Consider the following 288,358-nt stretch of genomic DNA (forward strand, 5'->3'; position numbering starts at 1 on the left):
ATTTACTGTCTGTTTTCCTCCTCAGCATCATAGAACATCGAAATCTGTGCTCCAGCAGCTTATTTTATCAAAATAAGATCTTTACGAATTTGCCCTTATATCTTTTTTGAGGGCTATATAATTATGCTTTAATATATTAGAACACATTGTTTAGTAGCAAGAAAGAAAGCCACTAAATTTGGTGGTCTTTTCTTTTATCGGGGTAGCATTGGTTTACGACCTTATATAAATTTCAGATGTACATCATATTTTGATTTCTGTGTAGATTACATCATGTTCATCACCCAAAGACTAATTACATCCATCACCATTCATGTGTGAATCACCCCTTTTGCCTTCTTCTCTCCCTGCTTCCATTCTAGTCACCACCAAACCATTCTCTCTCTCTATGTGTTTGTTTGTTGTTTTTATCTTCTATTTATGAGTGAGATCATATGGTATTTGACTTTCTCCCTTGGACTTACTTTACTTAGCATAATACACTTAAGGTCCATCCATATTGTCACAAATGTCAGATTTCATCTTTTTTATGGCTGAGTAGTATTCCATTGTTTATATATACCACATCTTGCTTATCCATTGATCCCTTGATGGGCACCTAGATTGCTTCCAAGTCTTGGCTTTTCTGAATAATGTCACAGTGAACATAAGTGTGCATATATCTTTACACATTTGTGTTTTCATGCTTTGTGGATAAATACCCAGCAGTAGAATAGCTGGATCATATTGTAGTTCTATTCTTAATTTTTTGAGGAATTTCCATACTATTTTCCATAGTGGCTGCATCAGTTTGCACTCCCACAAGCAGTATATGAGATTTCCCTTTTCTCCACACCCTCCCAAACATGGTCTGTTCAGATCTTTTGCCCATTTTTTTAATTGAGTTGTTAGTTTTTTTGTTGTTGAGCTGTATGAGTTCTTTATATATTTTGGATATTAACCCCTTATCAGACATATGGTTTGGAAATATCTTCTCCCAATTGTTAGGTTGTCTTTTTGCTTTGTTGATGCATTCCTTTGCTGTGCAGAAGACTTTTAGCTTGATGTCGTCTCATTTCTTTATTTTGTCTATTGTTTCCCTTGCCTGGTCAGACACAGTGCTTGAAAATATGCTACTAAGACTGAAGTCAAAGAGCATGCTGCCTATGTTTTCTTCTAGAACTTTCATGGTTTCAGGTATTATGTTCAAGTCTTTAATCCATTTGAATTTAATTTTTATGTATGGTGTAAGATAAGGGTCTACTTTCATTCTTTTGTATGTGGCTGTCCAGTGTTCCCAACTCCATTTATTGAAGAGACTTTCTTATCTCCATTGTATGTTCTAGGCTCCCCCATCGAAAATTCTCTGTTTATATATGTATGGGTTTATTTCTGGGCTCTCACTTCTGTTCTATTGATTTTTGTGTCTGTTTTTCTGCCAGTATTAGGCTATTTTGATTACTATAGCTTTGTAGTATATTTTGAAATCAGGGAATGTGATATCTCCAGCTTTGTTCTTTTTTCTCAGGATTCCTTTGGCTATTTGGGGTATTTTGCTGTTCCATATAAATTTTAAGGTTCTTTGTTCTATTTCTGTGAAAAATGTCATTAGAACTTTGATAGGGATTGCATTGAATCTGTAGATTGCTTTAGGAAGTATAGACATTTTAACTATGCTAATTCTTCCAATCCAAGAGCATGAAATATCTTTCCATTTCTTTGTGTCTTCTTCAATTTCTTTCAAGAATGTTTTATAGTTTTTGGTGTACAGATTTTTCACCTCTTTGGTTAAGTTTATTCCAAGGTATTTCATTCTTTTAGTTGCAATTGTAAATGGGATTGTGTTCTTAATTTCTCTTTCTGCTGCTTCATTGTTAGTGTATAGAAACACAACTGATTTTTGCGTGTTGATTTGTATCCTGCAACTTTACTATATTCATTTATTATTTCTAAAAGTTTTTTGGTGGATTCATTAGAGTTTTCTATGTATAAAATCATATCATCTGAAAAATAGTGACAGTTTCACCTCTTTCTCTCCAATTTAGATCCCTTTTATTTCTTTTTCTTGCCTGATTGCCTTGGCTAGGACTTCCAATATTATATTAAATAAGAGAGGTAAAAGTGGGCATCCTTGTCTTGTTCCTGTTCTTAGAGAGGTAGCTTTCAGTTTTTCTCCATTGAGTATGATATTAGCTGTGGATTTGTCACATATGGCCTTTATTATGTTGAGATACTTTCATTCTATACCCATTTTATTCAGTTTTTATCATAAATGGATGCTGTAGCTTGTCAAATGATTTCTCTGCATCCACTGAGATGATCACGTGAATTTTATTCTTCATTTTGTTACTGTGGTATATCATGTTGATTGATTTGTGGACATTGAACCATTCCTGCATCCCTAGAATAAATCCCACGTGATCATGGTGTCTGATCTTTTTAATGTATTGTTGTATTCAATTTGCTAGTATTTTTTTTTTTTTTTTTTTTGCATCGATGTCCATCAGAGATATTGGCCTGTGATTTCCTTTTTTTGTGTTAGCCTTGTTTGATTTTTGGTATCAGGGTAATGTTGGCCTCATAGAATGAGTTTGGAAATTTCCCCTTTTGTTCACTTTTTTGGAAGAGTTTAAGAATAGGTATTAAGTCTTTAAATGTTTGGTAGAATTCACCATGGAAGCTGTCTGGTCCTGTACTTTTATTTTGGGGGTGGTTTTTGATTACTATTTTGATCTCCTTACTGGTGATTAGTTTATTGAAATTCTCTATTTCTTCTTGATTCAGTTTTGGAAAGTTGTGTGATTCTAAGAATTTATCCATTTCTTTCTAGATTATCCACCTTGTTGACATATAACTTTTGGTAGTATTCTCTTATAATCTTTTGTATTTCAAGGTGTCCATTCTAATTTCTCCTCTTTCATTTCTGATTTTATTTGTTTTAATAATTTTATTTGAGCCTTCTCTCTTTTTTTCTTGGTGAGTCTAGCTAAAGGTTTGTTAATTTTTCTTATCTTTTTAAAGAACCAACTCTTGGCTTCATTGATTTTTTCTGTTTTTTTATTTTTTGTTTTTTTTTTTAGTCTCTATTTCATTTATTTCTGCTCTGATTTCATTAGTTCTTTTCTTCTACTGATTTTGGGCTTTGTTTGCTCTACTTTTTCTAGCTTCTTTAGGTAGACTGTTAGATTGTTTATTTGAGATTTTTCTTGTTTGTTGAGGTAGGCCTGTATTGCTATAAACTTCCCATTTAGAACCACTTTTGCTGTATTCCATAAATTTGGGCATGTCGTATTTTCATTGTCATTTTTCTCCAGGTACTTTTTGATTTCTCCTTTGATTCCTTCATTGACACAATTGTCATTCAGTAGCATTTTGTTTAATCTGCACATATTTGTGGCTTTTCTGATTTTCTTCCTGAAGTTGATTTTTAGTTTTATACTGTTGTAGTCAGAAAAGATGCTTTTTATTATTTCAGTCTTGCTAAATTTATTGAGACTTGTTTTGTGGCCTAATATGTGATCTATTCTGGAGACTGTTCTATGTGCATTTGAAAAGAAGGTACATTCTGCAGTTTTTGGATAAAATGTTCTGTGTCTATATACTAAGTCCAACTGGTCAAATGTGTAATGCAAGGCCAATGTTTCCTTGTTGATCTTCTGTGTGGATGATCTATCCATTGGTGTAAGTGGAGTGTTAAATTCCGCTACTATTATTGTGTTGCTATTTCACCTTTTATGTCTGTTAATAGTTGCTTTATTTATTTGGATGCTCCTATATTGGGTGCATAGATATTTACAAGTGTTATATCCTCTTGTTGGATTGTTCCTTTTATCATTATGTAGTCCCCTTCTTTGTCTCTTGTTGCAGTTTTTGCTTTAAAGTCTGTTTTATCTGATAAGTACTATTACCCCAGCTTTCTTTCCATGGCCATTTGCATGGAGTATCTTTTTCCATCCCTGCACTTTCAGTTTGTGAGTCTGAAAGTATGTCATTTTGGGTCTGAAGTGTGTCTCTTGTATGCAGCATATATATGGATCTTGTGTTTTGATCCAATCAGTCACCCTATGCTTTTTGATTGGAGCATTTAGTTCATTGGCATTTAAAATAGCTATTGATAAGAATGTACTTATTGCAAATTTGTTTCTTTATTTATGGGTATTTTAGTAGTTCTTCTCTGTTCCTTTCTTCTCTTGCTCTCTTCCCTTGTGGTTTGAAGGCTTTCTTTAGTATTATGTTGGGGTTCCTTTCTCTTAATTTTTTGTGTATTTATTATAAGTTTTGGTCTATGAGTACCATGAGGTTCATATATAGTAACCTACATATGTAAAAATTGATATTAAATTGATGGTCTCTTAAGTTTGTCCTCTTGCTAAAAACTCTACTCTTTTACTCCCCTCCTCCCGCATTTTATGTTTTTGATATCATATCTAACCTCCTTTTTGCGCATGTGTATCTGTTAACTTCTTATTTTGGAAATAGATAATTTTAGTACTTTTGCCTTTTGAACTTCATATTAGCTTCATAGTTGGTTGCTCTGCTACCTTTACTATATATTTGCCTTTACCAGTCATTTTACTGTATTTTTTGGATGATTTTTTTATTCTTATTTGTGGTCTTTCCTTTCCCACTTAAATATCTTCCCTTAACATTTCTTGTAAGGCTGTCATGTTGGTGATAAACTCCTTTAGTTTTTACTTGTCGGGGAAACTTTTTATCTCTCCTTCCATTCTGAATGATAACCTTGCTAGGCAGAGTATTCTTGCTGTAGTTTTTTCCTTTCAGCATTTTAAACATGTTATATCACTCCCTTCTATGCTGTAAAGTTTCTGCTGAGAAAGTCAGCTGATAGCCTTATGGGGTTTCCTTTGTATGTAACTTGTTGCCTTTCTCTTGAAGCTTTTACAATTCTCTCTTTATCTTCAATTCTTGACATTTTAACTATAATGTGTCTTGGTGTGTGGACCTCTTTGGATTTAACTTGTTTGAGGCTCTCTGCATTTTCTGTACCTGGATATCTGTTTCCTTGCTTAGGTTAGGAAAGTTTTCCACTATTATTTCTTCAAATAGATTCTCTGCCCCTTTATCTCTCTCTTCTCCTTCTGGGACATGTATAATATGGATATTAGCGCACTTGATGCTGTCTCAGAGATCCCTTCACCTGCCCTTGTTCTTTTCAATTCTTTTCTCCTTTATCTGTTCAGCTTGGGTGATTTCCTCTAGTCTATTGTCCAGTTCACTGATCCATTCTTCTGTATCATCTACTCTGCTTTTGAGTCCCCGTAGTGAATTTTTTATTTCCATTGTTATATTCTTCATTTCTGATTGATTCTTTTTTTATATTTTGCATTTCTTTGTTAAAGTTCTCACTGAATTCATCCACTGTTCTCCCAAGATCAGTGAGCATCCTTATGACTATTTGTTCTCTTTATGAGGTAGATTGTTTATCTCTGTTTTATATACTTCTTTTTCTGAGGCTTTATCCTGTTCCCTTATTTGGAACATATTACTGTGTCTCCTCTTTTTCCCTCTTTCTCTGTGCTTATAGGTATGTATTAGGTAGATCAGCTTTGTCTCCTAATCTTGGAGAGGGAGCCTTGTGTAAGAGATGCCTTATGAGGCCCAGCAGTGTGGTCCCCTCTCATCACGAGTTCCAAATATTTCAGGAATGTTCCCTGTGTGGGCTACATGTGTCCTTCTGTTGTAGCAAGTTTGCTCTTGCTGCAGGAGCACAGGGAGGCTAGTCTGTCCCCCTGGCTAGCTGATTATAATGCTCAGCTGTATTTGGCTGCTGTAGTCCCTTCAGTAACTTTATCAGGTGTATGGAGCCCAAGCAGAATTGGCTGCAGGGTCTAATAGCGCATACCTGCTACAGGTTTTTGGTAGGTGAGTAGGCCTCCAGTGTGGCTGCTTGCTAAGCTCAGGGGCTTGCAATTGCTATAGGCCTCTGGCCTGCAAAACTGTTGTCAGCTCTTTCAGGACTCCAGCTGTGTGGAGCCAGCCCTAGGCATGGGAACACCCAATTGTTTTAGGCATTGGAAGGTGGGGCCAGCCACTTATCTGGCTATTTAAGAAGCTCAAGTCTTCTGCATCTGACAAGCTCCACCACCCACAGGCCCACACCCTATCAACACAGTCTTGCCCTGTGTGTCCCGCCCACTGAAGTGGACCCACTCCCCCCTCTGCAGAGGTCTCACACACCCTGCCTATGTGGGCCCACAACTTGCCCAAAGGCTTACTTTTGGGTGGTGCCAGTCCCTAGGGTGGGCTACCTGCTCTGGCTGAGCTGGATTAAATTGGTGTTCTCATGGTTGGGGCAGACCCCTGTGCTAACAGGCTAGGGGAAGAACTCCAATGGTGTCTGCCAGTGTGTGGTCAGTATACCTGTACCAGGTCACAGTAACGACTGCTGCCAATGTCTCAATACTTGGGGAGGTAGTCCCAGCCCAGAGAGGTCTCACCTCTCACCAAGATGCATCCAGAGCCTTTCAAGTGAGTCTCGTTTCACCAAAGAACTATGTACCTTTCTTTCTGGTGATTTTAGTTTGCTTTCCAAAATGGGTGAATTTGTGCATGGGCCCTTTAAGAACAGGCCATTTTTACATTATGCCCAATAGGTTTTCTGGAGGTATTCCCCATTGTTGTTAATATCTAGCAAAACAGGATATTATGGCACTCATCTCAGTTGTAGTGAGTACAAAAGCTGCTTATTGTGGCAAAGCTTTCCCAGTCAGATCCCCAACTTCTCCAGCCAAAGCTTTGTACCTTAAAATTGCTCCTGGACAGCCATGAAGCACCATGGCTAAAATGTGGCTTTTTCCTCTCCATAAAGGAATTTCTCCCTCTTCCAACTCAATCAGCACTGTTCCTTGTTGTGGGGGTTCTTTTTATCCAGTTTTCAGTTCTTTCCCAGGGTTAATTGTTCCAAGAGTAGTTGTAAATCTGCTGTGCCTGTAGGAGGAAGAGAGTTCAGAATCCTCCTATACCACCATCTCCCCAGCGATCCTTATCACATCTTTTATAATCACTGTATTATCCAGGTCTCAAAGAAAAAAATAATTTTTTTAATCCCCTTATTCTCTCTCTGGAAATATAAATTCTTGTTGGAATAAAAGCTAGGAATTATATTTCAAAATGACTCGAGATTCTTCCCTGTGTGAAGGTCAAATCTCTTTAAATAAAGAAAGCTATGCAAGCCAGTACAAAGGTGAGAAGCATTAAGAGCATCTTCATACTATTGTTGAGAAACTTAAATCAATTATCTTCCTGTGAAACAATTTCCCCATCTAAATAGTTTTGGGATTGGATGAGGTTAACTCCAAGATTCTCTGCTTCTCTACTATTCTATGTGCCCATGAAGGCCAAATGTGAGACTGCATGAAGAAGTTGGAGAAAATCCCTAGATGATATTACATTAAAGGAAGATAATACAACAAAAACTACCCTATTCTTGAGGAAGTGGCTGATTTGTGACCTGAAACAGAGAAAATACAAAATGAGCCTAGAAAGGCTTGCACCAGAAAGGAAGGAAGGCCTCAAAGAATTATAGCAGTTTGTCAAAAGGACACAAGAGCTAGCTATAAGATGCTTCCATTGGCCAAGTATGGAATAAGTTGAGCATGAAAATAAATGATGATGGCATAAGGCTTATGACCCATTTCATTAGATAAATAAAGACATAAGTGAAAGCTCTTCTTTATAGTAAGATACAATCTAAAAAATGGTGAAGGAATAACAGAGTTAGCAAATTACCATCAGTAGCTATCACCATAATAATTAATTCAAACAAGTATCATCAAAGGATGCTAAAACTAAGGTGTGAAAATTTGAGGAGTAAAAGGATATTTTCATACTCTCAAAGTGTCATCCTACAGATTACTTATTAATTACAAAGAAATTAGAAATTAGAAACTTTACAGAAGTTAAACTTGTCAGAAACCACCTTAACCCAGTGACCAAAGCTAATATCTCCAGTATTAGTTCAAGTCAGAATTCTGTGCCTCTTCACGTGATGCAATGACAAGAACCAAAAGCAAGCCTGTGATATTCCCACCAAAATTTGTACTCCAAATCTAATATCAAGGAATCATCAGAAAACATCAACTGGAGAAAATTCATTTAACAAATTAAAATGACCTGTGTTTGTCAAGAATATCAATGTCAAGATAGCCAAAGATAGACTGAGGTACTGTCTAGGTCAAAAGAGGCTAAAGAGACATGAGAACTCAGTGGAGCACATTAATTGAGATCCCTTTTGGTTATGTTGTACAATATTGGGACAATTGATAAAATCAGAATAAGGTCTGCAGATTAAATACTGCTATTCTATTAATGTTAATTTCTGGATTTTGATAATCATTGCTTTTATGTTAAAGAATGAATGTCCTAGTTTCAGGACAAGTATTTAAGAATAAAGCAACATCATGTGTGCTACTCACTCTCAAAAAAAAATAGATAGGTAATAATAGTGAAACAGAGTATATAGATCTATCTACAGGTATTTATTTATACATGCAGATATCTACATCTATGTGTGCAGATCGACCTTTCTATCTAACTGTCTAGAGAAAGAGATAGGGGGAGACGAGCATGATAAAGCAAATATATAAATAGGTTAACATTACCATTTGGGGAATTTGGGTGAAGCATATATGGTGATTCTTTGTATTAGTCTAGCAACTTTTCTGTATATCTGAAATTTTGTCAAAAGAAAAGGTAGAAAAGAAATGAAAGCAATATACCATTTATTTCCTGATTCATATTCCACAATTGTCTCTTCCTGTGACCCAAAGATGCTCTAACTCTTAATAAAACTCCATGAAATTAAAAAAAAAAAAAGATCCCAGTAGGGGAAATGACCTTTCCACGTCTCTCCAAAACCTTTAATCCAAAGAGGCCCTTATGCAGCTAGCCAATAGCTTTGCTTATTGTAGCAAATCCTGTAGTATAAAAGCATCTTGCAAAGTATTTGACAACCTAATTGCTGATGACTGCTGTGTTTTGATGTCCTGTGTGTTTTCAAAGAACCAACTGAAACCTCAAAATTTTCATTGGCATTGACTAATACAAGTTCTAGTGTACCTGAATGTTATCTGGACACACCTGAGGAATCATATTTTCAATAACTGAATTGCTTTCATGTGACTTCTTGCAACTCTTCTTTAGGGTGTTGGTGCCCCATGGCTTTGGCTGAGTTTCAAGGGGAAGCAGTCCCTGGTACAGATAAGAGATGCCACATAAGAGAGAAAAAAGAAAGATTAAATATTTAGCCACTTTTATTTTTAAATTCCCAAATCAGAGGAACATTGAGATATTTGCTGCTTTTACATGTAGGAATTGTAGTGTGTTTTGGTTGTTTTAAATTAATATCTATAGTCCCATCCTCCTCAGTGGGAAAGGCTGTATAAGACAGAGAAATCAATCATCAGTTGCAAGAATCTAGTACAATGTTGAGAACAAAACAACCAAAAACTGCACCTGAAGTTCATGAGAAAGTAGGATATAGGACATTAGGGAAAATGTCCAAAAGAATGTGAAAGAGTTCAAGACAATTGCCAGGTATACTGGGGGTTGCTCAGCCCTTGTTTTTACTGGATGTTAGCCACAAGATACAGATGTATTTTGATCTGCTTTAAATGTACAAATATTAATAAACAATTGCTGTTTAAAGAACAACTTATTTAGTTTTTCTAGTACATCTGCACAGGCCGATATCAACTACCAATCTTCAGGTTTTGGCTAAATTTTATCTTTTTAAACCTCTCTCACTTAGACCTGAGTATGCGCAATGTGTCAGAAAGATCAGCCTCCAAAAAAAAGCTTACTAAAATGCTTTAAACCGAAAGAAAGAAAATATCAAAAAGGTGAATTTGCTAAAATCATATTAAAATATATAATAAAGCAATCATATGTAAAGCTGAGGATGACAGAATCAGAATCTAATGTAAACTTCCAAACCATCATTATTTATTTTTATACAATTGGTTTATACAATTGGTTAAACTAGCAATATAGAAGAAGCAAATTTGTTCTGCTTTGGATAGGAATTACTAAAATGCTTTTAATATTCATTGGCTCCACCTAATTACCTATACATATTTCACTGGTTCACTTGAGGCAAAGTTTTCAAGAAGTTTTGTTTGATCTCCTTCTCCCTCTGCAGTTGGCATCTCCCCTTCCTGTCTATTAATATATCTTCTAACCTCGGGCACCCAGTGCATTCATTACCTCAACTGCCCTTCTTCCTGAGATGCCTCACATGTCAGGCAAAACACGTATTTCAGGCTCCCCTGTCCACTTTTCTTATCAAAATAGCCCACCATGAGGCTCATCCAATCAATACCTCTACTTATTTTCTGATGACCATATATACTAATTTGACTAGATTTACTACTCAAGCCAGGTAGGATATTAACCTCCTAATGAGAGATTTGCAAGAAAAACATAGTAGTAAAGGAGTGACAATGATGGAACTTATTTCAGGAATTATTGGCAGGACAAGTTTTTGTGATTTGCAATCCAATTCCTCTTAAGGGGAGCAAGGGCAATCCTGTTATAAAGCTTTCCTAATGCATCAGCTTTGAACAAATTGACGAGAAGTAGGCATGAATAAGAGATGGTGGTTCCTGAAGGGGCCAAAGAAGAAATAATTCAAAGGGAAAGTTCTACCATAGATGATGATGGGAGCAAGAGGAAAACACTAAGGAATGCAGAGACAGGAGTCTAGGCAAGAAGACAAGAGCAAGGACACTGAGAAACAGGTCTGGCTGTGGGTCTGGCTATAAAGTCAAAGAGTCAGGCTGGAGATCGCACTGGGCGGAAATCAGCTCTGTCACAGCGCTGTGTTATTTCTGGAGGTTCTAGGGGAGAATCCATTTTCTTGCCTTTCTTGCTTCTAGAAGCTGCCCTTATTCATTACCTCTTGGCCCCTTCCTCCATCCTAAGCCAGCGACAGCTGGTCAAGTCTATTTTCACATAGCATCACTCTGACACCGATTGTTCTCCCTCCCTTTTCCATATTTAAAGGACTTTTGTAATTACATTGGCCCCACCTGAATAGTGGAGGATAATCTCAGTATGTTAAAGTCAACAGATCAGCAATCTTAATTTTATCTGCAACTTTAATTCCCCTCTTCCTATGTAACATAATCTATTCACTGGTTCTGAGGAGAAGGACATGGACATTTTCAAAAAGCCATTAGTCTGACCACATCAAGCTTAAGTCTCTAATATGCCAAAATGTGTTAAAAACAAATAAACTATTTATATATAAAAATTCATATATGTATTTATATATGCATATATCTATATTTCTCTTTATGTGATGTGTGAATACATATATGTATACATATTCACACACAAACATAGAAATGCATAAAAATGGAAATACTGAAATATATACCAGTGACATGTCACACTGAGGCCTTCAATGCTGGCTCCAGAGGTTTTATTTTGGAGTGATACAGGGGCAACAATCTCTCTCTTGAAACTGTTTTATTAAAGGCTCTTTTTACTTCCATTGTTGAGTTTCAAGGATGGCTTTGGAGTGGTTTAGGGGGAGGATGGGGGCCAATGACTGTCTCATCACTGGGCCCCTGATTTAAGAGGAACCCACATAATCACGACTAGGCTAAGAGGCTCCATGAACCGTGAGTGCAATATGGGAGCATTCTCCGAGTGATTTCTGCCTTTAACACATCTGTACCTATTTACAGGAACAACAACAACAAAATCTCAGAGTCCAAAGCAAGGAATTACAAAGGAGGAAGGGAGAAAAGAAGGTGAGTGTAAAGACTGTGCCTTTTGATTCTGGGCTGGGGTAGACTTCTGGCCCTCGGGCCCCTGCTCAGAACTTCATCATCTGTGAGGGACTTATGGAAACACACAGGGTACAGAAAGCATCTTACTAACGACACAGAGCACCCTCTATATTTTTGAGGAGTTTATTCCCACCGTTACATTTTTTACTTTTTTAATTAAATATTTTGCTCTTCTTCTAAATTTCTCCCCCACAAGAAAGTCCTCACTTTCCTATGCAAAGCCACTTTTTGTGCTTAGATAAAAATAAAGAAGGAGAAAATATTTTGTTTTGTATCCTGAAGGAAGAGGCATGTGTTTCACTTTTAGAAGGGTCAAATTTTACTTATGATGCTACTGAGAAGGAGCCACTGCAAATGTATTCTAAGAATTGAATGCCTCAGGTCTTTTTTGTTAATATTTGGGAGCCCCTTTTCTGTAAATATAAGACATACTTGTTTTTCAAGGCTTTTAAACATATTGGAAGAACTCAAAATGGCTTAAAGTGCTTGCAAATGGCATTTTGATGATATAAGTATAAATGAGCTCAAACTACTTAGCTAAATTTTTTTTCTTTAAATTACCTTTGATTCAAAAAAAAGTTAAGTGAAAATACATTTGCAAATTTACTTGATGATTCAATGGATCTTGGATGTTTTGAAATTTAGCTGGAGTTACTTGATACATTCAGGATCTATCCATTTCCATCCAACTGGTGAACTGTACCTGGAATTTAAGCCAGATCATTCATCTTCAGAGTGCAAAGTAACTTTAATGTGTAAATTCATTAAGTATCACTCACATGTCCTTCACTATTTCATGAAATGCCAGGACAGCGGAGGAATAGCATACTAAGGCTATGTCTGCTTAACATAGAATACCCTGATTTTGGAACAACAAACCTCCATCCTCCTCCTGAAATACTCAGAAACATGTCATAGGACTTGTTTCTAAGAACATCTGTAGAAGAAAACTAATATTTATTTAATGTAAACCATGTAACCAGAGCTTTAAGGCATTACCTATTTAATCCTAGCACAAAATAAGAATTATTATTCTTAGTATACAGATGAAGAATTTTAGGCTACAGGGATGATATAACTTGCTCAAAGTCAAAGTGTTCAGAACTGATGAAGGCAAGGTTGATAGAAGTCAGTTCTGCATATCTAATGACCACTCTGAACTATATTGTAGTCCTTATTGTCACCACACTACCTGCAGGGGAGGTATAAAAGCTGGACTTTAGTGTCTTCTGTCCTCTCCTTTAAATATTCTGGTCTCCATGACATGCTACCCTTCCTTTCAATATGCTTTTCTTATAAGCAGAGACCAGGATTCTGTTCTACTTCTCTGACTTGAGTGAAGTCTAACTGACACTTGAGCCCAGAATAGGATTTAACATTAACACATTTTACTGTGTTGTAATGGAAAAACCTGTAGCTCTCTTCCTGTGTGTCTCCTTTACTTTCACACAGAACACTTCACTTCTGACACTTCCGGTCACCAAATGTGTGGGCGTTTTTTCCGTATCGAGCAATTCTGCAACACCAGCTGGGTGTCCCTATGGTTTAACTAAGTTCTGACACACTCTACTCAGAAATAGCATTAAATCCCACAAGTTAAGGGCTCAGTCCCATAACACTGCCCCCCCCAACTTCAGATACCAATTGCAGGTAGTAGGTCTCCAGGTTACCCACAACTTCTATCTGATTTGGCTACACATGAGAGGTTCCCATGACCTCTGCACCCTTGGATTTGATTTTTGCTAGAACAGCTCACAGAACTCAGGGAAACACTTACTTACATTTACCAGTTTATTGAAGGGCATGATAAAGGATAGAGATGAATGGTCAGATGAAGAGATACATGGGTCAAGGTCTGGTGGGCCTGAGTGCAGGAGCTTCTGTCCCTGAAGAGCTGGAGTCGGTCATCACCCTCCTGGTACGTGGATGTGTTCACCAACCTGGAAGCTCACTGAACCCCATACTACCAGGATATTATGGAGGCTTCCGCATGTAGGCATAACCAATTATTAACTCCATTTCCAGTCCCTCTGCCTTCTCTGGAGAATGAGAGGTGGGCTGAAAATTCCAAGCTTCTAATCATGGCTTGGTCTTTCCAGTGACCAGCCCCTATCCAGGAACCCAGCAGGAATTGACTCAATTGAACAAAGGATGCTCCCAGTGCTCCTATCACTTAGGAATTCACAAGGATTTTAGGAGCCCTGCATCAAGAATGGGGCAGAGACCAGTATATGTATTTCTTATTATTTCACATGTGTATTTGATAAGAGGGGAAGAAATTCATTATTAAATATTCAATATCCTGGTTTAGAAAATCAGTGAAGGAGGAATGTGAGGGAAGAGGTCTTCTTGCTTCTCTTAAACCAGTTTATTCCAATTTGTATTGAATGAGCAGTTAGCATGGATATTTATTCATAACAACCCTGTGGAAATGACATTTTAATCTTTAACAATTTTTCTAATTGATACCACAATTGAACTGAATCTTTTAAAACTTGACTTAATGTGGGTCACTTTTGAGAAATTTTTAAGGTTACATAACTGCCACATTCATGTTATTTTAGAAATCTCTGATAACCTATATCTTGGCATTGATTCATGCAAATATAAAAAGTCTTAGAATCCATGATGTTATGCATTTTAAAGCAATCATTGCTATAGCTAATGGCTACCTTGGGTAGCCAAAGAATATTTGGAAATATTGTATTGTGCTAAACATAGTTTATATAAAGTAATCAGAAATTTATAATATTTCATTTATAATTGGTTTATACAAGTTATAAACTTTTGAGAAATACAAATTCTTTAGTCCTGTAGAAAATTTTCTAGCCATTCTACATTGATTAATGCATCTATATTGCTTAACATCTTTGAGTATCTCCCTTATGATTTTAATTTTGAACAGAAGAATTTGGGCTACATAATCTTTTAAATATTTCTCAATTCTTACAGACATATTTGGGTTATCACTCTATTTTGAAAGTTATTTATTAATGGAGGAGCCTATTGACAAATGCATTTATTTATTCATAAATAATCTCTGTATCAGCACCTGCTCTATACCAGGCAATCTTCTAGGTAATTGGGAAACAGACTGGATAAAACAAAGCCATACCCATGCCATACACATTTTCTGGTGTTGGCAGGTTTATCAATAAATAGATATTATTCAATAAGTGCTACACAGACAAATGAAAGTAAGGGAAAAGACCACCAAGGAGGGTACAAGGGCTATTTGTTTTTAATAAGATGACATTTGAGAAAAGACCAGCTAACTGGGGAAGCACACATGAGTGGAAATAATAGCATGTGCAAAGATGCTCATCCAGAGATGAGAGCATGCTTGGGATATTTAAACAATAGCAAGGAGGCCAGAGTGGCTGGGGTGCAGTTGGCAAAGGGGGAAAGTGGCAGGAGGTGAGATAGGATAGGAAATCAGGGGCAAGGTAATATGGACAGGACAGGCCTATGGACCATTGTGAGATCTTTTACTTGAGTGAGATGAGGCACCAATGAGGACAAGATGTGGCTTATGTTTTTTAACTACACTGGCTCCTCAGTGGAGAATTGACTATGAGAGATGGAATGGAAATATGCAGGCAATTAAAAACCAGGCAAGGGGCAGCCCCAGGGTAGAGTGGTTATGTTCACACACTCTGCTTCAGTGGCCCAGGGTTTCACTGATTTGGATCCTGGCCGCAGACATGGTACCACTCATCAAGCCATGCTGAGGCAGCGTCCCACATAGCACAACCAGGGGGACCTACAACTGGAATATACAACTACATACTGGGGGACTTTGGGGAGAAGAAGAAGGAAAAAAAAAGAAGATTGGCAACAGATGTTAGCTCAGGTGCTATTCTTTTTTAGAAAACCAAAAAACAGGCAAGAAGTAATGACAGCGTAGACCAAGTGATTGCACTAATATATTTACATACCATTTAGATGTACATATATTTTCTTTTATGTTTTTTAATGGGAGGCTTCAAGATTTGCTGATGGATTGGAAATACAACAGAGAGAAAAATAAGAGTTGAGGATATTATCAAGATTGTTTGTTGGCATGAATAATCAAACAGAAAAATTAATTTACCACTGACTCAAATGGCAGATGACTTCAGAAGAAACTGGTTTGTGGGAGGCAAGAAGAAGTTTAGTTTTGGATATATTACATTTGAGACTGCACTCATAAATTGCTGATGAGAGTATAAAGTTGTGCCACATTGGAAAACAGTCTAGCTGTGTCTACTAAAGCAGAATATACACAAATCCAGGAATTCCACTCTGAGATATAAGCCAAATAGTGGTATGTACAAATTTTACCAAAAGACATGTACAAAAAATTTCATAGCAACATTATTATAATATCCCAAAACTAGAAGCAAACTAAATAATGATCAACAATAACTTATGACATATTTACATGGTAAGAATATTATACAGTGATGTAACTATTTGCAACATCATGAATGTATCCCACAAATGATGTTAAGACAAAATAGACACAAAAGAGTACACACTGTATTATTTCATTTATACAAAGTGTAAAAACAGACAAAACTTGCCTATGATATTAGAAATTAGGATATTGGTAACTTTGAGGTTGATTCTTATTGGCAAAGGAAAAAAGGGGGACTACTGTGATGCTGATAAACAGTGTATTGTCTTTTTAGAAATTCATTGAACTGTACAATCACATTTTATATACTCTTAGCTATTTATGTTTTAATCCAATAATAGCTTTAAAATTATTTGTGAGGTACCCAGTTTGCTTTCAAATAGAGACGATGAGTAGCCCATTGCGTGTATGAGCCTAGAGTTTTAGGGAAGGTCTGGGCTGTGTATAAAACTGGGTTAGGCTCAGGGAAGGCTCATGAATAGCACTGGGAACAAAGATAGAATATATATCAGTTGGCAAGCGCAGGAGCAAAGTGCTTGACCTCTTAGGATGGCTCATAGTGTCTCTATGGAGGAAGACAGGTCATCACCTAAAAGTGAATATGGGGGAGGAGGGATATGAAGGTTCGAGAGAGAAGAAGGTATCAAAAGTTTCCTAGGACAACATGAGATTGATGAACACGATGAGTGTAATAGGATTGCTATAGAGTCCTATGTGGGGGACTGGTCTTGGCCACGCCAAGATAGGTCTCTTTGGCATGAAGATTATTGGGCTGATTGCTTTTGATAAACTGGGACAGGGAAGGAGACTCTTAGGGGTGGAACTTGCTTGCCCTTTGTTAGCAGACATTCACATTGTAAAGGAAATCTCTATCTGTAAATGTGCCTCCCTCTCTGTACCAGGAAGAAGAAAGGGGATGACCTTCTCTCTAGAAACTCTTAATTGATGCCAAAGGCAAGGACTTAAATCTGCATTTTGTTTACTGTACTTGTGTGGTAATCTCCCATGATCAACTCCCCCTCCACCCCCAACATCCTCCTTTATCTTTAGATATTTAAGTGGTGGTTTCGGCCATTTTGGTGAGTTGCTCAGTTTGCCCGACCTCTCCCATGTATACATGTTATAAAGCTTTGTTTAATTTTCTCCTGCTATTCTGTCTCATGTGAATTTAATTCGTTCTCCGGCCAGACGAACCCACTTTGAGTAGAGGAAATGTCTTCCTCCCCTACACCTACAAGGTCCTCTTGCTGCTGGAGTCCATATATTTATGGTAAAACAAAAGATTGGGAGAAGAGTGTTGTAAACATGTGCATCTTCCGTTTGCTCAAAAATAAACAAAGGTATTGAAAGATCAACATCTCATTTGGAGGAATTGTTAATGAGTAATTGTTGTATTATCAGCAAGGAGATGATAATTAAATACATATTAACCTGACAAAGATTTACCAGATCCTGAATGAAGGTGGGGTTTTCTCCTCATGACCTATGTTCCTTCTGTTGTTTTTCCTCTCTTCTTTTATCAAAACAGATAGTTTAAACAAATATCAAAAAGTTAAAGGGTATCAAGACAAAACCAACTTCTGGGTAAATTTTTCATATACGAGAGAGTCTCTAATAAGGTAGCAGATGTTTTCCAGTTTCAGGAAAGTCATAATAGTGTGATGGGTGTTTATGTGTATGTAAGTTTATCTGCATGTGTTTTCACACCACCAATTTTAATTGTTTGTTTCCTTGACTGTAAAGATAAAAGACGTAATGAGTTCTTTGTTGTTCACTAATTGTGTACTTAAAAGAAGTCTCGGGAAGCAATTGTAAATTGCTGCTTTTCTTCAATGTTTGGGTATTTCAGTGCAAATAATAACACATACATCTGTTCTCACAGAGAGCAAACTGCTTCTGCTATGAAAATAAACAGATGCAGTGAGCGTTAAAAATCATCATGGTGAATTTGGTTGATTAGAATTTGGTGGCTTCTGCTTTTGATATAAAGTATCTTTAAAAATTCATATCTATATATCAATACAGCTATATGTCTACATTGATAAAATAGTGAGGCAGAGACATGGAAAGCTTTTCTACCTACATTTAGACCCCAAACCACTTTCTCCAGAGGAAGATTTTTAAAAAATGCTTTAAAAATAATTGAGAGAGAGTGACATCAGAAAAATGATGTGAGTAGCTCCAAATTCCATCCTTTCACAGAAACAGCAACAAACAAACAAAATTGACAGAATCAACTCTGTCAGAACTCTGGAAAACAGTCAAAAGTTCACAGCAAATAAGCAAAGGCTGCATCAAGAAAAGGAAGTTTGAAAACATTAGAAAAACTTTGTGGCATTTTTATTTGCCCTGCCCCTTCCCAGTTTCAATAATGCATAGAACATCCAGACTGAGATTCAGTTTAAAAAGAGTGACTTAAATGACACTTTCTACCAAATAGATTTAACAGACACAAATAGAACACCACCCATCAACAACAGAATGTACATTTTAATCTAGTGCAGAGGGAATATCCTCCAGGACAGACCAGCTGTTAGGCACTAAAACAAGTTTCAATAAATTTAAGAAAAATTAAACCATACAAAGTATCTTTTCTGACCACAATGTAATAAATCAAGACGTAAAAAACAGCAAGAAAACTGGAAAATTCACAAAGTTGTGGAATTTAAACAATATGCTGATTTGACCAGTAGGTCAAACAAGATACAAGAAAAATTAGAAAATGCTTACAGATGAATGAAAATGAAAACATAACATACTAAAACTTATGAGATGCAGTGAAGTCAGTACTCAGAGGAGATTTATAGCAGTAACCACCCAGAGTTAAAAAAAAAACCTCAAACCAGTAACCTAACTTTAAACCTTAGATACTAGAAAAAGAAGAGCAAACTAAACCCCAAGCTAACAAAAGGAAGAGAATAATAAAGATTAGAGCAGAAATGAAAGAAACAGAGATTTAAAAAACAGAGAGAATCAATAACACAAAAAGTCGACTCTGAAAAATATCAACAAAATTGACAAGCCTTTAGTCAGACTACCAAAGGAATGAAGAGAGAAGATACAAACACATAAATTACAAATACTAAATCAAGAAATAATTGAAAATCTTGTATCTATAACATGAAGAGATTGAATCAGAAAAAAAAAAAAGAATTAAAGTCTCCAAAAGTAAAGTTCAGGTCCAGATGTCTTCACTGGTGAATTATACTAATTTATAATAATTTAAAGAAACACCAATCCTTCTCAAAAATCTTCTAAAAAATAGAAGAGGAAAGAATACGTCCTAAGTCATTTTATGAACTCACCATTACCCTGATACCAAATGCAGGCAAAGATATCACAAGAAAAGATGATTACAGATGCAAACAACTTCAATAAAAGAGGAGCAAAGCAAATACAACAGCAAGTATTTATACCAGGTATACAAGGTTGGGTTAATGTAAGAAAATCAATTAATATAATATACTATACTAATCAAAGGAACAAATGACCATCTCAATAGATCCATATAAAACATTTGACAAAAATCAACAACTTTTTATTAGAAAAACATTTGAATTAGTAATAGAAGAAAATTTTACAAACATGATCAAGTGCATTTATGGAAAATCCACAGCTAACATCATTCTCAATACTGAAAAACTGAACTATTGTCCTCTAAGATTCAGAAAAAGACAAGAATGCCTGCTTTCACAACTGATAGTCATCATTGTACTGGAAGTTTTTACCATAGCAATTAGACACGAAAAAGAAATAAAAGGAATTTGAAATTAAAATGAAGAAGTGAAATTATTTCTATTCACAGATAACATGATACTACATATAAAAACATCTAAAATACTTCACAAAAACAGGCTACAAATGCCAATAACAAAGTCAGAAAATTTGCAGGGTACAAGACTAACGTGTAAAAATCAGTTGAATTTCTATACACTGGCAATGGATGATCTAAAAAGAAAATTTAGAAAGCAACTCCATTTATAATACCATATTATAGAATAAAATATAATGGAATAAATTTAATCACAACAAATAAATGAAAGATTTGCTCACTGAAAACTATAAAACATTGCTGAAAGTAAAGTAAATAATACCCGAATAAATAAAAAACATCTTTTGTGAAGGACTGAAAGACTCAATATTGCTAAGATGTAAATATTTTCCAAATCAATCTATAGATTTAACACAATTTCTAGCAAAATTCCAACAGCACTTTTTTCAGAAATCAAAAATCCAATTCTCAAATTTATATAAATTGTAAGATATCCCAGATAGCCAAAACAATCTTAAAAAAGAACAGTCAGAAGACTCACACATCACAATTTCAAAGCTTACTATCAAGCTACAGCAATCAAAACAGTGTGGTACTGGTATACAGAGAGACATATACACCAATGACATAAAATTGAGAATCCAGAAATAAAACCATACATCTATGGCCAACTAATTGTCAATGAGGATTCCAAGATCAGCAAAGAATAGTGTCCTTAACAAATGGTGCTTGGATAACTGGATACTGGCATGCAAAAGAATGAAGTTGGATCCTTACCTCACACAACATAAAAAAATAAAAACTTAAAATGGATAAACAACCATATATAAGAGCTAAAATTAAAAGTCTCTTAGAAGACAATGTGAGGGAAATATTCATGGACATAGCAGTGTGAACAACTAAAGAAAAAAATAGATAAATTGGACTTCCTCAAATTTAGAAACTTTGTGCATCAAAGGAAATTATCAAGGAACTAAAAAGACATGCTATAGAATGGTTGAAAATATTTGTGAATTATATATTTGACAACTCAATGGCAAAAGACAAAAAAATCCAATTGAAAAATGGCAAACAAAATTCAAATTCAAAAAATGGCAAAAACATTCTATTCAAAGACATTTCTCCAAAGAGCAAATACAAATGGCCAAGAAACACATGGAAAGATGCTCAACATCATTAATCATTAGGGAAATGCAAATCAAAAATCACATCTCACACCCACTAAGATGGCTACAATTAAAATAAATGAAAAACAACAAGTGTTCAAGAGTATGTAGAGAAATTAGAGTTCTCCTACATTGCTGGTATGAACAAAAAATATTCAGCTGCTATGGAAAACAGTTTGACAGGTCTTCAAAAAAATTAAACATAAAATTACCCTATGACCCCACAATTCAACCCTAGGTACATACCTTCCCAAATTGAAAAGAAGTACTTAACCAAGTATATATACACTTGTTCATGGCAGCACTATTCACAATAGCCAAAAGGTGGAAAATGCCCAAATGTCCATCAACAGCTGACCAAACAACAAACTGTAGTACATACATAAAATAAAATATTACTCAACAATAAAAATAAAGAACTGATATGCGCTACAATTTGGATGTATTTCCAAAACATTATAGTAAATGAAAGAGCCAGACACAACAGCCACATTTTGTAAAATTCTATTTATATGAAGTATCCAGAATAGAAAAATCCACAGGGACAGAAAGCAGATTGGTGGTTGCTGGGGCTTGGGGGCAGGAGTAACAGGCAGAAGCTGCTTAACGGGTAAAGAGTTTTACTTTTGAGTGATGAAAATATTTTGGAATTAGATAGAGGTGCTTGCTGCGCAACATTGAGAATGTCCTAAATGCTGTGGAAATGTTCAGTCTAAAATGTTTAATTTTATGTCATGTGAATTTCATCCCAGAGTTATTTTAAAACTAAAAAATAATAATCTGAACATATGACAATACGTTTATAAATTTTGGTAGATTAATATAGGTGTGAAAAACAGAGACTTGACTCAAATACATGTTATAAGTAAAAGCAAAAGTGTAGACTTGACGTTTGGGGCCTAATTTCTTGTAAATGAAACTGCACTTCATTGCGTATGCTCATCTAAGGATACACGGCTTTCAGATGCCTTATTTAAATTAATTCAACAGATGTTTATTGAGTGTCTGCTAGGTTCCAGCTTTATTCTTGTTGATGGAGATGTAGAAGTGAAGGAAAGAGACACAAACTTTTGTAGTCATGGAAAGCACATTCCAAATGGAAGGGAAACAGAATAAAGAAAAAAATTAAATGAGATCTGTGGGATATTGGGTAGCAATAAGTTCTGAGACAAAACTTGAAGTTTCAAAATTTAATAAGTCTAGCATTGAGAGTTTATAGAGGAGACAGAAGAAATTTTTGATTAGGTGGCCAAGGAAGCGGTCACTAAATAGATGGTGTTTGAAGGAAGTAAGAGAGTGAGTAGAATGGATAACTCAGGAAGAGCATTCCAGTCATAAGGAACAACCTGGGCAAAGACCTTTCTGATACATTCTGAAACAAGCAAGGGAGAGTAGAGTAGGTGAAGTTGGGGAGGTAGCTGAAAGCCAGAATACACCAGAATACATAGAACCTTTCAGGGCATACTGGTGTCTTTTTATAATGGGTAGCATCAGAGGTATTTGAGCAAGAAAAACAAAATGCTGGGTTTGACTTATATTTTCATGGAATTATTCTGGATGTTGTATTGAGGACCGTTTGAAGGTGGGCAAAGATAGATACAGGAAGACCAGTTAAGAGGCTTTTGCAATAAACCGGGAGACAGATGATAGATTAGAAAGGTAGCTGACAAAGTGTTCCCATTAGTTGGACAAAGTGGTGAGACAGGATTTACTGAAGGATTATTTGGTGAGGATTGTGAGAGGAAGAAAGAAGTCAAAGATGATTGCAAACATTTTGGCCTGAGCAATGGAAATTTGAAGTAACCACTAAGGAAATGGAGGTTGTGGGGCAACCTGGTTACAATACACGCTCATATATTTACCTCACTATTTTGGGAAGGATTGTGAGTTTTAAATGGTAAGAATGTGTACCAAGTTATTCGAAGTATCTACCTATCTATTTACCCATCTGTATGCATGTGTCTACACACATATATGCCATACATACATAATATATATCTATGCCACATATACAGAGATCAACGTCTACGATCTTCACATCAGCATGAGAAAGGCTGCACATTGTAGACTGTTTTCAGATTTATAGCTGAGATCTGGAGCTGAACTGCTGGGCACAAGATCTTCCATTTTCCACCTTTGTGACATTTGTCAATTCATTTACTATCTCAGTACATGAGTTTCCTAATTATTGTGAGGCTTAAATAAGTTAATGTGGAGTTCCAAAAATTGTTCTTTGCACCTAGTGGCCGCTGAGTATGTGTTACTTTCACTAAAACTGAAACGCTATACAAATGTGAGGGCCTTGCAATACTAGTGACGCTACCATAATATATAAACAGAGGATGTGGAAGACCTAGAAAGTGATTAGAAAACTAAATTTCCAGAAAAAAAGATTTTCCAATATAGTATAAAAATCTGTACAGTGAATATATTCTATTTCAATAAGGTACTCATTTTAGATTCTTAAATATTGAGCGAAAGGGAATTTACAGTGATTTTCGAGTTAAGCAATTAAATTGTTATGTAGTATTTAATACATTTGATAATTAACAACTAATACATTAACAACTTTCAGATGAAAATTTTTATTAAAATATGAAGGTATTACAGCTATTATTGTAACAATAGATTTACAGTGAGGGAATGAAAGTTTTTGTCTTATTACATGTATCGGACACCGACATAAATTTGTGCTCCTATAATCTGAGCCTCCATTTCAGGGTTAGGGCGTGTTTTGTTTTGTGAACTCTAATCCATACTCTCCAAATCTTTTTGTTTGATTTGTTTTCTAAATGTGGGCTATTATATGTCAGCAGCAGTAAGACCTCGTATAAAACAATAACATATTGGATGGTGAGATTATGAACACTTTGTTTCTTCTTTCCGTATTTTTAAAATTTTCTATATATTCTCTTTAAACTTTCTATAAACTTTCATTTATATCAGGAACAAATAAATATGTTTTGAAATTAAACAACAGAAATAAAGTTTGTAACTGAAAATAGAAAGCAATCTGTAACACTTTAGAATAGAATAATTAAATGTGATTAAAAACCCTTTATGTATGTACTAAATTCAAGTATAATGTGGTTAAATAAAAAGAGCTCTGATCTTTGTACCTTACTTTTTTGATGTACTGTACAGGAAAATCTATTTGAGGGAAAAGACCATCTATAATAAGAGTAGGGATTTTCGTAACAATCTTATCGTAGATACCAAACAAAGATTTATTGTGGAGTGTATATTTACCTCGATACACTGAGTAAAATTAGAGAATATGTAAGTGAGAGAAGTACTAAGTTATACCAAAGGTTTTGCTACATAATACATGGCCTTGAGCAAGTAACTTCTGTTTCTCAATTTTATTATCTAGAAAATAAAATAAATGTTCTGGATTATCTCTGATTATTTAAACCTTTGAGTTCAACAGAAATTCTTAGAGTTCAATATCAAGCATAATCTCAAACTAAAGTCCACTTAACATTTTCCCCTGCTTTTGCAGATATTTATTAGAAATCGAACAAATAAATTTCATAAAGAATTATTTAGAGCTGTCAAGAGCACATACACATGTACATATACACATCTCTTTCTGAGCAAAATAGACTAAATTTATTTGGGTTCACAGATTTAAGATGACTACAAAATGACTGAGAATAGAAAGGAGGTACAGCTACAAATGAATTACTAAGTAATATATCAACTTGAACTGAGAAAATCAAATGTAATTCTCCTTTTCCATCCATTGTATTTGCAAACAGTGTAATTCATAGCGAGAAAAAAAGGCATTCTTTCACTCCAAACAAATCTCTACTGCCTCCTCGACAGATAGGTTATTCTGGATAATGATGCTTATGTATCACAGTGTGCTCATACTTGCAACGTTTTAAACTTTCTTTGCGTACACACAAAATCAAAGGACTTTTTGTCTAGTGTTATTCAGCTTCCATTTCTCACTTTATAGGTACCTGAGACTCATTTTTATAGATGAAGTAACATTGTCCTATTTGAAAGGAAGAATGGCCAGTATGCTTCTGAGTCTATATTAGAGTTTGTGTTTTAGGCATAGCCTATGATGCCCTGAAAGGCTGACAATGCACATTGGGCACTTTTTATAGGGGCTGTCCTCAAGAGCAACCTGTCCTTCTGCCTGAGTTGGAATTTAGCTATAAGAGTTGTTTAGATGAATTAAAGAACAAAGGCATTTTGTTTTGTTCTTTTTCCAGGAGACCTCTGAGGTTATGTGCAAGAATCAGTTATGAAGGATATGTGGCAATAAGAGTAAAACAAGGACAGGACAGTCAAAATAGGAAAATAAAACCCAAAAAACATGAGGCTCCAGGAGAGAAAATAAAAGGAGAATTAAGTGAGAAAATCACAGGGAGGAGAGAGAATGTTGAAAAAAGTGAGAAAAAGAGAAATTAAAGACAGTAATTGAAAAATGTAAAATGATAATATATTATGGCTATCCCACATTCTCCTCTATTTTTAACTGATTTTTCTTTACTGACTTTTTCTTCTCAAAACTTTTCTTTTTATTGTTTTTCTTGCTTTCTTTTCTTTTAAAAATTTTCTTCTTTTACAAATGTCCCCTAGAATGAAAATACAATTAATAATTTTGGTAAAGAATGGCTATATTTTTGCCCAAATTACTTGTTTATTTATTTATTATTATATATACATATTTTTTTGGTCATAAAGCCAGACTACATTTTCCAGCTTTCTTTACAGTCAATATGAACATATGACTGAATTCTAGACAATGGAGTGTGGGAGAAATGATGTGTGTCACTTCTGGGCAGAAGTGGTAAGAAGTGTGTAATTGCTCTACTTATTTTCAAAACCACACAGAAAGCAGAGGACTCTAAGACCACTAGACCATAGGGCATATGAGCCACAAAGTGGAAGAAAAATGGGTCCCTGAAACACTACCAGACCAGGCGTGTACATGAGATGAATTGTTATGTGATTAAGAAATAAAGTCCATCTCTATTGAGATGAGTGGATTTAACCTCAGCCCAAGTTACCCAAAAATAATACACAGAAGCAAGCAATTCAAAACCCCTTCTTCTACACTACGCTTTGTCCCCATTTTGAATTTCTGAGACCTCAGGCTGAGAGAGGCTAGCTTAGGGAACTGCCAGCAGGCTAAGGTTCCCAACTGCCTCCTGAGCTTTAGGGATGCATCAGTTGACTTCTATTTGAATTTTCCATTTAAAAAAACACAATCAATCAACAGTCAATATATTATAGGTTAGCTGATTTTACTTCTTTCATTGATTGAATTATGTAGTTGATTAGTCTAAATCAGTACTTGGTGTCCTAGAAGCCCAAGCATCTGGTTTTGACTTTTCTTTATGTTTATTTGATTGAATCGTTAGCACTTTGATGGCCAGAAATTCAATAAGAAAATTCCGTTATATAAATATTTACTCATTTAAGAAAATTTTGATTGTGAGGTGAATATATCAGAAAGTCAATTAGAAATATCTATTTTTATGCACTTTCATGCTAAAAGAAAAATAAGAATGTGTCTGGATTAAAAAAATGAAAGCAACTTAGACATTTATAGTTTTTCATAAGAATGGAACCATAGTACTTTATCCATTTAATATTCCATTTATGCTATTTATAGGTATGTAATAAATAATTATAAAGAAATCTATCACTACTTGGCATTCTTACATAACAAAATAATCTTAAGTGAGTAAATTGTTTAGAACATTTCAATAAAAGTGTATTTAATAAGAAGAGATAAAAGACTAAATGCATATAATTAAGCTTATTTCAACAAAAACAGTATGCAACCTATTATAGGCCAATATTTGGGAATGGAGTTTCAGTTTACATAAAACAATATTTCTGTGTTAAAAGAGTTTGTGAATCTGTGGAGAAAGAAAGGCAAGTTAATAGATAAATTCTGTATTATGTGGCAAATGTAAAGAATAAGTTAAATTATCAGGATTCACCAAAAATTTGGTCATATATAAATAAAAAATTAAATAAATTTTTCCTTCACTGTTTGTTTCAGCCCTCAGATTAATACCTACCCATGGTCTGATTTCCAAACAGAGGAAAATTTACTTAGAGATGTTTTAGTGATAGACTAAATGGTGTTAAAAAGAGGTTGACATCACATACAGTTAATCCATATCCATATGAGACAACATTTTCCAGGGGAGATATCTCACGGCTGGATCATATTTGCTTTCCTCCTGTTTTGTTATACATCCTATGGTAAATTACTATGAAAATAAGATCTTTGTTTCTTTGGGGTTTATTTTCCCCAGCTGCTTCTTTCAATCCTCAACTTGTAATCTTCCATTCGCGACAGCACTGCAGTCGCTGAGGAAAGGATTTTGATGCTGCAAATACAAGATAGAGATTTCAGATAAGAAAAAAAGCAGCAGAGCTTGAGGATGAATAATATAAGCAAAAAACCTTTTAGCATGAAAAGTTCTCTATTAAAAAATGTGAGTCTATTTTATAGATAGTCTGTCAAAGTCATTTCATAGTGGATTTGTTTACAGACTTTCTGGCCAAGATATTTTCTTGCAGCTGCTCAAGAGGTAGCATGATACCCATCTGAATAATTAATTTATCAGAATCAGAAACATATAAGTTCTAATCTTGTAGCACTCTCACTTGAATGACCCAAATTCTCTGAGCCTTAACTTCATCACCTGAATAATGGAATTACTAAACTCCTTCCTGTGTCATGGAGATGATTTGTGTAAGTAAAATACCTGAATAAACGGTGGCTATTATTAACAGTATTCCTTCCTGCCATGGTCATGCTGGTAAAATATAATGGTATTTGTTTTAGCTCTCAGTTTCAAATAAAGAAAAGATGATCAAAAATCATAACCTTAGATTGTTCTGTTTAGAAAGTGATTTTGTTGAAATGCCCAGCAACTGTCTATTAATAAACATTATAAAACCATTATGGCCAGATATTCTCTGAAAAAAAAAGAAAAATATACTAATAATATCATCATAGGCCTGCTAAAGAGCCATAACTCCAATTTTCTGTCCATTACCAAAGTAAGCCGAGAGGTAGGGAAAGTCAAGTAGAGTATAATCTCTTTTTTCCCTGTGTTTTCATTTCCTATCTAATGGTGTTAAATTACGTGAATGTTTAAGTCAAATCTAAAAAGTATGAGTCTTACTTAATCTGTACTATTCAATCAATCACCAAGTATTTGTTCAACTCTGGCTAGGTGTGAGGTCTAGTGGTGGTTGCAAGAGGGCACAAAAAAAGTCTTATTGTAAGAAAATGACCCTAATAACATGACCTAAGGTATCTAACATAATAAAGAGATGTCATCATCCCCATAGGACAAGCATAGATATGTAGTCCCAGAGGTTAAGTAACATGACAAAGGATGTCTTACATAGAATGAGGGCTGTTCTTGAATTCAAACCCAGAGTTATTTGACTCCAAACTCTGTCCTCCTATTTCAACTACTCACACATCAGGATAAAACAAGATATCTGTCCTAAAAAAGTTTACAAGTTAGTAGGTAAGATAAGCTACATAAATGAAAAAAATAACTAACATTGCTAGGTGCCAAAGGAATGACTTAGACACTTGAGAAATTTCAGAGGAAATAGGAACAGAGATGATTTTAAGCCTGAATGATTAGGTAAAGCTTTACAGATTGAGTGTTGACGAATGTGTAGGACTTTTCACTGGGGCAGAGGATGTGGGATCTGACAACATTTCTGGTGGGTTAGAGAAATGAGGTCTAGGAAAGCAGAGAGCGTGTTTCAGTAGACAATGAATAGAGCAATTTGATGGCAACAGCTGTTTAACTTGAGAAACTAGTGAAAAATAAGGTTGGAAACAAAAGCTATGACTACAATGTTCCTATTTTTATTTTAGGCTTTTCTTGGATTTTTCTCTGACTTAAAAGTAATTGTTAAAGTCTTCAAAGAGTGTATGATTTATTTCAAAAATCAAATATTACTAAAACAAATGACACAAATACAAAGCAGCCCATGATAATTTGTTCCTGTGTGGCCACGATTTGTTCCTTTGTATAATCACCTCTAAATCCATTGCAGATAGTGGTCCTATGGCTCGGGCCAGGCTAATCATAATAACCATTCTTGGGGCTGGCCGGGTGGCACAGTGGTTAAGTGTGCACGTTCTGCTTTGGCAGCCCAGGTTTCGCTGGTTCGGGTCGCGGGTGCGGACGTGGCACCGCTTGGCAAAAAGCCATGCTGTGGTAGGCATCCCACATATAAAGTAGAGGAAGATGGGCACGGATGTTAGCTCAGGGCCAGTCTTCCTCAGCAAATAGAGGAGGATTGGCAGTTGTTAGCTCAGGGCTAATCCTCCTCAAAAAGCAAACAAACAAAACAAGCAAACAAACAAAAAATAACCATTCTTTTTAACAGACTGATTATGTTGGGGTGGCTACAGAAAATAATCAAATCCAATGAATAGAGTCAATAGATAAGAACAAAGTGGGAGGGAAAGACAGAGAGAGAGAGAGAAATATTCTTTTAGGGTCCTAGGACCCAGCAGTACTTAAAACCAAAAATTTGAATATTTGCATAAACATTAATTTAGTTTTTTCTGCTCAATATAATTTGTGTTGGGTTCCCATTATTTGTAACTTATAGCTGGAAAAGTGCTATTTCATCATAACATATAAATTTTAATTTGGTGACTCAAGTAAGTACTTTAACATATTTTTGAAAGAAGAAGATTTGAGTGAGTAGTCTGGGAATTCTGATGAAGACACAAGAGTAAGCATCACATGGTCCTCCACGACTCTGTGCTAAACACATAATAAAAGGTCAAATATTTTAAAATATGCTTAACAGGGGCTGGCCCCGTGGCCGAGTGGTTAAGTTCGCGCGCTCTGCTGCAGGCAGCCCAGTGTTTCGTTGGTTCGAATCCTGGGCGCGGACATGGCACTGCTCATCGGACCACGCTGAGGCAGCGTCCCACATGCCACAACTAGAAGGACCCACAACGAAGAATATACAACTATGTACGGGGGGCTTTGGGGAGAAAAAGGAAAAAATAAAAATCTTTAAAATATGCTTAACAGAATACATAGCCATCATTAAAAAGGAAAGGAAAACACTTGAGAGAATTTCTGCTCTTTAGCCATGAAGAAATAAGATGTTCTAAAATTACCCTTGTGCTATAATAACCAGACAACAGGAGAAAATATAGGAAATACCTATTTTCAGACATTATAGCATAGGCAGCATAGGTCTGTAATTCACAGGGAAAGGGAAACAAACTGAAGGAGCCAAACTACAGGTGTAGACTTTCTAACTGGAGGTAATTTCCATTCTATAGCACAAGTCAGGGGGAACTCAAATCACGTTTGGAAATCTCACTGAGTTGAGGAAACAGGGCTTGGAATTTGCAGAGGCCAAGGCAACTAGAAATTGTTCAGAGAGGCAGAGAACTAGGAACTAAAGCTATGGGAATCTACATAAGGGCACATGAGTCTTTCCTTGAGTATAGTATGCACATGCATGGTATGGAATGTCATAAGACTGAACAGAACAACTTCCAAAGAAAGAATAATTAAAGATTTCCCTCAATTTACAATGGAGTTATATCCTAATAAACGCATTGTAAGTAAAAGATATCATAAGTTGAAAATGCACTTAATACACCTACTCTATTGAACATCATAGCTTAGCCCAGCCTACCTTAAACATGCTCATAACCATTACATTAGCCTACAATTGGGCAAAATCATCTAACACAAAGCCTATTTTATAATAGTCGAGTAGCTAATGCAATTTATTGAATACTGTTCAGAAAGTGAAAAACAGAATCGATTGTATGGCACAGAATGGTTTTAAGTGTATTGGTTGTTTACTCTCGTAATCATGTAGCTGACTGGGAGGTATGGCTCACCACCGCTACCCAGAATCACAAGAGAGGATCACGATGCATGTTGCTGGCCCAGGAAAAGATCAAAACTCAAAATCCGCAGTACAATTTCTACTGAATGTGTACTGCTTTCAGACCATCCTAAAACTGAAAAATTGTAAGTCAAACCATTATAAGCCAAGGACTGTCTGTATATCGAGTGATAAAACGAACACTTCTCAAAAGTCACACAGGGCCAGGAATTGAGTTTCTTTCAGCCAAAGTGTATAGACTTCACTGAATATGCTGAGCCTTCAGTTCATGCCTTGAAGGAAATCTACATTAGCTCTAGAGTACAATTTACTCTAGTTCTACCCAGACTAGGCTTAAAAAGAAACCTCAAAAGGATTAACCCAATCCAAAAGTGTGGGATTGACTGTCTGCCAGAAAAAAATCCAATATTCTTTCACCCTTTAGAAGAATACAAGATTCAAAAAATACAAAATTCCCAATGTCCAACATCCAATCCAAAAGTATTAGAATAAAGAATCGAAAAACATCACTTAAAACCAGGAGAAAAACTGATCAATAGAAAATGGCTTAGTAGTTACAGAGACAATAGAATTAGCAGAAAAGGACATTAACACAGAATTATGAAAATGATCCGTATGTTCAATGATATAAAGAAAAAGGAACATGAAGAGAAGAGAAACAAATGTTATCAAAAAAGAACTGAATGAGACTTTATAGCTGAAAACACAACAGCTGAAACAAAAAAAATCCACTGGAAGTGATTAATAGCAAATTAGAATCTGCAAAGGAAAAGAACAGTGAACTTTGAGTTTCCTCCTTTTGTTTTGCATCTTCATAGGGTAACAAAACAAAGTATCCAAATGAAGAACAGAGAGAAACAAAGACCAGAAAACAAACAAACAAAAAAGAACCAGCATTATTGACCTGTGGGGCATTAACAGGTGACCTAACATATCTAACTGCTATTGACTGAATGTTTTTGTCTTCCAAAAGTTCATATGTTGAAGTCTAAATCCCCAATTTGATTTGCGATTTGAAGGTGGGGCCTTTGGAAGATAATTAGGTCATGAGAGTGGACCTCCCATGAACGGATTAGTCCCCTTATAAGGGGATGAAGAGACCAGAGCTCGTTCTCTCCACCACAGAGGATATTAAAAACGAGGACAGTTTTCAAACTAAGAAGTACACCCCCACCAGACGCTGGATCTGTCTGTTCCTTGATCTTCACCTTCCCAGCCTCCAGAACTGTGAGAAATAAATGTTTCCAGTTGAAGGCACCCAGTCTATGGTATTTTTCTTATAGCATCTCAAACTGACTAAGACACTAATGTATGTATAATTGGAGTCCCCCAAATAGAGGGCCATATGAGATATATATAAATAGATCTCTCTATATAGATCTATGTATCTATATCTATATCTATCTACCTATCTTTCTATCAGAAAGAATAATGAATGAAAATTTCCAAAATTTGATGAAACATACAACACCATAGATCAGAGAAAGTTCAACAAACCACAAGGAACAACAACAAAAAATCATTTAAAAAATTCCACACCAAGGTACGCGACATAATCAAATTTCTAAAAAATTGCGGTAAGAAAATGGCTCAAAAAATACCAGTTACTTTTATAAAACATGACTATCTAATGGAAAACTCAAATAATTCAAAAGAGTATGAATCAAAGAAAGCATATTTGTTGGCTAAAATGCAATGAATTTATAAATAAATAGTAAAAGAGGGACAAAAATGCCAAAATATTTGGAAAGCAAATAACGCCACTCTAAATACCTCATAGATTAATGAGGAACTTACAACAAAAATTAGTAGATTCAGAACTGAATGACTATGAAATCAACACATAAAGATAGTCTCACATATCTAAAATGCCTTTTGAAGTAAATTTATAGCTTTAAGTGTACATTTTGTGAAATAAGAAAGACTGATATTAAATGATTTAAGAAATCACTTCAACATCTTATAGAGAAAATTTTAACCCTCATTTGAAGGAAATAGATCTTACTATATCCAAAATTTATCACTTAATAGATGGAAATTATCTTTAACCCATAAAATCAATGTGACACCACTGATTAAATATTCCAACAAAATTTTGAATATTGAAGAACAGCAAAAAATTCTGGAAAAGTAGTAAAAGAAAGGAACCAAGAATTATAAAGATATACTAATCTCAACAAATACAATATTCGCATTGAAATGAGCCAAGAAAAGAATAAAGAGTTCCTTCCCCTCAAAAAAATCATAAATTTATGGGGACCACAGGAATTTTAGGAGTTTCCATGGAAAACAAAATAAATTCATCTTCTGTTGCTGATCTGAATACAGCTGGGAAGTATGACAATGAACATAGAAAGATGGATGTCAAAATGCCAGTTTAGTTGCTTTGGACTTAATTAAACAACATAATTTATCATAACTATATAAGAAAACAATATGTCTGCTCCAACAAAATAGAAAATATGCAAAACCCTACCAGCAAATCTTACTTCCATCCCAAAGAAACTTTCACATGTGAGCCCAAACATATAAGAGCAAGTGTTCACAGCACTATAAAACGACAATTTAGATACACTTTAGAGCTGAGTCCAAATATTCCATATGCACATGTATATTTTCCAGAATCCCCTACATGTATATTAAATTCGTGTGATTACTGACCATCAACTATAAGCAAAAGTGGTGAAAATAAGCAGTGTGCTTTCTCTATCCTTTTCTTACCCTACCACAGTGGATTTGGAAGAGACATCTTCCAGATTGAGCTGTTAAAAGATGGTTGAGGGCTCCTTGGCTCACACTGGAGTTTAGGTAAACCAGAAATAAACCTCTTTTATGTTAAGAAATGCTATTTCAAGGTTCATACGTTTGCAGTAGAACTGAGATTATCTTCACTAATATGCAACTAAATGCCCAACAAGAGAAAGAGATATAAATTAAATGTAGTATATTCATATATTAAGATAAAACATAAAGAAGGTTGTAGATGCATGTAATGTACAAATGTTAAAAGAAGAGATGAGCAAATAAATTGTTGACCAAACAAACGCATACAATGGACTCAATATTGTTTCATAGATATAGAAAATGTATTTTCAAATAAAACCAAATGAATTCTAGTCATTGGCTCTGGGGATGAGGTTTTATGGTTGAAGTCTATAGTAATTTTAACTTAATCTGCAGTGTAGCATTTATTTTATGCAAAAATAACATTGAGAAAATATGGAAATAACATTTTTATTTAGAGATAGTAGAAACCTATAAAGAATATATGAAAACAACATTTTATGTCAAGGCTTTTGTCACATTATTTTACTTACTTTCTGAAATTTAAGAAAAAATTCTTAAAAAATAAGAGCATACTAAAGAGAAAAATAAATGGAAAAAGCCGAAAAAAACCCAAAACAGTTAAAGAGACTAGTGAAAAGATTTTCCTGTATTGACTGATTGATTCTTCAAACAATTCACTGAGAACTGTTATAGGTCAGGGAGTATCCAAACATCTAAATCTCATACCCAAGCATTATGCTGTCTAGTGGGGGTCCATATTATGTGAAATAAACATTGAAGAAGTGTCACTGTGTCATGATGAAGTTATTTACCAAATGCAGTGGAAGCACAGAGAACCAACACTGAATTGGGATTGAGGTTGTCTGCAAAGAATTTGTCCTAGAAAAAGGAGATAGGTTTAAAGTGGTTCCTGCAGGGAACTAGTTTCAGGGTAGAAAGATATTTCAGCTTGAAGTAGCATCTTTTTAAAGGCATGAATCAATGGGGTAAATTATTCAAGGAATTCGAAGCCATCTAGCATGGCCAGTGATGAGAATACAAATGGGGACTAGAAACTTATTGTCCCTAGAAGCACTGGACAGCACACTGTCCCATCTTAACCTACAGATTTGATCACTTTCTTTCCTACTAAAATGGTAGAATTTAAAATAAATATCCTCCCTAATACTTATCCCACTTCACTCTAGCAATTTATTCCCAGGCCTCTGTTTCCAGCTGAATGGTGAGCTTCTTGGGGGCCACAAAGATTACCAGACATATGCTCCCTGTCCTCCGTGCCTAGCACAAAGTGTGGTGAATACAGGGTGCTCCATGAGTATTGTCCAAACATCCAACATAGAATTCAATTTCAAAATATCCTTCTAACTAAAACTATGCAGCTTAACATAAATGGGATTATTTTAACGGTTATACGTGAGATATTCAGCAATATGACTTCACTGATGTAGCCTGGATAGTGAAAAGACTAAGACAAAAATGAATTGCTTTAGACAACTTGTTCTGTGATATTGGTCAGGTTAATTTTGGAATCTCAAACATGTGATCCTTAAAATTTAGATTAATCATATTTACCTTTTAGTATTAATAATGAGATTATATGAAATAAATTGTATAGCATTGGGTGTCTAGTAAATAAAGATAATAAAAAATGTGAGATAACTCATGGCAGACTTCTCCCAACTTTTAGTAGAGGCTGAAAAATTCTCTTCAATAAGTGTAGGAAAAAATAACAGTTGAAATGCACAATGTGTATTTAGTGGCCAGTAAGGAAGCATATCTGATCAAGGTACAGATTTTTATGAAGGTGAAAGTAGACTGTAGAAGATAGAGTGAAAAGGATAAATACACACCCATTTACTAGCCTGTGACCAGGAAAAAAACTTATAATCTCTGAGATTCAGCTTAACTTCAGCGGCCAGGGGTTCACCGGTTCGGATCCTGGGCATGGACATACTCACGCTTATCAAGCCATGCTGTGGCAGATGCCCCACATGAGGACGGTGGACACAGATGTTAGCTCAGAGCCAATCTTCCCACCTCCCCTCAAAAAAAGGATAATGTTGCCTGTGTTATTTAAGGATTAAATGAGATAGCGTATATCACACACATAGATACCTTACAAACTTTGTGTTCAATCATTGTTACTAGATCCAATTTAGACATGAACAAATAAGCTTTGTTATTTGTTGATTGCTTTGCTTATTTGTTTTATGGTTTTATTTATGTAGTTACTTATTTGGTTTTCTTTTAATGCTAATTAACAGCTCGGTTTAAGGTTGTCTTTAAAAGTTGCCTCTTGAGAAAATCTTTCACACAACATGTCTTTCTACAATCTGATGCCATAAGAAGGTGATGTCTGTTTTTTAGAGTAACTGATGCTGATGGGATAAATGACATCCTGTTCTCTAATTAATTAAACAAGCTCTGTACACTTCCTCTCATTTCTGCTTGCCATGAAGGCAGGGTTTTTTGGTTACCATGTTGATTAAACGAACAGCAGACTTTGATGGCAGGCTGCTGTAGTCTGCAGGCACTAGGGAGAAGAGCAATTGTTTTGCCAACAGAGTTGAACTTTTGGCCTTGTTTATTCTCAGCCAAGTGTTACCTCCCTTGTGGAGGAAATGAGTTAAAGCTTATTAGGAAAGTTCAAAGATATTCTCCAACATCTGATAACCTTTAAACAGCTTTTCTAAGGAGGTGGTAGCTTAATCCAATTTCTACGGCATCAAATAGAAACAAATAACTTAAAAACCCTAGGCAGTCTTCTTGCTTTCTAAAGAGAAAAATATAGAAAAAATAGAGAACGAATATTGGGGAAGGTAAACTTATTTCAAGAGATATTATGAGAGTGAACCTCAGAACGTGGTTGATATAATTATCAGAAGATTAAGAAAACTTGCTATTGAGGTAACTGAATCGCAATTCATTGTATTTCAGGAACTGAGGAGATGAAAAGAGATGCTAGAATGAGCTACCAAACTGACAAAAGACATGTAGGAAATTTAAATGCATACTTCCAAGCGAAAGAAGCCAATCTGAAAGGGATATATACTGTATGATGCCTACTATCTGGCACCTGGAAAAGGCAAACCTATGGAGACAGTAAAAAGATAAGTGCTTCCTAGAGATTCTGGAGGAGGGAGAGAGGAGAAAACAGATGGAGCATAGATTTTTAAGGTAGTGGAAATATTTTGCATCATACTGTAATGGCAGAAACATGTCACCTTACATTTGTCGAATGTCATAAAATGTACAATGCAAAGAGTGACCTCTAATGCAAACTATGGCTTTTAATTAATAATAATGTATCAATATTAGATCATCAATTGTAACAAATGTATTACATTAATGCAAGACGTTAATAATAGGGGAAATGCAGAGAAGGAATATGAGGGAATTCTCTGTACCTTCCACTCAAGTTTTCTATAAACCTAAAACTGCTCCAAAAAAGTCAATTTTTTTAAAAAGATTCCAGAGGAGTTCAGATATGCAAACATTATGATGATGCTCATGATGATTTACAAAAATAACTTGCAAATACAGACACGTACATTGGATTTGAGGAAAAACCAAAAACAACACCAAGAATTCAAACAGCAGGAGCTCAGAAAGTATAAAACTCTAGAAGAGAATTGACCTAAGAAATAAAATACCAAAGAGAACACGTGAGCTCCTGGAAGTTGGAACAATCATCAGGACACACAGGGGCCAATGTAAAAGACCAAATGAAGAAGAAATAAACTTTAATTAATCCTTTGACAGGGTCACTTGCTTAACTTGATAGGAAACAGAAAAGGCAGGAGAAAGAATATGAAAAAACTATCTAGCTTTCAATAGTTTATCAAGAGTTGAGTATCAGGTTTTCTTATGGTTCATATTAGGCCTCTTAAAGTTTACCAGCCATTAACATTCTCAAGCCGTTCACTTTAATTTAACCCATGAGGTCTTCTGCTTTTTAATCTGAAGTCTAATGATGCTTTTCATTGGTTCCGGCATGGACCTATTTTTATCCTATGCATCAATCTGGAGCATAATGAAGGACAACTTTCTCAAGGTCTCTTACCTTACTGATATCTTTAATGGGGTCTATCTCTCCATTCCGTTGCTGGAGGTAAACCATAGTGAAGTGAGGAATTGAACAATTCACTATATTTCATCACTATTTCAGCATTTTGTCAATTAACTCTTGGCCCAATGATCCCAAATCCTCAGCAACAATCCCAGTGTGTTCTTCAATCACTTGATTCACCTAGGCTTCCAGCCATTACAGGAGTTTAGCATCTTTTAATAATTTTTAAATGATTGATGTGAGATCACTGCCCTCTCCCCGCAAAAACAACTTTAGCACTAAGATGCCACAATGTTACAATTAAGTTTTGGTTTATGCGTGGAACTCATGGACCAAAGAAAATTCCAGTGAATGTGTGTGTGGGTGTATATAAACATTGTTCATAGATCTAAATCTAGAGGGAAATAGAACAAAATGGCAATAGTGATAATCTCTTTTAGAGATTTAGGTAAATGTGATTTGTGTTTTACTTTATATAATTTTTTTCATTTTATAAATATTTTTCAATGAGCATCGATTATTTGTGTAATGAAAGACAATGGCCAATGCCCATATTTCTATGGGCACTCAGAGGCTGAAAAAAAAATCCAAATACATGCTAAAGCTGCCTTCTATTTCTTACCAGAAAATGAAGAAGTTAAGTAGCCAGGGAACAGCAGTAAAGTTTCAGATTCTCACTCATTCCAGGCAGCTTTTAATAGTGTTGAAGGTGGAAAAAAGGGTTCTTCAGAAGGCTGAGACCTTTCTCCTTCTGGCCAAAGGTGGGCAGGCACTTCCATCAGTGGGTCCCAGGAGTACATTAGAGTACTGACTTATCGTATGTTCATTTGCCTAAGGTTTGACCAGAAAATCAGACTCGGAGCCTCTTACTGGGAGTGACCAGGCAGGCAGGACCAGACAGCCTAATCCCACTGAGGATACCAGGTGTTCAGGGAAGGTCTGCTCAGGCGCATAAGGAGAGTGAGATAGTCGTGCCTGCACCAGCACTGCTTCCTTTTCATTGATACAAATAATTTGCATTAGACAGCAACAAGTCTAAAGCCTTTAGTTTCTCACTGCTTTAGGGACAATTCTTGCCCAAAGAATGACAATCTTCTTAAAAAGAATCTATTACTTATAAGGATCTGGGCCCTGGGAAGATGATTATCTCAGCAATTCTCAACAAAATAGAAAAGGGTGCACAATAGGTTGGATGCTGTACAATAGATGGATAGATATGTAAAGAGATGAGAAGAAAGGAATCAGACAGTTCTATCAGTCTCCTCACAGGTACAAACTGTGACTTGTCCATCAAGGTATATAACAGGGTATGGAGGCCACAGGGTTATATTCAGGAGTGTCTGGGCCAGTCTTAGGTTCATATGGTATCCTTATATCAGAACATACCCTAATTCATCTTGAGAAAATAAGACAACTCTAGGCAATATATATGTTACATGATGACTATGAACTGAGTGTGTGCATTCTGGCCAAACAGTTTTCATCAGAGAATCAATAAAGAGTAGTTTAGTTCCAGCAATAAATAGAACATGGAAACACCTATAAAATGTCTCACAAAGTTTTCATTTATTGTATTCAGTAAGAATAAGTTCATATTTGTTGTGTAAAATATAGAGAAAGAAACGATTTAAGTGAAACAAAGCACATTACTTTACTACTTAATACTTTTTGGTGGTGTATGATTCTGTTACACTAACACATAATTTTTCAAGTCCAAGTCATGTGTTAATCTCTTTAAGTTTTAGTATTTAGTGAATATTCTCCAAAAACATGAGAAAGGATGAACATTAAACACACAAACAAATAAGTAAGTGAATTACACATCTTGTGCTATGCACAGCAGATAGAAAAAAGTATTTTGGAAATTTAACTTTCCAAGTATATTAAGTAAAAGAAAAATAGGTGTTTTATTTGTTGTTTTTTAATGTAATGCACTACTACTAAGAGAAAAGAAAATTTTTTCTTTATTTTTTAACAAAAACAATTACTTTTGAGAGTCAAACTGGGATAAAAAGAAATACTTTCAAACACTTTAGTTCTCAAATAAAAGTGTGGCCAGGGGCTCATCAAGCTTTAATGCCAGCAATCTTGTATTCACAAAGAGCATTCGTTTCTGGTGAGAAGAGGAACACAAAGTTTCAACATATCTATATGATGTGTCTACCCCAAAGATTTCTGAAACGATTGTGGGCCTGCAAAGTTAAATCCTTCTGGAAGAGAAAGAATATAGTGTTATCAAGAAAGAAAAATCAGGACAAATGGGAGTAAGTGAAAATAACGATGCTCTGGTTCTACTGATCTCATAATCACGTCAGTGGTGATTATACTAATTTCCTGTTGCTGCTGAAACAAATTAAGCACTAATTTATTGGCTTGAAACAACAAAAATATACTATCTTACAGTTCTGCACGTCAGAAGTCCAATACCGGTCACACTAGGCTAAAATTGAAACGTCTGCAGTAACAGACCATGCTCTTTCGCAAGATTCTAGAGGAGAATTTGTTTCCTGACCTATTCTAGCTTCTACAGCCTACCTGCCTTCCTCGGCTTGTGGAACCTTCCCTCTTCAAAACCAGCAACAACAGTTTGAGTTCTTCTTATGCCACCGTCTACATGACCCTGCTTCTGTTGTTACATCTCTTATTCTTACCATAGTCAAGAAAGTTTCTCCACTTTTAAGGATTCACGCAATTAGATTGTGCATACCCAAGTAAGCTAGGATAATCTCCCCATCTCAAGGTTCTTAACTTTAAATCACATTTGCAAAGTCTCTTTTGCAGTGTAAGATAATATATTCACAAGTTACAGGGATTGGGACCTGGACAGCTTTGGGGGCACTATTCTGCCTACTACAGTGATATTACCACCATATTCTTTTATTTAACTCCATATTGACTTTACAGCCTACATTTATCATTATTTTATTACCTATTAGGAGCTAAAAGGTAATCTTCTTATTTCATTCAGACACATATTCACTTATTTAGACATTCAGTAAATGACATGTTGCCAAACTTCCCATTATATGTTCTCATTACACTTAGTAACATTCATTCACCTATACATTTATTTAATTAAAATGACTTCTCCACTAGGATATAGAGAGTAAAAACCTTATTTCTTTCAGTGTTTTATCCTCAGTGGCTAAAACAGTATCTAGCACAAAAAGGTGCTCAATAAATATTTGTCAAAAAAAAAAGAAAGGATGGGTAAGCAAATATTTATTGTGTAACAACTATTTGCCAGGGATCAATGCTTGTATACATAAAAGTAAGCAGGTCAAAAGATCATCAAAAGAGAAAAAGTATGACACCAAGATGTTGCTACAAAGTTATATGTAGAATGTTAGCATAGTCTGTTCTCGCCTAGAGTCACCTTGTCACCACTGGCCAAAAATGATCATATGGAATGCCTTATTATACTTTCAATAATCAAGGACCAAATTAACTCCTGTAGTCAGAGGTAAATGCAAAGAAACTTCAACTAGAGATTAGCAATTGTAGGGTTCCCCTTTTTCCTTTTTTTTTTTTTAAAGATTGGCACCTGAGCTAACATCTGTTGCCAATCTTCTTTGTATTTTTTTTTCCTTTCTCCCCACAGCCCCCCAGTACATAGTTGTATATTCTATTGTATTTGTAGATCCTTCTAGTTGTGCTATGTGAGACACCACCTCAGCATGGCTTGATGAGTGGTGCTAGGTTCACACCCAGGATTTTAACCAGCGAAACCCCAAGCTGCTGAAGTGGAGCACGTGAACTTAAACACTCGGCCATGGGGCCAGCCCCAGGGTTCCGGTTTAAACTCTGCCACTTACCAACTTTATCACCTTGGATTTGGTCTAGATGTTGACCACTCTAGAAAGGGATGCAGTCTGTAGCCGTAGAACTGGAAATGTTTAAGTGATTCCTGATCTTAACTCCTTCTGAGAAATTGATTCTGTGACATCGGACACAGTAATGCTGCTCTCTAAATGGCCCTCACTTTATCCCCTAGCAGAATGCAGAAGTGAAGTCATTCCACGTGGAGATCAGAATGACATAAATAGCTATGGCAAGACCCAAGCCAGAAAAGAAAGAAGGTGAAGAATATGAGCTCAGGCAGAAGATAAAAGACCCCCTGGGGGCATCATCTTACTCTGGATTGTGCATCTGTCTCTGCACATAATATACATGTGTACTTTCATCCTGTGGATAATAAAACTTTATTTTCTATGACATCTCTCATACTGCACTCCTAAATATATAATAGAGTTAAATAATGCAGTTACTAAGGAGAGTAATAGGAGGCAGCAGGGGAAAATTAAAAGGCAGTGACAAACAGTAAGAGTTATATTTTGGGAAGAGTCTAAGAATGATCTCCTCTTTCTTCCACTGACTTCCCAGAAAGCAGGGCTGAAGCCAGGATATATCAAAAGGATTAACATTTCAAGAACATAATGAGCATTTCCTGGGAGTCAGTTCTGTCTCTATTAACCCCTATGACCTTGGCTGGGACACTTGAGCCCTCTGAGCGTCAGTTTCCCCGTTTGGAGAGTGGAGCAATACATCAGTGGAAGTCGTCAGGATAAAATTTGCTAAGGTAGGTAAAATGGCTTTGAAATGTGTATTACACTAAATAAATTCCTTCAGTGGTAAAAGGAAATTAGGTGACAAAGATAGACCAAGATATATACATAAGAGATGAAGAGACTACAGTGACTTTAGAGATTAGCAAAATGTGGATTAAGATCAATTTACAGGGCAGCAAGCCAGGAAGTCAATTCCAAAGGAGTTTAGAGTCATTTTGTGAACCAAGTAGTTAGAAGACAGACTATCAGCATGTGCTCTGGCAGATCTGATATTGAACCTGAAATGAGTTCGCTCACCCATTGCGCAGCAGGCCAATGTCTGACACCAGGGGTAGTGGAAGAATGTCAGAATTTTATTATTGCACAGCGCTGAGTAAGGAGAGAGAGCAGCTAACGAACGCTGAAATCCCAACCTCCCCAAAAAACTAAAAGGAAGGGTTATTATTTGGGGGTTTTAGGTAGGGGAGGGGGAGCATATGGCCTTGCTGGTTGGAGCTTTCCCACCAGTCTGTCTTTGACCTTGAGACTACTTGCAGAGAGGAGGGAGCCTGTGACCTTGCTGGTCAGCAGCTTTCCCACCAGCCTGTGTCTCTTTGTGGGGAGGCGAGAATGAATCCAGGTGCTTGTCCTTGGCTGTGTCTGTCTCCATGGAAGATAGTAGATTCTGGAGCCAGGAAGCCAAGTAGAAAGCAGGGGATGAGTATTTGGGTTTTAACCCCATATATGCTGGGTTTAAAGTAGGGAAACTGATATCAGGGTTGGCATCAGATCAGCTTGCCTCTCCATTTTCCTCTGCAGCCTTCATTGTGTACTACTGTGCAATAGCATCTTGATATCAGATTAGATCTCTTTTCTATTCTCATTGATTTTTCTCATCATCCTAATAATTTACAACCCTAAACTCATTGTGTAGTTTTTAACCAGCTTGCATTCTTCTTATTATCTGCTATTACTTAAAAAAAAATCTCCTTAAATTTGTGGTCCAAACTTTACCTCTCCAAAGGCTCCCACAGGTATCAGCTCCTCTGGGAAGCTTCCCTGATCTTATATAAGCACACTTTTTGTCTCTAATCATAATATGTTCTTCTCGAAGTGTGGTGTCTGCCCAGCTGCATCAACATTCCATGGGGATTTATTAGAATATAAATCCTTAAGGGCCACTTCAGACCTACAGCACATAAGTGAATCCTAATCTCCTAGGATAGAACGTGAAGGAAGCCAATCACTACAGAGAGGCACTGAATCCTGTAGCCTTGACCATCTTTCCCCTGAGAATACTCTTTCCCTTTGAGCACCAATTCTGAAACCTCTGTGTACAGCAGAGTCACTTGAAGGCTATGTTTAAAATACCAGTGACTAGGCACGCAGAGTTTCTGACTCAGCAGGTCTGGGTTGAAACTTGGGAATTTGTATTTCGAGCAAGCTCCTAGGTGATGTGATCCTGGGACCACACTTTGGTCACACAGCCCCTGAGGATCTTCCTCATATGTTACATCTTCCAGCTCTTATTTGGGCCTCAGGAGCACATTCTATTCCAATCTATGCAAGGATAAAGAACCTTCTCTATTTCCTTTTGGCATAATTGAAAATAAACTGGAACAATTTAAAAGCTCAAAGCAAAATAAAAAAGGAGATGCACACATAGCTCAACATTCGACTTTCCCACTTTCAGCTTAGTTCCCCCACAGTGTGACAACCAATACCAATACTTCCAGGCCTGGGCTGAGCTACCCTTTTATGTCTGCTTCAGCTCCCTGCCCAAAGCTTCATAGTACTTACCACACTGTATTTTTTATTGACATACAACTAACATAAACTAAATTGCACAGATCTTAAATATTTTATATTCAAGGAGTTTAGACCATTGCATAAAACTCTGTAGCCACTATCAAAAATGGTACATAGAATGTTTCCTAGGGTGGCTGGCGCCTTGGCTGAGCGATTAGGTTCACAATCTCCACTTTGGGGGCCCAGGCTTCGTATCCGTATGTGGACCTATTAGCACCCATCAAGCCATGCTGAGGCAGCATCCCACAAAGCGGAACCAGAAGGACCTACAGCTAGAATACACAGCTATGTACTGGGGGGCTTTGGGGAGAAGAAGATTGGCAACAGACGTTACTTCAGGTGCCAATTAAAGAAAAAAGACAGAGAGAATCTTTCCATCCCCCTTAAAAGTTTTGTCATACTCCTTTCCAGTCAGTACTAACTGTCCTCCTGTGACTATCTGATATTTATTACCATCAATTAATTTTTCTTTTAGTTTTATTTAGTATGAATGATATCATATCATATGTATTCTATTGTGCCTGAAGGGCTTCTTTCACTTAATATAACATTTTCATATTCATCTCTGTGGTGAGTTGATTTGTTAGATTTTTAAAAATTCCTATGAAGTATTCAATTGTCTGGATGTAACGGAATTCATTTACCCTTTCAAAAGCAGAAGAACATTGTTTTTCCACTTGAATCTACCATGATTAAACTTGCTATGAACAGTCTCAGACCAATTGTTTTGTGGACATATGTTTGCACTTTGTTGAGTCAGTACTTGGAAGTGAAACACTGTGTCACCAGGTAGATTTATGTGCAACTTTTCCACATAGTTCTTCAAAATGATTGAAGTCTTTTTTGTCCCCAACAGCAGTATATCAAAGTTTCAGTTATTCCATGCCCCTAGCAATATTTGTCATTGGTATTTTTTTGTTTTGTTTTTCAAAATTTTATCCATTTTAGTGGGTGGAAAATGAAATGCCATTGTGGTTATAATTTGCATTTCCCTGATTGCTAGTGAGGTTGTGTGTCTTTTCATGTGCTTATAGGCCATTTGTATATTTGTTCCTGTAAAAAATCCAATTATTTTGCCTATTAATATGGTGTTGTCAATTATTCATCATTGATTCATAAAGATTCTATATATATTCTGGATAAAAGTATTTTTTTCATATATTACTGCAAATACTTTTCCCAGATAATAGCTTGCCTATTTATATTCTTACTGCTGTCTTTTTGTAAGCAGAATTTTTAATTTTGACCAACCTAGTTTTTTAATCTTTTATGGTTTCTCTTTTTTACGACCTGTCCATGAAATCATTATTTATAAAATTACAATTCTCCTTTTTAAATATCCAGAAGCTTTATGATGCTGGATTTTACGTTTAGGTCTATGATCCATTTCAAAATAATTCTTGGAGGGAAGACAGTACCAATATTCAAATGAAAACACAAAACAATTTTTCTAGCATATTTATACAAATGTTTTTGTTTTTCCCAAGTGAATTATCCCAGTATAAAGGCTGAAAATGAGTTGCCCATATACATATGAATCTATTTCTGGTTTTTCTATACTAATGTCAAACTGATTTGATTATTATGGCTTTACAGTAAACCTTGAAATCAAGTAGTATAAATCTGCCAACTTAGCTTTTTGTAGTCAAGACTATTTCTGCTAATTCAGATCTTAGGCTTTCCAAATAAGTTTTAAAATATATTTTAAAATACAAGCCTGTTAGGATTTTGATAAGGATTCAGTCAAGTCTATAGATCAATTTAGAGAGTGAACACAACAATTTTGAGACTTCTAATCCTTGTACAAGTTATATATAACTATTTATTTCTCTTAATAAAGAGAAATCTTTTGGTAGGTTTATTCCTAAGCGTTTCATTTTTTGGTACTATTTATACTTTTTATTAAATAAAGGTTAAACACTAATTCACCTTTTTACTGTGCAATTCTGAGAATTTTGATAAAACATACAGTCATTTAACAATAAGCATAATCAAGATGTAGAACATACTTACCAAAAATTTCTTGTGTGCTCCTTTGTGATCTATCATTTCTCCATTTCCTATCCCCAAGCAACCACTGATAGTTTTACCTATACCAGAATGCTATGTAAGCAGACTGAAACCATTTATAGCCTTTGAGTCTGACTTCCTTCACTTTGAATGATGCATTTGTGATCCTTCAATGCTTTTGTGTGTGTCACTATTTTGCTCCTTTTTATTATTGAGTGATAATCCACTGTATGGATGTATCATAGTTTGTTTACCACTTACCAATTGAAAGGCTTTTGTATTGTTTCCAGGTTTAGGTGATTATGAATAAAGCCTCATTCATGTACAGGTTTTATTCAGTACGATAAATAACTAGGAGTCACATTGCTGGCACATATGGTAAATATTCATTTAACTTTGGTAAGTAATTGTGTATCTGATTTCAAAAATAGCAGGGCCATTTTGCAATCACATCAGCAATGTGTATGAGTTCCAGTTGCTCTGCATTCTCAGCAGAGCTTGGTATTGTCAGTTATTTAAATGTTTTTACAGTTGACTTTTGAAAGTTCTTTATATAATGTATATACTAGTGCTTTGTAGGATATCTGGTTTGCAAGTATTTTCTCACACTCTGTGGCTTGTCTTTTCATCTTTTTCACATGGGTTTTCACACAGCAAGGTTTTAATTTTGATGAAGTCCAATTTATCAGTTTTTCCTTTATGTATTGCACTTTGCTGTCAAGTCTAAGAATACTACACACGGCCCTAAATACAGAAGATTTCCTTCTTTTTTTTGTTTCTATGTTTTTTTCTAAAATTTTTATAGTTTTGTTTGACATTTAAGTCTATTTTGATTTAATTTTTGTATATGATATAAGGTTTAGACTGAGGGCTTACCTATTTTTTTATTGAGGTAACATTGGTTTATAACGTTATACAAATTTCAGGAGTTTATCATCATATTTTGACTTTTCTATAGACTACATCATGTTCACCACCAAAGGTGTAGTTGCAATACATCACAATACAAATGTACTCTTTCACAGTTTTCTTCCTCCCTCCACTCCCCTCCCCTCTGGTAACCATCAGTCTATTCTCTGTATCTATGTGTTTGTTTGTTGTTGTTTTATCTTCCACATATGAGTGAAATCATATGGTATTTGGCTTTCTCCGTCTGACTTACTTTACTTAGCATGATACCCTCAAGGTCCATGTATGTTGTTGCAAATAGTAAGATTTCATCTTTTTTATGGCTGAATAGTATTCCCTTGCTTTTATATATACCACATCTTCTTTATCCATTCATCCATTAATGGATGCTTAGGTTGTTTCCAAGTCTTGGCTATTGTAAATAATGCTGAAATGGACAAAAGGGTGCACATATCTTTTCAAATTAGAGTTTTCATGTTCTTTGAATAATTACTTAGAAGTGGAATAGAGAGATCATATAGTACTTCTATTTTTAATCTTTTGATGAATCTCCAAAGTATTTTTACAGTGGCTGCATCAGTTTACATTCTCACCAGCAGAGTACAAGGGTTCCCTTTTCTCCGTCTCCTCTCTAATACTCGTTATTTCTTCTCTTTTTAGTAACAGCCATTCTGACAGGCAAGAGGTGATATCTCATTGCAGTTTTGATTTGAATTTCCCTAGTAATTAGTGGTGTTGAACATTTTTTCATGTTGGCCATCTGTATATCTTCTTTGGAAAAAATGTTGTTCAGATCCTTTGCCATTTTTTAATCAGGTTGTATTTTTGTTGGTAAGTTGTATCAGTTCTTTATATATTTTGGATATTAACCCCTTATTAGATATATGATTTGCAAGTATCTTCTCCCAATTGGTAGGCTTTCTTTTTGTTTTGCTGATGGTTTATTTTGCTGTGCAGAAACTTTTCAGTTTGAGGTAATCCCTTTTGTTTATTTTTTCTTCTGTTTCCCTTGCCCGAGGAGACATATTCAAAAAGATACTGCTACGACTGATGTCAAAGAGCATACAACCTACGTTTTCTTCTAGGAGTTTTACGGTTTCAGGTCTTACATTTAAGTCTTTAATCTACTTTCAGTTATTTTTTTGTGTATGGTGTAAGATAGTGGTCTATTTTTATTTTTCTGCATGCAGCTGTCCAGTTTTCCCAGCACCATTTATTGAAGAGACTTTCCTTTCTCTATTGTATGCTCTTGGCTCCTTTGTCAAAAATCAGCTGTCTACAAATATATCAGTTTATATATGGGCTCTCAATTCTGTTCCATTGATCTGTGTGTCTGTTTTTCTGCCAGTTCCATGCTGTTTTGATTACTATGTCTTTATAGTATACTTTGAAATCAAGGAGTGTGATGCTTCCATCTTTGTTCTTTTTCCTTAGCTTCTTTTGGCTATTTGAGGTCTTTTGTTGTTCCATATAAATTATAGGATTCTTTGTTGATTTCTGTGAAAAACGTTTTTGGGAGTTTGATAAGGATTGCATTGAATCTGTAGATTTGCTTTAGGTAACATGGACATTTTAACCATGCTAATTCTTCTAATCCAGAAGCATGGGATGTCTTTCCATTTCTTTGCATCTTCTTAGATTTCTTTCAACAACATTTTATAGTTTTCAGTGTACAGGTCTTTTATCTCCTTGGTTAAATTACTCCTAAGTGTTTTATTCTTTTTGTTGTGGTTGCAAATGAGATTTTATTCCTGATTTCTATTTCTGCTATTTTGTTGTTAGTGTACATAAACAACAGATTTTTGTAGGGTGATGTTGTACCCTTCAAATTTACTGTATTCACTTATTATTTCTAACAGGTGGATTCTTTAGGGTTTCTATATATAAAATCATGTCATCTGAAAAGAGTGAAGTTTTACTTCTTCTTTTCCAATATGGACAACTTTTATTTATTTTTCTTGCCTAATTGCTCTCGGTAGAACTTCCAATACTATGTTGAATAAGAGTGGTGAAAGTGGTCCTCCTTGTCTTCTTCCTGTTCTTAGAGGGATAGCTTTCAATTTTTTCACCATTGAATATGATGTTAACTGTGCGTTTGTCATATATGACTTTAATATGTTGAGGAATTTTCCTTCTGTACCCATTTTATTCAGAGTTTTTATCATAAATAGATGCTGAATCTTATCAAATGCTTCCCCTGCATCTATTGAGATGATCATGTGATTTTTATTTCTCATTTTGTTAACGTGATGTATCACATTGATTAATTTGCAGATGTTGAGCCATCCTTGCACTTCTGAAATAAATTCCATTTGATCATCATGTATGATACTTTTAATGTATTGTTATATTCGTTTGCTAAAATTTTTTTGAGGATTTTTGCATCTATTTTTTCAGCAATACCAGCCTCTAATTTTCTGTCTTTGCATTGTCCTTGTCGGGTTTTGGTATCAGGGTAATGCTGGCCTCACAAAATGTGTTAGCAAGTGTCCCTTCCTCTTCAATTTTTTGGAAAAGTGAGAAGTATAGATATTAAATCTTCTTTGAATACTTGGTAGAATTCACTAGGGAAGCTGACTGGTCCTGGACTTTTGTTTTTTGGGAGGTTTTGATTACTGTTTCAATTGCCTTATTAGTTATCAGTCTATTCAGATTTTCTAACTCTTCTTGATTCAATTTTGGAAGATTGTATAACTCTAAGAATTTATCCATTTCTTCCAGGTTTTCCAATTTGTTAGCATATAGCTTTCCATAGTATTCTCTTATAATCCTTAGTATTTCTGTCGTATCCAGTGTAATTTCCACTTTTTCATTTTTGATTTACTTATTTGAGCCTTCTCTCTTTTTTTCTTAGTGAGTCTAGCTAAATGTTTCTCATTTTACTTTATCTTTTCAAAGAAGCTGCTCTTAGTCTCATTGATTTTTTTCTATTGCTTATTTAGTTTCCATTTCATTTATTTCTGCTCTAATTTGATTATTTCCTTCTATCATTTCCTTGATTTGAGGATGTGTTTGTTCTTCTTTTTTCTAGTTCCTTTAGGTGTAATGTTACATTGCTTATTTGAGATTTTTCTTGTTTCTTAAGATAGGCCTGTATTGCTATAAATTTCCCTCTTAGTGTCACTTTTGCCATATCCCATAAATTTTTGTACATCATATTTTCATTTTCATTTGTCTCCAGGTAGTTTTTAATTTCTCCTTTGATTTCTGTTTGACCCATTAGTTTTTCAGTAGCATTTTCTTTAATCTTCACATATTTGTGACTTTTTCCATTTTCTTCTTGTCATTGACTTCTAGTTTTATATTGCTGTGATTGGTAAAGATGCTTGATATTACTTCAATCTTCTTAAATTTTTTGAGACTTGTGACATAATATGTACCCTATCCTGGATAATGTTCCATGAGCTTGAAAAGATTGTTCATTCTACAGTTTTTAGATGGAATGTTCTGTATATATCTATTAAGTCCACCTGGTCTAATGTGTCACTTAAGGCCAATATTTCCTTAGTTATCTCCTCTCTGAATGACCTATCCATTGAGATAAGTGGGTGTTAAAGTCCCCTAATATTATTGTGTTACTATCAATTTATCCTTTTATGTCTGTTAATATTTGCTTTATGTATTTTTGTTATGCAACTTAGATTCTCCTATGTTGGGAGCATTATTATTTACAAGTATTGTATCTTCTTGTTGAATTGTTCCCTTTATCATTATGAAATGCCCTTTTTTGTGTCATGTTACGGTTTTTGTTCTAAAGTCCATTTTGTTTGATATACATATTTCTACTTCAGCATTCTTTTCTTTTTCATTTGCATGGAGTATCGCTTATGTGGCTGTTTGTGATAACCAACAGCATAATTCTGCTGCAGATTTACTGATGATGTTGGTCAAAGGGTATAAACCTGCACTTAGAAGATAAATAAGTTATGGGCATATAATGTACAGCATTGTGATTGTTGTTAACAGTAATGTCTTATACCTGAAAGTTGCTAAGAGGCTAGATCTTAAATATTCTTACCATAAAAAATAAATGATAATCACCTGAATGCATGGATATGCAAATTAACACTTAAGTAGTAATAATATTGCAGTATATAAGTATATCAAATCAATGTATTGTACACCTTAACCTTACAGAAGGTTATATGTCAATTATATCTCAATAAAAAAAAGAGTGTTATCAAATATCAAGTTCTTTTGAGATCATGAAAATCACATATATAATTTAAAGATACAGGTCTATGCTAGATACATAACTGGTATTCAGAAGTCTTCATCTAACTCTTATAAGGAAAGTAAACATTTTTTAAAATAATTCTCAAAAAATCACTTTCATTAATATCCTACTCTATCCCAATGCCTGTTAATAATTTCTACAAGTTTTTTTTCTATGTATGATAACATAATTTCTTCTTGTAATATCCTCAAAGGAGAAGGAGAATATTAACACTCTGTAGGCATGTATCACCCCATTAAATACGAAATGGATTTGAGACTCTTAAAATAAAATTAATATTCTCAATTAGAAAAGATTAAGAAAGTTGAGACTATCTTGATAATTATGTCTTTTCTTGGATCAGAGAAATCACTGTTGTCAAACAACTTGAGTAACTCTAATTAGGCACATAAAGAAGAGAGGATACTGGGATATTTTTGCTTATTTTTTATTTTGTAGTTTTAAAAAAAAGATTTCAGTGAATCAGAGTCAGACTAAAGCTATATACTATTTATCTACCTTATTGCATGATCTATGTGTAATACACGATATCTTGCCTGAAACTGATGTCCAGGCCTAGGTACAGCAAACATCAAAACAAACCATTTCTTATTTATAACCTTTCCCACTGCCACTTGAATCTGAACAAATTCCGAAATTACTTTCTCCTGGGCACAACGATGCCCAGGTGTGGTAACTATAGAATTTCCTGATGAGGAAAGTAAGTCAACAATTTTTTTTGAGAGAGATACAAATATGCTCAGCTTTAATTCTGATCCTAGTGATCAAAAAAGCCCTTTTTGTGAGAAAAGAATACTGATCTCCTGGTCTTAGGTTATCCTTAAACCTATTTCCTTATACCACTTAGCGGCAGGATTCACTTGCCACCATCAAGTCATATACCTTACCTAAACTTCAACCAATTACACCCAATAAGAGTAACAATGTGAATTCACTGGGACCAAAATGAGCCAGCTGTCTACCCAAAGCTGTCTGGTCTGAACAAGCCAAGGAGAGAGTCCAGAGCAAGTCCATTAGGGGAAGTCGACTGTTGCAACTGAGGATATGAAGAGCAGAAACAAACTACATGAGGGTCAGGACCAAGAGAAAACTTGCTCAGAATAAAAGACTCTAAAAATTGTAGCAAGGATAATGCATGACCCCCTTTATTTTTGATAATATTCAAATTGCTCAGTATGACAAACAAGCCCTTTGTTATCTTCTTTCCTCTTTAGTTTCAACTCCTATCAAAAATCCAGCAATTAATTCTGAACACATTGTCGCAATTCCATGGTTGCAGTATGATGCTCCATTTGATCATCATATTCTAGACTTCCTAATTGTTTGTTACCTTTCAAAATTTGGCTCAAATATTACCTATTCTAGGAAATCCTGCCTGTTTCCCTCATGTGGTTCTTTCTTCTTTATATGACCCTATGATTTTGTTCTTGTTCTAACATTTATTATGTATGTTAAGAATCTGACTACTTGCATTATAAAAAGCAAATGGAGGGCTTACCTTTAACACAGCATCAGAGTCCCTTCTTCTCTCTAGCATTGTTGCTGAGGCCTCCTTGAATTCCCTAACTCTGAACCTAACTTTATCTAAGAAGTCCATTTTTCATTATTGACTCACTAATCTGAGACTCACTGGCATGATTTTCTTCATTTCAGTGCCTTAGTGTGGATTCATTTTTATCTCTCACCTAATCTATAGCAAAGTATCTTAAAAGATTATCAGGATTTTATAGCATAAAGCAATAGTAAAATATACAATTAGCATGTTTTCCATTACTCCCAACTACCAATTTATTTTCATATGGCTATCAAATGAACCTAGCACTATTTTTTGAAAAGGCCTTTTTGTGAAAACTTTACTCTAAATCAGATGCTTGAGTCATTTCTGAGACCTTGATTTTATTCTATTCTTCTATTCCTCTTCTCTGGTGCTGATACCACACTGTGTAATTACACTATTATGACTTTATCATAGTTATCTCTATATGATAAAGAACGTCCTCTCACATTGTTTTGTTTTAGGAAAGTGAATTGGTTAATCACGATATTTTGCATTTCACATTAATTTTGGAATAAATTTGCCAAATTAGTTGTTTTTTTCCACTGGAATTTTAATGAATTTATGAATTCATTCAGGAAGAAGTAATCTCTTTAGAGTAATGCATCTTCCAATCTATTTACATGGTACATTCCTCCATTTTTGTATGTTTTTCTCAATTTCTTTCAATAACTCTTTGAAGTGTTGGTTTAGAAGTCTTGCATACTTTTGGATTTATTTTTCAGTATTTGCAGTTTTTATGCCATTGGAAAGGTACTAATATTTACGTTTTACTTTTTATTTGTTTATTGCTGGTGTATCTACTTTGTGCTTGGGGATTTTACTAATTCAGTTGATGATTCTATTAGTTCTAGTTTTCTAGTTTATTTTGAATTTTCTATATATACAATCTTGTTATTTACAAATAAATGGAAGTTTTATTAAAGTATTTCCAGTCCTTATAACTGTCTCTCTCTCTCTTTTTTTTTTCTTCTTCTTTATTGCCTCCTTGTGATATTGGGACCAAATACAAGGGAGGGAGCTGTGACATGTGACTGGCTTTCAATTTCATCAGAAATTTTCAATATATCACTATTCAGTATGATATAGACTATATATCTTTTTTGGATATTTTTGGTCAGATTGAGAGAATTCTGTTGTATTGCCAGTATATTAAAAATTTTATTATAAATGTTTTAAAAAACTTTGTCAAATGTTCTTTCTGCATCTATCAAGATATGATTACACTTTTTCTACATTCTCCTTTTAATGAAGTGATTTCCCTTAATTGATTTTCAAATTCTAAACCAAGCTTGCATTATTAGAATATATTCTAATTGAACATGACATAGTATCTTTCATATGTCACTGTGTTTGACTTGCTAATATTTTAATTAGGAGTATCTATATTCATAAGAGAAATTGTTCTGTCAGATCACGTTTCTTGTAAGATTATCAGATTTTGGTACTGAAGTTATGCTGGCCTCATGAAAAGGTTTAGGAAGCATTTTCTCTATATTTACTGAAGGGTTTGTTGAAGATGAGTGTTATTTCTTCCTTAACTACTTGAAAGATTATTCATTAGTTATCTGGGCCTATTATATGTATATATGTTTATATTGATGTTTTGGGGAGATAGTTTTTGAAGTATATCAATTAATCTCTCAAGTTATCCATATGTCTATATATTTTTTGTAATTTTATTTAATAATTTGTTGATATATAGAAAGATTTTTATCTTATTTTTCTTCTATCAATTTTTGTAAGTAAAGTTATGAATATGGAGCTTGTTCCAAATATCTTCTCATTATATGTTTTTATCTGTAGAATCTATAGCAGTATCCCTTTATGCATTTCTAATATTGATAATTGTTGTTTTTTATTTTGTGTCAGTATTTATCAAATTTTTACATATGTTTCAAAGAACCAACTTTTATCTTTGTTGATGCATTTTTCTAGTTTACGTCTTTTTACGTCAATAATTTCTGCATTTTGTAAAACATTTATAATACTATATATTTTTAGCTTTGTTTTTTGTTGTTTTTTACCTCATTAGGACAGATGCCTAAAGCGTAGATTTCCAACATTATTTCCAGTATGAATTTAAGACTATAAATCAACTTATTAAAACTGTTTTAGATTTATCATGCAAGTTGTACAATATCATAACTTAATTATCATTGGTAGTTGTTTGACTTTGTTGGACTTTTTATTTTTGGCCCTTACAAGCAATGCTACCGAAAATATTTTTGAACATCTCCCTATAATTGTGCATGAATTTCATTAAGACATAGATCAAAGAGTGGAATTACATTTAGGAAGTGTGCTACTTCAGATTTGTTAATGCCATTGTTTTTCTCAAAATGCATTTACCTACTTACTTCACATCAAAAATGTATTACAATCCCTGTTTCTTCCCTCCTAAAAAACACTCGACTTTATTGGGATATTTATTTTGTTTAATTTATTTATTTATGGCCACCTAATGAGTGAATAATAGTACCGAGTTGTAGTTTTAATTTACATCATCTAATTATTCACATTTTCCTTTGTGTATTTGCTTCTTTCTTTTAGCCATGTCTCCAATGGACTGTTTATCTTTCTACAAATGATTTTTAGAAGGCCTTTAGTTATTTTTGATAAATATAAATGTTGGGGATCTATATTTATTCTTGGAACTAGTCCTTGGTCAGATGTATTTCTTTCAATCATCCTCCCCCAAAATGTACTGTCTTGTTGCTCATATATTTTGAAAACATAAATTCTTTAATGTATTCAAGTTTACTATGAATATAATTTATACGTGTGGATATTTTATTTAAAAAAATTTTCCTTTCCAGAAGTCATGAACATTTTTTTCCAATATTTGATTTCCAAAACGTTAAAAAAATTAGCCTTTCACATTTATATTTTAACTCATCTAAAATTGACTTTGTCTGGTAGGATTCAGGAATATGAGAATTTTTTCACACAGAAAACTACATCAGTAAATTTTATTGAATGATGCATGCTTTCCTAATCTTCTACATTGCAACATCTTCCAAATATCAAGTTCCTACTTAATATGTTCCTGTTCCATTAATTCATGGAACTATGCATTTGACAATGGTGTTAATACACTTCTCTGTTAAGTTTGATACCACTTTCTTTTTACTTGAATTTATATTAACTAATATTGTCCCCTATCGCTTTAGGATTAGCTAGTCAATTTTCACAGTTGTTTTAGGAAATTCGTTAAAATTGCTCCCAACAGATAAGTTAACTTTGGGATAATTAAGATTTTTGTAAAGTTAATTATTCTTAATCATGGAAATGCTGTATCTCTTCAGTTATTTAGATTGTCTTTAATGCTTTTAGTAATATTTTATAATTTTTCATTAAACTTCATGGACATATATTCTAAGATTTTTACAGGCATTTTAAATTGTCACTTTGTAAATGGTATCTATTTAAAACTTTATTTTCTGCTATACCTTATTTTGAATAACAATGTGATTATTTTTATATATTCATCTATACCTAGCAAAACTGGGTGAGGTTTTTTTTTTTTAATTTCAAAGGAAAATATCATAGCAAATATCAATAATGAGAGTGTCTTCTTCCTTCAGTGTAAAAATATTTTAAAAGGACAATGTTCAACCATCTTATTAGGTGCAGAAAAACATTTGATAACTGTTCATTCCCATTTGCTGTAGAATTCTTAGTAATAAAGGAGTAGAAAAGAACTTCTTTAGCTGAAAATATTATATCTATCAAAAATCAAGAGTAGAATATTGACCCCTACCATAACACCTCTGAGGAACCAAGGAAAATTCCCCCGGTGAAACTAATAAAAATAATATTTAAAAAAAACTATGAAGCCTCTGGAAATCATTCTAAGGGCATTCAGAAAATGAATAAACATTTATTCAAGAAAATCTATAGGGGCCAGCCCAGTGGCATAGTAGTTAAGTTCATGCATTCTACTTCGGAAGCTCAGGGTTCATCAGTTCGGATCCCAGGCATGGACCTACACACCACTCTTCAAGCCATGTTGTGGTGGCATCCCACATACAAAATAAAGGAAGATTAGCACAGATGTTAGTTAGCTCAGTGACAATCCTCCTCACCAAAAAATGAAAGAAAGAAAATATATAACAATTCACTAAGAAAAGTGAAAGTCAGTGTATTTTAACCAAGACTGATCCTTTTCCTGCTACCCTACCTCCAGCTCAGCAAGGCAGAAAGTCCATTCCAGACTGGAGCAGCCAAGAACACAGGGCTCCCTCTACCCCCAGGGCCAATTGGAGGGTGTCCTTATTAGGAGTAACAGGATTTCAGCATTTCTAACCCTACTCTTAGGTACCTTTTGCTGAGGCTAATTATTGGGCATAAGAGGTGGGGGGTTCCTTCTTCCCTGAAGGTTGTGGATTGGGAGCTTGTGTTTTAGGCATGACAACACTGGGAATAGTGAGGCCCCTATCACTCTTGCCTAGCTTTTAAGGCAATAGTTCCATGCCAGGAGAGGCAAGCTGTTCCCCTCTTCACTGAGCACTTATCTCCTAAGTCAGGGCAGTAACTGAGAGAGAAGTATATCATTGTCCCCATCCCAGGTCTAAAGCCCTGGGTCAGAGATTTTGCCTAGGGTGAAAAGCAGGCTGTAAAACAGATATTTCCTAATCCACTGAAAAACTATTAGAACTAATAAATGAATTCAGCGTGGATGCAGGATACAAGACCAATACAAAAGATCAACTATATTTCTATACATTGCCGATAAGTAAACTAAAAAATTGACAAAATAATTCATTTTAAAATAGCATCAACAAAGTAGAATACTTAGGAGTTTTCTTTTTAAAGGAAAAAGTTATACCTTAAAGACTACAAAATATTCTTGAAATAAATTAAATAATATATAAATAAATAGAAAAACATCCCACATTTATGGATCAGAAGAGTAGAATATTGGGTAGATGACAACATTTTCCAAATTGAACTACTGATTCAACACAATCCATAAAAATTTCAGTTGACTTCTTGGCAGATATTGACAAGTAAATCTTAAAATCCTTATTAATTCAAGGGACCTAAAATAGCCAAAATAGTCTTGAAAATAAGAACAAAATTAGAAGATTTACATTATTTCAAAACTTACTAAAATTCAATGGTAATCAAGACACTGTGATACTGGAATTCAATGGAATAGAACTGAATACTCAAGGATAAACTCATGTGTATATTGCCAACTGATTTTTGATAAGGGACAAGTTCATTCAATGTGGAAAAATAATCATTTTAACAAATGATGTTGGGACAACTGGATATCCACGTGCAAAAGAATGAAATGAAATATTACCTCACACCATTTACTAAAATAACTCAAAATTGATCAAAGAATTATATGTAAGAAATAAAACATAAAACAATTAGAAGATCTTTTAAATGGGCAAAGAATTAATCTAGCAACTTACCCATGTAAATAGGCCCAGGTTTAATTGGACCAGACTGTAGAGCAATTGTGGCCCAAGGTATGGTTAAAAACAACAAAGCAATGAACCTATATTAAGTCAAGGTCAACACCTGGGTGTAATATCAACAGACACACAAGTTTTCAGGGAAATCAGAAAAATAGAGAGAGCCTTGCCAAAAACATTGTCGCCCCAGGCCACTGTGTGCATGTCTAAGGCTCTGCCCTCTGAGGAATAACATTAAAAGCTTCCCATCATGAGGTAGGTAAACATCACTAAAATATCCATCCAGTCATCAAACAAATAAGTAAACAGAAATCAACAATAACAAGCACTGAATTGGGCCTGGAATCAGTATCCACAGCTGCTACAATATAATATCTAAATGTCCAGTTTTCAACAAAAATTAGAAGACGTTCAAACCAACAGGAAAGTATGATCTATATGCAAGAGCAAAAACAGGAAAAAGAAACAGCTTCTGAGAGGGTCAGTGATTTAACAGACAAAGACTGCAAGCAGCCATCATAAATATGTTCAAAAATCTAAAGAAATTCACATTTAAGAAGCAAAAGAAAGCATGATGATGATGTCTTACCAAATAGAATACACCAATAAAGAGAGAGATTTCTTTTTTTTAAGGTGAAGAAGATTGGCCCTGACCTAATATCTGTTGTCAATCTTCCTTTTATTTTCACCCTAAAGCCCCAGTACATAGTTTTGTATCCTGCTTGTAAGTTGTTCTAATTCTTCTATACGGGATGTTGCCAAAGCATGGTTTGACAAGCGGTGTATAGGCCCCTGCCCAGAATATGAACCAGTGAACCCAAAACTGCTGAAGTAGAGTGCATGAACTTAACTGCTTAGCCATGGGGCCAGCTCCCTAGAAATTATTTTTTATAAGACCCAAATGGAAATTCTAGAGTTAAAAAAATGCAACAAATAAAATAAAGAAATCCATTAGAAGGGTTCAGATCAAGTAGATATGAACTGGCAAAAGAAACAATCAATGAACTCGAAGATAGATTGTTAGAGACAATACAATCCAAGAAATAGATAGGAGTAAGAATGAAGAACAAAGAAGAAAGACGTGTGAAATACCATTAAGCACACCAACATGCATGCAAAATCTAGTACCAGAATGAGAGAAGAAAAAGAAAAAAATTGAAGAAATAAAGACTGAAATCTTGTTAAATTTTACGAAAAACATTAATCTACAGAGTGGGCAAACTTAAGAAACTCAAAATAGGATAAACATAAATAAATCCACAAAAAGACCTATAATAATAAAAATGCTGAATGCTATAGATAATGAGAAAATCTTGAAAAGTATCAAGGGGAAAATAACTCGTATACAAGATAGTCTCAATAAGACTAACAGCTTATTTTGCATTAGAAATAGTGTAGCAGAAAACAGTCAGATGACATATTCAAAGCACTGAAAGAAAAAATAGAACTGTCAACCCAGAATCCTTATATCTAGCAAATCTGCCTTTCAAAAATGAAAGTGAAGAAAAGACATTCCCAAATAAACAAAAACTAAAGGAAATTGAAATTAACAGAGCAGACTTATAGTAAATATTTTTAAGGAAGATCTTCAGATTGAAAGCAAATAATTTCAGACGGCAATTTGAATCCACATCAAAAAACAACAAGCACCAGTTAGGGTAATTACATAATTGTGAAAGATTGTATAAATGTACACTTTTCTGCTTTATTATTTTAACTGATTATAAAACAACTATACTAGAAAACAAGTAAATAGTTGTATTAGCAGGCCTGTAATATATAAGTCAATAAAATCAGAAAGGAGGTGGGTCGGGGCAAAGCTGTATAGAGCAAGTAAATGACACCAGATGGTAACTGAATCTGGTAACTGAACAGGAACAAATAAAAATAACTAGAAATGTTAAATAGGAAAGTTAATATAACAAACCTTTAAATATAAACTTGCTCTCCTTTATTCTCTTTGCTTTAAAAGACAGAAAATTATACAGACTACTAATTGCAACAACTTTTCTTTGGTTTGTAACATATACACATTAAGAAAAACAGCAACCATGACAAAGCTGGAGTGACTTTAATATCAGACAAAAGAGACTTTAAAATAAAAATAATACTAGAGATAAAGAAGAACATTTTATAGCGATGAAAGAGTCAAACCGTTAGCAATATATAACAATTATAAATATTTTTGGGGCTACTAACAGAACCCAAAAATACATGGAGAAAAAGTTAAAGAACTTAATGGAGGGGAAAAAAAAACTATTCAATGATAATCGTTGGAGACTTCAAGTTTCAGTAATGGATAGAACAAGTAGGAATAATATCAGCAAGAAAACAAAAGACATAAAACTCTGTAAACCAAGTAGACCTAACAGACATCTATAGAACACTCCCCACCAAAACAGAGCAATACACAGTTTTTACAAATGCATACGGAATATTCTCCATAATTGGCCTTATGTGAGGACATACACTAACCCTCAGTAAATTGAAAATGATTGAAGTTATACAAAGTATGTTATCCAAACACAATAGAACTAAACTGGAAAATAACAGAAATAAATTTGAGAAATTGAAAAGTATGCTAAAAGATGCACTTATAAATAACCATTGAGGAAAAGTAGAAATCATGAGGAAAACTAAAAAATTTTGTGAGATTAATAGCAATGAAGGCATGACAGATAAAACTTATGAAATGAAGTAAAAGCAGTGCTTACTGACAAATTTATATCCAGTATTAAAAAAGAAGACAAATCTTGATAACTTAAACTTCCCCCGCAAGCAACTAAAAAGAAAGGATAAAACTAAAGCTGAAAGAAGTGGAAGGTAGGAATTAATAAATACTAGAGTGGAAATTAGCAAAAATAGAGACTAGAAAAAAACCAGTTGGATCAAAAGTCAGATTGTTAAAAAAATCAACAAAATTAACAAAACTTTAGCTAATCTAAACAGAAAAAGAAGAGAAGACTAAAATTACAAAAATAGGAAATGGAAAAGTGGACATTACTACCAACCTTAGGAAAAAAATAGAATTTTAATAGAATATTATGTACAAATGATAATTTAAAAATTAGACATATTAGATAAAATGGACAAATCCCTAGAAAGACAAAAACTATCAAAGCTGACTCAAGAAATAATAGAAATTTGGAATAAATACATGAAAAGTAAGAGATTAAATTAGCAATAAAAATGTAACACCCAGACTCAAGATAGTAGATTTTTCCCAACATTTAAAGAAGAATTAATATCAATTCTTAGGAAACTCTACCGAAAAATAGAAGAGGAAGAAATATTTTCCAACTTACTATATAAAGGCCAGCATTATTCTACCAGAAAAATTAGAAAAATATAACACAGGAAAAGACAAACTATAAACCAAATCACTTATGAATATTGATACAACATCCACCACAAAATACCAGCAAACTAAATTCAGTGACATCTAAAAGGATTATCCACTAAGACAAGTGAGATTCATCCCAGTAATGCAAGATTGGTTCCATATCTTAAAATAAATTAATGTAATATACCATACCAATAGAAAAAAGACAGAATAACATGATTATCTCAGTAGATAGAGAAAAATATTTGACAAAATCCAACATCCCTTAATGATAAATACTCAAAACCATTAGCAATAGATCTTCTGAAACCCGATAAAGAGAATTTAGTAAAACTATCCAAAGCTAACATCACAGTCGATGGTGAAAGACTGAATACTTGCTCCCTATGATCAAGAAAAAGAAGCATATTCACTCACCACATATTGTCAACATTATACAGGAAGTTCTAGCCAGAATAGGCAAGGAAATGAAAATAATTTCATCCATTTTGTAAAAAATAAGTAAAACTATCTCTATTTTCAGCTATATGACTTTGAATGTAAAAAGTCCTAAAGAATTCACTAAAACAACTATAAGAACTAATAAATGAGTTCCGTAATGTTGGAAGATACAAGCTCGATGTTACAAAAAATTAGTTGTATTCTATACACTTGCAATGATTAATTTTAAGTGAAATCAGGAAAACAAATTTATTTACAATATCTCAGAAACAAAAAAATAATTAAGAATAGATTTAAATGAAAAAATGAAAACTTGTATACTAAAAACTAAAAACATCATTGAAAGAAACTAAAGAAAACCTAAATAAAAGAAATGGCATCCCATGTTCATGGGTAGGAAGACTTAATATTGTTAAGATAACAATATTCCCAAAATAAATCTACAGATTCAATATGACCATATAAAAATCCCAGATTGACTTTTGGCAGGAACTGACAGACTGATTTTAAAATTCATATGGAAATCCTTTCAACCTAGAATCGCAAAATAATCTTGATAAATAACAAAAGAATTGGTGTATTCACACTTCCTATTTTCAAAACTTACTACATAGCTGAAATAAGCAAGTCAGTATGGTATTTGAATAGTGGTAAACATATAATGAAATAGAATTGAGTCCACAAATAAACCCTCACATTTGATTTTTAACAAGACATCCAAAATAATTAAATGAGAAGGAATTAATAATCTTCTCAATAAATGGTGCTGGGATAACTGGATATCCACACACAAAATAATGAAGTTGAACCCCTTTCTCATATCACATATGAAAAAACAAACAACAACAAAAAACTCAAAGTAGACCAAAGAACTAAATGTAAGCTAAAACTACATAAGATTTAGAAGAAAACATAGGGATAAATCTTCATAAATTTGGATTAGGCAATCACTTCTTAGATATAATATCAAAAGCGTAAGCATGAAAAGAAAATATGGATAAACTATGAAATTTGAAAACTTTTGTGCTTCAGAAGACATCGTTAATACAGTAAAAACATAGAATAGGAAAAATTAGTTGCAAATCACTTGAATTAAAATATAAATAGTACCCATAATTAAATAATAATATGGCAACTAACCCAATTCAAAAAAGGTCAAAATAACTGAAGAGAAATTTCTCCAAAGAATGTGTACATATGCTCAATAAGCACATGAAATTTGTTCAACATCATTAGTAATCAAATATTTGCAATCAAACTGTAAAGAGATACTACTTAATGCCCGCTAAGATGGATGCAATTAAAAAGCATTTTTATATATGTTGGTGAGGATGTGGATAATTCGAAGCTTTCATGCATTGATGGTGGGAATGTAAAATGGTACAGCTAATTTGGTAATAAGTAGATCTTCAAAAGGCTAAACAAAGAGTTAGGATATTGCCAAGTAATGCATCTGCTAGTTATACATCCAAGAGAATGAAAACATATAGCTAAAAACTTTGTACACAGATTTTCAAAGCAGTGTTATTCATGACAGCTCCAGAATAGAAACAGCTCAACTATCACCTGGTAAATAGATACATAAATGTACTATATTATATAATAGAATATTATAATAGAATATGATCCAACATGAATGAACCCTGAAAACATAAGAATGAAAGAAGCCAGTCACAAAAGAACATGCATTTTATGATTACAGAGGGTCCTCAACTTATGACGGTTTGATTTGAGATTTTTTGACTTTACAATGATGCAAAAGCAGTATGCGTTTAGTAGAAAATGTACTTCGAATTTTGAATTTTCGTCTTTTGTTGGCTTAGTGATATGCGGTAGGATGCTGTCTTGTGACTCTGGGCAGTGGCAGCCAGTGGCAGCTCCCAGTCAGCCACGTGACCATGAGGGTAAACAACTAAGATACTTACAACCTCTCTGCACCAGGACAGCCATTTTCTTTTTCTCTTTCAGTAGAGTATTCAATAAATTACATGAGATACTCAACACTTTATTGTAAAATAGGCTTTGTATTAGATAATTTTGCCCAATGGTAGGCTAATGTAAGTGTCCCAGGCTCATTTAAAGTAGGCTAGGCTAAGTAATGATGTTCAGTAGGTTAGGTGTATTAAATGTATTTTTGACTTACGATATTTTCAACTTAGGATGGGTTTATCAGGACATAGCTACAACATAAGTCCAGGAATATTTGTACTTTTATATGAAATGTCCAGGATATGATAATCTATAAATACATAAAATAGATTCATGGTTGCCCAGGGTAGGAGCAGTTGGGGAGAAATAGAAGGAGTGATTGCCAGTATGCTCAGATTTTCTTTTTGGATTCAAGAAAATGTTCCAAATTTGATTGTGGTGATGGTTTCACAACTCTCTGACTGCATTTAAAACATTGAATTACACACTTTAAGTAGATAAATTGTGTGGGGGTATGTAAAATATATCTCAATAAAGCTGTTATTAAAGAGGTAAAATAGACATAAACATAAAGATAGGAGAGAGAGAGACTCTATCCTGTAATATAGAATGATAAAAAAAGACTCTGAACGTTACACAAGAGGTAGAGTCTAAATGTATTATCGTGACCTAAGATCATCTTATCCTTTTAACCACATCAACTTTCACAGCTCTCCCCTCTCCAACTGTACCCTAACTCCTCCTATTGTAACAAACTATTTGAACTTTCTTCTTGAAATGCTCTTCCCCATTTGTTCCATGGTGACAATTATCATCTTTCAAAATCAAACTCCTGATAGGAAATAATTTGAGCGTGAGATACATCCCTCCATGTTGTCCTCTCACCTTCTACATTCTTCACACTTCAGTCATCCTCTGTCTAATGTTTTTTTTGTAGTATTTGTTTGATTGTTTATCATGGGACTTATTCTAACACTGAGAAAAAGGACAGTTATGTATCTTTTATTCTAAGGTCTAAGCATTCATCTTTGGAAGATCTGACATACAACGAATACTCAATAAGTGCTAAATGAATGAACGAATGATCACCTTTATATACTTACTGGTACTCTTGGTAACTTGAATTTCTCTGAATTGGATCATTTTAAGGGAAATCTACTGTATACATACATTATCTAACACATGTTAGCATTGCCTAGTAACTGTGGTGATTTCAGTTCAATGTAGTGAATTCCAATGATCAGTCACTAGAGGATGCAATGTTATGCAACCATACCAAGATATGGACATTTTCAGACTCTGTATATTGTCTTTTGAAGTTTCAAATTCCTTGGATGGTTTTAATTTCCTGAGCCCTCATAAAGCCTCTACATTTAGATGGTGCCCTGAATTGACACTTCCTCTCTCAATGGACAGCCTGAGAACATATACAGTTTTAGTAAATTATATAAAATAGATGTGAATCTAAAAAATTGTTAATAATTATAAATTGTATAAAACAAATCTTATTTTAATTTTTAAAGGAAACATTTAGAATAATCCTATTTTGAATCTGTGCTATATGGTAATTAAACATACTGTTTTAAAATCTTTGATTTCTTTACAACAATTCAGCTATTTTGAACATTTAATATTTTTCTGATGCCTGCTATCAGGAAAGAAAAGAAAAACTTATTCAAGGAGTCTGTAGACCTCTGGTAAGTCTTGAGTCAATTCTGTGTCTTTTATGTCATTATCTCTTGTGATATAAAAAGAGAACTGATGTTCAGACCAATGACGTGAAGATCCTTCAGTATTTTCAGTTGTCAAAGAAGAAATGGTACTTTACCAAGCATCTTTACCAATTAGAAGAGATAATGTAATCTGGTATGTTAGCAATATTTCAAGTGAATGAGGTGAACAAAAATTTATTTAGATAATTAAACTTCAATTATGCAGAATATTTTCTGGGCTAGAACGGTATTCTGTTGAGCTCTTTAGCTATTGCAGGGTTAACAGCATTAAAGGTATATAATATTGTATACATTACCTCCAAATAATTGAAAATAATATGATATGGTAGCCTGTGAGGGATGTCAAGTGATGCATTAGACGTTGTGTTTTTTTTTTTTATTGCACTTAAGAACTGCTAGTGCCTGCATAAGAGTGTCCACTAAAGCTGCTCTATGAGGTATCTCCAGTAATTCCACAGCAAGTAGTGAGCCCCGGTGACTGGTTCAGAGACTTTACTCAGGATAAGAAGTTATCCAGACTAAAGATCACATAAGGAGTATGTCATACCATTTTACTATACAAACAGAAAAAAAGACAGACTGGATCTTGAGAACAGCATAGCTTTGTACTTATGTACCCATAATGAAAAGTAGCAATAAGAAAAAGTAACAACAAGGAAAACAATTATACATGTCCAATGATACAAAAACTTCCATGAAGTGAATAGTAAACAACTAAGAATTCACACTTTCAACTTATGACACGTTTTAGAATCTCTAAACTCATTTTTCACTTATTTTGGCATTAGATTTTCAAGATTCTGAGGAATAATACGACTGCTTTTGTTTCTGCAGTCACTATATCATGTGTAATGGGAGCAAGCTTTAAAGAATAGATGGATAAAGTGATGTAAGAACATCAAACTGACAGGTTGCCCCAAAATATCTCCCCACCCCACTCTTCCATCTGGCATTATTTTGAATGTTAAAGTCTATTCAGTTTTTCAAATTTACAGAGATTTCATCAGAATTAAAACATGGTAGTTTGTATCAACTCTTTAGTCCATTGTGTATGTGCTCAATAAATTTAACACATTAATACCCACTTCTTCTGAACCCTCTATCTTAATAATTACGAAAATAATTCTCCACCAAGCCTGAGCTCTTAAAGTCAGTACTGGTTGCTGTCATACATTACAACCCCTCTGGACATAAGGCTGCAGGAGCACTGATACAAAAGTGATTTTCATTCTGAGACTTCACAGACCTAAAGATATCTCCCAAGAACTCAATTTGGGGTAATACATAATACATATTCAGTCACTTAGTCACTTAACACATACTAAATGAATGCTCCATATGGTCTAGGCTCCATTGTATATACTGGGATGCAATGGTGACCAAAACAGCAAGATCTTTGCCCCCATGGTACTTATATTTTATAGTAGAATGCAGACAAAGAAATAAAAATGAATAAGTAAGTGAAAAGTAAATGAATAAGTAAAAATGTTCCATTTTCTTCCCATTAATAGCCATCTTCTACTCCTTTGGCTTTTCTCCATAGATAAGACTGTTATGATGGAGAAGCCTAAAAGCTTAGACATCAAAGAAGAAATGTTTAATGATTGATATGTGATATCGGATGTCAATATTGCTCAACAAGAGTACATATATTTGAAATAAGTCCATATGGTTGCCACGAAGCTATGCTTCTCAGATCTCCCTCCAAGAGAAGCTGCTGTGAGAAAGAGATTTGACTGACAGCCTCCGAATGCCTGACCCTCAGATCTTCGGTGAGTTTCACATTGAGGCCACAGATCCTTTGGGCCACTTCTAGTCAGTGACTGAGTATGGCATGAGTACTAGAGCCAGATAATTTCTGCATGAGGGTAGTCAATGTATCAGGCAATCTTTGCACAGGGAGCCCCCACGCCAGGCCAAGACTTTCAGAGCTGTACTGCAGTCTGAAGATCTCCTACTCATTCCTTGTTATATCCCTTTCTTTTCATGGATGTCAGCCCTGCAACTGATCTGAAGGTCCCATTCACCTTCTCCTCATCCCTCTCACTTTATCCTTCACAATGTTCCCTCAATATATCTCTTATTAATTTAATCTCGGCATCTCCTGCTTGTAGGCCCTGAAATGACAAATCTCTAAAAGAGTGAACATCTCAGACTTGTAATTAAGCAGTTATTTTTTCATTTTTGAGTAACCAAGATGTGACACAATGTTTGGAAAGAAAAAAAGCAAATATATATTAAGCATTCACTTATATGTCATATGTTGTGTTTCTCTGGATGCTTCATGGTTTTTTTCTTTATTTGGCTTTAGTTAGTTTGGTTATCATGTGTCTGAGTGTGGCTATCATTGGTTTTGTTCTATTTGTTTTTTTCTGAGCCTCTTGCATCTGTACATTTATTCCTTTTACCAAATTTGAGAACTTTTAAGCCATTGTTTATTCTAATGCTTTTTTGTGTACCTATCTCTTCCTTTCTCCTTTTTTCAACTTGAGTGACAGAAATGCTAGACTTTTGACACTGCCCACCTATCCCTAAGGCTATTTTCACAATCTATTGCCACTTTACAAAACAAATGATAAAAACCATATGATAATGTCAATAGATAAAGAAAAAGCATTTCACAAAATGTATCATACATTTTCTTTTGTTTTAAAGATTGACACCTAAACTAACAACTGTTATCAATCTTTTCTTTTTCTGCTTTTTCTTCCCAAATCCCCCCAGCCCATAGTTGTGTATTTTTAGTTGTGGGTCTTTCTAGTTGTGGCATGTGGGATGCTGCCTCACCGTGGCCTGATGAGTGGTGTCATGTCTGTGCCCATGATCCGAACTGGCAAAACCCTGGGCCACCACAGCAGAGCATGTGAAATTAAACACTCAGCCACAGGCCCAGCCCCCTATCATCCATTTTTGATAAAAACTCAACAACATGGTTATAGAAGGACCAGGAAGAAGACATGGATGCCCTCTCTCACCACTTTTATTCAGAATGAGAAATTAAGAAAACAATCTCATATATAATTGCATCACAAAGAATAAAATATGTAGGAATAAATTTAAACAAGGAGGTAAAACGTCTATTCTCTGAAAACTACAAGGCATTGTTGGAAGAAATTGAAGACAACACTAATAAATGGAAAGTTATACCATGTTCATGGATTGGAAGAATTAACATTGTTGAAATGTCTACACTACTCAAAGCAATCTACAGATTAAAGGAAATCCTCATCAAAATACCAATGACAGTGGCCAGCCCGGTAGCATAGTGGTTAAGTTCATGTGCTCTGCTTTGGCAGCCCAGGGCTCACGGGTTTGGATCCTAGGCTCAGACCTACACACTGCTCATTGAGCCATGCTGTGGCAGCATCCTGCATATAAAATAGAGGAAGATTGGCACAGATGTTAGCTCAGAGCCAATCTTCCTCACCAAAATACAAACAAACAGAAAAACCCAATGGCATTTTTCACAGAACTAGAACAAAGAATCCTAAAATTTGTATGGAACTCAAAAGAGACCCTAAATAGCCAAAGCAACCTTGAGAATAAAGAACAGAATTGGGGTTATTATGCTTCCTGATTTCAAAAAATACTGCAAATCTGTAGTATACAAAATACTATGGTACTGGCACAAAAACAAACACAGATCAATGGAATAAAAGAGAAAGCCCAGATAAACCAATGCATATCATGTCAATTAATCTATGAGCAAGGAGGAAAGAATACACAACAGGGAAAAGACAATCTCTTCAATAAATGGTGTTGAGAAAATTGGACAGCTTCAGGCAAAAGAGTGAAACTGGGCCACTATCTTATACTACATGCAGAAATAAATTCAAAATGGATTAAAAACTTGAATGTAAGACTTAAAGCCATAAAACTCTCAGAAGAAAACATAGACAATAAGCTCTTTAAAGTTGGTCTTAACAACATTATTTTGGATCTGTCTCACTAGGCAAGGATAACAAAGGCCAAAATTAACAAATGGGATTACATTAAACTAAAAAGCTTTTGTAGAGCAAAGGAAACCATCAGCAAAATAGAAATGCAACCTGATAAGTGGGAGAAGATATTTTCAATCACACATCTGAAAAGGGGCCAATATCCAAAATATATAAAGAACTTACAAACATAATATCGTAAAACCCAACAACCCAATTAAAAAATGGGCAAAGGACTTGAATAGACATTTTTCCAAAGAAGACTTACAGATGGCCAACAGGCACATGAAAAGACGATCAACATCACTAATCATCAGGGAAATGCAAATCAAAAGCACAATGAGATAGTACCTCACACCTGTCTGAATGGTTATCAAAAAGACAAAAAAAAAACAACAAGTGTCGGTAAGGACGTGGAGAAAAGAGAACTTTGTATACTGTTGCAGGAAATGTAAGTTGCTGCAGCCACTGTGTAAAACAGTATGATAGTTTGTCAAAAAAATTAAAAGCAAAACTACAATATGATCCAGCAATTCTACTTCTGAGTATTTATCCAAAAAAAAATCAAAACATTAATTCAAAGAAATATATGCACCCTTATGTTCATTGCAGCTTTATTTACAATAGCCAAGCTATGGAACTTAAGCATCCATAAATAAATGAACAGATAAAGAAGATATGGTATATATACACAATGGAATATGGGTCACAAAAAACTGAAATCCTGCCGTTTGTGACAACATGGTTGGACCTAGAGGATATTATGCTAAGTGGAATAAGTCAGAGAAAGAAAAATACTGTATGATATCATCTTTATGTGGAATTTAAAAAACAAAACAAATGAATCAACAAAACAAAACAGAAACAGATTCACAGATCAGGAAACAAACTGGTGATTCCTAGAGAGGGGAGTGATTGGCAGGCAAGAGAAATAGGTGAAGGGGATTAAGAGGTTCAAACTTTCAGTTATAAAATAAATAAGTCATGGGGATGTAAGGTACAACATAGGTAATATAGTCCAAATATTATATTAACTTTATATGATGACAGAGGGTTACTAGACTTATGGTGATCATTTTGTAAAGTATGTATAAAGCATAAAATATCAAATCACTTTGATGTACACCTGAAACTAATAGAATAGTGTATGTCAATTATACTTCAAATAAATAAAATTTTTAAAAGTGATGATAGAAAATAAAAACAAAAAAATATAACAACAAAATCATCCAGCCAAACAAAATATGTCTGTGGACTTCATGAGGCTTTTATGACTCCCATTTGTTGTCACTGTTAAGCTGGTAATATCATGTCAAAGATTGGCAATTTTTTTCTCTCAAAAGGAATATAATAAATAATTTAATCTTTGTGGGTCATATGATCTCTATTACAACCACTCAATTCTACTGTTATAGTGCAAAAGAAGACACAGACAATATCCAAACAAATGGGAGTATACCTGTTCCAATTAAATTATATTTACAGAAACAGTGATGCCCAGATTTGGCCTGTGAGCTACAGCTTGAAAACACCTGTCATAAATGGAGATATAGACTAAAGTTTAGTGATTAGAGTTCTACTTCAAATTGTTATCTATACCTAGAGTTTTCCAATCACTTATTGCTTCAATCATGCAAAAGGACTTATTTGTAAGTTATTTCTGCTCAGTTAGTTCAGACGTCTTTTAAAATACACCCACATTGGTCCACAGGAAGAGATATTTTTTAAAAATATAAATGGTCCAATGAATTTTTTCCAGGAAAATTATCTTTTACATTGTAGATGGGTTATACAAAACCATCCACAAGGCAAAATATTGAACTCAGCTGTATTATATGGGCCTGATCAATAATGAGCCTGTCTTCTGGGACCTTCCATATTCAAATGTGAAGGGTCAATATCAGACACCCAAATAGAGGAGCATGCAAGCAACAAAACATCATGGATTTGTTACATAAAACTACTTTTACCAAGATTAGTGATAATAGTAGGGGGTGGAAATTAAACCCTTCATAGCCATGAGAATGGAGGTCAAGATAATTGTTTTAAAATAGAAACATCGTTTGACATTTAGTCATGAGAAAGCTTTTCTATGGTGTTGTTTTATGCTTGCTTGTTCTTTTCTATTTTGTTTTGTTTCGTTTTCAGTTTTGGTTTTAGGTGTTTCTATAGCTTGTAGCTGATTGGTCGTAGGGAAGACTTGTCTGTGAAATTTTTGAGTGGCTCATGAAGACATTCATTTGAACAAATGACTATTACATTCATGCCTAACCCTCCCTTCAATGCTCCCTGAAAAACATTTTCCATGAATTGGGATTAATTGTTCTTTAGTTGGTTTGCATTTATATTTTTCAAACGGAAGAAGGCATTATCTAGATCTCTACTACTTCTTCAATTGGTGAATGTGCAGGACTATTTCTCTGAGAATATAAAAAGTTCTATTTTCTAATCTAGCAGCTTAGCTATTTAGTAACTTAGTTGTTTGGCTTTTTAATTGGGGAAAAATTAACTTTTTAACACATATCCCTTTTCTTATCACAAGGCAGTAATGTATTTTTCTCAGGCAGAAAGAATATTCTATCAGCAGTTTTAGAAGAAGTTTTCCTACACATTTTAAATGATTATTTAATCCAGGGAAAATTCGAACTAATGTAAGCAAGATCTTATTTTCATTGCCTTTAGTTATCACACTATGGAAAATACTGAAGAAAAGGTTGAGACTGTTTAGAAGGAGCAAATATTTTTTTTTCTCTCTTTTTTTTTTTTATTAATGTTATGATACATTACAACCTTGTGAGATTTCAGTTGTACATTTTTGTTAGTAATGTTGTGGGTACACCACTTCCCCCTTTGTGCCCTCCCCCCACCCCCCCTTTTCCCTGGTAACCACCGATCAGATCTCCTTATCAATATACTAACTTCCACCTATGAGTGGAGTCATATAGTGATCGTCTTTCTCTGACTGGCTTATTTCGCTTAACATAATACCCTCGAGGTCCATCCACGTTGTTGTGAATGGGCCAATTTTGTCTTTTTTTATGGCTGAGTAGTATTCCATTATGTATATATACCACATCTTCTTTATCCAATCATCAGTTTCTGGGCATGTAGGTTGGTTCCATGTCTTGGCTATTGTAAATAATGCTGCGATGAACATAGGGGTGCAACGGACTCTTGAGATTTCTGATTTCAGGTTCTTAGGATAGATACCCAGTAATGGGATGGCTGGGTCATAGGGTATTTCTATTTTTAACTTTTTGAGAAATCTCCATACTGTTTTCCATAGTGGCTGTACCAGTTTGCATTCCCACCAACAGTGTATGAGGGTTCCTTTTTCTCCACAACCTCTCCAACATTTGTCGCTCTTGGTTTTGGATGTTCTTGCCAATCTAATGGGTGTAAGATGATATCTTAGAGTAGTTTTGATTTGCATTTCCCTGATGATTAGTGATGATGAACATCTTTTCATGTGTCTATTGGCCATATTCATATCTTCTTTTGAGAAATGTCTGTTCATGTCCTCTGCTCATTTTTTGATTGGGTTGTTTATTTTTCTGTTGTTAAGCCGTGTGAGTTCTTTGTATATTATGGAGATTAACCCTTTGTTGGATAAGTGGCTTGTAAATATTTTTTCCCAATTAATGAGCTGTTCTTTTGTTTCAATCCTGTTTTCCCTTGCCTTGAAGAAGCTCTTTAGTTTGATGAAGTCCCATTTGTTTATTATTTCTATTGTTTCCCTCAACTGAGGAGTTATAGTGTCCAAAAAGATTCTTTTGAAACTGATGTCAAAGAGTGTACTGCCTATATTCTCTTCTAACAGACTTATTGTTTCAGGCCTCATCTTTAGGTCTTTGATCCATTTTGAGTTTATTTTGGTGTGTGGTGAAAAAGAATGGTCAATTTTCATTCTTTTACATGTAGCTGTCCAGTTTTCCCAGCACCATTTGTTGAAGAGACTTTCTTTTCTCCATTGTAGGCCCTCTGCTCCTTTGTCGAAGATTAGCTATCCATAGATGTGTGGTTTTATCTCTGGGCTTTCAATTCTGTTCCATTGATCTGTGGACCTGTTTTTGTACCAGTACCGTGCTGTTTTGATCACTGTAGCTTTGTAGTATGTTTTGAAATCGGGGATTGTGATTCCACCGGCTTTGTTTTTCTTGCTCAGGATTGCTTTAGCAATTCGCAGTCTTTTGTTGCCCCATATGAATTTTAGGATTCTTTGTTCAATTTCTGTGAAGAATGTTCTTGGGATTGTGATTGGGATAGCATTGAATCTGTAGATTGCTTTAGGTAGTATGGACATTTTAACTATGTTTATTCTTCCAATCCATGTGCATGGAATGTCTTTCCATCTCTTTATGTCATCGTCAATTTCTTTCAAGAAAGTCTTGTAGTTTTCATCTTATAGATCCTTCACTTCCTTGGTTAAGTTTATCCCAAGGTATTTTATTCTTTTCGTTGCGATTGTGAATGGGATTGAGTTCTTGAGTTCTTTTTCTGTTAGTTCATTGTTAGTGTATAGAAATGCTACTGATTTATGCACGTTAATTTTATGCCCTGCTACTTTGCTGTAGTTGTTGATTATTTCTAATAGTTTTTCTATGGATTCTTTGGGGTTTTCTATATATAAGATCACGTCGTCTGCAAACAGCGAGAGTTTTACTTCTTCGTTACCTATTTGGATTCCTTTTATTTCTTTTTCATGCCGAATTGCTCTGGCCAACACCTCCAGTACTATGTTGAATAGGAGTGGTGAAAGTGGGCACCCTTGTCTTGTTCCTGTCCTCAGCGGGATGGCTTTAAGTTTTTGTCCGTTGAGTATGATGTTGGCTGTGTGTCTGTCATATATGGCCTTTATTATGTTGAGGTACTTTCCTTCTATACCCATTTTATTGAGGGTTTTTATCATAAATGTGTGTTGGATCTTGTCAAATGCTTTCTCTGTATCTATTGAGATGATCATGTAGTTTTTGTTTTTCATTTTGTTGATGTAGTGTATCACGTTGATTGACTTGCGGATGTTGAACCATCCCTGTGTCCCTGGTATGAATCCCACTTGATCATGATGTATAATCTTTTTGATGTATTGCTGTATTCGGTTTGCCAAAATTTTGTTGAGGATTTTTGCATCTATGTTCATCAGTGATATTGGCCTGTAGTTCTCCTTCTTTGTGTTGTCCTTGTCGGGTTTGGGGATCAGAGTGATGTTGGCTTCATAGAATGTGTTAGGGAGTACTCCATCTTTCTCAATTTTCTGGAACAGTTTGAGAAGAATAGGTATTAAGTCTTGTTTGAATGTTTGGTAGAATTCTCCAGAGAAAACGTCTGGTCCTGGACTCTTATTTTTGGGGAGGTTTTTGATTACCGTTTCTATTTCCTTACTTGTGATTGGCCTATTCAGATTCTCCATTTCTTCCTGATTCAGTTTGGGGAGATTGTAGGAGTCTAGGAATTTGTCCATTTCTTCCAGGTTGTTCAATTTGCTGGCATAGTTTTTCATAGTATTCTCTTATGATCTCTTGTATTTCATTGGTATCTGTTGTGATTTCTCCTCTCTCATTCCTAATTTTATTTATTTGTGATTTCTCTCTTCTTTTCTTGGTGAGTCTGGTTAAGGGTTTGTCAATTTTGTTAATTCTTTCGAAGAACTAACTCTTTGTTTCATTGATCCTTTCTATTGTCTTTTTTGTTTCAATATCGTTTATTTCTGCTCTTATTTTTATTACTTCCCTCCTTCTACTGACTTTGGGCTTTATTTGTTCTTCTTTTTCTAGTTCTGTTAGGTGTCGTTTGAGTTTGCTTATGTGAGCTTTTTCTTGTTTAGTGAGGTGAGCCTGTATTGCGATGAATTTCCCTCTTAGGACTGCTTTTGCTGCATCCCAAATGATTTGGTATGTCGTGTTCTCATTTTCATTTGTCTCCAGATAATATTTGATTTCTTCTTTAATTTCTTCAATGATCCATTGTTTGTTCAGAAGCGTGTTGTTTAGTCTCCACATTTTTGCACCTTTCTCTGCTTTTTTCTTGTAGTTCATTTCTAGTTTCATAGCATTATGATCAGAAAAGATGCTTGATATTATTTCAACTCTCTTGTATTTATTGATGTTTGCTTTGTTTCCCAAAATATGGTCAATCCTTGAGAATGTTCCATGTGCACTTGAGAAGAATGTGTAACCTGCTGCTTTTGGATGAAGTGTTCTATACATATCTATTAAGTCCATCTGGTCTAATTTTTCATTTAATTCTATTATTTCCTTGTTGATTTTCTGTCTGGATGTTCTGTCCATTGGTGTTAATGGTGTGTTGAGGTCCCCTACTATTATTGTATTGTTGTTGATGTCTTCTTTTAGTTCTATTAAGAGTTGCTTTACAAATTTTGGTGCTCCTGTGTTGGGTGCATATATATTTATAAGTGTTATGTCTTCTTGGTGGAGAGCCCCTTTTATCATTATATACTGTCCCTCTTTGTCTTTCTTTATCTGTTTAGCTTTGAAGCCTACCTTGTCTGATATTAGTATAGCGACACCTGCTTTCTTTTGTTCATTATTAGCTTGGAGTATTGTTCTCCATCCCTTCACTCTGAGTCTGTGCTTGTCTTTGGGGCTGAGGTGTGTTTCCTGGAGGCAGCATATTGTTGGATCTTGTTCTTTGATCCATCCTGCCACTCTGTGTCTTTTGATTGGGGAGTTCAATCCATTTACATTTAGAGAGATTATTGAGATGTGGGGGCCTACCACTACCATTTGATGTCTTGTTTTCTGGTTTTCTTCAATTTCCTTTGTTTCTCGTCCCTTGGTTTAATCTGTTCTGATGAAGAGCTGCTACTCTCTGTTGTTGTCCTTCTACTTATCTCCTCTGCTCTTGGTTTTGTAGCCCCTTTCCTTTTTTGGATTTTTCAGGAATGAGGGTTTTCCTGAGGATTTCCTGAAGAGGAGGTTTTGTGGCAATGAACTCCCTTAATTTTTGTTTATCTGCAAAAGTTTTTATTTCTCCATCGTATTTCAAGGATATTTTCGCTGGGTAGAGAATTCTCGGCTGTAGATTTTTGAATATATCATTCCACTCTCTTCTAGCCTGTAAAATTTCTGCTGAGAAATCTGCTGATAGCCTGATGGGGGTTCCTTTGTAGGTTAGTTTCTTTTGTCTGGCTGTCCTTAGTATGATCTCCTTGTCGTTGACTTTTGCTAGCTTCACTACTATATGCCGTGGAGTTGGTCTTCTTGCATTGATAAAGTTTGGAGATCTATTGGCTTCTGTCACCTGAAGATCCATCTCTCTCACCAGATTTGGGAAGTTCTCAGCCATTATTTCTTTGAATAGGCTTTCTGTCCCTTTCTCCTTCTCTTCTCTCTCTGGTATACCTATAATCCTTACGTTGCATCTCCTAATTGTGTCTGATAATTCTCAGAGAGTTTCTTCATTTCTTTTTAGTCTTGCTTCTCTCTCCTCCTCTGCCTGCAGCAATTCTATATTGCCATCTTCCAAATTGCTAATTCTTTCCTCCATATTATCGGCCCTACTGTTCAGAGCATCTAGATTTTTCTTAATTTCCTCTATTGTGTTCTTCATTTCCAATATTTCTGTTTGGTTCTTCTTTATCGTATCAAACTCTTTTGTGACATAGCTCCTGAACTCATTGAGTTGTCGGTCAGAATTCTCTCTTAACTCATTGAGTATTTTAATGATGGCTGTTTTGAAGTCATCATCATTTAGGTTATATATCTCATTTTCTTTGGGATTGTTTTCTGTGTATTTGTTACTTTCTTTCTGTTCTGGAGATTTAATGTATTTTTTCATATTGCTTGATGTTGTTGATTTGTGCCTCTGCATAGAGATAGAGTTTAGTTGCTCCTTTCACTTGTTTCAGCTGCTGCGGTGGGGGAGCAGCTGTTTATACTGCACCAACCAGGAACCCTGTCCGCAGTTGCTAACTGGGCCTGGGCCCCTCCTCATAGACACAGTGGTCCTTTGGATTCCCTCCTCTGCCGTGGGGGCCGTCACAGGGGGGCTTCAGGCTGCTGGTGCCTACTGTTGCAGCCCACCTAGACATGCTCCCTCCTTGGGGTCTGCAATGGTGTTATGAGCTTTTCCAGCGGCCAGGGGTGGGATCACTTATATTTGTCGCTCCGTCGCTGTCGGCACCCACAAAATCTCACTTGTGCACTATGGGTCGCAGGAGAGCTATTGGCATCTTCTACAGTCTGTGGTTAGTTCACCTAGCTATGCTACTTTTGTCCCGGGGTCTTCCAGCCTTGTGGCTGCCAGATGAGTGCTTTCTACTAGTGCTGTGCAGAGGCTTTCCCTGAGGCTGCTGTGAGCCTGTAGGGTTCCCCCTAGGCTATGGAGCTGGGTCGCTGGAACTCCCCCAGCCCCAGTCCTGTCCCCAGGAACTCGGGGACCCCTTTGCCCTGTCTTGGGGTGATAGCCGGAGATCCTGATTTCAGTGGTAGCTGGTCAGCTGCTGCCCTGCCTGATATTCTCCTCTGCGGGACCCTCCCGGTATTGTGGATGCTGGGCGTAGCCCCTCCGCTAATAGCAGACCGAGAGTTTAGTCTGCTGCCCGGGCAGAACCCTGGAGCTTCCCCTCCGGGCTGTGGAGCTGGCCTCTGGAGCTTCACCCAGCCCCAGTCCTCTCCGAGATCTCCAAGATCTCCAGCAATCCCCAGCCCCGCAGGGCAGGCAATGGCAGCCTGGGGTCACCTCACCCTCTGGGATTCCCTCCGGGACCTTCCTGGAGTTGTGAATGCTGGGCGTGGCCCCTCCACTAATGGCAGACAGAGAGTTTTGTCTGCTGCCCGGGCAGAACTCTGGAGCTTCCTCTCTGGGGCGTGGAGCGGGCCTCTGGAGCTTCACCCAGCCCCAGTCCTCTCTGAGATCTCCAGCAATCCCTAGCCCCACAGGGCGGGCAACAGCAGCTGGAGGTCACTTCGCCCTCTGGGATTCTCTCCGGGACTTTCCCGGAGTTGAATGCTGGGAATGGCCCCTCCGCTAATGGCAGACAGAGAGCTTTGTCTGCTGCCCAGGCAGAACTCTGGATCTTCCCCTCCAGGGCACAGAGCCGGCCTCTGGAGCTTCCCCCAGCCCCAGTCCTCTCTGAGATCTCCGGCAATCCCTAGCCCCACGGGGCAGGCAATGGCAGCTGGGGGTTGCCCCGCCCTCTGGGATTCTCTCCGGGACTTTCCCGCAGTTGAATGCTGGGCGTAGCCCCTCTGGTAATGGCAGACTGAGAGCTTTGTCTGCTGCCCAGGCAGAACTCTGGAGCTTCCCCTCCGGGGCGCGGAGTCGGCCTCCTGAGCTTCACCCAGCCCCAGTCCGCTCGGAGATCTCCGGCAATCCCTAGCCCCACCATGCAGGCAGTGGCAGCTGGGGGACCTCCGTACCCTCAGCGACTCTCTCTGGGACCCTCCGGGCACTGTGAACACCAGGCGGGATCTCCCTGCCAATGGCGGGGAGAGACTCTCCCTGCGGGCCCAGGTGTGCAACTCCAAAGTTTCCCTCTGCGTTTAGGAGTAATTGTGGGGGGTTTAGGTAGGGTTCTGGTCACCTGTTTCCACCGTCGCTCCTCTTTTGTGTGCTCGCTCCTGCCCTAGATGTGTGTTGATCTTCTGGGGGCGTCTGTTGGAAGAAAGCCGCTCGCAGGTACTAGGCTGTTCGGTCAGGGTCAGAGAGTTTTCACCTATTTCCACATCCTCCAGGAGGAAAGTCCGTCCGCCTTCCGATGTATAGTCATGTGGGTCTCTCAGACGTCCTGAGATGCTGTCTGGATATCCTTTGTTAAGTGATAAGTGTCCAAATAATTGTAGACTTGAAGGGGGAGAGACAAAGAGGACTACTCACGGCGCCATCTTGGATCTCCTCCTAGAAGGAGCAAATATTTTAAAAATGACATTTCATTCTGTGAAAAGACCTTTAGTTTTTGTAGACCTAGATGCTTAAATAATTGTGGAATTTAAATTTGAAATATATTCTGCATTTGGTTATTTCCTTACAAGAATGTTTGAAATAACTGGGCTGTTATCTGTTTCTACCATATTCCTTATTATATGACACATCAGGCCCTAGCAAAAGAGTTTCATGTTCTTTTCTAGATTATTACATTGTTCACAGCAGTGAGTAACATAGCTAGAGTTGCAATGCTGTTTTTCTTATAACATTTTTGGGTTTGATTTTTCAAATACATTTCTACAAAAAGTATATTACATGCATATTTAAGAACAATTTAGCAAATGCTTCAAGTCATGAGAAAATTAAAAATCAAAGATGGATAAATTTTATCACTGTAGCTAAATACAGCCCTTTAGTTTGTAGAAATTTCAAAATGAACTAAATTAAATATCTTCAACTAAACACTGTGCTAGTCCCTAGGGTGCATCTATTTAATTATGTGTACTCTATGTAATTGTTCTAAACTGAATTCAATGTTAACACGATGAAAACATTTGCTGTAGAGCTATTAATATGATCCTCCAGAAGTTATACTAGAATGCTGGATGGAATTTCTCAAAATTATGACAATTCTGTTATAAAAAAATTAGAAAATTTTGTAAGATATATATGCTAGTACTTTAACCATGGCTATTCCTGTATGAGTGACAACAATGGGACAATTTTTCTCTTACTAATTTTACAATTTCTGGCAGCAAATATAGATTATTTTATAACCAAAAACAATGTGGTTTTACATACTCAATCACTATTGAATGATCCCAAGTGGTTTTCTGTATCATTTTACTCCACCCCTTAACATTCTGTAAGGATTCTTTAAGGGCTTGCAAACAAAGTCCATGACACCTACCTTGGGACCAGTTAGTCACTTCCCAACATCCAAATGACCTTGACACAACTCCCCCTCAATAAAACATAATCCAATTAATTTTCTCTGTATTTTTTTCTTGAGAGTATCACTTACCTAATCTCATTTGCTTCATTTGTAATTTTTTTCTCAAGAAATTTAACTATCAATATTCTTTGATAAATTCTTCTAATTATTAATGGATGGTGCAATGCAATTAACAAGTCACTCATTCAGTAAATCCATGTTAATTTATTTAATGATAAAAAGTTTCAGGTACTATACTGTTTTCTTTTGAGGATTTTACATTAAACTTATGAAAACAGGACAGATGGAAAGAAGAAAGAAAGGAAGGAAGGGAAGGTATAAGGGAGAGAAAGAAGAAAAGAGGTTCATTCTATTAAAACACAAATTCAATTGAGTAAATTTGAAGATCTAATTGGCTTTTTTAAATGATTCATGAATGAGGCAGCATCTCATCTGGCAAGCAGAGAGATTCTGAGGGGTTACACAACCTGGAAGGCTTTTATGGAAAGGAAGTCATCAGCAAGGAAAAAGTGAAAGTTTATTGGAGGAAAGTAAAAGTCCAGGTGACCATAGCTTCTCAGTGGCTGAGCTGTGGTGCTTTCCATTGGCTGGGTTTGTTGTTGGGCAAGAAGAAAGGCTTCATGCCTCCTGCTGAAGCAGTAAAGTAGTTGCACTTCTTGTTGAGGAGGGCAAAGTATGTCTCCTCCTGTTGGGGTCAGTAGATGTCGACCTGTATGGGACAATTGACAATGAGTGGTAAGGCATGAGAGTTCCCTCTATAGGCCTTCCAAACTCCAATTTTAGTGGAGATTTCCTTTATTAATTTTAACAGTTTTCCCCTTTTGATCAACATCTTCTCCAAAAGCATGGCTGATCAACTGTCCGATTTTCCAAATTCAGTAGCCTTTGTCCTTTGGTTCCAGGAAGGACCTCTTCTGGGTGTTGTGGCCCATGTCAGAGGGAAATTGCATGGACTGGAAACTACTTGAGGTCACATTTAAGTAACAAGGAAGAGTAGTAGGGAGGACTCTCAGGCATTTCTTATTCAAAGCCTATATTAGGTCAAGGCTGTAAGTGTTGGATATCATCTCGAAGCACTAAGTCAGCATCGTCTTTTTAAGTACAGCATTTTACGAAGGTTCAACAAACAATAAGTATAGAGGGAAGAATTAAAATAACCTAACAAAACCAGTGTGTAAAATGGTTTTAAACGAGACCAGATCTGAAGGTAACCAGCTCAATAAATCAAAAGACCATGGATTGTCAGGTGAAATTTGTTATAGGCAATGAACTTATTCCCTAATTTTATGAATTGGGTTTCTACCTCATCAGAGGCATTTACCTATGTGCAACAGGATCCAACGTTGCTAGTAGACTGCTTTACAATTTTGTAGAAATCTCCCCTCCGAGGCTGATTCATAATTTGAGTCATCTTAAATCCACTATGGTGGATGAAGGAAGGCAAAAACTGAAAAAGGGGGTTTGCCAGGGAGCTGGGAAGAACCAAGTTTCTGTTTTGGGTTTCTGATAGCCCCAGCTGTTCATTTAATTTACAGCCATTGTCTACCCATCTTAATTTCTCTGGTTGAAGAGCAGACTGTTGCTGTGTTACAAGGACATCAGGAATGCAAAAGTCTGGCAGCAAGGGGTCATTTTTTGCAGAAACAGAATGGACTTCATCCACATGTGCTACCATCTTTATAGATTCTATTGCTGCTAAAAGTCAACTAGTACATTTCCCTGATACTTAGATTCAGTCATTTTACTGTGAGTCTAAATTTTGATGACAAAGACCTAGTTCAGTTTTATGAGTTTCCTTTCTATGAATATTCTTGAAGATGAAGCATCTTTGCAAATGCATCAGAGTAACTATAAATGACAAAAGATAAAAAATCGTTCATTATAATGCAAGTGACAAATTAATTTGGTTATCTCTGAGACATACAACGTTTTAACATAACTAGAATTAAGACAGATAACATTATACCAAGATATATCAGGATTTTATGAATTTCACACAATTCCTAGAACACTTATATACCTATACAGACAGAGCATACATAAGGATTCCAATCTTATCCAGTCTTGACCATACTAAAATTTCTTCCCCATTTTAATTCTATTAAACTACACAGGTTAGAATTTTTAACTCCAACTAATAAGTAGGCAATTATAAACTCCCTTTTACATTAGTGTTCTGTAGATTGGCAGACATAAATTCTTTCTATAATTTTTATAATTTCTAGAAATACATGCCTTTTATAGAAAAATTCTCAGCATGACATGAGATACATTTACTAGTAGGTCCAATTTTATCTTTAGTTTCTTTGAAATAAGAAGCCAAAAGTCGATATACCTATGTTCAGTAAGTGATTTTCAATATTTTGTCTTACTAGGGAATGACCTAGATATTCAAGTCTCTATCATTTAATTTAACTTAGCAAAACTCTAAAGTTTCACGTTGCTGAAAAGATTTTGGAAACATTTGAAAAGTTTATCTAAAAAACATTTTATTCCACTTTAATTTACTTGCTCTTAATGATGCGGGGTCAGTGAGCAGAGGAGTTGAAAGAAAGATTTCTTGGACTCTCAATATCTGGCAGTAGTGCTCTTTTATTTAGAGAATAGTGTGGAATAGCATGGGGACAGGACCCATGGTCAGTCAGGGCTGCTGCATGGGGACAGGACCCATGGGCAGTCAGAGAAGCTGCTGGCATGGGGAGCTGCTGCTGCCCCTGCTACTGTTGCCGCTTCTGCTGACAACATGAGTGGAGAGTAAGGCTAAATTTAAAGCATAGGTATGTGAGTCATCTCTTTACAAGACAAAGGAAAGAACATGTAAAAAGTTAAAATGGTATCAGTGCAGGTGGGGTCTGGCCATTGGGTTGTCCCACAACTTTTAGATAAGAATAAAATCAGATTAATCAAAGGCCAGAAGCCACCACTCTAAATCAGTTACATGAGGTTGCCAGACAGTAACCAACTTAAGTTCTTGCCTTCCCCATTAAGAGTTTCCAGAGACAAGGCCATCCCCCTTCCCCCTGGCACAGAGGCATCTCCACAGATGGAGGTTCCACCCACAAATGCAAATGCCTCCCAACAAAGGGCAAGCAAATTCCACTCCTCGCAGCCTGCTTCTCATCTGCAGTTTTAAAATTAACCAGCCTAAAATCCTAATCATTAACAATTAGGTTTAGATTACTTATGAAAATTTCATCATACTGAGTTATTTTTCTTGTTGACAAATTTGTAAGCCTAGATAGAATAAAAGTATTATATTTAATGCTGAACTATAAAGATGTGTCTATTTTAATTAAACCAACAAACTTAAAATAGCTTTTATTTACTAAAAATTATCTTAGATCGCATGAACTTGAAAGAACAATTGGGTTAGGTTTCTTTTGATATTTCTGAGAAATTTAGAATGCCAAATCCCTTCAAGTGCTTGCCCTCCTTGTCTTCAAAGCAACTAAAAAGAGCTCTTTTAGAAATCAATTTTAGCAATATGATCCAGAGGTAGAAAAATCTCACATTCACTATATGTATATGAACATACACACAAACAAACAGATGCAAACAGAGATCTCATAGCTTTTGTTTTTGCTAGTATTTGTGGAGAGGACATTCAAGATTTTTTATTAGCCCAATTTCCAAACATCTCTCCCCTTTCTGATGAGAAACATTTCCATTTTAAAGAATGGCTGTTAGGTCCTAGAGAAGATAGGGATAGGAAATTTACACCACAAAAGTACAGATTAAATGCAGGACAATTCTGTTTCCAAAGTCCTGATTTTTCTAAGAATTTTGAGGAGAATAGGTGAGATTTGAGGGTTTGGCAAAAGGGTGGGTAGGTTTTGAATTTTTAGAGCCATACCTTTGACCTTCCAGAGATTTTCAAGGCAAAGACAATTGTTTCCAGTTCCCCAAAGAAGTGGATTGCAGCCTGAATGATAAAAAGGCTGATCTGCCCTTCCAATTACCTTACCTCCAATTTTCTTCTTTCCCTCGAAGTACATAGTTTTAATTTACTGTATGAGAGAAAGCAAAAAAAAAAAAAAAAAAAAAAGCCCTATCAGACTCTGAATATCTGTTTCCAATTTGGCTAAGTTTCTAATCATAAAGTTATTAAATCCTTTTAAATATCAGCTTTCACCGAAGAGAAAGAGTAAATATTTCTGACAGGTCAAATAACCCCATTAATTTTAATTTTAGTTTCCCCTTGTCTGCTTAAGAGAGTAACATGAAGCCCAGTACCTGAGCAAGCACTACTGTAAATATTCAATAAGATTACCTTTTGACCTTGTTATGAAAAGAAGTTAATCTTGTCAATTTGCTGTTTTCTTGTTTAACCTGAGGGGTAACTCAAGTGTCACAAGGATTTATGAGCTTGTTTTACAGAATAAAGAGACTCCCTTCGAGGATCACCAGATAACCAGGCCCCAGCTGCCCTTGAGGCCCAGAAGCAGGATTTCCCAGGGGCTTATCCGGAGTGAAACAAACACTGATTACCCTTTTGTTTCTCTGAAACTCCTCCTGCCACATTCTTTAGTTCTATAAAACTCCTTGCCTTCTTCTCTTGTTAAGGCAGATTTGAGAGAACCCATGTTCTCACCTTCTCATCTTGGCCAATTCTAATAAAACTTTCTCCATCTTTAAGCACCAAAGTCCCAGAGTTTGGCTTACTGAACATTGGGTACATGAACTTGAGATTAAGAGGTTTGGTAAAAAACATAACACTTTTCCAGGGAATGCCTCAGAGTCCCATCAACTTCGGGAGGAGCCCATTTGGGGGCCCTCACCTGGAGTTAGATGTGACAGCATTTGAGAATAACTTGCACAGGACCATCTAGGGCAATCTCTTTTCCAGTGTCCCAGTTGATAATAAGTGAGATATTGATCTTTGGACCAGCATTTTGAAGATGGACCCCTAGGGGAGTGTAATGCAGGAGGCCTTGGTGTTATTTTAAGTCTCTTGCCTTGGAGCTGTTGAAGTTGAATAGCTATTAGCTTGATGTATTTCTGTTTGTGATCTTGCTCCAGGGTCCTTTCCAAATGCACAGCTATAGTCTTGAGTTCAGCCAGGCCTGTGGTTTCCTTAGGTTTAGAAAATTCTTTAACTATAGATCTTAGTTCAGTCTTTGACTAAGGATTGAAGGACGTCTGAGGGGGCTCATCAGCAGCTTTGGGTAGTTTTATTTTAAAATGTGATTGTTTAATAGTCTCTTCAGAGTAGAAGGAGAGTTCAGACAGAGAATTAGTAAAACGTGAGTACTTGGGTGAAAAAAGACAAGAGAGGGTAGCAGGAGTCATGCCCATAGTCACATCCATCCTATATCTTTTGTTTTAGGTACATTTTCATCTGTTTAATTTTTCATTAGCTTTTTGTAAGGAGCCTTTTAATGAAACTATTTTAGAATCTTGAACCCTTTTGTATACTTCTGCATACCAGTTAAATATCCCATTCTGTCTGCTCTACTTGGAATATTTTGCTCTCAAGTGCATTACTTAAATGAGCAATTTTATCTAATTGGAACATTTCCCATAATGGCTATTGTAATTCTAGGTGAATTTTACTACAATTTTGTCATATTTCTGGATATCTACACCTTCCAGGACTATAGTTTTTAAACATAAAATAAACAGGTGTGACAAAAGGTGGCATATTCAATTCTTTGGATATAAAGGATCTCATTTCTTTAGCTAGCCTTTATCTACACAAAACAAGAATAATAAACCTGTGTATCTTAATACATCAGCAGTAAGCAAGAGACATTACTACATCCTGGCCAAAAGAAAGCCTTTTGTGCACCACCAATTCCAATGGAAGCTTGAACTGGCAAAATGGATTTTACCAGCAAATCCCAAGGAATGGGGACTGCTGACAAATTCCAAATAAAATGGAGAACTTTAGCTGCCACCAACAGTTTCCAGCATGGAATCTGGGGGCTGATTTTTAATAAGAATCTGGGAATAGAATTAAGGGCTGGAGTTTTCCGCTTAAAAGATCATCAGTAAACAAGAGATGTTACTGCATCTTGGGAATTGCAGTCTGAAACGAAGGCCGGCAAAGGAAAGTCAATCAGATCAGCTGCTCAAATGCAAAGACGGAGCAGAGCTCAAGCGAAGAGGAACTTACCAATGGCCCTTAGTAACAGCAAGAAAGACAATGAGCTCAAAAGGGTTTACAGGTGCAATGACTGTGTTTCTTGTTGTCCCTAAATGTTGTTGGAAGATCACTTCAAACCTAGTTGCTGCCACCAATCTGTTAAAAGAGGAATAAATTTGAAGATCTAATTGACTGTATTAAATGATTCATGAATCAAGGAGCTATTCCTCTGGCAAGCAGAGAGACACTCCAAGGGGTTACACAGCATGGAAGGCTTTCATAGTAATGAGGTTGGGACAAAGAAAGGAAGTCATCAGCAAGGAAAAAATGAAAGTTCATTGGAGGAAAGGAAAAGTTCAGGTGACAATGGCTCCACATTGGGTGAGCTGCAGCATTTTCCATTGGCTGGGCTTGTTGCTGGGCAAGAAGAAAGTCTTCCTTCCTCCTGCTGGAGCAATAAATTGGTTTTATTTTCTATTTGGGAGTGCAAGATACCTTTTATCCTACTGGGGTCAGTAAGTGATGCTTCTTCCTGTTGGGGTCAGTAACAGACGTCTTCCTGTTTGGGGTAATTGACAATGAGTGGTAGGGCATGAAAGCTCTCTCTATAAGCCTTCCCAACTCCAATTTTACTTAAGATTTCCTTTATAAATTTTAACAATTCCATAATCACACAGCTCTCTGCTTTGGGGCAATTTCCGACTGCAGTGGAAAGTTAGAATCCCTGCAATTTATGAGTGCGTTGAGTGACTGAGGATGCAGACATTGCAACTTGAAAAGGCTGAAGTAGCCATCAGATGACAGAGCTGAGTAAAGAGGGGCCCCCAGATATTCATGTCTGGGCTATTGTAAGTTTATAGCTGAGGGCAGTGCTCAACATGGACAGAGAAAGGCTAACTGAGGCTTTCCAAATAGCAGCTACTACGGAGTTGAGAATGCTAATGAGAAAACAGAGATCAAGTGTGCTTGGAGGAAAGACAGTGCTAGGGGACATTTTGTTCTCACTCAGCAGGAATACATAGCTTATTTTAACCCCTCCTCAATATCCTTGTTATCCAACTAAAACAAAGCAAAGACCTGAACCTTAAGTGTAAGAATCATGCCTTAGAGTGAGATCTACAAACCAAACTGTAACCAGAGAAACAAAATTTTGAGTTTTGGTAGTGTCAAGTTAGAGGAGCTTGTCAGACACTTCGAAATTTTCATAGAGACAGACTAAAAGGCTTGAAACCAAGTCTGCTAAAGATTGAGGTGATAAAACAGTAATTACTTGCTAAACCAAGAACCAAACCCCTCTCAAGAAACATGACAGACTTTAGAGCATATTAATACAATGTCCAGTAGGCAATCAAATCACTAGACATACAGAGAAATAGGAATGAATTATATGTAGCCAAGATAAAAATAAAAGCAGTCAATAGAAACTGAGTATGAGATGGTCCAAATGATGATCTCAGTAGACAAAGGCTTTTATGTAGTTTTTTAAAAGATGTTCAAAAAATTAAAAGAAAGTGTATTCAAAGAATTTAAGGCAATATGAATGAACAGAGAGAAAATCTCAGCCAAGAAAGGAATAAAAAAGAATAGAACAAACTGGAAATTCTAGCACTGCAAACCAAAAATAATGAAATGAAAAGTTCAAAGGATGGGTTTAACAGCAGGATTAAGAGTCATTGAACTCTAACACAGGTTAAAGTGAATTATCCAATATGAAAAACGAAGAGAAAATAGATTGAAGGAAAATGAATAGAGGATCCAGAATCTGTGGAAAAACTTCCAATGGTTTGTAAAAATGTAATAGGAGTCTTATGGAGATATAAGAGTTAGAGTGGGGTACAAAAGTATCTGAAGAGGGGCCAGGCCTGTGCTGCAGTGGTTAAGTGCACACGCTCCACTTCCGCGGCCGGGGGGTTCGCCAGTTAAGATCCTGGGTGCAGACATGGCACCATTTGGCAAGCCATGCTGTGGCAGGTGTCCCACATATAAAGTAGAGGAAGATGGGCATGGATGTTAGCTCAGAGCCAGTCTCCCTCAGCAAAAAGAGGAGGATTGGCAGCAAATGTTAGCTCAGTGCTAATCTCCCTCCAAAAAAAAAAGAAAAAATCTGAAGAAATAATAGCTAACTATTTCCCAAGTTTGATGAAACTTTGAGGACTTAGAGATCCAACAAGCTTAGTGAATACCAAGTAGAATTAATATGAAAAGAAACACATCAGGCATATTACAGTGAAATTGCTGGAAAATATATATAAAGAGAAAATCTTGAAAATAGTCAAATTGTATTTTTTTTCCCCTGTGACTTCTTTAAAATGTTCTCTGTCTTCAATTTTCTGAAGTTTGCTTATGATATACCTAGGTGTAATTTTTTAATATTGATTCTTACCGGTGTTCTCCGAACTTCCTGGATTTGTGGTTTCCTGTACGTGATTAATTTTGCAATGTTCTTGGCCATTATTACTTCAAATATTTTCTTTGTTTTGTTCTCTCTCTATTCTTCTTCTGGTATTCCAGTTACATGTATATTACATCTTTTGAAAATTATCCACGACTCTTGGATGTTTTGATTATTTTTTATTCTTTTTCTTTCCTTGTGTTTCAGTTTAGTAAGTTTCCATTGATCTGTGTTTAAGTTCATTAGTTCTTTTCCTCTGCCATGTCCAGTCTACTGATAAGCATATCAAGATAATTTTCATTTATGTAATCCTTTTGATTTTTAACATTTTTCTTTGATTCATTCTTAAAATTTCTCTCTCTCTGCCTGCATCACCCATCTGTTCTTGTATGTTGTTTATGTTTTACATTAGAGACCTTAATTTATTAGTCATATTTATTAAAAATTTCCTATCTGATAATTCTAACCTCTGTGTCATATCAGAGTCTAGTGCAGATGCTTGCTTTGTCTCTGCATTCTGTGTTTTGCCTTGACTTTTTTCAAGCCTGTAATATTTTGCTGACAGCCGGACATGATGAATTTAGTAACAAGACCTGAGATTAGGCTTTAGTGTGAGATTTTATGTTCTTGTTCTCGCCTCCCTTTGGATTTTGCATTCCTCTTTGTGCTACTTAGGAACACTCCGTGCCTTGCACTTCTTTGAGCGAAAATTCACTGTTATAAGGAAGCCCTGTTGATGTGGAGTTAAGTAGCAGAGGGAAAGGAGGTGTTTTATAATCTTCCAATTAAATCTGTTTTTAGTTGGCAAGTGTCTTTGACTTCTAACTTCTGAAGTGTTTCTTCTTGTATAGCTGCTCCTGTTGTCAAGTTTTGAGTTCTCATTCTGAAGATCTAGACCAGCATTCCTAAAGATAGCATTCTATTCTCAATCTCAGGTTGTAGTATGATTATCTGTCCTCATCTTACTTGGCTGCTACAAACAAAAGTAAGTCATTTCTAAACCATTATAACATCATTCAGTTTCTTAAATTATCCATACAACATTTCATTCACAATGATATTTGATTAACAAAAACCAATGTCAAATGACAAAACTAAAACGATTTAGTAACCCGTTTGATGTCTTTTATTCAAGGAAAAGCAATTTAGGGATTGGAGGAGTATAGTTCTTCACAAGCAGTGGCACGCTCTTCCCGAGGGATTTTGGGTGAGAACGAGTTTTATAGAATATTAGAAGTGGTGATCTAGAAACAAAGCATGAGTGACTGAAGGTGCATATCTGAATTTAATTAGAAAGATCAAGGAACAAAGAAATAAATATCCCAGAGTTAGCTTGGTGTTTGGGAACTGGCTGACCTATATAAACTGTGTTTCCAGTCAAGTGAAGCATTTACAAGAACACGAAAGTTCAGCTTGCTGAGGTGGCACCGCAGGCAGGAGCAGCTCCATCTTGGATTTAGCAATTTATTTCAATACCGAGAATGTAAAAAGATAAAACCTAATACAAAAGTCAAAAGAAAATTGATAAGGATGGACTATGAAGGAGTCAAGTATTAGATTTATAAGAAATGGGGTTTAAAATCTGTTGATTAATTTGTTTGCTAAATTAGATGACAACATGGATGATCTCATCAGAAAATTGAATGTCATATAAAAATTCAAATGCATATTTAAGAACTACAAAAACAAAATAGTCTGAAATAGCATCTCAATTATCTCAATTGACGGTTTGGAGAGTAGACTGGACCATGCGAAAGAGAGGAGTAGTTAGCTGGCAGGTAAGTCAGAATGACAATATTCAGATTGAAATAGGATAGAAGCTAAAAGGATAAAAATACAGAACGACAAGCATAAGTTCAAGACATGGTAAAGGGGCCCTCCAGGCACACAGAAGTGAAGTTCACACGTTCTGCTTCTCGGCAGCCCAGGGTTCACCAGTTCAGATCCCAGGTGCGGACATGGCACTGCTTGGCACACCATGCTGTGGTAGGCGTCCCACATATAAAATAGAGGAAGATGGACACGGATGTTAGCTCAGGGCCAGTCTTCCTCAGCAAAATGAGGAGGAGTGACAGGAGTTAGCTCAGGGCTAATCTTATTTAAAAAGAGAAAAACACTGAAAAACCTGAAAAGATGATCAGAAAAAAGCAAACCAAAGCATTATTTTCAAAATAGCACCAATAATACTAGCAGTTTACTTCTCAACAGAAACAATGAAAGACAGAGACAATGAAATTTATTAATTTTTTCCTAAATATTCCATGAGATAAAGAAAAAAACCAAAATTTTAAAAAACTATAACATTGATAATAAATACACAGTAAATCAAACGTAGCTGAGGCACCTTAAGTCATTTAGAAAAACGTGCAGTGTTAAATGCATATATTGGAAACAGGGAATTTATAAGATCAACGACAAGTATCTATAACAGCAACATAAAATATTAATAGCAAGTTAATTCTCAAGATAATGAAATGATGCTAATAATAAAGAGAAGAGAAGAAGTTAGTAAAATAGAAAACTGAACATATACAGTTTAATAAAAAGTTGGTTCTTTGGAAAAAAGACAAAATTAATAAAACTTTAACGTAACATAATTGAAAAAGAAAAAAAAGTAATTAGGCACAAATATCCAATGTAGGGAATGGAAAATAGAAATAAGTGCAGCCCTATAGCTGTTGAAAAGATAAAGGGGTATTATGAACAATATTATGACAATCAAAATTTAAATGAAATAATGAATGTGTGTAAAACCAAAATTTACTACTAATGATACAAGGATATACAGAAAACTTTAATAGTTGTAGCTATTAAAGAAATTAAATTAATAATTAATAAGCTCCAAAAAGGAATTCTAGGCCCAGCTGGTATCACTGCTACACTGACACAAAATTTTATGCTGAAAATGAAGTTAGCATGAGACAATTGTTTCCAGGGAATAGAGAAAAAGAAACATGTCCTTCAAAATGCTTTTCTCTGCACGTTAAAAATCTATACAAAAGAGACAAACAGCACAATAGAAAAAGGAAAAAACTCCTGTACATGGGTCTCCAACAAGGCCTAAATGGACCAAAAAGATGAGAAGATATTTATTCTCATTTGTCATCATAGATATGAAAATGAAATCATAATGAGAAGCCATTTTGTGTGTACCAGATTAACTAAAATTAAGGATGCTAACAATAGCAAGTTTTGAGAAAGATGTGGAGAAATTGGAATTCTTATGCAATGTTGAGAGTGCAAATTTGTACAATCACTCTGGAAAATTATTTGATGGTACTTACTAAAGTGAATATATACAAAGCACTTTTTCAGCTTCTCTTTTAAGTGTATAGATAACAGAAATACATTCTTATGTGGCCCCCTGCCCCCAAAATGGACAAGAGTATGTGTAATATCACCATTCTTTGTGAAAGACTAAATTTGAATGTTCTCTAATATATTGCATTATATTTATACATTACAATACTATACTACAACAATAATTAGTAAACTATTGCTATATTCAACAATGTAAACAAATCTCACAAGCGTAATGTGTTTTGGGGGTTTCTCTGGTTATTTTGTTAAAGAAGATTGGCCCTAAGATAACGTCTGTTGCCAATCTTCCTCTTTTTGCTTGAGGAAGATTGTCACTGAGTTAACATCTGTGCGTGTCTTCCTCTATTTTGTACGTGAGGCGACGCCACAGCATGTCTTGGTGTGAGCTGCATAGGTCCACGCCCGGGATCTGAACCTGCAAACCCTGCGCCAACAAAGTGAAGCACATGAACTTAAACACTATGCCACCCGTAATGTTTAATGAAAGAAGTTAAACATGCCCCTACTCCTAAAAGGTTACACATTTTTTTTTTCTGCTTTATCTTCCCAAACCCCCCATACATAGTTGTATATCTTAGTTGCTGGTCCTTCTAGTTGTGAGATGTGGGAAGGTTACACATTTTTATTCCACCTATATAAAAAGCAAAAACAGGAAAAATATATTTATGGTGATAGAAGTAAGAATACCGATTACGTTTGTAAGATACTAAGTTGTCTGAAAAGGAAGATTCAAATGTGGGGAATTTTTAATTTCTTCAACTGGGTGTGGCTTATAAGGGAATGTCCATTTGAGAAAATTAAAACAAAAAGCAAAAGACGTGAGCAAAAGGTGATCTTTGAGAGGGTAGTTTTCTGCCAAATTTAAATAGATAGAAACTAAGAGTTATTTTTTATATATACCTCATGTTAAATTAAATGTTTTACGTCTCCTTAAAAATTAATTTTGAGAAAGAAAGGAGTTAAGTGAAACAAACAAGGATTGTCCAGTGGAGTAGAAAGATTAGGAGGAGGTTTTGTTTCCCAGAATTAAAAACAAAAACAGAACATGTTTTAAGAAGTAGAGTGTAGTTGACTGTGTTGCATATTTTTGACACTTTTTGAAAAGCACAGATCAAGAAGAAAGAAGCTTCTGGATTTAGCAATTTTAGAGTTATTTTTTACTTTCCGAGATCAGTTTAAGTAGAGTGGTAGATATAGAAATAAGTAGAATCTGTTACATTTTATACTCTAAGAATCTTGGAATCACAAATAACGTCAGGTTAAGCCCTCCCATTCATCGTGAGCTGTCAGTGAGGCCAGCAAGAAGCAACCTTGAACTTAGACTTATTGAAATTAGTTGACATCACCAGTCACTCTGGTGAGATCATCAACTTTAATGCTAGTGGACAGACAATGTGAACAAAAATGCAAACTTTTTCTTTTAAGCAATCGAGTTATACCCAGAACATACAACTATAGGAGAAGCTAACGAAATTAATTAAATTAATTCATGGAAATTATTTCAAATTTGTAATATAGAACATAATACTTAGTCATTGTCAAGAAACACAACTGGCATATTGGCATAATTTATTAATAAATATGATTAAAACTATAATCTCAAGGTGAAAATTCCTTCAAACTGTATTTTTTTTTAGTTTGAACATAAGAATTTGGAGATTTAAATCTTGCTTTATATCTGATATTTAAAATATTTAAATTTTATAAAATTATGGCTATTCATTTATTTGTTTAGATATTTATATCTATGCAACAAATATGCAGCCAACTTGGTAGAGAGTTTTCACATAGTAAATTCTTAATAAACAGTTTATGATGACAGCAGACCAAAGATTATATAACTCATTTCCAGAATCACATGGATTTTTTCTCTTTCTAAGATAAAGACTCCTTTCCTAAACCAACTTGTTGCAACACATCTATGTTTCCGTAGGAGATACTGATGGGGTTCCCAAGGTGATCACCACCACCTGTGCCCTAGAAAAGATGCAGAAGTTTTCTTTCCCAAAAGGCTTTTCATTTTTGATTCCATCCTTATAAACTTGACTGTGGTTTCCTAAATAGGACACCATTAATAAAACATCAGAAAATCAGGAAAAAACATCAAGGTATTTGGACTTACCTGCTCTCTGATTCAAACCATTGTTCTTTCATTATGATTCTGCTTTGAAAAATATGCATCCAATTTTGTGTGCTTGCCCCACTCTTCGGACTTATCAATTATATCATTTAGTTTCTCTGGAAGATCCTGTGATGTCAGCAACGTCTGATGGGCTCGCGGAACCAATAACAATATGTGGCATTTTTTAATTATTATGATTCTGGTAACCAAGATGAATATAGATTTGTTAAACTGAGGAATATTAAGTACTCCTCTAAAAACATATGTAACTTGAGGAAAAGATCTTGAAAGAAACTTGAAAACATTAAAGTATGTGAAAGAAGCATGACACAAAGACCACATATTATACAATTCTCTTTAAAAGAAATGCCTTGGACATGAACCTCCATAGAAACATAATGTATATTACTGGTTACCAAAAACTAGGGGAAGGAGGAAAACTTCCAAAGGGTAAAGAGCATCTTTTGGGGGCAAAAAATATGTTCTGGACCTAGAACATTAGAATGTTCTGGACTTCACACCTCTGTGAATATACAAAAAAAATCATTGAACTTTACATTGAAATGAGTAAACTTTATGGTACACAAATTTTTGTATTAAAATTTATTTTTTTAATTTTTTAAAGCTGTTTTTTAATTAGAAAAGTTAAAACCATATGATCATATCAATAGATATATAAAAGCATCCAGCAAAATTCCCACCCATTCATGAAAAACCTAAGAAAACTAGCAATAAAGGGAAACTTCCTTAATATAACAGAGTATTTTTGAGAAAACATCAGCTACCATCATAGTGAATGGAGAGAGACTGAACCCTTTCTAAGATAGGGAACAAGGCAAGGATGTCTTCTCTCACCACTCACATTGAACATTTTACTGAAAGTCCTAGCTAGAGCAATAAGAAAAGATAAGCACACTAAAGGCATAGAGATTGGAAAGGAAGAAGTAAAACTCTCTTGATTTGCAAATGGCATGGAATATACATCTAGAAGATCCCAAAATATCTTATTTTCTTAAAAAAAACACAAATCATAGAACTAATAAATGAATGCAGCAAAGTTTTGACACAAGATCAATATGCAAATGTCAATTACTTCCTTAAATACTATCAATGAACAAGTGGAATTTTAAAACTGAAAAAAAAAAACCAGTTAAAATAGCACATAAAAAAATACAGACTTAGGTACAAATCTAACAAAATACATAGAGGACATACACGCAGAAAAAGTGGAAAAAAAAACAATAAAAGAAATCAAAGAAGATCTAAATAAATAGACATTTCATGTGCATGGATTGAAAGACAATTTTGTTAAAATGCTAATTCTCCCTAACTTTAGCTAAAGATTCAACACAATCTTTATCAGAAACCTACAAAGCTTTTTGGGAGATATTGACAAAATGATTCCAAAATTGATATGGAAAGTCACAGGATGTAGAACAGCTAACACAATTCTGAAATGGAAAGTCGAAGTTACAGTACTCATAGTACCTGATTTTAGGACTTATTATAAAGTCACCATAACCAAGACTGCATGGATATTGACACAAATAACAGACAATTGATAAATGGAACAGAATAGAGCACACAGAAATAGACTCATTCAAATAAAATCTACTGATTTTTTGATAAAACCACAAAGGCAATTCAAAGGAAGAACCATAGTCTTTTCTAAAAATGGTGCTAGACCAAGTAGATGCACATATGCAAAAAAGTTAAACTAAACACAGACTTCATGATCTCCATAAAAAAATAACTAAAAATGGATCATAGATCTAAACTCAAAACTTGAAACTATAAAAATTCTACAGGAAAACAGAAGACAATCTGTTTGACTTTGCATTTGCCAATAAACTTTTAGTTACAAGACTGATAGCAAATCTATGAAAGAAAAATTTGTTAGCATTTACTAGAATGAAAAACTTTTGTTAGAAAAAAGATGCTGTTGGGGCCGGCCTGGCCCTGTGGCAAAGCTGTTAAGTTTGCACGTTCTGCCTCGGTGGCCTAGGGTTTGCTGGTTCGGATCCCAGGTGTAGATTTACGGATCTCTTGTCAAACCATGCTGTGGCAGGCATCCCACATATAAAGTAGAGGAAGATGGGCACAGATATTAGCTCAGGGCCAGCCTTCCTCAACAAAAAGAGGAGGATTGGCAGTGGTGTTAGCTCAGGGGTACCCTTCCTCAACAACAAAAAGAAGATGGTGTTAAGAGAAGGAAAAGACAACACATTCACTGGGAGAGAAGATTTGCAAAATGCATATCTGATAAAGGATTTGCATCTAGACTATACACAGTATTCTTAAAACTCAACTGTAAGAAAACAACTCAATTAAAAATGAACAAAAGATCTAAAGAGATACCCAAGAAATATGCTGATGGTGGTAAGCATATGAAAAGAGCTCAACATCATTTATCTCTAGGGAAATTCAAATTAAATCAGCAATGAGATGCCATTTCATGTCCACCAGGATGACCAAAAAACAAACAAAACCAAAAAATAATAACAAATAAAAAACAAGACGTTGTACTGGTGAGGATGCAGAAAAACAATAACTTTCATTTATAGTGGTGGGAATGCAAAATAGTACAGCCACTTTTGAAAACACATATGCAGTGTTTTCATAAAGCTAAACATTGTCTTACCAAACAATTCAGCAATCATATTTGCAAATATTTATCCAAATCATTTCAAAACATGCCCACATACATGAATGTTTATGGCAGCTTTATTCATAATTGCCAAAAACTGAGGACAACCAAGAAGTCCTTCGATAAAGTAATGGATAAACAAACAGCAGTACTTCCACACAGTTGGATGCTGTTCATAGATGAAAAGCAATGAGCTATCAATCATGCAAAAACATGGATAGAGCATAAATGCAAACTGCTAAATTAAAGAAGCCAAGTGAGAAAGGCTGTGTACTGTATGAATCCAGCATGTGATGTAATGGGAAAGGCAAGATTACAGAGAGAAAAAAACAGACCAGTGGTTGCCAGGGATTTAGAGGTAGTTAAATAGGGGAAACACAGGGAAATTTTTAGGGTTGTGACAGACTTTCCGATACTGTAGTAGTAGGTAAATGGCACTATGCATTTGTCAAAATAAAGAGAACCTCATAGAAAAAAGAGTGGACCATAATGTATAAAAATTTTAAAAAAGTTCAATAGATGACTGGAGGATCCTGAATGGAGGCAGACTGTGACAAAAAAATTTAACTCTATTACAAATGGGTGACATACTTTACTAAAGAGGATGGGGAAAAGGGGCTAACCTAAGTAACTTTGGAAAAAAATGAAGACTGAACAAACAAGTAAATGGATGGTAGATGGTGGGAGTCAGGCTTCTCCCTGCTGGGATGGAAGGTTAGTGAGAGGCAAGCAGAGAAAACTAGAATGAACCATATGTATTAGATGAAAGTTGGAGACATCAGTATGAACTCATGTTTAACTTAATATATATCTATGTTCTGTGATATGACATGAAAATGGCACTTCTGTGGTCTTCCTCCCATTAATGCATAATCCCTGTGCTCATGAGAAAAACATCAGAGGGATCCCATTTGCAGGTTATTGTAGATAATATTTGATCAATACTCCTCAAACCAGTAAAGGTTATCAAAAGCAAGGAAAATCTAGATACCGACACAAGTTAGATGAACCTAAGGAATCTAATTGTAGGAGCTTATGAACCGGATTCCAGAACAGAAAAAGAACATGAGGTAAAAAATTAAGGAAGTCCAAAAAAAGTATGAGTTTTAGTTAATAATATATCATTATTGATTCATTAGTTATAAATACATTAAAGTAATGTTAACAAAGGGGAAACTGGATGTGATGTATGTGGGAACTCTGAAGTATTCTTGCAATTTTTCTCTTAATCTAAAACTCTTGAAAAATAAAACAATTATTTTAAAAATGCAACCGTCGATTATTGGCTTTGTGATTCTAAGGAAGTTGCTTATCTTCTCAGTATCTCAGGTGTAACCTGAAAAATGGACTTAATTTTATAAAACTTATGAGATTGCAATGAAGAACAAGTGGACAATATTTTTTTAAATGCTTTTTAAATTATACAGTGAAGGTAAGTGTTAATGATGCTCAAATAAAAGGGGGAAAAGCATATGCCCTACTAGGACACTTGACATTAGGAGCTCATACATAATTTACTCAAAGTGTGATCATGTGAGAATATTCCAAGGAGAATGTGTAAGTTTCTGAGTGTGTGCGTGTTTGTGTGTAATTGATATATTTACAGAGAGGAAAGCATACGTTCCAAAATACATGGTAAATACAAAATATCTTCCAGTCTTATTATAGACAGATTTATTCAGAACAATAATGAGTGACATAATAACTAAATGCAGATGTTATAAAAATAACAAAACTCTTAAGCTGTTTGACAAATCATGAAGATATCCTGTTGCAAAATATATAAAGCAATTTGCTGTTTGAAATACTGTAACAATCGGATATGGTCAAATCTATCCTGAGTTTTACAGAAACCACAGAATGACTTAGCAATCCATAAATCCACATGTGACAGTACTTAAGCTGGTTTCATAAATGATTTGCAGTGGAAGGAGGATTTTACTATAATTGTTCTCCATGGCAGTAAAACGCATTATGGAGTAGAAAAAAAAAATGTTTTCTTGGCAACATTTTTTAGAGGAGCTTGGAAGGGAAAAACTTTTAATAAGCTAAAATAAATGTATTATCTATTTAAGCAGAGAATGGGTTCTTCTCAATCAGCTAAGACCTATCCCTTAATTTTCTGAGCAAATGCATCCAGCTTTGTCTTGATTAACTCACAAAATTAGTGGATTATAAAGTTTTCTGGTATAGAAGTATCTCTTGGGGTGCTTGTTAAAAATATTCCTTTGACCCTATCTTCAGAGTTTCCAACAGATTAAGACTCATCAGGTTCAGGAAGCTGCATTTTAGTAAAGTCCCCTCAGGAAATTTCCATGCTTCCTATACTGATATTCAGTCCTAAAAATATATGCATACACACACATATTAATAGAATATGGAGCAATGCAAAGAAAAATCAACAAATTCACTCTGGCTAAGATTGGTTAAGACTTTTCAGTATTTATACAAATATAGATTCTGAATATTCCCAGACTTGTATCTTTCTTGATAATTAACAAACCTTCAAGCCATCAAGCCTATGAGGTATAAATTGACACATAATAAAACCCAGTAATGATAGAGAATGCATTCTTAAAACTGCTTTCCATGAAGTATGAGGAAATTCAGTTGCTGACACTTGCTGTATGAACTTCAGTGGACATATGTTAGTTGGCCGCTCTACATTTATTCCTTCTTTTACCCTCCTAGTTCAGTTCAGAATTTGTTTGGTTTTTCACTCTTCTCTTCATAGAGTCCATGTGCTTTGGGGAAAGCTGACTCAAGCTTAAGATCCCAAAGAAGGACATAATTGGGACATATTCCTGGCTACATTTAGAGCGGACATGGAACCAAAACCAGAGCACTCTAGGCAAATTGTAATTCTTCAGCTTTGAATGTTGTTTAGAACCACTCTTCTACTGGATATGAATGGAGAAACCTGTCATTTCAATTGTCAGGTGTTTGATACCATGACCAACATGACAGCTGGTGTTAGGTTGAAGCTAACAGGTAGACAGAAGAAAAATGAACAAAAGCAGACCCTTAAGGACATTGATGAACTACCAAAGTTAATTCTAAAGCTTATTTTACCTCTGAACTTTCCATCAATACTAGATGATACATCCACTTTTCTCCTGTTCAAGCCATTTAGAGTTTGGTTTTTTTAACAGATGAAATTAAAATGCTTACTTTAAGAAATAGATAACACCCCTGTAATAGTCTGGTTAACTAGCTAATTCTAGGAGCCTAGAGGGAAATGCAGCTGTGGTATATGAATGCATTAATGATGCAAATTTTTACCTTTCCTTATATCTACTCTCTTTGCAATATGACTTTGAAGCTCCTCTTATCTGGAAGTTGGATCTATTTGTCTGGTGCTTGGTTCTGAATTCAGCTATGTAACTTTCTTTGGCCAATGGAATATTGATAGTTGTGATAGTTGTCATAGAGTCTTGAAAATATACAAGGCTCTACTCTTGTTCCTCTGTCTCCAGCATGGACAATAGCTAGGCTAGCCTGCTGAAGGGTAAGACATACGGAGAAGAGCCAATTCATCTCATTTGTCTTAACAGAACCCATCTTAGGTCGTCCAACAGTCAGCTGACCTCCAAATATGTAAGGAAGCCCAGCCAAGAACAGCAGAGCTGCCTAAATGAACTTCAGCTGAACTTACATGCATAAGAGAGCCCAGCCAAGATCAAAACCAACCACCAAATGTACAAACATTCAAACTTATTAGCTAAAAGAAAGGAGTAATCTTATAACCTAAACATTTACTTATGTTTTATGCACTGAGTTTTGAGATCTTTTGTGCACAGGAACGTTGTGACAATTGATAACTAATACATACATTGATAGTAGAAGTAAGATGTTGCCATAATGGAAAGCTAAAATAAGTGGCATTAGTTTTGGGTCTATGTGGTGAGGAAACTCTTATGGTAGTTGAAGACTGGTGAGGAAACTGCAATAGGGGGCTGGAAAAATATTGACCCATGCTATGTGGGGGAGAAATATTTGGCTGCACTTTTGCCGATAACACATTAAAAGATAAAAAAAAATAACTATACATCCTTTGGATTTGATCAAGGATATTCCCGAGCTATATGCTGAAAGCACAAATATCTTTTTGTAGCTATGTTATGAGATGAGGTTCTACAAGAAAGAGATGAGATCAGAAAATAACTGACATTTTTCAACTCAGAATTAGATGAAATATACAGGGATCAGAACTTGTTTGATAGAAAATAGAAGTTCCTCATTTCCTGTTTCTTCAGTGGCAAGAGAGTCTCAAAGTATGATGCCTCCAGGGAGCACAGGCAAATTCAAGGTTGTGACTGTTAGACCCTTGTTAAGATTTCTGACGGAAGTAAAATGGTGGCTAGGCCTTTCTCAGTTGGAAATAGGATTTCTAGGAATCTGAGGGCATTATCCTACAGAAGCTTGTCATTGCCTAAAATAGTAGTGAATAAACCAAGTGAGAGAGGCCTATACAGAAAAGAAGTATTGATGTGGCATTCTGACCCATTAGAATGAAATAGACTCATTCATAAGAAACAAATAAGTTTCAGGGAGAGTTTTACCAGTACGAGTGCCAAGAGCCTGGACTAAAACAGACTGAGAATATTCAAAATTTAAAACGGTCTCTGGATTCTCAATATTCTTCTGGGATGAAGTGGGATGAGAATGCTGTTCTAAAGATATGTTTTCCAATTTCCTCCTCAGAGGTAGTCATAAAAGGTAATGGACAAAGAAGAATGTTCTACTGGTAGAGCCAACAGACATGGCAAACAATGAGCTGTGAGCCACACATGGTGAATAGAACTAGGCCTGGTCAAGGGAAGTGTATCCCACAATGAAAAGACTGGGCTACATTTGCTCAGCAGCATTTCAGAATTGTGATGAATAACTTCCCTTTGCCTCCTATTCTTCCCCTTTTGGGGAAAGGGATGTTTATTGAAATTAGCCTATTTTTGTTTGGCCATTATTTTAGAACATATTTGAGTAGGTATGTGTGTGTGTTAGGGTGCATGGGTACAGATAATTTGTCTCTTTGTTTCTAGGTCTCCAAATCAAGAGGAACACCATCTGGACCTTGTGTAGATCCGGAGATGCTGGACTTAGAGCCTGATGATGTGAGTGGATGAGACTTGTGGGGTTCTGGGATAAGAATGAGCATATGAGAGAGACGTGAATAATCAGGATCAGAAGACAGACTGTGGCATTATCAATTACAGTAAGAGGTCGGATTCTTCACCCTTCCCTGTATTCATATGTTTACAGTATAACCTTGTAGCTTATCCCTTTGTAGCTGCCCCTTGTTTCTGAGTGCAGCAATGTGCCTTGCCATGGGAAATGAGATTTTAGCAGTTGTGACTAAGGAGAGAATTGCAAAAGCCTGGAAATGTTTCTACTTCTTTTCTGATCCTCTGCCTTAGCCATGAGAAGATGTAGGGGCTAGCCTACCATAGAATGAGACACATGGGTAGATCCAAGTTTTCCCGCTTTTACCAACGCAGGTAAACTAGACTACCTTACAGCCAATTAACCTCTAGACATTAGAAAGAACTCAGGGAAAATTTGCATAGATGTCTCACTATCTGCAGTTGACTCTGGAAAAAATGAATGAGCCCTCCTGAATCCAGCCAACCTACGCATGAACAAAATAAATGTTTCTTCTTTTCTAAGCCTGGAAGATCTGTGGTGGTTTGCTTACAGTGTTACTGCAGTAATAGGTAACAGATACAAGACTTTAAGAATTAGATTGAAAGTATATACTGCGATGGTTTGTGTGGAAATAATTTTGGTGTTAAAATAGCCTTGGATAGAGTGTATGTTGACTACTCTAATTTTCCTGGCTCTGACTCAAATAATGCTTTTTGCATGTCCTCTTATACACACACATCTATATTCGTCTTGCTTTTTTAACCTCAGGAATTCTGTTACAGCTTTCTTAATTTCTTCAAGCGCATGTGGTGCTCCTTCTGCCGTGCTCTTGCTCTTCCTCCACTTAACACATATCATTGCGGTAGGATGATAATGGATGCCAAAGATATACCCATGATCTAATTCCCAGGACCTGTGAACATTACCTTATTTGGAAAAGGGTCTTTGCAGATGTAATTAAGGATGTTGAGATAAGGAGACTATTTTGGAATATCTGAGTGGGTCTTAAACACCATCATAAATGTCGTTATAAAAGAGAAGCAGAGGGAGACTACACACAGAAGAGGAGGTAATGTGAAGACAGAGGCAGGGATTCAAGTGATGCAGCACAAACCAAGGAATGCCAAGGCATGACAGCAGCTACTAGAAGCTGAAGGGGCAAGGAATAGAGTTTGGATTTTCCCCCCAGTCTCTGCGTCCAGATAGCAGCTTTGCCAACACCTTGATTTTGAACTTCCGGCTTCCAGAACTGTGAGAGAGTAAATTTCTGCTTCTTTAAGCCCTAAATTTGTGGTAATTTTTTATAGTAACCACAGGAAACTAATATGTCACTGTTAAAACAGATATTTAATTGTAATTTTTTATTTGTGTCTCTTTCTCATAATACATAACAAGATTTGAAGGCAAGGAGAGAATTCTGTCATTATTTTATCCTTATGTTTCAACAGACCCTAGCTTTAAAAAGTACCAAAGGAAAATCTGTTCAAGCATTTAACTATTTTAACATAACAATTGCTTCCACATTTTTTTTTTGTAAATATATCCTATTTTTCCTGGCTAAAATTTCTGACTATTTTGCACACGAATGAGTACAGAGAGCCTTATCAGAGAATAAGAAATCAGATAATAACTTATGATCTTGATATGTATATATTGTCTGTTTTAAGTTTATCAAGATCCTGAAGAATTTTTCTCATTTTCACTCAAGTCCTACTTAAATTTTTGAAAAGTGTCATTTTAAGTTGGATCAGTCAACAAAAATAAGTTATGAATTAGCATTAATTTATATATCCATTCATATAACGTTGTCAGCAAATATCCTCAAGAAATTGGAGACACACATATGAATGACATAGATTTATTGCCATTAAGGAGCACATAGTCTAGCAGAGGAAACAAAAATAAACAGCCAAAATAGATTATACATATAATATTTTAAATGTTATTGTAAATGTAATCACAGGATGCTATGAGGACAAAGAAGAGAGGGACCTTACTCTGACTGGAAACCAGAAAATAGGGCTTAAAGATATCTTGCCAAATTACGTAAAATTCATTTTCAGTTTCGAAGGATTAATAAGATTAATAAGATTTGGACAGGTACTGGAGGATAAACCATGTGGAAGAGCATTCTAAGTAAAGTTACATAAACACAGCTTCAAAGATTAGAGAAAACATGGAACATTCTGAAAATACAAGTAGCCCATAAAGTATAAAGAGAAGGGGATCAGTGAAGTAAGAATGAGGGAGCCTTTTATTCTTGGCTTTTTACATGTTTTACATAGAGTTTCCTCACACAAACTCTCTTCTTCTGCTTTTGGAGCTTTCTCAGGAAATTAGACCAGTGCTGGGAAATGTTTTAATTACATGGACCAGCCTTTTGGAAAAATTTTGTTCCTGGGGAATATGGTTCCAAATAATCATTATTTAAGGAGATAACTGCCTTCCTCTTATCTTAGTGTGAAAATATACCGCTAAACACTGATGTCAATAAAAATTTCATTGAGTTATGGGTTACATAACTCATTAAGCACTGCATCTCCCAGCAACTGCCAGTTACTAGAACTTCTTTCACATGAATTCATGGAAGAGATTAAAGAAAGTGATTGGTGGAGCTGTTCCATTTTGGGGGTTAAATGATTAGATTTCTTGGAAAAAGCTATCTCAAAATAAGTTATTTTTTCTGGAAATCACAGGTCACATAAAAAGAGAAATCAAATGCAATTGGAAAAAGACAAAACAAATGCATAAATATTGATTCCTAGTATTACTAATTTATTTTTTTGGCAAGAATTGAGTTAAAGAAGAGTATGTTGAAAAAGTTAAAAAAGGAAATATAATTTAACTTTTCACATGGCCATGTGTCTGGTTATAGTGATTACATTAGAGGATGGGACTAGAAGGAGAAAGAAGAAACACATTATCCTGAAAATGTATATATTTTTGGATTTTTAAATGTGTGCATCACTTTTACTTAACAAATAAAATCAAGTTAATACATATCAGAAATATAATGAGCAACACAGCGGCAAAAGCACTCATGCCAGGACCAGCCTTTCACCTTAGGGGGACACATGACCAAACCTGTGGGATGAGCATAAATGAGTGAAGTCTTCCAAGTGCTGATCAATCATTTTCAAAATGGCATCAGAAAACCAGACTATAGAAAATGCATTATTTTCCAGTGGATTACACATTGCTGTTCTTCTAGTTTTTCCTTTAAATTATGTTTTCTAGGAGCCATGACATATTTTAAGACTTAAATCTTCGTGCTATTAAATAACGTGTCATGTATCCTGCTGTACAAAAGGCAGAGGACTGGTGTCTTAGTCCTTTTGGCCTGCTATCACAACCCACCACAGACTGGGTAACTCATAAACAACAGAAATTTATTGTTCACAGTTCTAGAAGCTGGGAAGGCCAAGAGCAAGACACATTTTCAGGCGAGGGCCCTCTTCTTTCTTCTTAGCTGGCACCTTCTTGCTCTGTCTTTACTTGGTGGAAGGGGCCGGAATTTTTCTGAAGCATCTTTTATAAGGCACTCATCCCATTCGTTAGGAATCCACCTTCATGACCTAATCACATTCCAAAGGCCCTAATACCATCATTTTTGGGGGTTGGAACTCAACATATAAATTTGGGGGGCACAAATGTTTAGACCATAGCAATTGGGGAGTACAAAGAGAAAATAATGGCACAAAGGAGAAGCTACAAATCAGAAATCATTGGAAACTTCTCAATTTTATAAAGGCTAGCTTTTTAAGAAACACGTGAGTTCAGCTGCCCTGTTCTAGCCAAATATGTAGAAGTATTTTAAACTTTTATATAAAATAATTGCAAAGTTACCACATATTTTGTAATATTTTATCACTACACTATACAGAAAATTATAAGAACTCCAATTAAAAATGTAAATGTTGTCTACTTCTGGATTGAAATAGATTGGCCTCCAAAGACACATATCCTCAAATTAAAAATAAAAATTGCTGGACTCTTGTATTCTGAAGCAAGGTGCTTTATAGAAAACTAGGGATACTGCACAATTCAATTTATGCCTTTAGAGACTTTCAAAGTCCTAGTAAATATTTTACTGACCATTTTATGTTTTTTAGTAAATGAAGTGCATAAAGCACCAGAGAAACCAGAAAAAAAAATTGTTGTTCTATTTCAATTTTATAACCCTTCTCACATTAGCAGTATATGAGTTTATCTATAATATGTAATGATACAGTACATCGATTCTAATAGAGTGTATTACAATATTCACAATTCTCAAAGCACAGAATAATAAAAATGCCTTCTCCTACACCTATAATTTGAAATTTCAAAATATAAACAGGATTATAGACATAATAGAAATAAACCTTCTAAAATAGTCATATCTGGTGCTTTGACAAGCAAGAAAACTTTTATATTGTCAGTGGTTTGGGAATGTGTAATTAAGTTTTAATATTAAAACTGAAACATGATGCAACAGCTGAATCAACATGACTACAAATAATCCAGGTAAAACACTATCCCAGAGCATGAATGTAATTTCTTCACATAAACCCGATAGCTAGCACAGAACTCAAACAACAGGAGATAATCATTTGTGAAATAGTTGTCTATTTTATCCTAGTTCTTGAACAATGCATTGAGTAATTATCAATGTTATTATTTCAGTAATAAGGTTCCTGACTACTGATATTATAATTTTCCATAAATATCTTCTATATAGTGCTGTGCAATAATAATATTATTTCTAAAGGAAAATATAATAATGAAAATGTCAGGGAGGAATGAGGGGAAAAGAAAAAGTAGTTTCCCATTATGCAGAAAGAAAAAAATACAGCAAAGAGAAAAAAATAGTAATGTTTTTAGCACTGAAGTTCACAGAGTCATAGGTAAGACTTTTGTTTATTGGTTCAGCATAAAAACACAATACAAGAGCAGCAAAGTTGAAGGGAAGTGACTTTCAATATTTTGTTTCAAAATTCATGTCTGTCATGTTTTCTGTTTTCTTTTTTGATGATATTTCAGTCAGACCAGAAGTTCTTGTTTTATATCTGTGGATAGTCATGACTTAACCATCAACTCTTACCTAATAAATTGAGTCAAGGCTAGACAATTGATTCTAAGGAATAAATATTGCACTGTAGCACTTAAACAGTTTCATCTACCAAGTTTCCTGCCTACTTCTCAACTTTGACAAGGGTCAGCTCTAAGATGCACCTCTCTCCTGGATGGTTCCATTCATATTAATAACAGGCAAAGAAAGGAAAGTATATAACTGCAGCTATTAGCTGTGGACTTTGTACAATTACGTAACTTTTCAGTTTATCTCTGCCTCGGTGATGTTCTCTTAACATCGAGGAAATACCTACTTCAGAGGGTTTTGTGAGAATTGATGAAATAATGCATGTAGAACTCTTTGCTCAGAGCTTTATGAATGGTAAGCAGATAACCAACATCTTCTCTTAGTGGAAGTATTAAATTATGTGATTATTTGATAGAGAAATTGGTCTCATCATTTCATCATAATGTAGTGTGTATAAGAGAATGTTGAGAGTAGCTAGGCAGCCTTGGAACACAATGAAGGTCAAGTGCATGACCAATTTGGTTGTGAGTGAGGGTAAATGACTTGTAGTATGAGGCTGGAGAATATTTTGAAAACACATAAGGGAGAGAGGGAAATACTATGGCTTTTGCAGTAAGTAATCAGATGTTCCTGCAAACGCTACCATAAATGCTACAATACAAGCCTTGCAACAATACCATAGGGATTTCTTTTTAAACAATCTTCTCTTCATGGCTCAATGTGGCTGTCAAATGCCCCAGGGTGGCTACATGAGACACTAAAAGTGACTTAAACAAAAGTTTCCAAGATTTTTCAGTGCTACGACCCTCACAATTTAGACAATGAAAAGGCACCCAAGTGTTCTTCCTTCCCTGCAAAATAAGGCAAGTCTTGGGACACTGTCTTTTCTCCTCCTGAGACAGGAAGGCAGGGTACTTGATTTTTAATGTTTTTTTTTTTTTATCCACAGCATGCAGACTCTTTCTTATCTATATTTCTAACTTTAGATGTCTCTAAAGGGCACTTCTAAATATGTCTTCAAAGATGCCAGAGGAGATCTGTGTCATTCTTACAGGCTAGGGAGTAGTAACTGGCTGTATGAGCAAATGAAGTTTGGAAACTATTAGGAAAATTGGTAAAATAGAATAAGAACCAGATAGAAGACAGGAAACTCAGGCTCTGGGTCTGGTTCTGATGCTAACATGATATGTAATCTTAAGCGAATTCTTAAACTGTTCTGTTCCTGGATTTATTTTTCTTAGCCATGAAGCAGACCACTGGTGTCTGACAAACCATCTATTGCTTTCATTCTACAAAGAGGAATGAGTGTGAATTATTCTTCATTTATGAGCATGTTTTCCTCCAGCAGAGGACTGACTGCTTCTCAAAGTGCAGTCTGTGTAAAATCTGGGGTTCTTGGTAGCATGGGAATTCTTGGAAACCCTAAATTTACTGAACCAGCAACTCTCGTGATTCTGATACACATTGAGTTTTAGAACCACTGCTTTGTCAAATCAAGTAGTAGAGAATCCAAATTCTGTCCCTTACCCTTTCAACATTGCTAACTCAGATAAACAGCTAGGCAAAGAAAAGAAATAAGCAGTAACAACTTGAAGTATCCTTCCTCTAGCAGTAACAACAAAAACACACCACAAGGCTCATATACCTAAAATGAACGCACAAATTCCTCTCAGTCAGTCACTAAGATCTTAATTGATTTGTCTTACTCTAGTCTTACCCCTAACCCATATTCCTCATCTAAACCTTATTTATTCTTAAAATATAATAATAATACTAATAATAGTAATTTATTCAATAGAAATGCTGATCAGGCTTTAAAGAGAGATTTCATGAATTTCCCATGGGACACTACCAATAGCTAGCAAAGGCAGGATGTGAACTTGGGTTTATCTCACTTCAACTTTTTGGCTGTTGACCACTACAGGAGTCTTTCAGTCATTCAGTCATACGACCACCTAATGAACCTTCTCCCAGGGATGCAAATGGCCAAGAGTAAAATCTAAATCCTTCAGCTTAACAGAGGAGGACCCTGCTTTCCTTTCCAGACTGTGGAGTAGTACATGGAAGTCTTCCCTGAGAGAGTGAGGTTTGATTTCAGACATGGAGGATGCATAGGGGCAAATGAGAGTGTGATGCATTTGGGGATTATTTTCCATGCAGAGCTAACAGCATATGTAAAGGTCCTGAGGGGTGATGGCTTATCACATTGAAGGAACTGAAGGAAGAAGAGTAGGGCTGGAGCATAAAAAATTATGATGGCAGAGCATGAAATTATTAGAGTGATGATAAGTGTAGAGAGGAAAGCGTGGCACTGTATGATGTGGTAATGATTTTGGCTTTCAACTTAGGAGAAGTGGGAACCCAAGTTTGACATTGCATTCACATTTTAAATCAAAATATGATTATCTGCATCAAATACTAAATAGTATGCTAACTTTATTATTATTATTTTAGGAACATAAACTTTTTATTGTTATCCAGCACCTGTGGCTGTTTCATGTCTTTCTAAAGGGGACAGGAAGTTTACAGCACTATTGGCCCTTTTAAAGGAAAAAAGAAGTGAGAAGGCACACCTAGAGGTGAGTGAATAACGTAACACATGAGAATGTGCTATTTGAGCAACCAAGCCCACACCTGGCACGCTTTCCACCACAGTCTGCTTCATCACCCCTTTAAAAAAATCTGGAACAATACACAGCAAAACAAATAAATTGCTTTCTTTCTCTCAAAGAGCAAGTTCAAAGGTTGGTGAAACTTCCTAGACCAGGCTCTGGACAGGTGTCTCCAAAGAAATGAGCTTTCCTTTTCAACTTCCTTGGCTCCAGCCAGTAAGACACAAGACGCCTCTACTCCCCACATCCTAGGATTCCACACAGCAAACTTTAAAGCAACTTATTAAACACTTGCACACAATATCAGTAAGATATTTTACATATAATGTGATGTATTTCTTCTTTCCCAGATAGAAATGATCTATGTAATTAAGAAAATACTATTTTCCATTGGAAATATTGTGTCTAAATTCTATGTCTCCATTTAGAACTCAGGAAGGAGTTGCCAATTCTTCCTTAGGAAGCAGCAAGAATTGGAACATATATAGTAAAAGAGGCTGGAACACTGGCTTTATTTTGTTATCAACACCAAATGGGGGATTATAAGATTCTCCTCCCTTATGCTGGTTATTGCCAAAGCACATAAATGAACTGAGATTTCTGTGAGTGTGATGCTAGGTCATGAATCCAACGTGATGAGCATGCATTTGAGTGTTGGCCAAACAGCACTGCTGCAGGACACTACATTGGGGGAAAAAATGAAGGTATTTTATTTCCTGGTGTCAGGTACAGGTTGTATTAATGGAGCATTAATAAGTTTGGTACTGCATATCTGAATCATAGAACAGAAAATGCATTTGTAAACAGTTCCAAGAATTTTGTGAATAATTCAAATCTTCCTGCTATGGTCTTCAGTGTTTAATTTGAGAGTATGAGAGCAATTTATTCACTTAGGAAGCCTGGTTCAAAATAACTAGAGATTTTAACTTTTTATGATTAAAAAAGTAATTTCAAAAATCTGTTTGCTGATTAAATTGTCTTTTATTTGATAGTATTGTTTAATGCAGATGGCTAAATGAAGAATGCAATAATAAAATGTGTTCTTATATTTTAAAAATCCCAGGGTATTTCTCTTGACATTTTTTAAAGTGAGAATTCTAGAATTTTTGGTTTTGACAGTGAATAAACTCAACCAACCAATGCAACCAGCAGAGCAGTTAGCCTTTTACTCATCTCTCTAAAGGTGAGTGACCATTGTCAGCAGAAATGAGGTACACGTGATGTAAACAAAGCTGCTTAACTTTTGAATTAAACCAAATTTATCTTGTTAGAAGTCCTTTCCAGATCTCCATGCCCAAACAAGGTAGAATTGGGATGGCCTCCTAGAAACCTCTATTTTTCACTGGAAGATAATTTTATCCTAATGCCTCTAACACAGCATTGTGTATTTATTTCTTGTCTATCTCATCAATTCCACTGTAATACTTTCTTTGGAATCCCAAAGCCATGACCAGGTTTTGGTCAGTGTGTTTGATGCTCTCTTGACATTTCTTCCTAGACTTTACAATCCCTTGGGGGCTATCTCAAACATGCCACCCTTTGTTCTAAGAAAAATAAAGAAAAGAGAATAAATAGTTTAATCTGCCTCCAGGACATTTGAAAATACAAATCTTATCGTATCAGTACCCCATTTACAATCTATCAATAGCCTTCCATACCTTTCAGGATCATATTCAGACTCCTTGCCACAGCCTGCAAAGATTCCCATGGACTGGTTTTCTGGCACCCTCACTTTCCCCAACACACACAAAGCAGACATTCACACATTATACTTTAGCCATCCCTATTGATTTGCGGTTGGAGAGCATGCTGTGGTCTTTCACGCCTCTGTATTATACACTTGTCACTTGATCTGCTTAGAATAGCCTCCTTATCTTGGCTTTTTGGTGAAATTCTACTTACCCATAAATCCCCAGTGCAAGCAGAAGGTGCTCTGTGATGCCCCTTTGCATGGTGTTCTGTCTCCTATTAGCAGAGCCAACGTTTTCCTTCTTGCCCCACTCTGCATAGCTATCTTGCAGAAAGTATTACAACATATGTCAATAATTTTTCTGCTCTGTAAGGATGAAAGTCTATGCTCTGTGCTCACAAAGGTTACAGACATTGTCTCTACACTCCTAAAGCCTCTACACTTGGTTCAATGTATTTTTGTGGAAGGAAGAAAATAAGGCTGGGCAAGAATATGTATGTGTATTTATTTTCCTTCAGATATACTTGCATTTTAAACATCATATGCAACTGATGTAAAAAGGCATGTAAACCAAGACTTTTAGAGTTTCAGTCAATAGATGATGAAGATAATTTTCAAGAGACTTCCCGTCACCTCTAAATTCACAGCATGACTGATTCAATTATCATCAACAACAAATAAAGAAGTAGAGTGTGTTAAAGACATATTCTGGAGAGAAGACCAAGGGTTTCTGGAAAAATGTTATCTGAAACTGTAGGGAAAGCAGCACAAGATGATTCTTATCTAAAATATAGTTTCAAAATCTCAGGGATGGACTCTACCTCCTTAGAAGGCATGGCGACAGGACGCGCACAAGACTGGGTGCACAGCACTAGCAGGTGTGTAGTCTCGGTCCAGGCTTGACACCAGGGGCTTTGGGCTCATCGTATGTGAAAAGCTGCGGGAAAATTGCTCATTCCAGAGCTGCCCAGCTTCATCTATATGAGGGAAAGCATATAATAGCGATAATGGTAATAATAACAGTAGCTAACCCTAATTGAGTCCTTTCTACTTGAAAGGAACTTTGCATATCTTTATTTTTTAATTCCCATAACAATCTGAGGTAATACTATTATTATATCCATTTTACTATAAGAAAAATGGAGGCATAGAAAGATCAAGAAAATGATGTACCTCAATTCTCCATGGTAAGTCTTATATTTCAAAAGTTGGAAAATTAATAATTTTGTTTGAACCTATTCAATTCTAACATTTTAGTCAAAGCAATGAAATATTAGTCTGTCAATGATATTGACCTCAAATGTGAGCTGAATTAGGGGAGGCAGCACCAGCACCCTGGTCTCTTAACCAGACAGAACCAAGTTTCAATCCCAGCCTTACCATTTACCGGATCTTCGTAGTCATCCAATTTGATTAACTGAAGTCACCCTCAACTGTCTCATCTTTAAAAATGAAATCAATATGGAGCTCATATGCTTTTTGTCTGAATTAAGTATAATACTCTAAGTAAAGTTACTGACAGCTAGCAAATATTCCAAACAGAAGCTGGGAGAGATTATAAGAGGTATAGGAGTGTGAAGATCCTTCCACAAAAGATGAGGGCAAACAATGCTGAGTGTCCAGGAGAGAAGGCATCCTGACACAGAGCTGGCGTGGTTTGAGATATTTCATTTCTTTTAAAAAAATCTAATCTTGTTTTTATTGGTTGGTTATTATTTACACATGCTTTGGAAATAATGAATTATCTGTCCAAAAATAAAATCTGCCATTTTTAGTTATTTAGCATAAGTTAAGCAAAATGATACATGCTTAAGACCCCTTATATGCCTCTCTGAGGTGACTTTCTCCATCTGTGATTACATGCATGCATGGTGTCTTAATTTCCTAGTTTGGCTCTCAGCATTCAATCTTATTTCCCTTTGTTAATAGGAGCATGCTCTTTTGTCCATCATGTTCTAATGGTCATCACAGGAGAAAGTTATAGTAGTGAATACAACATTTATTTCCTAGGAGTAGAGCACAGTTGCATTATAGGATACACTGAAAATAGCAATGTAAACTTAAAGAATGAAAGGGAACTCTCTTTTCCAGTTCTGTCACTAAAAGCAGTAACATTAGAAGCAGAAAACATTTTTATAATACTTATTATGTGCCTCGCATTGCCGTATGAGCTTTATGTATGTTGACATCTAATTTTTACAGTAACTCTTTGAAGTAAGTAGATACTATCAGCAGGCCCATTTTACACATAAGGAAGTAAAAGTATGGTCATGATTGCTGAGCTGCCAAAGTCACATAAGACAGGGTTCAAATGAACCCACACTTTTAATCACTATGCAAAAACTGCAGTAACACTATTGTCCAATTTATACATGTAAGTGAATGACCTACAATAAAATATTAGTCTTTAATACTGTTCTTCATTAAAAGGGTGCATGCTGGGCTGTGATGCACAGGTGTGCACTTTGTACACTACACAAAGGTACACTGCTGCTCCACTCAACAAGCCCTAAGATTTGGCAGGAAGATGTGTCCACCAGGAGGAAACACCACCTTTTTATAATATTCTCAAAGGCCCCCTATAGGTTATAGTGTACCTGGAAGCAGGGATCTATGGAGAGTAGCTTAAAGTCTTTGGATGGGCATAGAATATCTTATTATTGCCAAAATTCAACGACACTTTAAAGAATGTCAGGAGAACACTGAAAAGACAAAAGAGATTTTAATTTCCAGGCTATAACAATCTGTGCATCATTAATAATCATAACTGATAGTAATAATTGTGGGGTTATTTGTGAAATATCATGAGTTTACAATAATATTAAAAATTAGAAATTTAATATGGTGTACATGCAAAAGTAACATTATATACATTATGTATATAAAAACAAATATTTAATAATAATGAATACTATAGGGGTGGTATCTTTTTTCCTTTTAATGGTGTGTGTTTGTGTATATGTTCCATTAGAAAGGAGTGTACATAAAATGTTATAAGTGAGTCAATACTTTTCAGTAAAGAGTCAGATCTACCAGCACCAATGATAACAGGAAATAAGCAGGTTGAAAAGTGTATGGCAAATGATCATCATTGATGGTGATGTTCCAAGAAGGTCTCACAGTGAGTTCCAAAATGAATTAACCAACCGTTTCTTAAATGAGAGTTGCCCAAGAAGATTTGGACCCTCATCTCCTCAGAGGTGACACATCTATGACATCTTACTCTTCAAACTGATTAGACTTTCTAGAATTTCCAACTACATAAACAAATAAGTTAATATTTCACAATATAATACATCATCATGGCAAGTTATAATTATAATATGGTAACGACTCCAGCTTCAAAAAACTATAATCAAGATGGAATATGTAACTAACTAAAATTTACTTGATATAACAAGTAAGACCTAATTATAAATGATCAATGGCTCAATTCTGAACCACTTTTGACTGGGCACCAAGACCTCTGTTGAGACAAGAATCATCCATTTACATTCCCCAAATCCACAACCTGGGCTAATCTGACATTACACTCTTTTTCTTTTGTTACTAAAACGATTACTGAAATGTTGAAAAGGTCTAGAAATGGGCAACTGTCACGATCGCTGCAACCTTGGAAATAAAAAGAGTAGGAATAATAAAGAAATTACAAATTAAAAAAAATTAAATCTTAGGTGTTAGAAAATTTTATAATTGGTTTAACTGTAAGTGAATTGAGGTTTCAATTAACCCAATATTTTTGTGTCTTTTGTCTATTTAAAGGTAGTAAAACATTTTACTTTAATCAATCTGCTTAGAAAAACTTAATTGATATGTCTACAATAATCTTTAAGTTCAAGTACATTCAATATGCTTCATTTTGATTGATGACTTGTACAATAGGGAAAATATTTGGATTTTGATTATTTAATATATGAATAAGTGTTATATTGTTAATAGTTTGATATATAAGTGAACACTAGGTGTTAAATGGATTTCTAAGATAATTAAACCAAATGCATGTAATGTGACTGTTTCTTCACACACAAAAAAAACCCTCAGACATTAAATAATCTGAACAATTAAAAAGAAATCTTTACTGGTCTGAGGGAGACAAGAAAAAGCTTCCATGGATTTAAGGTAGGGATTTGATGTGAAGGCTGAACAAGGATCAGAGAATAGGAAGGAAGAAGGCGTTCTAGGCAGGGGCTCAGGTATATAAAGTTAAAAGGCCTATCTCTTGAGGATGTAAGCCTGAAATATGTAGGTAGTGAAAAACTTGGGAATAAATGTGGATAAATTGGTATGGGTGGGCAGCTTTGAATAAGATTCTATTTGTTTTTCTTTTTGTAAAAAATTTGTTTTTGTTTTATTTTTGGTAATTGGGTCCAGTGAATACATTGAAGGTGAAATTGCAGCTGAAATTTTTGAAAAGATGATTTTAGGTAACAGGCAGAAATAATTCAAATTGTGAGATACTGGAGACAGAGACCAATTTGAAGGCTGATGCCATAATTGCCAAATGTGGTGTAGAATGACTGAACTTGGGTGGTAAAATGGGACCTGTAAGGAAGAGACACATACAAATAGTCTTACAGCAGAAGCCTTAGCAAATCTCTATGTGTAGGGAGGGAATGGACAGAGAAAAACTGCCATTAAATTTAGAGCCTGGGAAATAATTATCCAGAGGTCCATTCATTTCCAAAGCAGAAAGTCTCCTATTATTCCTCAGAAAGATTTATCTTTATAGCTTGGCACTCACAATGGTACATATTTAAAGGCATACAAACATATCACTGTCATTTCCATTGTGAGCCACCCTGGGAATTTCAGGTACCCCTCAATAAAGCCAATAGCCCAGTAAAATAAATGTCTCCCTTTAATGTTCAACTTCACAAGGAGATGTTTATTATGTCAGAGAAAACATTTTTACTTTGGGTCAGTGAGTTCATGTTGTGGACAATTGTTTCCTAGGGTGCTTGAGTGTGATGAACTGTGACTCCAAAAACTGTGACATTTTAACAAGAAACAGCCCAGCAATTCTTTGCCTTAGAACAAATCTCCTACATGTAGAGCGTGGGTCTTAAAAATACGGTAGCTTTGGGGAGGTCCAGGGGCCTCGAAATATGGAGTCAATTAGGAGATAAAATAAATTTTACAAACTTTTTATACATTTTATTGTGGTAAGAACACTTAACATGAGATCTGTCCTCTTAAATTTTGTTTGCAATACATTATTGTTGACTATAGGCACAATGTGTGGCAGATCTCTAGATCTTGTTCATCTTGTTTAACTGAAATTTTATACCCAATTTTTAGTAAATCCCCATTTATCACTCACCCCCGGCGCCAGGAAACCAGCATTGCACTCTTTGAATCTATGAATTTGACTATTTTAGATATCCCATATGAGTGGGATCATGCAGTATTTGTGCTTCTGTAACTGGCTTACTTCACTTAGTATAATGTTGAAGGTCATTCATGTTGTGCATATTGCAGAATTTCTTGTTTTAAGGCTGAATAGTATTTCATTGTGTGTGTATATATATATATATATATATATATATATATATATATATATACATACTAGCAAATCAAAACCACAATGAGATATCACCTCACACCTGTCAGTATGACTATTATCAAAAAAATAAAAGACAGCAAGTATTGTAAATTTGTGGAGAAATTGGAATTCTTGTACACTATTGGTAGGAATGCAAAATGGTGCAGCCACTATGGAAAACAGTATGGAGTTTCCTCAAAAAATAAAAATTAGAACTACTATATGATCCAGCAATCCCATTTCTGAGGTAGAAAGAGAATTGAAATCAGGATCTTGAAGAGATAATAGCATTCTGATGTCTATTGCAGTGTTATTCACAATAGCCAAGATATGTGAAAGACCTAAATGTCCCTTGAGAGAGAAAATAAATTTAAAGTAAAAAGCAATTGGCCTGATCTCATGTTGCATCAAGCTCAGATCAAAGATGGACAATTTTTACCAACATTTGAATGTCAGAGAATTGCATATATAAATATAAATTTGTGGCTTCCACTGAAAAAACTGAAGGTCTGGCAAAATTTGGATTCCTTCCTGGAAATAGTGGCTGAACTTGAATAGTGGCTGCCACTTGGAGATAAGGCATAGATGTGGAGTCCAGCTCCAGGCCAGAATCCTGTCTGTGATTTTTCAAACCTGATTGCAAGTAATTATAAGGTTTTGCCAGGCAAGCTTCATGAGGGGAAGCTGCCCTTTCAACACCAGATTAGGTAGGCAAACAGTGCATTGCAGTTCCATAGAGAAAGTCACAGGCAAGGAGTCAGGCTCCCCTACTCCCAGGCTGGCCATTCTTATATGCATATCTGCATTCCTAGACCAGGCATCTCCATGTGGAAGCCTCCTTATGAGGGCCTCAGCTGAAGCACTCTTCTCTGCTTTCACATTGTACCTTTCTCCTCCTAGCCCTTCTCCTCCAGCCTAACCTCTCCAGGTATCTATAAAAGAGGCAGGAGCTTCTTGCTTAGCACCCATTAGCAGTTAGATGATTCTCTCATCTACACTGATCCATCTGACCCTCACCCAATGCCATTCCAGGGGGGAAATTAAACACTGAGGAGCCCGTACTTTTTTTGCCTCTTGCTTGTACTGTTGGGTAAGTGAGTAAAGGTTCAATTGGCACTTTTAATTTGGCTCCTGGTTCCAATTGATTATCTCTGCATCTGACGGCTCAGCAGTGGATGCCAGGTTTGTCTCAGTCTTAGACCATTCCCTGCTATCTTATGCCTATCCTGATGTACCTATACACACCATATGCCTGTTGTAAGGGGTTTGGACTTGAATCCCTGCTTGTAAGTCATATCTTCATTCCCACTTCATCCAGGCATCCTTGGCCATACAGCCCCTGATAATCTTTTCTAAAATTCCATAGAGTATTGTTTAATTCATGTGCGGTCTATGTATGAATAGAATCATCATCACATGGAAGCTTGAAAAAGGTGCAGTAACCCAGGCCCCACTCCAAACCTATCAAATAACAATATGCATTGTTTCAACATCCCCGGTGGTTTTCATGTGCATTAAAATTTGAGAAACACTGATATAGAACATCATTCTCTATTGTCTGATTTAGCATTTTGCGTGTTAGTCTACTTCACATTTATATGAGATATCTTACCAACTAGATTTTAAGTATCTCAATGATAGAGATTAAGTCCTGGGATACTTTGCTATGTTTTGCTAGATGAACTATAAAAGATCTATAGACACAGAATTAAATATAAGGCCTTCATCTAAAACAAACTTGCTCATTATTTTGCATTTGTCTTCCCCAAATCTGTACCACATTTGTGACCACGGATGAAGAGACAACATGGACAACTGAGGGCTGAGCATGGCATAACCCCAAATAGATCTCATTTCATCCTGACCTGCTCCTTTTTGGTATCTATTTGTCCACATCCTTATCTTGAGACATTTTGGCCACTTGGGACTCAAACCTTAAATATTGGACTTCGTGATTTAAACGCATTTTCCTTATTTTGACCCAAAGTAGTTGCAAAAATTCTGACCTGTCCAACTCTTGTCCACATCAGGTAAGATCTCTTAATATTGCTCTACCAGAATTAAAACTCTAGCATGGGTTTTCTTGGGCTGGCACTTCAGCCAGCTTAGATAGATTCGTTTAATCTGCTCTTAGGCCTATAAAGTATGTCTTGCTTTTTTTTTAGATGAAAAAACAAGCACAAATTAAACATTATATATGGATCTATTTTGTTATAATTGAACTAGTCCAGAGATCAGCAAACCATGGTCTGTGAGACCAGCAAACTATGGTCTACTTTTGCAAAGGAAATTTTATTGGAACACACTCATACTCATTCTTTTACATATTGTCCATGGCTGTTTATGCACTACAATGGGAGAACTGAGTAGTTGTGATAGAGACAATATGGCCTTCAAAGTCTAAAACATTATCATTTGGCCCTTTAAGAAAAAGTTACCAACTCATGCACTAGTCAATTTTGTGAGAAAAATCAACAACCAAGCAATAGTCTTGGCACTTGGCAGACAGATGACTGTTTGATTTATTTTTCCAGTTTTTAACATGCCTTGTGTACTTAGCATTGATGAGTGACACAAAGAAAGGGAAATACAGGACTGACATTTGAAAGGAAGCGAAAGGTCATTTTGTGTTTCTTGAACTATGATAGACAACCTATCATTCATGTGACTACTGAACATGTTCGGAGTCTGAGTTTTCCATTATTTTTCATGTGGCAAACTTAAATAACTTTTTTTATGTTTTAGTTCATTTCTATAAATCATATCTTCAGAAAAGATGTAGAATATGTTTACCTGTTTAGTCAACTAGGATGTGTCATGACTACAATATATCCATAATACTATACTAGGCACTATAAGAAACTAAATCAAAACTACAAATGTGAGACCTCAGTCTTAAAAATGTTTATAATCCATACAGGATTATATAAGCAATTGTGCTGCAAAATATAGATTCTCCACTGATCACCAGATTTGATTAAGCTACCCTGGTTGATGAATGTCCGTTTCCTGTGTACTTAATTAAAGGTTATAACCTTGGTAGAAAATAGTGATTATAGATAGTCTAGAGTTAGTTGACTATATACAGATAGTTGAATTTCATTGATGGTACTTCAGCTTGGTATCCATGGGACAGTACAGGACATGCATAGATGACAGGGCGGCTAGAAATGGCAGGCTATAAATGTATGCTTCCTGCCAGATAAAGAATGCAGATCTGGTACCTAGTCTCCAAAGATGCCTCCCCCCACCTTCAACAAACATGGCAGTCAGTATTCATGCTCTCATGCACTTATCTCTGAATATGGGCTATATTTAAGACTCTTGTTTTGACCAGTGGAATGAGGCAGAAGTTATAAGGCGTGACTTTAGAGTTAGGTCAGAAAATGCTTTGCAGTTTCCTCCTGGGTCTTCAGAATATTCATTTCAGAGAAAACTAAATTTCATGTAAGAAATCCTACTCCCATGATACCATCATGCTATGAGGGAGAGGCTCTGGAGGATGAGACATGATGGGAAGAGACAGAAGGAGAATAAGGAGCACTGAGCACTCACCGTATAAATGAAGAATCTCGTTAGGAAGTGGATCCCACAGACCTAACTGCCGCAGCTGATACCACATGACTCGGAGATGAACCACTCAGCAGAGCTCTTCCTAAATTCCTGGACCATAAAATTGTGAGCAAAAATAAAATAGCAATTTTAAACCAATAGGTTATGAGGCAGTTAGTGACACATCAATATAAATCAGAAATTGCAGAAGAACAGATATCAATTTTAGGCTGCTGTGGTCAGGAAAGTATGAATTGGGAAGTAGACTACGAAGTAGGCCTTTAATGATATTAAGTATGGTGCTGAGGAAGAGGCAATTGATACTAAATGATGAACAAGGTGTCAGAGAGCAAATTAGTAGGAAGCGGGTAAAAATTATATAAGTGAGAGATCTTGGCTGCAGGGGCCTTAAATCTTTTAGATGGAGATGGATAATCTAAAATAGTAAAGTGATACTGATAAAATGATGGCAATATGGCCATAATAGAATGAAACCCAGAGAAAAGAAGTGTTATATCAAAGGCGGGGGTGTCATGACAGATTTTTTAAAGGAGATACCATTTGAGCTAAACCAAATAAAACACAGACTCAGGGGTGTGGATGAAGAATCACAGCTCATTAGGAGAAAAATGTAAGGAGCAGCCTGGGTGGAAGATTTCATCAGAGCTGTGAGTAATATGGGAAACAAAGCTCAGAAATGCAGGAGAGGCAGACATAAATAAAAGCCTCCTGACGCAGGGCTAGGAATCCAAAGGGTATCCTGGTCCCTCTGGGCCCTTTTAGACCACCTACACTTCTGCTGTCTGTTCACTAAGGGAAACACCTGGAATGCTTTAAACATGATTTGACATTTAAAATGAACATTTTATGGGAAATCCACTCTAAGGACAAAAATACCTTTACCAAAAGGCAAAGAAACTTTTTAACTCATTTTTTATCAGGCAACACTGACAAATTGATATATAAGGAAGAAGAGCTAAAAGACAGAATTGTGAATCTAGGTGAACCCCATTGTCCACCCTGCAGTGTCCTTCCCAGAGAGCTCAGGATTAAACGCGTGGGAACAATTGAACGCTATAAATACTTTCATTGTTTGCAGAGCAGAAGTGAAAATATTAGAGATAAATCACCTGAAAGAGAAACTCTGAAATCCTTTTAGGGCTACTCCAGATCAAAATAGTGATGGAAAAAGATTACTTCATTTGTCTGAAGAGACGTTTAAAAGTACCATGAGCAGAATGAAGCCAAACAAGCTTATTTTTTATATATTGAATCCAAAAAGAAAAGATAGCTAAGAATACAGAAAATCTTTCTATTATAATTGCAGCACTACTGTAATAACAGCATATTTTCTATGAAATAGAGCTTTCAGTTACAAAGATGACCAAAATACCTGATGGTCAATCTCCATCCAATTTTGTTCTTCTTGAATTTCATTTTGTTCTCTATACTAGAGCCAGAGAGATGCTTTTAAATTGAAAATTTATGGTCTCAGTGCTCAGAAATACCTTTATGAAAACTGCCAAATACTTATAATGACATACAAGGCCCTACATGATCTGACTTTTATCTATCACTCAATCTTCTTCTTGTCCTTACACACCTCTCACTCTCTCTCTCTGTCACACACACACACACACATCATTCTTTCATACACACTTGAGTTCTTCTGTCCTTTTAAAAAAATTCTCAGATTTACCCTGCTTCCCTCTTGCTATAGGACATTTACTTAAGATGACTTCTTTCACAGAGAACTCCTCCCACCTCCCTTCATCTAGTAAACTAATTCTGAATGTGTTAGCTCAATCTTCACTTCCTCTAAAAGGCTTTGCTCATGTCCAGTCCCCCAGACTAGAACATATCTATTATATGATCTCATGGTATCACACCCTCTTCTAACTTATTTCCATTATTTTCCATTTAGACATGTGATTATCTAAATAAAGTTGTGGAGATTACTAGATTGTAAACTCCATGAGGGCAGGATCTTTCATGTTTTGTCTGGCACTCAAAACAGATTTATTGATTGAAAGAACTGAATGATTGACTCAACGTCAGTGACCATAGGACCAAACATAACCAGGGGTAGCTGGGTTACAACAACAAACAGCTGGGTTAGCTATTTAATCTTGATGGTGATTTCACATTTGTTGTGTTTGAGTCATGGACTCTAGTCTTATTTATTTGATCATAAACCCTCTGGCAAACCCTAAGGCAGAGATTATCAGCTTTTTGTTCTCTATGATAAAGGAAGCTGAGGCAGGGCAGGGGAAAGCCATTATTGCAAGGTCCCTCAGCAAAGAGAGTCAGGTACCTGTGGAAATAGAACTTACACTTTCTGAATCCCACCCAAGTTCTTTTCTTCAGTGCCTTTTTTGCAGCTTAGTTATCATTTTCTTGATTGTCTCCAACATAAAAAACAAACAAACCAACCATAAAATATTTTTCTTAGAATTCCTAAAATATGATAATTAAGCATTAGAACAAAATGGTAAGGAGACCAAAGTGGGAATGTAGAATAGGCACAAACAATATGGTCTTTGGAATCATATAATGTTGAGGGTAACTCTTGGAACTACCCTTTACTGGCTGTTTGATGTTACATAAATTTATTGCAGAATTGACTTCTGTAAATTTAAGTTGTCTTCAATTATTAAATCGTATCAATACCTTGTATGGATTATGAACAAAATAAAAGCATTTATGAAATGCCAATTACTCTTGTAGGGACATAGTTGGTCCTTAATATATGTGAGAGTTTTACCACTACTGTTTAATGTTATGACTACCAATTATTTTTCTTGGACCTCATGGTCAGAGTCATGCTGAAATTGAGCCAAGCATGTCATAAGGATGAGCTGCATGAGTGGGATTTACACTTGGCATGGACAGAAGGATACACTTAACGCACTTCCTCAAACAACATTGAGTCAACTGGTTCTTATTTGTAAATGAAAGAGTCAGTCTAATATTATATATTTTCTATTGACTTTTGGATAAGAACTTGTCTGAAACAATTTTTTTTAAGTATTTGGACAATTATGAATCATGTACCTGGATTAGTTTACTTTACTATCTAAGTACTAGAGAAGGAGCAGAAACTCCTCCAGTGAGCCGCAGCTGAAAGAAATTTGCGCTTGTCTAAGTCTAAATACTTCTGAAGACATATGGAGGAAGTGCAGACAACTATTATAGGAAGGAGAGTACCCGTTATTTATCAATCTGCACATAATGTGTTTATAATACTAGGTTTACCAGAGATAATGTCTGAATATTTCCTGGGTCATCTGCCTATGCTTATTTAGTTGAGAACCAATCTGAAGAGTGTGGATTTACTTACATAAGTTCAAGGTTACTTCATTTTTGTAGAAACAAATGGGTTTGCTTTTCTCTCAAGCACTTGGTGTTAAAAATAAATTAAAAAAATATTTTTAAGTATATTTTCACTTTTATAACACAAACCAATATTGAGATATTAAACCTCAATAATTTATTTTCCTTTTTTATAAACATTTTTAAGAGCTGTTGGATAACCACATGTGATTGTAAGTTTGCCTTAAAAGTCAGGAGCACAAAGTTTTCATACACTAAAAGCACAGATGTTATAATTGGATCTTCCAAACTGAACAAGTTTATTCAGTCTCTGAGCCCTCTTTTCTTCTCTGCTATCCCTTGGAACTCTGCTCTTAATATGTCACTGACTGACTTCTTTTTGCTCTAGTGACCCCTGTAGGATGTAAGGATATTAAAGAACCAGTGAGGATGTGAAATCAGAGAGGCGGGTAGCAGGAAAAGCAAGACTCTGAGGATTGGTTAAAATAATAGCATGTATTTATTAAGGCCCTCTGTTTGCATCTATTACATAAATGACAGAGCATTTTGGAAGGTCAGGATGCTGCTTATCACAATCTCATGAAATAAATGTGCTTTGTATTTTACAGATGAAAAACATGAAACTTGGTTATTCTTGTGAATGTAAAGGCTGAGACTTAAACCTAGTTGTGAATAAGGATCTAAATACTTTTTTCCTGATGAAATGCTGATTATAATATTAAATGAACTTGAAGCAGTAAGTAAATACAAAAAGACGCTTTGCAGTCATTCAGTTCACACTTTAAGTAATCCCCAATTATTAAGATCTGTAATAATAATAAATATAAATTAATTAATTAAAATAATGGGTATACTGCAAAAATACTGGTATTTGGGGAGATATTGTCAAAGTAGGTAACAAAAGACTAAAGATAATACCTGTGGTTAGAAGATATCCTCTTACAGAAAAGCTATCAAAGCTCCAGGAAATGTCGATACTCAGTATATGCAGAAGCTGAACAAGAAAGATAAATGACTGTCAAATGGTTGAGCAAAATTTAACAGCCATAAGATCCATAAGAACCAAAGGGTTGCAAGACTTTGCTGTTAATAAAAAGATAGGAAATTGCACAATCAAAGGCAACATTTGGACCAGGAATTGCATACTGACATGTCTCTTCCAGTTTACTGGAAGTAAATTGAAAGAAAGGTTAATAATACTAGTGACCACCGGAATGTACATGTTGTGAATGAAGGAATCTTAGATGGTTGTGTTCACTGATAACAGCCCAAGCACCTACAATAGTGTATGACACAAAGAGGATGCTCACTAAATATTTATTCAAAGTATGGATGTTTATCCTAACACATTTGAAATCTTAAGTGAAAAGGACAAACTCCTAGAAAAAAATGTAAATCTTATCTAAAAAGAAATAGAAAATTTAAAAGATCATATAAACATTAAAGACATACAATCAGTAGTATATAGTCAGTAGTAGAAAATCTTTGCTAAATATTCAAGGAAGAGATAATTCCAATCTTGCATATTTAAAAAAAAATACTCCCTAACTCATTTTCTAAGCTAGTATAATCTTGATACTCAAATCAGAAGAGGACAGTGTGAGAAAGAAAAAAATTATAATACAAGTTTACTCATGGACTTAAATGTAAAAGTTCTAAACAGTCAGCATCCAGTTATGAGTGAATAGAGACTGAAGAAAATTTCCTGCTTCATAGCACCAAACCCAGATATAATACACTGTTAAGAAATAGATGGGGGCCGGCCCGGTGGTGCAGTGGTAAGTGTGCATGTTCTTTGACAGTCCTAGGTCCGCCAGTTTGGATCCCGGGTGTGGACATAGCACTGCTCATCAAACCATGCTGTGACAGGCATCGCACATATAAAGTCGAGGAAGATGGGCATGGATGTTAGCTCAGGTCCTGTCTTCCTCAGCAAAAAGAGGAGGATTGGCAGCAGATTTTAGCTCAGGGCTCATCTTCCTCAAAAATAAAATCAAAAACAAAAAAAAACCCAACAACAACAACGAAAGAAATAGATGGACTCACATACGTTAGGATACTTCTCCAGGGACCATCCAAAACACAAACAAGCAAACAAACAAATGAAAGCTGGTTCTGCAGGTATAGGACAGTTGGGTTTCTTGGTAGCTGGTACAGAATCTTCGGTGTCTGATGGCCAGGGCAGGGATAGCCAGGACCCGGATGAGCATGGCAGGAGCTAAAGTTACAGAACCTGACAGTGTATTGTTAGGAGATGACCTGGGTAAGAAAGCAACAGGGAATTATTTTACCCTGGGGCTAGATTCTTGAGACACACAATTGCCATCATTATTCTCACATGGAATCTAACCATGACTAATACCATGAAAAATCATCATTGTATTTCAACTATAAGAAAGATATTTATCCTTGGAAGAATAATCAGTAAAGGAAAAAGTCTGAGACTCTCAAACTTAGGCATGTGAGGCTGAAGCAGACAGAAGATGGATCTAGTTACCAACAGAATTTAGCCTTTTTTGAAGAAAATTTTCACAAATCCAGGCACAAAGGAATTCCATGTTTTAAAATCAGACCTGATCTTACAAATAGTTTGATATTACCCAGTTAAATGAATATGCACATACTCTATGACCAGCATTTCACTACCTTGTATCCTTAAAGAAAATCTTGCATTCATACCTAGGGATATATATTTAGACATGTTCACAGCAGCATTGTTCATAATTTTGTAAAAAGTTAGAAGTTTTCCAAAGTGCCATCAACACCGGAATAAACAAACAATTTATGGTTTGCATATAATACTATGTAGCAATGAAAAAGAACTCACTAAGCTATGCAGGCAAATATAGATAAATCACAGGAGCATAATGTTGAGTGAACAAAGAAGGTAAATTACAGAATAATATGTACAATGTGATCCCATTCAAAATAGGTCAATCTAAATAGAAGCATGGGAGATAACTAACGCAAAGTCTAAGATGGTGTTAGGGAGCAAGCAGGGAGATTTGAAAGTTAGGAGTACAGAAGAGACCTCAGAAGTTTAGGTACAGTTCTTATTCTTGAAGGTGATAAGCACATGAGTTTTTATTTGTCATTGTTTTCTTCTTTACAGTATGCATGTATGTCATGTGTGTGTGTCTGTGTTTGTTCTTTAGCATGTGTGTATGTTATAATTTACATTCAAAATATTCTAGTAGGGCTCGCTCGGACCCATGGCCAAGAGGTTAAAGATCTGTGAGCTCTGCTCTGGTGGCCCAGGTTTGCAGGTTCAGATCCCGGGTACAGACCTACTCAACTCACCAGCCATGCTGTGATGGTGTCCAACAGATAAAGAATAGAGGAAGACTGGCACAGATATTAGCTCAGGGAGAATCTTCCTCAGCAAAACTAATAACTAAATAACTAACTAAATAAAATATTCTAATGAAGAGTAGGTTTTGGAAAGACTGTGACAGAAGCACTTAATCAGATAATACATTTGAGCAAGTTGTTGTGAGATCCTATTGTTCAGGGTAAAAGCAGTAAGGGAAGGAGTCAAGCTGGACATGTGTCCATGTGTGTGCATGTCCTGTGTGGCTGACCAGACATGTGAACTAGAGAGGTACAGTTCCTTTGAATTGAGAGGCCTCTCCTCAGCTCCAACTTAATTGGGCTATGGGGACTATGGGACTGGTATTTCTACATTTTTCAATACTTTAAAAGAGAAACCAGAAATACGAATTTTTATATAAAATCTTTGACTATGTGCAGATTCCTTGAAGACATTTGGAAATATAAAATCAGAAAATGTCTGAGAGAGGAAAGGATCTGATATTGATAGTGAGAGTTGAAATTAGAGATGAAATTAGGTGAGACTGACAAGCGGGAGCCTATGCACCAACCATATTGCGTAAACTATGAGTAAGCAAACTCCAGCTGAATGTATTTGGTACAATTTTAAAACAAAACCTTATAACCACAAAGCAGTTTTGGGTAACAGAAAGTTCTGTTGCTGCCACAATAACCAGGCTGTGACTTAGCCAGGCTACAAAAATTTTATAAGCTCTAAGCATCACATAAACGTGGAGTAAAAACTATCTCATGAGGGAGATGTGGGAATTGATGGCAATGTTTTAGAAAACACTGGGCCAGCGACATTTTGGAGACTCAGTAAACGTCAATTTCCCTCCACTTTTCCTTGGAGCATATTTTCTCAGTAGATTGCAGGTTAGAAGATGGATTCTCCAGAAGAACATGTTGAAAAGAAGTCAGGCTGCAAAATGGTTATTAACAATCAATCCCTGTGAAAAGAACTGAGTGGAATCAGAATTGAGCAGCAGAAGTCACATTATGGTGCCAACCCAGTGAAGAGTGGGGAGTTCTGGAGAAAGTATTTCTTTTTCGGAGGTATCCTGCTTTGGTTCTGTTGATGCAAAATAACTAGTAACCATTCTATAGAGAGATAAGGTGAGTCTTACTGGAGCCAACCTGAGAATTATAACCCAAGAAGGCAGTTTTCACAAAGGCAGTAAGCGTTCCAGAGAAACATGGTTTTCAGTACAGTTTTATACCTTTTTAGAACAAAGAACATACATTAAACATACCCAGGATACATATTCATCAATGTTTCAAAGAGGCATTAAATTGCAAATCAGCAGGTTTACATGACCCTGATGTCCCAGAAAGGGAAATTATCTTCAGGAGTACTAATGGCATTACCAATAGGGCATCACAAATAGGGCATTACCCATAGGGCATTACCACACTGGCTTCCTAGGAGGGAAAGAATGCATTCTGATCTTAACGGAGTCCATTCTTTTACTTTGAGGTAATGTTTAATGCATCCTCTAATGGATAAAGCAGATGGACAATGTATGCTTGATAGGCCATAAGTCAGGCTTCTTTAGTTCAAGCCAAATCAGTTTTAAACCAAAATGGCTACCCTGTATACCTCAGTATGTGACAGTCTCTTGTCAGTTCTAAATGACAAGGTCTCGATATCCCACCTTGATGAGTCACTGGGTGCTGGCTGCCCCAGGAAGGATGTGACTGTTACTGGAGGCAGCTCTCTGCAGCTTAGGTAGACCTGAAGGAGAAAACAACTAGAAGCTGCCTGCTGCTCCCACTGGATACAGCTGGAGAAAGGTCTCTCCTTGAATTGGGATGGGACAGTGCACCTCCATGTTTATGACACTGGATAAGGCTCTGCTTTTCCCTGCTTGACAGTGAAATATTTGAGGGATGTCACCAGGTCTTAATTAGATTTACACTAACAGTAATTATAGCTGACTTTGTTAGTGCCAAGTGCACATCCAGGCACTGCACTAAAACTTTACATATCTTACCTCAGATGAAGAAACGAATCTTTATCTCAGATGAAGGAATAAATGATCACATATCTGGAAAGCAGTGGAACCATGCTTCTTACCCAGATAGTTGGGCTCAAGAGGCATTTCTTGTCCACATTGCTCTGCTTCTTCCCCAGAGCCTGGCTGGCACAGTACCTGGCACATATTTGGCCCTCAAAGATTTCTGTTTAATTGAAGATGGATAGTTCACACATCCCCTGGATGTTTATGCAAGGCTGTTTAAGAAACTCATCTATAGAAAGCAAGTGATCTCCGTAAAGCTGCAATTCTATATATAAAATCTCACAAAGATAAATTCAAAACTAAAACACTCCAGAAAACCTGGGTTGATTAGTCTTTCAAAATGGAACTCATTCATGACTGTCCCATTTGATACTCTTGAGGGAAGAAGGATATAACCCACCCAGATATGCTCAGGATGTGATAAAATATCCACTTTAAAGAGAGGAACAGACATTTCTAGCTATGGGATCCAAACTCTCTAGACTTCAGCTACCTAAATTAATGCACCTACTAATATGATTACCTATCTCATGGTGGTGTTGTGTAAATTAAAGAAGTCAATATCTACAAAGCACTTAAAACAGTGCCTGGCACGTGTTTTCAGTAAGCGTTAGACATTTTATACCTATTATTATCATATAGAGTACCACCTTTCTTCAGGATTTCTAAGTGTCAACCACTAAACTTATGTATATTATTTTATTCATCCTTATAATTATATGAATTTAATATTTTTCTATGATTTTTCACATGATGCTGAGGCGTGAAGCCATTAAATAAATTTACCAAGTAAATCTAGCTAGTCTAGTTATTAGAGTTACTATAGCTATGTAAAATATTACCCCACAACTTAATAAGATCAAACAAAACTTTATTATGCTCACAGATTCGAACATTCTGTGGGTCAGGAGTTTGCACACGACATAGTGGGGGTGGCCTTTCTGTGACCCACAGTGTCCAGAGCATCAGCTGAAAGCATCTGAAGGCTCACTCACTACTATGTCTGGCAGTGGGTGATGGCTGTTGGTTGGAGGGCTCAGTTCATCTTCACATGAGCTGTTTGAGCTTTTTCACATTGTTGTGACTGGTTTCAAGGGAAGAATGCTAAGTGAGATTGAGATAGAACCTGTATTGCCCTTTGTGACCTAGCTTTGGACATCACACAATGTTTCTTCTGTCACATTCTGTCCAGCAAAGTGGTTACAAAGCCCCTCTCCGGTCAGGGGGAGAAAAAATGAACTCTGCCTCTTGGTGGGGAGTGGTAATTTCCTGGAAGAACATGTTGGACCAGAAATAGAGTTTTAGACATTTTTAATTGAGTTTGTTATTGCGAAAATTGTAGATTCCCATGTACTTGTAAAAAATAATACTAGGTCTCATGTGATTTTTACCCAGTTTCCTCCAAGGGTATCATCTTCAGAATAATAGTACAATATCAAAACCAGAATATTTATATTGATGCAATACACCTATCTATTTGGATTTCCTCAGTTTTACTTTATGGTGATTTTTTGGAAAATACACTTTATCACACAAGTAGATGGTAAAACTGGGCCAAACCCATGTCTGTCTGGCCCAAAAACTGAACCCTTAACCACTGTGGGATAAATTATCTGACCACTGATTTTTGCAAAGTCTAAAAAAAGGAAAAGCATGCTGGCAAGCTCAAATCCATCACTGCTTAGATGGAATCGTTTGTTTTTGTAGTTCCAATAATAGTAGGTCCAAAAAGCTCCACTGATCCTTTACTCCCCCTAACATTGTTGTCCACAGCCATGTCTAATTGATAAATTAGCCTAATAAACATAATAAAAATAGAGAAGATGAAACAACTACCACATAAATATGGTCATTTGCCATATTCTTACCATGTTTCAAGCTGTCTAATAAATTCTCAGTATTCACAATCTCTAATCTTTGCAGAAGCCCCTAACATTAGACACTATTACTCATTCCCACTGTACAAGTAAGTAGATCAATATATGGAGAGTTTAAATAATAGCCATAGAGTTTTAATGCTCCTGGGTCATAACCCATATTAGAGCCAGATTAATCTAAATCAAAATCCTTAATCTGAATTTTTTTTTTTATCTTTTCTCTCCCTCTGGAAATAAACTGTCCAAGTAACAGAATGAATAAAAATTGAGTCAAAAAGAGCCCACTTTCCTATTTCCTGCCTAGTGATCCCTTTGGCCCATGTTGAGTCACCAGAGGTCAGAGCTACAAGCTGATTTTCATAGTTTATGTTAGGAGCTAGTGAGCTTTGTACATTAGGTCACTTTTCACAGCACTCTTCAGCCATGAAAGTCTGGATCCATCCTTGAATGAAGTTTGAAATTGTAGTTAGATCTCCAGATGAATGTGTTGAACAATAGCAGATTAATTTCCCTCAAACAATTAAAAATATCAGCCACAAACTTCACTAGTTAATTGGAATAATTGAGTAATGCCTCTGACCTTCTTCAGGTATTTGTAATTTAGTAAATTGTAAAAATCATGTGTGTTTTGTTAAAAACATGTCAATTAGAGGAGGCTTAGGTAACGTAACTTTTCTGAAAATCATTATGACATTCCAGCAGGCTACAATTCCTCCAAGTAAATAAAATTCTATCTTTGCAGATAAGTTGACCTTTTTAAGAAAACATTTTTTTAACCATTCATGTTACAGAGAAAAAGTAAATATTGATCAATTTACAAGAATTTATTGAGAATTTGAAGAATTGTGCTACAAGTGAAGGGTACATTAGATATATGGTCCTGGTTAACTTACAAAAATAAAACCAGTATACACACATAAAAAAAGAAGACTACTACATAAATACAGATTATAATTCCTTAAATACTTCAGCTAAAATAGTATAGTAGTAACAGAGGAGGACCAATAATCAGGAAACTTGTATTTATTTGAGGCTTCTTCGCTTCCACCCCTTAAATGTTGATATGCTTTCAGGCATTGTACTTTTACCCTTTTGTCATTTTACACTCGCCATCTCCTATGAATGAAGTCAAATACAATGATGCCAGCACATCTATTGCTGGCCCTGATGAAACAGCAGGAGTGCCAGACTAAGAAACTCTTAGCCAAGGTTGGAATACGATAGTTTATCCAGCTTTGTCAGTGAAGCAGCGAGCCAGTGAACCACACCATCAATCACCTCCACCCATCACATGTCTCATCCACTCATCCATGACATGTGAATTGAGCTATGCCCTAACATGTTCCTAGGCAACCTCTGTAACCCTGTTGCTATAGATTCAAAAGACTGGTTCTAATTTCTTCAAGATATCCTCTGTATATTTAAGAACACAATAGGTTTCTTTAAATGAAGGAGTCTTCATTTTTGTGAAAATTTTATTTATGACATTAACTTTACATGTGGTTCAAGTTCACAAGTAGAATTTTTCAACAACAACCACCTATCAGTATTATCATTTCAATTATCATTGATATGCTTATGATTCAGAAATTCATATCTCCAAATTACAGCTCTGTTCTGATCTCCTTTTGAGATAACGCATCTAATTCCTCTTTATATCTTACCTTTGTGGCACACAGTAGGTGCCTGGTAAAACAATGAGTAAATGATTAGTTTTAGCTAACTATGTGACGTTGGGCTAGTCCATCAATTTTTTAACCTGATTCCCTCATCTGAAATATAATAGAATTAGACTAGCTCATTCCTATGAGTTCTTCCACATTTAACATCTAGTAATTCTAGTTGCAAATAATCAAATATTTAGTAACTTTTATGTCAAATATTCATATGATATAATACACTTCTTCATACTATCAGAATTATTGTATACCTTAGCTAATGATAAAATATTAAGTCCTAAAATAATGTGAAGGAATCAACGCTAAACATTTTAATAATTCTCAGTTAAATAATAACAAGAGGTATAAACTATTGTCAGAGGCATTCTCTGAGATTCTTCTACTCAGCTAAGAACTTCATGACTCTTTGGGGCTTGGCAGTAATGTTTTCTACCACACTGAGGATAAAAATTGCAAACATCACATGTTGAGTTATTAGACCATTGTTGAGAAAACATGCCTCATATTAGAAATGAAAATAGATGTGCTGCAACTTCACTCTCTGAGGAGTTTTATAAATGGATTTGAAAATGACTTTGTCAAGTTTAATAGACTCTGTTCATTTATGAGAAAGAGTTCAGTTGCCTATAGACCTTTCTACTTTACTATCACTCAATGGCCTATGGTCAGTTTCCTTCTGCTTCATTCACTCATTCTATCATCACAGAAACAGATAAAGGAGTAATAAAAAAAAAAAAGGCATCATTGTAATGCCTACTAAAGGCATATTTTAATCACTTTACTTTCTTATTTATTATTCATATCCACTCCTGCAAGCAATTGCAAAGTACTATTCTAATTCTTAAAGAGATCTCAAGAGAATTATAATCTAGTACAAGAAGTAGCATACACAAAAACAAATCCAAGGCAGTATATATTTAACGTCACATGAGGGCAAGTATCAATGAGTCTTTTAGGACAGTTAATTGTCAAAATGGGGCAAAATATGGAGAGAAGCCCCTAGAACAGAGTTTCAGATAGTGGAGCGGGTGTTTTCAAGCTATGCTCTCCCTCCCCTTAAGCTAAATTGCAAATAATAATCACTATATATTGAGAATCTATAAATTATTGTAAGCATGCAAATCTATTAATGTTTTTTTACTATCTATAAGATATAAAGCTAAGCAGGTTAAATATATTATCTCAATTAATCATTGGAAAACTTTTTGAGTGTGAGAAACACTGTTAAATTTGAACACTTCACTTTCCAGTTGTGAAGTTCAGACCTTGCTCTGACGTCCTGCTTAACGATGATGATCATGCTGTTTTCAGACTACACTGGGGGCAGCAAGGGCAGAGTCACAGGGACCTGGATTCCAAGCTGGCTCAGCCCTAATGGGCAGGGCTATGTGGTGGTTTAGGGCAGGGACTCTTAGGCTTTGATGTGCCTGGGAGTCACATGGTGAGCTTTTTAATTTCTCTTTTCTGGGCACCAAGCCTAGTGATGTTGCTTCTTCAGTAGGTTGGATTGGGGCTTATGAGTTTATATTTCTGTCATGGCCATAGATGATTCTAAGCTGCTGATTCCAGAATTCCACTTTAGGTAACCCTGGTTTAGTACAGGTTCTGAGGCCAGTCTAGTGAGGTTTGAATCCCAACTCTAGCACTAACTAGCTGTGTGACAATGGGCCTCAGGTTTTTCATCAGTAAAATGGAATTAATGCTAGCTACTACCTCATAGGTTGTTATGAGGAGTCAATGGGTCAATACAGGTAAAGAGCTTACAAAATTGCCTACTGTGTCCATCACAGGTGGTATTATTACCACCGCCACTGTCATCACTAATGACAACAACAAAAATGCCACCACCACCACCACCACCACCATAGGTCATTTAAAAGAGAGTTAAGTCATCAAAGAATGTCCTGAGCTTAGGTGGACAGGCAAGAAACTAAAAAAGAGAAGGACACAAAGCCAGCTATAAAGTAAACCATCTCTAAAGAGCTTTGGTGTTTGATCAAAACAGAATATCAAGGGCATGGATGCAGTATAGTGACAGAAAAGGAATCTTTACATATCCTGCATGTTACTGATTCAACTTCACAAAACAAATATATCAGGTGTTCTCTGAAGGCAGGACTACATTTGTCTTATCTTCAAATTCCAACTCTCCATAAAAAGCCTGATACAGAATTAGTGCTCATTTATTGATTAAACAAGCCAAAAAGCTCTAACTTTGGAAAGTCACTTTACCACTCAATTTGCAATTCCATTAAATAAGGAAAATGTTTGTTTAAAATCCACACACACATACATACACCCACAAATCTCTTGGAGATGTTGCTTTCTCCACAGTATAGATAAAATTCCAGAGGCACAGAAAAGTTAAGTAGCTTGCCGTTCAACAAGTAAGAGATAGGGCCAAGATTAATTGCCCCATCTCACTTTCTTCTGCCAAATGTGGCCTAAACGTGGGAGTAGAGATAATTATATGTTAATTTTTCTTTGTAATAACGGTGTTTGTACTAGGAGATAATACAATTTATAGTGTATAAATCAATGCATTTTTAAAAAACTTTCTGAAACTATCTTCTCTTTATTCCCTCTGCCTAACTGAGCCATTATCAGTGAAGAATCTTGCTGTAGAAAATGTTAAAAGAGTCATAAAGATTGAAAGTTTAAATAATTGTTAATTAAAAATTGGTGAAAGAGTGGAGCATGTCTTAAGACTGGCAGTTAATCTATTTGTTTTTGGCTATCTTAAGAAAATGGAAACCTGAATCTTTTGTGGAAGTTCTAGACCTGTCTGAAGAATGGAGACCCAGGGGAGGCCTAAATAAGTGATATGCCCCTGTGAATTCTTCTCACTCTAGCTTTCTCTGAGATCCTGGTAATTCTTCATAGTCTATAACATAGATATAGATGTAGTTATAAACATAGAAATTCCTTTTTAAATGAATTTCTTTTTCTTCTTTCCATTTATTTCAGGAAAACTTCAGCTTTAGTATTCCTTAAATTAATTTAGGTGCATTGATTTTTTTGTAAGTATTCATCATATCCTATATAAAATATGTCTTCTCTTTTCCCACATTATAAGCCAAAAAGATCTCCCATGAAGTATATCGGATAGCAGACTCGGGAGCTGTAAGTGACCTGACAATCTCAGTCCTGTGTCATCACTTAAATGACACTCACCACGTGTACTCCTACCTGCTGCCTATGTGAGCTGCATGTCATGCCTGTAGTTTACGTGCACTATCCCCACAACTTGTCTACTTTGGAAGACGTTGCCTTTCCTTTGCAAATGACAGAATTGCATTGCAGAGAATTTAAATAAGGTGACATATAATGTCCAGTCTTGGACTGAACAAATAGTGTCTAACTTCTCAGTCTCTGATCTTTCCAGTATATCAAACAATAACTCATTCAAGGCCCATAACGGTCATTTAATTCTTTCAGGCCAGTGAGTTAACACCAGAGCTACAATTAGGAGGCTGTGTTTCAGCTACTCACTGCAACCAAGCAAAAATCTAAGAATTGGATGCATATTTTTCACAACTTTTTAAATTCATTCCAAAAAGTAAGTACTTCAGACCCCCAAATTTCCTTTTTTGAGGCTTCTATACACTCTTTCCTGTCAAAGGGCTGCTTTCCACTCTGATCTCTAAGGGCTTGTTTGCCTTGATGACACCTCATCTGAGTCACCTAAACCATTTATCTGTGACTCTCTCTTCTCATTTGGTCATAGAGAAAGGCCTGTCATCTTTCAGTCTTTAAGTTATCTTGCATTTCAGTGTTCCTGACTTTTCAGGAATTATTACCTCAACCAAATGTAGCATGATCTAAGATTCCTCTGAACTCTGTGTCAAAACTGAACTTGGGTTATATACAGATAGCTTCCCAAGGCTTGCAATGGGGTGGTTTGGGAGAAATTCACACCAAAGAGCAAGGAAAATTATTTGAGTTCAAAAGGCTAATTTAGTGGTAGGACTGAAATTCTAGACTGTTGACTCTCAATTCAACATTCTTTCCTGAGTCGGTGCCATGTATCTAAGTAATTAAATTTTGTTTCCATTATCCCACTACACCAATTGTTGGCATGCTCTCATTACATACAAAGAAGATTCTCAATGCATGACTTTTTAATAAATGTGTGCAGGAATAAATGGAAATGAATGAATGACATGGAGAGCATGGAATGAGGGCATTAGTACTGCAAATCCACTGATGTGCACACATAGTCCCAGTCCTGTGATAACGACAATGGCCTTCACATCCCTGGAAACATAAGATGCTGTCCTTGTTTAGCAATGCCATCCTTTGAGTCCTACAAATGGCCAGATGTCTTTGAGCTAATCTGTAGACAGTTGTAGAAAACACCTAAGATCTTTTTGCTTTTCTTTTGTCTTTTATATACAGATGAGTATAGATGTTAAAAATCATATCTTTCCTTCATGTTTATGCATTTTTCCATTTTATCTAAAAAAATTATGAAAATAAATAAAGACCAACCAGATGATACCAACCAAAGGTTATTTATTCAGAGCTTTCTACAGTAAGGGAGTCAGCCACCATCACTTGTGTGTTGCCAGAGACCCAAAGGAAAGCAGAAGGGAGGGAAAGTTTTATAGCAGAAAAACAGAAAGCTTCAAGTATTCTCTGATTGGAGGCTGTTGTCATGAGGAAGTGGTTGAGAGCTAACTAAAAACAAGGCATTTTATGTGATTGGTTAGAGTGCGTATTGGACAATTTCTTCTTGGTCCTAAGTTGGAACTGAAGGCAAAAATTAGAGACGCTGTCAACTATTAATTAAGTTCTGGCCATATTGAGCCAATTGTTACAAGAGTTATTGTTTGGCTTCCTGGATTGTTACTGGACAGATTACTCTGACTTCCCACAATTCTGACTTGTGGGTAGTAGGCTGTTGTTTAGGGCTGGTTACTGCAGGTAATGGGTTGGTTTCCTGGGCTGTTTGCTGCAAGCTGTGGGTCGAAGTTCTATCTTTGTACATGGTCTATCCATTGTCTATTTGTATATTTACTTCCTCAGAATGTACTTATTGAATATTTTGAACGTTTTTGAATTTTTGTTTCATTGCTTTTAAAATTGGTCCCTAGAGTAATGTTAGCTTCATAAGATGCCCCTCCTTTTTACTTCCCCTTTTAACAACTAAAATTTGGCATCCCTCTGTGAACAAAAGTGCCTCTGTGGGCGTTGTGGAATCCAGCACCATATACCAAGAGACCAGAAAGTAGTCTCACCAACCTGTGCATTTGGTAAAGGCAGACAGACCTCAGTACAAGCTGTATAACTAGCAGGAGCCTGTGAACCAGCCTCAGCCCCTCATGGTTACAGCTGAGGAACACCTAGAGAGCACCTACTTGCACAGTGAACCACGGTCAAGAAAGCCTTTGTTGAAATCCAAGTTTACTGAAGAGAGATTCCAGAACTCCATTGGACCAAAAAATAAGATACAATTTTGGATGGCTTGGAGAGGGTAACAAGAACTTTGCCAGAACCACCCCTCCCTCAAAGCAGCATAGTGTGGGGCTGAACTAGAGGGTGGAAACTCCTCCAGTGGGGGAAAGGGAGAGCCATGAGAGGGTGCCAGCTATGCAGGACGACACTAAAGAAAATGTTTTTCTCCCACATCACCCAGAGTGTGAGGTGAGACCTGCATGACTGATGGAAGAGAAGAGATTGGGAAAGAGGCTGATAAGAATATCAAAAGGCATTAAAGGGACATGGTTCCTGCCTAACTGTGTTCAGGACTTTAGCGAGAAGCCCACCCTTGAGCTATTGGGAAAACTTAACCTGGAGATTTCCCCGCTGGCCCACAGGCATACCCAACACCTTCAGTGCCAAACCCACAGCAGCTCCCACTCGTTGGCTGGCTCCTTGTGCATGGTGACCAGGGCAGCAGCAAGAGCAAGCTCTCTTGTAGATGAGGAGTATGCTCAGAAAGCAGGCCAGAGTCTATAGATAGAAGAGAAATCATAAAATTGAGCTGTATCTACACCATCAGGAAAACAAAAGAGAGGTTTCCAGTAGTTGGCTTAATGAATTGTAAAATTGAGAGAAGACATAAAAGTTTAAGAATTATTTCATAAGAGGGAACAAGAAGCATGGAGCAGGTGCATCCATACAAGCTCAGAAAAAGTCCCAGATAATGTCACTAGATGATACACAGGTTCACTCAGGATTTTATTTTTTCTTTTAGGTGTGTCTTGGGAATCCAAGAGTTTATTCCCTGAAGTTTGGTGTCATAAGGGTCAGTTAGCAGTACCTGATAGGACCCTTTCCAGTGAGGTTGAAGATAGTCCTTTTGGAGGTGTCTTTTCCAATAGACAAAATATTCAGATTGCAAAGTGTGATGCTTAAAGACCTCTCCCTCCCAAGACTGTGCTGTGAATATTGCTCTACCAAAACATGACTATTTTTGATAGAAGCAATTAGTCCTTTGCAATACTGGAGTATATCTCCTTTCATCAACTGAGAGTTGAAAGAGGCAGGAGCCAAATGCATTGGGAATCCTGTGACTATGGGAAAGGGTGAGAGTTTCTGAGTTCCAAAGAATGTGGATCTGAGATTTACAGGGACCAGTGACAATGCCTTTGGCCAAGGTATTTGGACCTCTACAAATTTTGCCAAATGAATCTTAATAATGTCATTAGTGCATTCAACTAAACCAGAGGATTGCGAGTGGTAAGTACAGTGAAAGTGTTATAAAAACAGCCAAATAGTGCAGACTTGTCAAAGTACCTGACCAGTAAAATGAGTTCCTTGATCACTATGAAGCTTGAGAGTAGTTTCCCAGGTAGAAATAATCCTTTGCAAAAGAACTTTAGCCACAAAAGAGGTAGCAGCCTGTCTGCAAGGGAAGGCTTCAGTCCAGTGAAAAAACATACAAACCATGACTAAAACATATTTATATCCATGAGACAGGGGAATTTGCACAAAATACATTTGCCAAGACTCAAATGTTTTTTTAGGCAGTTTAAAATGTCCAGGAGCAGTGCAGACAAGCTTCCATGGATTGCATTTTGCACAAATGTGACAAGTGAAGTCAGCGCTTTTTTGTGGCCTTGTTAATATTTCCCCAAAAATATTGATTCATGATTGCCATCATTTTGTCAGGAAACCAATGGTTTAATGCATGTAGAGTAGTTAGGAGTGGCAATTTTAGAATCTCTTATGGGACTGGGAGGTTATTTGATCTGAAGCAGAGCTTTCTCTTTTTATCAAACCAACAATTGTTGAATTTTCACTCTTGTTTTTCTTTTTCTGAGGCTAATTGTTGGGGTTCACTAGCCAGTTTTTCTGTTATCATTTGGAGAAGTATCCCTTTGGACCATGATAGAGGCTTGATTGCTGTTAGATCTATAGGGGCTATATTCCTTGAAGAAATATCAGCTTCCAAAGAGTCAAATTTAGGATCCCCTAGGATATTAATAACATCTAAAGTAGCAAGTAAAAATATAGCTTCCAATAATCCCTGAATATAGAGGCTATTTTTAATTTTATTTCTACTGGAAATGAGAAAGCCACTCTGCTTCCACAACATTCCAAAATCATGAGCTACTCCAAAAGCATACCTATTATCAGTACAGATATTGGCAGTTTTGCCCTTGGCTAAAGTACTAGCCTGTGTAGGAGCGTATAATTCAGCCTGTTGGGTTGAAGTGGCCATAGGTAAAAGTGCTGCTTCAATGATGTCAAAAAGAGTTGCAAAAGCATACCCAGCATAGCATTTGCCATTGTAACTCTTTAAATAAGAACCATCAGGAAACCATGAGAAGTGGACATCACCCAAAAGAGTTTCCTGCAAATCATCACAAGAGGTTAGGAGGTGATCTATCAGTGTTAAACAGTCATGAGAGACTTCATTGGTAATAGAGGAGAGAAGAGTGGCAGGGTTAAGGTCATTACAACATAAAAGTTATGTGAGGAGTAGTTAACAAAAGGATTTCACAGGAGGTGACATGGCTGACTGAAATATGTTGAGTGTGATGGGAATTCAGGAGGGCTTCTACTGCATGAGGTGCAAAGATGGTTAAAGTGTATCTTACAACAATTTCCTATGTGGCTTTAACCAGAATGGCAGTGGCAATAATGGCTCTAAGGCAAAGCGGCTAGACTCATGCCACCGGATCCAGTTGCTGGCTATAATACCATGTGGGTCAATGGTGTTCCACATGTTTTTAGGTGAGTGTCCCAAGTGCATTCCCTTCCTTTTCGTATACAAAAAGGAAAAAGGGAATATGATAACTGGAATGTCCAAGTCCAAGAGCAAGTGTGTTCATCAAATTCTCCTTTAAGGCCTTAAAGGCTATGTCATCCCGTTCTTCTTATAAAATTGAGTTGGGGTTGTTCTTCTTTAATAAAATATATAGAGGTTTGGCCATAAGAGAGAAACTTGAAGTCCAATTTCAGCAATAACCAACTAGCTCAGGAAAATTTCACAGTTGATGATTAGTTTGGGTTTTGGGAAACTTAGGACACCATGAAAACTATCTGGATCTAGGTTTAGCCTTTGTTCTGATATCAGATTCCTTGAGTATTAAACCTGGGTTTGGGCAAATTGCAATTTTTCTTTGGAAATTTTATGTCCCTTTAAAGCTAAAAGCTTTAGCAAGTGAGATGCTATCTTCCTGTGAGGAAGCTTGAGAAGGAAAACAAAGAAACAAGTCATCCACATACCGGAACAAAGTAGAATGCCTAGGGGACTTTATATCATCTGGATCAAGCTTTAGGATTTTTTAAAAATAAGGACTCTCAGTTAAACCCTGAGGCATTACTGTTTAGGTCAATTGTCTTCCTGCCCAAGTGCAAGCAAAAATGTATTGACTAGCTTCATCAACTGGAATGTTAAAGAATACACTGCATAAATCAGTTACAGTAAAGAATGTGCTTCCAGTGGGAATGGATGTCAGTAGTGTATAAGGATTACAAACAATAGGATTTTGAAGGATAACATTGTTGTTTATTGCTCAGAAGTCCTGGATAAACTTCCACCCTTGGCCCTTGGGTTTTCCCACAGGTAAAATAGGAGTATTACAGGGATTAATAGAAGCCCTCTATTATGAGCTTTATACCATGAAGGATTCTTTACTTATAGAGTATTGACTAATTCTGGGGAGAGGTTTTGAGGGATCTACTTGAATCTTGATGAGAAGTTACTGTGAATTTTACCAATATTGGTACAATATTTTTCCCATAAGGAAGGTGGTAACTGATTCAATAGGGACAAATAATCACTGTTTCCAGAATCAGCTCTAGTACGGTCAGATATGGAGCAAATAAAAGGTGTCAAAGCATCATTTAATTCACCTAGTTGGTTGTTGTGATGGCTTCTATCAAATTATAGAATTATTTCCCCCTTTCTGGAAAAAAAAAAATTCTGGCATGATTCTTTTCCAAGAAGATTTGGCCTACTTGATGGATGGGGCAGAGGAACTAAGGAGAAAAGGGTGTGTATTTCTCAAAGGGCCTAAACAAAAGGGAATAGATTCAGAGACATGAGCCTTTTGAGGTTTACCAGAAATCCCCAAGATTTGAACAGTTCTAGTACTTCAAGGAAGGGACTGCTTATAGTAGTGGGATTGAGCACTGAGATTGTGGCTCCCATGTCAGTTAGGACAGAAAGAGATTCATCTCCAATTTGGAGAAATGTTTCTCAAGGCCAATTAAGAGGGAGGATTAGAAAGAGCCCCTGTAGTTCCTGGGAGCCACATCATTGAGAATTAGGAGGATGGTGGAAAGTCTAGTTAGAGGGCTGAAGGCACTTGTGCTTAAAGTTTTAGCAATCTCTTTTCCAATACCCTGGCCCTTTGAAACAATAGCAGAAACTAGGTTTTTGGTTTTGTTTAGAGGTCTCTGTTTGCTGCAGCTGAAGATTAAGACTTTTAGTGGTCTTTCTTTTAGGTGACTCATACAGAGTTAGTATGCCAGATTAATTAAATCTAGACTGGACATAATTTTTCAATCCATCCTGGTTCTTTTTACTTGAAGGAACAGCTCCCATTTCAGTCCATTAATAAATATGGAGTTAAAAGCTACCCTGGCGGAATAAAAATTTGGAGGAAGACCAGAATTTTCTTTAAAAACAACCTGAAGTTGATTATAATAATCACAAAAAGATTCATCAGATTTTTGTATGTAAGCCTAAATTTTACTCCAATAAATAGCCTTTGAAAAAGCCCTAGAAATTGCCTGATGAAGTGGCCTAGTAATTGCTTGAGCCTGTTCATACAATAGGTCTGCAGGTATGATCTAATTCTAGACACTTTTCAAGATTTTCCCAATTAGCAGTTTTTATCCAGTGCTGGGCTTGGCCCTCACTGACAAGCACATGAACTAGCTGATAGAAGTCAGAGAAGCCAGATTGATAAATTTGACTATATTAAATTCCTCAGCAAATCCATGAAGATATTTGATTACTTAGGAAAAATCTTTGACTATGACTCACAGTTCAGGTTTAGTCCAGGGAATATAAAAAATTAAAAGTTTAGCCTTTGGAACCTCAGAAGGCTTAGTTTTAAATGAATATGTTCTGACAGGTCTAGAGCAAGAGGGAGCGGAAGAAGGTTCACTTTGGTGGAGAAGGGTAAGTTTGGTGACAGTATGGGGAAACTGAGGGTAGAGGGATGTAGGCAGTATATAAAAGAAAAAGGAAGATGGTACCAAAGATGGACCTGAGCATGGGGAGCCAAGGAAGAGTAACAAGATGGTGCCAAAGGAGAGGAACATGAGGCTTTGGAAGCCATTTTGTCTTTAATTGTTTGTTCACCTCAGTTAACCTTAAACCTTATTTTGCAAAGTGGCAATTTTAGACTCCTGGTAACATTTGGAGCATTAAAATGTCAATCAAAGTAGGCATTCCATTCAATTTTGGGATTTTAAGAGCTATAGTTGGCTAGTGGATTTAAAAAATGTAAGCTTAGGAAGTTCAAAAGTCTCCCTCAATGGCCGTTGGTGTTCCAAATTACTTTTGGTTAAAGTGGTCCATTTAATTAGAAATGTGCATGAGGAAGCACTATGACTTTTAAACATAAAATAGATTGAGGTTCCTTTAGGTAAGACGCCCTCAAAATAGTTAGTTAACTGTGATTCCATTTCTTAGAGATCTTTCTCTAGAAGAAAAGTATAATTCTCAAACAGCCTGAAGGCCAAATATCAGCCAGTTCCAATAGGAACAGTCTGATTTCAATAAAATGGACCAAAGATTTAATCAATGTAGTTCTATTGGAACAGTCCAATTCCAAAGGGAATCTGCTGAAGACTGATCAGTGCAGTTCCAATGGCATAGAAGGCTTCCAAGAGAGTCAGGCCAAAGTGCCAGCCCAGTTTCAAGTAGTAACTGTCCAGTTTCAAAGGAATTGGACTGAAAGTTTAGCACAGTCCAGTAGAAACAGCCTGATTTCAAAGAACCAGGCCAAAGTGCCAACCGAGTATTCACGGATAATGGCATAACCAGAAAAACATAAAGCCTTAAAATACATCTCAGGTATCTTTATGTCTTTGTGTTTTCAAGTTCTTTGGATAAATACCCAGCAGTGGGATAGCTGGATCATATGGTAGATCTATCCTTAATTTTCTGAGGATACTCCATACTGCTTTTCATAGTGGTTGCACCAGTTTTCACTCCCACCAGCAGTGAACAAGGGTTCCCTTCTCTCCACATCCTCTCCAACATCTGTTGTTTCCTGTCTTGTTAATTATAGCCATTCTGACCAGAGTGAGGTGATACCTCATCGTACCACATGATCTCACACAAAAGTAGAAGACAAAAACCACGACAAACAAAAACATAGCATTGGAGATTGGATTGGTGGTTACCATAGGGGAAGGGGGAAGTGAGGAGGGCAAAAGGGGTGATTAGGCTCACATGTGAGGGGATGGACTATAATTAGTTTTCAAGTGGTGCACATGATGTAGTCTACACAGAATTCAAAATATATTATGGTGTACATCCAAAAATAAAAAAAAATGAATAAATAAATAAATAAATACATCTCAAATAAAGCCTGTAGAGTCCCAAATGCAAAGAGGGAAGAAACTCAGATCCAGGAGAAAAGACTGACCCTCAAACTCCAGGGGTGGCAAGAAAAACACCTATTGTTCACCAGTCTAGGAGTTGTAGGGGGTCTTCTTTGGATCCCCATATGCCTTCAAAATGTTGACGTTAAACAAACAGACAGCTAGTTATTTTTCCAGAAAAAAAAAATGGATTTATTTAGCATCAGCAAAGAATTGCAATTGAGTCTACAACCATGGCAAGCCACATGCAAGTCCTGAACAATAAGGGGAAAAGAAACTCTCTTTTAAAGAGAAAGAGGAACTTGGATCACAACTGTAAACAAAAAGTTCATTGGAGGAATTGAAAGTTTGAAGTATAGTGGCTTTTTATTGGCTGAGTTATGACAGTCTCTTATTGGCTGAGCTTCCTGCTGGTCAAAAAGAGGAAGCTTTTCTTCTTCCAGTTGGGACCTGCTATTAACATACAGTATGAGACCTCCCTCTTTTGCCCTCCTAATTCCATTTTAATGAGTTTTCTGTTCATTAATTTCCACAGAACATGAAGAATCAAGGAAACATGTCATTACCAAAATAAAGCAATAATCCTCTAGTAATCAGACTCAAAGACACAATTTTGTGATTTAACTGATAAAGAATTCAAAGTAACTGTTTGAGGAAGCTCAATGAGCCACAAGAAAACAGAGAACGACAATTCAATGAAATTAAGAAAATAATACATTAACAAAATAAGAAATTTGATAGAGATAGGAACTATATAAAGGAACTAAACAAATTCTGGAGCTGAAGAATTCAATGAATGCAATGAAAAATACAAAAGAGAGCATCAATTTCAAAACAGACTGAAGATAGAATCAACGAGTAAGAGGATAGAAACTTTGAAACAGTACAGTCAGAAGAGAATAAATGGAAAAAAATGAAGAGTAGAGAAAGCCTACATGATCTATAAGACAAAATTAAAACAATATATATCAGAATCACTGGAGTTCCAGAAAGAGAAAAGAGGGAAATGGGGTCAGAAAGTTTATTTAAAGAAGCAATAGCTTAGAATTTCCCAAACCGGGGGAAAGAATTGAGCGACCAAGTTCACAGTGCTAATAGATCATCCCATTATTTCAATTAAAACAATCTTCTTCAAGTGCATTATAAAGAAACAGTCAAAAATCAAAGACAGATAGAGTATTCTAAAAGCAGCCAAAAAAATCTTTGCAACTTTCAAAGGAGTCCCCATTAGGCTATCAGCAAATTTCTCAGTATAAACTTTACAGCCCAGGAAAGAGTGGACGATATAGTTGAAGCACAGAAATAAAAAAAAAAAAATGCCTGCAAAGAATACACTACTTGGCAAAGTTATCCTTCAGAAAAGAATTGGAAATAAATGCTTTCCCAGATAAATAAAATTGAGAGAGTTCATCACCACCAGACTTGCCTCATAAGAAATTCAGAAAGAATATTTTCAAGCTGAAATAAAAAGATAACCTAGAAGAAATTAATAAATTCCTAGGAATTATAACTTACTAATAATGAATCCCAAAGAAAGAGAAAATCTGAACAGAACAATTAATAGTAAGGAGGTTGAATCAGTAATCAATAACTTCTCAACAATCAAAAGTCTATGACCAGATGGCTTCACTGGTGAATTCTAACAAACACTTAAAAAAATTAATACCAATCCCTCTCAAACTCTTCCAAAAAATAGAAGAGCAGGGAATGCTTCCAAACTCATGTTATGAGGCCAGCATCACTTGATACCAGAACCAGACAAAAGCACTACAAAAGAAAATATAAGCAAATAACAAAATATAAGCAAATCAAATTCAATAATATAGTAAAAGGATAATACACTATGATCAAGTGGGATTTATTCCAGGAATGCAATGATGGTTCAACATCTGCAAATCCTCAATATGAAATATCACATTAATGGATTGAAGAATAAAAATCACATGATCATCTCAATAGATGCAGAAAAAGCACTTGACAAAATTCAGTGTCTATTCATGATAATAACTCTCAACCAGTTGAATATAGAAGGAATATAACTCAACATAATAAAGGCCACATATGACAAGCCCACAGCTAATATTCTTAATGGAGAAAGTTTGTTAGCCTTTCATCATATATTAGAAAGAACAGAAGAGTGTCCACACTCACCACTCTTATGCAGCAGAGTACTGGAAGCCATAGCCAGAACAATGAGCAAGATAAAGAAATTGAATTGATCCAAATAGAAAAGAAAAAGGTAAAAGTGTCATTATTTGTAGATGATGAATTTATATATAGAAAATCCTAAAGATTCCAACAAAAAAACTGTTGGACCTAATCAACGAATTCAGTACAGTTGTTGGACACAAAATCCACATATAGAAATTGGTTTTATTTCTATGCATTAACAATGAAATAAAAAGAAATAAAAAAGCAATCCAATTCAAAATAGCATCAAAAACAATAAACAATAAAATACTTCAGAATATATTTAACCAAGGAAATGAAAGATCTGTGCAATGAAAACTATAAGACTTTGATGAAAGAAATTGAAGAAGATACACACAAATGGAAAGACATTCCATTTTCATGTACTAGAAGAATTAATATTGTTAAAATGTCCATACTACACAAAGCAATCTACAGATTCAATGTATGTAATCCCTACCAAAATTCTTATGGTATTGTTCACAAAAATAGAAAAGACCAATACTAAAATGTGTATGTAGTCACAAAAGAACCTGAGTAGCCAAAGCAATCTTGACAAAAAAGAACAAAGTCAAAGTTATTACACTTTCTGATATCAAAATATACTACAAATCTATAGAAATTAAGACAGTTTGGTACTGGCATAAAATTAACACACAGACCAATGGAAAAGAATAGAGAGCCAAGAAATAATCCACTATATATATGGTCATATATTATTTGAAAAAGATGTCAAGAACACTCAATGAGAAAAGGATAGTCTCTTCAATAATTGATGCTGAGTAAACTAGATAACAATATACAGAAAAATGAAATCAGACTCTTATCTTTTACCACTCACAAAAGATTCATTCAAAATGGATTAAAGAGAAATATAAGACCTGAAACCATGAAACTCCTAGAAGAAAATATAGGGAAAGTCTCCTTGACATTGCTCTTGGCAGTTAGTTTTTGCATGAAACCAAAAACACAAGCAACAAAAGTAAAAATCATCAAGTGGTGCTATATCAAACTAAAAGGCTTCTGCACAGCCTATGAAAGAATCAACAAAATGAAAAGGCAAAATATATAATGGAAGAAAATATTTGCTAATCATATATCAGGTAAGTAGTTACTATCCAAAATATATAAAGAATTCACACAACTCAATTAAAAAAATCCAATTAAAAGACAAGCAGGGAGTGACATCAGCATCATGGTGGAGTGAACTTTCCCAGTAATCTCTCCCCTCAACCACGCCATGAAAAATGCATTCATACTCCAACAGAGGACATCCAAACACAACACAAAAGATGTCTGAGAGACCCACTCAGCCATATGACAGAGGGTGGAGAGGCTTGACTCCACTCAGAGGAGGTGGAATGGGGTAAGAGAAAACTTTGCTTCCTCCCCAAAAGACTGGGATCCAGGACAGCAGGCAGCCTCTGAGAAGGAAGGAACAGGGGAGAGGACATTCATTCACAGGAATATCAAAGATCTCCAAAGGCCCTCACAGCCTAGGGGAAGGCCCCTACGAAGGTGAAAGCTAATGCAGGGAAGACCTCGTCAAGTCAACACCCCAGGAAAGCAGATAGTGAGGGTAGAGTGAGAAAACCCTGAGAGCACACAGAAGAAAGGACCCCTCCCGCCTACCCCCCTACCCACCCAGTGCAGGCTCCAATGCCTGGGATCCTGGAAGAATGCAGAGGGCTCAGAATATGTGGCTCTTGACACCCACCCAGTGCCAATAGGGAGTAACCACGAGAAAATAATAGTACTATGTGCAGAAACAGGGCCATGCCTTCCAGCAGTATAAAAAATTACATTAAATCTCCAACCCAGAGAGAAAATTACAAGTACCCAAAAATCAGTCCTGAAGACAGAGATATATGTAATCTAAAGATAGAGAATTGAAAACAGCTATCATAAAAAAACTCAACAACTTAAAAGAAAATATAGAGAAAAAGTTCAATGAGTTCAGGAGCTACTTCACAAACCAGATTGAAACTATAAAGAAGATTCAATCAGAAATATTGGAGCTGAAAGACAATGGAAAAGATAAAACAAAATATGGATTCCCTGAACACTTGAGCGGACATCATAGAGGAGCAAATCACCATATCGAGGATAGACATGTTGAAATGCTCCAGATAGAGGAGGAGAGAGATCTAAGACTAAAAAGAAATGAAAAAAGTCTCTCTGACATATACAACTCAGTTAGGAAATGCAAAATAAGAGTTACAGACATTTAAGTGGGAGGAGAAAGGGAGAATGGAGCAGAAAGCTTGTTCAAAGAAATAATGGCAGGGAACCTCCCAAACCTAGGGAAGGGAATGGAAATCTATGTGGAAGAGGTTATCAGATCTAAATGTTTCAATGTAAAAAAACCTACTGTAAAGCATATAGTAGTGAAACTGGCGAAACTGGATGACAAAGAAAAAATACTAAGGGCAGTAAGGGAGAAGAAAATTACCTACAAAGGAACCCCTATCAGGCTTTCAGTGTATTTCTCTGCAAACATATTACAGGCTAGGAGAGACTGGAATTACATATTCAAATCTTCGGAGGACAAAACTTTCAGCCAAGAATACTCTATCCAGCAAAAATATCCTTCACATATGATGGAGAAATAAAATCTTTCTCAGGTAAACAAAATCTAAGGGAGTTTGTAGCCACAAGACTCCCTGTACAAGAAATCCTCAAGAAGGCTCTCATACCTGGGGGAAAAAAAGGGAGAAAGGGGTTACAAATCATAGAGTAAGGGGACAAATAGGTAGACAAAACCAGAAATTTGTAGCTATATATTAGACCAGGTTAGCAAATACTCAAGAATAGTATTAAAAATAAAGGGAAGGAAAACACCAGAAATAAAGATAATCTTGTCATTTTAACCACAAACTCACAATACAAGATGGAATAAGAAGTGAGCAAAACAACTAAGGAGGGGAAGAAGAAAGGGATTAAATTGGTTTAGTCTAAAGAAACAAGAGGCCAGCAGAAAATGAACTATCTTATCTATGAGATTTTGAATACAAACCTCATGGTAACCACTAAACAAAAAAGCAGAACAGAGACACAAATGATAAATAAGGAAGAAACTAAGAAACATAACATAACAATCTACATAACTCAATTGGTAGACCAAAATACATAAGATGGGAAACAAAGGAAATGCAGGTGAACTAGAAAATGAGTGGTAAAATGGCAGCATTAAGCCCTCATACATCAATAATCACCCTAAACGTAAATGGATTGAATTCTCCAATAAAAGGACACAGAGTGGTGAGATGGATTCAAGAACAAGACTCAACAATATGCTGCCCCGAGGAAACACACCTCAGCTCCAATGACAAAGACAGGCTCAGAGTGAAGGGATGGAAGACGATACTCCAAGCTAACAGCAAACAAAATAAAGCAGGTGTTGCAATATTTATATCAGACAAAGTAGAAATCAAGATAAGACAGGTAAAGAGAGACAAAAAGGGAAACTATATAATGATTTAAGGAATGCTCTACCAAGAAGGCATAACACTTATAAATATCTATGCACACAACACAGGAGCACCAAAGTACATGAAGCAACTATTAACAAACCTAAAAGAAGATATTAATAATAACACAATAATAGTAAGGGACCTCAACACTCCACTCACATCAATAGAGAGATCACCCAGACAGAAAATCAACAAGGAAATAGTATAATTAAATGAAAAGGTAGACCAGTTGGATTTAATAGACATATACAGAACACTCCAAAAACAGCAGAATACGCATTCTTCTCAAGTGTGCATGAAACATTTTCAAGGATAGACCATATGTTGGGAAACAAGGCAAGCTTCAATAAGTTTACAAAAATTAAAATAATAACAAACATCTTTTGTGAACATAATGCTATGAAACTAGAAATTAATTACAAGAAAAAAGCTAGGAAACAGACAAAGATGTGGAGACTAAACAAGAGGCTATTGAACAATCAATGGATCACTGAGGAAATTAAAGGAGAAATAAAAAAAAATCTGGAGACAAATGAAAATGAAAACATACCATACCAACTCATATGGGATGCAGCAAAAACCATATTAAGAGGGAAATTCATCACAATACAGGTTCACCGTAACAAACAAGAAAAATCCAAAATAAGCAATCTCAAACTATACCTAACTGAATTATAAAAAGAAGAACAAACAAAGCCCAAAGTCAGCAGAAGGAGAGAAATAATAAATATCAGAGCAGAAATAAATGCTATTGAATCAAAAAAAATCCAGAGAAAGTTCAATAAATCAAAGAGCTAGTTCTTTGTGAAAATAAACAAAATTGACAAGCCTCTAGCGAGGCTCACAAAGACAAAAAGATAAATACAAAGACAAAGACAAAAAGCTCTGATAAATAAAATTAGAAATTAAAGAGGAGAAATAACAACAGAAACCACAGAAATACAACAGATTATAAGAGAATAGTATGAAAAGCTATATGTCAACAAAATGGACAATCGAGAGGAAATGGATAAATTCTTAGACTCTTACAATCTCCCAAAGCTGAATTAAGAAGAGATAGAATAGACCAATCAAAAGTAAAGAGATTGAAACAGCAATCAAAAGCATCCCAAAAAACAAAAGCCCAGGCCCAGAAGGTTTCCCTGGAGAATTCTACCAAACTTTCAGAAAGGATATACCTACCCTTCTCAAGCTATTCCAAAGAATTAGGGAAGATGGAATGCTTCTTAACACATTCTACGAGGCTAACATCGCTCTGATGCCAAAACCTGATGAGGACAACACAAAAAAGGGAAAACTACAGGCCAATATTGCTGATGAACATAGATGCAAAAATCCTCAACAAAATATTGGCAACCTGAATCAGCAATACATCAAAAAGATCATACATCATGATCACATGGGATTCATACCAGGGACACAGGGATGGTTCAACATCCAAAAATCAATGAAAATGATATACCACATTAACAAAATGAGGAATAAAAACACATGATCATTTCTTCAGGTCCAAGGAAAACATTTGACAAGATCCAACAGCCATTTATGATAAAAACTCTTAACAAAATGCGTATAGAAGGAAATTACCTCAACATAATAAAGGCCATATATGACAAACCCATAGCCAACATCACACTCAATAGGAAAAAACTTAAATCCATCCCTCTGAGAACAGGAACAAAACAAGGATGCCTACTATCACCACTCTCATTCAACATAGTACTGGATGTTTTGGCTAGAACAATTAGGTGAGAGAAAGGAATAACAGGAATCCAAATAGGGAATGAAGAAGTGAAACTCTCGCTGTTTGCAGATGACATGATCTTACATATAGAAAACCCTGAAGAATCCATCAGAAAACTATTAGAAATAATTAACAGCTACAGTAAAGGTGCGGGGTACAAAATCAACCTACAAAAATCAGTTGCTTTTCTATACTCCAGTAATGAACTTACAGAAAGAGAACTTGAGAATACAATTCCATTTACAATCGCAACGAAAAGAATAAAGCATCTACGAATAAATTTAACCAAGGAAGTGAAGGACTTATACAATGAAAACTATACGATATTAGTGAAAGAAATGGATGATGACTTAAAGAGATGGAAAGAGATTCCATGAACATGGATTGGAAGAATAAAAATAGTTAAAATGTCCATACTACCCAAAGCAATCTACAGATTGGATCAACCCCAGTCAGAATTTCAATGACATTCTTCACTGAAATAGAACAAAGAATCCTAAAATTCACATGAAACAACCAAAGACCCCTAATTGCTAAAGCAATACTGAGAAAAAGAACAAAGCTGAAGGCATCATAATCCCTTCTCCAAAATGTATTACAAAGCCATAGTGATCAAAACAGCATGGTACTAGTAGAAAAGGAGGCACACAGATCAATGGAACAGAACTGAAAGCCCAAGAATAAAACCACACATCTATGGACAGCTAATCTTTAACACAGGCGGCAAGAACATACAATGGATAAAAGATAATCTCTTCAATACATGGTGTTGGGAAAACTGCACAGCCACATACAAAAGAATTAAAGTAGACCATACACACACACAAAAAAAACTCAAAATGGATCAAGGCTTGAAGATAAGTCCTGAAACATAAAAATCCTGGAAGATAATATAGGTAGTACACTCTTTGACATCAAACTTAAAAGGATCTTTTTGAATAATACGTCTTCTCAGACAAGAGAAACAAAAGACAAAATAACAAGTAGGACTTCATCAGACTAAAGAGCTTCTGCAACGCAAAAGAAATGAGGATCAAAATCCCAAAACAACCCACCAATTGGGAGAAAGTATTTTAAAATCATATATCCAAAAGGAGTTAATCTTCATAATATATAAGGAACTCACACAACTGAACAACAAAAAATCAAACAGCTTGATCAAAAAATGGGCAGAGGATATGAATAGACATTTTTCCAAAGAAGATATACAGATGGCCAATAAACACATGAAAAGATGTTCAACATCACTAACCATCAGGGAAAAGCAAATCAATACTACACTAAGAAACCACCTGACGCCTGTTAGAATGGCTATAGTCACTAAGATTAAAAATAACGTATGTTGGAGAGGATGTGGAGAAAAGGGAACCCTCATACACTGCTGGTAGGAATGCAAACTCGTGCAGCCACTATGGAAAATAGTATGGAGATTTCTCCAAAAACTAAAAATAGAAAGACCTTATGACCCAGCTATTCCACTACTGGGTATCTACCCAAACAACTTGAAATCAACAATCCAAAGTAACATATGACCCCTATGTTCATTGCAACACTATTAACAATAGCCAGGACATGGAAACAATCCAAGTGCCCAACAACCAACGATTGGATAAAGAAGGTGTGGCACATATATACAATTAAATACTACTCAGCTGTCAAAAAAGACAAAACCATCCCATTTGCAACAGTATGGATGGATCTGAAGGGAATTATGCTAAGTGCAATAAGCCAGACTGAGAAAGACATATACTGTATGACTTCACTCATATGTGGAATATAAACAAACACATGGACAAAGAAAACAGTTCAGTGGTTACCAGGAGAAGGAGGGGTGGGCACAGGGGGTGAACAGGAGCACTTATGTGGTGACAGATAAGAAATAAAGTACAAATGAAATTTCACAATGGTGTAAACTATTATGAACTCAATTAAAAAAAAAAAAACCTGTGAAGAAAAAAAAAAAAGCAGGCAGGAGAACTGAATAGACATTTTTCCAAAAAAAAAAATCCAGTTAACAGGTTCATGAAAAGAAGCTCAGCATCATTAATCTTCAGAGAAATGCAAATAAAAAATCACCTCACACCTGTTACAATGTCTACCATCAAGAAGACAAAAGTTAACTCTTGAGTATGATTTGGAGAAAAGGGAATCCTCGTGCACTGTTGGTGGGAATGTAAATTAGTATAGTTACTTTGGAAAACAGTATGGAGGTTCCTCAAAAAATTAAAACTAGAACTACCCTATGATCCAGGAATCCTGATTCTGGATATATATCCTAAGGATATTTGTACTGATATGTTTATTGCAGCATTATTCACAATAGCCAAGAAATGGAAACAGCCTGCCTCAATGAATGAATGAATGAAGATTTGAGATATATATGTAAGTCCCAAATACGTGTGTGTGTGTGTGTATAGAATATTATTCAGCCATAAAAATGAGGAAATTCTGCCATTTGCAAACATGAACAGACCTTAAGAGAATCATTCTAAGTGAGAAAAATCAGACAAACACGAATACTGTATGATATCACTTAGATGCAGAATCTAAAAAAAGAGAAGCTTGTACACACAGAGAGTAAAATAGTGGTTATCAGCAATTGGGGCTGGGGGCATTGGGGAGATGTTGATCAATGTGTAGTTGATAAATGTGTAGTTAGAAGAGGAATAAGTTCTAGTGATCTAATGCACAATATTGTGATTATAGTAAACAATACCATATTATATATTCAAATTCTACATCTATATGTAAATTATGTATCTATCTATAAATCAATCTATCTTTCTGGTTACACACACGCATGCACATAAGCACACACATTTATTTGTAAGATTTTGTCTAATGTCAGTCTCTTCACTACCCTGCAGTTTCCATGAGGAGGATTAGCTTTGTTGTTCAACAGAAGCCTGGCACAAAACCCAACTAATCTGAAGTTACCCACTATTAGCTCCACCCTTCCTTCCCTAGACAGGATATTTTTGAACAGGGACCTGAGACTTAGAGCATACAAATGAGCAGAAAGAATATTCAATGGAAAAAACATGTGGAGTTAATCTAGTGAGCTTTTAACATTCAATTATGTTTTTCCTGGCATCACTTTCCTGACGTCCTGTATCTTCCTGCTCTCCAAGTCTACAATGATGCCCTCCCTCACAACCTGCTCACACAAGCCCTTACTGCAGGATTTTCCTCCTCCCAGCAAGTCCCCCCTTCTTTTCTCTAATATACTCAAAGCTTATTTATTCTTGGTTTGATTTCCTTAGGCCCTTTTTAAATGCCTGGATAATGCAAAGAGCTTAATTCATACTTTGACAATAATGTTTGATAATGATAAGCAATTATTCTTCTTCTTTAACATTTGAATCTTAACAATTATGTCAATGTTTTAAAATCAAAGAAAGGCCAAGAGTGACATTCAAAACATTAATCAATCTGTAGGGTAAAATAATTAGCATATAAATCAACATAATTTTAAAATCTATTTAAGAATTCTCCCACACTTTCCTATTAACAAGTCAAGTAATATAAATTATAACTGTTTACCAAGCTTTTATAAGTTGTAGTGCCATTTGTTCATTAAATCATTCGAATAGTTTTTAAATCAGCTATTGATTTTTATAACTTTTTATTTGATGTAGCTTTAATTGGCTAATGAAGCTCCTGTATGAGCCATGATTTGAAAAAGAAACCAAGAGCAAGTCATCCTAATAGCTTCTCTATCATATGGATAGTAGGTGAAAGGAGACTAAGGGCAGCCTTGAGTGGAAGGAGAACCAGATGTCATCTCTCTCCTTTCTCAGGTGTCAGCTCTTCCCAGATCTGCCTAAGCCTGTTCTGTCCTCTCACCACTTGCTGCCCTCCATTAACCATCATTCAGGAGAGTACTTTCTTGGTATTAGTCTCATACTGGCTGTCACCTGTGGTGTGCAGAAATCAGAGGAAAAGTAAAATAGGATGTAAGGAGGATGATAAAGGAGTGGGAGGTAGCCATGCCCGTATCATCCAATTAGATTTCCCTTGTAGCTTGAGAGATGGCAACTGGATGTGACAGAGGAAACAGAGAGAGAGAGAGAGAAAATCATATATGATTTCTAGCTGCTAGGTTTCTGCATAAAGAGGACTCAACAGAACATTTCAAGTTGTTCACTTGCCTATATTTACATTCTTTGGATTGGATATTTTAACCTTGTCTCACTTATAATTATTCCAGGTAAGAAAGATCATTATATATTGACATTGGTGTTAAAGATATAACTAATGATTTCTGTGGAAAAATTAAAACTAGTGTTTAAATCACCCCCTAAGGATGATTGAGCTGTGGCATTAGGCATGATATTTCATCAAGATTAGTTCTTGAATCACAATTTCATACTGAAAAGGCACTATTTGAAATGATAGCTATTAGACGTGTTCATTTGTAGGGAATAATTATTTTTTGATTCATTCCACTTTTAGTAAACAAGCTTTATAAAGTTTTGATCTTTGGAAAGCTACTTAATCTATTTGTGTTTTCTTTTCCTTATTCATAAAATGAAGATGATAATAGAGCCAATTTATTGTTGCAAAGAAAAATAGTAAAACAATGCCTCACCCATCATAAGCAATCATTAATATTATTCATTTGGGGTGTCAGATATAAATATACTAGTAGGGTTTTTTTTAATCATCTGTTTTTTAATAGTGGCCACACACACTTTTTTGTTACAGACTTTTTTTCCCTTTATTCCACAATATGTTGAGTTGATATTAGTTTTAAATTTCTCAGACATGTGAGAGCAGCAGTATTTTTTTTTTCTGGAACATATACTGTTTTAAACTGAAAATTTTAGTGAGGTAATTATAGATTTTCATGCAGTTATAGTAAACAACACAGAGAGATCTTACATACCCTTTAAGCATCACCTGAATGGTAACATCATACAAAACACAGTAATCACAATACATAATATTACAACCAGAATACTGATATTGATAAATCCATTCACTTTATTCAGAATTCCAAGTTTTGCTTGCACCCATTGCACACACACGTATGTGTCTATGCTTAGTTTTGCAGATTTTTATCACATCTGTAGGTTCATCCACTGGCACAGTCAACATATAAAACAGTTTTATCACCACAAGTTAATACTGGGGTACCACTCATCTGTTCTCTCTTTTTTTCTCTCTTTTCCAATTTTATAAGAATAGAACCATATAACATGTAACTTTTTTAATTGACTTATAAAAAAGCTTAATTCCCTGGAGATTCATCTCAATTGATGTACATATCAATAATTCTTTTCCTCCTTTTTGCTAAGTAATAGTCCATTGTATGGATGTATGACACTATTCATCCATTGAACGACAGCTAGGTGTTTCTAGTATTTGACTATTATGGATAAAACTGCCATGAGCATTCAAGCTTATGTATGAACATGAGTTTTCATTTCTGTGAGATGAATGCCCTAGTGGGTAATTTCCAGATCTTTTGATGACTACACGTGTAGTTTGTGGAGGAAGTTCTGTACAGTTTTGCAGAGTGACTACACCACTTTACATTCCTGCCAGCATTGTATGAATGGCATAGTTCTGAGGCATCCTTGCCAGCATTTGGTGGTGTCAGCATGTTTTTTCTTATTTTAGTCCTTTTGATAGTAGGTATGCAGTGATAACTCATTCTGGTTTTAGTTTGCCGTTACCTGATGTCTAAACATCTTCTCGTGTGCTTATTTGCCGTTCGTATCTCCTCTTCAGTGAAATGTCTGTTTATATCTTTTGTCCACTTTCTAATTGAATTGCTTGCTTTATTACTGTTGAGTTTTGAGAGCTCTTAATGTATTCTAGATGCTAATTCTTTGCCAGAAATGTGATTTACAAATATTTAATTCCAGTCCATATTTGTCTTTTCAGCCTCTTCACATGAGCTTTTACATGACCAATGTTTTTTATTTGTTGTTTAATTTTGATGAGGTCCAGTTTACCAATATTTCCTTTTATGGGTAATGCTTTTGGTATCAAGTCCAAGAACTATTTGCCTGGCCCTGTGTTCTGAAAATTCCCTGCTATGTTTTTCTGTAAAAGTATTATAGTTTTATATTTTGCATTTAAGTTCATGAGTCATTTGGGGTTTTGGTTGAGGGTTCATTTCCTTTTTTTGCCGATAGATTTCCAATTGTTCCATTTGCCAAAAGGCTATTTTCCCTCTGTTAAATTGCTTTTTCTCCTTTGTCAAATATCAGTCGAGCACATGTATATAAGTCTATTTCTGGGTCCTCTATTGTGTATAATTGATCTATGTCTCTCTTCTTCCTCCAATACCACAATATCCTGATTTTTATAACTGTATAGTAAAACAATATTAACTAGAGTGATTCTTCAAATTTTATTCTTCTTTGTCAAGATTATTTTAACTATTCTAGGATCTGTGCATTTCTATATAAATTTTAGAATAAGCTTGCCTGTGTCCACAAAATCCCCTGCTGGGATTTTGATAAAAATGATTTTTAATGTATGCATCAATTTGTAGTGAATTGACATCTTTACTATACTGAATCTTCTAGTCTATGTACCTGGTATGCCTCTTCATTTATCTAGGTTTCCTTTGATTAGCATTTTGTTATAGTTGCCATACAAATTCTGTTTTTCTTGCTTAAAAGAATACCCGAACATTGCACTTTTTTTTAATTTTTATTTTTTTAAGATGTACATCATATTTCGAATTCTGTATACATTACATCATGTTCACCACCTGAACACTAATTATAGTGCATCCCCTCATATGTGACCTTAATCACCCCTTTTGCCCTCCCCCCTCCCCCCGTCCCCAATGGTAACCACCAGTCCAATCTCTGATGCTATGTGTTTTTTTTTTTTGTCGTTTTTATCTTCTACTTATGAGTGAGATCACATGGTATTTGACTTTCTCCCTCTGACTTATTTCACTCAGCATAATACCCTCAAGGTCCGTCCATGTTGTCCCATCAACAACAAAAAAACCAACAACCCAATTAAAAAATGGGCAAAAGATCTGAACAGAGATTTCTCCAAAGAAGATATACAGATGGCCAACAGGCATATGAAAAGATGCTCAACATCATTAGCTATCAGGGAAATGCAAATCAAAACTACAATGAAGTATCACCTCACTTCGGTCAGAATGGCTATAATTAACAAGATACGAAACAACAAATGCTGGAGAGGGTGTGGAGAGAAGGCAACATTGCAGTTTTTAACAACTGTAAATTATGTTATGTTTTTAATTTTGGTTTCTACACATTAAATATTTGTATATAGAAATTGGATTGACTATTTTATGATTTTGCATGTTGATCCTATATCCTGTACCCCAATATCTTGCTGAACTTATGTAGCAGGTCTATACAATTTTTGTAGTTTTCTTGGGATTTTCTATCTAAATAATCATGTTATGTCATCTGCAAATAGGGACAGTTGCATTTCTTTGTTTGAAAGTATACACTCTTTAAATTTATTTTTCTTGTTTTAATGCAGTGATTAGAACTTCTAGTGCTATGTTGAATAAAAGTGCTCGCCATCTCTGTGTTTGTGAACATCATAGGGAAGTATTTATTCTTTTGCCCTAAATATATGATATTAAGTGTAGATTTTTTGTAGTTGTTTATCAAGTTGAGGAAGTCACCCTCTATTACTAGTTGGCTGAGATCTTTTCTAATATTTATCATGAATAAGGGTTGGACTTTTATCAAACAGTTTTTTCGGCATCAATTAGTATATTCATATGTGTTTTCTTTTTTAACCTGTTAATGTAGTGGATTATGCTTATTGATTTGTAAATTATGCTGAACCAGTCTTACATATTTGCAATACATGCCACTTGGTCATGGTAAATAATTTGTTTTTATGCGTTGTTGAATTTGATTTGCTAATATCTTATTGAAGATTTCTTTTCTTGTCTGAATTCATAATAGTTATTGGTCTGTAGTTTTCTTTTTTTGTGCTATCTTTGTCTGGTTTTGGTAATTGGATAACACAGGTATCATACAAAGAGATGAGATGTGTACATCAATTTATGCTTTCTGGAAGAGATTCTGTAAATTGATATCCATTCTTTTTAAAATATTTGGGAGAATTCTCTAAAGAAGCCATTTGATCTTGGAAATTTCTTTTGGAGGAAATTTTCAGACGTAAATTTAATTTCTTTAATGGTTACAGTGTTACACTGGTTATCTATTTCATCCTGGCTTACTTTGGAGTCGTTGGTTTTTGAAGAATTTGTCCATCTTTTCTAAGTTGCCAAATTTATAAGCATGAGATTATATGTAACTTTCCCTTATTATATTTTAATGAGTATAGGACTTCATGATATCCTCTATTTTATTCTTGATATTTATGATTTTTGTTTTCTCTCTTTTCATTTCTGCCATTCTTGCTAGACACTCATAACTTTTATTGACCTTTTTCAAAGCTGTTTTTTTTTTGTTTCATTGATTTTCTCTATTTTTCCCAGTATTAAATTTCACTGGTTTCTGCTCTTATCTGTATTATTTCTTTTTTATGTTTGCTTTTGGTTTAATTTGTTCTCTTTCTCTAGTTTCTTGAGGTAGAAAATCATATTATTGATTTGAGACCTTTCCTCACTTCTAATTGAAGCATTTAGCGCCATAAATTTCCCTATCAACATTCTTTTATCTACATCTCACATATTTTCTTATGTTGTATTTACCTTTTCATTTAGTTCTAAGTGTTATTTTTTAATTTTTGTTTGATGCTTCCTCTTTAAGGTATGAATTACTTTGAGTGTGTTTAATTTCCACATGTCTAGCAATATTCCTATTGTCTTCTGTTACTGATTTCTAGTTTGATTCCATTATGGTTAAAAAACATATTCTGAATAATTTCAATTTTTTAAAATTTGTTGAAGTTTCCTTTATGACCTAGGATATGGTCCATCTTGGTGAATGTCTCACGCACACCTGAAATTATTGTACACTCTTTTGTTGTTGGCTGGAGTATTCCATACATGTTAATTACATCCTGTTCATTGATTGTGTTCAAATCTTCTATAGCTTTGCTCATTTTCTGTCTAGTAGCTCCATTAACTGCTGACAAGGGTGGTGTTGAAGCCCTCTATTATATTTGGTGATTTGTCTGTTTCTCCTGTCAGCTTTACCAGTTTTTATATCATGCATTTTGTTGTGTGCATACTTAAGTTTGTCATGTATTGTTGGTGGGTTAATCTTTTATTGTGATGCAATGATCTTCTTTAGTAATTTTCTTTGCTATAAAATCTACTTGCTGAGCTGCTAATATAGCTCCTCCTATTTTTAAATAGTTTTTAATAATATTTACATGGTATATCTTTTCTCATCTTTTTATATTCAACCCATCTACATCATTGAAATTTAAATCGGTTCTTATAAGCTGCACACACTTGAGTGATGTTGTTTTATCTGCTTTGCCTACCTGACAGCCTCTGCCTTATGGTTGTTATATTTAAGATGTTTATATTTAAAGTAATTATACATTTGTTAGCACTTAAATCTGCCATTTTAACATTTTATTTCTATCAGTTTTTTGTTGTTACTGTTACTATGTTTTTCTTTTCTTGCCTTCCTATGGGTTACTTAATGTATTTGTTTGTTCCTTTGTTTTTTTAGATCTCATTGATTTTTTTTGGTGTTTTCCATGTATCTCTATGTTTAGTCTTTGTAGTGGTTTTAGAATGTAGATATATGACATTACAGTATTGGTATAGATGTTTGCCCACTTTGTGGGAAGTATGGAAACTTCATTTCTATTCATAACTCTTACTCTCCCACTTTCAGTATCATTGTCTTAAGTATCAGGTGGTATTATAATTTTTGTTTCAGTCCTCAAACATTATATATAAAACTCCTAAGGAACAGTGTATTATGTTTACTCCTGTTTTTGCACTTTCTGTTGTTCTCCCTTCATTTTTTATGTTTCCTTTATCATTTATTTTTGGTTTGAATTTATTTTACCTAATCTTTAAGGAAAGCTCTGCTAAAGAAGTTTTAAAAAGATTTCCTTTGTCTTAGAATATTTTAATTTCCCTTTCATTTCTGAAGTATATTTTCAATGGATGTTGAATTCATGGATAATAGCACTTGAAAATATTGTGTCAGATCGTCTGGCCTCCTGGATTTAGATGGGAAATACTTTGTCATTTGAATGGGTGTTCTGTTATTAAAATGTGCCATTTCTCTCTGACTGCTTTGAAATTTTTTTCTTTACCTTTGGTATTCAAGAGTTTAATTATGATGTGTCCTGGCAGGGCTTTTATTGTGATTTTTTCTGTTTAGGGTGCATTCAACATCTTGCGTCTATAAGTATTGCCAAATTTGGGAAATTTTTAGTTATGATTTCCTCAAATAATCTTTGAACCTCATGCTCATTCTATTCGACTTCTGGTCCCCTGATAATATAAATATTGGCTCTATTTTTTTTTTCAGTTTATTTCCGTTTGGTTTTTCAGACTGTGTGAATTCTGTTGTCCCTTCTGAAGCTCACTGTTGTCTATCCTGTTATATTCAATCTACTATTGAGCACATCCAGTGAGTTTTTATTTACAATATTTTTCAGTTCTATAATTTCAATTTATTTCCTTTTTATAAATTGCATTGCTTTATTAATTTTTTATATTCTCTCACTTTATACATAATTTGTAATTAATTGTTGAAAATAAAACCTTTTCAATGGCTGCTTTCAGTTCCTTGTCAGGTAATTCCAACATCTGATTCATTTGAATCTTGGCCTTCCTGGATTTTTTCTCATTAAAGTTGTGATTTTCTTGGTTCTTGGTATTGTGGGTGATTTTCAATTGTATCCTGGACATTTTGGCTATTAAGTCCTAACCCATTTTTGAATAAAATAGTTTCTATCTTTTTAAGGAGATTTCATTTTCCTCTTATTTTTCTAAGAAGAAAGATGTAATCCTACAATTTGAATTTAATTGTGCCCACTGAGGTACAAAGAGAATAGATATAAGAGCCTCTTTTGGTTCAGCAACACTTAGAATTTCTTTAGGTTTTATTTGAAATTTTTATTATCACAATATAAAAGTTCAAAATAATGATGCTTTAATATGTTTCATTGCATGGAAATGTTTCCAAAGTGCTTTTGCAGTGTTTGATACTCTTTCAAAAATTCTTTTTATAAGGATATCCATTGTATACTGGTAATATTCATCCTTAAATACTTACTGTCTATCCATGAATTAGCTAAAATATTTTAAAGCATCATTCCTCTGAACTGCGTCTGAGGAAATCATGGTTTGGGGATTGCTTGGGAGTCTCCATTGGAGGCTAAATAGATTGTTTGAGGTGTTATAACATAATTTGGAAGATCTGATACAATAATATAGACTGGGTTTCCCAAATCTGTCCATAGAAATCACAAGGGAGATAAGCTAAGGTTTTCCATCTTCTCTAAGGTGTCTAGATCAAAATTGAAACTTAGATTTGAATGAGGCATTTTGCAATTTACCAAGATCATTAATTCTTTTCTCTCAAAGCTGTATGGTCATGTTTGCTGTTGGGTTGTGTGAAGACTTGATAATAAGCATGAACAAATTTTCCACTCCAAGCATTTCTTCCTTTCTCCAGAAACAATATAGATGGTACAGAACAAAATTTAAAAATAGCAATTTTTTCCTTTTGCTTTTTTATAGCATATTGTCATTTGTCATGAGGAGTATCTTTTCTCACATAATTTAAGGTTATAGTCTTCAGTTTTATCCTAAGTGGTAAAGAAAGAAAAACTTCTTAGATTCCAAATTAATGATGTCTTTAAATAGCCTGTTTTTGTTTTCTTTTTCTTTAATATTGAAAAAGAAAAAATAGCTCATTTTCTTTACTTTTTTATGTAGACTGATATTACTCAATTTTATATTCTTTTCACATATCTGTGAGTGTGTATGTAGATGTACATAATTATATATATATATAAGCATGCACATATATATGGAGTCATCATCAGTAAAATAGAACTGAGAAGAAAGATATATCAGTACTAAAATTAAATTACAACAAATGAAAGAAAGATGTCTTAATGACCAATATATCAGTCGTGGAAAGAAGGCTGTACAAAACTCACTTGCTTTTTTTACCCCAGCTTGGAATCTAGCTATTTTTGTAACACTGGGAAAATCACATTATTTCTCTAGATTTTAGTTTAGTTTTTGTGTGTGTGTGTGAGGAAGATTGGCCCTGAGCTAACATCTGTTACCAATCGTCCTCTTTTTGCTTAAGGAAGATAGTCCTTGAGCTAACACCTGTGGCAGTCTTCCTCTATTTTGTGTGTGGGACATCACCACAGCATGGCTTGATGAGCAGTGTGTAGGTCCATGTCGGGGATCGAAACCTGCAAACCCCAGGCCACCAAAGCAGAGTGTGTAAACTTAACCACTAAGCCCTGGGCTATCCCCTAGACTTTAGTTTTATGTTCTGTAATATATTGGCCTAAATATCCAAAATTCCATATGTGTAGAATTTATGTTTGACTACTTATTGATGTGAAAAATTAGTTTGCAATAAAAGCTACCTTACTCACAGCTGAGAGAATCATAAATATCTGAAATTGTTCGGTTTTGGGAGTTCTCAAGAGTAGACTACATTTCTGTGAGGTGGCTTTATAGACCACTCAGTGGTGGCTGTCATATTCTTCTTAGACTCAACTGACACAATATTTTTTTTTTCATTTTTCCTCATTTAACTTTATTATCCCAAAGATTGTGTTACTGAGTTTTTTTTTTTTATTATTAATGTTATGATAGATTACAGCCTTGTGAGATTTCAGTTGTACATTGTTGTTAGTCATGTTGTGGGTACAACACTTCCCCCTTTGTGCCCTCCCCCCACCCCCCCTTTTCCCTGGTAACCACCGATCAGATCTCCTTGTCAATATATTAACTTCCACCTATGAGTGGAGTCATATAGAGTTCGTCTTTCTCTGACTGGCTTATTTCACTTAACATAATACCCTCGAGGTCCATCCACGTTGCTGCAAATGGGCCAATTTTGTCTTTTTTTATGGCTGAGTAGTATTCCATTGTGTATATATACCATATCTTCTTTATCCAATCATCGGTTTCTGGGCATGTAGGTTGGTTCCACATCTTGGCTATTGTAAATAATGCTGCGATGAACATAGGGGTGCAAGGGACTCTTGGGATTTCTGATTTCAGGTTCTTAGGATAGATACCCAGTAATGGGATGGCTGGGTCATAGGGTATTTCTATTTTTAACTTTTTGAGAAATCTCCATACTGTTTTCCATAGTGGCTGTACCAGTTTGCATTCCCACCAACAGTGTATGAGGGTTCCTTTTTCTCCACAACCTCTCCAACATTTGTCACTCTTGATTTTGGATGTTTTTGCCAATCTAACGGGTGTAAGGTGATATCTTAGTGTAGTTTTGATTTGCATTTCCCTGATGATTAGCGATGATGAACATCTTTTCATGTGTCTATTGGCCATATTCATATCTTCTTTTGAGAAATGTCTGCTCATGTCCTCTGCCCATTTTTTGATTGGGTTGTTTGTTTTTTTGTTGTTAAGCCGTGTGAGTTCTTTGTATATTATGGAGATTAACCCTTTGTCAGATAAGTGGCTTGTAAATATTTTTTCCCAATTAGTGAGCTGTTTTTTTGTTTCTATCCTGTTTTCCCTTGCCTTTAAGAAGCTCTTTAGTCTGATGAAGTCCCATTTGTTTATTCTTTCTATTGTTTCCCTCAACTGAGGAGTTATAGTGTCCGAAAAGATTCTTTTGATACTGATGTCAAAGAGTGTACTGCCTATATTCTCTTCCAGAAGACTTATTGTTTCAGTCCTAATCTTTAGGTCTTTGATCCATTTTGACACAATATTTTAAGAGTTCCTGCTGGTGATAGCATTTGTACTGGGGACCAAAACGTTCAAAGTTGTTAAGATGCTCCTGATGCCCCCTGGAACATGATATCTACAAATGTAGCTCCTATTTGGCTTGCTTTTCAGATCACCTTCCCTTTTCCATGGTTCCGTTATTTAAAATGATAAAAATATCATTCACTGTTATTTCTACTATATTTAGATAAATAAACTGTGAAAGAGTTCTAACTTCTGTTCTCTTTTTTTTTTTTAAAGATTTTATTTTTTTTTTTCCTTTTTCTCCCCAAAGCCCCCCGGTACATAGTTGTATAGTCTTCGTTGTGGGTCCTTCTAGTTGTGGCATGTGGGACGCTGCCTCAGCGTGGTTTGATGAGCAGCGCCATGTCCGCGCCCAGGATTCGAACCAACAAAACACTGGGCCGCCTGCAGCAGAGCGCGCGAACTTAACCACTCGGCCACGGGGCCAGCCCCACTTCTGTTCTCTTTTTAATCTTATAGAGATGTAAGAGAGATTACTATTCTGTCTTGTGAATTTGGGGTTCAAAAACATGTATAGGAGATAAGCCAGAAGACAATTTGAGTCATAGATCTATACTGTATTCACAGTGGTCCACTTCTCTTCCTTCCCCACTTGCTTTACCACACTCTATGCCTGAATCATGCTCTTGTAAGAAATGTGTATTTTTAAATTCTTCCTTTAGTTAGGAAGAAAGTCTTATAGGTGGCTCTGAATTTCTCCAAAGGTAAAAATGGCTAGACAGTCTTTGCAGTTTTTAGTATAATAATTATGCAGGATGGTTTCCAAGTTGGGACTGTCTCCTTAGGGCTCCCTACATACTGTACATAAAATGAAAAGACCATATTGTTTTATTAGTAGTCACAGTAGGAGATTAAGAAGAGAAGATGACTATGAATAAAATATTAATAACCATTAGTCACACTACCACCAGCATTCATTCAGTGTATATCATTAGGTATTCATGTGTCAGGTGCTCACTCTCTTTCTCTCTCTCTACAGATGGATAGAGATAGAAAGATATCTATATCTCACAAACATATATAAAAATACCTACCTCAAAAATGTAACAATTAAAATTGACATTATATTAATGCATGCATTAACATTGTGAATACATATATGTAAAAAATTTCTGAGACAGGTGTTGTATCTCTCTGATAAGGGAAACAGGAACACCAAAAAAAGTAAAGACATCTTATCGTTTTCTCTTGATGACAAGATGTCTCATGGACATGCATATTAATGTAATCATAAAGACCAATAAATAGCATGAAAATGGTCATGCCTTTTGTATTCTGAACTCTTGCAAGAACATTGCTTATAAACATAAAAGGAACCCTAGTTGATGAATGAGGCCACAATCCACTCATACCAAAAAATCTTCTCACTGTTACCATCATTCTAACAATCATCATTAAATGTAGTGTATTTTTGACTGAAGAGGTATTTTTAAATGGTGGAAAAAATTAATAGAAGAATAATAGTTCATGATATATGAAAATTAGATGAAATTCAAATTTCAGTATCCATAAATGAAGTTTCATTGGAGCACAACTGCATCCATTGGTTTACATATTGTCTATGGCTGCTTTCTTGCAAAGATGGCAAAATTGGTTAGTTGTGGAAAAGATGATCTGGCCAACAAAGATAAAAATTTTTATTATCCCCCCCATACAGTACAAGTTTACAAATCCTTTGAACCACACCATGCTGACTTTTCAGGATACCAACTAGTAGACCACAGAACTTGATGAGGAAGGCCATATTCAAACTAGGTCACGTATGGCTCAGTAAATATGGAGTTAACTAGCTTTATTTTTCACACAGATTTTCTTTCAAGAAGTAGACATTACCATACAGTAGAGAATGCCTTGGTAATATTCTGATAGGTAATATTAATAATAGGCACGATGTTTCTTCTCAGAGAGAATTAATTAATGCATGTGTTTAGAAATCACTAAGCAAACTGTAATTAACTAACAAAGCAATGAAATATTTATAAGAAACAAACAGAAAACAATAAACAATAAGTACATTAGAAAGTAAATGTATTATACTAAACATTATTTAAAATCTTATCAAGATACATATTTAATTTTACAATTTACATGCTGGCTTGTTAATTTTATTTAATTGCATCATTTGCTATTAGGAGAGGAAGAAGTTATTTTCATTTGCTGAGTTAAACCTTTATGTAGAATTTGCAAATTGGGAAGCATTTTACATTTCATATTTTATTGGGTGCTATTATATTAAATATACACTACAAACAAAAATAAATACTCACAATTATAAATCTTGTGGAAAAAATACAACTTGATTTGTATTTATTATTCTTTACACAGCAGCCTATGAACAACAGTGGAGCACTGCAAAAAGAGTGCAGAGTTCCACTCTACTGTATATAGGGTCACTAGGAGGCAGAATCTTTTGATGGCACTAACAACAAACACATCATTCCCCTTATGATAAATATGTAACATTTAAATATATACATAATGTACCTGCAAACTAAAGACACTCTTTTTCTTTTAAGCAAGAAGTGTGTTTTAAGAAAACACACAATGATATAAATATTAAATTAATTTTTCTCTCTCTAAAATGATAGAGTTGAATTTGCTTAAAACTTTAATTCTGGAATTTTTCTTCTTTAATCTCTGGACTATATTCTTTAAATAAATTACCAGATTGAATTTTTGAGGGAAAAAATATAGCAAATTGAATAAAAGGGTGACTCAAAGATGATAATACTAGGAGGTGACATCAGCATCATGGCCACGTGAGTTGTTCCCTTTGTCTCTCTTCTCTAAGTTACATCCAAATGGACATCCATTGACAGAGGATTCCCTACACAGAACATCAGGGCACCTGAGAGATCAAAGCAGCTATATATTTGAAGATAGGTGGAATGGATCCCTGTGAAACAGTGGAACTAGTGGTGTGGCTCTCTCCCTCTCCCTGGTGGCACTGATCCAGGATGTAGTTCCTCATGCAGCAGTCAGAATGCCTGTGAGTGGAGGCATGGGCAGGCCTACCTGCACATGAATGCCTGCAAAGCAGACCAACCCGTGCAATTGCCTAGTGAGTGGTGTTGGCCCTGCCCTTGAGAATGCAACCTGCCAAGCAGCAGCAGCACTACCTGTGTGAACATGTGCTGCCAAGTGGCAAGGGCCTCACCCAAATGAATGTGCAGTGGCCCAACTGGCACAACTATGAGCAGATGCAGCAGGAACAGAAATAAACACCCTCTGCCTCCCCAGTGATGGCAGGTAGATCTGTGACCAGAAGCATCAGGAAACACAGCAGAACCGGTGACTTAGCTCCCAGTTCTAGCAATCCCAACAGCAGCTCCATCAGAAGTGGGTGCTGCATACAATTCCCCAGGTCCCCAGGCCCCTGCTAGTGACAATGGCACCCACGAACCCAGCACCCCTGGCAGAGTGCAACAAGTACCATAAGACATTCCAGGAATGGCAGTGCATGTGGTGCACAAGACAGCAGTATATGGCCCTGCAGAGAACAAGTGGAGGAACAAAAGACCTGGCTGACCAGAAGCAAAGTAACCTAAGCCATATCCAAACAAGAAAATTTTATTACTACCACCAATGTGCCGGCAGAGTATCAATTCATCAAACACCATGAAGAACTACAGTAACACTGCAGAACAGAAGGAAAATGACAAATCTTCAGAAACCAAACCTGAAGTCACAGAAGTCTACAGTCTAATTGACAGAGAATTCAAAATAGTTATAAAGAACCTCAGTGGGTTACAAGAAAATTCAGAAAGACAGTTCAATGAGTTCAGGAATAAAATTAATGAAAAGAAAGAATACATCACCAAAGAGATTGAAGCTCTAAACAAAAAGACAAACAGAAATTCTGGATATGGAGAATACAGTTAATGTGATAAAAAATAATGTAGAAAGCATAAAAACTAGAGTAGACATTGTGGAGGAGAGAATTAGTCATCTTGAAGATAGAAACCTAGAAATGCTACAGGTGGATGAAGAAAGAGAACTAAAATTTAAAAAATCTGAAGAAATTCTTCAAGAAATTTCCAACTCAATTGAAAAAGTTAGCATAAGAATTGTATGTATCCTAAAGGGAGAAGAGAGGGAGAAAGGAGTAGAGAGATTGTTCAAAGAAATAATAGCTGAGAACTTCCTGAACTTGGGAAAGAACTGGATATATGAGTCCATGAAGTCAATATAACTCCTATTACATCAATGAAAAAAAACCTTCTCCAAGGCATATAATATTAAAAGTGTCAAAAAATGACAAAGAAAAGAATTAAGGGCAGTGAGGCAGAATAAAATAACCTACAAAGGAACCACTATCGGGCTTTCAGCAGATTTCTCAGTAGAAACCTTACAATCTAGGAGAAAATGGAATGATATATTCAAAATATTGAAGACTAAAACCATCAGCCAAGCATAGTCTATCAAGCAAAATTATCCTTCAGATTTGATGGATAAATAAAGCTTTCCTAAAGCAAGCACTGATGGCCTAGCAATTAAAGTGTGGCATGCTCTGCTTGGTGACCCAGGTTCAGTTCCAAGACATGGAACCACACCATTCATCTGTCAGTAATCATGCTTTGGTGGCTTATATAGAAGAACTTACAGTGAGAATATACAACTATGTATTGGGACTTTGAGGATGGGGAAAAAAGAGGAAGATTGGCAATTGATGTTAGTTCAGGACTGATCTTTCTCAGGAAAAACAACATCAAAAAAACTTTCCCAGAAAAATAAAAGCTGAGAGACTTCATTGCCACTAGACCTGCCTTACAAGAAATGAAGGGAGCCCTTCTACCTGAAACAAAAAGGCAAATGTTTACAAAATTTTGAGGAAGGAGATAAAGGAAAAATCAGAAAATTGCAGCTCTCTATCAGAATAAGTTAACAAAAAATTATAACACAAAAGATAAAGGGAAAGAAAGTATCAAAAATAATTATGAACACTTCAATTTGGTCACAAACCCACAACACAAAAAAGGATCACTAGTGACAACAAACACATAGAAGGGGAAGAGAAAAGGGATTGAACCTACTTAGGCTAATGGAGATGGTGGGCTATCAAACAATAGACTATCTCATCTATTAGATATTTTATACAGACCTCATGGTAACCACAAAACAAAAAATCAGAGCCGAGTCAGAAAACATAAAAAAAGAGAAAACTGAGAAAAACCATTACAGAATCCCACCAAAGTGAAATGACAGTCAGAAATAAAAGGGAAAAGAAACAATGGAAACATAGATCAACTATAAAATGGAAGCTAGAATGGCATTACTAAGTCCTCATATATTAATAATCACTATAAATGTAAACGATTGAATTCACCAATCAAAAGGCACAGAGTGGCTGTGTGGATTGAAAAACAAGATGTAACAATATGCTGCCCCCAGGAAACACGTCTCAATTCCAAGCACAAATATAGGCTCAGAGTGAAGGAATGGAAGAGGATACTCCATGTGAATGGCAAGCAAAAGAAAGTGGGTATAGACACGACTACATCAGAAGAGCAGACATCAAGATAAGAAAAGATAATAAGAGCCAAAGGTGTGTATTACATAATCATAAAAGGAATATTCCACCAAGAAGACATAACATGTATTAATATATATGCACCTAGCACAGGAGCTCCAAAGTATGTAAAGCAACTATTAGCAGACATAAAGGGAGAAATTGACAGCAACAAAATAATAGTAGGTGACCTTAACACCCCATTTATGTCACTGAACAGATCATCCAGACAGAAAATCAACAGGAAATACTGGCCTTTCATGAAAACCTAGACCAGATGACCTCAATACATATACATAGAACATTCTAACCAAAAACAGCAGACTACACATTCTTCTCATGTGCACATGGAACATTCTCAAAGATAGACCATATGTTGGACAAAAAAGCAAGCCTCAATTTGAGCAGATTGCAATCATTTCAAGCATCTTTTCCCACCACAATGCTATGAAAGTGAAATAAACTACAAGAAAAAACCTGGAAAAGTCACAAAAAATGTGGGAAGTAAATAACATGCTACTGAATAACTATTTGGTCAATGAAGCAATCAAAAGAGAAATAAAAAGATACCTAGAGGGGCTGGCCCTGTGGCTGAGTGGTTAAGTTCACACACTCTGACTTTTGCGGCCCAGGGTTTCACTGGTTTGGATCCTCGGTGCGGACATGGCACCGCTCATCAGGCCCTGTTGAGGTGGCATCCCACATGCCACAACAAGAAGGACCCACAACTGAAAATATGCAGTTATGTACTGGGGGGATTGGGGAGAAAAAGCAGGGAGAAAAAACCATGATTGGCAACTGTTGTTAGCTCAGGTGCCAATCTTTAAAAAGAAAATACCTAGAGACAAATGAAAATGAAAACACAACATACCAAAACTTATAGGATGCAGGAAAAGTGGTACTAAGAGGGAAATATATAGCAATACAGGCCTACATTAACAAAAAAGAAAAATCTCAAATAAACAAGCTTATCCTATAAATAAAAGAACTAGAAAAAGAACAAACAAAGCCTGAAGTCAGTAGGAGGAAGGAAAAAATAAAAATCAGAGCAGAAATAAACAAAAGAGGGACTAAAAAAAACCAGAAAAGATCAATGAAACTAAGAGCTGCTTCTTTGAGAAGATAAAATTGAAAAACCCTCAGCCGGGCTCACTAACAAAAAAAGAGAGAAGACTCTAATAAATAAAATCAGAAATGAAAGAAGAGAAATTACAACAGAGATACAAAGGTTTATAAGAGAATACTTTGAAAAGCTATATGCCAACAAACTGGATAACCTAGAAGAAATGGATAAATTCTTAGACTCATACAACCTCCCAAAACTGAATCAAGATGAAATAGAGAATCTGAATAGGCCAATCACAAACAAAGAGATTGAAAAAGTAATTAAAAACCACCCAAAAATCAAAAGTCTAAGACCAGATGGCTTCTCCAGGGAATTCTAGCGTTCAAAGAAGATTTAATACCTATCCTCAAACTTTTACAAAAAATGGAAGAGGGAAAGAAGCTTCCTAATTCATTCTACATGGCCAACATTAGCATGATATCGAAACCAGACAAGAACACAAAAGAAAGAAAATTACAGGTCAATATTACTGATGATCCTAGATACAAAAATCCTCAAAAAAAATTAGCAAATCAAATACAACAATACATTAAAAAGATCATACACCACAATCAAGTGAGATTTATTATCTTCAAGGATGAAGATATGGTTCAATATCTCCAACTCAATCAATGTGATACACTACATTAACAAAATGAGAAATAAAAAATCACATGATCATCTCAATAAGTGCAGAAAAAGCATTTGACAAGATCCACCATCCATTTATGGAAAAAAAAAAACTCTGAATAAAATGGGTATGTAAGGAAAGTACCTCAATATAATAAAGGCCATATTCATCAAACCCAGAGCCATCATCATATTTAATGGAGAAAATCGAAAAGCACACCTCTGAGAACAGGAACAAGGATGTACACTTTTGCCAGTCTTATTCAACATGGTGTTGGAAGTTTTAGCCAGAGAAATTGGGTAAGAAAAAGAAATAAATGGATCCAAACTGGAAAGGAAGAAGTGAAACTCTCACTATTTGTGGATGACATGATTGTACATATAGAAAATCCTAAAGAATCCACCAAAAAACTACTAGTTATTATCAACAAATACAATAAAGTTGCAGGATGCAAAATCAACATACAAAAATCATTTGCATTTTTATACACTAACAACAAACTAGCAGAAAGTGAAGTCAAAAATACAATCCCATTTGTATGCAACAGAAAGAAAAAAATACCTAGGAATAAATTTAACCGAGAAAGTGAAAGTCCTATACACTGAAAACTATAAGACATTATTGAAAGAATTTGAAGAAAACATAAAGAAATGGAAAGATATTCCATGTTCATGAATTGGAAGAATAAACATCGTTAAAATGTCCATATTATCTAAAGGAATCTAGAGATTAAATACAATCCCAAGGAAAATCCCAATGACATTCCTCACAGAAATAGAAAGAAAGAATCCTAAAATTTATATGCAACAACAAAAGCCAAAACAATCCTGAGAAAAAATAACAAATTTGGAAGCATAACACTCCCTGAATTCAAATTATAGTACAAAGCTATACTAATCTAAACAGCATGGTACTGGCAGAAAAACAGACATACACTTCAATGGAACAGAATGCAGAACCCAGAAATAAAATCACTCATCTATGGACAGCTAACCTTTGACAAAGGAGCCAAGAACATACAATGGATAAAGTAAAGTCTCTTTAATAAGTTTTCTTGGGAAAACTGGGCAGCCACATGCAAAAGAATGAAATTAGATAATTATCATACACCATACACAAAAAATTAACTCAAAATGAATTAAAGGCGAACAAAAGACCTAAAATCATACAAGTCTTAGGAGAAAATATAGGCAGTACACTCTTTGACATCGGTCTTAGCAGCATCTTTTTAATGCCATGTTTACTCAGGCAAGGGAGACATTAGTAAAAATAAACAAATGTAATTACATCAGGTTAAAAAGCTTCTGCACAGCAAAGGAAATCACAAACAAGAAGAAAAGACAATCCACCAACTGGGAGAAAATATTTGCAAATGAAATATCCAACAAGGGATTAATTTCCAAAATGTATAAAGAACTCATACAACTCAACAACAAAAAAACAAACAGCCCAATCAAAAAATGGACAGAGGATATGAACAGAAATTTGTCTAAAGAAGATACACAGATGGCCAACAGGCACACAAAAAGATGTTCAACATCACTAATTATCAGGCAAGTGCAAATTAAAACTACAATGAGATATCACCTCACACCTGTCAGAATGGCTATAATTAACAAGACAAGAAATAAGTGTTGGAGAGTATGTGGAGAAAAGAGAACCCTCATACACTTCTAGTAGGAATGCAATCTTTTGCACCACTATGGAAAACAGTATGGAGATTTCTCAAAAACTTAAAAATATAAATTCCATATGACCCAGCTATCCCATTACTTGGTATTTATCCAAAGGACACACAATCCACATTCCAAAAATATCTATGCATCCCTGTGTTCATTGCAGCATTATTCACAATAGCCAAGACATGGAAGCTACTCAAGTGCCCATCAATGGATGAATGGATAAAGAAGATGTAGTATGTATGTACATATACAGACACACACACACACATACTCTCTCTCTCTCTCTCTCTCTCTCACACACACACACACACACACACACACACACACACAATGGAATACTACTCAGCCATAAAAAAGACAAAACCATACCGTTTTTGACAATATGGATGGAACTTGAGGGTATTATGCTAAGCAAAATAAGCCAGACAGAGACAAATGCTGTATGATTTCACTCATATGTGGAAGATAAACAAACACATAGATAAGGAGAACAGATTAGTGGTTACCAGAAGAAGAGGAGGAGGAGAGAGAGCGAAAGGATAAAGGGGCACGTATGTACGTGATGGATAAAAACTAGACTATTGGTGGTGAACACACTGCAGTCCATACAAAAACTGAAGTAATCCTGAATTTATACAATGTTGTAAGCCAGCATGACCTCAATAATAAAAAAAAGATAGTACTATTTTTCTTCAAAAAATAGCATGTGTAGCATGTGGCTACTAAGTAAAGAAAGTAACACTTCTGGTTTGATTTTTAAACCGATATGCAAGCATTTTAATCATTTACCCCTAAAGAAATTAATGTTGTCATGAAGCTATCATGAAATTCATTAGGGTTAAGGGTAAACAAAGGAGGAGAAAAAGATGCCACTAGAGAGGCTGAGACTATGGGCTGCTAAGAGAGAGGAAAGTGTCAGAGTGGAGCAGCAGTAGGGAACCTAAGTGTTCTGATAATTTACAAGAAGCCTCCTTCTGTTAAAAGTAGTGTTTTTGATACATTTTTTAAATTGTGGTAACATATCATAACATTAAATTTACCATTTTTAAGTATACAGTTTAGTGACTTTAAGTACATTCACGTTGTTCAACCATCATTGTTCACATTGTGCAATCATCACCATCTATCTCCAGAACTATTTCATCTTCCCACTCTGAAATTCTATACCCATTAAATGATGTCCTCAAGTTTCATCCAACTTGTAGCATGTGCTAGTATTTCCTTTCTTTTTAATACTGATAATCCATTGTATGTATATACAGCATTTTATCTGTCCATCTGTCAATGGACACTTAGGTTGCTTCTACCTTTTGACTACTGTGAACAATGCTGCTAAGAATATGGATGAGCAAATATCTCTTCAACTCTCTGTTTCTTACTGCTTGGGTATATATTCAGAAGTGGAATTGATGAATCATATAGTAATTTTCATTTTTAATTTTGTTGAGGAATCACTATACTGTGATAAATTTTTGATTGAGGAAATGAAAAGAGCTTCATTTAGAAATCACAGTATCTTGAGAATGGAATATCAATGACAGAAAGTTGGTCCTAGTAAGAGTCAGACTCATGTCTTTAGGAAATCAGATTTTGAAAAATCCAGGAAAAATGTAGAAATAAATTAATTGTCAGATACTCTTGTATTAATCACTCAAGAAGATAGGAGACTAAAATAATAATATTCTGGCTATCTGATTTTTAATAATGCGATTAGAGAATGAAGTGAAGGAAACAACTTTGTGGCAGGCAGCTCTCTGACATTGGGAGTCATTGTTATTTTACAGTGAAAGTCAAACAATAGATTATCAATTAAGAGCAGCATTTCTATTGTCTTAACAATTAATTAACAATTTTAAGTAATCATATAATTTATGCTCCTTACTGTTTTTGTGGCTTCTCAGTCCACTCCGTAATACTGTGTCCTGTTACTTCAGAGAAATATTAACACAAAAGTGTTCTGTTCCAGATGACATGATTCTGAAAAGCCTCATAATCCATGCCTTAATTTAGGAAACGGGAAAGATGAGAATACTTATCACACAGCAGACCTGGAGGAGATCAATAGCTGCTTGTCTACCTATACTGAAGGCTCAGTATGTGGAAGAAGCTTTGTTGTTCTGAAGGCCAACTTGTAGGGAATGGATTGAAGTGAAAGAGAAGAATATCTTGACTCAGCCACTGGAAGGATTCTCCAACATCAAAACTACTTTACTTTTCAAAGTAATAAGCTTCTCATCACAGGAGGGTGTTCAAGCAGAAACAGGCACCATTAATTCACGAAATAGGTTCAAGTGCTCTATATTGTTCTGAAAATTTGACAAAGTGATATTACTTAATAGTTAATAATTTATTTATAAAATGAATATATTTTGGGGTTTATGTTAATACACATCAATATTTAATTCAAATCATAAAATCAATTTTCTATAATTCTACCATTTCATTTTTATTAAAGTATGCTTTTGTCCTGTTCAATTGCCTTAAATTCACAAGATTTTGCTATGATTCTAAAAAGAGTTTGCTAGATATTTTTACCCAATAATGTAGTCCATCTGGCTTTATATAGAGTCTGACATTTATTACATAATGCTGTTTTCCCTGAGAAATCCTGCCATGGTAGCCACCTCCACATAAGGACCATTATGAGGATTTGACCACATAAGAGCCTCCCATTGACCACCACAGGAAACCCTCCTCTTCTAATGCTGTATAATCTTTTGTCTTTTGAAATGTCCCCAAACTCATCACTTGCCCTTCCAGCCAACCAAGGACAACCAAATGTACCTGAAAAACAATTAGAATGTCTCCCTCACTTACAAAACTCTGCTTAATAGAACACTTTCCAATCAGAGACTATCTCAGTTTTTTTCCTCTTTTTATTCTAAAAATCTTTGTCCTTCCTAAAACCATTGAGTCTCTACTTAAAGAAGGTTTAAGAATTATATTCTGCAAGTACATGAATAAGCAGCCTCTGTTAATATTGCTTCAAACTTAGTTTTGTCATTGATATCTCTTTCCTGAAGTTGTTAAGCTTTCTTACTAAGTGGAGTCCAAAAGTGAACAACAATTTCATAATATCCATAAAGTCGCCTTTTCCTAAAAATATCTCCCCTATAACTTCTGGCTAAAGCCTGAAATATCTAGGACAAAACCTTTCTTTCTACAGTTAAGGAGTAATGTATAGGGGGTGAACTGGGGCAAGGATTCGGACTGAGTGCAGTGATGTGTTAGTAGATGTTTAAGAACTAGTTATCCAAAATTAAATAAAATAAAAACAAGCCCTGATTTTAAGCATTTGCTTGTGGCTGACTGTAAGCCCCCAATGTGGAATTGGGAAGGAAGGTGCTCAATAAACTCGGGAAGCTCTGGGGGCCAGCTTCAGCACACCAGTGGCTGACTCTACCCCTTCTTAGTGCCTTCTGTGTGAGACTTTCTAGTAATATTTCACTTCGGCCCACTGAAACTTACTCTTATTAATTTTAAAAGTGAAGAAAGTGACAAATCTTTAAATTACTTGCTTTAAAGGCACACAGCAAGTAAGTGTCATGTGGTATTAACCTTTGCTGTTAGTACATCATTTGCAAAACCTCGCGTAGAAAATTTGCAAAAGCTCACTTAGAAAACGAATGTAGTGTATATGAGGGTTCCCTTTTCTCCATATCTTCTCCAACACTTGTTATTTCTTGTCCTGTTAATTATAGCCATTCTGACATACATGCAGCAATTTCTCATTGCAGTTTTGACTTACGTTTCCCTAAAAATTAGTGATGCTGAACATCTTTTCATGTGCCTGTTGGCCATTTATATATCTTCTTTGGAAAAATGTCTGTTCAGATCCTCTGCCCCCTTTTTAATTGGGTTGTTTGTTTTTTTGTTGTGGAATTGTAAAAGTTCTTTGTATATTTTGCATATTAACTCCTTATCAGACATATTATTTGCATATATCTTCTCCCAATTGTAAATGTGTCTTTTTATTTTGTTGATGGTTTCTTTTGCTGTGCAGAAGATTCTAGTTCGATATAGTTCCATTTGTTCATTTTTCTTTTTTTTCCCTTGTCTGGGTGGGAATGTAAACTGGTGCAGACACTATGGAAAACAGTATTGAGATTCTTCAAAAATTTAAGAATATGACTACCATGTGATCCAGCTATTCCACTTCTCAGTATTTATCCAAAGAACACAAAAACACGAATTTGAAAAGATGTTCACACATCTATGTTCATTTCAGCATTATTCACAATAGCCAAGAACTGGAAACAACACAAGTGTCCAACAATGGATGAATTGATAAAAAAGATGTAGTGTATATATACAATGGAATACTACTCAGCCATAAAAAAGATGAAATTTTGCTATTTGCAACAACATGGATGGATCTTGAGGGTGTTATGCTAAGCAAAGTAAGTCAGATGGAAAAAGCCAAATACTGTATCATTTCACTCAAACATGGAAATAAAACGAAAACAACAACAAATGTACATATAGAAATTAGATTGGTGGCTACTAGAGGGTAAGAGGGCAGAGAGAAGAGCTAAAGGAGTAAAAGGGCACATGTGTATGGTGACGGGTGGTAATTTGTCTTTGAGTGGTGCACATAATGTAGTCTTCAAAGAAACCGAAATATACTGATATACACGTGAAATTTATATAATATTATTAACCAATGTTACCTCAACAAAAAAAATAAAAAGCATGAAAACAGGGGGTCTAGTAATTTAAATGTATATCAAGCAGTAAAATGAATAAATATCATGTCTTTTCCAAAGGACTCATTTTTATTGACTCTGGATCCAATAGAAATAGCTTCAAAGAGGTGCATACACACAGCATGGATCAGAATACGGAAGACACAATTCACTATCTTCACAGTTTCGTCAAGAGCCAGATCTATTATAACAAACAATTCAACTAAGATGTTCTCTTTGCCAAATAAGCAGCAAGTCAAAAAGTCAAAGGATATTGGAGAAAATTGTATGCACAGGTGCTCTGCTGGGGGCCAGCCCTTTACCTTCAACACACACGATCAACTTACCCCAACTCCATTCTCAGGTGCAAAAAATTGCCCACAGTCATTCCCATCTAAAAGCAAACCTTGTTTGTTTGTGACACAGTTTGTTTAGTTGTTGTTGTGGTTTAAAAGAGGTGGGGGGAAGGCTTCATTCCTGCTGTTTCTTAATTGAAACCATCTGTTACTGTCTCCCCTAAAGAAGCTATGATCTGGGGTCTGTATCTGACATGGATATCTGGTCCTGTAGTCTCTGGAACAGATGGCAATGTTCTGAAGGAAGGCAGAGTGCCCTGTCTGTAAGGGCATTGTTTCGAAGATCCCTCATTATGGAGAAAATACCAAGAGCAACTACTGTCCCGAAGGAACACAGAGCAATAAGAACATATTTACTTTGGTAGAAGGTAAGGTTTTGAATTTTACTTGGCTAAAATATGATTGTGAAAAGAGTAGAGAGGACATAATATGTGCCAGTTATTTTACACTGTTTTCTCACCAAAACCATAGAGAAAATATTATTAACTCCATTTTACAGATTATGAAACCACAGTTGAGTGTGGGCCGAGTTTCCAAGGCCCAGAGTTAATACATGGCAGAATCAAGACATTGAATCCTTCTGGAATAAAGGGCCATGAGGTTTCTAGACACACAGCAGGAGTTGGAAAACCATGAGCCAAACTCAACCTGCCACCTGATTTTGTATAGTCTTTTTACATTTTTTAATAGTTGAAAAATGTTTTGTGACACATGAAAATTATTTGAAGATCAAATCCCAGTGTTCCTGAAGTAATTTTTGTTTGAATACAGTCATGATCATTCATCTATGTACCATCCATGCTTATTTTCACACTACAAGAGCAGAGCTAAGTAGAAGCAACAGAGACAATAGGCTTTCAAACACTAAACTATATAGTATCTCACCTTTTACAGGAAAAAGTTTGCAGACCCCTGCACTAGACCAGTCTTTCTCAAATTTGAGTGTGCATCAGAATCACCAGGATGACTTGTTCTAAGCAGATTGCTGTGTCTCACCCCAGAGGTTCTGATTCAGCAACTTTGGGGTTGTATCTGAGTGTTTCCATTCCTCACATGCTCCTAGGTGATGCCCTTACTGCTGGTCTTGGGCTCACCCGATTAGAACCAATGTACTTGATGAGTTAGGATGGTGAGTACAATTTATAATTTGCTAAAATTGTTTTGCTGATAAGAGTGTTTAGATGCTGTTCAACAAGTGGATTTTGCAGCTAGAGGGTAAACCTTCATTAGCTCTATAACTCTTTCCACTTTCTATCTTCTCTTTGTATGATGTATTTAGCACTTATATTTCTAGAAAATTCCTGTACAGTTGTTTCTATTTTCATGGGTCTAGTTTTTCTCATCATTGTAATTTGAACTTAGTGAGAGCAGAAATCAAATAGTTTGTGGCCGTATGTCTATGCTGGTGGCCAGTGCAAGGCTGCTCTCACACCGGGAGTGGAAGTCAGGGTAGCGGAACAGAAAGACCACAGGTACAAGTGCTTTAAATCCTGGCTCTTTTGTTTGCTCTCTACCTAAATTTAAGCATGTTACCCTTTAGGGGCGCCGGTTTCTTCTGCTGTGAAATTAGCATCATAACATGTACCTGATTATGTGGTGCTTATATTCAGGTCCTCCGAGTTTCACATGAGATCAAAAATGTAAAGCATAGTCAATGCCCGACAAGCCATAAACAACCTGGAAGCTCTTGAGTGGTTCACTGTACAACAGTTGAATAAAACACTCAGTACCCTGCCACTCTAATGAAGAACATGTGATGACAGAAGGCTTTTCCTGTGCCATGTCAACTGATTGAATTCCACACATCCCTTGATGGGAATATAGAACCAATGACAACTTAGTAATGCATTGATACTCAATCTAATTCCACCTAGCCTCCTCCTGGACTGGTGATTGAGGAAACCCTGGATAGCATCTGGAATCACAGTCTTCCCAAGTCTGCATCCAAAGCAAAGCAGTAGCTGTTTGGAGAAAACTGGCCTGGTGCAACCCAAAGAAGAGTTAAGAATGCTAGAAGGGAAAAAGCAATGAGGTGCAGCACAGAGTCAACATCTGTATTGTTTGCTGCAATCTCTCAGAATAACACAGAAGTTAAGAGCTCCAAATGCGGAAACTGACCACCTGGGTCAGCCTCCTGACCCCATCACAAGCCTACTGCATGGCATCAGGTAAGTTATTTAATTTCTACACACCTCAGTTTCATCATTTCTAAAAATGAGGCAATCACTGAATTTACCTTGTATGGTTATTGAGGGTCAAATTAGCAATTATGGAAAGCCCTGGCCTGGCCCAAGGTAAGTGCTAATTAGAGCAAACACTTATGGGAGACTTGTCTGCTCCATGAGTTGTGCTAGGTCCTTTGCTTATATTCATTCATTCATAAAGCAAGACAGAACTTATGCAAACAGTGAATTCAACGAAAATAGATACACAGAAGGAAACCTGAAGGGTTTGGACCCATAAGATACATGTTGAATTGTTAGCATGATTATGTGTCTGAGTGTGTGTATCTATAGGCATTTCTTTTTCTAATTTTACAAATTTTCTGAAAAAATATTTCATAATCAGAAAGAACTGTACATAATTTTGTTTGTTTTCAGGTTTTGTACAATCAGCTGTTTTCATGTCTTTATTTTGCACCATTCTCTGGACTCCTCTCTTATGCCACTCAAACGTTCTGCTCCTTCTGGAACTTACAGCTCATCAGCAGTGAACGGTACCTGGGTGCCAGAATATTCTGAATGAGACTTTTCCTAATTTCACACTATTAGATTTGAAAACTTACTACTCTATTGCCAAAAGCATTTGAAAAAAGAAGGAGAAAGAGTAGAAGTAGAAGTAAGAGGAGGAGGATAAAAAGAATCACTCTAAGGTCTTTAACAGGAAAAACACCTTCATATGTTGATCTTCCTAGTTGAGATCTGAAGTGTAACAGAGCTCACTAATATCTTGGCCAAAAATGATATTAAAGGATACTGGAAGGAGGAGGATTATAAGAATTATTTTATGACACTACATAGAAAGCAACCTATTTTTGCAGTGTTTGTTCTAGAGTGGGGTACCACACCAGGCACGTTAACATCCAGGAATCTGTGCAAAATAGCTAGTTGTCTATTACTTCAACCAACAATAGGGTCCTTTAAAACTAACTTCAATTTTATAGAGAAGCAGCATTACACAAAGAGAAAATGGAATCCAGCCTACCAGCATTGACACCTCCTACTTTCTCTCACAGATCTACTCTTAAATACTCGGTGCAGCTTTTCTGCACCTTGTCTGTTCATTTCTTAATTGCTGATCCAACGTTCGTGTTCACCTTTTGTTTAAGTCCCGCTCAGGCTCTGGTAAGCATCTTTCTGAGGACACCACATGTCCTGTCCTTGGTCAGATGGAGTTTCTGACACACTCTCCCTTTTTGTTTCTCATTCTAGTCTTCCTCTCAGATGGTGTTTTTGGATCCTTCGTCATGTACCAGTATTTCTAACGGATTAATGGATTATTTAGGACAACATTCTCAAACTTTGCAAAATGTTCGCTGAAAGGGGCTGCGTTTGTTGACACATGTGGGAGTCACAGTGGATTGACCAGTGGTCTTGCTTATATTTTCCCACGCACAAGGTATGATTTTACATCTACTCTTTTTGTTTCATCAGGACTCTTTCCTGCTTCCTCTCTATCTTCAGTTAACTAAACTTTACTGATGTTCTAAGATTCAGATGAGATATAACTTTATCCAGGAGGTTTCCCTTAGTTTCCACCTCCCTGAGATGGATTCCTGTCTTCTGCTACTCACTGAATGCTGTGCTGCTTTCTCTCATCACACTTACATTGAAGCATAATGATCTATTTATGTGTTTATGAGACAGTTGAAGGCATCTACTGTTTATTGTCTCATTTTGTTTGTCTCCTCCTTTAATCTCTAAATCCTAGAACAAAATTTTGTAGTACACTTGGATGGATGACGAAAGAATGAAGGAAGAAATAATAAATGTTGAAATGACAGAATAAAGAAGTGAGGATAATTTTGCCTGTGCTTTTCTGCTTGTTCTGTTACACCAGGGACCTAAACAAGATCAGTCTGAACAAGTTTTTTTTTATCTTTAAGCTTAGCTGATAGTAATTATACAGGAAAGGCTTTTGTAGGAGAAAGAATGATTTTAAAAAGCCAACAATGCATTTGTGATCCACATTAAAAATAGATTAAACATTTACCTAAAACTCTATCCTGAAATGCTCACGCTTCATCTTTACTGTGTATGAAATGATTTATTAAGAACTTACTGCTTACAGCTGATTACCAGAAAGTAATATATTCTTTCTCATACCAGAAATACTCCACCAGCAAGCAGCTTCCAAGGAGAACAGAGAGACTATCAGATGTTCATGCAAAAACTATAATCATACCTCTAATTCTATACTAAAATGATTGCTAATGGTTCCTTATTTATATGCTATTCCATTAATGCTTTTATTATTTGAGAAATAATAGATCAATATGATTCCAGACATCTAGATATTTGAAACATATGAATATTGGTCTAAAAGTATAAATACTCATCTTAAAATCAGGTAGCATATAAACAAAATACAAATCCTCAAAGTTGGTGTGTGACGTTTTTTTATTACTCCCTCTTGATTCTAAGGTACCAAAGTTTCACTCTGAACCTAGAAGAGCCATTAATATTCGCATTATTCATTCAACCATTGTGTAATAAAAAATTATAATTTTCAAAATGCTTTTGGGAATGGAAAAATAATACTTGCATATATTTTTACCATTAAGCTTTTATTTATTAAGTACAATCAGCTTTAGAAATTATTGCTGACAAGGCAAAAAGTCCTGGGAATTGTACAAAATTATGCAAATTAATGTTTTCTTGCCCTTCGGGGAAATTTGCTTCTAAGCATAGACTTGCTTTATTCAACTCTGGGAAGCAGCAGGGTTTAATGGAAGCACATTCTTGCTAGATTCTAGGAGTTCTTGTTATTCTATTTCCTTGGTGATCTTGAGCAAGGCATTTATTCAAATGTATGTCTTATACTCTCAGCTGTAAAATGAGGACAGATAGATTTCTAAAGTGAATTATAGATGGTTTCTAAGGTTTTATATAGCTCCAGCATTGAATACATATATTTCATTGTGACAGACGTTGTTGCTGTCCAATAGTTACACACACACACACACACACACACACAAACTTCTTCTTGGCTGCTTATAGAGTCCATTTTCTATTAAAAAGGCTGAAAATATCATGCACTTATTATCACAGCCACCTCCTCCCCATCTAGGGAATAGTTATGGGGTCTAGTCCTGGCCAGTGGGATCTGAAACGTCTGTGGTTGGAAGTCTGAGAAGGTTTTCCCCTACTAACAAAATGGAAGGCATGGGAAAATTGTCTCTTTTCTTTGCTAAATGTGTTGTGCCTCTATGTGTCACTTGGAGATTCTGCTGCCATGTGGTACCCTGAGGAAAACACAACCACGCAAAACTAAAAAAAAAAAAAAGACCTTCAGTTCATGATGCCATCTCTGGGTAAATAAGCCAATTCTTGAGAAACTGTACTCTGAACTATTTGATGAGAGTTAACAAATGTATTAACTATCCAAGGGACTTCTGGTTGGATGTTTTGCCCATAGCACAAAACACCCTAAATGGCATATTTATACCTCTTAGTTAATCAGATAGTCTCTGTATTTGAAGATATGACTTTGTATAAAATCAATTCAGATCTCTTCACAGTCTGAACATTCACACAAATCAGTTCTCCATTCAAATGTCTACCTTCTTAGAGAGGTGTTTACTGACTCTTCTACCACTGACTCTTCTAGCCACTCTTCTATCACTCACTCTTCCCTTATTCTTCTAAGCACTTACCAATTTCTGCAGTTATTTATTCTTGCTATTTTTGATTTCTTGCTTATTGTCTTTCTCCCTTTAAGCTTTATGAGGGCAGGGTCCACATTTCCCATGACTGTCTTGTTTTTAGAGCATCTACAACAGTCTTGAACAGAGCTGATATTTGGTAAATATCTGTTTATGAACTAATGATAGTCTTAAAAAGTACAGACAAAATGGACTTGAAAAGTGAAAGTTCTTATAATTGTTAATTAAAACTTTGAAAAACCATAAAAACACAAGAAAGAAAGGCAAAGATGACTCACCTTTTATAATAAACATGATTTGTAAAAGATGCGTTATTTGGATACACATTGTATGTATACACTAGATATATTTGTTTTCATGGAGTGATCTTAAAACTTTATGATGTAAGAAAGAAATAATTTCTATCATAAAAAAAGTAAGTAGGAAAGAAGTTGAAATAAAATAAGATTGACAGATACACTCACTATTTAAAATTTTATTGGGCATAAACAAGTATGTGTGTTGGAACAGGTATTAAAATTTCAAAGAAATTTTTAATAATTACATATGATTAAATGGGGAAATAATAATGGTATATTTTACCTTCTACATAATACATTTCTGTCATGTTATTCAGTGAACATATGTAAATGTTGTAATCAGTAAAAGTGTTAAGGCACGACGCTAATTGCTACGGACATATCTCTGTCAACATGAAACTCAATGTCCAGTTGGAGAAATGAGCATTTAAACAACTGAATGGAAAACATGCTTTGGGACTAAAATAGAAATCTCTACTAGTTACAAAATTATCTCAAAAAAGCCTACTTAAAGTTGGGAGAGTGTTAAAACATGTTCTTTACTCCAAACCTATTCTATACTCCATATCAATCTCCCACCACACTTTTCCTCCTACCCCCATGTAGGAGAAGACAGAAAATCATTCATAGAACCTTAGGCATCTTCACTAACAGCTGGGTTGCTATGTACCTATCCCCAGGCTCTCCTTTCATTCATGTATCTGGGTGGGTACTTCCATTCAGGGCCTGCCCTGCATATCTGCTCATGTACCAGCCATTCTCACCTCATCTTCCCACATAAACCTTGGCAAGGCAGAGGGTGACAAACCTCAAAATTTAAATCAAATGAGGAAAGATTATAGAGAGAAGGATGAGGACACATTAAGGCAAAGAATTTAAACTTTAAGCCTCAACCCAACTTTCAGCAAAATTCTGCATCAAAGATTATCTGGAAACTTGAAAATTTTTAATAACATGATTCTTTAATTTAAATATCTGTTATTTATTAAGTAAAAAGCCCTCAAAAAGATAGAGCTAAAGGTTGAAGATGATGGATAGGGTAGAATTAGGAAGTTTCAGATCTATGGTCACAGTGAACAAACTGTTTTATAAACCCCCAAGCAAAAATGGTTACACCCCACTGAGATTCAGAACGTGCAAATCTATTTGGGGTGAGTGGATGGAGAAGCAAAGGAAGAGCAGACTCTGCAAATGTAGTTCGTGGTTTCTCAAGCAGACCAAGGAGAGGGGTATTAATTATTCAGGCAGGTGAATATGTTTCTGTCAAATAAACACCAAACAGCTCAATGTGTGCAATGCTAAGCACTCAGAAAAAAACATATTTAAATAGGATAAGCAGAAACTCAAGAATCATGACTAGGAGAACAATGGTTAGTTAACACTAAAAATTTCACCAAGCCTCTTTCTGAGAAAGTTTACTTAATTAAAGAAAAATATTTCTGTTATGCATAGTTTTTTTTTCCCAACACTATACCAACTGTTATGCAGCACAAATCCAATTCAATCCCTCCAATTTTAGGTTTAAATATAAAATTCTTTCACCTATTGATTCTTTTTGAATTTGTTTTTTTGAAAATTCTGTATTAATTTATAAAGACATGTTTTAGGTTTATACAGACATCTCTATGGTTAACATGGTTTTATTTTCATGATGCTTAAATGTTCACTGAATGAAGTGAGTATGTGAAAACCATGCTTAAAAAAATGATTTCTCTTTCATTCCTTCCTTCCTTCCTTCCTTCCTTTCTTCCTTCCTTTCTTCTTTACTTCCTTCCTTCCCTCCTTCCTTCCTTCCTTTTTTCTTCCTTCCTTCTTCCTTTCCTTTCTTTCTTGGTATCTATTTATAATTGATAGACAATATGGAACACCAAATACCAGAAATTTAAATGGATGTTGGAAAGTTGAGTTACATTGACTGTAATGAATGAATTTTTTGAAGATGTTGCTCCAACTTCTTTCAAGGCAATCTTATGTTCTTTTTTGGTCATGAGGTCCCTTTCTAGTATTAAAATGTTTGACAAATATCAAAGTAGGTGGGTCAGTATAGTTCCAAGTCCAGAGGGTGTCTCAGAATTTGACATGATTGGCCACATCATAGGGGAAACAAATTGTGGAGGTGTCTGGATGAGACATATAGGTTGGGGTGTGAATGAAGTATATGCCAGTTTACAATGATCCACATGTCAATTTCTAGTCTTCCTCTTTCTTTCTCCTTCTTCATGCCCTATAACCTTAACTCATATTGTAAATACAAATGGTTTGTTTGCTTTCGTTTTACTCCTGGAAGGAACACTTTTAGCTGCTTTAGTGACCATTACCTCTCAGAAGTGCTTGAGATACTTTGAGATTCTGAGAAGCCCTGTAAACATTGGTGATGGGAGGACAATCAAGTTTCAAGAGTAAAATTCCACTAAAGGCAGGGGCCGGCCCAGTGGCTCAGTGGTTAAGTGCTCACGATCCACTTTGATGACCCGGGGTCTGCCGGTTCAGATCCCAGGTGTGCACCTACGCCCTGCTTGTCAAGTCATGCTGTGGTAGGCATCCCACATATAAAGTAGAGGAAGATGGGCACTGATGTTATCTCAGGGCTAGTCTTCCTCAGCAAAATGAGGATTGGTGGCAGATGTTAACTCAGGGCTAATCTACCTCAAAGAAAATATAAATAAATAAATGAATTCCACTGAAGGCAGAATAGAGTAATACTCACGGGTCCAGAAAGAAGCAAACAGAAAATCCTACTTTTTTTGTTAATAAGATGATACACGTATTATAAATATGTATGTGCCCTCAGGTATGTTTTGTAACAGTTAGCTGGTGATAGTTTTCAAACCATTACTGCAGCAAATAAACATGCACTCATCAGTGGTCATATAGAAACCACACATATAAATTTAAATCTGTGGTCTCTTAGAAGTGAAACTTAGAAAATGGCAGTAAATAAGAATTATCTGGTTTTCTGAATATGATTTAATTTATCTTTTTAAATGAAGCTTCGAATTTTTACAACACGAGTTTAAACATGACACATTTTGAATTTAATTTACTGAATAGAATTGTTCCTAAGATTACAAACATAAGAAAAATTTGGATGGTGTCAGCAAAAGTGGTAAAGTAAAAACCTTTTAAAACTTTATGAATCGTAAAAACAATGAGAAAACTTCTAAGAATGGAACCATAAATAATAAAAAATTAACAAATAGAAACTGTTTTTGAGGAAGCCCAGATGTTGGACTTTCTAGAGAAAGTCTTTAAGTCAGCTACAGTTATGTATCTGTTAATGATGTGGATACATTTTGAGAAAGGTGCCATTAGGCAGTTTCGTCATTGTATGAACATAATAGAATGTACTTATACAAACCTAGATGGTATAGCCTACTCTATTCCTAGGCTATCTGGTCCTGTTCTTAAGGGATTACTGTCATATATGTAGTCCACCATTGACCGAAACCTTGTTATGCAGGACATGACTATGTTTTAAATAGGCTCAAAAACCTAAAGGAAAGTATGTCTTACTAACTAGTAAACCTCAACAAAGGTATCTATCTCTATTTCTATCATCTATCTATTTATCCATCTATCTTCTATCATTTTTCTATCTATCATCAATATAATTGAGACTCTGGAGTTGAGAAGTATACTATCTGAAATGGAGAACATATAATTGGGGCTCAATAGCAAATCTGAGCATGCAGAAGAAGGAATCAGTGAACTTGAAGATAGGTCAACCAAAATTACCAAGTATGAGGAAGAGAATAAAATAAGAATGAAGAAAAATGAAAAACATCATCAGAGACCTGTGGAATATCATCAAATGTACCAAGATATGCATAAAGGGAGTCTCATCAGGAAAGGAGAGAAGGAATATTTGAAAAATTAGTGACAAGACACTCCCAATATTTAATTTAAAATATTATTTTACATATCTAAGAAACTCAGCAAACTCCAACTAGGATAAAGTTTAAGAGATCCATACAAAGACAAATCACAATAAAATTGCTTAAGGACCACGACAAAGAGAAATTAAAGCAGCAAAAGAGAGATTGCTAATAGGTATGGATTTTCATTTCTTTTTGCACTTTATAATGTGAAATAAAAATTAAAATAAAACCCATCTTTCATTTAAACTTGAATTATACAATACAGTGGTTTGTACTATATTCACAATGTTGTGCAACCATCACCACAATCTAATTTCAAACATTTCTGTTCCGCTGTACCTGTTAGAAGTCACTCCAAATCCCCCCTCTGCACATCCTCTGGTGATCACTAATCTGGTTCTGTCTCTACGGATTTGCTCATTTTGGATATTTACTGAAAATGGAATTCTACATTAAGTGGCTTTTTGTGCCTGGATTTTGTCACTTACCATGTTTTTAAGATTCATCTATGTTATAGCATGTATCAGCACTTAATTCTTTTATATGGCTGAATAATATCTCATTGTATAGATATACTACCTTTAGTTTGTCCATTCTTCACTTGATGGGCATTTTACTTTTTGTTTATTATTAATAACACTCCTATAAACATTCCAATACAAATTTGTGTGTAAACATATGTTTTTTATATTCTTGAGCATATATTTAGAGTGTAATTACTGGGACAAATGCTAACTCAATGTTTAACTTTTTGAGGAATTACCAAACTCTTTTCCACAATGGCTGCACCATTCTACACTCTCAAGAGCAGTATATGTGGTTTCCAATTTCTCCAAGTACTTAACACAGACTTTTTATTTTCATTTCCCTCATGACTAATGATGTTGAGCATCTTTTTCTGTCCTTTACCATAATTTGTATGTCTCCTTTGGAGAAGTGTCTCTTAAAAAGTTTTGCCCAGTTTTTTATTGGCCTGTGTGCATTTTCATTGCTGAGTATAATTGTTTATATATTCTGGACATTAAATATTTGTCATAGACTTGATCTGCTAATATATGCTCCCATTTTGTGGAATGTCTTCTTACTGTCTTGATAGAATCCTATGCACATTAAAAAAATGTTGATGAAGTCTATTTGTTTTTCAATTTCTTGTGCTTTTGGTATCATATTTAGAGAACCATTGCATAATCCAAGGATGTAAAGATGTATTCCTATTTCTTTTTAAATATTTTATAATATTAGACTTAAATTTAGGTCTCTGATACATTTTGAGTTCAATTTTTTAATATGCTGTGAAGGATAGTGGTCCAAATTCATGGTTTAGCATGTAAAATTTTAAACTGGTATAAGGAAAAAATTCTAAAGTTAGATAGCATTGATGATTATATAATCTTGTGAATATATTAAAAGTCACTGAAGTGGCTGGTGACTTTATTATATTTTATATATAGTAATTTTTCTATATGGTAGTTTTGATTTGCATTTACCTAATAGTGATTATTCTTTAATGTGAATAACGTAACAAAAACATAAAGGGCTTATTTTCTTAAGGTTTTAAAAATTTATATTTTCAAAAAGTATATATGTTATGGGAATTATAAAACGGCTGAGATCATTGGTGAATTTTGGGAGGATATTAATAAAATGTTAATTTAAAATGAGAATATAGAATAGATGTTGATATACAAATAATAATCCACAGCAATAATAATAAACATAAAAATTTGAAGAGAGAAGACTGAATAGAGATGACAGAAGTAAAATATCTTAGAATTATTAAAACACAAAAACCAAATGCAAATACTCAACAAGCTGAAATCACTAGAAAGGAAAAAAAGGATGCAATGACGAGCAATGCAATTCAATGGTTTAGGAGCAAAATTAAATGCAGTAATAGGGTCAATACATTTATAACTAATTTTTTCAAAGTTAAGAAAAATATACATGATTTAAAAATAAAATCTTGTCAAGAAACTTTCCTTTGATACGAGTACTCTTCATTCCATATTTACCAACTGGCTCATTCTACTCCTGAGATGGCAGTTTATTTTTTTTAATTTATTTTTTATTGCAATAACATTGGTTTGTAACATTATATAAGTTTCAGGAGTAAATCATTATATTTCAATTTCTGTGTAGATTACATCATCTTCACAACCCAAATACTAATTACAATCCATCACCACACATGTGTGCCTAAGCACCCCTTTCACCCTCTTCCAACCCTCTTCCCTTCTAGTCACAATCCAGTCTCTCTCTCTGTGCTTGCTTGTTGTTAATTTTATCTTCTATTTACGAGTGAGATCAAATAATACTCAGCTTTTCCCTTCTGACTTATTTCACTTAGCATAATACAATCAAGGTCCATCCAGGTTGTTACAAATGGCCAGATTTCATCAATTCTTATGGCTGAGTAGTAGTCCATTGTGTATATATATCACATTTTATTCATCCATTCATCCTTTGATGGGCACTTAGGTTGCTTCCAAGGCTTGGCTATTGTGAATAATGCTGCAATGAACATAGGGGTGCATATACCTCTATGCATTCATGTTTTCATGGTTTTTTTTGGATAAATACCCAGCAGTGGAATAGCTGGATCATATGGTAGTCCTCTTCTTACTTTTTTGAGGAATCTCCATACTGTTTTCCATTTTGGCTACACTAGTTAGCACTGTCAACCAGCAATGTATCAGGGTTCTCTTTTATGCACATCCTCTCCAACTCTTGCTATTTCCTGTCTTGTTAATTGTAGCCATTCTGACAGGTGTAAGGTGATATCTTATTGTAGTTTTGATTTGCATTTCCCTGATAATTAGTGATGCTGAACATCTTTTCATGTGCCTGTTGGCTATCTGTATATCTTCTTTGGAGAAGAGTCTATTCAGATATTTTGCCCATTTTTTAATTGGGTTGTTAGATTTTTTTGTTGTTGTTGAGATGTACGAGTTATTGATATATTTTGGATATTAACCATTTTTCATATATATGGTGTGCAAATATCTTCTCCCAATTATTAGGTTGTCTTTTTCTTTTGTTCATGGTTTCCTCTGCTGTGCAGAGGCTTTTTCGTGTAATGTGGTCCCCTTTGTTTATTTTTTCTACCATTTCTCTTGCCTGGTCAGGCATGGTATTTGAAAATATGTTGCTAAGAGCGAAGTTGAAGAGCATACTGTCTATATTTTCTTCTAAAAGTTTCATGGTTTCAGGTCTTATATTCAAGTCCTTAGTCCATTTTGAGTTAATTTTTGTGTATGATATAAGATAATGGTCTACATTCATTCTTTTGCATGTGGCTGTCCAGTTTTCCCAGCACCATTTATTGAAGAAACTTTCCTTTCTCCATTATATATCCTTGGCTCCCTTGTTGAAAAATAGCTGTGCATAGATGTGTGGATTTATTTCTGGGCTCCTGATTCTATTCCATTGATCTGTGTGTCTGTTTTTGTGCCGGTACAATATTATTTTGATTGCCATAGCTTTGTAGTATATTTTGGAATCAGGAAGTGTGTACCTCCAGCTTTGTTCTTTTTTCTCAGGATTCCTTTGGCTATTCTAGGTCTTTTGTTCTTCTATATAAATTTTAGGATTCTTTGTTCTGTTTCTGTGAAAAATGTTGTTGGAACTTCAATAGGGATTGCATTGAGTCTGTTGATTGCTTTAGGAGGTATGGACATTTTAAATATGTTAATTCTTCCAATCCAGGAACATGGAATATCTTTCCACTTCTTTGTGTCTTCTTCTATTTTTTTCAACAACATTTTGAAGTTTTCAGTTTACAGGATTCCCTTCTTTGATTAAGTTTATTCCTAGGTATTTTATTCTTTTTGTTGCAATTGTAAGTGGGATTGTACTCTTAATTCTCTTTCTGCTTCTTCGTTGTTAGTGCATAGAAATGCAACTGATTTTTGTTGATTTTGTATCCTGCAACTTTACCATATTCATTTATTATTTATAAAAGTTTTTTTGGTGGATTCTCCAGGGTTTTCCATATATAAAATCATGTCAGCTGCAAATAGTGAGAGTTTCACTTGTTCCTTTACAATCAGATCCTTTTTATTTATTTTTCTTGCCTGATTTCTCTGGCTGGGACTTCCAATACTATGTTAAATAAGAGAGGTGAAAGTGGGCATCCTTATCTCATTCCTTTTCTTAGAGGGAGAGATTTCAGTTTTTCTCCATTGAGAATGATATTAGCTGTGGGTTTGTCATGTATGACCTTTATTATGTTGAGGTGCTATCCTTCTACATCCATTTTATTCAGAGTTTTTATCATAAGTGGATGCTCTATGTCGTCAAATGCTTTCTCTGCATCTATTGAGATGATCATGTCATTTTTATTCTTCTTTCTGTTAATGTGGTTTATCATGCTGATTGATTTGCAAATGTTGAACCATCCCTGCAGCCCTGCAATAAGTCCCACCTGATCATGGTGTACGAATTTTTAATTCATTGTTGTATTCAATTTGCTAGTATTTTATTGAGGATTTTTGCATTGATATTCATCAGTGATATTGGCCTGTAATTTTCTTTTTTTTTTTTGTTCTCCTTTGTCTGGTTTTGGTCTCACGGTAATGTTGGCCTCATAGAATGAGTTAGGAAGCTTCGCCTCCTCTTCAATTTTTTGGAAGAGCTTGAGAAGAATTGGTGTTAAGTCTTCTTTGAATGTTTGGTAGAATTCACCAGGGAAGTCATCTGGTCCTGGGCTTTTATTTTTTGCATTTCTTCTTGATTCAGTTTGGAAGGTTGTATGATTCTAAGAATTTATCCATTTCCTCAAGATTACCCAACTTGTTTGCATATAGCTTTTCGTACTATTCTCTTATATTCTTTTGTATTTCTGAGGTGTCCATTGTAATTTCTTCTCTTTCATTTCTGATTTTATTTATTTGAGGCTTCTCTTTTTTTCTTGATGAGTTTAGCTAAAGGTTTGCCAATTTTGTTTATCTTTACAAAGAACCAGTTATTTGTTTCATTGATTTATTCTATTGTTTTTCCAGTCTCTATTTCATTTATTTCTCCTTTGATTTTTATTATTTCCTTCTTTGTACTGATTTTGGGCTTTATTTGTTCTTCTTTTTCCACTTCCTTGAGGTGTACTGTTTGTTTATTTGAGATTTTTCTTATAGGTTGAAGTAGGCCTGTGTTGCTATAAACTTCCATCTTAGAACAGTTTTTTCTGGATCCCACAAGAGTTGGTATGTTGTAGTTTTATTTTCATTTGTCTCCAAGAATTTTCTGATTTCACCTTTGATTTATGCATTAACACAATCATTGTTCAGTAGCATTTTGTTTAATCTCTGCAGATTTGTGGCTTTTTCGATTTTCTTCCTGTAGTTTATTTCTAGTTTTATACTGCTATGGTCAGAAAAGGTACTTGGTATTATTTCAGTCTCTTAAATTTATTGTGACTTGTTTCATGCCTTGATATATGATCTATCCTGGAGAATGTTCCATATGAATTTGAAAAGAATATATAGTTTGCATCTTTTGGATGTAATGTTCTGTGTATATCTACTAAGTCCATCTTGTCTAAGGTGTCATTTAAGGCCAATGTTTCATTATTGATCTTCTGTTTGAATGATCTGTCCATTGGTGTAAGTGGAGTGTTACAATCCCCTACTATTATTGTATTGCTGTCTGTTAATAGTTGTTTTATATATTTTTGTGCTCCTATGTTGGGTGCATAGTTATTTACAAGTGTTATATCTTCCTGTAGGATTGTTCCCTTTATCATTACGTAGTGCTCATCTTCGTCTCTTGTTATAGTTTTTATTTTAATGTCTATTTTGTGTGATATAAGTATTGCTGCCCCAGCTTTCTTTTCATTGCCATTTGCATGAAGTATGATTTTCCATCTCTTCATTTTCAGTTTGTGAGTGTCTTTAGATCTGAATTGTGTCTCTTTTATGCAGCATCTAAATGGGACTTTTTTTTTCATCCTCTTGGCCTCCCTGTGCCTTTTGATTGGAGCATTTAGGCCATTGACATTTAACGTAGCTATTGGTAAGTATGTACATATTGCCAGTTTGTTACTTTTTTCTGGGTGTTTTAGTAGTTCTTCTCCGTTCCTTTCTTTTTCTCTTTCTCTTCCCTTGTAATTTGATGGCTTTCTTTAGTATTATGTTTGGGTTCCTTTCTCTTATTTTTGGGGAGTATTTACCATGGGCTTCTGGATTGTGATTCATATATCACAACCTACGTATATAGCATATATATATTCATATATAATAACCTAGATATATAGCAATCTATATTAAGTTGATGGTCTCTTTATTTTGACCTCTTTCTAAAAGCCCTTCTGTTTTACTCCCCTCCTTCCAAATTTTATGTTTTTGATGTCATGTCTCACCTCTTTTTTTGTGTGTGTATCCATTATCCTCTTATCATGGAAATCGATAATTTTAGTACTTTTGTCTTTTGACCTTCATATTGGCTTCATAGGTAGTTGATCTGTTACCTTTACTGTATATTTGCCTTTACCAGTGATTTTATTGGGGTTTTTTTTGATAATTTTGTTCTTATTTGTGGTCCTCTCTTTCCCACTTAAATAAGTCCCTTTGGCACTTCTTTTAAGGCTTATTTCTTGGTTATAATCTCCTTTAGATTTGCTTGTCTGGGAAACTCTTTATCTTTCCTTCCTTTCTGACTGATAACCCTTCCAGGTAGAGTAATCTTGGCCCTAGGTATTTTCCCTTCAGTCCTTTAAATTTATCATGTCACTCCTTTCTTGCCTGTAAGATTTCTGCTGAGAAGTCAGTTGACAGCCTTATGGGGTTTCCTTTGTATGTAACTTGTTGCCTTTCTCTTGCAGCTTTTAGAATTTTTCTCTTTAATTATTGACATAATGTGTCTTGGGCTAGGCCGTTTTGGCTTTGTCTCATTTGGTGCTCTCTGTGCTTCCTGAACCTGGATGTATGTTTTCTTCCTTAAGTTAGGAAAGTTTTCAGCTATTATTTCTTAAAATAGATTCTATGCCCCTTTGTCTCTCTCTTCTCCTTCTGGGACACCTATAATATGGATGTTGGTGTGTTTGATGTTGTCTCAGAGATCCCTTAGACTGTCCTCGTTCTTTTTAATTATTTTCTGTTTTATCCTTTCAGCTTGGGTCATTTCCTTTAGTATTTTGTCCAGATTGCTAATCTGTTCTTCTGTATCATCTCTCTCCTGTTGAGTCCCTCTCATGAATTTTTCATTTCAAGTATTGTATTCTTCATTTCTGATTGGTTCCTCTTTATAGTTTCTAATTCTTTGTTGAAGTTCTCATGGAGTTCATCCATTCTTCTCCCAAGATCAATGAGCATCCCTATGACTCTTGGTTTTTACTCTTTGTCATGTAGATTATCTCTCTTTCGTTCAGTTCTTTTTCTGGGTTATTGCCCTGTTACCTCACCTCAAATGCATTCCTTTGTCAACTCATTTTGCCTCTTTCTCTATGCTTATATCCATGTATTAGGTAGGTCAGCTACATCTCTCAATCTTGAGAGGTAGCCTTATATAAAAAATGCCTTATGAGGCCCAGCAATGTGCTTCCCTCTCATCACCAGTTCCCAATGTTCCATGAGTGATCCCTGTATGGGCTACATGTGTCCTGTTATGGCAGAGTTTCTCTTGTTGCATGTGACTGGGGGTGCTAGGCTGACCCCTGGACAGCTTGTGGTAATGCTCAGCTGTGTGTGGCTGCTTTGGTCCTTTCAATCACTCTTTTTCAGGCATGGGAAGCCCCAGCACAGTTGGCTGCAAGGTCTAACAGCACATTCCTATTGCAGTTTTTCTGTTAAGTGGGTAGGCCTCTAGTGTGTCCAGTTGCTAGACTCAGGGGCATATAATTGTCACACACCTCTGGCCTGTAAGGTTGTCAGCTCTCTCAGGATTGCAGCCAAGTTGGGCTGGCCCCAGGCATGAGAGCACCCAATTATTTCAGGCTTTGGAAGGTTCAGCTAATCCCCATGTGGCTGTTTGTGAAGCACAAGTCTGCTGCAGCTGGGCACAAGGCACAAGGCCACCCTTCCCATCAACACAGTCCTGCCCCCGCATGTGCCCCAACCCACTGAAGCAGACCCAGTTGCCCCATTGCACAGGCCTTACACACTCCACGAATGCCCCCCATATTCCACCTGTTCCTTGCACATGCCTGACCCTGCAGAGGTGGACCCATGTGCCAGGCTGCAGAAGATCCAGGAACCCAGCCTTTGTGGGCTCACAGATTGTCCAAGGGCTTGCTGTTGCATGGGGCCAGTCCTTAGGGAGGCCTGCTTGCCCTGGCTGAGCTGGATTAAATGGGTGCTGTAGTGGATGGGGCAGACACCTGGGCCAACAGACCAGGGGATGTACTTCCTTGGCATTTGCCAGTTTCTGTGTCAATATACCTGTACTAGGTCACATTAATGGCTGCCCCAATTAGTCCATGGGGGGATGTCACCTCTCACTGAGATGCACCCAGAACCTATCAAGTAAGTCTCATTTCACCAAAGGACTGCATACCTTTCTTTCTGGTGATTTAAGGTTGTTTTCCAAAATAGTTAATTTGTCCACAGGCCCTTTAAGAGAAGGCTTTTACCCCTTATGTCCTATAGGTTTTCTGGGTGTATTCTTCACACTTTTAGTAGCCAGAAAAACCAGATATTACGTCACTTGTCTTGGTTGTGCTGTGTACAAAAGCTTCTTTTAGCAGTAATGCTCCCTCACTCAGATCCCCTGCTCCCCCAGGGAAGGCTGCATACCTTAGGATTGCTCCTGGCTGGTCATGAAATACCAGAGTTCAAGACTGGCTTTTTTCTCTCCAGAAAGGAATTTTTCCCTCTTCCACCTGAGTCAGCATTGTCCCTTATTGTGGGAGTTCTTTTTATCCAGTTTTCAGTTCTCTCTCAGGAATAATTGTTCCAAGAGTAGTTGTAAATTTCTTGTGTCTGTGGGAGGAGGTGAGTTCAGAGTCCACATACACTGCCATCTTGACATGGTTAGCAGTGTTTAATTTTAGCTTTCTTTTGGTAGTTACTGTCATAATTCTATACAGTGTGCTTATGCTTCTCTGAAATATTGAACTTAGAAATCATTTATTAAATATCTGCTATAAAAAATGAAGATTTAAACTTCATTTATAAAAGAAAACTTCTATTCAAGTGTAGTATATTATACTGGATAAGAATACATTTTTAAGATCCAGACCTCTCAGAATTGTAGAAACACCTGACACTTATTAACTGTTTAACCTTGATCAAGTTACAGAGATGTTATGAGGTTAAATTAACTAATATATGTAATATATAGAGAACAGTACTAGCAAATAGTATGCAATATTACCTATTATTATCATTTATCACAATACTCTCTATTATTGTTATCATTCTGAATATGGCTATTTCCCTATTTAGTAAAGTTTATTTATTTACCCATTTGTCATTAAAGAAGTACACTTTGATGTGAATTGGGGACAATAATCACACTGTAAATAAGAACATATTTAGAATCCAAGGATGATAAAAATAAAATATATTAAACTGCAGCATGAAGCTAAAGCTATTATTAAAGAAAATCTTAGAACCCTAAATAAATTTTATATAAACAAAATTTTAAGAATGATACGAATACTACTTTAAAGAAGTTAGGAAAATAAGAGCATACTAGACTCGAGAAAGTGGAAGGAAGGAAAGAATATGGAGAAAAAGAAGGCATCTATTAAGTAAAGAAAATGTAGAAAAAAGATTAACAATATCAGAAACTGATTTGATAAAGCTTATAAATTGATAAATCTCCATGAGGTTTGTTGAGAAGAGAAAGAATACACGAATTACTGATATTTAGACTAAAAAATAGAGATCTCACTCAAAACCCTATAAGTTTTATTAATAATAAAAAGTGTTTAGGAATAATTCCTGTCAGTAAAATAGGAATAAATGTTAAACTGACTCTAGAAGAAATAGAAAATTTGAATACTTTCAAATCTCTTAAAGAAATTAAATTTTTATTTAAAATCCATAGCTAGATAAATTGAAACATGGATGTTTTCAATGGTAAATTTTTCAAGCATCAGGGATCAAATTAATATCTGTACTACATGATTTTTCCAGAAATTGCAAAAAAAGAGATTACCATCATATTTTATGAGGTCACTTTGGCATAGCTATCAAATCTGGTTGAATAATAAATCTAAGAAAAATGTTAATTAGTTTTCTAAATACAGATGTAAAAATCTTAAAATCTTTTCAAAACAAAACAACAGTGAATAAAAATGATAATATATCATGACAAAGTGAAGTTTACTCCAGTAATATAAGAAAGGTGTAACTTTCCTTTTTTTTTTAATGTTTATTTTTTTATTTCTTTATTTTTTGAGGAAGATTAGCCCTGAGCTAACATCTGCTGCCAATCCTCCTCTTTTTTGTTGAAGAAGACTGGCCCTGGGCTAACATCCATGCCCATCTTCCTCTACTTTATATGTGGGATGCCTGCTGCAGTATGGCTTCACAAGTAGTGCATATGTCTGCACTTGGAATCCAAAGTGGCAACCCCAGGTCACCAAAGCAGAACATGCAAAGTCAACCACTGCACCACCGGGCAGGCCACAGGGTTTATCTATTTAAAGTCAATCAACATAATTCATTGCATTAACAAAACAAAAAAGACAAAATCATACGATTAAGTAGATGCAGGAGAAAAATTTTAATAATTTCCTCACAAATTAATGATAAAAATTTTAACAACCAGATATATTCTTGAAACCAATGAATTTTCTTATTCTAAAAAAAGGTATTATACCCATCTAGTTTTATTACAGCCGTGACAAATAGTATGGGTACCAAGGAGGTAATATAACAATTTATGGATAAATAAATAAGAAAGAAACTAGGCGAATTAAAAATCTGGAGTTTGGTTGCCAGGGATCAGAGTGCTTACCAATTACAGAAACCTGAATCACAGGAGCAGGGGAAGAAGCTGCTAATTGCAACAAAACCTGTGTTGGGAAGACTCAAGGACTAGGACTGCCAAATGGATCGCTTCCAAGCAGCATCTTCCACATGACTTGACTTCCTCACAGTATAGCAGCTTCAGAATAGTCATGTTTCTTATTTCTTACACTAGGGCTCAGGAGTCCATGGCTGAATGTTTCAGTGAACAAAGATGCTGCGTTTTTCGCTCATTCTAATCTATATGCAAACCCTAATTCACTCCCCTGGTTTATCTCACACCTCACTCCGGCCCTTCACTGTGCCTGGTATCCTTGAAGTCACAGTACATCCAGGTCACTGTTTCTAGAAAACATCTATTTGACGTTCTGACTTGGAGTCACATGCTTGGCTTTGGGTGTTCATTTCATGAAGACAGTAAAAGAGGGTTAAAAGTTCTCATAGATAAACTTTCAAGCTACTTTCACTTAAGAATGTGTTCTGTGAGTTCATGCTTCAATTTTAACCTCTTCCTTATTGGTACCAATGTATTTTCTGAATCCTTGGTATTTTACAAGGTGAATAAGTTCACTTCTCATCACATCTCATCACTTCTCATCATTATCAATAATTTGGAAGCCCGTGAGAACCTGTTTTCAAATATATCCCTTTACGCTTAGAAACCTGAATTTTATGTCTGCTTTTCTTCACATTTTTATCATGTATGTATGTATCTTTTTTATGATATTAAATTTACGCAAATAAAAATGATTGTGGTTATTCATCTACAACATATTTTCTGCTCAGAGTTATGTTTGTGAGCCTGGCAATTACTGTTTTATTGTCTCTCAGTTCCACAATCACTCTTTTTGCCTGCTCTGTTCAAATGAATCTGGACTCTTTATACTTTTTGTTCTTACTCAGCTGGCACAGTTTCAGTAGAGGGTCCTAGAAAGACATTGCAGGAAGAAATGATTTTGATTCCTGGTTCCAGTCTACTTCTCTAGGCAGGCTCCAGCAGTACACATACATTTTCCAGGGCCTGGCTTCTGTGGCAGCTATAGCCCTGGAAGTTATTTCCCACATGACTGCTCTACTAAGCCCTAGAGGTAATATGGAGTGTCCCTTCCTCCTCGAATTTTTGGACAACTTTGAGAAGGATTGGCATTAATTCTTTAAACGTTTGGCAAAATTCTCCAATGAAGTCATCTGGTCTTGGGCTTTTCTTCTTTGGGAGGGCTTTGATTACTAATTCAATCTGCTTACTAGTAATTGGTCTGTTCACATTTTCTCTTTCCTCCTGATTCCTTCTTGGTAGGTTGTATGTTTCTAAGAATTTTTCCATTTCTTCTAGATTGGCCAGTTTGTTGGCACATAGTTTTTCATAGTAGCTTCTTATACAGTCATGCATCACTTAATGGTGGGGATACATTCTGAGAAATACATCATTAGATGATGTCATCATTATGTGAACATTGTACTTACATAAACCTACATGGTATATCCTAATATGTACTAGGCTATATGGAATAGCCTATTTCTCACAGGCTGCAAACCTGTACACCATGTTACTGTACTAAATACTGTAGGCAATTGTAACACAATAGTAAGTATTCATGTACCTAAACATATCTAAATATAGAAAAGGTAAAGTAAAAATATGGCATAGAAGATAAAAATTGTACACCTGTATAGGGCACTTACCATGCATGAAGTTTGCAGGACTGGAAATTGCTCTGGGTGATTCAGTGAGTGAGTGGTGAGTGAATGTGAAGGCCTGGAGGTAGTGGCTGCTCTTTATGAGCGTCCTCTCTACTTCCAATTAGATAAGACTTTGTTACTTCAATCCCCTATTATAGTTAATAAATCTTTATATTAAATTTTCTCTGTTCAGATTACTTTCTGATTCTCTTTCCTTCAACCTAGATTGTTATTCTTTATGTGTATAGCTATAGTTCATTCTTTTTCACTACCTATGGCATTCTTTTTAAAATTTGCTTTTAGTTTGCATTTCTCTGATCACTAATAATTTGCATGCCTATGAATATGTCTATTGGCAATTTATGTTTCTCCCTACCAACTTTCATATGTAATATTGTTTAATCCACACAACAACCTTGAGAGGTAGATATTATATTCCCCAATTCATGTGTGAGGAAACTGAAACTCTGCTAAATGCAATGATTCCTTGAGTTAAGTAAGATACCTAAGGACACAGAAATAGTAGATCTAAAATTTAAAATGCCTTTAATTCCAAAATCACTATTATGTCTACTACCTTATGCTAAGTTTTGATGGACATGCTTAGAAAATGGAAGTTTGCTGTTCTAATTTGACAGGGCAGTGTTTGATTTATTTAGAAACCAACTATGGTTCCTTAACAATATAATAAACTTTTGTTCTGACCAGTGGGAGCAGGAACAGAAAGAAAATAATCTGTTTTCCTTTAAATAATCTAGGAAGGGCAAATGGGAGATATAAATCATTTAAAAACTAGCTCCCCTTTGAGTTTCTAAATTGAACTCATTCTGAAAGTCATTACTAGCCCCTAAATGTAGTGGTTTCACATAATATTGAGTTATTACATTTTTAGTCATCTTCAAAGATAATGAAGAACAATATATTTGAAAATCAGTCTGATGAAGAAAGAAAATATTTAAAATTCAAATTCAGATAGGAATTCATTAAATAGGCAAAGTAGAAGTCCCTTAGCTGGACTGGTTCATTTCTTGCTTTGCAAATGAAGACTTTTTTAACTTGAATGACAGACAGATGACTGTGGGGAGAGAATTCAAAAACCAGAACCTCAAAGGAGTTAAATATAATATAATTGCGTGTCAAATCCATAAGCTAGACTCTCAGGACTGTCAATTTGAAATCAGCCAGGGTTATTCAAAAGGACAAGAGGAATATACTCCCCTGTCCCATATTCTGCCACTTTATTTTACACCTAAGGAGATTCACTCAAGAGCCAGTACCGAGACCAATTCAAACATTTGTGAAGTTTTCCTTTGCAGTTCCTCTTTTAGCTAGTTTATCCTCTCTCCTTTGTGTCCTCTGTTCTTGGGTTTCTGTTTTGTTCAATATTAACCTCGAAATTAGTGATGGGTGATAGTTGATGTGGTTACTTCTCTTAGCAAATGAAAAATGTTAGAGGCATAGGAGAATAAATGCAAAAGAAAAAGATAATTTCAGGCACTCGAACAAAGAACTGTTTAAACAGAAGTTGATTCTTAGCTGCTTTCAAATTACCCAACATAAATTTCAGCTTGTTTACTTTTATCAGAATTTATAAAACAAAATGATGATTCATTAGTAGATCTCAATAAATTCTTGAATGTGGCTGCCAAAAATAAGATCTAATAAGGTCAAAAGGTAATATTGTGAAACTGCATTAGGGTAAGATGACCACTGCTTTGTTGCGCAGAGTATGCCTTACATACCCCATGAAGCTTATCACCCCACCCATAAAGCTTAGTCCTTTGTTTTCCAATTATGGTTTATATACACATGCCCATTCACCAAGTTGCTGAATAGATTTCTTGATTGTTATGTTGAAATATTTTTATTTACAAAAGCAGACTCATAAGTAAATCTTGCTATTACCTATAAGTATACGTCTGTAATATACAATCTTGTTTACCCACACCTCATTTGACTAGTTGATGTTTGAAAGTGTATTTCTCCAGTAACCTTTCTATATGAGACTATAATTTATTTTCTTTTTTCCTTTAATATATCTGTGGGATTTATGGAATCTCTTATGATACGGGATTCTCTATCTAGTGTTTTCCAAAGTCCCTCTGGAATTTTTAAGATAAGTGGGTGCTATTGCATGCAAAGATAAGAAAAGAGAGCTGGAGCACCCCAAGTAAATTTGAAAGTGTTCATCTCGGCCACATGCAAGGATACTCTTTGTTGATGCTTGGAAATAGCTTATGTCTCTTGTTTACTCCCTGGGTTGTGCCATTACATTTGCTGTTCCGTACCTCATAGTCATGACTGCCCAACCGTTTTAATATCAACTTTAGGGTTTAACCTTGTGTTACTTCTCATTAGTTGCCCAACTGTCTCCCAAATTCCCAGTACTGCCAAATTCCCACTCCATGGAGCCTGACTTGAGTGGAAGATGACCACCCACAGAAACCTAGACCTTCTCCACTTACATATTATAAACTCAGAGAGATTTTAATGCCACACCTAAATGCTGAATTTACTAGCCACAATTTCACTCCTTTCCCCAGTGATATCAAGGTTGCAAGTCATCCTTCCTCACCAGGGTTTTGGGACCCTGGCCCAGACACTGCTGGGAGAGTGGGACTATGTGTAGCCTCCCTGCCACCTGTCCCTATACATATACACTCACAAATATTAACATTTTCTTCCTTACGTATGACACAGATTAGCACTTTGGATTTAATGGGATAAGAGCCTATTTTGAGGAAAGATTCTATTAGTGAATGCGATTCAGTATTTCTCCATGAAAGCATTTATCTCCTAAGGGACTTATAAAAATATTTAGGTCTAGTAGTAAGAAAGTTTTCCAACAACTAAAAATCTCAATTTACCATTATCTACAATCAAATTAGTTAAGAAACTATAGTTCAGTAGACTGTAAACTAATGATTTCAGTGTTAAATTCCTATCTTCACTGCTATATCCATGGAGTCTAGAAGAGAGCTTGATGTCTTGCAGGTGCTATTATACAACATGATTGATGTTATATAAACCATTTCTTAGCAAATGCATGTAGAGTTAAAAAAAGTTTTAAAAACATTATTTTCCTCTTTAATAAGGTGAAAATAGAAAACTAATATAACTAGCAATATGGAGCTAGGAATATGAACTACATAATTTGTGATACAGATATTTCAAAGGAAATAAAATTTCAGGGAAGGCAAAGATTGGTATAAACTAGGAAGTTAGGAAAATCTTCATGAATCTTTGAGGAGAAAATGGACCAGTGACAAATTTTTGATAATTGATTTGAATAGTACATTTTAGCAAACATTCATTTTGCCTGTCAAATGACTCATTATCACTTTATCAAACCAACTCAAAAGAAGGAAAATAAGAATAACCCTTTAAAGAAATAAGGCTACCTGTCGACATTATTCATAATTTGAATATGAATGTAAGTAAAATTTAACTTGAAATCTGCATCAGCTAGCGAATAATTTACTTGCATTAATTTGACTCTAATAAATTCCTCAATATGAAAACTGGTAATAAGGCATCACGTACAGGTGTATGTTTAATCTCATTGAATTGACAAGGTAAATATTGAGAAAAAAATGAATAGTCATCCTACCATTAGGATCAGTTAAGCCACTGAGTCCAATTCATAAGCTCAACACAAAACACAGAAAGGTAGAATATTTTAATACAGAAGGCAAAGATGTGTGCCCAATCTGATTGCCATAACTCTTTACTTCATAATTCAGTCATTTCATTTTGCAATCACTTACTTATTTACTTAATAATTGACAGATTTATTCTTTTTGTAAGTGTATGCTAAGAAAGCACTGTATTCAGGTTGTGTTCTAAGAGGCAGGCATACTGAGTGAAGGAAGATGGAATCTCCACCTTTTCTCTGTCTTCTGTCATACTCACTTTTCAGTATTCCTGGGAAAATAGAATGACACTTGTGATATTCTCCAAGGACATTGTTTACCTAGTATTACCTACTCTGGCCAGTAGAATGACCTATCTTCCTTGGTCATCAGTGGTGAAACCAGTTATCTGTCTATAATAAGATTAAGAGAAGTTATTTTACTCTGTACTTTTTAAAGGATATGTGATGGTTAATTTTATGTGTCAACTTGATTGGGTTATGGGGTATTCAGACATTTGGTCAAACATTATTCTGGATATGTCTGTGAGGGTGTGTTGGTTCACAAACTCGAGAGTTCCCTGAGTAAGAGTGAAAACTGGCCCCCATGCATAGAGAGCAAGGAGAGACCAAAGAAAGAGGCAGACCACTCAGCTGGTAGGTGGTAGTTTTAATAAACAAGAGAACTAACATATGAAGATGGCTTGGGGGCCACAAGATGAGTAGATCTCCGCACCCACTAAAATCTTAAAGTTTGTATAGAGGCCTTACGTGGGTTCATTTAAGTATACAGTCCAGATGGTCTCAACAACACATTACTCTCTCAAGTGTGCATCCTTGAAATGTCCCCAGGCATGGGAACAGTGGATGGAACATACATTCTAAGGACAGGGGAGGGGGAAAGGAGCCTCCAATTGCTGGGTCCAGCTCACAGTTCAACAGGCAGTCACAGTCTCTGGATTACCTTCTCCAACATTCCATACCTTGTGACTAGCTTTTATAATCTTACAAGTCCTCTCTTTCCCAATGTGCCCTGAGGGTTTAGCAAGGGGTTTCCCCTAGCATGGAGGGGTCTCATTTGCAGCTATCTGGCTAATGCAGCCAAGTGGAGGCAGATGCCATAGCAATAATAGAAGCACATAGGAGAGAAAATACAAATTAAGATAATGATTCTCAAAACAAGTAATGCTTTTTTCTACCAAGAGCCCCACAATCCAAACCACTGATTTATGAATTCCTCTAGGCTGGAGGTTGGATCATTTAGGGCATTCGCTTATGTCCTCGTGTGATTTATTAAAGACCATACATTAGTGGACACAACAGGTTTGAACACATAACATTCTGTTTGGAAAATGACACAGGTACCTCCTTGCAAGGCAGTAATAATGTCCAAGGCCATCTTATTTTGGAGGACATCTTTTCTCATTAGAGACATTTCCGTGTTCAGTAAAGACAGGCTATGCCAGCTATCATTTCAGGCGTGTTGAGAGAATGTAGTAAGAGCTTTTATGTGTGCTATAATGTCCTCCAGGCTAATGGAGGGAACAGAGAGAGGAGCCAAATGATTGTACCAATGGGAAACAGAACATACTCATCTGGCCTTGAGGAAACGGAGGTTGGCAGTTTCAAGAACTTGACCTGGTTGTGCATACCATATGTTTTGGCTGTGAAAGGCAGCACTATCAGGCATGAGGAGATGAACTGGGGGTGGGATGTGCCAGACCAGGACCCTCATATTTTCCCCTCCTTCAGTGGTGCATTTTCCTCCAGATATAGTTTCAACAGGACTTGTTTCAACATGTCTGGCTTGTAGCTGGATAATAGATCCTAGTGGAGATTCACTAATTTCCCTTCACCTAGAGGTGTGAAGTAACTTACTCATGCCAGTGGGATGCCCTATTGCAAATTTTAGTAGATAATGTCTCTCCTAGGCATGATGGAGCTTGGCGTTCTCAGCAGCATAGCATATTGATCCTCACAGTCAGGGCAACGACTGTCTCCCAAGATTTCCATACTTTCACAGTGTTGGGCGTCTCAGCAGGGGTCCCCAGTCTGGCATATGGGGCAATAGGCCCTACTAGTTGGCCATTCGAATGTAGCAACGCCTGAGACAGTACTTTAGTTAGTCCAAGGTGGTATTACCTGTTAGTAATTTAATCTGCTGTTTCAGTACCCCATTCTTTCTTGCTACCGACCCTACTGCTTACGGGTTATAAAGAGAACCTCCACTTAATGTCATATTCTTTTGCACAGTGTTGCACATCACGACCTTTGAAATGTGACCCCAATCACTGTCTGTTCAATGAAGGTGTCTATATGTGATGCTCAGCTTCTCTAATCCCCTAACAGTGGTAGCCCAGTTTGCGCAAGGACAGGAGAAAACTTGGGTTAGGCCAGACACAGAGTCTGCACAAATGAAGGCATGTTTAGAAACTTCAGTCAGAAGAGGGTGAATATAATCAATTTGCCCATCCTTCATTGGTTGGGAACTCCAGTGGATGTCCCCAGACTCTTCTGGCAATTGCCTGGGGCATTGTTTTGAACATGTAAGACATGCTATTACTGCATTAACCAAGTCAGTGTATTTCAAGGGCAATCTGGCATGCTTGGCAATATGCCATCCCATCTGGGGTTATGGTGGCTACTCTTTCTATGCAACCAATTTGTTGTATCTACTGAAGGGTTGGTTACTAGGGCTCATACCTGAGCTAGGGAAGCAGCTTCCTGATTGCCAAGGGGAGTCAGTGCCTTATGAGCCAGGATGTAGAAGACAGTGAGGACTGCCTCAGGCAGGTGAACCCAAATGTTTTTCAATATATCCTGACCTCACAGGGGCTTATTCATGATCATCCACTTCTCTCCTTCCCATTGTCCAAGCAATAGGGTTAATCCATTTAGAATAGCCCAACAGTCAGTAAAAAAGTTAATGGCCAGGGTTCATGAATTATCACCAGCCAAATCCTTCTGAGTTCAGCCTTTTGGCTGTTGAAACTTGTTCCTGATTCCATTCAGATGTTGTCAGTGTTGGGCTGAATAGCAACTGCAGTCCATGTGGATGGGTTGCCCCAACAAGACCTATCTGTATAACAGGTATCAGCAGGAAATTTTCCCCATTCCCTCTCTATAGGCAGCACGGACCCCCACAGGAATAAGGGTTGGGGCATTTAGGGCGTCTACATATTCCACAGGGCCTAGTATCACTTGCATTTCTAGAGACAGTGGCTGGGGTACAGGGTGCTCCTTTGCTGCAAATGGGCATACCACTTAGTCAAAGTGGGAGTTTGAGCCATGGCAGAGGTGGGTGAATGGAACATATTTTCAACCCATCCCTTGGTAGAAAGGGAAGTTCTTACCATGATATTGCTGTTCCTTCATGAGAAGCTCAACCCGGAGGAGCACTGATTACACTGCTAGGAGCTATTGCTCTATGAGAGTATATCAGGTTGCTGCCCCCTTCCAGAGCTGGGACCAAAATCCTAAGAGTACTCTCTTTTTCTGCTGTCTCTGCCACAGTGCCCAATCCAATACTTTCTAGAACGACAGACATATCTAACTCAAATGATAGCCCTGCTTGGGAGATGCCCAGAGCTTTAATTTGCTTCACTAGTATTGTTGCCTTCTCAATGGCAGTTTGCAGTTTTGATCGCCTGTCCCACACAGGCCCTTTATTTACCAGAAATTATAAGGGACAGAGGCACTGTGCCAGGTGAGGAATAAAAGTCCTCCAAGACCCAAAAACCCCTACAAATTCTTGCATTTCTTTCACATTCTTAGGGGTTGGATAGGCTTGCATTTTATCAATCACAGCTTCTTGTACCATCTGCATCTTAGCTGACCAAATGACTCTCAAATCTTTATAGTGGTGCCTGGAACTTTTCTATGGGTTTGTCATTCATGCTCTCTCACAGATGTTCCAGCAAAGTATGCAGAGTGTCCGGTAGCAGAGGCAAGTCTTCTCATGTTAACATGATATTGTCAATATAATGGGCCAATTTCACTGATGTAGGGAAGGAAAACAGAGACAGGTTTCTGGTTAGCATTCCTTGACATGTGGTGGCCTGTGCAGGTAGCCTGGAGGAAGCACTTGAAAAGTCCATTGTTATCCCTTCCATGTGAACGCAAATTGATCATGTGATTCAGCTGCCAGGGGAATACTGTAAAGGCATTTTCTGAGTCCACTACAGCCTGGTACACTTCCATCTTGTTCTATTGTCTCAGTATGTATATTCACAGATTGCACACATTTGGAGAGGGCATTCATGTTTAAAGAAATGCATAGAATAATACTTCCTAACTCGCGTATATGGAATGTTACAGGATACGAGACAAAAAAGAAATAATATCCATAGCAACTACAGAATATTCTGTATTCTAATTCAGAAACTATGGCTTAAAAAATAAATAATTTTCTTAATTATATTTTGCAGAGTCTATAATATACTACTGCTCATTGCGTTACTCCATCATAGGGATATTTATGTGGAATTTCTAAAATGTATTTGAACACAATATCCTTTCTTCATGGAACATCTTTTTTTGCTTGTGTCCTAAATAACTTCAGTAATGGAAAATAATAGCTGACAATCTCATCATTCCAACATATACTGATTTTCCTACATTTGTGTATTTGCAATTTGGAACTGAACTAGCAACACAAAATTTTCTGAATTGTGCACAAAACTAAGCTTTCAGCAACGTCGAATTCTCAGTAATTTTATCATGTGATCATGTATTGATATTGACCGATATGGATTATAAAAGGGGAATCAGAGTTTAATTCATACTTATAAACCATAATAAAGTAGCTTTAGCAGTAATCCTCATTAAGGAATTCACCAATAACCATTTTTATGTTAATCATCTCACATTCCTTGTGCTCATACAATGTGTCAGGTAAACTAGCATAATGAAAGATTATACAGCAGATATACCAATGTATTATTTATAAGTAGAGTATATGGACCAAGTTTGGGGAAATTACTACCCTTCTTTGAGCCTTTATTTCATAATCTGGTAAGTGGAGTAATAATACCTGTCATTCATGGCTGGTGTAGTGAAATCTCATATGTGAAGCACCTACATCATGATTAGCATAAAGTGGATGTTCAATGTAAATAATAATTATGAAAAAGATGATGATGACAAATCATTGAAGATTAATCTGCCCTTATCCAGAATAAATAGGGGGGAGGTATATTGGGTGTAGAGAGAATGCTAGGAGACGGTATTTCAATGATAATGAGAAGAGGAAGACAAAAGAAATTTGAGATATATCATGAAATAGATTAACCACATCTTTTAGTGATAGAAATTTTATAGGCGATGGAGTTATGCACTTAGTTCACCCCAAGATTTTCACATGAGGATGTGTGCAGTAGCAGTACTCTTAGCAGTAATGGCAGGCTAGGTAGAGTTGGAGAGTTTAATCAGATGGTGTTGAGTGGGGTGAGAATTAGTAATATCCATGTGAAAACTAAGGAGATAAATGCTGATTTCTCATGGCAGTGTTCAGCCACACCCTAAAAGATTTGTCAGCAGTACATACTCCAAAAATGCAAAGACCTAATTCTTTATAGCCAGTTTCTCTCTCTTCCTTTGCAGTTGGAACATTAATATGTCTTGGCAGCATACAGAGCAATAGGGAACTTCCTCTTAGCATATTATGTTTACACCCTAAAGCCATTCAGATAAGGTTGCCTTAGAAAAGTAAAATTTGTTCACTAATTCTATGGGTAAATAGTCATTCAGTTTAAGGAGTAAAATCTCCAAGCATTAGTCTTGCTGAACAAAGTGCACATGTCTGTAATCCAAATGAATACGACTTCAAGAGAATGTTACGAGTTGTTAAACTCTCCTCATAAAAAAGCCTTCACAATAGCAGCAGTGGTGATTTGTCCAAAAAGTTCAGGACTTAAGATGCTCATGTAACCTCTTGAGTACATAAAAAGTAGTTGTAAACTTTGGTTTCTGATTCTGAAAATTTTCAGTTGAAGAAGCAGAATTGTTTACAAAGGGAAATTACAGGTGTAAAGTGAAGTCAAAAGAGGAAGAAACAAAGTTTAATGCTTGATTGCTTTAAGGTCTTTTTGTTTTATTTTGCTTTTGCTTTTTTGTTTCTTTATATGTTTGGGTGTATGAGCTATTACATTTGGGAAGAATCCAAAATATTATTATTTTTATTTTTAATTTTCAGAAGAACCCAGACACAAATTGAAGAAGAGCAGCAAAAGTAATCTATGTGCCCATATATTCATTTTTATAGTTGGGCATTTAAAATTGAACTGATTATGACACTCAATAAAAAAATAGAGTTAATATAATAAAAATAATAATATTGTGCAAAAGTATAAAACATTCTGCATTTATGCATTTTTATATTCAGTGCAAATAGAAAGAGGTTGATAAAAGCTCACTGAATTCAGAATAATGGCTCATCTGACTATCATAAAATCTTGTAAATGGCTATGACATAGTTAGAACAATTATTAGTAAGGCTCTCATTTTTCAGACAGGGAAACAGAGGCATGGAAGATTAATTATCTTCCTCAAAGTCACAGATGAGACAACACAAACCAGATACATTCTATAAAAGAAAAACCTATAGGGATTTCTAACCTCCTTCTTAATTAATTGCTTAGGAAACCTATGTAAAGTAATTTGAAAAAGCCAATGCCTTTGCTCAGAGCATTTATTATAATTGTTGTTTTCATCAACTGTAACTGCTGCTTTCAGCTTTTTGGCTTCTACTGCTGCTTCTTTATCTCACAGTGGTCATTCCAAGGACACAGATGATATGCAGTTTCATTTGCCTGTTATGTTCATGGTGGTTGATTTCCCACATCATTGACTAACCTTGAATGGTTAGTCTAACACAACCTGGGTAATTCAATTCCCCTTGTTAGTGCCTGATTTCAGATGGCCAAGTGGTCCAAGATGATATAAAGGAAAACCACTGAGAAAGTTGTCCCTATTCTTGAAAATAGAGACATAAGAAGGAGATGGGCCCTCTTTCCCTTCTAGACATTGTTGTGTCTGCATATTACGCCTAAAAATTTGAAAGGCATTCTACAACTATGAGTAAAGTTAGCCTAAGGGTGATGAGCATCATAGTCAAACTTTCTCATGAACTTCTTGTCATGTGATATTGCTTTCCCATTGTACAAACCAGTTGAAATGCACTTTATTTATAGAGATGTTCAGTAATGCCAAGTGAGGCTCATTTGACTTTTGCTGCCATGAAATCTATCCATATAATCACAAACATTAAAGTAAAATGAGAAAATTCAGTCAATCATCTGGCATTTGGACACGTGGGAGCTTCCGTTTTCATATAGAAGTATAATGCCATCTAGACACAACTTAACTGATGCAGAATGGATCCTAGATGCCTAGCAGGTGGGTTCCATTTCTTCTTGAATGATACTACATGCTCATTAAGTTAAACTGAATTTAATCTTATCCCATATTCTGATACTCAACTGACTTCTTTCCTGTACACTTGGAAAACAATACGTACATGACAATTAAAAAAAATATTGTCCAATGACACAAGAAAATCCACTGAGAATTTTGTAAAACTTTAAAAAAAACTAATTTTACTATTGTTCAGATGTTATAACCATTAGAGACATTCTTCTTTGTTTAGGAGTTTGACACATTTTCTCTTTTGGCAGATGTTTCATTTGGTTTTTGTTCCAATCATGTCAAAGCTTGATTTAACTAAAATCTGTTGCAATGTGTGACTGGCAGTCAAATAGCAGTTCCCTAGCAATGGGGCTGTATATCTGAGCTGTTACAACCACCCATTGCCATTGCTCTCTTAGAATCTGCTTTTGTGGTTGCTCCCATGAGATCTTGCTTCATGAGCTGAAACATAGGCAGAAATAGCATAAGGCAAATCTAGAGAAGAATAATCTAAAAATTTATGTAAGGGTGAGATATCTGCAAGATAATAAAATCTAGGCAGAGGGTTATTTTAAACAAGGAGACAGAAACAAGGGCCCTAAAACCTAAAAGAAAAGTGGATCCAAGGGGAAGAATTTGAGTTTGATAGTGAGAAGTGTATGGGTTTTGAATCTAAATAGATTTGGATGGAAAACCTACCTCTTTCATTTTCTAACGTTTAATTTTTCCAGTTTTATTTCACTATTCTGAGTCTCAGTTCTCTCATCTTTAAAATTTAGAAAACATTATCTCAAAGAAAAAATGTAATGAAAAGGACATTTCCTGAACAGCCTGTGTTTACTCTTAAATGTAAGTCATTACTATTGTTATTGTTATTTGGAAAGTCTACAAAAGTAGGCAGAAGCAAAATTTATGTACATAAGTCTCTGAAAAGATAAGGAATTGCAATCAAATAAAGAGTTTTTTGACCTCTGAGCCTAAGGAAATTGTTTGCTCTAAGCTCATTAGTGTCCCTTGTTATATATGAGTGTCAAAGGCCTGCAGAAAGTCAGTAGTATGCTATACTACTGATTTTTATTCCACCAAATGAGAAGAGTTATGAGTATTTTATTTTTTCACTTAGTGATAGTGAACATAGTGTCAACCAATAAAAATTGAGAACCAATTCAAAAGGTAAAGTATTTATTGGAGATCAAAGAATTGCAATTCAGCGATCACCTATTTGGGTAGAAACCCAGATAGTGTGCCAATTACAGGAGAGGGGCTCAGAGTTCCTATGGGAAAAAGGAAGAAAGATGAGGTAAATTGTATTAAAGAAGAGTTCATTGGTGCTGGATGAGTTAAGGCTAGATTTGTAGATTGGCTTGAGATTCAACCATCAGGCAAAAGACAAGATTTGTACTTCATTTATTGGTTAGTGATTCAGTCATCAATAAAGTTCACTTTCATCAGTCCTTACAAATAGGATATTCATGCCCTTACTGACTTTTTTGAATGTTGGTGGTTAGGTCCAATTTGGAAGCTAAAGAAAACAAGAGGCACAAGGTAATTCCTCTGAAATGGCTGCTGCAGCTCTATTTTAATATGGTCCCACTCACGTCATCATTTACACTTCCTTCTTTTGATAAAGATCTTTCTCCAAAAGCATCACTGATCAAACCCTGGAAAACATTGTTGGTCAACTATCAAAGCATCACTGGTCCCTCATTTCCAGGAGGTCTTATTCCTGATATGTCATGGTCTATGAAGGAGGGATTGTAGTTTCCTTAGGAGCATTAGTCCACATTTGAGAAACAAGAGTGCCAGAGAAGAGGAAGGCTCTACTGTAAAGCTATTTTAAGGGTAAACATCTATAGTTCCATGAAGTTTCTCATGTGAAGTTTCATAAGCCTTAGCAATCATTTCAAAGCACTGAGCAACCATTACCTGAGTAGTGTTTTTATAACATCAAACTATGCAGAAGGAACAAAATTTTACAACAGTGAGAATTCCTATAATAACAAACAAAATGCTAAGTCCAAATGGGAGAATATACCTGAACCAAGAAGCAATGCTTGAGGGTAGCTAGCTAGAGAGAGCAAAGAATCATGGGATGTTAATGGGCACGCATATAACCAATTGGCTTGTGCCTGGATTTTATCTAGCTCTGTCTCTACTTCACCAGAGGTGTTTAGCCAAGTACAAGAGCTGTTTATAAGAGAACAAATCTCACCTTGTTCAGCTAGGTTATAACCAAGAGCAATTTTATTGTCTAATACAACTCACTTGAGGGAATTCAAAGATTTCTCTTGGGTGGTATTTCCTTGACACTGGATTCAGCAATTTCTCCTAAGGTTTTAGATTAATTTCTGATCATGTATTTATTCCATGCAGTACCTACCCAAGGAAATGCTATTTTTCCAAATCTAGCAGCCATGTTTGAGTTGACACTGCCAGGCATTGAACAGCATTGGGTATATGTCCAACTGATTTCACATTTTTGTCTGTGTTGTTGGGTCAGTAGGAAAGACCCACATGAGAATGATTGGGAAGTTTCAGATTCGTTATGAATACTAGAAGGAACGGTTAAATGTCCTTACAAACATTGACCTTCCATTCCTCAGCTGCCTAAGCATTCATAGGTCCATGGATGATTGCCATAAGCACAAAGACATAGACAGATGGAGCACAGATGATGCCATCAAACATCTTGTTGTTCATAGAGGCATTAACTTGGAGCTGGGTAAAAACTTGTTGAAGCCAAGGATCTGCATTATTAGTGCCATGTTTACAAAATGGGAGCTATTTTCTTCATCTTCAAGTCTCATTTTCGTATAAAACTTTGCACAAAGAGGTAGGCCTACTAGAATAATCTCCTGATCAGCTGGTTGGAGGATATTGGGTGAATAATAAGTTTTGAGATGCTGGTGCATTGATAATCGTTTTACAGAATTTAGGAGAACAATTGTGATAATCGTTAGAGTGACTTAAAGTAGGTCTTATGTGAAAAGCATTAAGAGCAGAATCAAGACAATATTCATGAGTTTATAGGGTCTGGTCTGGGGTCTTGGGAAAGCTGCCCAGGTCAGATGTCATCTGCTTCACTTCCTAGTAAGTTTTACACTTGAAATCTTCTGTTGATTTGGCAGTCCAGTTAAGTTCAGAAGCTTTATTTAAATGGAAAACATGAAGCTAAGTGTCAACACCTTTAAGTTTGGCAATACATGGAATGGCTAAGAGTACGTAATATGGTTCTTCCTACCTTGGTTGTAAAAATTCCTTTCCAAGGTGTCTTTTGCAATACGCAGAGTCATCTGGTTGTTAGATTGTGGGGTTTAGTTTTTTATCTTCTGAAAGTATGCTGTGAAAAGATTGTTCTACCCAGCTGTGACTCTTATAAGTGACTTTAATTATTTCTTTACAAGAAGAGAGCATGTCTCCTTTAATTAATTGGATATTAAAGACAAGCATAGCTAAATGCATAGGTCAACCTGTAATTATTCCAAATGGTGAAAGCTTATGTTCATCAAAGCAGACAGATCTTAAATTTAGGAAGACCAAAGGAAGTGCTTTTGGTCAGATTAACTTTAAGCTTTCCATAACTTTTGCCAATTGTGTTCTAATAACGTCATTTGTTGTTTCTGCCAATCTGAAGGATTGGGGCTAAGTACCGTGTAAGTGTTCCAATATAGGCCACACTTTGCATACTTGTTTCATAAGATGGCAGGTAAAATGCATTCTTAAGTGACTGTGTAATGCAGAGGGAATGCCCCAAGTAGGTGGAATCTTTTCTAACATATTTTAGCAACAGCTGTAGCAGTGGTATGTTGGCAGGGGAATGCCTTCACCCAGTGGGGAAATGTACAAATAGTTACAAAGACATATCAAATTTCTAGGATTTTTACATAATCCCTGGAATACTTATACACCTATGAAAATACAGTATAAAGACGACTTAATGTTATTTCTTATTTTACAATGCTTTCCATGTAATTCCAAACATCAAGTAAGCCTAATTAGTTTAACAATTTTTCTGGAATCTCCTAGGTCAAGAAAACTTCCTTTAGAATCTGATTTGGGAAAGTTTGTCAAAAAAAAAGATTTTAAAACACTTGGTTAAATAGGATCATAGATCACTGTGACATAATACTCCGCTATCCATTTAACCATGGTGACAATTATAGACTTCCAGAAAAATAGAGAAAGTTAAACAGTTCTAAGAAAAACCTTAGCTCTTATAATTAAAGACCTGATAAAAACAATACAGAAAATTATTTTGATAAAATCTAAAATCCCTGACATTTAGGCAGACTACTCAAAGGTAAAGAAAAACCTATTATAATCTCTTTAAAGATTAAAAGCACAATAAAATCTCCAGAAATCTTATCCTTTTAACAGAGACGAAACCATATTCTAATTTTGTATCAGCTTACTTTTGATATTAATACTCATTTACTTAATTAAATCCATTTCAATCTTAGCCAGTTTGACGATCCGTAAAGTTCTTTTCTCAGGGTTCCTTTTCCATAAACCTTTTACAACTTTATTTTTTACTTTCAGAATTTGTTCTTTCCTCTTTCTCATAACAAGTTTCACTGTAGGACAAATTAATTGTCTTAACAAAAGCATCTCCATTCCTTATACCTTCTTTTATTGAAAACATAAATTTTCTCACAGCATAAGTTTTTTTATTTGGCATAAGACATGTTTACTAACAGACACAAATGACTTTTAGTTTTTCTTTAGTAAGAAGCCAAAGTAGGGGCCTTCCCTGTGGCACTGTGGTTAAGTTCGCATGTTCTACTTCGGCGGCCCAGAGTTTGCCAGTTCAGATCCCGGCTGTGTACATGGCACTGCTTGGCACGCCATGCTGTGGTAGGTGTCCCATATATAAAGTGGAGGAAGATGGGCATGGATGTTAGCTCAGGGCTAGTCTTCCTCAGCAAAAAGAGGAGGATTGGCAGTAGTTAGCTCAGGACTAATCTTCCTCAAAAAAAAAAAAAATAACACAATTCCTATCAGGCTCTGAATATCAGCTTCCAAGTTGTCCAAATTTCTGATCATAAGTCACTAAATCCTTTCAAATATCTTGTTAGGTTTCAGCCAGGATAAATAGCAAATATTTCTAACAGTATTAAATAACTCCATTGGGTTTTAATTTTAATTTTCCCTTGACTGCTTGAGGGAATAATGTAGCAGTTTACCAGAAAATCTCTCAGAGCCTCATTAACTCTAGAAGATGCCCATATCAAGGCCCTCCTTTGAAGGTCGATATGAAGGTGACCCTACAGTCAGTAACTTAATGGGTTTTGTTTATGATCTGAGAGTATTTTCTTTTAGGCACCTCTTACATCAATTTTTCATGAAATTTTTGCAGTGAAACTTTCAATAGGATATTTTGAAATTTTGAAGACTTTTCCTTTAAGTGCCCGTCTTAAATGATCTAATCTTAAAAAATTAGAATGTTCCTTCTAAGGGTTAATATAATTCCCCTGAAGGCTGGTATAAGTTTGATAAAATCCTAGCTGAACATAGAGTTCAGCCCACTTTTCTATGTGTCCATAGCTGGCTGCAAATGGAGTGTAACCAACATTTCTGTCCAACTATATCTGGCCATAAATGGGATGTACTCCACATTTTTGTCTGACCATATTTTGGGGCCCCCCGACCTGATGGTTACCAAGCCAAGCCCTTAGGAAACAAAACAAATTTAGGAAAAAAATTATGTTCCTTGTAAATATTTACAGCTTCCAGGACCACAGTTTTTAAGCAAGTATACTGGAAGGTGATATGCTTGACTCTTTAGAAATTAAAGGTTACATTCAATTTTTCTGGTCCATAGTTCTCAAGTCTAATTCATAAAAGGGCAACTTTCAGGAGTTCAAAAAAGCCCCAAAATGACTGCAGTAATTTTAAACTTTTTGTACTATCAGTCTACTGGGACAAAAATTTTCAAGAGGAAGAACTGTAGTTCTTAAGCATAAACCTAGCTGGAGTTCTTGTGGGAAGAACTTCTTGAGAACTTTTGGAAGATAAAATTTACAGGTTCAAGCACAGCTGGACAAAGAGACACAGACACCAGTTGTGAGCTTTAGGCTGTTACTCGTGCTTCTGAACCATTGGCTACAGCTGTTTGGACAAAGGACACAAGGACAGAATTTGAGTACTCACCAAATGAATAAAGCCTTCCAAACGGCAACAGCCATGAGTTGCTATGAGCCAGCTCAAACAGGGAAATCCTTCCAGATGGCAAAAGCCATGAGGCAAATTTGAGACAACTGTCTCTTGGTAGATCAACCCCAAATTGGGCTATTGTTCACAAAGTCCCAAAGAAAGGCAATGACTTCAAGCAAAAGGAGGAAGGTTGGAGCCTAAGAGGACTTATGGTCAGAGGAGATGGTAATTTGTGGAAATGGTGAGCACATCAGACTTGTGTAAGTATGATACCCAGTTCCAGAGGACACTGGTCCATGAAGGTGAGGTCACTTTGGGTTTCATCTTCTCAAACCATATGCAAAGCTATAAAAAATCAGAAACCAATTCAAGAGGCAAAGATTTATTTGTGAATCAAAGACTTGCCATTTTGAAAGCACAGATTAAGATAGAAACCCAAATAGTGTCCCAATTACAGGAGAGGGGATCAAGGTTTTTATAGAAAAAAGGGAGGATGAGGTGAGTTGTATTAAAGAAGAGTTCACTGGTGCTAGATGAGGTATGGCTGGGTTTGTACTTCATAGATTGGCTTGAGATTCAATTATCAGGCAAAATTCTAGATTTGTACTTCATTGATTGGTTAGTGATTCAGTCATCAGTAAAGTTCAATTTCATCAGTCCTTACAAACAGGATATTCTTGTGCTTACTGACTTCTTTGAATGTTGGTAGTTTGGTACAGTTTGGGAGATTAAAAAAGCTAGTGTGCAAGGCAATTCCTCTGAAATAGCTGCTCTAGCCCTATTTAAATATGGATCCATTCACATTAGCGTTTACAATTGTTCTTAGGAATATAAATGAGGTCAAATTGAGTTAGCTCCTTTGTGTTGCTAACACTCTTCACAATTCACTCATCAAATGTATCACTTCTAGTCTCAAGGCAGTGATACAAGGACATATGAAATACAAAACCTGTTCCAGAGTGTATATCAAGGAACACTAAAAAAATAACTAGAACATGTGTATAATTCAGTGACCAATAAATATATAGGAGTTGAGACAATATCGATGAAGGCAATGATAAAAGAGGAGCACTAGCCAGGTATTACATCTAGGAATGGGTAAACCTGGAGTTAGGTATTAGAGGTAGAGAGAAGGAAAAAGAGAAACTAGAATTTTTTGAGTTACTGTTCTAAGCCAGGTACCAGGCCAGACACTTTAAAAATGCCTCTTCTTTAATCTATTTAATCTCTCAATAACCGTGGGAGGCACCACTGTCATCTCCATTTTACATAAGAGCACTGCTGTACTCACAGCCTGGCAAGTAGCAGAATTGGAATTAGCACTCTGCTTAATCAAAACTCACGAGCTGCACCTTCCCCACATAATAGCTATGTGGGGCCTCCCATGGGGGAGGCATTTCAGGGTTATGTGAGGACAATTTCTGGAACAAAGAGTAAAATTAACATATTTTACGAGAAATTTAATTAAGAGACTACCCAAGAGATGACCTGAATTGGACTAGCTGAAATGATAACCTTAGCCCAGTAATGACAAATTAGTTTAGACTGGCAAAAATATTAAGATAATGTACAGAAAGCCACAATAAACACATAATTATTTATCTAAAGTTATTTCTGTGAGTATATTTTTGTAATAACATTTCTCAATTTTACTGGGAAAGTATCAAATTCAAAGGAAATCAAAGCATAAAATTCTGATAACTGTAATGAGATTCTATCTTTTTATTGAGCCTTGCTCTAATAATCTACAGTATAAGACATAATTCAATACGAGGTCATTCTGTTGTCTATCATTATTTGTGTGTTTCAGAAAAGATCATATGTTTATTGACTAGTTCAAGGTTGTTGATTCTTTACCATAACATGTGGTTTCTGTTCTCTGATTAGACTGGCAAGTTATTTATGTATAAAAATTTTTGTAAGTGAGTTAAAAGTTACTTGCCGTAGTTTCTATAATAAAATGTAATCATTTTCAGATAATGAGACCTGGGGAAGAAAGAATGTGCGTTTAGTAATTTACCCAATTTCTGCATTCCCCTTCATCTCTGATCTACTCTGAGATGTTCTGAGAAAAGACGGCATGGATGGGAAATGGGAACTCTGTAGAAAACACTTTTAAAAGACCTATTATTTCCAACATCCTTTACTTGAAAATAAAATTGGAATTTTAGAAAATCATCAGGTAATACTGTGTATTTATTTATCATCTTTACAGCCTTTGGAATTTAAGAGTCACAGAACATATGAGTGAAACTCTCATCACAAAAATCACACCAGCTTAGAGAATGCTGCTTCCCTTGTGGTCCTCTGAAAAGTCTAAAAAACTTTTGAGTGTTTTGAAGGCAGATGTAGTATGGCCTACAGGATAAATACAAACAGAAAAAGTGTTCTGTTTGGTTTGCAGAATTTTATTTAACTGAATTAATTAATCTATATAAACTTAAGGTTTACAAAAAACTCTGGACAGATATCCGAATCACTTTTCTAAGACCTTAGGAGAAAATAGCTCAAATCAAGCTCCTTTTAATTTAAAGCGATAAAAAAGGAGAGTGAGTTTTTAAACGGAAATTAATTTAGCTAATGCTGGCTTAGTGCCAAAGGAGAGAAACACAAGAAGTTACCTTTGGATGTGACTTGTTGAGCTGTGGGGTTAATAAATGTTATCAATGTTTGTAGCTTGATAAACAAAAGGCAAATTTTCCAGACTAGTAAACCAGAGTCCCTGCTCAGCAGATGTGCATGCTCATAGAGAAAGCGGCAAAGAAAACCACTGCCAGCTTTAATCTTCGCCTCTTCAGTCCAGTCCATCCTTAACCTCCCTAAACTCTGAGCATTTTGTGCAAAGCTGAGAACTATCTCAGCAGCTCTGCACATATGCTCATTTTTGTCTTTAGTATTTGTAAGTATATTATCGGCTCCCAAAATGTCAATATCTTATTCCTGAAAATCTGTGAATATGTTACCCTTCATGGCAAAGAGGACTCAAAGATGAAGATGTAAGTAAGGGTGCTAATCTTTAGTTACTAAATTGATATTAAATTAAAGAGATTATCCTGAATTATCCAGGTGGCTCCAATGTAATCAGAATGATCTTTGAAAACGGAAGTAGGAGGCAGAAGTGAGATAATCAGACAGATGGCAGCTTGAGAACACCATGAAGTTATTGATGAAGTTGGAGGAAGGGGGCCACCAGCCAAGGAATGTGGGTGGCCTCTAGAAGTTGAAAAGAACAAGGAAACAGATATTCTCCTAGGACCTCTGTAAAGGGACACGGAATGCACGGTTTGATGTTAGCCTAGTGAGACCAGCCTCAGACTTATGACTTAAAGAACTGTAAGATAAGTAAATTGTTTTAATTTAAGTCGCTGAATTTAGTAATTTGCTACAGCAGCAATAGGACTCTAATACAATTTTCCTAACTGAAGTAGACTGCTTCTGTAACAAACACCTAAAAATGTGGGTGTGGCTTTGAAATTTGGCAGTGGGGAGAGGCTGGAAAAATTTTGAGGAACGTGATAGAAGAAGCTTAAGTTGATCTGAGTAGACTATTAGTAGAAATATGAATTTTAAAGGCTCTCCTGGTAAGGGCTCAAAAAAAATTGAGAAGTTGCTAGATAAAGCACATATTCCCTTAGAGAATACCCAAATTGTGATGAACAGATTATTGATATAAATATGTACATTAAAGGCATTGCTGGTGAAGACTCAGAAGAAAATGAAGAACATTTTGTTAGAAATTGGAAAAAAGTTGATTCTTGCTATATAGTAGGAGAAAGCTTAGCAGAATTATGTAAAACAGAACTTATAAAAGGTGAGATTAGACATTCAGTTGAGAAGATTTCCAAGCAAAGTCTTGCAGCCTGGTTTCTTCCTGCTACTTACGGTAAAATATGAGAGAAATGAGACAGATTTAGATAAGAATGGTTAAATAAAATGAAACCAGAAACTGGTGATTTTGGAAATTCTCAGCCTATTCAGATAGCAAAAGAGATTAAAATTAGGAGTTTTACTGTCAAGAAACCTGCTGTAGAGAAAAAGTAGAAGATATGGCTAGACAACCTTTTGCTCATGCTTCAAAAAGATCAAAAAATTCATTTAGTTACACAAAATCTTCTGAAGAAATTAAGCAGTGACTCATAGATCCTCTCCACCGTTAAGCAGCCGCCAAAAAATCTAGAAGGAATTATCTGTGAAGGAACTTTTTTGTCTAATGGAGTGAATCCCAGAGAAATATATAGACAGCCCACACATTTCTGGAGAACTGTGTAATAGCAGAAACATTGCCAACTGGAAGATTATCCTGCATTATGTAGGTAGGCTCAACGTAATCATGACATTTTTAAAAGTGGTAGATCTGATGTTGCTGGCTTTAAAAATAGAGGAAGGAGACATGAACCAAAAAATGTGAATGGCTCTAGAACCTGGAAAAGACCAAGAAACTGATTCTCTCCTAGAGCCTCCAGAAGAGAACAAAACTTGTAACATCACAATACTAATCCAGTGAGACCCAGCAGACTCTACCTACAAGTCCCATTTACAAAATAGCTTCCACAATATAGAAGAGGAGGAAATATTTCCCAACTGAGTGTATGATTCTGGTATTATTCTGATACCTAAAACAGACAATGATAGCAAAGAAAAAAATGAAAAACTACAGACAAATGTATCTCGTAAATTTAGACACAGAAATCATCAACAAAATATCAGAAAATTCAAACCAGCTATGTATCAAAATAATTATACAACATGACCAAGTGAGATTTATGCCATGTATGCAAGACTGGTTTGATATTTATAAAAACAATCAAGTAATCCACCATATCAACAGCCTACGAAGGAAATATCATATGATCACGTCAATGAAGATGGCATATTCAAATCAATTTTGTTAAAATCCAATATGCGTTACTGATGTTAATAAAAACTATCAGCAATCTAGTAATAGAAGGGAACTCCTTCAACTTGATAAAGAATATCTGCTCCCCAAAAAACAACAAAAACAAACAAAAAATATATAGCCAGTATCATATTTAAGTTGAAAAACTGAATGCTTTTCCTATAAGATTGGGAACAAGATGAGAATGTCCACTCTTAGTAGTGTTATTGAAAACAAAGTACTAGTAGTTTTACCCAGTTCAGTAAGGCAAGAAAAAGAAATAAAAGCCATACAGATTGGAAAGGAAAGAATAAAATTTTTCCTGTTGAAGATAACATGATTGTCTACACAGAAAATTCCAAGTACTCTAACAGAAAGAAAACCCCTCCTAAAACTGACAAATGACATCTGAAAATTCACTAGATACATGTTCAACATGTAAGAATCAATTGCATTTTTGTATACTAACAGTGAACAAGCAGACACCAAAACTAAAAATACAAACTATTTGTGGCCAGCGTGGTGGCACAGCAGTTAAGTTTGCACATTCTGCTTTCGTGGCCTATGGTTAGCCAGTTCGGATCCCTGGTGCGGACCTATGCACCACTTGTCAAGCCATGCTGTGGCAGGTGTTCCATATATAAAGTAGAAGAAGATGGGCATGGATGTTAGTTCAGGGCTAATCTCCCCCCCCCCCCCAAAAAAAATACACACCCTTTATGATCACACCAAAGTAAACAAAATATTTAGATATATGCCGATAAAACCATGTACAGAATCCGTGTGTTGAAAATTACAAATGTGGATGAATGAAATCAATGAAGACATAAATAAACAGAAACACAAAACTTGTGCATAGGGTGGAACACTCAACATAATAAAGATGGCATGTTCCCCAAGTTGATTTATAGGATTAAGACAATTCCTATCAAAACTCTAGTAAGAATTTTTGTAGACATAGATGAACATATTCTATAATTTATATTGAAAAGTGAATAAAGAGAAAGTGAGAATTATTGCTTTCAATATTAAGACTTATACCAATAGAAATCAAAACGTGGTAAATGTGTAAGGATAATAATATAGATCAACAAAGTGGAATAGAGGACACACAAGTAGTTCTACACAAATATGTTAAATTGATTTTTGAGAAAGAAATAAAATTAATTCAATGGTAGACAGATAACGTCTTTAAGAAACTGTACTGGAGCAATTCGAAATCCATAAGCAAAAATGTCAACTTCACACCTTATAAAAGATTAATGCAAAATGGGTTATCAATTTAAACATAAACATAAAACCATAATTATATTATAGTTTTTATATATAATTATATATAATTATATATATAATTTATACATAGTTAATTATATATAGTTCATATAATTGTAATTAATTATAACTTTTAAAATTAAGAAATTAGAAAATCTAAGATATACAGCTAAGCAAGGCTTGACATCAAAAGCATAACCCATAAAACAAATAATTGAAAAATTACAACATATCAAAATTAAAAACTTATGCTCTGCAAAAGCCCATGTGAAAAAGATAAAAAGACAAGCTATAGACTGAGAAAATATACTGACAAACAATATATCCTAAAAAGGATTAGTATCTAGAATATGTAAAACTCTCATAACTTGGCAGGAAACAGACAAAATAGAGATCTAATTAGAAAATGGGCAGGCAAAGTTTGGAAGATGGTGGTATTGAAGGATCCTGAGCTCAGCTCCTCCCACAAACAGAACCAATCTACAGCTACAAGTGGAGTAATTTCCTCTGAGAGATCTAGAAACTGGATGAAGAGAACAAGGGATAACACTGAGTAGGGTGGAAGAGACAGAGATACAATCCTGCTGAGGGAAAAAACAAATCCTAGCCATGACTCTTCAGAGTTGGGTACAGAGCTTTTCCTGTAGGAGCCAGGGATTCAAGCTCCACATTAGGCACCCTAGCCCTCAGATCCAGCTCATGAGAGGTGAGACCCCAAAACACCTGGCTTTGAAAACCAATGAGGAATATGCCCAGGAAAACTATAGAACTTCAGGGAAAGGAAAACCTGCTCTTAAAGGGCCAATGCACAGGCTCGCTTAACTGGGAAACCAGCAAGAAAACACAAGATACAAAAGTGCATAGTCCATTGGTAAAAGAGATTTCCTTACTAAGCTTGGAGCACATCCTAGAGAGGCAGGAGGCAGCTGGGTCCACCGCCAAGGACTGAGACACTGGCAGCAGTCATTTTTGTGACCTAGTTTAGCTGTGCTGCTGTTGATGCTAGGCAGTGCCATTTTGGAATTCTACCTCTAGCCTATGAGCGTGGGGAGCCTGTCCTGCCCACCAGCACACTCGAGGCATTGTGCACAACCAGGTGGTACAGGCGGCCTGTGCCAAGTGCCTGCCCCACCCATCAGTGAACCCATGGCAGTCTTGGGCCACCAGGCCTCACAAACAGCCACATAAGGGATCTGCTTTGCCCACCAAGATGCTTGAAACAGTTATGCACCAGCATGTGTGAGGCCTGCCTCACCCACTAGTATGCTTGAGGCAGTTGCGCACCACCTGGTCACACAGACAGCCCACGCCAGGGACCTTCCCTGTCCATGTGGATGTCTGAAAGTTGTGTACCACTGGACCACACATCCAGCCATCCCAGAGGCCTGTGCCACCCACCAGTGAGCCAGCAGCAGTTGCAAGCCACTCAGCCAGCAGCACCAGGGGCCTGCCCAACCTACCAGCAAGCTAGCAGCAGCTGGGCACCACCAGGCTGCACATTCAGCCACACCAGGGGCTTGTCCTGCCCAGCAGTAAACCAGCAGCAGTTCCGGCTATAGTATCAGCACACCAGAAACCAGGCCTGCCCACCAGCAAGCTAGCAACAGTTGCGCACTGCTGGGCCATGCAACCAGTCATGACAGGGGCTGACCAACTCATCAGCAAAGTCACAGCAGTTGTGTGCTAACAGGCCTTGTAGCCAGCTATACTGGGGCCTGACCCAGCAAGAATGTGCCTGCAGCAGCCACACATAGTCAGGCCTCACACCAGCTGGGCCGAGGGTGGGCTCCATTTGTCTATGTGCCCACAGAAATTGTGGCAATGCCATAACAGAAGGGAACATGCAGCCCACACAGGGGCACACATGGAGCATTTGGCACCAGTGATGAGAGGGGACCATGCTGCTAGGCCCCATAAGACAACTCCTACATAAGGCCACTTTTCCAAGATTGAGAGATGCAGCTGATCTACCTAACATAGAGAAATAAGCACAGAGAAGTAGGTAAAATGAGAAGGCAGAGGAATTTGTCCTAAATAAAGAATAAGACAAATGCTCAGAAAAAGAACTAAACAAAACACAGAAGAACAATCTACCAATACTGAGTACAAACTACTTGTAATAAGGATTCTCCAAAAATTTGAAAGAAGAATAGATGAACACAGTGAGAACTTCAACAAAGATTTAGAAAATATAAAGATAACCCATCAGAGATGAAGAATATAATCATTGGAATAAAAAGTTCACCAGAGGGAATCAAGAGCAGAGTAGATGATACAAAAGAATGGATCAGTGATTTAGACAAAAGAGTAGAGGAAATCACACAAGCTGAAAAGAAAAATGAATTTAAATAAAGGAGGACAATTTAAGGGACTTCTGGGATAACAACAAGCATATTAACATTTGCATTATATGTGTCTCAGAAGGAGAAGAGAGAGACAAAGGGGCAGATAACTTATTTGAAGGCATAATAGCTGAAAACTTCCCTAACCTGAGGAAGGAAACAGATATCCACATATGAGATGCATGGTGAGTACCAAAGAAGATGAACCCAAAGAAGCCCACACGAAGACACATTATAATTAAAATGACAAGATTTAAAGACAAAGACAGACTCTTAAAAGCTGTAAGAGAAAAAGTAAGTTACCTATGAGGGAACTCCCATAAGACTATCATCTGACTTTTCAGCAGAAATCTTACAGGCTTGACGGGAGAGGCATGATGTATTCTAAATGTTGAACAAAAAAACCCCTACAACCAAGAATACTCTATCCAGCAAGGTAATCATTCAGAATGAAAGGAGAGATAAAGAGTTTTCCAGACAAGCAAAAACTAAGGGAATTCATCACCACTAACCCATGTTTACAAGAAATGTTAAAAGAACTTGTTTAAGTGGAAAAGAAAAGACCGCAAATAGAAGTCAGAAAATTACCAAAGAAAAAATAACACTGGTAAACACAACTCTAAAGTAAAGTTAGTAGATCAATCACTTATAAATCTAGAATGAAGGTCAAAAGACAAAAGTACTAAAACCATCTGTAGCTGCAATAAGAACTTAAGGAATACACAAAATTAAAAGAGGTAAAATTTGCTCTGGCTAAAGCTTCCACTACTATGTTAAATATGAGTAGTGAAAGTGGGCATCCTTGTTTTGTTTCTGTTCTTAAAGGGATAGCTTTCAGTTTTTAACAGCTAGGATGATGTTACCTCTAAATTTGTCAAATATGGACTTCTTATATTAAGGTACTTTCTTTCTATACCCATTTTATTCAGAATTTTATCATAAGTGGATATTGTATATTGTCAAAAGCTTTCTCTGTATCCACAGAGATGATCATGTGATTTTTATTCTTCATTTTGTTAATGTAGTGTATCTCCTTGATTGATTTGCAGGCGTTGAACCATCCTGGCATCCATTGGATAAATGTCATTTGATTGTGATGTATGATTCTTCTAACGTATTGTTATACTCAATTGGCTAATATTTTGTTGAGAATTTTTGCATCTATGTTTGTCAGTGAAGTTGGCCTTTGAATTTCTTTTTTGTTTTTCCCTGTCTGATTTTGATATCAGGGTAATGTGTCATAAAATGAATTAGGAAGTGTGCTACCTCTTCAGTTTTTTGGAGGAGTTTGAGTAGCATAGGCATTAAATCTTGCTTAAATGTTGAATAGAATTCAGCAGGGAAGCCATCTGGTCTTGGGCTTTTGTTTTTTGGGAGATTTTTTTCTTATTGTTTCAATCTCTTTAAAGGTGACCAGTCTATTTAAATCCTCTAATTCTTCTTGAGTCAGTTTTGGAAGGTTGTATGATTCCAAGAATTTATCCATTCCTTTCAGGGTTTCCAATTGTTGGCATATAGATTTTCACAATATTCTCTTATAACCTTTGATTTCTGTAGTATCATTGTAATGTCTCCTCTTTCATTTCTGATTTTATTTCTGTTTATCTCTTTTTGTCTTATTAAGTCTAACTAAAGATTTGTCAATTTTTTTTTATCTTTTCAAAGAACCAGCTCTTAGTTTCACTGAGCTTTTCTATTATCTTTTTAATCTCTATTTTATTTATTTCTGCTCTAATTTTATTATTTCTTTTTACTGATTTTGGACTGTGTTCTTTCTCTAGTTACTTTAGGTGTTATGATAAATTGTTTCTTTGATATTTTTATTGTTTCTTGAGGTAGGCTATACTGCTACAAACTTCCCTGTTAGTACCACTTTTTCTGTATCCCATATATTTTGGTATGTCATATTTTCATTTTCACTTGTCTCCAGGCACTGTTTTATTTCTCTGTTGACTTCTTCATTGACACAAGAGCTTTTCAGTAGCAGTTTGTTTAATGTCCACATATTTGTGACTTTTTCAGTTTTCTTCTTGTAGTTGGTTTCTAGTTTTGTACTGTTGTGGTCAAAAAGGATGATTTCAATATTTTCAAATTTACTGAGACTTGTTTTGTTTCCCAACATGTGATCTATCCTGCAGGATGTTCTATATGCACTTGAAATAAATGTGTAGTCTGCAATTTTTGGATGGAATTTTCTGTATGTGTGTCATTTAAGGCCAGTGTTTCCATATTGATTTTCAGAATGAATGATTTATCCATAGATGTAAGTGGTGTGTTAAAGTCCTACTATTTTTATGTTACTGTCAATTTCTCCCTTTATGTCTATTAATATTTGCTTTATGAATTTAAGTGCTCCTATCTTGGGTGCATAGATATTTGCAAGTGTTATACCTTCTTGTTGGGTTTTTCCTTTTATTATTATGTAATGCCCTTTTTTGTCTCCTTTTACAGCTTTTGTTTCAAAGTCCGTTCATCTGACATAAGTATTGCTATCCCAACTTTATTTTTGTTTCCATTTGCATGGAATATCTTTTCCTATTCCTTCACATTCAGTCTGAGTGTCATTAATCTAAAGTGTGTCTATTGTAGGTAGTATAAATGTCTTTATTTTATCCACTCAGTCATACCATGTCTTTTTATTGAAACATTTAGTTAATTTAAATTAACTATTGATAAGTATGTGTGTATTCCCACTTTACTTGTTTTCTGGTGTATTTGCAGTTCTTCTTTGTTTTTTATTTCTTCTCTTGCTCTCTTCCCATGGTGACTTTCTTTTGTGTTGTGTTTGGATTTCTTTACTTTATTTTTTCTTTCTTTCTTTATTTATGTTTTAGTGAGGAAGATTAGCCCTGTGCTAACATCTGTGGTAATCTACCACTATTTTATATATAAGTCACCACTACAGCATAGCTTATCAAGTAGTGTAGGTCCATGCCAGGGATGTGAACCTGTGAACCCCAGGCCATGGAAGCAGAGCATGCCAAACTTAACCACTGCACCACTGGGCTGGTCCCTCTCTATTTTTTGTGGTTTTATTAAAGATTTTTGTTTGTGGTTACCATGAGATTCATATATAACAACCTATGTATATAGCAATCTATATTAAGTTGATAATCTCTTAAGTTTGCCCTACATTTTTACTCCCACCCCACATTTTATGAAAAATAAAATAAAGAAAACAAAATAAAAGGAATCCAAATTGTGAAGGAAGAAGTAAAAGTGTCACTATTTGTGGATGACATAATTTTATATGTAGAAAACCCTAAAGATCCACCAAAAAAACTATTGGAAATAATTAAAAAATACAATAAAGTTGCAAGGTACAAAATTAACATGGAAAAAGAAGTTGTGATTCTATACACTACCAACAAAATAGCAGAAAGAGAAATCAAGAACACAATCACAAAAAGAGGAATGAAATACCAAGGAATAAATTTAACCAAAGAGATAAAAGATGTGTATGCTGAGACATATAAGACATTGTTGTAAAAAAAATGGAAGAAGACATAAAGAAATGGAAAGCTATTCCATGCTCACAGATTGGGAGAATTAACACAGGAAAAATGCCCATTTAACTTAAAGCAATCTACAGATTCAATGTAATCCCTATAAAAGTCCCAATTACATTTTTCATGGAAATAGAACAAAGAATCCTAAAATTTATATAGAATAACAAAAAACCACTAATAACCAAAGCAACTCTGAGAAAAATAACAAAGATGGACACCTCATAATCTCTTACTTCAAAGTATACTACAAAGCCATAGCAATTACAACAGCAAGCAGAAAAGAGACACACAGATCAATGGAACAGAATTGAGGGCCCAGAAATAAATGCACACATCTAGGGACAGCTAATTTTCAACAAAGGAGAAAAGAACATACAATGGTGTAGCCGCCCCTGACACAGGAAGGGTTAATAATCACTGGCATACATGGAATGACAAAAAAAGAAATGCAGGAGAACCAGAAAATGAGCAATAAAATGGCAGCATTAAGCCCTCATATATCAATAATCACTCTAAATGTAAATGGATTGAATTCTCCAATAAAAAGATATAGAGTGGCAAGATGGATTAAAGGACAAGACCCAGTGATATGCTGCCTCCAGGAAACACATCTCAGGTCCAATGAAAATCACAGTCTCAGAGGGAAGGGATAGAAGACAATACTCCAAGCTAATGGAAAACAAAATAACGTAAGTGTTGCAGTACTTATATCAGATAAAGGAGATTCCAAGATAAGACAGGTAAAGAGAGACAAAGAGGGGCACTATATATTGATCAAAGCGACACTCCACCAAGAAGACGTAACACTTATATCTATGCACCTGACGCAAGAACACCAAAGTACATAAAGGAACTATTAATCAACTTAAAATGAGATGTTAACAACAACACAATAATAGTAGGGGACCTCAACACTCCACTTACATCAATGGATAGATCATCCAGACAGAAAAATCAACAAGGATACAGTTGAATTAAATGAAAAGTTAGACCAGATGGACTTAATAGACATATATAGAACACTGCATCCCAAAACAACAAAATACACATTATTCTCAAGTGTGAATAGGACATTTTCAAGGATAGACTATATGTTGGGAATCAAGGCAAACCTCAATAAGTTTAAGAAGGTTTAAACAATACAAGCATGTTTTCTGACAAAAGTGCCATGAAACTATAAATCAACTACAAGAAAAAAACTAAGAAATGGAAAAGATGTGGAGACTAAACAACATGCTACCGAACAACCAATGGATCATTGAAGAAGTTAAAGGAGAAATTAAAAAAACTATCTGGAGACAAATGAAAATGAAAACATACCATACCAACTCATATGGTATGCAACAAAAGCAATATTAAGAGGGAAATTCATGGCAAAACAGATTCACCTTAACAAACAAAAAAATCTCAAAAAACAATCTAAAACTACACCTAACTGAATTAGGAAAATGAAGAACAAACAAAGTCCAAAGTCGGCAGACGGAGGGAAATAATAAAACTCAGAGTGGAAATAAATGCAATTGAAAGTAAAAGGACAGTAGAAAAGATCAATGAAGCAAAGCACTTGTTCTTTGAGAGGATAAACAAAGTTGACAAAACCCCAGCCAGACTTACAATGTCAAAAAGACAGAAGGCTCAAATAAATAAAATTAGGAATTAAAGAGGAGCAATAACAACAGATACCACAGAAAAACAAAAGACTATAAGAGAATGCTATGAAAAGCTATATACCAACAAAGTGGACAATGTAGAACAAATGGATAAATTCTTAGACTCTTACACCCTCGCAAAGCCAAATCAAGAAGAAATAGATAATCTGAATAGACCAATCACAAGTAAAGAGATTGAAACAGTAATCAAAAACATCCCTAAAAATAAAAGTCTGAATATTCAAAGAAGATTTGGTACCCATCCTTCTCAAACTATTCCAAAAAATTAGGGAAGACGGAATCCTTCCTAACTCATTCTATGAGGCCAACGTCACCCTGATACCAAAGCCTGACAAGGACATCAAAAAAAAGGAAAGCTACCAGCCATTATTGCTGATGAACATAGATGCAAAATCTTCAACAAAATGTCGGCAACCCAAATACAGCAATACATTAAAGAGATCATACACCATGATCAAGTGAGATTTATACCAGGGACACAGGGATGATTCAATATCTGCAAATCAATCAATGTGATACATTACATTGACAAAATGAGTAGTAAAGATCACATGATCATCCCAATAGATGCAGAGAAAGCACTTGACAAGATCCAACAGCCATTTTTGATAAAAACACTTAACAAAATAGGGATAGAAGGAAATTACTTTAACATGATAAAGGACATATATGACAATCTCACTGCCAACATAATACTCAGTGGGGAAAAACTGAATGCCATCCCTTAAAGAACAGGAAATAGACAAGGGTGACCACTCTCACTACTCATTCAACATTTTACTAGAGGTTTTGGCCAGAGAAATTAGGCAAGAAAAAGAAATAAAAGCAATCCAAATTGGCAAGGAAGAAGTGAAACTCTCACTGTTTGCTGATGACATGATTTTATACATAGAAAACCCTAAAGAATCCATTGGAAAACTATTAGAAATAATTAACAACTACAGTAAAGTTATAGGTTACAAAATCAACTTACAAAATCCTGTTGCATTTCTATACTCTAATAATGAACTAACAGAAAGAGAACTCAAGAATAGAATACCATTTACAATGACAACAAAAATAATAAAATATCTAGGACTAAATTTAACCAAGGAGATGAAAGACTTATACAAGGAAAACTATAAGACATTACTGAAAGAAATGGATGATGACATAAAGAAATGGAAAGATATTCCATGCACGTGGATAAGAAGAATACACATAGTTAAAATGTCCATACTCCCAAAAGCAATCTACAGATTCAATGCAGTCCCAATCAGAATCCCAATGACATTCTTCACAGATTTAGAACAAAGAATCCTAAAATTCATATGGGACAACAAAAGACCCCAAAGAGCTAAAGAAATCCTGAGAAAAAGGAACAAAGCAGGAAGCATCACAATCCCCAACTTCAAAATGTACTACAAAGGTATTGTAATCAAAACAGTATGGTACTGGTGCAAAAACAGGCACACAGATCAATGGAACAGAATTGAAAGCCCAGAAATAAAACTACACATCTTGAGACAGCTAATCTGCAACAAAGTTGCTAAGAATATACAATGGAGAAAAGATACCCTCTTCAATAAATGATGTTGGGAAAACTGGACAACCACACATAAAAGAATGACAGTAGACCATTATCTTATGCCATACACAAAACTAAACTCAAAATGGATTAGACTTCAATGTAAGACCTGAAACCATAAAACTCACAGAAGAAAATATAGGCATTACATTCTTTGACATTAATCCTAAAAGCATCTTTTCAAATACCATGTCTTGTTACACCAGGGAAACAAAAGAAATAATAAATAAGTGGGACTTCATCAGATTAAGAGCTTTCACAGGCAAAGGAAACCAATATCAAAACAAAACGACAACCCAGCAATTGGGAGAAAATATTTTCAAATAACATCTTACAAGGGGTTAATCTCCATGATATATAACGTACTCACAGAATTGAACAACAAAAAAAAATTGATCGAAAAATGAGCAGAGGATATGAAGAGAGGTTTCCCGAAAGAAGACATATAGATGGCCAATAGGTACATGAAAAGATGTTCAACATTACTAATCATCAGGGAAATCAAATCACAACTACACTAAGATATCACCTTACAACCAGTAAAATGACTATAATCACTAGGGCAAAAAGTAACAAGAGTTGGAGAGGTTATGGAGAAAATGCAAGTCTCATACACTGCTGCTGGTAATGCAAGCTGATGCAGCCAGTATGGAAAACACTACAAAGATTTCTCAAAAAACTAAAATTAGAACTATCATGTGACCCAGCTATCCCACTACTGATTATCTATCCAAAGAATTCAAAATCAACAATTCAAAGTGACTTATGCACCCCTATGTTCATTGCAGCATTATTCACAATAGCCAAGACATAGAAGCAACCCAAGTGCTCACTGATAGATGATTGGATAAAGCAGATGTGGCGTATATATAAGATGGAATACTATGCAGGCATAAAAAAGACAAAATTGTCTCAGTCGCAACACCATGGATGGACCTTGAGGGTATTATGTTAAGTAAAATAAGCCAGACAGATAAAGACAAACACTTTATGATTTCAGGCATATGTGGAAGATAAACAAACAAATGGACAAAAAGAACAGTCCAGTGGTTACTGGGGGAAGGGGGTGGGGCATGGACACAGGGGGTGAAGGGCAGCACTCACATGGTGACAGACTAGTAATAATGTACAACTAAAATTTCACAATATTATAAACTATCATGAACTCAATAAAAAAGAAGTCAGTTCCCTTCCTGTATATAGGCATACTTTGTTTTATTGTACTGCACTTTATTCTGCTTCACAGATAATGCATTTTTTATAAGACTCTCCACTAGCAAAAAGATTATGACTCATTGAAGGCTCAAATGATGATTATCATCTTTATCAATAAAGTATTCTTAATTAAAGCATGTACATTGTGTTTTTAGATGTAATGCTATTGAACACACAGACTACTGTATAGTGTAAATATAACTTTTATATGCACGGGGACCCCAAAAATTTTGTGTTACTCACTTTATTGGGATATTCACTTTATTGTGGTGGTCTGAATCAAAACCTGCGCTATCTTTGAGATATACCTGCATTAGCAATCAACAATTGGATTTTGACACTAAAAATACAGCAGCATGTCCATTAGCACTCCCAAAAAGGAAATAATTAGGTAGAAATCTGACAAAATACAGACAAGATCTATATGAGGGAAATGACAAACTCTGATGAAAGAAATCAAAGAACATGCAAATAAATGAAGAGATAGTCTATGTTCAATGAGAAAAAGAATGAATATCGTTAAGATGTCAGTTCTTTCCAATTTTTTCTGTAGATTTAATACAGTCCCAATCAAAATCTCATCAACATATTTTGTGTACGTCAACAAACTGATCCTAAAATGTATGTGGAAAGGTGAAAAACAGAGAATAGCCAAAGCGATAGTGAAGAAGAAAAACATTAGAGAAATGATACTTCAAGTCTTCAAGACTTACTATTAAGTTACAACAGTCAAGAGAGTGTTGTATTGCCAAACTAACAGACAAATAGATCAATGGAACAGGATTGAGAGTCCGGAAATAGTCAACTGGAGTTGTAAAACTATAATCAACTGATCTTCGACATTGAAGCAAAGGCGATTCAATGTGGAAAAGAGACTTTTTGACAAATGGTGCTAGACCAAGTGACCATCCACAGGCAAAAAAAAAGGAAGAATCTATACATAAACTTACTCCTTTCACAAAATTAACTCAAAATGGATCATAGATCTAAATGGAAAATGGAAAAAAAATAAACATTTAGAGGATAATGTAGGTGATAATCTAGGTTACCTTGAGTTTGGCCATGACTTTTTAGACAATGCCAAATGTATCCATAAAAGGTAAACTAACAATTTTGACTTTATTGCAGTTAAAATGTTTGCACTGTGAAAGACACTGCTGAGCAAATGAAAAGAGAAGCCACAGACTTATAAAAAAACAGTTATCTGATAAAAACTTGCATCCAACATAGACAAGGAAATCTTAAAACTCCAAAATAACTAAAATGTCTCATTTTTTTAAAAAAAATGGGCAAAAGTCTGGATAGACAACTCACCACTGAAGATATACAGATATACAAATAAGCATATGAAAAGACTCTCAGTATCATACGTCCTTAGGGAATTGCAATTCAAAACAACCATGAGATACTACTACACACCTTATTAGAACAGATACACTCCAAGAAAACTGACAATATCACAACCTGGTGAGGATGTGTAGCAACAAGAAATCTCTTTCATTGAGGGTGGAGATAAAAAAATCACATAGCCACTCCATAAAACAATTTTGCAGTTACTTAAACAACTAAATATGCAACTACCAAATGACCTACCATCAATTGAACTTTTTCATATACATCCCAGAGAAATTAAAATTTATGTACATAAAAACTTCTATATGAACATTTATAGAAATTTGATCTTTAAGAGCCAAAACTTGGAAACAGCTAAAATGCACTTCAGTGGGTGTATTGTTAAACAAGCTGTGATACATCCATGCTACGGAATAATACTCAGCAATAAAAGTAATGAACCGTACACAATAATAACTTGGATGAATTATGCTGAGTAAAAATTTAAATAAATCCTGAAAGATCATCTATAGTATGATTCCTTTTATACATAATTCCTTAGTTAACAACAATATAGACAGGGTGAACAGATTATTATTTGCCAGGGATCAAAGACAAGGAGGGTAATGGTGTGACTGTAACAGGCTAATACCAGGGATCCTTGTGGTGATGAGATTGTTCAGTATCTTCACAGAAAATGTCAATAACCACCTCTTTATAATATTATACTATATTTTTGCAAGATGTTACAATTCAGGGAAACTAGGTAAAAGGTACAAAGATTCTCTCTGAATTATTTTTAGAACTGCATGAGAATCTATAATGATCTCAAAATAAAAGGTTCAATTAAAAAAACAAAAAACAGAGGAACGCCGTCCTAACACAGTGCTTTTTCTCAATCTCAGATTGACGTTAAGCATAAGTTTCCTGGCTGGTGTAGGCTGAAACAACAAAACAGCATTCATGGTGAGCCATGTAGACCGGAGAACCTGGTAGTGATACTCAACACCCAAGGAGATGAGACAGCCAACTTCTCCTGGTCACTTGAAAGAGAACAATGTAGAGATGAAGTTAATGTGTGTTACATTAGTAAGGCAAATTTTTCACTGATATAATCAGACTGCCTATAGGTTATATTCAAACTAGCCTATCCCCAGTGCTCAATTTTTGAAAACCAAAGCGTCTGTTTATAAAGCCTTTGCCAAAGTTCTAGAGACAGAATAGTTCTCTGATCAACAATAACAATAATAATTATATTAATAGTAATAGATAATATTTACTGAATGCTTATGATGTGCCAGACATTATTCCCATTGGTTTATAGGAGCTATATAACTTAATTACCCACGAAGTCCATGAGCTGACTTAAATTTGAATCATGTTTTTCACTTGACCTGACTGATTTATAAAGAAAGTTAAGTGATTTTCCCCACGATGAAACAATATTTAAGAGGTGAACACAGGGTTGAACTGAACTAATACGACTCTGGAGACTGTTATCACAACAGTCTGCTCTACTGCCCTACAGAGCAAAACTGCATAGCTCATAAAACGATCCCTGAAGAAACATGTTCAGAGAAAAACCAAAACTAACACATAACGTTGGAGCAAGTGTACCGAGAAGAAATAATAAGCATTAAGAATATGAAAATGTTATATGCGTCTAGGACTTAGTTATGTAGGGATTCTGTAGAGGAACTCAGTGCAGATTGTCTGAAGATTCAGTCAGCCCTTCAGATGTGTGGGGCTCTATGTTAGAGGCAGAGTATCAAAGCCGTTAGAGACTAAGCTTTTGGCATCAGTACACCAGGGATGGAAACCTGGCTCTGCCTAAGGTCATTTTATTTAGACTGACTTTGCCTTGGTTGCCGTATCTCTAAAGAGGGGTAAGTGTACCATATGTCATTGGTTTATTGGAAGAATGAAATAGGCTCATAACTGAAAAGTACTTAAACAGTTCTCAGAAAAATTAGCTGTTTAGCATGTGAAATATGCAGTGAAATTTAAATTTTCAAATGTTAAACAAGTTTCTGGAAGAAAATATAAGTGCTCTAAAGATCCTAGACAATCTAAGACCCTTGGTAAGGTAATTAGTATGTTTTTTTATTAATGAGAAGAGAAAGGATACAAAGTCACAAATTCGAACTAGGTGTGTCTTTGTAAGCCCCGTAATGGCCTCCAGCTAAGAGAATTGCAGGGAATAATAAAGGAAGTGTATGTATATGGATAGTGCAGATCCCCTTCTATATGTACGTATGTATTATGTATATAAAGAGGCAAAGAGGTTGCTTCGCACATGGTATAGCTAAAATAAAAATGTTAGAATCTTAAAGACTTCTTTACTAATGTATAATATTATGGGTTTATGCTAAACACGTGTGTTTATACTAATAATACGTTTTGTTAATAATGTATTTTGTTATTTCTCTTCCTCAGAAATCGGTTTCTTCCCACAGTGCTTTTTATATTGGTTCATCTCTATTTCTTTCTCCTACGCTTTACCAAATGTCTTATGATTCTTAATTTTCCACTCATATTCAAGACTGAGATGATTGAAATGCTGACTGGGAGTTCTTTGTTCTTGTCAATTGATAAGATTCTTTTTAGGATGAGCCTAGAGGGAGCCAGAAAGTAAGCTTACTCATCTTTCATGCAGGTTGGGAGGACATAGTTCTGTGATGCTGACAACCACTAGTTTAGCTTTTATAAAGTTATAAAGAATAAACGTTTGTTGTAGTGGCCTGGGGCTAACATCTGGGTGTTGAGCTTTGTGGTTGGACATATGTAAAGGACACGATGAGGTCTACTGTTTCATATAAAAGCATTAAATTAGTATCTATTTTCTTTTTCTTACTTCCACATTTCATGCATCTTTATAGCCCTCCCAGAACCCATGGGCTCCTGGGGGTTCTACAGGGCAGACAGACAACACTGCTATTGTATACATACCCAACAGGAGCGTGAGTACTGACTCTTCCTCTGTTCTGTGTCATTAGTCAAGCCTCTTACATTTTCATTTTTTCTTTCATACATTTATTGATTCTCCTGCAAGGGGAAATTCCTGTTTCCATTTGTGTTTTTATGTTTCTTTGTTTGTTTAAATAGCTTTATTGAGATGTAATTTATATAGAAAGAACTGTACATATTATATGCACAACTTGATGAGTTTGAATATATAAAAACAGCTGTTACGCCATCACCACAGTCAGGGTCATAAACATATTTAGCACCTCTAAAAGTTTCCTTCTGTCCTTTTGTTTGTTTTTTTGCCTTTGTTTTTTATTTTGATTTGTTTTGTGGTAAGACATATAAGATCTGTCCTCAGCAAATTTTGAAGTGCACAATGCCATATTCTTAATTATAAGCACTGTGTTAGACAAGAGATCTCTAGAAATTATTCATCTTGCACAACTGAAACTTTATACCCATTGAAAAACAATTCTCAATTTCTCTCATCCCCCTAGACACTGGCAACCCCTATTGTATTCTCAGTGTCCAACACAGATTAATTAATAAATATAGTAAATCCATACATTGGAATATTATTGAACCTTAAAAAAGAAGGAAATACTGCCATTTGCAATAACATGAATCTGTAACACATTATTCTAAGTAAAACAAAGCCAGTCACAGAAGGAATAATACTGTACGTTCCACATATGAGGATATGACTCATTGGTTGTTAGGAGTGTGTGTTTACTTTTCATGTTTTTGTGAATTTTCTGCCTTTAATTTGTTATTGATTTCCAGATTCATATAGTCATGGTCATAAAAGATACTTGATATTCTTCCTGAATTGGTTGAGACTTGTTTCCTGGTCTAACATATGATCTCTCCTACAGAATGTTTCTTGCATTTGAGAATAATGTGTACTCTGTTACTAGGGATGCAATGTTTTGCAAATGTCTTCTAATTCTATTTTTTCTATAGTATCGTTAAAATCCACTGTTTACTTGATGGTTTTCTGTCTGGATGATCTATCCACTATTGAGAATGGAATATAAAAGTCTACAACTGTTACTGTTTTACTGGTTAATTCTCCTTTTAGTTGCATTAGTATTTGCTTCATATATTCAGGTTCTCCAATGTTGGCTGCATAAGTGTTGACAATTATTGCATCTTCGTGATCAATTGACTCCTTTACCACTATGTAATGACCTTCTTTGTCTCTTTTAACCATTTTTAGCTTAAAGTCTATTTTGTCTAATACAAGTATAGCTAACCCTGCTTTCTTTCGGTTATCATTTGCTTGAATTATATTTTCCTATTCTCATTCTATGTGTGTCCTTAAAGGTAAAGTGAGTCTCTTACAGGCAACATGTTGTTAGGTCCTGTTTCTTTATCTATTTAGCCATTCTATGTCTTTTCATTGGAGGATTTAATCCATTTAATTTAAATTAATTATTGATAGATAAAGGCTTGCTATTCCCATCTTTGTTGTTTTCTGACTATTTTGTAGATCCTTTGTTTCCTACTTCCTCTACTGCTATCTTCTTTTGTAATTGGATGATATGCTTTGACCTCTTTATCATGATCTTTTGTATATCTACTAAAGATTTTTCTTCTTAACAGAAGGCTTACATAAAATTTATATTTGTAATATCTAATTTTAAACTGGTAACTTCAGTAACATACAAAAACTATAGGTTTACTTCTTCTCCCCTCACATTTTAGGTTACTGATGTTACAATTTGCATATTTTTTATATTGTAGATTCAGTTACAAATCATTGTAGCTATATTTATTTTTAATAGTTTTGTTTTCTAATCTTTAAGATATAGTTGTAAATGATTCATGCACTATCATTACAATATTACAGAATATGAATTTGACTATATATTTACCATTACCAGTGAGTTTTTCGCATTCATGTTTTTGGCATCTTTTTATTTCCACTTGAAGAATACTCCTTATCATTTCTTTTAAGCTAGATCTAGTGGGGATGATGTCCATTAGTTTTTGTTTATTTGTGAAAGTCTTTCTCTCTCTTTCATTTCTGTAGTACAGCTTTTCCAGGTATAGTATTCTTGGTTGAATATTTTTTTTTCTTTCATGATTTTAAATATATCATCATACTCTCTTCTGGCCTGCAAATTTTCTATTGAGAAATCTGCATACGGTCATATGGGAATTCCCTTGCATGTTACAATTTGTTTTTCTGTTGCTGTTTTCAAAATTCCCTCTTTGTCTTTAACTTTTGACAGCTTAATTGTAATGCATCTTAGTGTAACTCTTTTCAATCTATTTGGGTTCCTTTGGTCCTAATAAATCTGGATATCCACTTCTCTCCCCAAGTTTGGTAAATTTACAGCCATTATTGCTTGAAGTTGACTTTCTGTCCCTTTCTCTTTCTCCTGTCCTTCTGAGATTCCAATAATACATTTGCTGCTTTTCTTGCTGGTGTCTTGTATGTCCTATAGGCTTTCTTCACTCTTTTTCATTCTTTTTTCTTTTTTCTTCTCTAAATGGAAAATTTTAAATGGCCTATCTTTCAGTTCACTGATTCATTCTTCTGCTTGATTGAGTCTGTTGTTGAAGCTCTTGACTGAATTCTTTAGTTCATTAATTATTTTCTTCATCTCTAAAATTTCTGTTTGAGTTTTTTTTTTTGTATGGTTTCTATTTCTTTGATGAACTTCTCGTTTTGTTTATGCATTTTTCCTAATTTCAGTTAGTTTTCTGTTTGTGTGTTCTTGTCATTCACTAAACTTGTTTAAAAGGATTATTCTGAATTCTCTATCTGGTAGTTCATAGGTCTCCATTTCTTTAGGGTCAGTTATTATAGCTCTATTAGTTTCACTTGGTATTGTCATGTTTACCTGATGTATCATGAGCCTTGATTCCTTGGATTGGTAATCTGTGCATTTGAGTAAGCAGTCTCCTCTTACATGATTTACAGGCTTACTTCATTAGGAATAGACCTCTGCCAGTCAACTCAGTTTAAGGTTATAAATGGGTCACCTGGTAGTGACCATGAGCAAATGGGTCTTGCTACTGTGGTCTGTATTTGGATGAAATCACTACCTGTGCTCTGAGGTTACAGGGGGTGCATCTGGCAGAGCTCCACAGTTGGACCGGCCTGATAACTGGGCCCCAAATTCTAGTGGGGCTGCTCAGTGGACTACCTGATCAGATGGGGCTCCTGGCTGTGCTCCAGCGTCAGGTAGGGACACTAGCTGGTTTCTGCAATCACCTCTAATGAGGCAAGATTGCAAGCTATGTTCCATGGCAGTGTGGTACCACTATTTGGACTCCATGGTTGAGCAGGAATATAGCCTGGGCTCTACAATTGTGCCTGTTGAGGCAGGATCCAAGCTGTGCTCCCCAAACCAGATGATGCCAGTGGCTGGACTTTGTGTTCAGGTGAGGCCACAAGGAGGGCTTTGCAGTTGGACAAGTCGGAGGCTGTATTCTACAATCAGGTAGCAATGTAGGCTGTTCCCTGAACTTGGCTGGGGCTGCAGAATTGACTTTATGATCAGACAGGCCACTGGCTATGCTGTACTGTTGGGAAAGGTCACTGGCTGGGGTTTTTGGTTAGAAGGGGCCTCCAGCTGTAATCTGCAGTAGTGTGGGGCTATAGACTCTGTGGTGCTCTATAGTGCTCTGTGGTCAGTCAGGGTCACTTTCCAGGCTTCTTCATCTGGGGCACAGACTATGCTCCAAGATTGGGTGGCATCACTGGTCAGGCTCCCTGCCTGGGCAAGGCCACAGGCTGTGGTCAGCAATTGAGCAAAGCTCATAAACTTGGCTCTGCTGTGGGGTGGGACTGTTGACTGGGCATTTCAGCTGGGTGATATCATAGGCTGGATTCTGAGGCTGTTCAGGGTTACTATCCAATCTCCTAATTATATGGCGCCAGAGGTTATGCTTAAGGGTTGGACAGAAATGCTGGACTGGCTCTCAGCCCAAGTGCAGCTGTTGGATGGTCTCTGTTGTTGCTCAGGTGTTTTGGCCTGGCTTCTTGGATTTGTAGGATTGGAAGATATACTCAGCATTTTCAAGATGCTGCAAATTTTCTTTTTTACCTAGGCAGCATTGAAGAACAGGCTTCACAGCTGATAAAGCTTATTGGCTTGGGACTCGAATCAGGCAGAACTGCTAATTGAGCTACCTGGCCAAATGAGGCCACCGGTTCTGCTTTTTAGATGGGCAGAGCCACTGGCTGGGATCTCTGCTTTGGTGCCAGTGCTAGTATAGCTGTAGGATGGGGTCCACAGATGTCCAATTTCCCTGCCTAGCTTCTCGGTCAGGTGGGATTAAAGGATCTAGTCTGCAGTTGAATAGAACTTCAGATTTGCTTCCCTGCCCAGACAGAGCCATAGAACAAGCTCCATGGCTACTATGGCTTATTGACTGAGACCTGAATCAGTCAGCACTTTCCACCAAGCACTCTGGCCATACAGGGCCACTTATTTGACTACAGATGAGCAGAGTTACTAGCTGAGATCTTTGCATAGAGACCACTGAAATTGCACTTGTAAGATGGATTATGGAGCTATCCAGGTTCTTTGGCCAGGCTTCCTGTTCGGGCAGTACTAGAGGCTATACTCAGCAGATGAATGGGTTTTCAAATTTGCTGCCTTGTCTTGGCAGAGCTGTAGAATGGGCTCTATGGCCAATATAGTTCCCTGACTGGGAATGCAAATCAGGAAGAAATGCCCACCAAGCTCTCTGGCCAGAGGAAGCTACTGGTTCAGCTCTGAAGATGGCAGGGCAGCTAGCTGAAATCTCTGCTTGGTTGCTGCTGCGAGGAAGAATGCAGTTCACCAAGATCTAATCATTGGTTGCAGTAAGCTTCATTCCACTTCTCCATTTCTAGCTGATTCCCAGCAGTTAGGCCTCCCACGTTCCCTCAGTGACTCACATGAGGCATGACCAGAGTGGGCCTCTCAAGAAGTATCCTTCAGTCCTGGGGGATTTGGATGTCCACACTGGGCACTCTTTTTCCCATTGGATAAACTATGGACCAGGGGAGACTTCTCAGTGTGGTGCTATGTCAGACTAGGGGAAGGACAAGGGTTCAAAGTGAAATGATTCCTGTTATCCTTCTAACGCAGTCCTTCCTGGTCTCTGTCATTCACTGGATCACTTAAGCCTCACTCTCAGATTCTGAGATTTTTCTAAATGTTATCTTGTTTATTAATAGTTGTTAGTTGGTATTCTTATAATGGGGACTGAAGTCAGGAATGACCTGTGTCACTATCTTGATGAACCTGGGATATCATCTCATGTTCAAGGGGTCAGAACGAATTCCAAATCTTCACAAGGTGTGTATTAAGAATTGAGGTTCATTGGGGGCTGGCCCAGTGGCACAGCAGTTAAGTTCACGTGTTCCGCTTTGCCGTCACAGGGTTCGCTAGTTTGAATCCCGGGTGTGCACACGGCACTGCTTGGCAAGCCGTGCTGTGGTAGGCATCCCACATATAAAGTAGAGGAAGATAGGCACGGATATTAACTCAGGGCCAGGCTTCCTCAGCAAAAAAGGGGAGGATTGGCAGCAGTTAGCCAACGGCTAATTTATTGAGAAGAAAGGAAACTCAGAAAACCAGGTTAGCTAAACAGAAAATCAGATAATCCTCAAGTTTTATTGAAATATATTTTACATATCATGCATTCAGACCATAAAATTCACTGTTTAAAGTGTACAAACCAATGATTTTTGGCATGTTCACATATACGTGCAACCATCACTACAGTCAATTTTCATCACTTCAAAAATATTTCATACCTTTTAGCTACCACTCCCCCTCCATTCCCCATTTACCACAACTCTAAGCAATCTCTAATCTACTTTCTAGTTCTATCGATTCCCCCATTATGGATATTTAATATAAAACTAATTATGTAATATTTGGTCTTTGGTGACTGGCTTCTTTCACTAAGTGTGATGCTTCAAAGTTCATCTATCTTGTGAAATGTATCAGTATTTCATTCAATTTAGTGGTGAATAATATTTTATTGAATGGATATACCATATCTGTTTATCCCTTCATCAATTGTTAAACATTTGGAATGTTTCTGCCTTTTGAATATGATGAATAATGTTACTACAAATATTCATGTAGAAGTTTATGTTGACATAGATTTTCATTTCTATTGTGTATATACCTAGGGGTAATATTGCTTGAGTCATATGGTGATTCTACATTTAATCATTCAATGAGCAACCAGACTGTTTTTCAAAGTGGCTGCACCATTTGACATTCCTATCAGCAATGTATGAGGGTGCAATTTCCCTATATCCTTGCCAACTTGTTGTTGTATTTTTTATTTATTTTTTTAAGTTTAGCTGTCTTAGGGGTTATTTTTCTTGTTTTCTTTTCTTTTTTGTTTGGTGAGGAAGATTGGCCATGAGCTAACATCTGTTGCCAACCTTCCTCCTTTTACTTGAGGAAGATTGTCCCTGAGCTAACATGTGTGCCAATATTCCTCTGTTTTATTTATGGGACACCACCACAGCATGGCTTGATGAGCAGTGTGTAGGTCTGCACCCAGGATCTGAACCCACGAGCCCTGGAACACCAAAGCGGAGTGCACGAATCAAACCACTTTGCTACTTGACTGGCCTCATCTAGTGGGTATTTTTATATGATATGAGAAAAGGGCAAACTTCATTATTTCATATGTGGTTATCTAGTTGTTTCAGCACCTTTCCAAGAAAAGATGTTACTTTCCCCATTGAATAGTGTTAACACCTTCGTTAAAAATCAGTTGACCATGGCCGGCCCGGTGGCGCAGTGGTTAAGTGTGCACGTTCAGCTTCGGTGGCCCAGGGTTCACCAGTTCAGATCCCGGGTGTGGACATGGCACCGCTTGGCATGCCATGCTGTGGTAGGCATCCCACATATAAAGTAGACTAAGATGGGCACTGATGTTAGCTCAGGGCAAGACTTTCTCAGCAAAAAGAGGAGGATTGGAAGCAGTTAGCTCAGGGCTAATGTTCCTCAAAAAAAGAAAATCAGTTGACCATGGACATATGTGTCTGTATTTGGATTATCAGTTCTATTGCATTTATCTATATGTCTATCCCTATGCCAGTACCACACTGTCTTGATTATCATTGCTTTGTAGTATGTTTTGAAATTGGGAAGTGTGAATCCACCTACTTTGTTATTCTTAAGGTTATTGTGTCTATTCTGAGTCTTTTGCAATTCTGTATGAACTTTGGAATCAGCTTAACCACTTCTACAAAGTCAACTGGGATTCTGGTAGAGATTGCACTGAATCTGTGGATCAATTTGAGGGACATTGCTATCTTAATTGTATTAAGTCTTCTGATTCATGAGCATGGACTGTTTTTTAATTTATTTAGATATTTTTTATTTTCAACAAAGTTTTGTAGCTTTCAGAGTATACATTTGCGTTTCTTTAATTGAGTGCATTCCTGAGTATTTTATTCTTTTTCATGATATGATAAATGGAATTGTTATATTAATTTCACTTCTGAATTGCTCATTGCAAGTATATTGGAAAACAATTGGTTTTTGTATGTTGACCTTGTAACTTGCATTTTGTTTAATTCATTTAGTGGTTCTAATAGATTTTTAGTGGATCTGTAGAATTTTCTATATACAAGATCATACTATCTGCAAATAGAGTTTGTTTCTTTGTTTCCACTTTGGATGCCTTTTATTTCTTTTTCTTTCCTGACTGCCCTGGCTGTTCTCCACTTTCATATTCATCCATGGAGAGCTGAGTAGGGTCCAGAGACACCCTCTGGACATGGTGTGCACTTCCTTTCAGTGGAAGGATGCCTTCTCTCTGAGGCACTACCTTTTTAAAAAAGTAAGCAGAAGGATTAAACATACTGTTTGGCTCTTATATTCTGCTTTAGAGCATCAGATATATTCCATTATCTGGGACAAAATATCTTAAAGTCCATGGAGTTTTGAAGTATCCCCTGGAGGCTGTAGGAGGCTGGTCTTGGGGGAAAATCATTTACTCTGGGAAAGTGAAACATGGCTCTGCTGATTTGTTGTCTCTAACACCCAGAATGTGGCCTTAAGTCTCTTCTGCTTATTGCACCAAACTATGAAGTGAATAATATAGGATATCCGTTTGCAAAGCAAATAATATGTTTGCTTATTACTGTATTGTGTTCTTTTCTTGAAGCAGGACCTGAGACTATTTCTTGTTTTTTAAGTTTACTTTTAAATTTGTGTAAAATCCAGGAGATTTGAAATTTAATCTTTAAAAAGACCCAATATTTTATATAGAAAAAAATCACTGTATTATTTTTCAGTTTTGCAAACTTAGGCATTCTGAGTAGCCTTATCCCAATAATATTTTGAAGTTATAGAGGTGACCAGTAAACTTTCAAAGACATACACACACATAAACACACCTACCTATTTATGGATTTATTTACATACGTCAGAGATAAAATATTTTGAAGAACTTTTTCTTGCAAGTGATCACTCCAATCTGTACTAACTCCTACATTCTGTTAATCTATTTATGTCTCTAAATGAACCTTGAATTCTTTTACTAGGAAAAGTTTTACTTAACAGAGATTGGTTGCTACCTACCTTCACCATTGTATGTATCTCTTCCATCTATCAACCATCCACTACAGAGGATCTATCCATTTCTTTGATCTCTGAACAGACGGTGGTCATTATGTCTTTATACCATGCCGTTGTCTGATGTACAAGCCATTCTTCCACTATAAGATTTGACTAAGCTTCACCTTCTCTTTTTATTATATTTCATATTTCATTTTATCTATGGAAACTTCCCTCAGTTTATGGGCATCACTCCCTTTTTTGAATACTTACTGATTCAATCATATAACATTCATGAAGCGTTGTATTTCTTTGATCATACTATAACGCAATTGCTTCACCTGACTCACAGTTATATTAGAGTATAGTTAAAAACGCAATACCACGTAAATTTTAATTAAACTGTAATGTAAGATATGTTAAACACCAAACAAAAAATTGTATATGTATATATATGAGTGTGTTTGTGTGTGTAACATATACTTATATATATATATGTGTGTGTGTGTGTGTACATATACATATATGTGTGTATTTACACCATGACCTTTAACAAGTATCAAGCATGCTTTTATCATACATTATCAATAAGCCATATATACACACACACAATATACATATAATACATAAATGTGTATATTGTGTGTGTGTATACATATATATAGAGATAGATAGATATCCTATTCATAATGGACAATAAAAACACACTTGATACTTGTTAAAGGCTGTGTTATAAATGTTACATCTCCATAGAGTGTAAGGGTTCATATAGAAATCCTTGTTACCAGGGAAAGAGAATGAGGAAGAGGTTCTATATAAGCTCATCATCTGATCATAGCACTCTAAGTCAACTTGGCTGATAATTCCTGAGAATCTATGCAAGACTTGGTCTTTTTAATGTTGAATTCAATCAAAATACATTATGTGAAGCACCTCTGAGAGACGCAAAAACCGAGAGTTAATGAGTACCGGAATTTCATTGACTTTTGCAGCAGGAGACAACTAAAGCCACACACAAACCCATTTATCATAGGCAAACTTAATGCCATCTTTACAAGCTTTCTTTATCGAATCTTAATCTGATGATTCATAGGAGGTAATATGTGGAGCTTGGTGAAATGCAGTTTGCAGCCCCGTTTCTCAGGTTTGATATGAGAGCAATCTCCCAAAATGTCAGAGGTGGATAACTTAACGTTGACTCTAGCCCGTAACGCTTCTACAACAAGAGATTCTGATTGACCCCTTTCAACTCAATGCCTATCATAAATATAAAATCTAATGCATAACTCAAATGCAATGCAGGAAGTAGAAGACACTTGGGAAGGAGTTGTGAAATTCTGGCCAAAAAGGTTTAAAGCAGCAGAAAAGAACATACAGGTAAGAATATGAATTGATGTTAAGTGATGGACAGGGCTCAATATCATCAAATCACAAGATTTCACAACTGCCAGACCTCTTACTTGTACATGTGGAGCAGAAATGTTAATTTTTATTATTAGTTTTTGCTCTTAAATTCCCAGTAGCTTGAAATGTGAAAAGACTGGTACCTTTTTGCGGGAAAATTGATTCTCAACATCATTTAATACCACATGCTTCTTTCATAAGGCATGTTTAGTACTTGATTAATTTGTTAATGTGAGTTGAGGTAGTTTATGACGTTGTGCTAATGTTTCCTAAATGGGCCCCACTGGTTAAGCAATAAAATTTGGAAAGAGATCGAAGCTGCTTACTTTACTCCTCTGACTTAATTCCAATAAAACTGGCAAAAGGATCCCAGTGACTTTCACATAAGGAGGGATGAGGGCTGAGGGACTAGAAATGTTTAGATTGTATTAACTTTGTTAATAATTGGTGCTTACTAACATATGTCTTAAAAATTTGAGATTCACCAATTTGAATTAAATCATGGGAAATAAGCTAAAAAGCCACTCTTTTATTTTGAATAGTCTAGTTTTTATTTGTCTGTCAGTCTTCTTACTCCTCCTCTTAGTCCTCCTCCTTTCCTCCCATTCTTCTCTTCTTCTTCCTCTTTATCCATATTTTGGATTGTTTTTGTTTGATGCTTTAGACTAATTTGAGCAAAATGGCAGACTAGGAAGCTCCAAGCTCTTGTACCCTCACAGAAACATTGAAAAGCAACTAGAAGCTGCCTGAACCAACTTTGTAGATGCTTGAAACAACAAAGGATTACAACAACCAAGCAAAAGCTCAATGAAGAAATAGCCATCTTTAAAATAACAGAAAATTTTTGCCATTTTTATTCAACTTTGCCCCACCAATTCCTGGCAGAGAAGCAGTCTTGGCCTTCAGCATTGGCAACCTGGTTCGTAGTTCCCTCCCTCAAACAAAAAAAAATTAACAGATCTTATTTGCAAAATATTGTGGATATTTGTCCCAACCTGCTTGGGGGCTACCTACAAGACTGAGTCACTTGTCTCTCTTTCGCGTAACTTGCAACACAGGCAGGAAAAGCACTGGACACTTCTTGTGAAAGCTACAAGGAAACTACAAACCTACAGCTGGGAAAGAAAGCATGGGTAGAGACATACAGCATACCATATGAGGACTGAATAAGAAGCTGGGGTAAGACTCATTGGGAAATTAGGACATTCAAAAGCAGCCATGTATAATAGGGGAATTTATAAAGCCATGTGCATGCCCAAACAAGACACGTGTTGAAGAAAGTCCTGAGAAGACCTTAAACTTTCACCTCAGAGCAGCTTAGCTAATCAGTGAAGGACTTCCCCAGTGTATAGCCAGGTTGCAAAGCCTGGGAAGTGTATTATTTCTATATTTGTTTGTTTGTCTGTTTCAATTTCTGGAATTCAAAGAACTCTGTCAAATCATTAGTTGGACATGAACTAAGAAACAGAGACTTCAGTGAAAACATGGGTAATAAGGAATAGGTTTTGTAAAGATAGTTTGGAAAATTCTCGAATAGACTACCGTAGCTGTAACAATCAATAAAAAGAAAAAACAGCAAACACTGGAAATGAAGGAGAATCTTATTTCCAGAGATACCACATTATAATAATCAAATATCTAGTTTTCAAAAAAAAATCACAAGGCGTACAAATAAACAAGAATACATGACTGATCCAAAGGGACAGTTTAAATTGACAAAATCTGCCTTTACTTGACAAAGACTCTAAAGAAATGTTGTAAATATACAGAAGGAACTAAGGGGAAAAGTGGACAAAGAACTAAGGAAAATCAACTAAACCATATATGAACAAAACAAAAAAACAAATGTATAAAAAATAATTATATATGATTGTTCATGTGTGAAAAAATATATAGAGATGTAATTTGTGACATCAGTAACATAAAGGGGAGGGGAAAATCTATAAAGGAGTACAGTTAGTGTAATTAATGTTAAAGTGGCATCAAAATAGGGTAGATGGTTACAACTTTAGGATGTTATAGATAATCCCAATGGTAATCGCAAAGTAAATATTGACAAAATATATACAAAAAGAAACAAAAATGGAATCAAAACATCTCACTACAGAATATCAACTAAACACAAAGGAAGGCAGTGATGTAGAAGATGAAGGACAAGAATGTTTTATGGCACACAGAAAACAACGAAATGGTAGAAGTAAGTCCTTCCTTATGAGTAATGACTTTATATGCAAATGAATTAAACTCTCTAATCAAAAAGCATACATGGAAGAATGCTAAAAAAAAAAGAACAGGACCCAATTATATGCTACCTGCTGTCTACAAGAAACTTATTCACTTTATATCTGAGAACACACACAGGTTGAAAATAAAAGGATCGGGAAAGGTATTCCATGAAAATAGTAACCAAAGAGGGCTGAGGAGACTACACCAATATCAAACAAAATAGACTTTGATTTCAAAAACTAATGCAAGATGCAAAGTAGGACATTTTATATTTTAAAGAGTTGATTCATCAATATACACCATCGGAGACTAAAAACATATGAAACAAACATTGACAGACTTGAAGAGAGACATAGACAGCTTTACAATAAAAATTGGAGACTTCAACACAACACTTTTAATAATGGATAGCACAATCATACAGAAAATCAATAAGGAAATAGAGGACTTGAACAACATCATAAGCCAATTAGACCTAATAGAAAGGATTCTAGTAAAAGATATTACACAAGAATGATAAGAGAATATTTTTACATCAATAATTTGGATTACCTAGATGAAATGGACAAATTCCTAGAAAAAGTACAATCTACAAAAGCTGAATCTTGAAGAAATAGAGAATCTAAATTGTCTTATAACTTAGTAATAAAATTAAATCAGTATTTAAAAACTTTCCAAATAAGCAACCCCCAGAAATAGATGGCTTCACTGGTGAATTCTACCAAAAATTTAAAGAATTAATGTCAATTCTCCTCAAACTCTGCCAAAAAATTGAAGCAGAAAGAAAATTTCCTAAGTCATTCTATGATACAAGTATTAGATTGATACCAAGCCAAAGATATTGCAAAAAAGGAAAACTACAGAAGAATATTCCTTGTAAATATTGATGCAAAAATCCTCAACTGAATACTAGCAAACCAAATTCATTGGCATGTTAAAAGGATTATACAACCTGACCAAGTAGGATTTATTCCTCTTACGTAAGAATAGGTCAACATGTGAAAATCAAGCAATGTAAAACACCACATTAATAGAATGAAAGAAAAAGAAGTCATGGTAATCACAATAAAGGTATAAAAAATCTTTGACAAAAGTCAGCTATCTTTCTTGATAGAAACATTCAATAAACTAGGAATATAAGAAAACTTCCCCACCATAATAAAGGCCATATATGGAAAACCCAGGACTAACATGATACTCAATGTGAAAAATCAAAATATTTCCCATAGGAAAACAAGGATGCCAGTTTTTACCACTTCTATTCAAAATGGTATTGAAAGTTCTAGACAGAACAATTAGACAAGAAAAAAATGAAAAGTATGCAAATTGGAAACAAAAAAACAAAATCATCTCTGTTCACATGTGACATATATGTACTAAGACCTAAATATTCCACACACAAAAGAATAATTAGATCTAATAAACTAATTCAACAAAGTTTCAAGATATAAAATCAATACGCAAATATTAGCAGCATTTCTATACTTTAACAATGAGCAATCTGAAAAAAAAATTAAAGAAAACAATTTAATTGCAATAGCATCTAAAAGAAGAAAATACCTAGGAATAAATTTAACCAAGGAGGTGAAAGACTTCTACATTGAAAACTATGAAACACTGCTGAAAGTAATTAAAGAAGCCAAATAAATGGAAAGCCATCCCACGTTTACATATTAGAAGACTTAATATTGTTAACGTGACAATATTATCCAAAGAGATTTATAGGTTTAACACCCTCTCCATCAAAATCCAATGACATTTTTTTTAAATATAAAATAAATCCATCCTAAAATTCAAAATGGAATCTCAAGGGACACCAAATAGCCAAAATAATCTTGGAAAAAAGAGAACAAATATGAAAGACTGACATTTCTTTATTTCAAAACTTACTGCAAAGCTACAATAATTCATTCAAAAGTGTCAAAGATTTAAATGTAAGAGCTAAGATGATCAACTCTCAGAAGAACTCATAGAAGAATACACTCACGACATTGTGTTTGGCTGAGATTTATTGAATATGACGCTAGAAGGACAAGCAACTAAAGAAAAAATGGATAAATTTGATTTCATCAAAATTAAAAACTTTGCACATAAAAGGACACTTAGTAAATGAAAAGACAACTTGCAGAATGGGAGCAAATATTTGTAAATCATATATCTGATAAGAGATAAATATCCAAAATATTTAAAGAGCTCTTATAACTCAACAACAAGAAAAGAAACAACTCAATTTGAAAAGATGGACAAAAGGGGCCAGCCTTATGGTCTAGTGGTTAAGTTCAGTGAACTCCACTTTGGTGGCCTGGGGTTTGCCAGTTCAGATCCTGGGTGGGAAACTACACACTGCTTATCAAGCCATGCTGTGGCAGCATCCCACATACAAAATAGAGGAAGATTTTTATAGATGTTAGTTCAGTGACAATCTTCCTCAAACAGAAAGAGGAAGATTGGAAACAGATGTTAGCTCAGGGCCAAACTTCCTCACTAGAAAAAAAAATAGACAAAGAACTTGAATAGACATTTCTCCCAAGAAGAAATACAAATGTCTGATAAATACATAAAAAAAAGTTCAACATCCCATGTCATTAAGAAAATACAAATCAAAACCACAAAGAGATATTACTTCACATCTATTAGGATTTTTCTTATTTAACAAAACAAGCAAACAAAAAAACAGAAAATAACAAGTATTGATGAGAATGTGGAACAATTAGAACCCTGGTGCATTGTTGTCAGGAAAGTAAAATGGTGTAGCCTTTGTGGAAAACAGGATGATGGTTCCTCAAAAAGTTAAACATAAAATTACTATATGAACCATCATTTCCATTTCTAGATATATCCTCAAAAGAAGCGAAAGCAAGACTCAAACACATAATTGTACATCAATGTACCTATGAACATTATTCACCATAGCCAAAATGTTGGAAACAACCCAAAAGTCAGTCAACAGAATGAATAAATAAAATGTGGCATATGTATATGTATGTATATATATAATGAAATAGTATTTAGCCTTAAAAAGTAAGAAAACTCTGATCCATTCTACAACCAGATAGACTCTGAAAACCTGCTGATTCAAATAAGCCAGACAAAAAGACAAATATTGTATGGTTCCACTTATATGAGTTACCTAGACTAGGCAAATACATAGAGACTGTGAGTATGATAGAGTCTGGGGTTTGGGATAGAGGAATGGGAAATGATTGTTTAATGGATACAGAATTTCTTTTGGAGATGATGAAAAATAATGGTAATGGTTACATAATATTTGAAGATAATTAATGCCACTGAACTGTACATTTAAAATGGTTAAAATAATAAAATTTATATTTGCGTATTTTACTATCATAAAAATGCAACAGAACCATGCTTTATTTTGCAAGTAAACATTTATATTAATATAAGATTCCAATGATTAATCAAATTCCAAAATACCTTGTATTTTTATTTAACAACTTTTATATATAGTTTTTCGTGTATGTCACATAATCTAAATGCTTTATAAATTTTAATTCGCCTAATTGCTATATCTTCTACAAGAGGTAGATATTATTTTTATCTCCATTTTCCAGATGGAGAGAGTATGATGAAGAGTCTTCAGGTAACTTGTTCAGTTTTGTGCAGCTAGGGAACAGCATGTTAAGGTTCCACACCCCTGCTGTTTAAATGCAGAGTCATTAGGCTAGTAGCAAGAGACTCTTTGTTATCTGATTCTAAGATTATCATATGAACAGATTCTTTATCCAAGAAACCACTTTTTACATACCTGTGAAAAATAATCATTGTTTTCCAAAAACTTTGCATGACGCATTTGCTATTTTCTTGTTCACAAACTCATGAGCAAAAATGTCTTATATCATTTTTTCAAATGGGTTACAGAATAATAGTTTTTCTGGTATTGGGTTTATGACTTGCCTTTGGGATATAATTTAGAAATTATTTTATACTTAGTATTTAATCCTTCTAAATGGTGGTTTTGATCTCTTCATTTAATTTGTCCTTTTTTCGTAATCCTGGATTTTTAAATCATTTATTCAATTATGCAATTCTTGAGCATGTAACATATGCTAAAAAAACCATGATAGATAAAGAATTATACATGTACCCTGCCCTCAACTTTATCTACTAAGAAAATAGCTATAAGAAAAATTACTTATAAGAAACTGTGGTGGAATGCATAGAGTATGAGGAAAGCGATGTCTTACCATGCTATACAAAGAAAATTATGAGATATTTATATACTGGAGTAAACTGGTAGGCGGAGGACGGCAGAGAGAAAACTACAGACGTAAGGAAGGCAGCAGATCAAGGAAGGTCTTGTATAATATGATAAGCAGATATCAAAGGATTTTTGTTTGATATTTCTGACAACAACAGACAGTAATGATAGCTGATGTTTATTATTCCTCTATGTGTGCCACATAATCTTCTAAGTGTTTTAATTGTAGTAACTCATTAAATATCTCATTCTGAGATGAGAAAATACAACAGGGAGGTTATTTAATTTGACTTAGTCTACAAAGTTAGCAAATGATGGAGTCAAAATTCAAACAGAGAAGGTCAAACCCCAAACCCCTACTTTTACTGTATGCAATATTGCTTGACGTGGTCAGATTATCTTTAGTTTTATCAGTTACTCAGTGGTCATGGCAAAAGATGGATTTGATAGGATTAAGTCTTAAAGCTATAAGGGCCAGTCAGAACATATGGCATTAGTCAAAGCATGAGAAAATGAGAGGTTTAGCAAGAGACGTAGTCACAGGGACAAGGAGGATGTGTTTTGGAGGGAGAAAAAGAGAAACACTTTATAGACCATGTGAGAAACAAGAAAGAGAGAAACGTTAAGAGTTAAGAAGACTCCTAGGTTTCTAATTTACGTGACTGAGTGGAAATTAGGGACCCAAAATGAGGTAAAGCATATGGAAAGCTGACATATGGATTGCCCTTTTTTATTATTATTATTAATGTTATGATAGATTACAACCTTGTGAGATTTCAGTTGTACATTATTGTTAGTCATGATGTGGGTACACCACTTCCCCCTTTGTGCCCTCCCCCCACCCCCCCTTTTCCCTGGTAACCACCTATCAGATCTCCTTGTCAATATATTAACTTCCACCTATGAGTGAAGTCATATACAGTTCATCTTTCTCTGACTGGCTTATTTCACTTAACATAATACCCTCGAGGTCCATCCACGTTGCTGCGAATGGGCCAATTTTGTCTTTTTTATGGCTGAGTAGTATTCCTTTGTGTATATATACCATATCTTCTTTATCCAATCATCAGTTTCTGGGCATGTAAGTTGGTTCCACATCTTGGCTATTGTAAATAATGCTGCGATGAACATAGGGGTGTAAGGGACTCTTGGGATTTCTGATTTCAGGTTCTTAGGATAGATACTCAGTAATGGGATGGCTGGGTCATAGGGTATTTCTATTTTTAACTTTTTGAGAAATCTCCATACTGTTTTCCATAGTGGCTGTACCAGTTTGCATTCCCACCAACAGTGTATGAGGGTTCCTTTTCCTCCACAACCTCTCCAACATTTGTCGCTCTTGGTTTTGGATGTTCTTGCCAATCTAATGGGTGTAAGATGATATCTTAGTGTAGTTTTGATTTGCATTTCCCTGATGATTAGCGATGATGAACATCTTTTCATGTGTCTGTTGGCCATATTCATATCTTCTTTTGAGAAATGTCTGTTCATGTCCTCTGCTCATCTTTTGATCGGGTTGTTTGTTTTTTTGTTGTTAAGCCGTGTGAGTTCTTTGTATATTATGGAGATTAACCCTTTGTCGGATAAGTGGCTTGTAAATATTTTTCCCCAATTAGTGAGCTATTTTTTTGTTTCAATCCGGTTTTCCCTTGCCTTAAAGAAGCTCTTTAGTCTGATGAAGTCCCATTTGTTTATTCTTTCTATTGTTTCCCTCAACTGAGGAGTTATAGTGTCCGAAAAGATTCTTTTGAAACTGATGTCAAAGAGTGTACTGCCTATATTCTCTTCTAAAAGACTTATTGTTTCAGGCTTAATCTTTAGGTCTTTGATCCATTTTGAATTTATTTTGGTGTGTGGTGAAAAAGAATGGTCAATTTTCAATCTTTTGCATGTGGCTGTCCAGTTTTCCCAGCACCATTTGTTGAAGAGACTTTCTTTTCTCCATTGTAGGCCCTCTGCTCCTTTGTCGAAGATTAGCTGTCCATAGATGTGTGGTTTTATCTCTGGGCTTTCAATTCTGTTCCATTGATCTGTGGACCTGTTTTTGTACCAGTACCATGCTGTTTTGATCACTGTAGCTTTGTAGCATGTTTTGTAATCGGGGATTGTTATTCCACCGGCTTTGTTTTTCTTGCTCAGGATTGCTTTAGCAATTTGCGGTCTTTTTTTGCCCCATATGAATTTTAGGATTCTTTGTTCAATTTCTGTGAAGAATGTTCTTGGGATTCTGATTGGGATAGCATTGAATCTGTAGATTGCTTTAGGTAGTACGGACATTTTAACTATGTTTATTCTTCCAATCCATGTGCATGGAACGTCTTTCCATCTCTTTATGTCATCGTCAATTTCTTTCAAGAAAGTCTTGTAGTTTTCATTGTATAGATCCTTCACTTCCTTGGTTAAGTTTATCCCAAGGTATTTTATTCTTTTCGTTGCAATTGTGAATGGGATTGAGTTCTTGAGTTCTTTTTCTGTTAGTTCATTGTTAGTGTATAGAAATGCTACTGATTTATGTATGTTGATTTTATACCCTGCTACTTTGCTGTAGTTGTTGATTGTTTCTAATAGTTTTTCTATGGATTCTTTGGGGTTTTCTATATATAAGATCATGTCGTCTGCAAACAGCGAGAGTTTTACATCTTCATTATCTATTTGGATCCCTTTTATTTCTTTTTCCTGCCGAATTGCTCTGGCCAACACCTCCAGTACTATGTTGAATAGGAGTCATTAAAGTGGGCACCCTTGTCTTGTTCCTGTCCTCAGAGGGATGGCTTTAAGTTTTTGTCCATTGAGTATGATGTTGGCTGTGGGTCTGTCATATATGGCCTTTATTATGTTGAGGTACTTTCCTTCTATACCCATTTTATTGAGGGTTTTTATCATAAATGGGTGTTGGATCTTGTCAAATGCTTTCTCTGCATCTATTGAGATGATCATATGGTTTTTGTTTTTCATTTTGTTGATGTAGTGTATCATGTTGATTGACTTGCAGATGTTGAACCATCCCTGTATCCCTGGTATAAATCCCACTTGATCATGGTATATAATCTTTTTGATGTATTGCTGTATTCAGTTTGCCAGAATTTTGTTGAGGATTTTTGCATCTATGTTCATCAGTGATATGGGCCTGTAGTTCTCCTTCTTTGTGTTGTCCTTGTCAGGTTTGGGGATCAGAGTGATGTTGGCTTCATAGAATGTGTTAGGGAGTACTCCATCTTCCTCAATTTTCTGGAATAGTTTGAGAAGAATAGGTATTAAGTCTTCTTTGAATGTTTGGTAGAATTCTCCAGAGAAGCCGTCAGGTCCTGGACTCTTATTTTTGGGGAGGTTTTTGATTACCGTTTCTATTTCCTTACTTGTGATTGGCCTATTCAGATTCTCCATTTCTTCCTGATGCAGTTTGGGGAGGTTGTAGGAGTCTAGGAATTTGTCCATTTCTTCCAGGTTGTTCAATTTGTTGGCATATAGTTTTTCATAGTATTCTCTTATGATCCCTTGTATTTCATTGGTATCTGTTGTGATTTCTCCTCTCTCATTTCTAATTTTATTTATTTGCAATTTCTCTCTTCTTTTCTTGGTGAGTCTGGCTAAAGGTTTGTCGATTTTGTTAATTTTTTCCAAGAACCAACTCTTTGTTTCATTGATCCTTTCTATTGTCTTTTTTGTTTCAATATCGTTTATTTCTGCTCTTATTTTTATTATTTCCCTCCTTCTACTGACTCTGGGCTTTGTTTGTTCTTCTTTTTCTAGTTCTGTTAGGTGTCATTTGAGGTTGCTTATGTGAGCTTTTTCTTGTTTAGTGAGGTGAGCCTGTATTGCGATGAATTTCCCTCTTAGGACTGCTTTTGCTGCATCCCAAATGATTTGGTATGTCATGTTCTCATTTTCATTTGTCTCCAGATAATATTTGATTTCTTCTTTAATTTCTTCAATGATCCATTGTTTGTTCAGAAGCGTGTTGTTTAGTCTCCACATTTTTGCACCTTTCTCTGCTTTTTTCTTGTAGTTGATTTCTAGTTTCATAGCATTATGATCAGAAAAGATGCTTGATATTATTTCAACTCTCTTGCATTTATTGATGTTTGCTTTTTTTCCCAAAATATGGTCAATCCTTGAGAATGTTCCATGTGCACTTGAGAAGAATGTGTAACCTGCTGTTTTTGGATGAAGTGTTCTATATATATCTATTAAGTGCATCTCGTCTAATTTTTCATTTAATTCTATTATTTCCTTGTTGATTTTCTGTCTGGATGTTCTGTCCATTGGTGTTAATGGTGTTTTGAGGTCCCCTACTATTATTGTATTGTTGTTGATGTCTTCTTTTAGTTCTATTAAGAGTTGCTTTACAAATTTTGGTGCTCCGGTGTTGGGTGCGTATATATTTATAACTGTTATGTCTTCTTGGTGGAGAGTCCCTTTTCTCATTATATACTGTCCCTCTTTGTCTTTCTTTATCTGTTTTGCTTTGAAGTCTACCTTGTCTGATATTGGTATAGTGACACTTGCTTTCTTTTGTTCATTATTAGCTTGGAGTATTGTTCTCCATCCCTTCACTCTGAGTCTGTGCTTGTCTTTGGGGCTGAGGTGTGTTTCCTGGAGGCAGCATATTGTTGGATCTTGTTGTTTTATCCATCCTGCCACTCTCTGTCTTTTGATTGGGGAGTTCAATCCATTTACATTTAGAGTGATTATTGAGATGTGGGGACCTACCACTACCATTTTGTGTCTTGTTTTCCGGTTTTCTTCAATTTCCTTTGTTTCTCGTCCATGGTTTAATCTGTTCTGATGTAGAGCTGCTACTCTCTGTTGTTGTCCTTCTACTTATCTCCTCTGCTCTTGGTTTTGTAGCCCCTTTCCTTTTTTGGATTTTTCAGGAATGAGGGTTTTCCTGAGGATTTCCTGAAAAGGAGGTTTTGTGGCAATGAACTCCCTTAATTTTTGTTTATCTGCGAAAGTTTTTATTTCTCCATCGTATTTGAAAGATATTTTCGCTGGGTAGAGAATTCTCGGCTGTAGGTTTTTGTCCTTCAGATTTTTGAATATATCATTCCACCCTCTTGTAGCCTGTAAAGTTTCTGCTGAGAAATCTGCTGATAGCCTGATGGGGGTTCCTTTGTAGGTTAGTTTCTTTTGTCTGGCTGTCCTTAGTATTTTCTCCTTGTCGTTGACTTTTGCTAGCTTCACTACTATGTGCCATGGGGTTGGTCTTCTTGCATTGATAAAGTTTGGAGATCTATTGGCTTCTGTCACCTGAAGATCCATCTCTCTCACCAGATTTGGGAAGTTCTCAGCCATTATTTCTTTGAATGGGCTTTCTGCCCCTTTCTTCTTCTCTTCTACCTCTGGTATACCTATAATCCTTACGTTGCATCTCCTAATTGTGTCTGATAATTCTGGGAGAGTTTCTTCATTTCTTTTTAGTCTTACTTCTCTCTCCTCCTCTGCCTGCAGCATTTCTATATTCCCATCTTCCAAATTGCTAATTCTTTCCTCCATATTATTGGCCCTAGTGTTCAGTGCATCTAGATTTTTCTTAATCTCCTCTATTGTGATCTTCATTTCCAGTATTTCTGTTTGGTTCTTCTTTATCGTATCAAACTCTTTTTTCACATAGCTCCTGAACTCGTTGAGTTGTCTATCTGAATTCTCTCTTAACTCACTGAGTATTTTAATGATGGCTGTTTTGAAGTCATTGTCATTTAGGTTATATATTTCATTTTCTTTGGGATTGTTTTCTATGTATTTGTTATTTTCCTTCTGTTCTGGAGATTTAATGTATTTTTTCATATTGCTTGATGTTGTAGATTTGTGCCTCCGCATAGAGATACAGTTTAGTTGCTCCTTCCACGTGTTTCTGCTGATGTGGTGGGGGAGCAGCTGTTTATGCTGCACCAACCAGGAACCCTATCCACAGTTGCTAACTGGGCCTGGGCCACTTCTCGTAGTCACAGTGGTCCTTTTGATTCCCTCTTCTGCCATGGGGGTCATCACAGGGGGGCTTCAGGATGCTGGTGCCTACTGTTTCAGCCCACCTAGACATGCTCCCTCCTTGGGGTCTGCAACAGTGTTATGGGCTTTTTCAGCGGCCAGGTGTAGGATCACTTATATTTGCTGCTCTGTCACTGTCGGCACCCACAAAATCTCACTTGTCCACTATGGGTCGCAGCAGAGCTATTGGCATCTTCTACAGTCTGTGTTTAGCTCACCTAGCTATGCTACTTTTGTCCCAGGGTCTTCCAGCCTTGTGGCTGCTGGATGGGTGCTCTCTACTAGTGCTGTGCAAAGGCTTTTGCTGAGGTTGCTGTGTGCCTGTAGGGTTTCCCTCTAGGCTACAGAGCTGGGTCACTGGAACTCCACCCAGCCCCAGTCCTGTTCCCCAGGAACTCGGGGAGCCCTTTGCCCTCTCTGGGGGGTAGCCAGAGATCCTGATTTCAGTGGTAGCTGGTCAGCTGCTCCCTGCCTGATATTCTCCTCTCCGGGACCCACCCGGTGTTGTGGATGCTGGGTGTCACCCCTCCGCTAATGGCAGACAGAGAGTTTTGTCTGCTGCCCAGGCGGAACTCTGGAGTTTCCCCTCCGGGCCACAGAGCCAGCCTCTGGAGCTCCCCCCAGCCCCAGTCCTCTCCGCGATCTCCGGCAATCCCTTGCCCCACGGGGCGCGCTACGGCAGCTGGGGGTCACCTCGCCCTCTGGGATTCTCTCAGGGACTTTCCCAGAGTTTTGAATGCTGACTGTTGGCCCTCTGCTAATGGCAGACAGAGAGTTTTGTCTGCTGCTTGGGCGGAACTCCGGAGCTTCCCCTCCAGGGTGCGGAGCCGGCCTCTGGAGCTTGGATTGCCCTTTTGACTCTGAATCACCAAAAATTTTTATTTACAGTCCATTAATGTGCATATAAGGAAAATATATCTAATTTCAAATTCACAGCCCACCTTTAGCAGTTGTTTATGACTTAAGGTAGCAGTTTAAAGGTAGTAACGTGACCACTGGCTTTATGTTCTTTGATACCGCTTGTATTCTTTTAATCAAAATCTCCTCTTCCATAGTTTTATCCTGTTTAATATTTTAAATGTCTTAAGCTTTTAAGAGTAAGTGAAATTGTCAAAGGGAGAGTTTTTTTTTTTTAACTCTTTGCTTTATATACGGTAAAATGCACAAGTATGCCTAGACTTTTATCATTTTGATAAATATGTACCCTACTATAACTCACAAGCATTTCAAGATATAAAACATTCCCATAATCCCAGGAGATTCCTTGTTTCCCTTCACAGTCCATCAGCCACCCTTCAAACAGCTACTATTTAATTAAAATCACTATAGATGAGTTTTGTCTATTCTAGAACTTCATGTAATTAAACAGTATGTAGATATTTTGGGGTCTGGGTTATTTTACTTAGGATAATGTTTTCCATATTGTTGTATGTGTAAATTGCACGTATTATCTCCTCCTTTTTTCATTAAGTAGTATTCCATCATTTGACTCAACTACGGTATATTTATCATTCTGTCTATTGATGGACAAGTTTGGCTATTATGAATATAGCTGCCATCAACATTCTTGTACAAGGAGTTTTATGGACATATGTTTGTTATTTCCCATGATTAAATTCCTAGGAATAAAATTGTTGCATCACAGGGTAGACATTTGTTTACACTTTTAAAAAATCAATCAAGTAATTTTCCAAAATGATGGCACCTTTTTACACTCCTACCAGTAATGTGAGAGAGTTCTAGCTGTTCTATATTCTCACCAACATTTTCTGTTCTCAGACATGGACTTTTAATTTTTCTAATGGGTGTGTTTTATCTCATTTTGACTTTAATTTGTATTTCCCTGATGACTAATGATATTGACTTGAGGCGGTGCATATATCTTTTTATTTTATAAATGTTTTTGTTCAAATATTTTGCTGATTTTATCTATTATTGAGTTGTCGGAAAGCTTTATATATTCTTGATACAAATTCTTCATTAGATATAATATTGTGATGTATTCTGAACATTTTCTTCCAAGCAGTAGCTTGTCTATATATTTTCTTAACTGTGTTTTTTGATGAGCAGAAATTTATAAATTATGATGAAGTTCAGTTTATCAATTTTTAATAATTAATGCTTTTTATCAGTGGAAATATTGATGTACTTCTAGGAATATTATTGTTTAAAGTCCATAGTTTATTTGTATGATGTATCCTCAATTAATATATGTATAACAGGTGAGGTGCGGAATCAAGGTTCCTTTTTTTTCTTCCCAAATAGATACACAGTAGTTGTAGCACTATTTGTTGACAAGACTTTCCTTTCCTTTCCTTTTAAATTAAAAGCAAATTAGTTTTGGTACTCTTGTTGAGTACCAAAATTTATATGTGAGTCTACTTCTGAATTCTCTTCTATTCCAATGATTTATTTGCTTATCTTAGCATCTATACTATGTTGTCTCAATTATGGTAGTTTCACAGTATGTCTCAAAATTCAAATAGAATAAGTTCCCCAAAATTGTTGTTTTTCAGAATAGTTTGGGTATTCTATATCGTTTGCATATCCATCTGAACTTTAAAATCAACTCAACAGTACACTCAAAAGAAAACCTCCTGGGATTTTTTAAGCTGTATATTTATTCTTTTCAGGTTTATTGAGATGTAATTGATATATGACATTGTGTAAAATTAAGATGTACAATGGGATGATTTAATATACCTATATATTCCAAAATATTTAGCAGATTAAGGTTAGTTAACACATCCTTCACTTCATTTTGTTGTTGTTATTGTTATGATGAGCACATTTAAGATTTTCTCTCATAGCAACTTTCAAGTATATGAAAGCATTGTTAACTATAATCACCATGCTGTACATTAGATCCCCAGAACTTATTCATCTTATAACTGAAAGTTTGTACCCTTTGACCAACTCCAGCCCTTGGCCACAACTTCTATGAGTTTAATATTTTTAGATTTCATACATAAGTGAATAAGTGACATCATACAGTGTTTTTCTTTCTCTGTCTGACTTACTTCACTTAGCATAATGTTCTCAAGGTTCATCCACATTCTTGAAAATGGCAGGATGTCTTTCTTTTTATGGCTGAATAATATTGCATCATGTGTATCTTTTGTGTGTGTGTGTATCACATTTTCTTGATCCTTTCATCTATTAATGGGCACTTAGGTTGTTTGCATGTCTTGGCTATTGTAAATAATGCTGCAATGAACATGTGGGTGCAAGCTTCTTTTCAAGATAGCAGTTGTGTTTTCTTTGGATGAATACTCAGAATCGGAATTGTTAGATCACATGGTAGTTCTATTTTTAATTTTTGGAGGAAGCTTCATAGTGTTTTCTATAGTGGCTGCACCAATCTGCATTCACTCCAAAACTGCACAAGGGTTCACTTTTCTCCACATCCTCACCAAAACTTGTTAATTCTTGTCTTTTTTACAATAGCTATTCTATCAGGGGTGAGGTGATATCTCATTGTGGTTTTGATTTGCATTTCCCTCGTGATTAATGATATTGAACACCTTTTCATGTGTCTGTTGGACATTTATGTGTCTCTTTTTAGAAAAATGTCTATTCATATCCTCTGTCCATTTTTTAATCTGATTGATTTTTTGGTGTTGAGTTTTACAAGTACTTTATATATTTGGGATAATAATCTTTTATCAGATATGTGACTTACAAATATTTTCTCCCATTCCATAGCTTGCCTTTTCATTTTGTTAATGGTTTCCTTTGCCGTACAGAAGCCTTTCAGTTCTATGCAGTACCACTTGTTGATTTTTGCTTTTGTGGGGTATGTTTTTAGTGTCAAGCCCGAAAAATTATTGCAAAACTAACGTTTGGGAGCTTACCGCCCTACATTTTCTTCTATGAGTTTTATGGTTTCAGGTCTTATGTTCAAGGATTCAATCCATTTTTGGGTTAATTTCTGTAGATGGGGTAAGATAGTGGCCCAGTTACATCTTTTTGTTTAATGACTTTTCTAAAATATTTTCGCAAAGACTATATTCCTTGTTGTATATGTTCAATGATGTCTCTGTTCTGTTATTCCACAGTCAGCAGTGTCTTGACAGAGATTTCCTTAATTGCGGAACACAATCAGAAAAGCAAAAATCGGTCTTTATATGTCCTCTGATTGATACTACTAGGTAAAACACTTCAACCTGTGTGTGTATATATTTGGGGGGTAGAGTATTGAGACAATGGCTAGTCCCTATGTCAGGCTCTAAGCAATCAAAATCAGTGATCAAAACACATCGCCTCAAATTTTGTACAACAAAGTTTCTATTTTTCACTGGCACCAGTAAGGCACACCAGGATTGAGGGCTGCCATTCCCATGGCTGTCTGTGGTGGGACTGGGGAGGAAATGATGGTGGCCACTATGCAAAACAGTGAAATTCCCTGAAATTTTCCCTCCTCTTTCTTCATCTGAGCAGTCAACTGGATGCTACACATGTTCAAACAGACTCCAGAGTTCCAGCTTAGTTTCTTCAGACAGCTCTTGCCAGCTTAACAGTTGTTTTGGTGGAGGAGCCAGTTCCTGGATCTTCCTTCCTTGCCATCTTCCACAGTATCACTTCCATTTTCTGGGTTTTAAAGAAATATTATCTTAATCCCATAAAGTGATTTGTAAAAAGCTGTTTTTGTTGATTTTTCTGAAAGAGTTAGTGTAATATTTATATTATTTTATCCTTAAATACTTGATAGAACTCACCACTAAAGACATCTGATCTATGTGGTGAGTATGTGTATTGGTGTGTATGTGTGTTTAATAAACTAATATTTATTTTGTTAATGAGCATAAAGTTATGACTATTTTTCATTTCTTGTGTGTCAATTTTAAGTTATGCTTTTCAAGACATTTCTCCATTTCACCTTTGCATAAAAATGTTTATAATATTCATTATTTTTATGTCTCCATAATTTGTAGAAAGACCTGTCTTTCAGATATTAAAGATTTGTGCTTCTTTTGTGTTACTCTTAGACTTGCTAGAATTTATTTTAGTTTTGTTATTCTTTTGAAAAGTCAAACCTTTGACTTGCTAAATTTCATTTTTTATACTGTTCTTAATTTACTTCCTTTATTTTACTCATGTTGAGTTTATATTTCTCTTATTTTTCAAGATGTTTAATGTGTTAATAGAAGTCATTGACTTTAACATCCTTCTTCTTCACTAATATAGGCATTTTAAACAATAAATTGTCCTCTAGTGTTTCATTTATCTATGCCCATAGTCTACTATGAAGACAAGTATGCAAATATCTCCTTGAGTCCCTGTTTTCAGTTATTTCAGGTAAATATCTACAAGTGGAATTGGTGAGCCATATAGTAATTCTGCTTGTTTGTTTGTTTATTTGTAAGAATCGCCATACTGTTTCCATGCTGGCTGCATCATTCCCACCAGCATTGCAAAAATGTGTATCAATTTCCGTATATCCTCCCCAATACCTGTTATTTTCTTTTTCTTTTAATAATAGTTATCCTAATGGGCATAAGTTGTATCTCATAATTTTTATGAGGATTTTACTAATGATTAGTATGTTGAGTACATCCTAAAGATTTCAAATTTTGTATATTTAACAACATTTAATTCAATCTGTCTAGTATATTTGTGATTTTTCTTTGACCAATGTATGTGCACACATGTTATTTCTAATTATTTTAGAATTTTTTAGATATTAGTATTTATTTCTCATTCAATTTTATTGTGATATGAGTGTATATTCTGTATGATCTTGATCTTTAAAAATGTATTGGGACTTTTTTTCTGGTCCATTATAATGTCTAACTTGAACATTCTTTGTACTTTTTGAGAGTAATGTGCATTCTGCTTTATTCGGTTCTAAAGTTCTATGATTGTGAATTGAGTCACATTGATTAACAGTGTTATTCAAAACTTCTGTAGTCTTAACAGTGTTTTCTTTACATATTCTATTACATCTAAAAGAGATACTAAAAGATTGAACTTTGATTGTGGATATATTTGTTTGCTTCTTTAGTTTTATCAACTTTCAATATTATTTGGAGATTTATTAATAGGTACATACACATTTGAAATTGTTATGTCTTCATAATTGATTGACTCAGTCATTAAGCAATTTATTTTTTTTCAGCAAAAATTTTTTTGTGAAAACTATTTTTATATGATATTCATATAGCCACAACCACCTTTCATGTGCCTAGTTTTCTCACATTATATCTTTTCACATCATTTTACTTTCAACCTGTCTCTATCTTTTCATTTTAACACATCTTTATTTTAAATGGCACATAATCGATTCTTACTTTTCAATCCATTCTTACATTACATACTTTTGGGGGGAGTATTTACTTCATTTATGCTTATTATAATTATGTTTATGTTTTGGTTTAAGTTCAATGTTTATTTTCTTATGATTCATTGGCTTTATATTTATTTTTTCTTTCTGCCTGATGTTAGGTAAATTAAATATTTTCTTTTGCTATTCCATTGTATCTCTTGTATTGCTTTTATGGTTGTGCGTCTGTGTGCTTGTGTGTGTTGTATTTGTTTGTGTGCGCTATGTTTTAGTAGTTACTCTCAAGATTACAATATCCATCTTCATTTATCACAATACCTTCCAAAAAATACCAATAAACTGTAAAAAATGTTTTACAGTTTAGCAAACAATATAAGCACTTTACATTATTTTACTTCCAATCTCCAGTGTTCTATCATTTGTACTCCTTTTGTCATATATTGTAGAATTATTATTTTTAATGTAAGTAATTAAACTGAACTTAAAATAACTAAATGAAAATATTAAAGGATTTGGTAGCAAACATGGACATCAAGAGTAAACAAAGAATGATTAACTAGTATGATATTTTATTGAACACTCCCAATCTCTTAAATTATTATTTCAATAATTTCTTACTCATTATCTGGAGTTAATGCAAAATATCAGTTTGTCTGTTTTTTTCTATGTTCTAAGAGGTCAGATTACCTTGAAGAAAACCAAGAACTTTCAGCTTCTCTGATTGGTACATAATGAGATCTCTAGTGCATTTCTTCATAGCTAACACCCTCCATGATATTCATACCATATTGTAATAGAAGGAAATAATGGTTACTAAAAGACATCTACATCTTAATCTCCTGGAACACGTAAAAATGTTACCTTACATAGCAAAAGTGCCTTTGTAGATGTGAGCAAGTTAAAGTCTTCAGAGGAGAGACTCTCATGGATTACCCTGATGAGCCTAATGTAATCACAAGGATCTTTAAAATAGGGAAGCGGGAGGGTCTTAATGAGAGAGAGTCAGAGAATGAAGATATGATGATGGAAATAGAAATTAGAGTAATGTTCTTTGAAGATAGAGGAAGGGGTCATTAGTCAGGGAATGCAGATGGTCACTAGAAACTGGAAAAGGTAAGACACAGATTCTTGCCCTGGAGTCTTCAAAAGGAAAGCAGCTGTCAACACATTGATTTTAATCTTGTAAGGCTAATTTTGGACTTTTGACCTCCAGAACTGTAAGGTAATAAATTTGTGCTATTTTAAACCACTAAGTTCATCATAATTTGTTACAGCAGCAATAGGAAACCAACATGCTCACCTTTATGCAAAGTGCGTTATGTCTGTTAGACTTCCATTGACAGCAAAACCTACTAATTGTTAGGTTAATCTCAAAACTCCTGTGTCCATACCCTCAATCCATCTTAAAGTATGAATAGGCCAGGATCTAGGAATTGGAACATTTAATTGGAGAAGGAAGGGGCTTAATGTTCTATAATTACATGGCCTCTAATTTGGTTCAGAGAAGTCATTTAGGAGGTCAATTAATTTTTTTCTTAACATTTTTGGCCATTCATATGTTTTAAATATTAAAAAGGGGGTTTGGAAACTGATTATCTCCCCACTTTCTTCACAAAGCATTTTTAAAGAAATACAGGAACTAGGTAGGAATCCAGAAGAAACAAGCCTTCAGTAGTTAAGTAAGTCTCCAAACCTTAAGTAGAACTCTTAATAGCTCTTTACTTTCCACTTGGATATTACTAAAATGTGGGCTTCTTTCAGAACAGCAGCACGTCAAACAGAATCAGGTGAAACAGAATGGGCATGCAGTATCTTTTTAAAGCAGTGAACTTACTTCTCCAGATTGTTATATGTTCCAAAAAATATATGATTCTACCAAGTAAGTATTTACTTCTCTTCTTGTAAGGAGGAGGAAATAAGTAGACAGAGAGATAACCTAGACATATTTAGGTACACACCAATCCCTCACCCTTGTGATAAAGAAGAACACTTCAATAAAGACATAGAATGATTTTTATTTGTAAAATGTAGGGAGACTAAGTGATAAAGTATAAATAGTCATGTAGATTTTTTCCAGGAACAATTTTAATAAAATATGGGGATCATGAAATTCTTCTTGTTATATCATTATACTATCAATATCACTTGCATAAACAATAATTTCAAATATAGAGGGTCTATTAAGGGTTTTACCCTGAAGATTATGTTGTAAAGGAAGAAATAAGAAAATAAAACATAGAGATATATATCGTTTAGAATTCTTTGGTATCATTTAGAATTTTCGTTGTTCAAGCAGCGTTTATTGTTTCATAAATTTCAAGGAAGTTTTGAACAATTAAAATTTTAAAAAGGAGGAAATGCACTTTGGCTGTAGGAATAAGTTGTCTCAGGCCCTGAATTTTCCCAAACCTATTTGTTCAGCCTTCATCACTGCTTCTTTCTCCATGTTGGGTCTATTTTCTCACATTATAAACCCACCTCCTCAACAAGCCAAGTCTCGTTGCTCCCAGAAGTTCAGATCTTTATCCCCATGGTCTCCATCATTTGAGAGCTATTGATTGTCTCTGTTGTTGCTAACAAGACTTAGAGAAGGACTTTGGTGGGCACATATTGGACTATTTGTCAAGGTTTGAGTCAATAGTTTCAGGATGTCTTATAAGAAAATGGGCATTAAATCGTCAGAGCGGAGTCCAAAATGGTCCCTACTAGAAGAATAGGGAGTGTAATTCCCAGAGGAAGTGAGGTACCATAACGTGTTAAATTTTTTTCAGAAGAAAATCTCCTCTAAATAGTTTCAATTTTTGTGGAAGATATACAAGAAAGAAGGGTTTAGAAGGAGGGCACGTCCCCAAAATCTAAGAACTATAAAGAATAATAAAAATAAATATTTATATAGTAAATTATGGCTTATGAAGGAAAGGACAATAAAAATTGGAGGATTTCAGACTCTCCGAATGGAATACTTCCTGCTCCCCAAACACATAATGCTCTTCTACCCTACTCTTCAAAGCTTGTTGAACTGGTTATTGCTTATATGTCCATTAGTCATTTGTCACACTTCATTGCATTATCTCTTTACTTTTCTGCTCTTCTCTAGACTGTGAGCTGCTTGCCCACTGAAGGCAGGGAACACATCTGTATTATTTACAGTCATATCAAAATACCTCCCTCAGTGCCTGATAGAGTATAATGCCCAAATAAATTATTCCTTAGTATATAGTGTAGTGCATGGAATACAGTAGGTACAAAATGATTTTGTTTTTGATATACAAAGCAAGAAAAGAAAAAATGCATATTGATTAGCATGTTTATGTAACTTTTCTTGGATAAAGTGGATTTTCATTTTAAGTAGTGAAGAATCAAACACATTTATTAAAATCACTGAGCCAGAGATCTGATAAGTTGCATTTACTCCCTGAAAGGGCTATAGGTGTCGGCCAGTGCACATCCCCAGCAAGCTTTGGCTGTCTTGACTATGTGAACTTTACACAAGAGCGTGGCCTGGGAAGATTCTTGGTTCCTCTCATGCCCAGCACTCTTGGGTCTGATCGTAATGGAGGCATTGCAGTGTGAAGGTTGCATAAGGAGAACTCTGAAATAGAAGGCTGCTTGTGTGATATTTTCCCTCAACTTTAGTGTTATTATAAGAGTTTTCAGTCTTCTGTTCCTATTTTAAACTACAGCCTGTGTCTATTCGAGTCATCAAGTCAATTGAGTGGAGTTATGTAGTGGAAAGTTTCCAAATGAGAGTTTCACTCACATTTAAAAAGTCATATTGCTGTGACTTCTTCTGCTCAGCTTTGGGAAAAGAAAAAAAATCATATATCAATATCTAAGTGCTGCAAAAAGCACATCATGCACTTTCTCCTTTAACTGGTTCATAAAACTGAATTTCTATCTACAGTACAGAAGTTAAATGTGAACTCATTCTGTAAGGGCAGGAGGACTAATTTTCTTTTTAGTGTTCCATATGGCTAAATTTCACATAATCCTCACGTGACTAGGACTAAGGCAATTTCTTATGGCACAGGCAAATACAAGGAAAACTTCAAGAAAAATGAGAAAATGCATGTTGGGTCAGATCAAGGGGTCAACTTTCTCAAGCTCTTTTTAATAGTATTAAGTACCTAATATGTGCTAAATTTGGGGGATTTACAGAGCAAAACAAAAGCCTGGACTTCAGAGAGCTCACCAAATAATTGGGCAGATAGCACCAGTGTGTGAAAAGAGTATATGAAAGGATATAATAATGTGCCATAAATAACTCTAACTTTAATAATTTTATCAATGCAAACTCTATGGTTCAATTTTGATTATATCTTCAGTAAATAGTATTTGTCTGTATCTAAACAAACATGGCTCCCTCTCATTGATTTCAACTGCTGTTTATAGTCACTACTTGTTCCATATCAGGAACCCTCACTAGCAATATGCCAGGGACCAGTAAATACTATTTCTTTAACACTTCCAAACTTTTCAAAATTAACTTTATGTGCGTCATCTTTTTAAGCTCATGGTTTACCCTAGATCATCCGATTACTATATAACAAATCTAGACTAGAAACAGAATTATTTGTAGTTCATAGTGTGGGGACCTGAGGTTGGCCACCCCAAGATATGTCTCTTTGGCATGAGGATTATTTGAGGCTGATTGCTTTTGATAAACTGGGACAGGGAAGGAGGCTCTGAGGAATGGAACTTGCCTTTCCTTAGGACACATTTACATTTGTAAGGTAAATCTCTATCTGTAAAAGCTGCCTCCCTCTCTGTACCAGGAAGAAGAAAGGAGATGGCCTTCTCTCTAAAAACTCTTAATCAATACCAAAGGCAACGACTTAAAATCTGCATTTTATTGTGCTTCTCTGGTAACCTCCTATAACTGACTTCCCTCCCCCTCCCAACTTCGGCATTTCTTAAGGATTAAGCATCTTTCTTTAGGCTAGGAACTGATTGCTGAGCTCACCTGTGACCGCCCAGCTCCAGACAATCGACTTGCCTCCAGCTACGCCCTCTGAGACAGCAGACCACTACCTGCTGTGTCCATCAAGCACTGTGCTGACAGGGCAATCTTGTGACTATTGTGGGAGGGACATTTCAGCCACATGTGAAACACCCCGTTTGGGGGTATATAACCACTATGTGCACCCCACTTCTTCGGTGCCCTTTCTTCCTTTGAAAAGAAAGGCCCTGGGCCATGGTTCCTCATAAAGCTTTGTTTAATTTTCTCTTGCTATTCTGTCTCATGTGAATTTAATTCGTTCTCTGGCCAGACGAAACCCCATTTGGGGAGAGGAAATGTCCTCCTCCCCTACAATAGTAACAACGAGACTTGAGAGGTTGATACTAGATCTGGGTTTTGGTAACAATATGGTATGGCTTGTATCAAATTTTACCACTTTTTCTCTCCAGAGTAAGGCTTACTCACATAGCTAGAAGGCTACTGATGCTCCTTTGCATTATCAGGGTGTTATTAGTCAATCAAGCTGTAGAGCCAAAATTCTCTACAGCAGGCCCATTAGTCCTCTCAATAACTGACTCTCACTGAGTTTTACTAGGGAATTTTCCTTTATCTTATGTTGCATGCTGAACTATTCAAGTGAAATATTTCATTCCAATTCTTTAGAAAGTCACAAAAATATTTATTTCTTCATTCAGTATCATCTATAGAAAGACCAAAAAGATGGAAAATAACTATGGGAAGGTAGCAGAATGTGCTACTCCAAACTATGCCTCTTCGGCATAAGGATTATTTTAAACTGATTATTTTTGAGAACTTGCAGACACAGGAGATGCTCTGAAAACAGTAGAAAGTTCTCTTTTGTAGGGGAAATTCACACTTATAAGGGAAATCTCCATTTCTTAGGCTATCTCCCTCTCCATACCAGGAAGAAAAGGATGACTCTAAACCACAAGAAACGTTATCAGTGGAGAAGTCATTAACTTAAATCTGCATAACATCCTCACTCTCATTTACTATGCTTCTCCTGGTAACTTCCCATAACTGCCTCTCCCATCCCCCCCAACATCTTTTGTTTGTCTCTAGCCAAAGATGATATTTAATGTGGTCATGTGGTCGTCTGGACCATTTTGGAGAGTTACTCTATTTTTTCTCCTGGATATCTCCCATGTGTACATGAGGTATACATGTTAATAAACTTCTGTTTGTTTTTCTCTTGTCAATGTGGCTTTTATTACAGCGAGGTCTCAGGCAAGAACTCAGAAGGGTAGAAGGAAGATAATTTTTCCTCTCCTTCACTATCATATTTAAATAACAAAAAAAAAACTGGTCCCCTAAGAAGTTTGTAATGGATTTTCTTTTGGAATTTGTGAATCATGTAACTCACTGCTTTCATTTTTGCTTTAACCTCCTAGACATCAAAGTTAAATTTATGATTCAGTTTGAAAAATCATAAATTTCTTTATAGCCTGGATATCATTGTGTTAGCGTTCTAGTCTCAGTTTCAAAAAAAATTTGATATTCTATTTTATTGCCATTTCCTTGATCTTTTCTTTTAATTGATATTTTTCTGTTTCATATTAGCTTACCGAAACCCTCAGATAAAGAAGATGAAAAATTCCTATATAAGTGGTAAGAAGGTCAGTTATATGAAATTTTAATAATTATTTGATATGACAACTTAAACTTACCATAAGAATCTAAGCTTTTCACAAGGACTTTGCCTTTCCTATCAAAACATAATTTAGAGAGTTTAGCAAACTAGATCTTTGGAAGAGAAAGTTTCTTAAGTGAAACGTCAGTACTGTTCATTTACCAATGTTTTGAAGATTAACATGATTTTAGAACCCGGTTCAATGACCTAATTATATTTTTCTTCTTTTTTTTTAACCCTCTGGGGTGTTTTCATGCTTGTTGGATTAGATATCTACAGAAGAATCACTGGCAAAATAAGAAACATATATAATAAATTGAACACAAACAGTTCTACTTCATTCCTGTTTTGAAAGGGATGCAATATAGGCCATCATAGTAAAAGTGACAGGGAAGACAGGAGCTGATTAAAAATACATTATCTTTACAGTTTTACATGCATTTAATATGTCAACCCTTTTCCAATTCTTTTACTTTGTCAGCCTGAAACAGAAGGGCTTCAATAGGGGACATGTCTTGTGCCAGGGTTTGACTGAGTTATATTTCCTCATCCAAAAAACAGATTTCATTATGTCATGCAAAGATAAATCTTGTAAAATGCCTGTGTTATTTTTTCTTTTGAAGAGGGGGAGCATACTCTTTTCTAACATCACTTGGAAATCATTAAAACATAATATAACTTATTTTAAAAAATATCTGCAAACTCTTGCTAAGTCTGTTCAGAAGCAAAGGACAGGTTTCAAAATATGAGAGACCACAAATCCAAATTTCAGGGCCAAGTGGCATTTGGGCTGTGTGTGCAGGGAGATGAAAAGCAGTCCATAGGCTCAGGGTCAATAATTCTATTTGGGCTGATTTTAACAAGACTGCCCTCCATTGAGTGCCCCAAATTTCCTATTGGGGGAATGTATCACTGGCTTCTTTATCCCTCAGAGTCATCACACTCAGGCTATATCAAGCCCTCTTTCTCCTAACCATATTGTCCCACAAATATTATTATCACATGTGTAACTAACTAACAGCTTTGCACTATTTTCTCACAGGGCATTTGTATTTTAACAAGAACAAATGATGAAATACTAGTAGAGTGACTTTCAGGAATGTTCTGTGGGTTATTAAAAAAATTTAAAGTGGTGGCGGATCCTAAAATCTGGCCACATGTGGAATTGGCTAATATTGATTCTGTCAATTCTGACCACAAATCCAGGAAAATGAAGAGAGGTATCCTCTGCCAGTCGAGGTGTATTCATGTGTTCTTTAAATTGGTATTTTCTAGAATTTCAAGAAATATTTCTAGAAATAAATTATGACCTATCTATACTACAGTGAAAATTTTGGATCAATCTAAAAGGCTATTTGGTTTAAAGTATTCTACACAACAAATATCAGGTAGTCATTCAAAGTAATATTGTAGAAAATTTTTAATGCCATGGAAAATGTGTAAGATATATTATTTAGTGATTAAAATAGGGAACAAATATACATAAAATTATTTTCTAAATTTAAAATAGTAGCATGGTCATAAATTCATGTGGGAGTAAAAAAACTGAAAAACCTTTACTTTCTCTTCTTCTACCCAAAGAGACTCTTTTTTTCCTTCTTTATACAGTGTTTCTCAATGAAAAAAATTCTACTTTTCTGAATTCTCAATTGTGAAGTGTATTCTAATTTAGACAAAATATTTTTAATTTTCATTTTTCAATTAAAATTTCAGATGCATGGTTCTCATCTGAATACCTCAAGTCCATGGCACTGATTTTGACCAGTATAAGAAAAATACATTGTACCAGTGGCGGTGACTGTCAGTCTCAAACGAAGAGCCTTATATCAGTAAACCACATGTTTATTTATGAATATCAATAGACCTCTGATAATTTAGTGAGAAAATGAAAAACAGCAACCTTGTTTCAGAATTTGTGGCAAGGTGACCAGCAGAACAAAGGGCTACTGATAGAAGGAGGAACAACTATTATAGAGACATGGAATTTTTTCATAGTAGTATATCCTGGCAAATATCTGTGACATAAGCAACTCATCAACATATGTATTTTTCCACAAAATTTATCTCAGAATTTGCCCCAAGATGAGAGACCAGTACTGCAGAGAAGTCTGTTTTCCAACATTACATTCAGGAAGCAGTGGTGATACTTTTCAGCCATCACCCATGTTTTAGTTTTGCTCACCAGGATGGCTTTCTGTCAAAATACGTCAGTGAAGAAAAACGGACTTCCCTCTGGTTGTCACTTGCATGTAAGCTCTACCATGAGAATGTAGCAAGGAGTTCCTTTAGGCTGGGAGATGTTATCTGTTTTGTTGACTATCTGATATGCACCATCTCTTTTCCATGTGATATTTTATTTTATCTGAATAATAATCCTTTAGGACAGGCACTATTATCTTCACTTTACAGATGTGTAAGCTGAGACTCAACAGGATTCTTTGATTTCCTAGAAAGAAGTACAGCTTAGACACAGAATGTATAGCTACCAGCTTAATATGCGATGCACTATTCCTTGCATCAGTGTCTTGAGGGTAGATGAAACAATTTCTGAGATTATAAGGTACTGTCAACGTTTCCAAATAGATCTTACAATTTTCAGACTTCTCAATTTAATGAATTACTTACTTTTAACGTTAATATACAATAATATTGACATTATTGAATATGGGATTCAACTAGCCTTCCTTCTCGCATCAGTGCATAGCTGCCTCCCTCTTTTCCCACCAGCTCCACCTATCACGGTTCGAACATCTCCATAGCCAACTTCCAGACCAAGTTGATCCACAGGGTGGGTGGACCAAGTCTAAATGGCTTCCATTCTCTTGTGAAATTCTATACGAGTCTTTGCTTACACTTTTAAGTATTAATTAACATCTTTCGAAATGTGTTTTCTTAGTTTAGTTCAGTCTCATATGGCTCTTTTATCTTTCTAAACTTTAATCTGCTTTTTATTAGTAATAATATTTAATTAAATCAAGCATTTTATTTAATTTAATTCTTGTTATTAATATGCTTCAGGAAGTGTATTAAATGCTTTAAAATTTTATCTCATGTAACAACCACAAAATTGCTAAGAGGCTGGTAGTATTATTCCCTTCTGAAATTTTAGGAAAAAGAAGCTCAGGGAGATTAAATAAAGAGCTTCAATGCTAATATATAGTGGTGGAGAAAAATATTTCTTGGCTTTCATCTGAAGAGAAATTACAAAATTAAAAATTAAAAGACGTTTTGGGAGCTGGCCCCGTGGTGTAGCGATTAAGTTTATCATGCTCCACTTTATTGGCCTGGGTTCACGTGTTCAGATCCTGGTTGTGGACCTACACCACTCATCAGCCATGCTGTGGCAACATCCCACATATAATGTGGAGGAAGATCAGCCCAGATGTTAGTTCTGGGCTGATCTTCCTCAGCAAAAAAAGAAGATGTTTAGGAGTGATGTTAGAAATCATCTAGTATCCTATTTTCCCTAATGAAATTGGCAGCTCTCTCCAGCGATCTATGGTGGTTCTCTGTCCAGGGTTGGCTGGCAAGCAGAAAGAATCCCAGGTCCTCTACTCTCTGGTCACTTGGAACACTTTTCTTTCTATCTGTTTTATATTGGTACATGACATAAGATATCATTAACAAAAGTGTTCTGGGCTAAGGAATTTTTAGAAACCACTAACCCAAAGGTCATGAACTTTTCAGTTTGTGTTTGCATCCGCATTCTTCTGATAATTAGCTGAAGTCCAGTTTTCTCACATGTTAAATGAGAAAAATTATTCTCTTATCTCAGTGGAATGTTTTAATAAGTAAAAGAATATATGGAAATGCAACAATTTATGGAAAGTACCTAGAACCTAACAACAACTCAAGGGACTTGAGTTCTCCTCCATTACTTTTATTCTTACCAAGACCTCTTGTCGAACAATACCATAGCTGTGCTTGGATATACCTAGCGAGAGGCAATTCGCTATTTAGATAGAGGAGAAAATTAGCTTCTATCTTTGAACAGTACTAACTGACAGCAACACTACCTATGTGACAGTGAAAATTGTTACACAGTATCAATGTATGTTATTGCTTCCATTACAACCAAGATTGGAGTAGTTTCTAATACTTCCTTTCCAGTTCCTGGCTTGGCAATTTGCCACTTCTTTTCACGTCTTTGCAAAGCATTACGTGGTTGGATAATGGTTTTAATTAACTGCTACCTGAAGGAAAAGGCTTAAGCACCAGTAATTAGTACCTCATTCACCAGACTTCAATTTTGCATTCTGACTTATTTTCTTTCAACCTTTGTTTGTCCTATATTTAGTCAAAGGAATTTGTAGGAAACTCCTCACAGCATCTTTCCAACACCTTCACATTTTATAGCAACAGACTAATGGGCCACCAGAGCAGCAAAAGCAAATAAGCTCATTCAAACGTAGTGGTTCATCATTGAATTGGGGAGGAACATGACATCTCTTCTTGCATATTTCTCACTTATCCATCCTAAGCGTGCCTTCACTGAAAAATAGCAAGGCGCAGAATAATACATGAAATCTGCTGCATTTCTAGAAATAGATGTTTTCTAAATCCTAAATAATGGAAACAATTTTTAAGATTTTTAAAACACAGAGATATATACAAAAGAAAATAAATTATTCATAATGACATAACCAGAAGTAAACATGGTCAACATTAAGATGAATTTATTTTTGTTATTTATCTAGTTGTCACATTTTTTGAGATTGTATTATAGAAGTTTATATCAGTTTTACCTTAACATTATACCAATCATTCTTTACATAATTGAAAACAATAGCTAATAAACTTAAGGACTAAATGTAATATGTACAAAAAAATCAGATTTACTTGTTTGACTTTCACTTAATTTCCTTCTAACTACCTGCCATATATATCAATTTTGATGTGTTGACCTTGTTCAGAACTCTGAAAAGTTCTAATTGATCATATATATATATATATATATATATATATATATATCAGTTACACATGCTCTGTCTACAAACTGACGACACAACAAAAGAGAATTAGTATCGCATCAGACAATCTAAAAATGTAAAAGCTAGGGAAGATTTGAAGTATCATCTATTATAGGACTCTCATTTTAAAGATGTTCCTAAATGTTCAGTCAGGGAGAGATGAAAAAACTTATACATGGACATCTAGAATACTAAGAACAAGACTAGGATTAGGTCCCAGGACTTCTCACCCTCCAATCCTTGGTAATAGGTGTGAAATACATTTATTCAGAGGCTTTATCCAATATATAATTTATTTTCTGTTCATCTATTCCTCTTTATAAGTTTTATACTTTTCAAAGATAAATTTCTCCTTTCCATGTCTTTGAAAATTCTGGGAGAGAGATCAAATTCTTTTGACTTCATTTATCATCAGACTGAATATTCAATAGTCTATACAAACGGCGATAGTTAATTCTCACACCCAGCAAAGTCAGGAGCTGGGGAAACCTTCATAAATCTCAAAGAGCTTTGCTGACTACTTCTCTTCTGATACGTATCTTGGACTTAAACTGTTTCTTATAGGAATTATGCAATTTTATTGTTTGAACCTCCCATTACAAAGAATGAACAGGGAATGAATACACACACACACTCACACCAGTTTTGCAGAAAATAAAACAAAATTGCCATGAGACTAGGCGTAGGAAGCTAACTGCATATGATGCTCTGAAGTATTCCAGAACAGTTGTCATTGGCAGACTTAGTCCTTAAATTTCTATCACTCTTATTTCTTACTGAATATTTAAAGGATTCCTTTAAATCCAGTTCATCTGGAGTTTAATTTAAATTAATTCAAGAAAGGACACCGGGAAGAAATCAGAGAATGGTACACAGACAAGGAGTGGCACATTCTTAAAATGAGGAATGCTCATGATAGGAGGAAACAGATTGGTCATGGAAATTCAGTTCCTCCCCTCATTTCATAACACAGCACAGTGTTGCTAATCTGAGGTCAACACAAGAATTAGCTCATTCCAACAACTAAACTCAGAAGGCTTTTACTTTTTAACTAGCTGACTTTCACAACCAGTAAGCTCCCGGTATTACAAAGTTGCCTGGGAGTTCACTTTTCCTTTTTTCACATAAGTATATAGGACTAAGGAGGCATATTCTTCTAATAAGCTCATTTTATGTTAGACCATCCCCTTTATTCCTGACCCAAGCACATTTCTGCAGGTTGAGAGCTCAAGGAGTAGTGTGTCATCTTCTGTCTGTGTTTGTAACTTCTTTCTCAATAAGCCCAACTTTATATTTATAGTGTGTAGTGGTGGTGGGGTGTGTATCCATGTCCCCATAACAGATGGTTCATTTAATCAACATTTAGTGGCCAACTACCAGATGTCACACAGCACAGCAGGATCTGGAGACACAGTGATAAGACACAGACCTTTAAGGAGTACATCATTTGGTGCAAAGGCAATAAGTAAATAATGACAATAAAATTTACCATTACCATATAACATTTTTGAACAGGGGCCAGGGGATCTGTGAGTAAAAGCAGCTTTAACTGTTTCTGATAGCAGCTTTTAGCAAAAGAAATGCTATCACAGCCAGAAGAGAGTTGTCCAAGCAGAGAGTATAGCATGCAAAAAGTCATGTATTTAAAAATTCCAGAGATGCTCTCTGGAAAATTATGATTCATTGGAACGGGGAAGGAATGGCTCAGGGATTATCAGGTATTACTATTTTAAGAAATATACTAGGGAATTTTCATGTACTAGTGGTTTGGAAACCAGTCTTTCAAAAAGATCTAAAATTCATAGCTGTGTATGTCGATCTTCTATTTATTCCATTTACTGCTCACTACTCTTCCTTTTCCCTTTTTTCTATATCTGTGTTATATGATTTTGAGAAAAGGACCTTATTGCCCTCTAGACAACTATGGTTATGCTATTTTTCATAAAGGAAGCACCAAATGTGACTCAGGGCTCAGGGGGTTCTTATGCAGAAGAAGATGAAGTTAATTAGCAAATACATAGAAAGATGAAAATTGAGTTGTCACCATTGCAATGAAATTAACAACTGCTAAGCTGGGGAGATATGGGTACAAGCAAAGGTTAAAAAAAGGAGCAGACATTAGAATTTTCCTTACCCTTGGGCAATAATCTTAGTTGGAGTCCCAGGCATTGCGTTTTGTCCACTCATTTAGTGATTGATAACTTCAATTACCTACTTAACACAAAACCAGGGATGAAAAAGCTCAGCAGTCAACCTGTCAAAAGAAGAACAATGCTAATATTAATAACAACAATCTTAGTATTTAGTCATAATTATTACAAATAGCATGTTTTGGGAGTTTACCATGTGCAAAGAATTGTGCTAAGTACTTAACTTCATTGTCTCATTCAATTCTCACCATAATCTAATAAATTATCATTATTTTTCCTATTCTACAGATTATGAAGCTAAGGATTTGAGAGGTTTAAAAAGAAAGTAGTGGGCCTGACCTGGTAGTGCAGCAGTTAAGTTAACGTGCTCTCCTCCTGCTCGGTGTTCACTGGCTGTAATCACGAGCGTGGACCTATGCACTGCTTGATCAAGCCATGCCATGGCAGGCATCCCACATACAAAATAGAAGAAGAAGGGCATAGTTGTGAGCTCCAGGCCTTATCTTCCTCAGCAAAAAGAGCAGGATTGGCAGTGGATGTTAGCTCAGGGCTGATCTTCCTCAAAAAGAAATTTTTTTTAAATAAATAAAAAAAAGAAAGTAGTGCAGACACTCAAAATTATTAAACGGTTCTAGTGATCAGGAATGTTTTAATTCATTGCCACAATGTTTATTCTGCTTGATCAGTTATATTTTATTTATTAGAAGATTGTTTTAGAATAAATGTTTTTTTAACACAGAAAATGTAAGAGTACAATATTTTCTTCTGAATGTACTTGTATATTGGACTAATTTGTACCCTGTGTGTATTGTAGAGTGATGGCAACAACACCAATATATTTTACAAACTAAAAATAGGTCCTACGACTGGGAAAGGAGACTTGCTCCAGTAGAGCTAAAAGTCATGAATTCTAGAGTGGATGCAATAAATTAGAAGGTTAGTTCACTACAGTTCATCAATGTTGGAGACCGGCCCAATGAAGAAGAAGAATCAATGACTCTGCTACTTCTATTGAAATTAGTTGATTAATGGCAGACTACATTAGCTGATTTTTTCTTTTTTTTTTTTTTTTACTCCTTGTGTCATCCTGTTAATTAGGAAAATTCCCTCTGCTCATTGGAAATTTGAAACAAATTCACTTGCCTCCTGAATATGTTGACCTAGCACAGAAATAATTTTCTTTTGAGAAACAGGACATTTTAGAACTGTCTCTTCTTAGGTTACAACAAGTGGTCTCAAGCAAGCCAACTTCTTTAAGTTTTCAATCACTAACATAAGACACACCCTTGATTAAACAAAAAAGAAAATTACTTTAATTTTTTTCTGTAAAATTTATACAATTTACTTCCTTATTTTATAATTGATTTTTTGTGTCCATTCAGGCCAAAAACGTTTCCATACTTACACAATGTAAAATGAATAAGAACATATTTAGACATCTGCATTTTTTATGCTAAAATAGATTAATATACTCTACCTTTTGAATCTTAATTATTTGCATTGTACAGTTAAAGCAGATATCATATACATACAGTATAATATCCTGGCATGTTTATCATATATAGAGAGACATAAATATGTAACACTCATTTGAAATATTATATTTATTATTGTATTATAAAATAAATTCAAACTACAAATTTACAGAATCATACAATTTAAATTGCCTGTAATTCTTCTATTAAGATCATGCTTTTAGAGTAGAAACCATTACTATTCCCTTTATTCAGAAATTTGGAGCTCAGATGATCTTTATTTGAAATAAATTATTTGGTGATATTAATTGAACAAAGTATTTATTCTATAAGTATTTATTGAAACCAGATACCAGACTCAGTGCTTGAGTTGAAACTTGAACAAGATTGGGAGTTTTCAGCCTCATGAATTTGAGAATTAAGCAGGTTAAACAAAATACTAAATTCATAATCACAATGCAGTTAACAAGTTAAGTAAAAAGGAAAGTGCAACATGCTATAGGAACTCCTATAGAGAATATCTAATCCAGCCTTAGGGATTCAGAAAATAATTATCGGCACAATTAACAATTGAGTCTAGACAGAGAGGTCAGTTAAGAGTTAGCTGGGTAAAGAGTTGGCTGAGAGTGTTCCAGGCAAAAATAGCATCATGTGCGACTCCCTGCAAATGGGGAAGGAGTATGGCAAGTGCGAGAAAATCTGAATATAGATGGACTTGGAAAGTCAGGAAAATCAGGAACAGAAATCTTAGGATGATATCTATGTAGAAAATACAAAAAGCAATTGCCTTATTAAAAGGAAAGTCTGAGGATTCAAAGATTAAAAGAATATATATCTTCCAAAGAAAGTAGGTCCACGTGGAAAACAGCATGATTCAAAAAGTGAAGTCTTGGTTGTTTCCAAATCTTGGCTATCGTATATAATGCTGTGATGAACATAAGGGTGCATATATCTTTCCGAATTAGTGTTTTTGTATTATTCATATAAATACCCAGGAGCAGAATAGCTGTATAGTATGGTAGTTCTATTCTTAATTTTTTGAGGAATTTCCATACTGTTTTCCATAGTGGCTGCACCAACTTACATTCCCAACAGTATATGAGAGTTCCCTTTCTCCACATCCTCTCCAACACTTGTTGTTTCTTGTCTTTTTGATAATAGCCATTCTAACAGGTGTGAGGCATTGTGGATACAAAAAATTGTGGTTTTGAATTCAATTTTTCTAATAATTAATGATATTGAACATCTTTTCATATGCCTGCTGGCTGTCTGTATGTCTTTCTTAGACAAATATCTATTCAGATACACTGCCCACTTTTCAATTGGGTTGTTTGTTTTCTTATTGTTGATTTGTATGAGTTCTTTATATATCTTGGATATTAACACCTTGTTGGATATATGATTTGCAAATATCTTCTCCCAGTCAGTATGTTGCTTTTTGTTTTGATGATGGTTTCCTTTTTTGTGCAGAAGATTTGTTAGCTTTGGGATTTTGATGGATGCCTTTTATCAAGTTGAAGAAGTTCCCTCTCTATTTGTAGCATATTGTGTTTTTGTCATAAAAAGGCTATGGATTTTGTCACATTATTTTTCTGCATCTATTGAGATAACATGTGACTTTTGCATTTTATTCTAGTGATTGGTGTATTACCTTGGTTGATTCTCAGATGTTAAACCAAACTTGCATTCATAGGATAAATCCCATGTAGTCAGGGTACATAATCCACTTTATGTATTGTATAGATCAATTTGCTGGTACCTCTGAGAAATCTTATGTATATATTCTTAAGAGAAATTAATCTGTAGTTTTCTTGTTATGTCTTTGCCTACATTGACATCAGAGTATCAGGCTGAGTAGTATTCCATTGTGCATATATGTATGTATATATACATATGTGTGGTGTATATATATACACCACATCTTTATCCATAGAGCTTTTGCACAGCAAAGGAAAGCATCATAACAAAAGGTTTGGTTGCCATTGGCTTTGCTGTCTTGTTCTTGTTGTTGTTTATTTAACTTCCTAGGCTAATTTTGTAATGTATGCATTTTATATAATATGCTGGCATTGAAGTCTCAGCTTGATTAGCTTAGTGATGAGCTAATGATTGGATGCATATTTCCTCAAATTTTTGAACAATTATTCTTCCACACTTTCCCAAGGAGCTCTGCATGTGCATTGAGCACATCTTTAACACTAAAGCAGTTTATAATTCTGCCTTACCATTCAGTTCTTAATTGTGCATGGCCTCAATGTCAGCAAGAGTAATGAGATTGGACCCTCTTTGGTGTTTCTTTGGACATGCATACAGTTTTTCTCATGTTTACAGTCTTCTAAAACCCCAGGAATGTGTCACAGCCTTTCCAAATCACTTATAAATATTTCATTCTTCATATCTTCATTTTAAGTTTTTGGCCAGAGTGTCATTTGCATAAACTGGTAATTGCACCTTTGAGTAACTGTGACGTTTACCAATTGCCATTAATTATTTTCAATAAATACCCCAGGAATAGGATGTTTCTTACATAGCAAATCCGCAGTCAGATCAACTGACCACAATACCCATGAGTGCAGCTTCTCCAGGGGGCTGTAAAACAGATTGAATAGTGGCAATGTATCAGGGATGAAAGTTTTTGAGTTGCTACAAAACCTGTCTACCTGAAACCTGTCTAACCACCAGATGGATTCAAGGTTGCGGGTTTCCACAGCTGCCCTAGTTGCAAGACCATTGCATTCAAGGCTCCCATGGAAACAGCAGGAGGCAGATAGGAGTAGGTCAAGTTACAAAATCACACTGCAGATTTCACCGTGTTTCAGCAGCTGTTCCTGAATAAATGCTCCTCAGCTTGCTGCAAGCCTATGTTTAATTTCCAAAGTTCTTAGAATATTGACCAAATCATTTATCAATACTGATTCCAAAACCAGACAAAGATATTCAAAGCCAAGAGAAATACAAATAAATATCCCTCAACAATATACACACAAAAATATGTAATAAAATGTTATAAAATTAAATCTAGCAATAGATGAAAAATATAAAACGTTATGAAAAAGTGGCATTAATTATGAGAAATGCAAAGATAGTTTAACATTCAAAAATAAGTCTGTTCATGATATTAATCAAATAAACAGGATGAAATATATGGTAATCTCAAAAAATGAAGAAAAAATAATTTGAGAAAGTTCAAATTGGAAATAACCTAAACATCTTTCAGTAGTAAAGCGGATATCTAAACTGTGTTGTATTTCTACAGTTGAGTTTACATACCAGTTAAAAGACATCACTATTGGGGCTTGGCCTCTAGCCGAGTGGTTGAAGTTCTGTGCACTCTGCTTTGGAGGCCAGGATTTGAGGGTTCACATCCTGGTGTGGACCTACTCCACTCATTATCCATGCTGTGGAGGTGTCCCACATACAAAATAGAGGAAGATTGGCATGGATGGTAGCTCAGGGCAAATCTTCCTCACCAAAAATAAGTAACTACTAATAGGTGCAACAACACATAAACCTCAACAGATAAATTTGGGAATAGAACACATAAACTTAGTGAATTTTTCATGATATTATTGGGGAAGATATTAGT

Source organism: Equus caballus, chromosome 18 (genome assembly GCF_041296265.1).
Source record: "Equus caballus isolate H_3958 breed thoroughbred chromosome 18, TB-T2T, whole genome shotgun sequence".
NCBI classification, from domain to species: Eukaryota; Metazoa; Chordata; class Mammalia; order Perissodactyla; family Equidae; genus Equus; species Equus caballus.